The following is a 288,358-nucleotide window of genomic DNA, read 5'->3' on the forward strand; positions in this document are numbered from 1 at the left end:
TGCCAAAGTTAGGGCACTTTTACGGAAGATTCACTCATTTACCACAGCTCCTTATTTATCTGTCTTGGAAGCACAATCTGAGGCAAGCTTCTTATGTTTTGTGGAACTACAGTGAAAATTTTACACCTTCAAATATTTATTTATTTTTAAGGATTATTTTATTTGCACAGTAAATGCACAGCATGATTTATATGATGTGTCTGGTATTACATTTATTTCATAGCATCCGTGCCACTTCAGTTTCCAGTGTACCGTAGGCTGCTATTTGTAGGTTTGACTTAATAGTTCATTCATACGTGCAGGACAGTCTATGTTCCTCAGCAATCATCCTGTGATGTCTTTAAGTTCTGGAAACCATCACTAGATCAGTTTATATTTGATTTATATTTTCAAGCCTGTCACCACAACAACAAGGTCTAGGATGTTTTTTATTTATTTGTCAACTGAAAGCTGAGATTCTTCAACACTGTTCCTGGGCTGATGCATTGTATTCCACTGTATTTGGAACTGATGGTGTGCAGAAGTTTTTCAAAAGATGGTATTATCTTCAGCCCTGATCTTTGTGGCTATCTTCTCTATCATTACCAATTCTTCTACATCATTTTTGACTACCAGCTCTGGATACATTTTGTTTTACTGATTTTACCAGTGCTATAAAGCATGCTATATTCCGACTCCTACTCATGACTCCCACAACCACATAGCCATTGGCTTGTTCAGAGAGCTCACTGTAAGGAATTCAGAATGACTCAGTTTTCTGCTCAAAACCAGGAACCTTTCTGAAGTCACTCCTTGCCAGGAAACACAGCTTCATCCTGTGCATGTAATTTTATTCTTAAATACATAGATTAGCACTTGGAGTACATTTTGTTTGAAATGGTCAAAGCTGCAGCATGATGAACCAGTGTGCAATTGTGGCCGGTGTATCCTCCCCAGGCTGGGCAGGGGATGGAGCTTCTTCCTACACAGCAGATCCTGCCCCAAGGGCAAATCCCAGCCACCAAAACCAGCATCAGCCCTAATGTCAGGACAGGGATGCTGGAGCAGGTCTCACAAGGTACGGCAGCAGTTTCCTGTTTAGGAAGTATTAATAATACATAGGCAAAAAAAAAGACTTTAGAAGACAATTAATGAATTAAGCAATAAATCTCCTGTCATCTTCCTTTTTGTTTCTTGCTGCCATTCTCTCAAGTAATCTATCAAATCACAGTAAAAACATTTGGGTCTAGTGATCACACAGTATGATTTTCTCCATGACAATAACAATTAAAGGTACATGCATAAAGTTTTCATGTTCTCACATATGAAGAATGTTTCCACTTTTTTCAAAACAGAAAAAATCTTAGTCTTGTGAACTTCTTATAAGTTACAACCTGTTAACAATTGCTGTGACATTTTGGCAAGCCACTTAATCTTCCCTTCTGATTTTTTTTAATAACTTACCTTTGTCCTACAGAGTTTGATGTAAAGACCAAACAGAAATGTTTGAACAGTAATTTATGTAGGACAAGAGGTACCAGAAAAATTAGTGCATTTTTCTGAATGAAAAAGACATTATTATATAATAAAATTATATGACTATAACTTTATAATATAAAGTACACATAATACAAATACTGTCAATTGAGTATTGAAGCAAATTAAATAGAATATTTTAACTTCTTTAAATTAAAACAATTTAAAGATTAGCATGATTTGTAAATAGATTTTCCTCAAGGTTTTATTTCTGAAAAATAAATTTAAAAAATGTTGCTCAACTTTAAAATTACTAGCATTTTACTCTTAGTCCTTTAAGTGTCTTTTAATGCCTTTATTTTCAAACCATAGGCAGTTGTTGCAACTATTATGAGATCTGAAATGAGCAATATTTGAATATAAACCAACTTTAATGTCTTCTGGTTTAAACCACTACATTGGAAAAACCTTTAACAAAATTGAATTCATTAGCTTAGGTTGTAACTACAATATAAACCAGCATACATTAAATACTATAATCACCACGTCCTTGCAGTTACCTTTATGTTCACACTTACAATAAGGTAAATTTACAGCTCCATAGAAATTGCAGGCAACTCAAAACCTGGACACACTTGCAACATTAATCTAAATTTAGAGCAAAATGATGTAAGAGCTGTCTTACCAGAGCCCTTTTGGAGAACAGGCATGGCTGGGGTAGGACCATGAGGCCAGGGCAATGTGGTGGTACTTGTGGTGCTGACGGATTAGCAGGGACATTGCTGGTTACTACCTGGTTGGAGAAGATGGGAGCTGATGTGCTGTTTATGTTGCTTTCTTAATGAAGCACTGTGGCAGAAGACCAGCCTGCATCCAGGGAGGGAGTGAGTAAGATCCTGTACCTTGTCCAATGGAGAAGGTAGGTGAAAAAAAGCATGAGCTGGTCTGCCACTTTCTTCCCCATGCTAAGCCTCAGACCCCTGTTGAGTTGGAATCATTCCGCCACAGGAGAGAGAGAATCAAATCAGGATCTTATTAGAAAAGAATCACTCAAAATTTAATTCCAATGGCAAGGACCGAATCATGATATGTGTTAAACACTTGACCCTTTGGGATGGATTAGATGTCCTAAAATTTCACTGCTTTGTCCGCAACACGTTAAATCACATGTATCACAATTTTTAAGTTGAAGACATTTTAGCTATGCACACTATTGCCATGAGATGTTGAAGCCTGAGAAAAGACATTATTTTTAGTTACTAAAACCTATGAGGTTTTTATCAGAAGTTTAGGGAGGGAATAAAGATGTGGGGAGAAAATGTTGAAAGGAAAAATAGGTGGAATCAGGTATCACTTGGAAATCTTTGCTCACAAGGGTACTATTGCTTAGACTACGAAAATGTTGTTTAAGTGGCTGTCATCCTCTCACTTTCCCTTTATTCATTGTTTCTTCACCTCTTCTTGGTATATCTGATCTTTATTTGGGGGGGCCCCCCCCCCAACCTATGCCTCTTCATGGCTTCTCACAACAGATACTTTATAGACAGTGCCACTGGTTTATTTGAATTTAAGGTAATGGAAGCAAATAACATTTTAGTGGCAGAGAAATGAGTCCAGAACACTTACAGCTTATGCTTTTATATATCGCTATACTGCAGTGTTAAAAGTGATGGCCTGTAATTACTTTAAAATACAATTTCCACTTCAAAAATGTTAGAAAATGCTTTCTACTAGGTGAACTCTTAGCTCTTGACCTACGTTCTTGTGCACAGCTGTGAATAGCCATCTGGAAAGGTTGTACATATTGCTACACCTTCTGCATGTGCATATGATTACTGACACCAAGGAGTACATAGGAGTGACCTTTTAATGCTCCTATGCTAGGCAAAATGCATTTCATTCTTAATTTAATACAGAATAGGATTTAATAACAATATAAGAATGAATTTGGGAAGGAATATAAAGTTTAAATGAGGAGAAATAGTTCACTGAAAGCCATTCAGACAATATACAGTTTTATCAACTCTTGTAATTTTACTGCTATGCAAATGAGGAATTTACATGGTGCTGTGTTTTTTGGAAAAAAAATTATTTTCAGCACACAGCCTTAAAAACATACCTACAAGCCCTTATATTAATTTAATGAAAGTCTTTATATATGTCATTTCTACTCATTGTACAGGTATATGAAGTCACTTAAATACCTATGTTTCCTTCTTATCCTTTTTTTTGGTGAATTTCAGACTACATCAGCAAAAAATGCTTTAAAAAATTGAAAATATTAATTCTAGCACTCAAAAACATTTCATCCTCATAAAAACAGACTGCTAATGGGATCACAATGTTCTGAATAAGAGCCAGAAATAAAACCAGACTAATCTAATAACTTCTTCATAAAAATTTTAACAAAAGACAAATTAATTTAGTTAAATTAAGTGTGCTCATAGAGTAGGGTGAGAAACTTCTGAATGTTCCATTCACTTTGTTCTAGTAAACTAAGTGGAAATCACAGATATTACAAAATGTCTGAGGCTGGAAAGGACCACTTGAAATCGCCTGGTCCAAACTCTCTGCTCAGAGCTGGATCGCCTACACACAGCTGCTCAAGGCTTTGTCCAGGTGGGTTTTGAGTATCTTCAAAGAGGGAGACTCCACATCTTCTTTGGGAAAACTGTGCCAGCTACCCTCACAGTAAGAAAGTGTTTCCTGATGTTCAGACAGAACCTCCTTTGCTTCAGTTTGTGCCCATTGCCTCTGGTACTGTCACCGGGCACCACTGGGAATAGTCTAGCTCCATCTTCTTTGCACCCTTCAGGTATTTAAACACATTGATATGATCTGCTCATCTTTAACCTCTTTTTCTACAGCTTGGTTCCTAAGAAATAGCTAAAAGGAAAATTCATCTGATTAACCTATGGACACATCTATTTGTACAAGATCTCAGCTGTTTGAGGTGTTGGGGTTTTTATGAAGCTGGAAAACAGCTCTTGTGGGAAAAACAGAATTTTGCACATATAGTTAGGAAGGTAGGATACTCCTGGAGATGCACATTCAAGAGCTGGGAGATTCTGGCATTTACTGAAACAAATAGTTATTCAGTGTCTGAAATTGCTCCTGAGTATATTTTGATTACAGTGTGAGCTTGGTAATAAAGGAGGCCTTTGAGAGAAAAAAGATTTGAAGTCAAACATTAATATAATTTGCAGTATCTCCCAAGCTAGAGCTGTTGGGTTTCTCATTGATAAACCTTTCTGCTGGCTTGTGGAAAGAGTCAGAGTTGAGGTTGTTCTCTGCAAACAGGGTGTCGAGTCCTGCTTCAGGCAGAAACAACAGTTCCCACACTGGTCAGTGACAGTCTCCCTTTTAGCGCCCAAAATGACCTTTGATTTTTATGCCAGACCTTTGAATTCTGTCATTTTTTCAACTCCATTTCTTGACTCCTGTAGGCATCACTGGGGTGTGCTGCAATTCCAGATGCTGGCACTACTTGGCAATTGAGGTATTACTAATACTAGTATCAGGTCTTCTAATACTGGGAAAGGAAGTGGTTTATTGCACTGTGTCTGTTTTATTGCACTGGCTTGTGGAGTTCAAGAGGAACTGGACCTGTAACCAAAAGACTTTTCTTATTTTTAAAGGGGTTCTTAAACTTTTTTCTGTTTTTCTGGACAGACCCAGAAGACTTTATCTCCATTTCGTGCCTTGTGACCACTGATGGGATTTCTGAACATAGTCAATACTTGCTATACCGTTGCTAATTCTGCCAGGTGCATCACAAGTGTTTTAATAACTGCATGATTTTTTGTTGTTGTTCAAGCCCACTTCTGGGGCAAATATTTTTAATATTAAAAAAAAATAAATGAACACAGTGTTACTGAAAGAAGCTGTAAACAAGAAGCCAGATGCCCTTGAAGTCTTAATACTCAGGCAGCGGTCTCCCCCAGACTGCATAATCTTAATTCCATAAATTTTAGAACAATCTGATAATTTTTTAATCTTTGGCACTGACAAGTCTTTTAGACCTTTGCAGTTCTCAAACCGCAAAACAGTTCCCTCATTCATAATGTGAGTACAGTTCATAAAAAAATCCATTAACATTAATGAGGGAGTTAAAAAAAAAACACACCACACTATAAGAAAATCTCTAAAAATTATATAGCTGTTTTTCTGCTACTAGTCACCCAGCCACTGTTAGGAGAAATTCATTAAGTTTCTTTTACAAAGCTACAAACCAGGGCACTGAAGAGCAACCAGAGCTGAGCCTCATCCTCTATTCCTTCAGTATCATCATTAAAAGCAAAAAAGGGGAGAAAAGGAAAAGGTCTGCACTCTAATCAGCTTTAGCAGTTTCTCTCAAAAAAGTTGAGTGGTTTATCAAATAGATTGTGCCGCTTCTTCATCCATTCAACAGACACAAATCTGTCTCTTACTTCTTAAACATTACTGCAAAACATTACGTAGAAATAATGTAAAAATTAGAGAACCCGGCAGAACCACCATTTTGTGTGGTCTAATACAAAGTACACACTCTTGGTGTAGTCAGCAATTAAATGGCTGTTGAATGGTCTGCAAAATTAAAACACTCTGATCCTCTGGATCATTTGTTTACCTATATCCATCTTTATATGTAGCATGGTAAAGCTTACCAAGTTCATCCAGGTTACTAACAGACATAAAGTCAAGCACACAGGAAAACTATGGAATGGCTAGGGCAAAGTTTAGAGTCAACTGAAATTATTTTGCCTTTGAAAAACAAGGCATGCATATCTAATAGTACAATTAGGATAGCCTAGCAAAATGGAATATATATAGGAATATGTATACAGTCTCATGCTAATCATGAATTTGTCTTGTAAAGGGTAAGTACTATTGAAAGTACTTTAAGAAATTACTAACAATCTCAGATAGAGGTTGCTGTCAAAGAGAATATAACCAACCACGACTGAGATCTGCAGCAGTAATTGATATAAACATTGACATTAATGTTGAGATACTTACATGGAAGAATTCAGCACCTCATAAACCTTTTTCCATGCAAAAACTGACCTTTTAATCTAAAGACAGAGTTGCCTGTCTCTTGCATAGGAACTCAGCATGCCCATCACTGCTTTTTCCCCAGCTGTCGGAACAAATCCCTTTTCATCCTTCTTCTATATCCTTTTTAGGACAGTTTATGGTAATGATAAAACAATAACAAAATGGAATATTTCTTGCAACTTTAGTTAGAACTTTAATCAATAAAATACACTTCTCTGAGTCTTATCTGAATAGTGTGTTAGAAATTGGCTGAGACCACTGCATATCAATATAAAATGATGACCAGCTCCTTTATAGAACATGAAGCAATAAAGAGCTTTTGTGTTAGCTTTATGTTTTTATTGATAGATACCATACTAGAGAACACACACGTTACCTTTATATATGAGAAAAAAACATAGCTGTTTCAACAGACAAAAAATAAGGTGCAATTGATTCATCAGCTCCTTTAAGAGAACTGGCATCTGGACCACATGCACTTCAAAGTTAAATGCTGTACTGAGATGTACTGCTTTGAAGTACAGCTGCTGATCCAGACAAATTTTGGAGCTGAAACCAGCATATGAATCTGCTGTACTCAGAAAGAAAAAAAAAAATTAAAAAAGAAGACTATTTCAGATGCCAGTTTTGACTCATTTTAGAAAATTGCTGTCTGGATCGGCTGAACTTCAAAGCAGAACATTGCAGTGCAGCGCTTCCCTTTGAAGTGCAGCTAATCCAGATAGTGGTTTTTCATTCCCCCCCCTTTTTTTAAGTAGTTAAAATTGGCATCTGACCTTACCAGTATTTCTCCTCACCCTCTGCACATTCTTCTTCCCTTCTCCCTTATTTCTTCTTCTTTTGACCTTTCTGAAAAATACAGCAATACTCATTATCTTGTTAGCTCCTGCTTTACCAAAGCTACTATAAAGAGGGTGGTTGTGGGAATAGCATATATCAAGTCACATAATAGACAGTGGCCAATTACTGCACATGGTTTATCAAAAAGTTTGTTAAAAAGTAATGTTTAATTTTATCATCCAAGAAAAGTAAAGCTCAAAATAAATCCCTTGTAACTGCTTGCATTCAGAGTATTCAGAACCACATTCCCATGGCTCTGCTAATTCACATTAATGGCCATTAGCCCTGGTTTAAAAAGTAGCTGAGTTTAATGGCATTTCAACTTTACAAATTTTTTTCTGTGACAGAAAGGTGTCCTTCACAAGCCAAGTCAGGAAGGCCTTAAGAAAATGGGTTTACTGGGGAAGGAATGAGCTTACTACAAGCAGAGTTTGTATGGCTTCTGGCAAGGGGAGCCAAGGGTAAATGTAATGCACTCACCAGGACAAGGACAAAAGAGGAGCTAAGACTTGGTCAGCCATGAGCTCCCTGCAGTGGAGCTGACCATGTTTTAAAGCAATCTCTTCCTTACCCCAGTTGCTGTCAGTGCTATTTTGTAATAGAGGCCAAGGGGAATGTATTTCCCTCTGGAGAAATGTATTAAAGTCAACAACTTATTCTCTTAGTAAAAGCAAATCTGGAAATCTTCTCTTCCTATTTAATATAATCATGGTCTTGGCTGCTCAAATAACCACCTACTATAGAAGAGTCTTGAATAGTCTAACAGCATTCTCTGTTACACTGGCCTGTCAAAAAGTTTTGATCCTGCTGAGAGGTACTGGATCCTGCTGACTTATTTTTGCAGATGGCTTGTTAGACCCTCACAGGAGTAAACCTCTGAGGAGAAAGAAGTAGGCTGAACAGTCCTCAGGACAAACTCTGAGGAACAAGAACATCTGGTTTTATAAATCAAAAACTAATCAGGGGGGAAGTCTAAGCTCTAGTGCAGGACAGTGTTTGTGGATTGTATTTGGAAGAGTCTTATATTTCCTGAGTACCTTAAGTCCTGCCAAAGCAACATCACTTTGCAGACAAAATGTGGGAGCAGGGTCTGGAGCGCATGCATGGAGAGACCTGCTCAAGCCACATGCACAAATCAGGAATGGTTTTGCCTAACCCCTCTGGGCTCAGATCTCTGAAATAAGCATCCTCTCCTCACCTCACAGGTCATGGGTGAAGGCAGCTGATGTTTGTGAGGTTTGACACAGAAGCCCAGTAATTGTTACTTCTCCTAGCAGAGAGGGAAGGAAGTAGGATTCATATCCTCACACAGAACAACGTAATAGGAAAAAGAGAAAGTAACTGCTTATTTTAGGACTGAAGCCAAGTGAATGAAAAACTATCATGTGTTTTAACATTGTCAGAATCTATAATTGCAAGAAATCCAGATGAATGTTAGAGGGGCACCATTCATTCTGACAATTCCCAACTTCTGCCTGACTTTGCCACTCCCAAGATCTTTTAGGAATGTAAACGTAAGGAATGTTCCCATTTGACACTAAATTAAAAGGCAAATCATGAAGACGTGCTGCCCTCTGTTAAAACTGCAAAGACAAAGCATTCTAGTACAGCAGGACAAATTAGTGACAGCATCTCTCATTTGCTGAGAAATAACTCTACAAAGAGAAAGGACTGGACAATGACCAGCATTTTATTTACACAGGTCATGATACATGTCACTTGGGTGATCTGTTCTTGTCAGGCAGGCCTTAATTAGAAAATTCCTAGAGAGAGCTTGTGCTCCCACTACGTGCTTATTAAAATCTAAAGACAAAAGGAGTTAGTAGAAAAGCCTGAGTAATGGATGGAGAACTCAGATTACACTGGAAGGCAGGAGTCAGCTGCTGCTAACATAGGAAGAGGCACTCAGGATGGGATGCTGGATTTTGAATGAAAAACTCTCGGTGCTGTTATTAGTGAGTATTTTTAGCATTAAAATATATCTAATTGGATACATATAAATATTTTAAGCTTGTTTAAAAGACATTTTATGGTTTGCTTACAGTAATACTCCCAAGCCTAATGTAAAACTTGCTATAAAATATTCATCAGCCTTTTTATAACTTGTCTTAAAAACAATTTAAAGTCTTTCTTATTGTTTTTTTTTTTAATTATTTTTAAGTCCATGCACTTTAGACCTCACATAAAGGGAACAAGGGTTTGCAATTGTAATTGAAATTATTTTCCAGAAGTTTTGATGAACCAAGTATGGGGGACAGAGAAAGGAATTTCCTCAGCTTCTAACTCCCTCCATTTCTGGAATTCTTTAATTTTAGCTTTTATAGCCTTCTTAGAGACTAGGCTAAGACCTGTGTTTAAGATCAAGTTTAGCATCACACAATAAATACCACCTATCTCCTCTACTGGGGATATGGGGATAGGGTTGTAATCGTGCACTTGCTAAAAGATAGCCTCATTCCAGCAGGCATTCATGATTTCAATCATCTGTGATCAAGAACTGCACTGCATGCTGATTTTGAAGTATCTCTCAGATACTTTAAAAACTATAACCATAACCACTTTATATGCATTAAAAAATACCGTAGGTGTCACTAATCTGTAGCCTGTCTGCTTTGTAGCTGGTGTGGCTGGGACTGAATTTCTATTTGTTTATTGATACCTTCCACTGGTATGAAGACGAAGATGCTTACATTTATACACGGATTATGCTGGGAGTAAGTACAAGTTTGATAGTTAAAGGGCTCCACAAGAAGAATGTATGCATAGTCTGATTTTATTGACATCCTTCAAAACTATATTTTTGATACTTCAGTAGTAAATATTCTCCTGCAAGAGTAGTATGTTAATATAGTATTCTCTTTATTTTTCTCTTCTTATACCAAGCTTGTAATTTATTTTCTTTATACTGTTATATCTACAGTCAACCCTGGCTTGGGCAAGAGCTTCTGCAACGTGCCTTAATTTTAACTGCATGCTAATCCTGTTACCTGTCAGTAGAAACCTTATTTCATTCTTAAGAGGAGCAAGCATTGTAAGTATCATTTCTTAAATAGCCACATTATTCTCCACTTTTTATTTCCATAGTTCAGCAGTATTATCCATATCAAACATTTTCCAAGGAATTTTAATTTTTGATAGAGAAATCTATACACTATTGCTTAGTTATTACCACTTAAATTCATGACTGAAGAGAAACAAATGGCTTGTTTAACACAGTGCTGTAAATGCAACACTGATTTTGGCAGCCACTGCATATCATGGAGTCATGAAGAGAAAAGTGAGGAGCTACAAAAAAGGGAATGTAATAATGCAACCTGGCCAAATGGAGGAAATATGCATCCATCATGTATATCCTCTGTAGCTACAAAGTAAAAACTGCAGAGGGAAAATGTACAGATAGATAAAAGTGAGGGCATAAGGATAGTAAGGAACATATTTAAACCCTTTTGCCTGAATGGCCACCATTCAGGTCTTATGTTTTTACACACATTTTTATAATGTAGTGGTCATCTGGTCAGATCCAGTGAACTCACTTGCAGTGAATTATTACAGTCAGGGCAATTCCAGTACCATACATTTGGGTAAAAAAAATCACTGATCACTTCATGACTCCAAGAACAACAGGATTTTAGAAATAGTAACATTATTTTATTATAAGCTGGCTCTCAGTTCAGTTCTACCTTTTTTTTTCTCTTTTTCTTTTTTCTTTTTTTTCCTTCAGAGTTAGAATTACATTTCAAGCAGTGTTTAGGCTAGAAATGAACACTGTTTTATCATTGTCTGAGACCAGGAGCTGAGCATTTAAGAAAGCAGTCTCATTGAACTTCTAAATCAGTTTGTGAATTAGAATTATATATATGCATGCCCAGTTACATGCTGGGTAAGGACTCAGAGAACTGGAACTCTTCTCATAGAAAATCAATGTTTTGATCTCTGGACAATATTTTGCTTCAAGGAGCATGGTACACAGCAACCTGACTGGCTCCAGCATGGCCAGCACAGGGCTGCATCCAGTGTGTGACTCTCCAATGAGGTGCTGTGTTTTTGGCATTGCACCCAGCAGTGCTCCAGATACTTGGAAGATTTATTAGTTAGGAGACAATGCAGATACACGCCAGGATCTTTGGCATGGCACTGTGCCAGGTCAAGAGATCAATCCAGGCCCCACAGCACCATTCAGAGACTGAATTAGGTCCATGAGAGCTGTCTAGGTTCCAGCAGGGCATGTTCATTTTGACTCACTGCAGTCTGCCCCAGCCCCAAGGCAGCTCTTTGCAGAGGCAGCCAGCTGGCCATGAGCACACCCACCATGAGCACTTCCAATAATGGGAAGACAGCTCAGTAACACAGAAGACACCTGAGATCTAGACAGCCTCACGCTCCTGGGCTGTGCATTTCATGAAAGCAGTGAAAATGTTTACATTGCAAGCTGGCTTTGCCAGCAGTTCAGCTGTGTTTATGCAGCTAAACCTGATCTTGCAGAGCAGTGGTAGCCCATGATGGTATCCTTATACAGCAAATGAGTTAATCACCAGCCCAGATAAACCACTCGCAAATCACAGTTAAGTGTAGCAAAGTTTTGTCAAGACTGTTATTGAGCCCCTACATCAGCTGAATATATTAAGAAACTCTGAAGTGTCACTATGCTGAAAATAGTCACCTGAACCCCAAAGTTAAGGCTAACCCAAAACTTCCACTGAAATCCTTCAATATTCCATTTTTAAAAGTACTGAACTCCTCTCTTCTCTCCAAACTGTGAGTTGTAAAGAGTAATAGGAATGATATAAAAGAAGTTCTGCTTTTTCACCAAGTGCTGTGGAGGAGCACTGAGGAGACAGCTTGACAAAAACATCACATTTCACAAGATGGTTGCCTATGGAATAGCTATAAATGCAAGTAAGCTTTTCCTCTTTTTTTCTTTGCCTTTGAACTGTTTTGAATTTCACAGTGATTCTGCATAATGCTGTCTGTAATCCCTATCAGCTCTCAGACATGCTATTTTAGTGCAATCATTTGGTGACTGCAGCTTTAAATAGGTGTAGGAGTCGCATCTGATTAACTATTTGTAACCCTTTTTGCTTGAGAAAAATTTGACTGTTAAGTCAATAACTTCCCAACCTGGATAACAAGTACTACTTGCCATGTAGTCAATGTGAGCAGCTTGTATTCTCTTAACATTTAGTGTAAATGACTTTATTAAACTCCTGAGGGTAGATGTTGGGGAGATGACTTGGCATTACAGTCTGATTTCCTAAGGAAATTGTGCTTATGAGTAAAACCACTCATCTGTGTACCACTACCTCTTCTTCAACAACTTTTCAACCAGGTAATAAATTTAATCTGAGTTTTTGACAGGCAGCTGCCTCAAAAACATTAGGTTTCTAAATTTTTATTTTATTTTTTTTTTAAATAGGGGATGGGTACAGGGAACTAATGGCACCCTTGAGGGAAAAACTGGATCTTGAAATCAAAAGTTATCTGTTCTGCTGCTGCTAGTGACTTACTGAGCTATAGGTTGAGCCTGGCTGGGAAGAAGACATGGCACTTTCCTGTTCTCCAAGTGATTAAAGGACCTGGAGAAGACTGAAGCTTGTAGGAATTAAGAGAACATGAGGTGAACAGGAGATAGTATGGGGAAAAGGGATGTGCAGAGAAGGAAGAACAAAAGGCAACATGAGGAAGGACAGAAGCACATAGGGATGGAGAGGTATCTGGGACATATAGTTTTCTTAGAAAATGTGAAGGAGGCACAGGGTTATTTGCAAGCATAAGGCACTGCAGGGTAACAGTTCTACCCCCACGCTGTTAGAGCGGATCCTGGACCCAACATTTTTTCAGTCTACACAGGGGAGCTGCCTTTGTGTGTATCGGCCTCTAATGATCCCACGTAGTTGAGACAAGAATATGAAGTCAGGATTGCCATCAGGAATCAATAGCTGAAATTTGTCCTTTGTATTGAGTGCTAAAGAATTCAAAGGAGAAGATTAGGAATGAGAAAATGCATCTTATAGGGCATTATGATGATTTACTTATCTGTCATGGCCATTCATTTGTCAGAGTTCAGTTTCAGCATAAAGCAGATTCTTACAGAACGCAACATTGCTTCTTTAATTAACAAATCAACCCAGGAATGTAAATTAACTAACTTCTACTTGGTGTGTAATTTGTCATGCTCCAGAAAGAAAGCGAAACTGCACAGTCAAACCTTTAATGTTTTTTGGGTTTACATTCATATAAAAATGTTTGCTAGTGCATTAAGGTGGACATTCTGGGAAGTGCAAGTCTATCAGAAAAGTGATTACTTTATGGCTTCAGTAATTCCAAGGAAAAAGGCACAGGAGAGGATGTGAAATGACAGAAAACGCCATTATTTAATTCTGTCACTCTCTAGGGAAAAAAACAGAGTTTTTGTTGGGTTGTTATTTGGGCTACGTGTTTTTTCCAGAATATAAAATCAACAAATAGTCGATGAGATATTTGAGGAAGAAAATAAAATACAAGGAGATTTAATGAGCAAAGTATGAGGACTTATGAACTCATGCTTCCCTAACAGACAAGCGAGAAACAATTATCATATTTGGGAAAACACTGCATTACTGCATAGTCAGACTCGGGGAAGAATGGCCAGAAACACAGTTGCCTGAAATTAAATTTCAAATTAATTAAAAAAAAATAAATACAGTACATATGGTGAGAGAAACATTTCAGAGTAAAGAGGTATCCACAAGTATACTGAGTCCTTTTTAATAAAATTTAAGTGTTAAAATGATGTGTAAACATGCCATTTTCCTTTCAACTGACACATTATTTATCCAAGTACTACCTATATTGCCTTTGTTACACAAAAACATAGTCAACTCCTATCAGTCTATTGCAATTTAGTAACTTTTAGTTAAATTCATGTTCTTCCCTGTATTATCAATAGCCTAAATGTGGTGGCAAGAAGTTAAACCAATTTGAAGATCAGATCAGTAATCTTAGCCTCACAATATGAAACTGTAGATGCCTTTATTATTAAAGTAACATGTATTCATCTCAGCATGCCAGGTGATATTATTCCAGCATATTTATTTAATAGCGTGCTAAAAATAGTCAGTACAACGTTAGCATTGTCTGGCTTCTAACAGGCAGCCAGCTCAGCTGAGGTGCGCATGGCCTTGGAAGAACTACATCTGTACCTTTAATTTTTCATCAGCTCTAATACAAATTCAAGAGCAGGCTTTAATTGGTCAGGTCATAAAAGGATATAATTACAGACTAGTGGAAGAGGCAAGTTGGAGGAAAGAGAGAGAGTAAACAATGCTATCTATAATCAAGGCCATCATTGAAAATTCAGTAAAGGGAATTCTGCTTAGTGTGGCTTCCTGCGTTCTGCATGCCTGTCTGTGATAAGAGCTGTCTGGGAGTTATTCACCCACTAATAAATCTTCCTTATAGACCCGTAACTCTGCTAGAATAAAATCATAGTTTCATGCACTCTCAGTTTGATCAGTGCAAATCATTCTATGCTTTCTAATGCAAAAGACACTGTTGTCTGGAGCCTAAAGATACATACAAGAGATAGTGAATAACATTTCGTACAAATCCTTCCTCTTAATGTATTGTTTTTAGCCTCTTAAGAATGTAAATTCATGTTTTCTGATGTGGGAAGTGTTGGGAGAGTTTTATTTTACTTTGACATACAGTGCATATTTTGAAGAACAAACTGCTCCTTGTGTTGTTTTGATGTTTGCAGAAAGGCTATAGATATATTGAACTATGATATGAATATGCTTAAACAATTAAGGGAAAGTAGGGGAAGGACAGTAAGGCTCTTTGTAGCTAGGTTGTTTGAAATGGTGGTTGCTGCTCCTTAAAAATTGCAGCACTGCAATCTTCTTTAGAAACATGCAAAACACAGAGTGAAATACAGCAATGCCAGGTATGTCTGGCTTCTTACAAGCACTGAAAAATCTATAGCTGAAAATACCAGAAAACCTTTCCATTCGCAACCACATTTTGGTAGTGGTGGCTGTGTAAAAAGCTTTGGTGACCTGAGTCACATTTTTGTAGAAGTGATGAAGTTTTCAGGGAAGCAGATGCTTATCTTCAAAAGAGGTTGAGCTGATATCTCAGTGTGGTACTTCCAGAAATGACAGGAAATCCAGTTTCCATTAAACTGCATTTTTTTAGTCATGCTGCTCAAATCCAGACTTAGTGCAAGGACTAGAAAAGAAACTACATTAAATTAAAGATTATAAGCTTCCAGCTAGGAGAAAAAATGGTCCAAGTCATTGAACTCTTCTTTGATGTTTATGACCATTCTAAAAAAAAAATAAAATGTCCAATGCAAGTATGTGTGTGGTCACTATTGTTGTAATTTTTACAGAACCTGCACCTTTTAGTCCACAAAGACAGCATGAAACTGAATGAAGGTTTCTGTGTAACTAGAAAAGACACGAGGCAGTGTGTGGCTTGGTCAGAATCCAGGCTTGGTCAGAATTCCCCATGCCTAGGTTAGCTGCTTGCAAAGCTATTCTCTTCACTGTGTGCAGAAAACCCAGGATTTGACCGTTTGATTTTATCATGATGGGTTTTTAACCAAAACATTTAACTGCTAGCAGCAAGCTCCAGTTTGATTATTATCCTGTACAGGCATGCAGAAAAAGAGTGAAATCTTGTTCTCAGATAAACACATGCAGTTTCTGTTTGGTTCAATCAGAGTTGTGCATGCTTCACTGAAGCCACAATTGGCTGAATAAGACTAGCTAAATTGACCAGACTTTCAAGATAATTTAATTACATCTCTTTGTATTTAAGAATATGTACAGTAAACACCCTGCTCTAATAGCAACCCTTTCCCTCTCTCCCTCCTCCCAATAAAACCTTTTATTTGATCTCAGAGGTCAAATACAAATTAATGTATGTTAAGTGCTTCAGAGTTTCCAGATGTTGCTAAAAACAACAATGAAAATCCTTCAGTCTTCATGTACAGTTATAAAAAAACCCTTTGTTTAAAAGATTACATGATTTATTCTGTACTTTGTATTTGGTTGTGCAGAATGAGAAAAAAATTGAACTGAAAATCTGAAGATATAATACCTTAAACTTTGCTCTCATGGTTAACTTCCCTAAATGGTGCAGGAAAAAAACCTCACAATTGTTCTAAGCTTAGATTTCAGAAATTTGCATATTAATTTTGGAATTGCTTAGTAAATTCTATACACTACAGATGCAGAGACCTTCAGAAAATGCACTTTAAGGATGTAAAATATTTTAGCTAATGGTAATGTATCCAGTGTCAGACTTTTTAGTCTGCCACAACTATTGTACATTAAATGGACCACACTGAAAAGGGAATTAGATCTTTGCATTACTCTTACCATCCAGCTATAATTCACTTTTAGATTGCATCATTTTTTCCTAGCAGCACACAAAACCCATCAGAGGCATTAATCTAATAACACTCTAGGCAATATTTAAGATGATGGGACACTCAGGTAAACCAACATATTCAGTATATCATTAGTTTCAATGTTAATATTTTCAGTGTACCATTATATTCTGTACATTAACAGCTTCCACAGAAAAGCTTGTAGAAAAAAAAACACCAAAAACTCTCCTGTTCATTCTGGAAGTCTTTTATGCTTTCAATATGCTCCACCCATTAGCTGAAACCTGGAGTGAATGTCACCCAGAAGGGAAGATGTGGTAAATCTCAGAGCAGTAGGTATGATGATATTTCCATTGACATAACACTTACAGGAAAACAGAACAATATGCAGATAGACAAAATGGTGTCCTTTAAAAGCCTGCAGAAAAATCTGACTAGGTAAAGTTGCAGAAAGTGGATCTTTTCTTTCAGGGAAAAATTGCAATATGACTACTCCATTAAATCTTTGGCTCAAGACCTTGGGAAGCTACATCCATTCAACCCATTTTTTTTCTGTTCAAGACTAGAAATAAATGCTCTGATAGGAAATGTGGACCTCTGTCTGTCTGAAAGAAACTACCAGCTCATTTCACTCTCAGCACCTGGCATACACCAGATAGCACCAGGTTTCCTATTGCTGCTGACATAACTAGAATTTGTACAAATCATGTACAACCCTGCACTTTGAGTAAAGTGTGGGATTTCATAACCTCCTAAACAACGGAAATGTCATAATTTCATGCAGATTTCACAATCTGCAGCACTGCTTTTTAAAAAATCTGTGTGGTTTTGGAGGTGAAAGAGAGAAAGTGTGTTATGCTATGAACAGATTCAAACCCCTGTCTGTAGTCAGTTACTATTCTAAATGAGCAAGGACAGTCAAAAACCTGCAGTTTACATGCTGCAGAGAGCCCTTGGTAAAACAATACTATGGATTATAACTCTGTGAAACTTACATGGTCCCAAGGCTACGATGACTATTACGTCATACCAGAGTTATAAAGAGCATCCTGCAGGTGTAGAGGACAAGAGGCCCAAGCACCAGTAATCGCTAGCAAATGCTAAGATATAACTGCTCAGTACATTCACTCAGAGAATCACTGTCAGGGTTTTCCATCCTTTTAAAGATTTTTCTGCCCTTTCCCATAGTCCAGTACCGCACTACATGCAGCACGTAACTTCATAACCTACCACAGACTGTGGTCTGTTACCCCACACTCCTGTCCTCTGAGTTCACTTTGAGATGTCAGAGAAATCAGGTCCTTGTCAAGCAATGACTTGGTTCTCTTCCAGCTGGATCTGATAGCACCCTTACCAGGCCAAAACATCTGTTCTGAAAGGAGTCTCTTGTTTGAACAGTTTCCCCCCTTCTCACTCAGCACTTAAAAGTGCTGTTACACTTAAATACATAAACAGTGTTTATATACTGCTTATACATCAGTTGTACCCTGGGGAACAGATTGCCACAGCCCCCACACAGATGCCACCTAAACCCTGCAGCTCAGAAACTCTCAGGCTTTTAGGTTTTGACAGCCTGAATCCACACATTTCACTTGCTGCCTGTGGTCTAGTGTAACCTTCCTTCCAGCATCCCAGCACTGAAGAGGAGCTGGGAGCACCCTCTCACATACAGGTTCACGGGAGCATTTTCTGCCTGACGCTGTCTGGGTTGTTTCACATGCAGCACCTAATCCATAACAACGACATGCCAGGTCACTGAGTCCAATACCCTCTAAAGCTCACAGTCACATCATATATGCTATTTCATAAAATGACCAACCTTCAGCTGAAAGCTGCTTAGATTGCTTGATCCCATTATCCCGTTTATTGAAAGGTTATTTTAGAGTCTCATTCCTTTGATGGCTTGAATCTGTCTTCTAATTTCCAGGCTCATTTTATCTCTGTGCAGTTCATACCCATTTGGATTCAGTCTCCATTCTGCTAAAGCTATTCCAGATTGTATAAATAATTTATTATTCACTGGGCCAAAGATTCAGAAAAAATGGGAGCTTGGTTTTGCAGTTTGGGTGCTCAGGACATTCCCTTGGGATGCTTGTATCAGTAAATGTTTAATTATTTTTATTAGGGGTTTCACTGGGAGACAGCTCACAAGCGAATAAAGAGTCAGCCCAGTGACGAGGACATGTGATTCAGTTTAAAGCCCGACTTCAAATTCAGTGTAACAAGGATTTTCAAATAGGTCTTTCATCTCTTAGTGAGTACCTCAGCATGGGGCAATGAGGTGAAGCAGGTGTTAGGGAGTGGCAGGGGGAGTCCCTAAGGTGACATAATATTTTGAATGAAATGCAACCTGAAAGTCAACCAACCCCAGCACGTCTACTGCCCTAGAAAGATCACCTCAGAAGAAGAGAGTGAAAATGACCTCACTTCAGCCTCGACACATGGACTAACCTACTGTTGGGAAAGAGAGCAGTCTTCTACTTTTTTGCAATGGCTGCTTTAAGCATGTCCATGGCCAGCAGCCTACCTCAACACATATTCCTGTGCCCACAGCTCTCCATAGGTGCTGCAGAGGAGCTGGACTCCAGCACCAGAGTGAGGGAGCTCTCTAAGCGGGTATGCACCTAAAAGGCTTAGCAATAACAAAGTACCAATGCATTTAATCCTGTGTTTTCATCTGTGATTACACAATGACTAGCACAACTAGCACAGTAAGACATATGTTTTCTGCAGTTACAACTAAAAAAAAAAAAGAATGAGAAAAAAAAGAGGAAGAAAAAGGAAAGAAGAAAGAAGGAATAGGAAAGAAAAGGGAGAAAAGGAGAAAAGGAAAAGGAGAAATAAGAAAAAAGGAAAAAAGTAGAAATAAAAAAAAGAAAAAAGCAATAATAAGATAACATAAAAGAAAAAAAAGAAGAAAACCTTATTTTGAGAGAATGTTGGTCAGGGAAAAAGGTCACATTTGGTTTACTACAAATACTGCCTTTTAGAAAGGTTTTTTAAATGTTTGAGAACAGGAACAGATAAACACTGAAGGAGAGATGATAACGGGAAGCTAATTATAAAAACTAGAGATAGTATATCCTAATAGCTCTACTGTAAACATATAATTGTTTTTCATTGTCATTTTTTCATCCTTTGGCATTTAGTATTTTGCATTAATTACAACTTTACTGTAATGGATTTGAGAACATCTCATCCTGAAAACTGAAACTGCATGATTACAACTTTACCTGTCAGCCAATTATAAAACAAAATTCTTTCTCTTTTCTTCTTTTGAAATTATCACCTTTCTACTAAGGAATAGAATTACAGGGGTTCTCACTTCACTCTAAGGTATTTTTCTAAACTGACCATTTCATATACCTCTGGGAGCAGGCCAGAAGTAGAAGTGATATATGAAGCTCAGAGCAGGTCAGATCTAACACTGTGATTCAGACTTCTCCCTTTAAGCCATAGTTCTGGTGGTTTTCCCAGGCTCCACCTGTGTAAAGTAATGCTACAGCCACTTGTTAATAGGGGACAGATATTGGACACACCTCATAAATATCCCCAGTGCAAGCTGCAAACTGGTCTATGCCTAAAAGAGATAAATTAGTGACGTGCATAGTAATATTAGACCCTTGCACATCCTAATATATTAATGGGGGGAAAAGGGGATTTTAATCAGTTTAGCTGATTTTGAACAATTTAAAATCATTGAACAATTTAAAATTTATCTCATCTCTCAAGAGGTTCTCCTTTGATGACACCAAAGACTGTGCGGGCACTTGACTGTAATCATAGAGGTGACCCCCTAGCTGTTTGTCTCCTCTCCAGTGTGAAGCAGCTGCTTCACATTAGACATGTATTTCATAAAATTTTCCTTTTCTTGTCACTTTAACCCATGCAAAGTCCTCAGTGTATGCCCAAGGTTTTCAAATAGTTTGTAATGTGCTTAATGAAGTTACTTCTGGCACTGTGGACATACAAGTGTGTCTGTAATTTCACACCACTCTTTCTCTCATGCAGCCATCCATATTGTTGCCCACTTGATCAACATTGAGCGGTATCATACCAGCCAATCTACGGAAGCTGGGGAGTTACGGAATAAACTTTCTGGCCTTGGCGAGGGTCCAAATGAAAGCTATTTGAACCCAATCAGGACCTATGAAACAGTAAGCTGTCACTTTTTGGTTTTCCTCATCTAAAAAGTTTTCCTCTGTGGATTCTATTGTCGGTAAAAATGTATTTCAAAGCCTTTTAACCAGAGCGAGAAGGTGCTGCCAAAGGTTAACCTCAATTTCAGCTGAAAACACTTACTGAGAGATGCAATTTTCAGGTTACTAAGCTCAAAGAAATGTCTACAGTATTTTAATTAGTTTGTCAGGAGACAGCTGGTGGGGGAAGGATAAGGAGTGTTGTGAATAGTAGACAATGAAATAAACCTACACAGAATTAAAATAAAAAAATCCCAAACAACAAAACCTAAACTATTAATGCATGGAACAAACACAACTTCTTTCTAGAAAGAAAAAAAGATAAATAAACCAAACCCCAAACAAAACAGAAATAGCACTTAATAATACTTCTTTCACAGTTGCTATTTGCCTCTCCCCAAAGTTATGCAGTATTTTCCCAACCTGGGGGTTGATTCTGCCTTGTTACATATTAAGCATGGTGGCCCAGGAAGAGCACATGCAAAAACACCCAGAGGCTCTCTGTGTATAAGAAGCAGTGCATGGGGAAACTGTGCACTCCTCTGAGCTAAGCAGGGACTGGGGGCACCTCAGCCCTGCAAATAAATGGTTCTGCTTACTTTGTGGAAAAAAGTGACTGTGCCTCCTGTCCACCTCCTTGGTATCTCACAACAGCATTATAAGCTAATCCTTATAATACTCATAACATAAAGAAAAACAGCCCCTTTCTGCAAGGTGTGCATGTAAAACATGCAAAAGCTCATCAGCTTTTTTCCTTTTTCCATTACTCTGTACATCACTTCTATATGTTTGCTTGTGTATAATGTAATACACTGTTACATATTCCAGGGTTGAAATGCCCTGGTGAGACTTCCACATGTATTGTTTCTGCTCTTCGGAAAATTTCCACATAGCATGCAATAAAGATTGCTTGAGCACCATGGAGTGAGGCTCTTTTGATCAGTAGTGTGCTTCATTGAAACAAGAAACAAAGTGAGACAATGGCTGCACAACCATTAGCGGGATTTGACAGTACTTTTCAGATCCAAAGCATGTTGTTCTGTTTTTTCTCACTTCCTTTCCAGCTTAGATAGTGTGATTTTTGCATCTTTCAAAATGAAAAAGTAAATAATTCTCAAGTTTGAAAAAGTCAAGCAAATAAATGGTCTCAGCAATATGAACACAAAAGTCTTCATGTTAGTGTTGACAAAGTAGTCAGGTTTAACAGAACAGGACAGTGAGCCACTGATGCAGCTGCACAGTCTTTCAGACCAGAGTGCCCACTATCACTGCACATGAGAGATTCTCCAGGAACTGAAAAGAAGCTCAAAGCTGTGAACGTGAACCTACTATTTTTCAGTATGCATTTTTTTCTTCACTAAGCCTTCACTTAGGTGATACAATTGTGAGGTATGCCTCTAATTAGCATTAACAACTTAAATACCCTTGAGGAAGAAGGCTAGCATTTTTTGAGATACTTTCCTAGATTTTTCACACTAATACGCCCCACAATTGCCTTCTAATTTACAGTCTAGATTTTACCCCACCCTCCAATATTTATATTTCTCTTATCAGCCACTTGTGCCTCAGTAGCTACATTCAGAATTAATAAATTAGGAAGGAAGGCAAATAAAAGATTGTTTCTACCTTTGGAGAAGAAAGTTCTGAGAGCAACAATTCAGGCTTCCATTTCAGTTCATCCTACCCCTGTAGCAGCAGTGTACTAAGCATCTGACATTTTTTTCTTGTTTCATCTCAACATTCAAACTAGCCACTGTAGTGGAAATGTTCAAAGTATTACCTAGATCAATGCTGCTAATATGTAATAAGATCTGAACACACTCTTCACAGGCACCAATTTGAAAACGTACTGTGTGCTGTCAAGTGTGAACATTTGAAAGAATGATTTTACTGTAAAAAGTGACTGGAAAAATGGCATTGTGGTATTTTATCACCTCTAGGATTTCTGTATCAAATCAGAGCACTTTACAAGTACAATATAGGGGTTTTTTTACTAGTAGTGTATTAAGCTATAGAACCAACTCAGGATCCAGAAGGCATGCTGAGTGCCATCATTCTTGCACATCAGCACCAAGAAAACTGATATATATGCTTCACAGGCCAAATGTGACTTCATTTACATTCTGCTGGCATATTTAGCTTGAGTCTTGTCTTGTACGTGAGATTTTTACTGCTGTTCTTCATGATTTGCACATTATAATTGAAATCAGCATCTGACTGTTGTATTCAAAATACATCTTCATTCTCACTTCAGTTTATTTTGGTAGGTTTAGACAGATGTAACAAACCTGTGCTGATTCCTGTGAGTCATGAACAAGAAGGAACATGTTCTAGCCCAGCATATTGATGTTTCATCACTGACAAACATAGAAATGTAAATTTAAATATGTCTTTTAAAAACTAAACCTAAGTATTATCCAATGTATCTCCAGATAAATGTAAGAAACAATTAAATGAGGTATTCTGTTGGGTAAATGAGAGCATGCCATTTTAATACATCATTTCAGATCTGCTAAAAACCCCACAAACTTTGAAGTAAATTAATCACAAAAGAGCTCCACATCTTTATGGTTCCAGGTGCCTTAGCACCTTATTTTATCACCTTAACATGAATAAGCTGGTTTCTAGTTCTGTTTTACTTATTTAATCTATAGAACTAATCTCACTTCTCTAATAATTTCCCTTTTTTTTCTGAGACACTTTCACATAAGTAAACTAAATAAAAGTACTATGGCACTGGAACAGTTTGCCCAAAGAAGTAGTAAATGCTCCATCCCTGACAGTGTTCTAAGGCCAGGCTGGACAGAGCCTTGGGTGACATGGTCTAGAGTGAGGCAACACTGCCCATGGCAGGAGGGTTGGAACTTGATGATCTTAACCGTTCCACAATTATATGATTCGACTAATGAGACTGTCTGATCTCCTTCTTTCAATTCCTGAAATAAATAAGTGATGTAAACATTTACGCATGTGTCTGTGATAAGCCTGAGTGGAAATAGGGCAAAGGGATGCTTTTTCATGCTTTTCTGTGGTAAAATTGAGGTTTGCTTCCAGGCCTTGTTCTGGTTTTCTTCTTTTACTGAAAATATATCTTAGATTTTGGCTTCATATGTAGTAGCAGCAACAGTAGCAATAGTAACAGTAACAAAAGTAGTAATAAAAATAACGATTATAACAACAATAACTACTAATACTAGTAATGTATTCTTATTCTAGAACACAACAGGAGAGGTACTAACTACCATCGCTGGAATAACTGGAGTTGTGATAACTGTGGCTTTAATTATGATCATGACTTCATCTACTGAGCTCATCAGAAGGTCATGCTATGAGGTGTTCTGGTATACCCATCACTTCTTTGTAGCTTTCTTCATTGGTTTAATAATCCATGGTATGGGGTAAGTGTCTGAATAAACTACATGGTGTGTATGTACACAGGGTGAGATGAAACAACATTCAATTCTCTAATCCTGTGCTTTCCTATTAACAAACTGCTGGGACCTTTGCTTGGAGTCAGATTGCAGATGGGTATCTCCAACCACTAAAGTACATAGAGACCACTATTCTCTGACACAGAGGAACTTCCTAGTACTGTGTGCATGTGCCTGTGTTCTAGAGGTACCTGATGTCTCTGTGAAGCAGGGAACAGGCGATACAATGTTTTGTGGTGTGTTAACTTTTCTCACCTCTTTCCTTGCAATTTGAGAGCTGCCACATTCAGTTTGGCACTGGGTGTTCCTGAAATTGGCTCAATTAGTTAGTCCCAAGTTTCAGAGGCACAGCTGCAAACAAATGTTGTAAACTGTATCCTGGCCTGATTAAAATGGCCCTGTCCCCTCTCTCCAGCAAATCTTTTAGAATCCAATTTCAAACAACTATAATGAACCCTGTAAGCCTCCAGCTTTGCAAGCACGCTCTGCCCAGCCAGCTGATCTACACTCCAGCAAGAGACTTCCCTGAAAAGGGTACACTTATTTAACCGCTCTGTCAATAGCATTCAATGAGCACATTGCTTGCTCCAGGCTGGGAGTGCACTGCAACAGAGCAGCTCCCTGCTGCCCCAGCACATCCTTACCACTACCTGATTTCTGAAAAGAAGTCAAAACACAAGGTTTTGTTCTCTTCCCATCTCTTTCTCCTTCCCATGTGACTGAACAAAACTCACTCCTTTTCTGTCCTGCCTGAACTGGTGGCACATGATAACACTGCCATGTAAAAGAAGGCAGTACTTCTTACCTCCTTGTCTCTTGTTAGACTCATGGGCAAAACTGGCTAATGTTGTAGAGTCAAAGTATGCATGGAAAAATAGAAAATTCAGAGAAGAATATGAAACAAACAACATTTCCCCATAAAAATCTTGCTTGTCTATCCATAATCAACACCAGCTGAAACCCATTTAAACTGAACAGTCAGGATTGATATGTTTAGTAGAATTCATATCATTAACATTCTCAGAAGTAAAAAAGCTAGTATTTAATATGTTTAGAGAGTGTACGTCTAATTACAGTACTCCAACTTTAGTTGCAGTTTTTAAAAATGCATTTAGTAAGCAGCAAAGGAAAAAGAAGGTCTATCACTATTAAGTTTTATTGTTTTTCTAACAATACAAGATGCTCATAGAGATAGGAAGTCAAAGTGTCTGTTCTAAAGAACTTGGAAATCATTCTGATTTTTGCCACAAACAGCAAAATGTACATTCTCTGTGCAAGGACTACAAACTTCAGCTGCATTGGTGTACACCTGTACTAGAACACACTTCTTGCATTTGGTCAAAAAGTCATGGCAAAGCTAAAGGAAAGGTAATTTGGACAAGAGAGCAGAGCAGGATTGAAATGGCCAACTCTTGAACTTTCAGCTCTCTCCAAATCTGAATTTAACTAGGAATCCAAAACGCATAAATGCACAGAAACCTTGCAAAGAAGCATATCACTGATGGACATTTTTGTTTTAAGTCAGCTTGTCCGAGGTCAGACGCCTCAGAGTCTGCTGCTCCACAACGTCACTTACTGTAGAGATTACTACTTGGAATGGGAGAATGCCACTCAGTGCCCTTTGCCTCAGTTTTCTGGCAACAAACCTGTGGTAAGAGTGATGTTTGCCTTCTGATTGTAATTCAGTGTCCTTCCTTGGAAGGCTAAATGTCTTAGGGAGCAGGGAGCTGAAGTGTATGCTAGTGACTGTTTAGAGAGTAGCTGCACATTTCTGTTCCATGGCCTCTCCCTGTGCATTAAAATAGCGATCCTGACCTCTTTTATAATCAGTACAGACAGGTACAGACGAAGAGTGATGAATAAAATTTTGGTGTCATTAATAACAATTTTTATTTCTGGAAGATCCTTTTTGTAAGCAACATTCTCTTTGTATGGATTTCGTGAAGGGTATGGATTTCATGAAGGGTATAGATTTCAGAATTACACTCTATTTAAAACTCTTCTGTACATTTATTTTTAATTATTCAGTATCAATAATATCCTTGATGTGTTCACTGCACAAACATAGGCTCCACGTGAAAACCTTATGAGGGTAGAGATGCAGAAAATACAATGGAACAGTAACACTAGGAATTCAAGTTAGTATTATTATTCTAACTAACTGTACTTTAATATGGATAGTCTAAATACCATGGGAGAATAAGTCAGAGTTAAAATTATGTCCTTGTTTTAGGGCACATTCTTCATACCATCCAGCCTTGATGTCTTAAGTTAGGTAAAAAGGAGAGAAATTGAAACAATGAATTATGAAAGGAAAAGGCAGGAAAAATGTCCCACGGAAGGGTGACTTTCCTGCAACAAGATTGCAAATCCACAGGGGGTAATTAAGTAGCAGACTTGTACAGTATGTCAGATGTCTCACATCCAAACACAATCATTTAACATTTACAGCTCAAGATTTAGCTTGCTCATATGCAAGTTTTTGTTGTTTCTTCCAAAAAGAAAAAATATACCAAAGGAAATCCTGAAGTAAAGGAGAAAAATTAGCATTCAGTGTCTTGTAGCTCTTTTGATGGCTGACATAGATTTTTCTTAAACTAAACTATTGTTAGCCACTATCCAACCTGCATATTAATGAGAAAATGAATGCCTCTCTAAAAATTTCAGCTACAATGTCACCATAAAAATCAATACATGGCTACGCACCATGAATACAGACACAATTTTGCTTCCAACAGCATGTCTTGATATTCATTATCATAAAGCCAACTGGAGAGAACTTCCACTTCTCTATGTTAAACCTATTTTGCCAGACTTTCCTGAATACCCAAGACCATATTTGCAAAGTCACATTATTTTAAGTGAATTGTGATAACACCATATGGCATCTAGATCATCTGTAAGAACAGTGCAACAGTGCTCTGCTGGATGGGTAATGTACTACGGTGTGGTACCTGCTAGGCACTGCAGATAGATAGCACAAATTCATCCAGAGGCTAAAAAGCCGTGGCAAAGCTTGTGCAGCACAAGCAGGGGCAGGTGTAGATGGATGGGACTGAGAAGGGAATAGCTGGAATTGCACAAGGTGACACTGGAGTGCACACCCTGTTGGCCACGGTTCCCAAGGGAGGCTACCACGGCAGAGACCCTCTCTCAGTCATGTCACATATGATCCGCTGCTTCGTATTTCGTATATGCCCCGATTAGCCAGCCAGGAGCTGTGTTTCCTAGCAGCCCATCCTTCCTGGTGGTAGCCCTGTTGTCCCAAGACAGCCAAAAGATATTTTGGACTGAATGCTCTGGTGAGCTGGAGCAATCGCACATTTGAAATATCAGCTGAGCTCACAGAGGGTAGCCTCCAACCTTGACATTCCTGTCACATGCTTTTATTTACAAGTAGCACAAATGGAAAGGAGGAAAAACAGGTCTCGTCATTATTGTGGCTTGATATATGCAAATATATTCAAGACGTGAGACTACCCACTGTGCAGAGACACCTGTAGTATTTAAGGACAACGGATGTGATGAGTTTCTGCTTTAACCAACAATCTTCTGGCTGATGCTGGTTGCTTGCCATTATTAAATCATGCATATTTTTATTTAATTTTCAAGACTTAACCTTGGGAAATTGCCACTCCATGCTCTTAGCACTTTCTAAGGAAGCCACATAATTTTATGGCTTGCTTCTCATAAAAGATACTTTATAACCCCTGTTACCCAGCTTGTGGAGCAAAGTCAATGTTTCAGCAAGTAAAGTTACTCTTTGGAGGTTTTAAAAGCCACACAGTTGTGGAGTCTTCAGTTTTCTAGAATGAGCTGTGTAATTAAAAAAATGGAAATAAAACAGTATCTCTTCTAGAAAAGTATCATGAAGATTCAATAACAGCCACAAGAAGATTCAATAACAATCACAATAATAATTATCTCAGCTATCAGTACAAGTCAGTGAAATTGTTAGCCAGCATATTTGAATAGCCAAGTATCTCTGTTACAGTGATCGGTACATGAGATTAGCAAGTAGAAGCACAACAATTACCTGCAACACTTAAAGTATGACCAGCTTAGTATCCTAGATAAAAAAAACCACATTTACTGATACAGAGCCAAGTCATGGATTAAATAGAAATGTTTCCTCTTCCTCTAATTGAATATTTAGGACTTAATGCTTACTCATACAGTATCAGAAAACTTGCAGCTGACAATAACAGCTACTCCTACCTGACCCTTCTGAAATATTTTAGATTTTGAAGAGAAAAAAAAAATAATGAATAAGGCTATGGGTAATTTTGTATAAATGTATGCAGCCCTATGTCTTCGGGTCCAATGATATCTATATGTGACACCTAAATTCATTAATCCTTTTGCCTTTTAGTAGGAAAAGATTTAAAAGGACTCTTCTTGGCCAGAATACAGATAGATATTAGCACTGCTTTTAGAGTGCATCTGTGAAGGAGTCCCATATGTTTGTTCCACAAGAAAGCCAGAACTGCTACGGTAGCAACAGAAATACTCCCTTGAGAAAAGCAAATCAGAAATCACAGAAGAAAAATCAAATAATTTAATTTTATGCTACCCGCTGATTTAAGCCAGCGATGCAAAGCATTTTTGTAGACATTCAAATAAATGTTCTTTTTTAATATACAACTGTCTACAGGCTTGGAAGTGGGTTTTAAGTCCTGTGGTGTTGTACATCTGTGAAAGAATTGTTCGGTTTTGGAGATATCGACAGGAGGTGATCATTACTAAGGTGTGTAACATAAATTGCATGTCTGTGCGAAAAAAAAAAACATGTCAATGACTTTTTTTTTTTAGAGGTAACTTCTCCATATTATGACCTCACTTTTCACTCCTAGCTTCAGCGGCTCTTCCATCACTACCATGGTTTCAGCCGAGTATCGATATCAGATTTTGTGTTTATTCCAACAGCCAGTCCATAAGAATATGCCATACAGATCCAAGCTTGATTAATGAAGTGCCAGGCTTTACACCATCATAACACAAGCATCTGCACAGAGGTTCGCTCTTTTTAATGAACTGAAACCATGTTCCACTCCAGTGAATGCCAGAGATGCCCTTGCTTTCAGCAGGACATGGTTTTTACTTTCAAATCTGGAGGCTTCTGAGAAGATTAAGGGTTATATTATCAGCATAAATAATCTAAGCTTCATTAATACCAATGTAACAATTTATCCCAGTTGTAAATATCTCTGTGTGCTAAGGGCCTATTTAAGTCACAGCAAAATGGATGGAAAATGGTGCTATTGAAGTAGCTGAGTCCACATGTATCAAGACAAAGATCAGAAACTGTTTTTTCTTTGTGAGGGGAAAAGCATGTTAGATAAACCTTGCTGTGATTTCATAGAGTGCGTGTGATCTAAGAATCTCAGTATATATGACATATAACACTGGCTGCTTAAATGAGATTACCTCTTAATAATAATAGAATTGAGCTCATAGGGCTATTCTTCTTGTTGAACCAACAGTAATCCCATTCATGTTAATACTGATACGCAACAGTAAAAGTGGGAAATTATTCCAGTCTATTAAGGAAGAGGCTCAACTAAAATAGAAAGTTCACAAACTGTTGAATTGTTACAGCATTTCCTCTGCTTCTTACACTCACAAAGCAAGCTGCCCCCTGATACGCGTTGTACATGCTCTCAAGCTACTGGGCAATACCAGCACTGCAACATGCAGTTTAGGATATAATCTACAAGGCACTTAATAATTACTGTGCATACCAACTTGCATTAACTTGTTGAACTCAAGTAGAAGTGATTGAAAAGTCACCTGTAACCTAATGGAAACAAACAGCTATTCTTCTGAAGGAAAATTAACCAGGTCATCTTATTACTGTTTAGGTGGTGACGTATTCCTCTGGAGTCCTTGAGCTTCACATGAAGAAATGTGGCTTTAAAATGGGACCTGGTCAATATATCTTTCTACAGTGCCCATCTGTCTCATGGCTGGAGTGGCACCCTTTCACCCTCACCTCAGCTCCTGAGGAGGACTTCTTCAGTGTTCACATACGGGTCGTTGGGGATTGGACTGCAGCACTCTTCAAGGCCTTCGGAGCACAGGAAAAAGCTTTCAAGGAACTGTGGATGTTACCAAGGTTTGATTTACAGAAAATACATTTTAAAATGTTAATTCTAAATTTTAAAATAAACGTTAATATTTTAAATTTCGTTAATTTTGTATGTGTTCTTTATGTTAGAGTATTGGATGGTAGTTCTGGATACAAAATATGCCATTATGCTAAAAAGAACACAGAAAAACACAGTCATGAACTTAGACCACAGCTACCAAGAAGACATGATGACTAATCCAAGATTTAAAGTCCACATCCATATCTGTATCTCTGTCACTATCATTTAAATCTCTAACCTCTATATCTACACCTAAAGTAATCCATTTTGACAGATTAAGAGCTGAATTAGAACAACACTGGAATCTATCTGCTACCTTTGTGCCTCTATGTTTATGCTCTCATGGCACCCATCTCTTGCTATCCAAAATTCCAGCTTTTCCCTTTCACTTAGACATTTTTCATTACTTAGACATATGGCTCCAGAAACTTATGCTTGAACCTTACTTCTTTCCAACAGTGTCCCTCAACTCTGTCTCTAATTTCCAAACTGTGCTCCACTCTATAAAGGTTACTGGTGTTCAAATTCTGTATCTGCGACAACTTAATCCAAGGAAAATGTTGATGCTTCATTGTTGCAAGTCAGGAGGGCTCCTCTGAAGTTAATGGGGCCACCCTGACCTACACCAGCTAAGCATCTGGCTTTATACATAATGGATTCAAATCATGTTGCTCCTTGCAGGCACAGTGGCAATTTTCAGCAAAGAAAGGTCTGGCACAGGATCATTTCAATTCTGGTGGAGTGTGTAGAACCTGGGACCGAAAGGCCTATTTTGCCCCCAGAAAATTGCTCTTGATGAAGCAGTTCAAGTAAAACTGAATGGCAAAAGGCACTTGTTTAACTGGATTTATATAATTTAATGGGACTTGGATGTTAGAGAACATTCCCCCCAGAAGCTTATAGATACCACTGAGCTACAGAGGCATACTAGAAGGTAATGGGAGAGAAGAAAGTCTGTTCAGTCTTGCATTGTATCAGTTAATTAAAATTACAACTGAAAGACACCTTTGTTAAAGGCAACTGGAATGAGAAGTATACCATTTCACCAGAAGTGGAGCAAAAACGGTCCAAGGTGATTGACAGCCAGTGTACAGAATGAGAAAAACTGTTATCAAATGCTGCTGGTAACAATGCAGAGCTGAAATCAACAGTGGTGTCATATATAAAGACTCTTCTTTTTAATCTTTTTAAGGTGCCTAATGCCATCATTCAGTTGCTTTCCTGCAATATATTAAAAAGAATATTTCAATAGTTAAGCTAGCAATAAAGCAAAAAAAGCAAGTCTTTTTCAAAGGTTTCAATATCTAAACAACAAATTGGTGACTATATTAAAAAATAACAGCAGAAACTGAGCAGAGGATAGAAGATCTTTAGAAACTGAAAGATAAGGTAAGGTTCTAAAAATAAAATCTTTATATTGTAAGTAATAAAAGAAGACTAAAATAAAAGGTACATACATATATATAGGTATCAAAGAGAGTTAGTTGTGATTTATGGCCAATTTGGGAGATAAGACCATAAAAAAAAGTTGCTGTGAAAATAATCAAGTTCTGTATTATGCCTTTTTGGGATTTTTGGCTCACTTACTTGCTGTTTTAGCACATTGTCCAACAATCTAACTTCTCTTACAGTCAGGAGTACTACACAATCATGTTGATGAACAAATGTTTAAATTCTAAAAATAGTACAAGAATCCATTACTGTTACTTTTCCAAAACTAATACCTGCCTTCCCCAAAAGTATAAAGCTTCTTTATAATCAAATTGTGTAGATGGACACAAAGAATACAGACAATCCAATGCACAGTTAGAACCAGTCTATAGCCCTATTTTCTACTCCTCCCTTGGCGAGCATAAATGTAGCATTTGTTCTCATTTTGCTTCCTCACTTCTTACCTTTCTCCACCCCCTCTAGATCAAATGAATGGGTTGTACAGCTCAGTTTATCTTTCTCTGCTTTCTTCTCTCTCTACTTCTCTGAGCCACTGAATTTGGCTAAGCTCTCTAGCTACAGCTGAGCAATGTGTTCAAACCAATAACAAGATCTCTGTCACCTAAGGAGTTAGGAGCAGACTGATGAGACAAATGTCTGTAAGGAATGATTCAGAAATAATTGATCTGTCTTGTATCAGAGAAACAGATTAAATAACCTCTTCAAATTCCTTCCCAATCAATTTTTTCTCAATCTACTAACAATAATGAGAATTGCTTCCAAACCCACATTGAACTTCATAGAAAGCTCAGTTTCACATAGGCACTTCACATATATACCCTAAATTAATCATATTTTACAGTGTTAAAAGTGCTTTAAAAGTATAGAGCTGGGCAATAAGCTGAATAACAATTTTTTTTAATATTATTTTGTTTATATCAGAAGCCAGTTTTCCAAAAGTCATCCCTGAGTAGCTGTTTCATTTGATACAGCACATGCAGAGCATCTGGAATCTTGAAATAAAAGTGACAAGTACAAATGAAGGGGAAAATACTTGCTAAGATTTGGTATGCATTAAGAAAGCAATGATAGGGTTTCAGATACATTGTGTCTCCATATTTGTGTGTACCAATTACCTGGTGATCCCTCCTTTTCCTGTTAGAGCATTTCATTCTTTTTGTGTATTTAAGCTGAACTTTAAAGATGATTAATGCAATAAAGTGCAAAAAACAATATAAAATCTGGAAGAAGGAAAAAAATACTTTTTCCTAAGGACTGGGTGTTAGTGAAACCATCTTCCAGAGCACTTACATTGTTTAAAGACAGGCTAGACAAGAGATCTCCAGAGTACTGCATATATCTACATTTATGCTGCTACAGGAATGAATCTGATTATTTAATAAACTTTTTCATTTCTAATACTGACCAAAATGAATGCCTCAGCATCAGCAACCTTATTTATAGGAGGTAGTAACATAAACAAGCATTTTTACTTACATTTTGCCTTTATGTCAGATACTAAATACAGTTTTATTTCCAAAAATGTATTTTTAAAATGCTGAAGTTTTTTTCAGAAAGAGCTGAGAAAACAGTAGTTTCCTTGCATATGATGACCTCTTTCTTGCTTTCTCTTTTATTACTTTAACATATATAAAGAACTTTTCAAAATTATTCATATAATCTGTACCTCTTTACTTTGATATACACAATACAGAAAATAAAGCTCTAAACCAGGATGCTTTTCAGTAATGCGTAATTAAATATGCAAATTCCACAGCTAAATTTGGACATGCAATTATATGACTAATCACATTTCAGAAAGCCAGAAAATTGCAATTGCATGCTTAAATAGATGGCCAGGCCTCAAACCCACATGGGTGCTCTTGTTCTCTCACTTCAGAAAAAACAGTTGCTTCGCTATTAAATGGCCCCCACTGAAAATTAAATGTGTTTCTATGGGTAATTTCTGTGCCAGCTTAGAAATGTCTTTTCTCTTTTATTTTAACAGAGTGTCTGTTTTGAAAATATGTAGCCCAACAAATGGTAACCTTTCTGTCATTTTACATGTTGCTGACCCTTGACTAAATGTCTTGTTGCTGTAGACTGGCTGTGGATGGACCATATGGATCAGCAACCACAGACGTCTTCCACTACCAAGTGAGCATGTGCATTGCAGCAGGAATCGGAGTCACACCATTTGCCTCTATTTTAAAATCCATTTGGTACAAATGCTGCAACCCTCACACAGAACTGGTGCTGCAGAAGGTACGTAGGGAAGTTTATCGCTCCATCAAAAAGTTACACAAACAAGCCTATTTCACCAGGTGAGAGAGGCAGTTCAGAGCTGGAGACTGACTTGAGTGTTTTAACTCACTCTCAGAAGCAGACAGTCATTTTCCAGTTGTGTCAGGAGGTGGTGTTGGGTAGGGTCTCCTGAATTCACTGTCATTCTCTGAGGAAGGTAGCCCTAGCTGCAGTGTTTTTAGTGAAAACTGAAGAATTCAGTTTTCAATAGCAACTGGAGCTAAATGTGGAACATCTTTCATAGCTGCACAGATAGTTTGAGAGCTTGAATAGAAATCTGACCTCTCTCCTACGAAAAATAAATCCTCCAAGGGCATCTCAGACAGAAGTGAGGGGTGGCACTTGCTCCTTGTCCAGCTCTAGGTTTTGTGAGGGCCCTTTGGCTGCTTGTCCTGGTTGAGAATGCTGCATTCAGTAACCATTATCTGCTTTTCACACCTTGCAAAGTCAGGATATTTTCTAGCATAGAAGGAATAAAAAAAAGGCATTTAAGCTCTGGATGAGGTCCATATATCAAGATGCATATTACTGCTTCAAACCACTTTAATTATTCTGTTGAAGAAATATATTGGGGTCTGTAAGGCATGGATGGCACCAATTAAGTTAACATACTCTCGATCTGCTTACCTGTTATACATCTTCTGCTAAGGATACATGAGACGGCACTGGGGAAGGATAGACGAAGAAATAATACGGGCGAAGTAGGGAGAGGGGTAAGTAAGTAACAGAAAAGAAAATCAGCATTAAAGATCTTGTTCCCTACCCATCATAATAAGTGGTAGTTTGTGGACCTTAGAGCTTCTTTTAGCTAATTTGTAAATTATTTAGCTAATACTGTAAAAGCTGAATCAGGAACTGTTCCTCATTCACATTTAAGGACAAATGTTGAAATTACATTGGAGTGGACAGATCTCTGAGAGGGTCAGTACATACGGAGCTGATTGCAGGACCCACAGGCTGATCTTTTTAAATGAAAGAGTGTTAAAATTGGCATCTTAATGACAAGCTGCCACTGAAAAAGCATCTGGGATTTTAGTAACTGAGCAGTTGAGGACAGGTTCAAATTGCCAGGGGGGATCTTTGAGGCAGAAAAAGCAGTGAGAAGGGAGGGAAATATCAATGAAAATATGTGTTAGATGTGAAGAGAAGTGTATTTTCAAACACTATGATTGTACCAGAATTATTGTCTCCAGGAGAACTAAATGTACTTATATGCACATTAGATATGTGCATCATGTATATTCTATATGTGTACAAGTAAAATTGTTCTTATTGTCATTGCTGTTGTTATCTTACGGGGAAAATAACAGAATTTAACTATGCATTGAGAGTATAATATACTTCAGGGTGTTCATCCATAGCTTTGGGAGAATCTTGGGTAAGCGTGCCTGCAAATATAAATGCATGGTGCATTCTGCCACATTTTTTCCTCTATAGAGTTCAGTTTTCCTGAATTCTTGTGAAATCCAAAAATACAATGATTTCTCCATGTATTTTCTCTGTATCCTTATGGTGCAGTGGGAACAGTGATGCTTATTTTTCACAGGTATTAATAGGCTAAACTTCATTGGTGCTTGCAAAATATTTTGAAAGCCTGGATGAAAAGTCCTGGGGAAGTTCACAGCAATACTTAAAAAATTTAGCAGTCATCTTGGTAAGAACGATTAATCTCAGGGTAGCTCCACATTTATTTTTTTTTCCCCATTGGTTAAAAGCTTCCACTTGTGGTATAATTACAAATAATTTAATCTTCCTCAAAGTATTCAGCACTCTCTTTCTGCCATGATGAGTACCATAGAAATGTCTATTAAGGAAATAAATAAGAGGTTTTTCTTTTTTTAACAACTTCGTTTTGATTTGAGTACAGCTATCATTACGCTTATTGAACTAATATTTCTTAGTGTTGCCCACATACGGTTTAGATATAAATACTCATAGCTTCCATAATGTCTGCAGCTGTATAATTTAAAAAACCCAGCAAATCAAAAGGAATACACATTTATGTAATTGATTCTTCACAATTAAATAGCCTTGGAGCCTTAATTTCCTTGTCATTTTTCTGCAGTGAGGAAGGGCACTACTACTAGTCATGGCTGGAAAGTTTCTACCAGCTTTAGTTATGCGTAAAATGATCTTTCTTTCACATTAGTGGTCTCATTTTTCAGATCAATTCATGCTGAAACTGATGAAATCATACTGATCCATCAGACACTAATACTAGCAAACACCCACTTCCACTTTTACCCTATATAAGGATGTAAGAAATGTTCTACTGAGTATCACCAAAGATCCACCTAGCCCAATACCCTGTCTCCAACAGTGGCTCTTCATGAATGTTTAGGGAGAAGTATACAGCCCGGAAAATCATATGGTGATAAGTCTTTGGTGGACACTTTCTCGCCTTTGAACGACTTCCAGTTCAGTAATGTCTTGATACAAGAGCTGCAGCTCTCTGCTTAATATCCTTAGTAGTTTTTCTTCCATGAATTTGCAAGTTCAGCTACAGACTGTGAGGAAAACAAAACTAGCCTTTAACATTTGCTTTGAGACCAACTGTCCCTGCCTGAAATAACCTTCTGCTGCAAGCTCTACCCTAGTCCACATCCTTCTCCACAAAACATCTTTCCTCAAAGACCTAAAAACCTGAGCTCTTTTTTCTGTCAAACATAACCATCTTTCAGAGCTGCGTTCGAGAACAGTTTAGGACTCCTGCTTCAAATTCAGAGGCATGCATTCAAGCCTTGTCCTGCATTTACACAAAAGGCTGCTTGCTGCTACCCTAGCTCTAAGTCAGTGCCTCATGTAGGTGCCCAAACCCCCATCCTTCCCTGCATGCTCCAGGCTGCAGGCACTGTTGCACCTTACCTCCAGTGTTCTGCTGGATCCATTGATTAGGCTGAAGAAGATGTCAGATCTTTTTCTGGTATGCTGTAGCCCACAGGTAGTGTGGCATACTCAGGAGCAGAAAGGACTGGGGTTTTGCAGGGAAGTACTCGGGTGCAATGTGTAAGAAGGTTTTTCAGGAACTAGTCCTGTCTAAGAGGGAGAAACAAAAGTCACGGATGAAGGTGCCTCCCTGGGCATCCCCTGCTTCATCACCTTTTACAACCTTTTGATGAAAAGCTGGCTTTGCCCAGAGCTGCTGCTCCACCTCTGTCTTCAGGGAGAAACAGATGGATGGTCATCACCAGATAATTATTAATGACATTACACATGATGGAAGCTGATTTACAAGGTACCTTTTTTCACCTTACAGGAAAGAGGTATCAGAACTCTTGCTCTAATCTGTTGTGCATTGCTCAGGATGTGGGAAACTGAATAATAAATATGCACACATTGTAAGAGAGCAGAGTATTAAAGAAATAAGCAGCTACTCATAACCCTGCATTATGGATCTGACTAATAGCAATACTGCATCTAACTCAATTTGCAAAAAGAGCACTTGGAAAATTTAAGACAGTTTACTTGGGCAAGCCATCAAGCTGATGAATGTAGTCAATGGGGGTAGGGTGGGTGGAGACTAATGAAAAATAAATCTAAAACAGATTTTAAGGGTCCTAAATAATTGCAGTCAGTTAATAGCATGAGGCTTACAAAAAGAAAAAAAAAAGATTCAGAATAATTGTTTAATTATAGAAATGCACTGATGCTGGCCTTATTCTACAGTTTTAATAAGGATTAATTTTATTGCGTGTTTATTGTATTTTAATTATATATGTAATACGTTATGCTATGCTATGGGCAGTCAGTGTAAAGAAAGGAAGACTTCTTTGTAAACAACATTTATTTTAGCATGTTATACTAGAAGTCCTCTTTGATCTAAGGGGAACAGGAACTTTTTTGCACATAGGCCATCCTTCTTCACTACCTCTTTTCTGCCTAAGATTATAATCCTGGCACAAAATACTTCTTATAGTGACAGTCTTTCTTCATTACCAAATGCTTTCCACCTCTAACGTGAAAATCAGAAGCAGTGCAAGGGGTACTGCTTCAGCAGAACAACACCAGGGGTGAGTTTAAGGAATTACTGCAGCTTCAGAAAGCTACATCTTTTATTGAGAAGACTGCAGCAGAGGAGGCTTGACCCAATTCAGTTGGACTGGCTGTTACTGGAACAGCTAGGTTTGCAACCAGCTAAAAACATTCCTGCAAGCTCCATAGCCTGATATTCTGGAAACCAGTCCCCCATTTGGGGGAAGACCACATCAACTCAGCTCATCAGCTAGCTTTTCTTCCTCCTTCCCTGAATGTGCTTGGCTCCCAGTCCTGCCCACATGCTCCCAATTGCTACCCCATGCACAATTCATTATTCATTTAGAAGCACTCCATACACATGTACTAAATATACATTTCCATAAAATGAACTGCTGAAAAGACTTGAGAAATAAGCTGATCAAGTAGAGGCTGGGGGAAGAAATTTCTCACTACAAATCAACAGCCGTGGTGTGATACAGACTGACAGCACTCAGTGGGCTGATTTTTGAGATGCTGAGGATGTGGAACAAGCAGGAAATTCAGGATTCAAACACAAAAAAATACGTAAAGGTTAAGGCTCTAAATCTTATCGAGTTTGGGTAATTTAAAATAATGCTAATGTTGGTCACAGAAATGAAATGCTATAAAGTGAGTGGGCTTTCTTCTCCTTCTGTATGCCAGCGTAAATCAGCAGCAACACCCCTGTAAAGTAATAAGGTCATATTTAAGGCAAAACATTGAAACAGGAGGGGAAAAAGCAAACAGCCAAGATGGTTCGTACTAAAGTTCTGCATGCAGTCCTATTCCGGGGCTGTAAAAATACACTACTTAACCCTGAATACTTTATCTCTGTTTCCTGGGATCATACTTCATTTATATTTCTCACAGAAACCACAGATGGTCCCTTACAGTACACTCAGATCTAGGAAACATCTCAAATTACTGTTAGTCTCTGTCACCAAATCTCCAGAGAAGCATGGTATTACCACATTTTTCTCCCACCACCTTACCAGAAGTCTGACAAGCTAGTATATTAAATCTTTGGGAAGCCTCTTTATAGCTCTCTGGTTTCTTCTCTGATTTTTCACTTCAGAAGTGTCTAATATGCATCTTTATCTCATTGATCCTACAGAAAAGGGCTACAATTTCCAAAACATCAGAGCTCCCACAATGATTGCCCTAGGAAGAGACCTTTCAGATTACCTTTGACATTGAGGTATAATAAAAGACAGAGGGACTGGTGAGCACAAAGTGAGATGGGTTGGAGGAAATGAAGGGATTTTGTGACAAAATAAAAATCACAGTTCCAATAAAACAAGTTGCAACCACCCCTTTGTTATAAGCTTATACATTGCCCTCAGTGCCATTCCTTTTTAACCTGAAATTGTGTATTTTCAGGTTTCCACTGTGTTTGTGAATTATTTCTTTGGAGGCACTATAAAAATAATTACACTCAAAATTACACTGTTCACAGAGGCCCATTCAAGGTCTGGCAGCCTCTGTTCAAAAGTAATGATGGATTGCGTGGCAAGAGCTACAGAATTCAAGTTCTAAGAACGGCAGTCAGATCTGCCTTGTAATTGTGGTTCAGCTGGGCATCAGGGTGGTGCCTAGACCACCAGCCAGGGAACTTCAGATGTTCATTCTCTGGGTGGTGAAGGAACTCCCAGTCTAGTCAACTGCACATCTGGACCTCTCTGAGACAAGGAATTGCGCTGAAATCAGGGGATGGGTGGTGCTCCCACTCCCCTGTGCAGCACAGCATTGCTGGAGGAGATTTCCAGGTAGCAAATTTTGACTGCCCTGAAGACTCCCTCAGGTAGCTCCTGCTCGGCATGGGACAACCTATGTCTCAGTGTGTTGTTTCAGATCCTGAGAAGGGAATCTCATCAGTCCCAAGACTCCACAGACAGTTCCTGCTGCAAAACTGATGAACTTGTTCACAGACAAGACATTGGCAAATGGTCAGCAGAAACTGTTAATACAGGAGTGGTCACACAGGACAGCCATTTATACATAGTTAATTAGCTAGAAAATGCTTTGTATGTAAAGGGCAATAGATCACACTATATCATGCACATGCTTGAGTGGTCACAGAAGTCCCTGGGCCAACTGGCTGTAAGAGCTGAGCAGAAAAAGGGCTTGGAGGAGACTCAGCTGATCCAGCTGAAAATGCCACATCAATAACTCCTGAAATAGAAAGTCTCATCATATGGACACTGACTAACCATCTTGTTTGAAATATTTTATTCCCTATGCAAGCACTACCCTATGCCAAGATCCTAATGAATTAGCTTCTTAAAAGATAAACTCTGCTTTGTTTCTAACTGCCTGCAGTCAAGGAGGAACAGACAGAAACAAGCCACAGGAATATTCTAAGGATGAAAAATTAGTCTCTCAGTGACACATCCCAGGAATGTTTGCTTTATCATTGAGAGGATTATAGTATGAATACATAGATGCCAGTCTCTAATTCCTACCTGGGGAACAAAACTTTTAATAACAGGCTCTCCAAATCAATAAACAACTGTAACAAGATCCAGCATATGGAAGATGAAGCTAGAGAAATCTGGATGAGAAAAACTGTGTAAATTTTTCATAGAAAGGAGGTTTTCAACCAATAGAAAACCAGTCATGGGATAGTAGTTCAGTTTACCCCTCTGGCAACTTTAAAATTAGAACTTCATGTTTCTCTAAAATTATGTGCTCAAATTTAAACAAGAAATACATTATAAAAGAAGTAAGGACATTTTATACCCTGTTTTATACAGGACATCTGACTTAAAGAACATAACTCTATCTTCTTACCACTTCAACTGTTAACCTATGGCATTAAGGTTTTGAGACACTGAAATTCCATTTTAAACATAACTCAAAATAAATCCAAAATTTTAAGGAATAATGAAGCTGTTTGCAAGAAATGCAACATTAGGCATTGTAAGTCAAAGTTGAGATGCACTGGCAGGGGATGATGTACACTGCGTACCTTCACTAGTGCATTAATATATTAACTCAATGTTTAAGAAGAAAATGAAATTTTTAAGAGATAGAAACTACATAATCAAAATGATGTGCAATTATGCTTAAATTTTATAGCTGAGAAGAGTCACACACTATTGATTAATGAATTGAGCCAATCATTAAGAAGTTTGACTGAAATTTTGCTTCTTGTTAAATCTATTTACTTTTATCTGACAGGTTTATTTTTACTGGATTTGTAGAGACCCATCAGCATTTGAGTGGTTTGCTGATCTTCTGTTCCATTTGGAATCAAAAATGGCTGAAAAAGGGAAAAATGATTTTCTAAGCTATCATATATTTCTTACAGGCTGGGATGAAAGTCAGGTAATAATGAAACTCTTATGAGTCTGAGTTAATGTACCTTGCTTTTACAGTATGGTAACATATGGAACAGGAACAGTTGAATAAATGATGGATGGAGCAGAGAGCTGAAGGATTGTAAATATAAAGACACCAAGCTGTCTGTTTGCATCTTGCATTTAGGAAAACAGGAATGGAGAAATCAGGCCAGCCATCTTTCCAGTCCTATATCTTGTCATGGGGAGCACTGATTACCAGATGTCTCACAGAAAAGCGCAGAGCCTTTCAGGAGCTTGTGAAGGGACACTTTGTCCACATCTTTGGAATGGTCTTTAAATAGATTCTGGCATTTTTGTTCTGAAATATGAATGGTTGTATAAAAAGTGTTAGTTTTATTTACTCTTTATTCTTTACTGTAATTTCAGTTGTTCACATATACAGCCAGTGCATTTTTGAAACCTGCTATGTTCAGAACATTTTGCCAGCAAACTGCATGGTCTAATTCATATTGTTTGAAATGACATTTTCTCTGATTGACTTTAAATTTGTCATCTCATAATTTTATTGGATCATCCCACTTAGTCCTTAGACAGGGTGATTTTACTCAGCTTCTTTAGTCTTTACCTAGACCCAAATGAGTTACTTTCTCTTTCTTTAAATGGATCACTTGGATCACACTTTGACCAGTTAGGCACCTGCCAGAAAAACTCTCACAGAAAAGTCTTTTCTCTACTGTTTTATTTCCTGCTGCCTCTGTTGAATGAAGGACTGTCTAGCATAGGTTAAAAAAAATAGATTTCATAGAGCTTTTTCCTTCCTGGCTCTGCTGACACAAAAAACTCCCATTGTTTCTTTCTGTTTTCCTTAGGGTTTCTGTCAAGTAATGAGGCATGTGCATAAAGCTGTATTCAGAAAAATCTACTCTCATTGTGAAGTATATGTCAGTTACAGAAACCACCACTCTGCATTAGCGATATCACAGGGTATTACCTAAAACCTGCTTTAAAGGAAACTATTGAGGAACCTAACAAAACACAAAGTTGCCCTTATTTCTCAACTGTCATCATCCCACTTCCCTCTTAGGCAAACATCAGGCCAGACATCAGGTAGGGAGACAACTATTCTTGCTGAAATGCCTGACTCTTCACTCATGTGCTCTGCACTTTTCTGAAGTGCCTCCTTCTCTTCAAATCCCATTTTCCAGTCTCCTGTCAGCACTGCCTCGTTATCCCATGCTGCTGGTTAGGTGACATAGGAGCATCCCTGAAACTGTGCTTCCTCCCAACGGCCCCTATTACCCTACTTCTAAAAGGCTGTGGAGGAAAAGGAATGTGTTTCAGTGACCACTCCTCTTACTCTGACCAATTCTAGGGAATTGTGCTGGGTAACAACTTCACCTTCTTCAGGCATCCACAAAGCTCTTTCTTCTCGTAAGTCTTACTGTATCTATAGTAAATTCCAGTTCATCACTCCTCAAAAGCTGAGCTTCAGCACCAGTAATATTTGGATAATGCTTTACTTTACTTCACTTCTGCAATAGCAAAAAAACAAAACCAACATTCTCTCCCTATCTCACCACATAGTCTGGACAAGTAGTCAGGTGAGGCTGAACTCAGATCAGAGGGGCAATTTACACTTTCTAGTGCACCCTCCACTACTGGCAGGTGTTTATCCCTTGCATATAATACTTGTTCAATGCTTCAAGATCTTTGTCCATGTTGGCAACTGATGGGCAGTTATGGCACATGTTTGACTCTGGTTGAACAAGAACTTATGTTTCAACCTATTGCTCCCTACACTGCTCCTGGCATTTCTAGGCAACTTTAATGCTGTTAGCAATAGCAAGGGCCAGCACCAAAATTTCTGGAGAAGTTCCACTTAATGTGGACAGAAACAGCCCATCTGCTCAGTGGCACAATTTCACTGTAAGCGATTAAAAACATCCCACAGTTCCCCACCTCCCAGTCCCCCAAGCACTTTCAGTTATTTCTTAGACTATTCCAAGTTATCCATGACATTGGCCTGAACTAAGAAGAGCCTCTCAGAAACATGACCTTTTGTGACAACTGTGCTTGACCAGAATAACGGAGTTGTTAAGCAACATGGAAGACTCATTAGCACAAGAAATATGCAATATTCCATCATAAATTTCAGCAACCACTTCTGCAAGAGATTATAATGATGCTTAGCTCATGCTAGGGCCTGAGCTAAATGCAAAGCCCATTTCTTAACTTAGCTTTGCTCTGGTAATTTCTTGACAGTGATAGTAATGATGATAGTCTGTAGTGAAAACAAGCATATTACTCCTACACAATCACAGCACAATTAGGAGAGATGGTGGTTTTGTTTTTAAATTCATCCAAGAAGTACTCAGCACAGAAATGGGCATAGCATAGGGGATGAGAGACAGTAAATGATCATGAAGATCAGGATTTGTTTTCTTGGCACTGGGAGCTGTGTAGTTCACTTAGTTCAGTGCTTCACCTGAGATGATCCACTTTTTGCACCTGACTCCACCTAAGGAAAAGAGTCAAAACATTCAGGGTTTTATCCCTGCTGAGCTGGTACATCCACTATCTCTTCCATCAGCAGCAAAATGCTCTGTACTTACTTAAAGTGCATGTAATTGATAACATTTATTGTCAAACTCTACTACAGTACACTTTACTCCCTTTCCTAAACTCCAACTCAGCCTTAAAATGGTGACTGTCACTTCAGGATCTGCAATGAAGGAAGTGTAGAGTGAGATATTTAAAGGCTGAGAGCTGCCTGTAAAAGTGATTGAGGCACTTAGGTCTGAGCTAATAAAGGCAGGTGTTTAATCCCAGCTCATCTCAAAAAATCCATCTCAGGAAACAGAACTCCTTTAAGGTCTTCGGCACTTTTAGAAGTGCTTTTCACAATTCTAGTAACTTTGTGAATCTCTCCCCTTCTTTCCTCTCCTCTCTCTTCCTTTCCTCTCCTCTTTGCCTCTCCTGCCATTTGATAAATACAGTTTCCTTTCTCTCATTAATACTTGCATCTCTCACAGCTAAGCAGCAATATTGCTCTCTCCTCTTACCTGGAGTATATGTTTTTGACCCTAAATTACCGTCTTGTAAATTTGCCTTTAGGCTACTCACATAGCCCTACACTATGATGACAAGGTGGATGTAGTTACTGGATTGAGACAGAAGACCTACTATGGAAGGCCAAACTGGGACAATGAGTTCAAGCAATTAGCCGAAATCCATCCTAGGTAAGTAAAAGGCAGGTTGGCTTCTAAGTTTGTTTAGGTAACTCTTCTCTCAGCATAAACAGTGGGAGAAGGGGAGGGCAAACCTTTCTAAATGACCCTTTTAAAATAATTTCATTTTTTCCTGTGTGGAAAGAAGATTTATGCTTAATGAAGCTTTTAATGAAGAAATCTCGGAAAGAGAATGCCAATAAAATCTAATTTTTGGACAAGAAAATCTAATATTTAGAAGTATTTCAATATCCTGGCCTTTGTCCAGATATAATTGAAACACACAATCCAATTACTGTTCTGCACAAAGGACAAAGTAGCATTAATTTCCCTTGAAGACGGTTATTAAAGAGATAAACTGTGATTTTTTTTTCTTATGATGTCAAGGATATGTTTGTTCCCTAACATATTTGGCTGCTCTTGCAAGACTATGCTGTTTTGTTATTAGTTCATCTCTGCTGGCAAAGACAGTTCATTTGAACTTGGTGGATTCACTACTGGTCTGAGAAAAGCTTCTTTGTTCCTGGAAGCCTTTGAAGCAAGAATTTGAAATATTTTGTGTTCAGCAGTAGAAAATTCCAGAATCTTTGTGACTCTTTATGATTTCCAAACATTTACCTGCTCATACAAAATAAAGGCTTGCACTTGGGAGACAGAGATACAAATAGAAGAAAACTTTTTTTTTTTAAGATGAAAAAAGACCCAAGAAGAAGCTGAAAAGAATAAGATCAAAGAGAATACAGTAAGCTACAAGAATACCATAAAAGTGCAAAAGTAGCAGTAATAGAGAAACTACTTGATGGAGGTCAAAATAAATACAATCAGGAAATATGAAAGATTAAAAATAGAAAAAGGCCAAGAGTAGAAAATATGATTTTTGAAAGATCGTTTATAGGGATTCTACTGCATAAACAGAGCTTTCAAAGTTATAGTTGAAATATTACTCTTTCTTGCTTTTGTTAAGTACAACTGAGAAAAACCTGTTTTTCTGAAGCTCAAGGTGGGACATGAGCATTAGCTTTCTATACTGGATCTTGTGGTACTTCCTCAGAAAGCCAGTGTTAAAATGACAGCAAAAATCTGAATTTGGCTCTGAACCTAAATGCCCTTGTTTATGGTTGAACCTTTTAAGGAAAACCTTGCATGACATATGGATTCCTTATGAGAAAATAAAATACCCTACCTTTTCATGTTCTGAGCTACAGAAGGTTCAAGAGGCAAAGAAACACAAGAGTTTCTGATCCGTGATGGAACAATCAGCTTTTACAGGCTGACTAAATTTTGGATCCACACACGTAGGTCCATGGAATTTCCCTTGGCTGCAACAGTATCTTTTAGTGGATTAGCAGGAATATACCGCCCCAGGTTAAACCTAGTGCAATTGAGCACCACAGTAACATTGGCACTACTTCTGGAGACTGTGACTTGGGCGCCAAAATCGTATCTACAGCCCCTCCTTCACAGGAGCAAATTTTTTCACACTCATGCTGTCACTTGTCATTTGCACTGTGTGTACATAGATTGAGCTTTCCCCAGCAACACAGCATGTGCATCTGTGTGAACATATATAGGTTTTAAAGCAATATGTGCTATGTACTTAGAAGCAAACCCTCTAAGGCATTTTGAAGCAAGTAACCAGGTTTCCAGCTTGCTGTAACAGACCTGTGTGCTTATGAACACAATTATTTGTTACACTGGTCATGTCCTTATTTTACCAGAACTACATATTTACAAATTTTATTATTAAATCAGACATCTAAAAATTGCCCATAGGCAGAACATTTTAAAATAAAAGGCACAAAAAAAAAAAAAAAAAAGAAAAAAAAAAAAAGAGGAAGAAAACTTAGAAGTAACTGGGAATTCTGGGTATATTTTTATAAAGAAAAAATAAACTCAGCTGGAGGAAATGTACTGAAATTTTTTCAACTCAAGTAGTGTGTTTGTTTCTCTGATTAAAAAAGCCATGAAGATCAAACCCAAATAACTACCATTTAAACTAGTTTGTGGCCTCTAACATAGCAATCCAAATAAACAATGCAGTAAGACATAATAAACACTAATGTAGTAAAATAATTATACTGTAATACTTTGTGATAGTAACACAAGTTTTTTTCAAATGTATTTTTCAAAAGCCATTTCAATAATGCAAAGCCAGAGGCAGCCAAAAGGTACAGTTTATGCATTTACTCTCCTACTTTCATTTTTTTGTTGTTATTGCAATTACAGCAACAGTATTGGAGTATTCTTCTGTGGACCCGAGAATCTCTCTAAGATCCTTCAAAAGACATGCAACTCGTATTCATCAGTTGATCCAAGAGGAGTTCATTTTCACTACAACAAAGAAAGTTTCTAGGCTGTATTTCTTAACTGTGTAATAGGTATTACCAAATCCTGTATTTTTATCTGACTTTCCCCTGTCCTCTACTCAATCTGCACCATTTAGGCCAGATATTAGGAGCTGTAAACTGACATAGGTACATTAACTTCAGTAGAAAAATGCCATCTTAAGGCCACTAAAGATTTGGACCCCATCCTTAGCCTTTCCTTCAAAGGACTGAAGAGCTGATTCTCCTTTCTTACTTAATGATGCTGTGAATCCATCTACATCTGTGTGAAAACAACCACAAACCACTAACCTCTGAAGCAAAAGGTATGAGCAAAATGGACATTTAGAACTGTTCCTCACTGTTGTGCATGATCAAACTACTACTGCAGGCAATACTCACATTCCTGCTGTTTAAATCATGCCCAAGCATTCAAAGCGTTTTCCTCCCTGGTGTTCTGATTTTGCACTGCTTATAGCCTCCCACTGCACACACATCCATATCCACATCCCCTTTTGTGCTGCAGCAACACTGTTTATATGTGCACTGCCCAACAAATACTTTTTCTTACCAAACCATGCACCATTTAAACCTGCCATTTCCACAGTGATGGCGGCTGTGCATGCCATAATCTAGTAGTATGTTCTCAGAATTAGTATGCTTAAGGAGACTCCAGAAATTTTTGCACTCAGCAAATGGATGTCCTGAGACATGCAACTGAAACTATGGAAGAAAGTTCCAGGAGACTTTTAAATGTCACATGGCTTCACAGGCATCGAAGAATGGGCTTTAATAGATACAGAATCACAGATATATGACAGAGAGACCAAGGTGGGAAGGCACCCATAGATATCATCTACCCTAAACCCCTTGCTCAAAGCTTATTCTTTGAACACAGGAGCATTCTTCCAGTTCTCAGGACCTCATCCCATTGCCACGAGCATTCAAAGATAATGAAGAATGGCCAGCTCCCTCAGCATTTGTGGGTGAATCCCATCAGTTTCTACAGGCTTATTTAAAAGCTTCCTTGCTTGATCCTACTTCACTAAGTCTGAATTGATTCAGATTTTCCCTCTTGTTTGAGAAGCCTGTGGTCCCTGAAGGTCAGCCTTACCTGGGGTGAAAAAGTCACTGATGCCCTTGGCATCCCCATCCTATTCAGAAGTGGACCAACATTTTCCTAGTCTTCCTTTTGCTATTCATGCACACGTAACAGCCCTTCTAGCCCTTCACCTTTCAGCTTCAACTCCCTTTGGGCGTTGGCTTCCCTAACCCCATCCCTCCACACTCAGTGTCTCTATATTCTTCCTGCATTACCTGCCACTTCTTCCACCTCTTGTACACCTCCTCTGTGCTTGAGTTTTGTCAGGAGGCATTTGTTCATCCATACAGGAGTCCTATCACCTTTGTGTGACTTACTCCACTCAAGAGGAATCATTTTTGAACTCGGAAGAGGCAATTCTTGAAAATCATCCAGTTTTCCTAGACTCCTCTTTTCTCTAGGGCATCATGGGATCCTTCCAAGCATGGAAGTCAATCTGTGTCCTCTCCATGACACATGTGTTAGTGTACAAGCACTTCAGATAGACATCAAGTCATATGGGTTTTCCAGAAGAGGTCTTACAGCTGTGCTGTAGGCATTTGCTTGTTGTTTTGCACCCTCAAGTATTATTTGTGCTTAGATTTGTGACTTTAGCACTATTAATCGCATGGAGCACAGGATAATTCTGGAATGAGGGAGAAGCAAAATATAAAATAGGGGAATGTTGTAACATCCACATAAGCTAGAAAAATGAGAATCATATTTCCCTATTCTCCGGCACAAAAAAATTAAAGAAAAACTATATTTGAGTTGGACTGCAGTGTTAACTAGCATCCTATAATACATTTACTCAGTCACACAATAAAACCAGAAGGTAGAAAACATCCTGTGTATGTCAACACTCAAGTAAGACAAATGATAACATTATATATGTATACTTATACACATACACACAAAATGCCCACTAGAGGGGACTTAACTGCACAGACAAAAGAAACAGAATAATAAAATTTATGTCCCAGAAGACTTCATATTATTTTATACCTCTTCTATTAGGGTACAGAGTATGTGTGAACAGAGATAGCTGTACAAGATACAGTTGTATTATTATTAAGTCTAGGGCAATGAATCTTTGTTTTAAAATTGTTGAAGTATTTTTAAATGCCTGCCTATGTGAAATGATTAATGAGGTGCATACTGTGTAGCAGTAGAGTAAGTGGAGAATTAGAGCCTCTGCCAGTTCACCTAGAGACATTTATCTTTTATTTTTTCCCCTGGTGCCCATGCTGAGCCTCAGGGTAAGCTGACACATTTTTTAATATAAATTAAGCTTCTTTTTTTTATGTGTGTTGAAAATCTTGAAGGAAATGAGAAATGTGTGTAGGCACCAATACCAGCTGCCATTGCATCAAAGAAAGAGGTGACAATTTCCTGCAGATTCTGAACGATTGTTTTAATGGGGTTGGATCGGAGGTAACAAGCACAAAGATATTGTGCTGCCAGAAAAACAGGATCTGTTCTCCCCCTAGCCTCATGCAACAAGATGTAACATTTAGCTTCTGGCTCAACATGGCATCTCTTCACTGCTTTGATTTATTCCCACTTTTGCAAATCACTGTGGTATGCTACAGGAGATGCATTTAGCGCCCTTGTTACAGTTCATTGAGTAGCACTGTTGTTGTCACCACCAGAGGAGAATTTCACTTGTGCCAGGACTGACTGACCTAGAATAAAGGAAAAATAATAATAATTTTAAAAAAATGAAGTGGAGAGGTTTGTTGGACTAGGAGAAAACTTCATTTTAGTTGAATGAAAATCCCTTTATTACAAATACAATTTAAATCAAAATGGGAACTCGGAAGATTTGGCTTCCTGCCTTGTTCTGAATAACACTGAGCACACAGCAGCTACAATAATGTGAGTGCATATGTAATGACTCTATTATTATGTTTATACATGGAAACATCATTCACTGTCAGGAAAAATGTAAGATATCTTCATGGATTTGTCCATTCAGCTTCTTCAGAGGGAAGTGTTCCGCACTGTGTAGGAAAATATTATTAAATAAAATATAGTCATAACAGCACAGAGTCACCATATCCTGTGACAGAAAACTAATCGTAGATAAGGATTGTAAATATACAGATTAATTACTTTGGCTCTTACAATAAAAAGAATGGTATCATAATGATTGAAGTTGTGTTATGATAATTTAAGCTTATTCACTAGTAAGTATAAATTGAAATACATGGGTTTATATGTTCTGGGTTCCTCCCCTCCCCCTCTCCTCATACATTTTGCATGTAGTAGAAATTATTTAAATAAGTTTGGTCTTTAGTTTACACTGAAAGATTAAACAGAAACTGTCACTTATAATAGAGGGTCCATCATAGGGTGCCTGTACCATATCATCACCATTATAAGGACTCTCTTGTGTCTTTCCTGCTTTTAGATATAATTAAATGGTTAAGACAAAATACCATTGTTGTGGTTTAAGCCCAGCTGTAATTCAGAGCCATGCAGCCACTCTCTCACTCCCCCCCCTTCCTCCCCACCGCTCCCAGAGGCATGGGGAGGAGAATCAAAAGAATGTAACTCCCATGGGTTGAGATAAGAACAGTCCAGTAAGTAAGGTATAACACAAATCACTACTGCTACCATCAATAATAATAATGATAAGGGAAATAACAATAACAGGCAAAGAGAATACAACCACTCACCACCTGCCAACCGATACCCAGCCTGACCCGAGAAGTGATCTAGCCCTTCCAGGTAACTGCCCCCAGTTTATATACGGGGCATGAGGTGCTGTGGTATGGAATACCTCTTTGGCTAGTTTGGTTCAGGTGTCCTGTCTCTGCTTCCTTCCAGCTGCCCCTCCTCCCTAGCAGAGCATGGGACTCAGAAAGTCCTTGGTTAAACTAAACATTACTAAACAGCAACTAAAAACATTGGTGTTATCAGTGCTGTTCCCAGGCCGAAAGTCAAAAACACAGCACTGCATCAGCTACTGAGAAAAACGACTGCTACTGGTGAACCCAGGACAACTGTTAATGGCAAAAAAAGTAACAAATTTTTCATAGGTTTGAGTTCTCCCGATTTGTAGGAGATTTTATAAGAACTGCTTTAAAGACAGGTCACATGCCCTATAAACTAAATAACATGGTAGGTTTATAATCAAAACTGGTCAACAATTTCAGTGTGGGGCTTTTGTTTTGTTTTTTTTGGGGGGGGTGGGGGTGTTGGTTGGTTGTTTTTTTCTTTTTGAGGGAAATTAACCCGAATTTCCTCAGGAACAGAAAAAAATTAACGAAAAATGTGAGTGCTTCCACCCAGCTTGCCCTCTGAATACCAAAAGCTTAAATGAAACATACATAGTCAGTCAACTAATAAGGAAAACAAACCCATATACAGCAGAGGCAAATTGTCCCCAGGTCATCAGCTCTTCTCCTGACACTTCTTAGACCATCAAATACCAGGTGTGAAGTCATCTTGGTGACCACATGTAAGGTGGAGGACACTCTACTAATGACTGGCTGGCCTGAACCTTCCTAGTGCTGGAAACTGGCTGAGCTGAGGCTTTCTCACCAAAGTCAGGTTATCCATTTTGCAGCAGCATCTCTAACTCCTCCAAGCACTTAATTGTGCATTTCTGTGGAATAAATTTGGGCATCCAATTCACTGAAACTAAAGCTGCAGCCACAAAAAGAATAATTTTCCAAGAATGTCTACTTACATGTTACCGATCATGTTCAGTGACAGTGGACTGATGATCTGCATTTTAAAACTCTAACTAGTTAAGACTATCTAACAGGAGTCTTCTTGACCTTCAACAAATTACACCTTATGGTGAAAAAATCTCAATTACACAATGGTCTTAATATACGTGAAAAAATGTGTTAGTTGACATGGAAACATACTTTTTCTCCTTTCAAAAGCAGGAAAGGACAAAAAGGCTTAAACACTTTAAAAGATATGTTAATATCCTTCCAGAATATATAGAAACAAACAAAACTTGTATAGTATAGTCAGCCACTCAAGCCAGCATACTTCGAAGGCTATCTGCTTCAAGTATTTGCAACTATTATTACTAAACGATAATGACTTCTAACATGGCAAGACGTTTGTATTCATTGAGGATAAAAGCCCAGAGCCTGCCAATACATGTGCTTTACTAACTTCAAACAATCTTTTTACTGTCCTAGAGGACTAAATATGGTTTCCTTTGAAGCTCATGCACAGAAGACTGATGTCAGGCTCAAGGCTGGGTCCTGAAGGCTGATCTGTATTATTCATCTGTTAAACTACTGGACTGTCTTGATTCTTGTCTAAAGACCATTTCTCTGGTACAATAATTCTGAATATGAAAGACAATTTACAGTCATGCTTGTCTTAAGGTACACAAATAAGATTGCACTTATTTTAATAAAAGGCTGTTTTTCAGGGGTCTTACAGCTTCTATTAAGCAAAAAACTGTGGGTTTGAGGAAAGTTTTTCTCTTGTTTTGGTCAAATGACAAACACACAGATCTGAACATTTTATTATGTGAATATAGCAAATCAGCAGGAAAGATGGCAGACACAAGCCTGTTCTTTTGAGACAGAAGTTCTGGTGTCCAGCCTACTGCTGATCATTCCCCAGCATTGCTGCCTTGAACACTGAATATCTTGGCCCATTCAAAGGCCTGTGCCCTTGCTTGAGAGAGCAGTTCTCTGCACAAGAGCCGATCTTTCCTCTTGCTACTGTCCAAGGCTGCAAAAACCCTTACTGCTGTGAAAAAAACCTGAACAAAGTGGGACTTTGTCAGCAACAATAAGGAAACATGCACAAGTGAAAATTAGCACAGAGTAGCTGTGGCATGAACGCACATAGGAAACCTGTAGAAATCTATCTGATTTAGGTCTCACAGAAGCTGATGTCCACAACTCCCTCTTATGGTAACAAGCACAATGTATTTATTCTCATGTTTCCAGGAATTGAACAAGGTTAAAAAAATTAAAGACAAACTTTAAATTTAAAAGGTCATAGGCATACAATCAACCTGCAACACATCACACTCATTAATTATACATTACTATACAATTAGATTACATTTAGATAAAACTTTTCAGATTGAAGAATGCCCATCATTTCCTCATTAATATTAGGAAAATATACATGCAATTTTCTGAGCTTGTGTGCTGCTAAGGAAATTCAGAGGGCTACACAGAATGCATACCAATGTAGAGTTTGCCATTTAAGATCTTTTTTAGATTCCTTACCATGCTGGCAAGAGGAAGACAGTTAAGAGGCACAGCTGGAGAACTTTGAATGAAATATCAAAGGTTTAAGGATGAAACAAACAAATGTATGCTGTGATACTGGTTAATACAGGAGTTACTTAAATATAAATCATGTGGAGAACAGCTGGATTTGACTGAACTGGACCTTGTGTAATACAAACATGCCCAAATATAATTTCTCTGGCAGGAATGCACATCAAATATTTTATTATTTAATGGAAGCTGTGGTCATCATTACAAAGATGCATCTATATTAAGAGACATCAAGCATAATCACAAATGCTGGGCCACCCTATGTATTAGAGCAAGTACATCATCATCCTTCTGTAACACTGTGCATTCCTAAATAGGCCTGAAAACAACCTAAAAATGGTCTGATGCTGGGAGGTGCTGAGCTGAGAGAGCTTTTAGTGAAACCAAAAGAAACTGCATCTCCTTGGCATTCTCTGGAAGCAGACCTTTGGAGTCCAGACAATGAAATTAACTGGAGTTTTGCCAAAATGAGGACAGTAGAATTTGGCTCAGTTAGTCAATGCCAGTGCAGAATGATACATTGCAAATACTGAACACTGAACTTTGAAGGAAAAAAAATAATTCACTTCAAATTGTCTGACTTGTTTATAATGAAATAGCCAGTGCCTTACCACATGCCAACTGTCTTACCGCTATACATGTAGGCAGCCATCAATAATTAAATCTGCAAGTGGGGGCACACCTTTGGGGGGATGGATACAATTATATCCATACATATAATACATATTATTAATGTTAATTACACGAGGCTCCAGTTCAGCAGAGCATTTGTGCTTATGCTTAGTTGAAAGCGTTTAAGATGGGGTTTTTGTTAAAAGGGGATTAGACAAATGCCCAAGTCTCAATCCGTATCTTGAGAGCTATTTTCAAGCAAGACACCAAATGCCTCCACAGGGAAGTTTTTCCTAAATTAGAAGAGACTTTTCTTACAGGTTTAATGAAGAAACTGGGAATCTCCTTGGCTTTGCTCTCCAAATAAATCTTACATACGGGTATGAAATTAGTTGTCACCTTTTCTGGGGAGCCAAGTATGACCAATTTCAACTCTTAGATTTGCATTTTCCATAATAACTGGTTGTAATGTGGCTCCTTAAAGAAGTAAGATTTATGCAGTTTTGATGTGTCTGTCTGTCTACTGGTTGGTTCTCTTTTCTGCACCTCTGTTCCTCAGCAAATACTGCTTAATTTGCCAACCAATTTCAACCAAGATCTAAGATACATAACCTTATTCTAAACTCTTAGCCCGTTTCACCAAAAAAGGTCTGAATACTTCAAAAGCTTTAACAAATGGGCAATGTCACAGAGCAGTCACTCAAAGATAAACTGTCTGAACACAGGCAACTGAGAAGCTGCACACCTCAGGGGATGGGAAGCATGCCAAACTCATAGCATACTGCTGGACTCCAGAAATTAGTGACACTGAAGAAGAAATTGAGGCTTTGCTTTACTAGATAAACATCTCATCACATGCATTCAGTAAAATGATGCAGCAAAACCGATAACTGTTCCTTTATACATCGAGGGATGAGTCTAATGCTGGCATATTGCAAAATATTCTATTGAACATCTTAGGATGTTAGGAAATTAGGGTAGAGAAAAGAGCCACAAACATATTCAAGGACTTCAGAAAACACCTTGCAATTAAAGGGCTCAATCAGTTTAGCATATCAAAAATTAGATTATGAGATGACTCTATAACAGCATACAAGTACCTTCATGTGGAGAAAATCTAGGCACTAGCAGACTCTTTAATATAGCATATTTTAAAGCATAACAGAACCGTTTCAAAGAGGAAAATAGGCACTCAATCGCAACAGAGGAGGCGGTTAGCTACTGGAAGGCCCCAGTGGAAATGGTAAAACCTCTATCTCTTGCTGTCATCCAGCCAAGCCTGGGTGCTACTCTGGAAGAGATCTATGCTCACTAGATAAAAGTTAGGCTCAGTTAAGTGGAAGCTATCGGTGCAACTCACTGAGTTCAAACTATTGGCTGCTGCTACTAAAGCACCAAGGGTAAAAGATGTAATGGTCCCTCTGGGGCTCAAAATGCTTTTGAATGTATGTTTTCTCATAATATCCTTGTCAGGTCAAAAAATTATTACTTCCAGTTTCAGATGGAGAACTGAGACATAGAAATACTAAGCGATTTTCCTCAAGCTCTCAAAGGAATGGCAGAACAAGGATTAAACCACAGTCTTCAGGGCCAAGACTACAGCAATCATCCTCTCCCATAAACTGTATTACGTATATTTTACATGATACTTAAAAATGTCTGTGAGCTTTCTGAATGAACATAAAACTGAACTGATTATCTTATTAGTTGCCATGGTTAATATTGTTACTAGGCAGCATGGTTTGAAAGGCAAGTATTCTGATTCCCAGGACCAGCATGATACATGCTTGCTCACTCTTAGAATTATATGTATGACATAAAGTCTTTGCATGAAAAGTAGGCCCCCTGACATACAATGAGTAATTTCTGTGACAAAACAGGTGGTTTAAAAAAAAAAAAAAAGTATCAGAAAAGAATCAAGGTTTTCTACTAAGCGGCATTATCTAAATGTCTGAGTACAGATTTTGGTGCTGGACTCAAGCCTCACACAGTAACAGGATCCAGCTAAACACCACATAGCACAGCAATGTGCTGTCAGGAAAGCCAAGATTTCATTTTCATGTAGAACATCAGGAAATTCTCAACTGTATTAAAACTCTTCTTCAAATATTTCATGTAAAGAATATACAATAATGAGTAATAAAGCTAGGTAAATAAATTCTGCTTCATTTTTCTGGGATACACTTACCCATTTATGACTACTTGAGGCCACACTACATTTGCTTGCTTTTTGATTTCTGCCATCTTGCTCATCCTTAGATAATTTTCTAAGATTACAAAGGTGGACCCTGCTACTTCTTATGTCTACCCTCCATTAACAGCTTAAAATAAATTCTAAAAGAATCAGATACGAAGTCTTCATCCCGACTCTTCATCACCTCTCTTATTGGCTCCAAAGTCCTAATGGTATCTGGTTATCGCCTTACTTAGAGGTACATTAAAGCTGTGTCTGCAATAACACTATTTACAGAGTAAATTCATTCCTTCTCATTCCATACACTAATATTTTCTATTAAATTAATGCTAGAGGAGGAAGGATTTAGTACACTTCACCTCCTGCAGATGTAATGAGAAAACATTTATGAATGTTTGCAATTGTGATGCGAGGAAGAGAACAGAAGGCATTTTATTATGCTGATTATATCCTATTTCTTTTGACTGGTGTTAACTAGTGTACAAAAAAATGAAACTCATCGGAGAAAACGGATCTACAAATTTTCAAAATTCCCTGTCAATAAAGTAAGTTGGGGAGGAGGGGAGAAGTAATTCGCACCTTACTGTGTAAGTACAACTCTGCTAGCTGACAACACCACAAAGCACTGGGACAGACTGTTAAGCAGACGAATGAAAACTATTCTAAAAGACAATATGAATTGAGAAATTCAGTCATTGAAAGCTTGCTTCATGAACTGAAGCTAATTAATGCTCTCATGTAGGGTTGAACCCAAACCATCAGAATGATAGCAGCTCCACAGCTGAATTAGTCTTTTAGTATGCTGCCCCTTAAAATTCCTCCCAGTCATTAAAAGAATGGAGCACATGATTAAATTCTGCTATGGGAAGGGAAAAGATGAACAATTAAATTAAAATCTCCTACAAAACAAAGATCACCTAAGATATTTAAATACAAAACAACATAATATTGCAAAAAAAAAAAAAAAAGCTTTATGCAAAAAGCATCCTTTAATTATCTGCACAGTTACTCCTTGCACAGCTCTGCTGGGAAGCTCTAGAGGAGGTACTCCTGTCAGCTCAGTCTTACATAGCTGCTTCAGTAAAGGACTGGGATATCCTAGCATCAAAGCACAACAATGACACTGACAGCATCAACTATGCATATTTTTTTAACCAGAATAATTTGTCCATGCAGATGTCTGGAAGAATATAAAAATAAAAACCAACCATAGACTGAGCAGATCGCTTTCCCTTAGGAGTGGAAAACAACACAGATAATTCTTACATAGGGTATGAGACTGCAATATTTCCAAGTTACTTTCACATTTTGCAAAATGACTTTAACTTGGGACATTGTCCATAACAGTCTTTTCAAACTCTTCCAGTTTATTTGCATTCCTAGCTGCTCTTGTTTGGATACTCTGCTTTCTCAAATAGGCAAGAATGAGATTTCAATGTGTGTTTAGGCTGGGAGAAGACAATCAGACGTATATGGCTATAAAACCACATCTGCTGATGTCTTAAATGATGCTGCAGCTGCTGAAAATCATAACATTTACTTGGCTGGGTTATCAAGTAAATCAAAATTATATTTACAACTGGATTTTTCATCAAATACATGGGATTATCAAAGGTAACATTTCAAAAAGAATTGAGTTAGGAGACTAAATCACATTGACTTTCAACACAATGCAGGCATCTATGTGACATAAATATATGACATATATAGGTTAATATTTTCAATACTAACCTGTGTTAAAGGTATGAGGCCTTTCACTGAATTGGGAAACAGCACACTGCAATTCAGAAGAAGCTAAGGAAAAGTGAGGGGCAGAGGAAGCATACCAGGGGGCACAGCATTTGTAGAGGTCATTCAGTGAAGCACAGTTTTGGCCTCAACCAGGCACAGCTAGCTGGAAGGCTTCCTCATGCTGCCCTGAACGAGAATTAGCATCTTCTTCTTCCTGGTGTTTGCATTTGTTGTGACTTATGCAAACTAAGACTGCTTGTGAGATGCAAACCAACAAGCCTTTGGCAATTTTTTGTAATAGAAGATACGAAGATTAATTCCACAGTGGAACAAATGTGGACAATGAGGCCACGGTTGTGGAAGAATGGGTGCTAGGGAAGCAGGGGCTGTAGGAGGCTGTAAAGCCTGTGGAGGCCCAGCAACAATTCTGTTTCTAGCCATTGGACAGGGCTCAGATTTGTCACTTAACGTAGTGGTACACAAGGTGAGGGAAGGCTAATATAGCAGCAGTTTCTTTACAGATGTTCCGGAGTCATATGAAATGACTAGAAATACCCTGGGCATGTATGGGTTGTCTTGTGTGACTGAAATGGTGCATAGATCAGCCATCCCTGACTGTACCTATGTGAGTGAAGATGCCTACTGATGATGACTTAGGCAGGAAATGTTCTTTTCAGGACAACATCACTGCAGCGCAGAATTTTGTGCAGCTCCCCCAGAAGCATGTTTCCCTGCTGAATAATTGATTTTACAATAGCTTTCTACCTTGCACTATACAAAGTTTTGCTTCCAGCAATGTCTCTAGCCCTGAGGAAATGATGTAACATGCAGAAAACTGATAGAATTTTATCTTGAGGCTTTAGACAACTAAAAAAGCCAAAAGCCTAAAGTCTTGAGTTCTTAAGTTTGGCAACTACTCCTGAATTTCTAGGCAGCTCCCCTTCTAGACTGGATCAACTTTCTTCTGTGCATATACACTGGGAACCATGGTAGACAACAGAAGTGATTTAGGAGCAGTGAGCACATTAGCAGAAAGGAGAAGTCCTTAATTTATTTCACAGTGAACAAGTCACAAACCTAATGTCTATGGTTCCCTCATGTTGAGTACATGTAGATGAATCTCAAAGGTTGATGAAAAGCTTTTAAAACTACAATGGGAAGAACACAGCAGACAACTCAGGACTCCCAGCTGAGTAACAGGCCGAAGGCATGTTTCTGGATGCAGCTGTGGATCCTGCCATGTGGCAAAAGAGACACTGATGCTGAAGTCATGTAAGGTGATGATGACAAATGTCTGTGACCCTGTTATATATAGATTTAGGCTTGAAACTGGGACCTAGGACACTGATTCCTGTTATGGATCATTGTTACCTGTTATGGATCACTTGTGTAACTGCTTAGAAGAAACCATCCTTTTATCACTTCAAACCAATGAAAATTAAGTCCAGGATGGTTGCTCACTGGAGGATAATAGGGTACCCTCAAGAAACAGGCTCTGCAGGTTGACTTTCTGGGCAGAAAAAATTCCAAGAGGTGACCAGCTTGTTCAGTTCACTCTTCAAAGGACTGGCATGTGAGATGCCAGTTTATCCCTTAATAGGATTCCCAGTACTATAGGGAAGGTGGGCACCCTGATGAGGATAGCACCAAAAGAAGTGATCAGGGCTTCCCAACATCAGATCTTGATTCCCAGTACAACAAGATCATTCAAGAGCAACAGAATCCCAGGCTGCATTATGGAGAGCCAGTTGAGAAAAGTGATGCTTCCCCTCTACACAGTGCTGGCGAAACCTATCAGGATTGCTAGGTCCAGTGCTGAGCTACCCAATACAAGAAAGACAACAGACTTACCGGAGTGAGTCCAGCAAAGAGTGACAAAACCAATTATAAGGCCAGAGCATTTTTCATAAGAGGACAGGCTGAGAATACCTGGAGAAGAGAAGGTTCAGGGGGATCTTATCAGTGTGTGTAAGCACTTAATGAGAGAAAATGATGAAAAGAGATCCAGACTCTTCTCAGTGGTTCCTAGAGACAGAACAGGAGGATATAAGCATAAACTGAAACACCGGATTAGATGGACTAGAATATCTCAGGAGCTCCCTTCCAACCTAGACAGTTCCGTGATTCTTTAAAGACACTTCTGTATTTCTTGTTTGCAACTTAACAAGTCTCAGGGTCATCTATGGAATTCTCCCTTTCCATTATTATACATAAGGTAGCACAAAGGAATATTGAACATGCAGGGGAAAAAAAAAACCACCAACCAAACAAACAAAAAAAAAAAACACCCCACCCATACACAAAGAAAAAAACCCCAAACTACCATGGACCAGAAGCAAAAATGGGATCTGACACACCCTCAATCTGAAGAAGTTGCATGGAGTTGGATCCTTTGCCAAGAACCTATCTGCCACACAGTATTCTCCATAGTAATGCAATTCCATAGCTTACCAAAAAGCTGATCAGATTTCGCTTTCCGATGAAATACAATACCAAATTGTCAGTAACTGTCATGTCTCATTTGAGATATCAAGGTTAGGGGGGGAATCTGAAAATGCCATTTTTTTAGAAGGGAAATTTGGCCACCATAGTTACTGCAATTTTGCAAAACAGGGAAGACATGTTAAATTCAAAGATGTCTGTCCAAACTAACCATAACAATTCAAGTATGTGTCTTGGCAGAGTACCTGAATGACTCCTCAGAGAAAACTTATCAATCTCAAAGAGGAAGAGACATCATTGGTCAGGAAAGTGTTAGATATGTTTACAACCATGTCAGCTAAGCACCTTTAGAACTATATGGAATCATTGCCCAAGTTAAAGGAAACATTTTGCGAGGTGATTGTCAAAGACTGAGAAATACTTGCAAAAACCAGTTCATTTAAGCATCTTTGAAAAGTCCCAATTGTTTTAGCTTGTAGTATCTGCATTTTGTATTGATTACTACAAGGGTACTAAAAACAAAGCAGCTGAATTTGTCCCAGTCCAATGCTTTGAACTGATGAAATGCAAGAGACCTGGGGAACAGCCATTGAAAAAACAATCTTGAGTTAATGAATGTATATTGGCAAGCTCTGTTATTCCTGAAAACCAACAGTTACATTAACTGCCTCTCTAGTTCTTACATCAGCTGTACCTGTTCCACATACTGCTCTTAGGGCTAAATGGAATGGTTTAACGACTTGAAGAGGAGATAGTTTGTTACTGTGGATATTCAGACATACACCTTGATACACCACCTTGTGAACTGAGTTCTTGCACAGACAACTCAAATCTCTAAGGACTTTTTCTATAATAGTGTCACATAACTGACTGCAGGATTTAGTAATATCTAATAAGGTGTTTAGATCCTCTGCAGCTTAGTTACAGTGGGTTTAATCAAAGGAAGTCTCCAGTTCTCTCACATCAAATACAAGTCATTTATCTTCACCCCCAAATCCCCCAATGCCCTATTTCCACTCCTCTTATGATCTCTTGTTCACTAGTGTAATACTACAAGTCAGTAAGTGGATTCCTGCTGATTTTAATTCCTGGTTTAAAGCCTTTTATTTAACACAGAAATAAGGTTTCTGAGGTACTCAGGGCAACAAACTTTGAGAGTCTTGGTTTGGTCTCCTTCTCCATGCTCAGCTGTTCTTCTAGATTGTAGCCAGATCCAAGGTTTTGTATCCTCATTTACAGCTTAAATCCTAGTAGTCTCCTCCTATCCTTTAAATACTTTCCTAATTTTTTCTCAGTATCCACTATGTGGAGTCCTTCAAGAGTGCTTTTTGATCTTGATCTTCACTTTATTCTTAGGGGGCAAAAGTTAAAGGTTCTAGTGTGTACCTGTGTGCCCAGAATGAGGCCTGAAATGGCATGGTCTGGACAAAAACATGATCTTTGTGTACATTCTTAACTATATGTTTTCTGATCACTGTCAACTATATTACCACTGTGCTCCTATCCTTACAATCAGATAATCATTATCACCTTGGACCTCTAACTAGGCCTCATTCCCAACCTTCGTCTTGCAGATCTTTCTGCACAATGTCTGTAAGATACTTTTTCAGTCATGTAGTTAACATTTTCATCCAATTCCCAAGTCTTCATACCTTGCATATGGAAACCACCTTAACTCTGGCCTTCATAAATGCTTCCTTGTTCCACCTGTCGTACCTATCCTTCATCACGTGTCTATCTACCTCTCGTTCTGGCCAAATCCATCCTCTCTTTACACCTTCCACTGCTTCCCCTTTTATATTGCAACACATGCCACAAACCCTCATGTTCACTTGCCCTTTACAAAGTTTTCTTTATAAAGTCTGCTTCCTGGAAACTTACTCATTGTTGAGAGGACAGCTGGTTCATGAGAGCAGCCCATGTTTCAAAGAAGCACCTTGATGTTTCTTCCTTTCTGCCCTTCCTGTAAATATCTTCAAAGTTCCCTTATTTTACCCTTCAGATCCTTCTTTTGTGATGCTACATGAAAAATGCTGCCTTGCTGAGACCACAGTTTGTCATGCTGACCAGTACTAACTCACTGCCTCCTTATTCTCTTAATCTGTTAGTATCCAGTTTTCCCTATTCTTCTGGATCACACAGGGAGGTTTTCCTGACTGAGGTCATACCTTCTGCTGTGTTAGTACAATTTCTGACATGGAGGTCTGCTGGGGGCTTCTGGGTGTAACTACAATAAAATAAAAAAAAAATTCCATTCTAAGCTTTGAATACAACATTGAATAGTGGGCTAAACAGCCACATTCATTCCAAATTAACTTCAAACAAGAGTTTCACAAGAGCCAGAAAACTGAAAATCAGTCTATCCTCCATCTACCTACGTTTTCAGACTGCAGCATGACAGAAAACATCTGGAAGCAAGCAGATCACTGTTGTATTTTCAAAGATGTTAATTCTGGTTTTAAACTAATCAAACTAAGACGACATAAAGGAATTAAAAAGTATTCCCACCTGCCAGGAGTCAGCACAGTCACCATGACTTTAACAGAAATGTAGCAATTTATGCCAGGTAAAGCCTCAGCACCACATACTTAGAAAAAGCTGACACTGCTGATTAGGGGAGCAATTTCTTGCAGATGATTTTTAATTTCAGTTCAGCACTTCCCTTAGTCTCAACAGAGAAATCATTCCAGCTAGCATTACTGTCCCATGCTCATCACTATAGCAGTGGTGGTCATTTGCCACCTCAGAAACGTATGGTCAGAACGCTGTGGTAGCTACAGCACCCCCATGATGTACGCAGGTCAAGGTTCAGATAGAGGCATTATGTTTTATTGTACCAGCGGCATTAGATGCAAAAAGCTGACCTAAAATTTAGCAGTTAATGAAATGCTTTCTTTTTAAAACATATTTTTGATCAGTCTTCCTACCTTTTTTCTTAGAAAAATACAAATTCTGACCTAGCCTATTTAGGAGCTCCCAAAAAGCAGAGCAACTATAATCAACAACCTACACTTTCATGTGGTATATTCAGTAAACCTGAATCTCCAGGTGTCATGGCTTCGATTTTGCTTCCTAAATCTTCCATTCTTGTTTACCGTAAGTGTCTAAGTGACCTTCTGCTCTTTGTTTCTGCTAGGCGGACTACACAGCATTCGTATTCTGCCAGCCTGACTCGACATAAGGACGTAAGGTGGAGTCAGTTAACTTTCTGGTCCTCGCTGAAGACTATACAGTTCACTCGCCATGGAACAAGAGTGGCACCCAGTGGCCAGAGAGATTGAACCAATACTCATGTCTTGAAGTGTCTGCCTTCTGCATTTTATAAATCCCCTCCCAGCATTTTGAAGACAGAAATCCTTCTGTGCTCAAGTTTGCAGACCCCTCTCCTACCTCTGTACTTGAAAGGCAGAAGGTGGAGAACTGAAGAAAAAAGATTTCTTCTCTGTACTCTTTTTGAGTACCACTTTTTCTGAGAGCATAAATAATCCACCACAGGTATTACAGCACTTTCAAAAGAGTACCGCTTATTTCTGAGGGATCAGGCAGTGACTGAAGAAGTTCCGTGACTGAAGATCAGGCACAGAAGAAGGAGTTCAAAGACCTCATCTGACACATTGTCCAGGAAGTCCAGATAAGGTAAACATAAGTTTTTAAACTGTCCCCCAGAAAATGTGGCAGCAGGAAAGGAGAACCCAGGGATGGAGTCTGCTTTTTGATCTCCCCTCATGGGGAACACACAGGCTCTGTGCTGCTCCCAGTCTGTGGCTGGGTTTGGTTTTACAAGACCATAAATTAGATTGCTGCAAAGGAGGCACAGGTTGTAGGTGGTGACACAGTGTGGTGATGAACGCTGTTACCTGTGTGACGATACGCACTTCACAGGCCTCTCAGAGGTTCATGTAATTTTATATTAATTTTTCATGATACACAATCAGACTATAGAACTGGCTTTCAGTTAATACGGTATGCTGTGCTTTTAATGAAACTCTGTGGGAGCTGTTGCAAGTAAGGAGAAAGCTTTCACTCTCATTTTTTTTCTTTAACTTAGGGATACTTAATGCTTAAAACTGGAACATTAGTTTTGAAAACACTCTGCCAGACAGCCTAATTAAGATGCAAACAACTATTACCCTCATAGAAACATTCTCCAAGATGGAGACCTGGGTACTGAGTGAACAAGACCAAGCTCTCTAAAACACCAGTGCTCCACAATGCTGTAACATTCCCAATGATAAATGGATGATAATGGTGCAGTGGCTTGCAGTGCCGAGTCTGCACCATTAGTTTTGTGGGTTTGGGTTCTACTTGCAGTGTGAAAACCCCCGTTTCTACAGAGTCCAGCAGATAAAGTGAGAGTAGTTTTGATTCTCCTAATTTCCTGGCACTACCAAAATTTTACTTTGCATTAACTGATATTCCTTCCAAATGCTCTAGCACCTAAAACAGTACAATCAAGAGGAAATCAAAACTGTAAACTAAAAATAAATGTTCTGGTCTGGATAGATATAGCTAGAGCTTGGCAATGTGACCCGAGTAGATTAAATAGCTCACAAATCAAAAGGCACACCAGAAGAATCAAGCATTAAAAGAAATTCTAATGTTTCAAATAAATATAATGATTTTTAGACATCTGCTGTGGCAATACTGAAAGCCATGGATCCTTGTACTTCCTGAATTATGATAGTAAAGAAATCAGCAGTCTGGACAAAATTTTCTGCCAGATTTTCTGTTAACAGGAATTCTTTGTTCCTTGACTGTTTAGTTTTTGCCACACAATGTAACTGAAGCGGTAACAAGGAAAATGCTGTTCTTGATCGTAATATGGCTTGATGAATCCACAGTTGTAGACTGACAAAAGTAGGAAGATTTTCCCCATAACTGGATTGTTTTGCTCTAGGGAAAGACATTGATATAGTAATATTATGTTTTATTTAACACTGAATACAACTATTGCACTAAGCAAAACATTTAGTTCAAAACCAGTATTCTAAAATGCATTGACTCCACATTAAAGAGCAAGAAATGATCTTGCAGATCCTCTACAGAGTTAATATGGAAGATGTTTCATGACAGTTTTGCACTGCTTTGCAGCCTGTGGCTTCTAAAATTACTGTGACTATGGAAATGTACACCTCTCTGTTGTTATCTTACCTAACCTTTTTCCTATTTGCTAATTTATTTTCTTCTGCATTTTATCCGGTAACACAAGTTTTCCTGAGGGAGAGCAGTCACTGTGTGTTTGTACAATGCCTGGTGCAATGGGCTTCTAAAATCTATTTAGGATCCTTATGAGCTAGTGCAATAGAAATAATAAATATCTTATTTTAACAAACAATAGAAAACAGTGTCTTTGAGAACAAGCCAAAGAATAGAGGCCTTGTGGTATGAAAGTACTTTTAGCAGGGTGGAAAATAAAAGATTTTCTGTATCTAACCTCTTCAGAGTATTACATTTCGCTATAAATTTTCAGTGCAATCTGACCACTAACAACTTGCCATCTTATTTACCTTAAGACGATGTAAAATAATTGTCAAATGTATTTTTCTGTCTCACATTTTTAATGGAGTGTGGCATTTCAAAAGCATGGTGTAAACCCCATTTTCTACAACATGATGCCGTAACATGAAACTAGTAATAATAATCACAGCAACACAATCGTTTTAGGTCAGTCACACTGTACCTCCTTTTAGAGGGGGTTATTTTTAAATTATAACTATCTGAACAGAACCAGTAAATAATTTTAGTACCTATGAATGAGCTCAGCAAGTCTGCAAACGACCTGAAATTGCCACTGAAATTCTATAACTACTGTGGAAGCCTTGCATTGGTGCATATGCTCCTTCATGATAAAGGCCGCAACTTTGGTTTTAACCCTTGCAACCTGAACTGAAGCTGCAGTCAAGAAAGAAACTCCAAGTAATCCCATCAGGGTGTTTCTGCACAACTGATCTCAGGACCTGAATCTGAGCTGCTTCAAATGCCCAGTGTATTTTTCCCTGGCGTCTATCTCATCCGTGGAAAACATGCTTAATGTTTCATTGGCTTCAAAATTAGCAGGCTCTGTCTCTAAGGTAAAGACAAAACTGAACGATGAAATAATTCAGATGACGGATTCCTGCCATTCCCTGGCTGGTTGATTTTGGGGGTTTGGTTTGTTTTTTGTGGGGTTTTTTGGTGTTTTGTGGTGTTGTTTTTTTTTTTTTTTTTTGTCAACTTCTGTCAACCTGAAGGAAGGAAAGAAAACAGATTTAAAACTTCTTTAATAGATTCTTGGGCCAACATCCAGCATCAAAATGCAGCTGTTCAAAGTCCAAGTTGAGGAGTCATGAGAAGTTTTATTATTGCTATTTATGGTACTGCTTTCCGTATTTCAGCTGCTTTCTACATATTTAAGGACTGTCTGGATCGTGGTGCTCATAACGCTTTGCTTTTACACAAATACCAGAAAATCAGTCCTATCACTCATTACCGTAAGAGTTACGGCCACATGAGATACTTGAAAACTTCTGTATGTGCATCTAATCAACAAAAAGCTTACACTTTAACTATGGCAGAACAGTATTTGTATACAAAGACTGAGTGGCCTTGAGGTTTTGAGATGAAAAATCTCAGCCTTGGTGACAACTCAGTATGAAATGCATCATTAAAACGATATTCTGACATTTTTTATGTACTGAGAAAATATTTCAAACCAACATCTTTTTTGCTTTGGTGCTAAAATAGCTAAGATGCCTCATCTGGTCATGAAACTGATCCATCCCATGCCATTTTCACACCTGCTCCTCCTAAGACACAGCCCGTATTTCTTCAAATTTCTCCAGATTTTTAAGTCAAAAAAAATCACCATACAATTTTCTCATAAAGCCCTTTTGGAACTGGACAGAGTAACAAATTTTATCTGAAATGCCACATTGTCACCCCAGGTAGAGGTTACATTTTATACTTAATTCATAACTATTTTAAAATCAAATAATATATATTAAGATGAATGCTTTATACCTCACAAACTCAAAACTCCAGTGTTTGAGGTCAGAGTAGGACCATGACATTTTATCCCAATATTCTACTGTATGTAAACATTAAAACCTAGGCCAGTTTCTTTTCTTACTGACACCAACTGCAAAGTTGCCAATGTTTTTAATGACTACAAAATTAGTTCCATTTTCATTTTTCTTTGAAATGTGGCCACTTCACAATATATTCTTTCCTGTTGGCTCTGCTAATGCTCACACACCTTACTTGTCTCACATGCCTAGGGTCTAACTGTGATCTCAGAACATGACTGAACCCTCATCTCTAGAGAGATACTGATGCAGATATTGTTTATCAACCTTCTTCCACTCAGTTCTTCATAAGACAACACCTTACCGCATCTGGTGTTACCACTTAACTAGAACATGCTACTGATGGCTGAAGCCATGTCTAATGCATAAAGCTATTTACAACTGCACCCATTATTTATCCTGAGTGAGAAATTACTTTCTGCAAATGCTTCAATGTCTTCATTTTCTTACATCTACCTAACAACTTCCTCAATTATCTGTGGCTTTTTAATAGCTGCTTAGCTTTCTCGAAACATCTTAACACTAAATTTCACTGCGGTAACAGTCATTAAACATAGAATTTTAAATCAAAATGGAAAAAAACCCTTAAAATCCAGTAACTGTTCAAAGTGCTGAGGGGAATGGAACTTCCTTAATCCACTGTGACAAGAAATAATGCAGAAATACTCTGCCAAAATGGCTCCTGATGCTACCAGTGAATTTTAGGATTATCAAAACTGGACAATATATACATATACATACATTCCCATATATATGAACACATGGACTTACATGTGGGTACCATCTACTGCAGCTACAATTCTGTTGCAACATGCAATTTCTCAGTTTATACAGTGTAATGACTCATAAGATCACTATTATTGCACCTTTTTCTTCCATGTTAATTTCCCAGTCAGATCAAGACCTGTATGTTATAGGGTAAGACTGAAAAACTTTTATAGAAATATAGAAAATTAGTACTTTCAAAGAAAATGAGCTATCGGTTCTGATTACACTTAATAATCTGACTACATCCTATTAATTTTTATACATAGAAATAAACTGAACCATCCATGCAGTATCCAGGCTACCTGTAAAATGGCCTATCAATTAGAATAAAAATGAAAATAGAAAAAACTCCACTCTAAGTATGAAGGCCAATTCAATTCTAGCCTGATCTGCAAATCTGTGAACCTGCATTCCAATCTTACCTCCATGCCACCTGAAAACATACCATCAACACCCAAACGCCTTTTCCTGGAACCTGCAAGTAACAGTTCTACCCATCTGGAAGACTGTCAAGAAAACCGAGCTACCCCAGAACAAACTACACTTTAACTCACAATGATGACTGACAACAAGGTGTTTTTATTGTCTAGAACCTCCATCGCGGTGGTAATGCGCACACCCGTCGTCACCCCAACCTTGCCCTCCCCAACCAGCAAAGCCCGCAGCTCCAGTGGGGCCCTGCTCAAGGACTACAGGCAACACAACCCCTCCCGGGCAGCTGCAAGTGAATGTTTTCTGTACAGTTCACACTGCGTGCGCAGAACCGCCTCAGCGGCCGACCCGAGCAGGCAGAGCACTTAGCCCGCTGAACCACATGGATAACGCACACTCCCCACCCCATCCACAACATCCGCCCACCACGGCTACGCGCACAGCTCGGCGGCTGCGTTCTATCAGCACACTCGTGACCATGCCTCTCCGGCACACAGAGCCAATCACGCCTCCGAGCAGCCGGATGCGCCCATATGGAGACACGCCGGGGCAGAGGAAAGGCACTTCCTTTTCCGGGTCACCTCTCTCTTCACAGAGTAAGGAGTCGCGGTAGTGCCGGGAGTGCTGCTCTGAGCTTCCCTTTTCCTAAGAGAAGAGGCAGGGAAGCCTGTGCGTGGCCGGATGGTGCCTCCGCTCTGGTCCCGGCCCGCTCCGTTTCTCCTCTGGACCTTGCGCCACCCCGCTTGCCCCTACGCTAAGGGCTTCCGCGCCTGTGCGGGCACTGCCATGCCATCCCTGTCGTGCTGTCACTAGGAGCATGCGCACTGCGGAGCCCGTCTTTCGGGAGGCAGGAGGAGGAGTAGCCAATGTGGGGTGGAACGTGCATGCCACACTGCTTCGTCTGGCCGGGATCGGGGCCATTATGGGGTGGAACCGGGATTCGGCTTCCTGCGACGGGCTCTGACCCTGGCGGAGCGGTTTGTGCTCCATGCGCTCTCCGGCCTATCAGCAGCTGCCAATGGCGTCTGCAATTGGAAACTCGCCTTTTCCCGCCGTGTAGTCCTGCGGCTCCACGGCTTTGCCGCCATCGGCCCCTGTCGTGGGGCCGCTAAGAGCTAAAGTGCGCTTGGCGGCCGCTCCTCGGACAGGCTGCTGCGTGTTTGGATGCAGCGTTGTGTGGCAGGCCCTGCTATCACAGGGTGGGCGCTCGGTGCCGGAGCTTGTTGGCCCCGGGGTCTGTAATGGCGAGGTCAGGGGTGTCAGGTGCAGGTAGAGGAAGGTGAAACATTTGGACCTATTATCCTCAAAGTAAAAAGAATGTTTATTCTTAATTAGTTAATGTTACCGTTATGCTTGGGATTCTTCTCTTTAGAAAGGCAGGTGATTAATAAAAAATAATCTTAATTCTTTTTTTATGATACTTTAAATATATTCTTTCTGTGATGCCATGAATTCAAGCAGATTGTCCTTAATGGTCCATTTATACAGTAATGAAAGATAGACACTGGACAATTGCGAGAGGGTTTTTTTTCTATCTGGTGTTTTGGCAAAGCTACAGAATGAGAGTTGCCTAAATCCCATGAACACGTGCAAAGCACTGCATACAATAGTCAAAATACTGATGTTTAAAATTTATCACTTCCATAATGATTTATACATCATGTATTTGTAAACTTTGTAGTGTTTTTAGTGTTAAGTATATTAGAATTTATTGCATATGCTAGAAGCATCTCTCATGTCTCTTTAGGTGGAAGGGGGAAAAGTTGTCATATGGCAGCTCCAGGAAAGGCGGCAGCTTTCCGTCTGCCTCCCCTGCCAACTATTGGAGAGATTATTAAACTCTATCGCCTTAAAGCACAGAAACAACTTTCCCAGAATTTTCTACTGGATTTGCGACTGACAGGTTAAATATTTTATTGTTACATTTTTTATTTTCTATAAAACACGTATCCTGGTTTTCTTCAAAATCCTGATTCTAGCTAAGGAGATGGTGTTTGTATGATGAAATCCGTCAAGTTAATAGCAACTTACTGGTAAACCTTCAAGGACTTAGTTTTAGCTTAGACAAACTTTAGTTGTAAATGCCTAGAAAATGTGTTTCTGTATAAATAACAGTAACTTTTAGGTAGAAACTATATTCCTATATGAAATATGGATTATTGATTGAAATGCAAAAGTCCAAGCCTTAATAGTATTTTTACCATTCAGGTGCTATTATAGTTTACAAGTCTGATTCTTTTAAAATACTATTCTTTTGCTTATTATGCGTCATAGAAAGTACTGCAACTCATTGTGCGATTTTATTTAATATATAGCCTGGCTAGGAAGGTGATTTGTCTTAGTTTATCAGAAATGTGGCTTTTTTGAACCAGTTTTATTGTTCTAAACAATTCAGTTTTCTGCATTTTCATGTCTGCAATGACGGCAAAACTGGCACTGTTCAGTCAGTGGTGGGTTTCTTTACTGTTCTACCAGTGGCTGGGTTTTGCAGTAAGTAATGCAGTGCAGCTCATGTAGCTGATGGTTTGAATACATTTGAGGATTCAGGTTGATAAGAATTTAGAGTGCGAACATGAAACGTAGCTCCACTTCCTGAACAACTGGACTCTTATCTTGGAATTAAAATGTATGCATGCATTTAGTAAAACCGCATGAGTAGGCATGTCTTCAGGTATTTCTTATTGCATATTTAAGAAGTTATGGAATGAGCAGTAAAGTTTCTCTCAGCATCTTCTTTCCATGCTTCCTAAGGATCCCTTTATTTCATTGGCTACATTTTTAATGTTTATTTTAAAACCTTAATCTGTTTTCTTTCCTGGCTGTAATACCTTCCAATATTGTATCTTTCCATTAATGTATAGGTATTCTTTCCTCACCTTTCATCTGACCCACCTTCTGTGGCTACCAATTACCTGTATTCCAGCTCTTAGTTTACTCCAGCTCCTCCCTCATACAGTTGCTGGGTTCATATTGAAATCTTATTGTCTTCTTAAATTTCCTTGAAACATAGGCTCTAAGGAAATGTAGTGAAATACTCTAGCGAGACTTTAGAATGTTGAACACAAGTGCTCACTTGCAGGAGAGTAGTCCTGATGACTTACAGATAAGAAGTAATATTTTGTTTTTATTTGATTCTGTGAGCAACAGTGTATATTACATTAAGCTGAAAATACTATTTTTAAAATAGCTAAGGGTATCTTGTAGTATGAAACAAATCTGGTTTCTGTGCAGTATAGCAGGTGTGTGATTAACTGGGATGTGTCACTGTTTATGTCTGTTCTGAGGTAAGCACACTTGTGGTTTAACAATAAACAATGAGTTTATCTAAGTGAGCTGGATCTTCTGCAGAATAAAAGCTTTGTGTGTTCTTTGTGTCTTGCAGACAAGATAGTGAGACATGCTGGCAATCTGAAAAATGCCCATGTTTGTGAAGTGGGCCCCGGGCCAGGAGGGATTACCAGATCCATTCTCAGTGCTGGTGTTGAACAACTCCTTTTAATTGAAAAAGATGCTCGATTTATTCCAGGATTACAGGTACCAGCTGGAGAATAATTTGTATAAATGTATCCACACTATTGAATAAGAAGACCTTAAGAACATAGAAAGGTGCCAAGTGTCTTGCTGAGATCTCAGCGTTGAAAACAGGTTTGCTTCTTTGGCTTGAATCCGCTTTTTTTTTTTTTTTCTTGAAGATAAAAATGCACAGTATAGCAATTAATTGCTGCTGCTTTCTCCTAGGCCACTCGGGACCTGATACTGCAACTGAATTAGTGCTGAATCTTTTTTTTTCTTTTTTCTTCTGGTTGAGATGTTTTGGTTGCATTTCACCATTCAGATGAACTGGTAGTTTGAGGGCAGAACATAATGTCTTTTGGTCTTATTTTGAATTTTAAACTTAATAATTATGCTTTATAAAATGGTGAACGTATGTTTCCACTCCAGTTCATGTTCCGTGTGGGTAATATCATAAAATCATAGAATATTTAGGGTTGGAAAGGACCTTAAGACCAGCTAGTTCCAACCCCCCTGCCGTGGGCAGGGACACCTCACAGTAAACCAGGTCACCCAAGGCTCTGTCCGACCTGGCCTTGAACACCGCCAGGGATGAAGCATTCAGAGATGGAACTTCCCTGGGCACCCCATTCCAGTGCCTCAGCATTCTCACAGTAAAGAACTTCCTCCTTATAGCCAATCTAAACTTCCCCTTTTCGAGTTTTAACCCGTTACCTTGTCCTGTCACTCCAGTCCCTAATGAAGAGGCACTCCCCAGCATCCTATAGGCCCCCTTCAGATACTGGAAGGCAGCTATGAGGTCTCCATGCAGCCTTCTCTTCTCCAGTCTGAACAGCCCCAACTTTCTTAGCCTGTTTTCACATGGGAGGTGCTCCAGTCCCCTGGTCATCCTCATGGCCCTCCTCTGGACTTGTTCCAACAGTTCCATGTCCTTTTTATGTTGAGGACCCCAGAACTGTACACAGTACTCCAAGTGAGGTCTCATGAGAGCAGAGTAGAGGGGCAGGATCACCTCCTTCGACCTGCTGGTCGCACTTCTTTCTTATATCCTTTTATATCCAAATACAGAAGAATAAACCAGTGATTTTTTTACATTAAAAAATAAAAATGCTCTTAAACTTTCTTTTAAAGTTGGTATGATTTCACAAGTTGTTGTGGCATTTTTCAAATGCCATTTACTTGTGTTGCTATTAAATTTCCATGTTTATGGAATTTGAATGTATAAATCTATGAGAAAAAACTGTAAAAACTCTCAATTTAAATCAGACTTAACTGTTTTCTTGTGCTTCTACAATCTCAAAGGTCTTTCCTTGTATTGTACTGTGTCTTCTGTAGTAAATCAGCAGTGAAAGTAAATAGGCAGTTCAGTTGAGAACTGCTACCATCTCTTTGTAGGACAAAACCAATCTAAGAATGAAAACGCTTATATACTTAAACCTGAATATGATGTAACTGTCTTTGTAGGCTTAGCCATTAATAATTTACAGTACACCATCCTTACTTTATAAAGTATGAAATCTTCATGTTTTCACTTCTCTTGAGTGAGAGCAAATCTGCATTTCTGTTTCAGATTTTAAGAACTGCTTTGGGTTTGGAGAGAATTTGAGATTCAGTGGTACTTGGTAACAGGTTTTTAAGTATTTACACAATTTCCCTCATCTTCCAAAATGCTGCCACTACAACAGATCTGTCTGAATAAAAGTATACTTTTCAGGGTCTATAATGAGGTTTTGGTATGTAATTATCTTTACTCTTCAAGTGAATTAACATTAGTCATTATTTTTAATTAGCAACTTCCTTAAAGTAGAAATAAATATGCCTGAAAGAAGTTAACTGAATATAAAGATGTTATAACTTGGTAGCAGTGGATATGAATGAAAACTATATATGTTGCATCCATTATTGTTAAATTTGGGGTTTCCCTCCAAATATGATGATGCATAATAGAATGAATCTTTCTTTTCTGATAATGCAGTTTGTAATACGTATTTTTTCTAGTTTCCTGTTAAAAACATCAAAACCAGATGTTCATAAATGGGTTGAGCTTTAAATAACAAAATAGCAGAGATTAAAATAACAACTGGGGACTCTTACTTAAAAATGCTTCTTTGGATACTTACAAAATCACCAATTGAAAGTGTACAGTGTTTTTTATTAACTTTTTCAGGCTGTGGTCTCTATAAAAAACCTGAAGTTGTGATCCTCTTTACTTCAAAACTGAAATATAGTGAAAAACATACGTGTACAGAGTAAAAGTTTACACCAGTTGGGAGTCTGTCAATTCTGTCTCACTCTTAAAGAATCACAAAATCCCTGTGCCATATGTCCTGATAGTTATTAGGCTGGAAAGATTGATGAGGAGAGAAAGGGGGCTCTGGGCCAGAGAGTGGATTGAATACAGAATTTTTCCAGGATCACCATTTTATTTTTTAAGCTGTGCCCCTTGTGTTTTCTTTGTGCCCTTTTGGTTGTCTGTGGTAAACTGAAGGATCTCTATGATGGAGAATCACTTGGCTAGTGTGGTTGGTGCACTAGAGCTCCTGGAACTGTTAGCTGCACACATCAGCCTTAAAGTCAGGAACGTTTCAGTGGGTTTCCAAGTATAAATATACAACTTTGATTTTTCTACTCACAGATTAAATCCTGTTCTCATTTATATTGTGATACTCAAAAAAACCCCAAAGTCCTCTTGACATGAAAACCATTATTAAAAAACAGTATAACATATGTTAATCCGTTACTGTGTAGGTAGCTGTCTGCTTCCTCTTATGCTATTTTCTAACTTTATTGATATTACATTATCATTCATCCTGTTATAGCATTTATTACAGCTTCAAAGAAAGATTTGACAAATCATGGCAGATTACTGAATCTGTATGCCGTATAATTGCTAGTGTAATGCTGAAAAAGACATAAAATAGTTTGGAGTTGATGTTAGATGTATTTCTTCTATTTGAAAACAGTTGCATTTAAATCACATAGGAGCATATAGATTTAGTTAAGATTTCTTATTTTTTTTTTTTGTATTCTACACAAAATTTAGCTGTTTTGATGGTAAAAAACCAAACATTTACTCAAAAAAAATTCATGCCAAAGATTGTAGAACAGTATGAGAAAGCAGCTCTTCCTCTGGCTCAAGAGAACTGTGTAAGCTGTTTGTACCCATGAGCATATAAACAAGATTCAGACTAGAGATGAAACTAACAATGGTGAGCAGTTTATTTCAGCAGTCAAGCCACTAGCACTTAACTGTTTATGGTTTTGTATTTCTGTGCAAAAGCAAAATTGTTCTTTGAGCCATTTTTCATTATTCTGCTGTAGGAACAATAAATATCCCCAAAATCTTTGTAAAAGTTGACTTTTGCTTTTGAATTGTGCTGTTTGTGCAAAACTTCGTACTTAAGAGAAAGATTAGTGCAGCACTAAAAAACTTAGCTAGCTGTGATTGCGTAAACTGACACCAGAAATGAAAGAGCTGGTCATCAAACCACAGCCGGTTCTGAGTTTACATTTCAGTCTTTATTAAATATGAGGTAAGCTGCAGAAGTAGGATAGAGAAGTTGGCAACAGAGTGAATTTTTTTGACATGTTTAAAAAGATACAATTTTTTGAGATGTTTCTCTACTACTAAATACTCATTCCCTCATTTTGGGGAACTCCTTGGCTTTTAATGGTGTGAGTACAAGCTACTACAGGGGGAGTATTGAGAGATTGTTTTCCCCCTTTTTTATATAAAAGAAAAACTAATTGAGTATTTGTGTGGCCTTCTATCACGTATGGCTAAAATTGGATAATAGACCCTGCAGCTGCAGGAGAAGCAGAATAAACAACATGAGCATTGTTTCCAAAGGTAATGAATATAAAACTTTTCAAAACCTGCTGCTTGCCTTATTATTTAAATCAGGTGGGTTTCTGTTGGTGGCCCAGGTTTGTTAATTGTCCTTGCTGACAACACTCTTAGCAGTCTTCAAGTTTAAATTCACTGTTGAGAATTCTGTGGCTGTGAACAGTGTTTACAGAGTCACACATGAAACTTTTTTTGTTAGTGTTTGCTTTTTGAAAGTAAATGCTTACTAATAGTACCTCTGTTTTAACTACTATTGTGCTTTTTTGTGTATCGAAGATAAATACATAGCAATGTTTCCATTTCTGCCCTGGCTGAAACTGGAAATCCTTTGGTTAATTCTCACTGTGAATTCTGCTTGTGTGCTTACAAACAGTTATTATCTGAAGCAGCTCCCGGAAAAGTGCGCATTATTCATGGAGATATTCTGACATACAAGATGGAGAAGGCTTTTCCAAAGCACTTAAAAAAGAACTGGGAGGATGGTTAGTATTTGGCTTTGGTTTATTTTTAAGGCTTTTTATATCTTAAGTGTGGTGTTATAATTGTTCACTGAGTGCAGGTGTTACTCTCTTCTGGTACATTTTGAAGGTGAGAAGAGAGAGATGAGCTTGTTTTCTTCCTTTCCATAAGGAAACAGAATCCTCTTCTAAGACCAAACAGTGAAACTGATGTGACATTCATCTTAGTCAACAATGAGGAGCTTTGCAGTGATTAACCTTTGAATGTCTTGACTGTACAATAATGACTCTTGGAAAGTATAAAAGCAAATAATTTTTCTGTATTACTGTCATATGAAAATTTTAAAGGCTGGTGGGTTTTAGAAAGATACTTGGCCATCTCTGGTACAGATGTAATATCACAAATATTCTAGAAATATCACAGCCTTAAAAGTGCATAATAACTGTTCCAGAAAAGCAGCCTGAATTAATATTATCATAGAATCAACAAGGTTGGAGAAGGCCTTTAAGATCAAGTGCAACCATTAAATGCATGTTATTAGATGCTGTAGTATCTAAGAAACAATACGCATGCATTTGTTTCGCCTGATTCTGTTGCACTGCTGGGTAGACATAAGGATCCCTGCTAATGCAGTGCCTGCTTTGTGTTTATACAACACACATACACTGATAGGATCCGTAATTGAAAGATACCTGTCACTTCTTAATGGTTAAGTCTTATACTTGCCCTAAACCCTTTTGATTTCAGAGGAGATCTCTGCCCAATTTGGTCTAGGTGATTATTTTGGGGATTATGAAGCCTTCATGAGCTACACTCTTGTAGTTTTGCTGTTACAATTTTGCTGTTCTAGGGTAGCTCAGCTGAAATTTGCTGATGAGCTGAAAGTCAGCCGAAAGCTACTGGTCTATTAAAATGTAAATGAGAACCAAACCTAACCACTTTTTTCCAATTACTGAGAATAGTAACACAGTTTTGTCAGTGTAAGACAGATGTAAATGGGAAGGCATAATTCTGGTGAGGCACAATAAAAATTGTTTTTGTGTTTTAAGTCTAAGTTGATAAGCATATATCTTTCTTTCTTACATGTTCTTTCATGGTAAAATCTCATCCAAAACTCTTTGACAGTTGTTTTTCTTCCATCAAATGTTAACAGAGCCACCAGGTATACATATCATTGGGAATCTCCCCTTCAGTGTTTCAACTCCACTAATCATCAAATGGCTTGAAAATGTTTCCAAAAAGGATGGACCTTTTATTTATGGCAGGACACAGATGACATTGACTTTTCAGAAGGAAGTTGCAGAGGTAAGATACTAATGTTTTCCCAAAATTTTACAGATGCTAAGTTGAACAAAAATTTGCAGCCTCTTGTTTAAAAGTACAAACCGGATCTTAGATGGCTTTAAAAAGAGAGGAAAGAGTTGGTTTGATTTTTAGTTTCTGTGGCTGTAAATTATGAATTTTAATGTTGAATTAATCATCTGCTCTGATTCTTTCACAGACCATAATTTTTTTATTTTTTTATTTCCTTACGGAGAGATATATTTCCTTGAGGTACTTAATCTGTTCTTTTCTGAAGTATTGATTTCTTAAACATTAATAGATTCCACAGCACTCTTCTGTTTTTAACTATCTTCTCTCTCAATCGTTCATGCACCATTTCATCAGTCTATTTTTCCTTACCTTTTAATCCTCTCATGAAATACACTAATAGTTTTTTCCTTTGCTCTCTTAATTAGAAATATTTTCTTTTAAAAAGATAGCTTCCTTGAAATAAGAAAGAATGGCGGGTTTGCATTATTTCCAGTTGTGATTAAACACTTCACACACAGAAAGTGTTTGTCAAGACCATAGAAGCTGACTTTTGCTTTTTTGCATGAGACTTGATAATCAGAATTATTAATGGATTGCTGCCAGTCTTACGTGTGTAGAAAGGCATCACTGGAGTTCTGTCAGAGGAAGTCCAAGAGCAAACTGAGATTTTACTTTTTGTCAGTAGTTAGATTCTCGAAGGTAAACTAATCTGCTATGTAGTATCCTTAATTCTAGATAAATTGATACTCCTCAATGCTTTCAGATTTTAACAGTATATTTCTGTTGCCATTGGATGAAATGTATCATATTGCAAAGGTTGGAAGACTTTTTGCTTTGTATTTATGAAAGCGGTATGGCTTCTTACCAGCATCTCACTTGCTTAAAAAAAAAAAAAGGAAACGGGAATTGCACATCAGTCTGAAAACTGAATTTCCATCTAATCAGTCCAGTGTTCGTAAATATCAGGGGTTTGGTGTGCAACCTAAAATGTGTGGGTGATTTTAATTTTAATCTTTCAATGTAAAAATACTAATAGTAAAATTTCACTGGGTTTTTTTTTTTTGTGCATAAATTAGTAATAAGTATATATGCAAGTCAGATGTCTGTAGTCATTTTTGGACATCACAGAAAACCATATTGTGCTGTCATTACTCTGGCCCTGCAGTCAACATTCAAGACAAATACTGATATTTCCAGTAGATGGCTCTAGAGAACACCAGGGACAAACATGAAATAAGATGGATTTCTTAATTTAGCTCTGAGCTCATGTGGTTTCAGGTATTAAAAAACTCTAGGATCACTTTTCCAGAAGAACTTCATGTCATATTAGATAATACCTTGTTGCAAAATATGGACTAATGGACTATGACGTAAACTGCAAAGTGGTAATGGGCAAGATGCAAAGTTTTGTGACAGCAGTGAAAAAATTGGCTTAGCAGTGAAAAAATTGGCTTAGCACTGAGTGAGAGCATAAGTGCACTCACTTTATATAGCTGTAACCAGCTGCATATGCTACTAGTGACATGCGGATTATAGTGCTTCTTCACCCAGCATAGCTCATGGAGATCTTAAATACCATGCACTCTTTTTAAGCTTCTTGTACTTAGAATGATGAGAAGTTAGAAACACCAGGAGTCTTGAGTATGTTGTTCACGGTCATGCAATGAATAGGTGTTAATTACAGAGCTAACATTCTGTGATCTCTTGATTCTTTTTTCTTTAAAAAGAAAAAAACTCTGATCTTCTACGGAAGACTGAATTGTTCAAGGTTTCTGGTGTTTCCATAATTGATTTGACATCATGAAAAACTCTTTTGAGAGAAACTATTTTGGTTTATGATTAGGAGGAAGAATGGTAATCAAAATCTCTCATTTTCTGGCCCTCTGGAGTTGCTTAGTAATTGCAATTTTACATACACAAACATATTCAGTACAAGGAAATAGAGAACAATGTCATGCATATAAGTTGCTACTGATATTTTGTGTCTGTGGTTTGATATTATTGAAAGGGAAACGTATTATACCCATAAGTTTGATGTCCTCAGTCGTGTTTCTAGGCTTAGAGTATAAATATCAAAGAAGTCTCAGTGTACATGCCATAAACTCTGCAGAAGGGTAGGAAGCTGTCATGGAATGAAGCCATGTGCTTTATCATCAGTTAGGATAAATTGATGTGAACAGTAAGAAAATAAAGTATTATTTGTGGTCAAGCTCAGTTTTGCTAGTGTAACAGTAGAAAATACTTTTGCCCTTGTTGCAGTGGTATTTTCCTGCTCTTTTTCCTTGTAGTGCAGGTATGCTGGCATGAGTTATGTCAGTACAGACCACCCTGTTCTGATATGATTTGATTAAATCAATTACAACTTGGTTGATGAGAGCCAGCAGTTGTTATATGCCAAATTCTGAGACCTGTTAATGAGCATAAGGCCAGATATTCACAGCAGTAAAAAGGGTACTTTTAAGTGTTGAGCAGATTATTTTTGTCTCTCTGTAGTTTAAATTAGTAAATTGGTTAGTTACCTTGTGGATAAGAATTTTTACCTTGCCTCAGATTCCTCAGACCCAGCCCTCTGTCACCTCAGTGTGCAACCTGGGCTGTGTACTTCGAGGCCCACTTCCATTAAAATGAGGTGTATTTTAGTTCAACTAGGAGATTGTTGTCAGTCTCTTAATTCTGAGTAAAACTGGGTAGGGAATAGATTGCCTGAACTGCTCTCCCAAAATGATCTGCCAGCTGGGAGGTGGGGTACCTAGAAGACAGGCGTGTAGAATGCTTAATCGTTTTGTATCTAACGCTGCTGTCTATTTAGAATGCTAGGCAAAAGGTGCTAATGAAGTAGAAAACAATTCAGATCTTTGAGGAGTAAACAGAAGAAAAATTACTATTATGTTTTCATAACTGATACAGGTTGGACATAGATACTTGCATTCTAAAATAGTTGTTTTGCAGAAAGTGGTTTATGTACTAAAATGTATTTAGTATTCCTTTATATGGTCAGCTTTGACAGTCTTGTTCTTCAGGTAGGTTCATTACTGTGACAGATATTGTAGATTCTTTGCTAATGGTTTTTTAATACGCATTTATGAAAAGCACAATTGTATGGTATAGCTTATTGAAGAAAAACAGTCGTTCCTGAAGTTAGTCAGTGGTTGATAGTGAGCAGCATTAAAAGAGATGTCAGGTACCACTGGACTGTATTAAGCTTCAGAATCTTTGTTGTGCTTCATGCCTTGCAAAAATTTTAATAGAATGTTTCCTAGTTAGCTGAACTTCGGCATGTGTTCATATGCAGTTTCAGATGCTATCCGTATTTTAAATGTAGGAACTAACTAAATTTTGAGAACTGGGGAGAAAATAAACCAAACCTACAAAAATAGGATGTTACAGAAGTATGAGGACAAACTTTTTACCAGGGCCTCTTACAACAGGACAAGGGGTAATGGTTTTAAACTAAAAAGGGTAGGTTTAGACTACATAAGGAAGAAATGTTTTACAATGCAAGTGGTGAAACACTGGAACAGGTTGCCCAGATAAATACCCCATCCCTGGAAACATTCAAGGTCAGGTTGGATGGGAGTGTGAGCAACCTGATCCTAGTTGAGGATGACCCTGCTTATTGCAAGGTGGCTGGACTAGATGACCTTTAAAGGTCCTTTCCAACCCAAACCCTTCTGTGATTCTATTCTCGTCGTTTTTGTGTTCCTGGAGCAATGTCATACACAAGCATGTTCTTGCTGATGTGGATTGAAGTAGTTTTAGATGTTACTGCCCAGAGGTGAATTTTAAGTTATACCTTCTGCCTGAGGCTCATTACATGGGTTTTGTGGGAAGACTGTCTTGTTTAAATTGACATTGGAAAGACTACAGGCAATGTCATTAGGTCTGCTTCATTTGTAATTCAGAGGTGAAGGAAGTGTGTAGACTTTGCAGGCTGGCTTGGTTTTTGTTTCGGTTTTGTTTCGGTTTTGTTTCGGTGGGGTTTGTTTTTTTTCAGAGAATAATAACGGTGGATAGGGAGGGTTTTATTATGTAGGTTTTCTCTGAAATGATGACAGTAGTTTTAAATGCTGATGTAGGCAAAAAACACCGAGCTGAAGCCATGTAATGTACAGATATTGCCAGATATGCAAATTGGTTTTCATATTTCATTTTTTTTATTAAGGTACTGCTAAATAAGAATAGGAATCTTGAAAATTCTGTTTCTGAATAGTGCGATATCTTTTACCATTTGAGACTTGTCTTACTGGATGCTTTTTTTGTTTCAACTTTGTGCTAGCAGAAAACAGAGAACATGTTTCTTGCCAGGTTAAGAAAGTGTAGGCGACTTCTGTCCAGGCTACTGTTTTGATAATCTTTGTTAGAAATCTCTTGGGAAAATCAGAGGAATGCTAAAATGAGCATATTAAGTATTAAATGCTCTTACTGTTTGGTATGCTAAATTTATGTAAAGTAGATCCAGCTTCCTTGCATATATTGTAAGTGTATACCAGTCAATAATGTAGAAAATTTTATTTTCTATCTGATTCTGAGTTTATGGAGCTTTATTTTATCTTAAAGAGGAAAAAAGCAGTATTATTTGATACAGAAACAGTAGAAAAAAAGGCTGTGAGAATATATCAGCTAATATGATTGTTTTCAATCCTGCAGTCAGAATAGTTTTAATTTTCTCTTGTGCTCCCACAGAATTATTTGACATCCATTAAGTTCTGCAAAAGTTCAAGGAGCATCTTTTCACATGCATTTGATTGCAGGACATAGGTTGTAAATCAGCATGGTATTTTAGTGAAATGCTGCTATGCTGGAGGGAAAAAATCTAGATCAACTGGGCATAGACTTTGACACAAGTTTTTAACAATCGTTTGCTTTAGTTTGTCTTAGCCTTTGATTATACTGAAAATCAAACTTTAATGTAGCTCACCGCATGTAAATCTGTGAAACTGAATTGACTGTGTTTTGATTCTTCAATAGAGGCTTACAGCTAATCCAGGAGGTAAGCAGCGTAGCAGGCTGTCCATCATGTCTCAGCATCTCTGCACTGTTGAAAACTGTTTCGTGATTCCAGGTGAAGCTTTTGTTCCAAAGCCGGAGGTAAACTTTGATTATTTCTTCTGGGGCTTTTTTGTTCATTTGTTAGTCAAACAGTGTATCTGATTTTGAGTAAGGAACATAGGTGCTGTAGTTCATCTCCATACTATGAAGTGATGTGATTTTCCTGTAAACAAAACATACTTGCTTCAAGAAGGTGCTTTTCTTTTTGGTTATGGAGAACTTGGCTTTGGCCTTCAAGCTTGTCTGCAACATTAGAATACTTCTTTGGGTGCTTCTGAAAAGCTGATCAGGATTTTATGATACGATACTTCGTTAGGATTGTAGCATCTTTGGAAAGCCTACAGTTTTACAGTTTGCATTTATAAACAGTTTGGGAATTATGCCTAGAAAAGTTGATGGGTCTTTTGAAAGACCCTGGTAAATAAAAGCTTTTCATTTGTCATCTTTGTCAAAGATCTCTAATTTTACCATGTCTGTAATCTTTAGATTCCACCCTACTCATCTTTAGCATATTTAACTCCCTCCTATTCACTATAGCACTTTGTCAGTTACATCCCACTGCCTATTTAAAAAAGTAATGATCTTTTCTCCCTTTGTTCTTGAGTGGAGAACAGCCTCTTTGCTGTCTTATTATCTGCTGTTTTTATTAATAGCCATTATGATTATAGGAGTCAAAAATTAATAAACTGTATTTTGGGCAAGAATGTACCTTATTTGTTTGTTTGTTATGTAAAAATGTGTGCCTGACACTTGAGTGGGGTCTGTTTTCCCTGAATGCATGCGGAATTGTACTGTTCTGTTTCAGAAATTAACTTTCAGCTTCTGAAAGTTCCTCTTAAACTGATTAGTTCAGCTTATCAGTACATATCACTTCTCCCTTATTGCAGTCTATTTCCTAGTCTTTTTACTCTTCAGGCTTACCTCTTGAGAACCTTTGGAAGGTTATTCTCTTTTTATCATAGAATCATAGAATAGTTAGGGTTGGAAAGGACCTCAAGATCATCTAGTTCCAATCCCCCTGCCATGGGCAGGGACACCTCACACTAAATCATGTCACCCAAGGCTTTGTCCAGCCTGGCCTTGAACACTGCCAGGGATGGAGCATTCAGAGATGGAACTTTCCTGGGCACCCCGTCCCAGTGCCTCAGCATTCTCACAGTAAAGAACTTCCTCCTTATAGCCAATCTAAACTTCCCCTTTTTAAGTTTTAACCCGTTACCTTGTCCTATCACTCCAGTCCCTAATGAAGAGCCCCTCCCCAGCATCCTGTAGGCCCCCTTCAGATGCTGGAAGGCTGCTATGAGGTCTCCATGCAGCCTTCTCTTCTCCAGTCTGAACAGCCCCAACTTTCTCAGCCTGTGTTCATACAGGAGGTGCTCCAGTCTCCTGATCATCCTCGTGGCCCTCCTCTGGACTTGTTCCAACAGCTCCATGTCCTTTTTTATGTTGAGGACACCAGAACTGTGCACAATACTCCAAGTGAGGTCTCACAAGAGCAGAATAGAGGGGCAGGATCGCCTCCTTCGACCTGCTGATCATGCTCCTTTTGATGCAGCCCAGGATATGGTTGGCTTTCTGGGCTGCGAGCGCACACTGAAGCCGGATCATGTTCATTTTCTCATCAACCAGTGCCCCCTTCTCCACAGGGCTGCTCTGAATCTCTTCTCTGCCCAACCTGTAGCTGTGCCTGGGATTGCTCCGACCCAGTTGTAGGACCTTGCACTTAGCATGGTTGAACTTCGTAAGGTTGGCATCAGCCCACCTTACAAGCGTGTCAGGGTCCCTCTGGATAGCCCCTGTGGATTTATCACAATAAATTAGAAGGCCTCTATCTGGGCATGTTCTGATGATAATTTAAAGTTTTGTTACTATGTTTTGAGCAAGTAATTGATCAAGTATGTTCAGTTATTAATCGTGACAGCAGTCTGTTATGAAGAAAAATGACCATGCTTAAGACATTTTTTGCTTTACATTTTTAGATTGGTGGTGTAGACTTTTTCCTGTCTCCTAGGTGAATGAAACATAAATTCAGTATATCATATCCCTTTTAAATATGTGAAAAAATCTCCAGTAAGGTCAAAATTCTACTTTTATGGTGGTTTTTTAGTTGTGGATGCAATGTAAGGGCATTTATGTAGACAAAAATCTTGTGCAGATGGTACCTCAGAATTAGGAAGCTATACTGGATATTCCCATTTTCCTGTGCTAAAAAGACCACAATTGGTTGAGGGATAGGTAACTCATAGAATTGGGACAAATGTTTTAGTATACGCAAAATCCTACAGTCAGCTGGTGCTCTGTTGAATAAAAAAGTCAGTACCACTAAAGGCAAGCGTATCTTTATTTGATGTATTTCTTTGACTTAATACCATTTGTATTGCAAAAGCAGAAAGTACAAATTATTCAGACAGACCTAGCACCTGCTTTCAATATATTTTATTTCCTTCAGACTTCTCTTTTACGTGGATCTTCTGCTTTGTCCCTGTTCTTTTAGCTGTATACTGACATGTGGGTTTAGATATTTCCATTTCTGATAAAATCTTTTGTTTTCATGGACAGCTCTTCAGCATGTTTTGAACAAGATGGCTCAGTGTTTGATTTTTGTTTCATAGGTGTATGAAGAAGTTTAGGTACTTCTGTATAAAATTTACTGCTTTTGTAACCAATTAATACTTCATTTTGCTTATAGTTTGCAATTCTTCCATTTCACTTATGCCCTCCTCTAAAAATGCTGTTGGTTCTTATTTTACAGTGTTAATTTTAATTCACATACATAGCAATGATCATACATCAGTGTCATGTCAACCGCCTGGAGAGGTGGAGATGCATGTTTTTGGGAATGAGTTGTTTACCTCATTTGCTCATGAATGAGTAGTATTTCAACAATACTATGAATGTTGAGACCCAAAGGCCCTTGGTTTATGGAGTGGAATGGTGCTGCACAGCACTGTCTTAAGCAAAAGAAAATTTGGCTTTTTGGTCAGCCTGGAGAAGAGAAGGCTGCGTGGAGACCTCATAGCAGCCTTCCAGTATCTGAAGGGGGCCTAGAGGGATGCTGGGGGGGGACTCTTCATTAGGGACTGGAGTGATAGGACAAGGGGTAGCGGGTTAAAACCTATACAGGGGAAGTTTAGATTGGATATAAGGAGGAAATTCTTTCCTGTTAGGGTGGTGAGGCACTGGAATAGGTTGCCCAGGGAGGTTGTGAATGCTCCATCCCTGGCAGCGTTCAAGGCCAGGTTGGACGAGGCCTTGGGTGACATGGTTTAGTGTGAGGTATCCCTGTTCATGACAGGGGCATTGGAACTTGATGATCTTGAGGTCCTTTCCAACCCTAACTATTCTATGATTCTAAGTCTGCAGTGCTGAATAACTAGTGATACTAGCATTAGGATTAGTACAAAACAAGCTCCTTGACGAATGCATAGGAAACTCAAAGCAATTGTGTAACATTAGTAACACAAGCAAGATGTAATTCCATTCTATGTGTATTAGAATAAAGCCTCTTTACACATTAGATGCATAAAACATTCCACTTTCTCAAATGCTATAACAAAACGTCTTTTTCCATCAAACTATACATACAATGTTAAGGCCCCTTTATACTGTTTTAGTGAATTTCAAGCTAATAATATGGGAAATGAAAGTTGTATATAAATAAATAGCAGTTAGTCATGTTAAATGACTTGTCCAGCATTATCGTATTCCTAAATTTAAAGGCCTGTATTATATCCCTTTCATTCTCTTACCTGTGCTAGCAAATTCACATCAATTTAATTCTCATGCAGATAGACCGTACTCTGCCAGAGATCAGTACAAAACAAAATCTGTGTGTTGGAAGAAAAGGTTAAAGGATCTAAGATTATTAATCAAAATCAGGGAGTTACTTGTCTCCTTATCACCACTGTAGATTACCTTTTACACTAACAAAATATGTGGGTGTGGGCCTGAAACAGAGTGATAATTAAGTGATAATTAAGAAGACTTACAAAGTTCTTTTAGAAGGCCAGAAACCTAGAAGACAATAAATGGTAGCTATATTATTTGGGCTGTTAAAAGCTACTTTGAGGAAGTATAAGCCAGAATGTTTCCAGATTTTTCTTGAACATAGATTATTTAGTTTGTATCCTGTATGTTACAGTTTGCATGTGTTTTCATAGTCGTGGTTACATTTCTGTTGTTGTATTGCTCCTCAAATCTAACCTTCATTGTGTAGTGATAGATTAGTAGCTATTGATAAATATTGAGTAGACATTTCTTTAAGAATAATAAATGAAACCCACAGCAGGTGGCAATTTGGGGTGGGAGAGCCATTTTTGGCAAGATCTGAATGGTACTGCTGATTCTTCAGCCTGATATGCAGCATATACAATGCAGTTGAGGTTTGGGGCTTACGGGGGTTTGGTGGCGGTTTAGTTTTGAGGGTTTTGTGTGTGTTTTTTTGTTTTGCATTTTAAGAAATCTAGTTACTGAGGCAATTTAGAACTGAAAATGAAAGGCAGATTGGTCTGCTATTTAAAAACCATTCAGTTTGGCTCCTTGGACAAAGGGTGGTTGGGGGGGGGCTTCCTTGCACCATAATTAAAGATCAAAATGTAAAATACGCTATAAAACGTTATATGTTACTGATAGCCTGATTTGCTAAATAAAAGACAGTTTTTAAGCATCTCTGCTGTAAGAAGTCATCAGTACATTAACTGTACTGTCAGTTATGTTTTAAAATAGTTCCTGTTTTCTTCAGTAAATGTTACTTGGAAAGTCACACAGAATGGTTTAAAAAATCAGCAGGAAAGTACTCTTGTAGCAGACTTAAGCATTATTTCTTAATTTTGTTCTATTTGTGAATGCCACTATAAATTGAGTACTTTGCTTAAACATAACTTCAGCTCAGATGTAAGTGCTATGTTATACATTCTTTGAAATAATCAAACTACACTTAGCACAAAAAATGGCATCAACGGATAGAAATAACTGTATTTACACATAGTCCTTCAGGTTGTAGGCTGTGTTGCTCTCCTGCTCTGTAGATGGGAAATGGTGCTGCTTTGGAGGGTAAATCCATGCTCCTTGCTGCTTTTTAAAACATGAAGTGCAGAAGATAACACCTGCGGTAAGCAGAAACCCTGCTGAAATAAATCCTGTATAAACTGCTCCTCCCGGTTCATGTTTACTGCTCTCTGGAATGGTCTGGTCCAGAAAATTTGAAATAATTTCTCTTGTATACCAGGATGTTGGTACTAATCCAGAAATTCCTGCAAGAATGAAGCAAACTCCTCCAGCAAAACAAGCATGACTTTTGCTGTCAGTGTCCCCTCCCAACTTTGTGCACTTCATTCCAACTGTAGTGATGCAGATCCCAAAGGCCGATAAGATACATGACAGTACCATGGTGGTCCGTGCAGCTTGGATGTAGATGGGGAGAGAGAGAACGGAGTATTTTAGGGTACAGCTAAACATCCCAGTGCTGTACCATGTGCAGTCCATCCAAAGTCCTTGCATCTGTGTTATAGCTGTTATGATATTTGAACCAACATCTGCATTTACCTTCCAGTTTGGTAGCAGGGTGGCTGTGATATCTCCAAAAACACCAAACAAAGCCAGAATAAAAGCAAAGAACTGCAGACTTGCTGATGCCATGTTGATTATCTGCTGTCACCTTTTGTCTGCCCTCTCTCTCTTGTAAATGAATGTAACTGGTCGGTAGCTTCGTAGCCAAGGCTGTAGCCCTGTGTAACAGGGAGGAAGGGGAGGGAGGAGAAATGCGAGGGGGAAAGAAAAATAAATCAGCAAACCACAAAAGCTTACATTTAAAATTAGAGCTATCTGAATGAATATCTGAACATGACTCTGAAGCAGTGAGAGCAGCCGAGCAGCTGTACACAAGGTACTTGAGCATAAATGATGGCAAATGGGACAGTGTTTTAGAATTGCATGTAACAAGGAGCTGCTGCCCTTTCCTACATGATTGCAAGCCATCAGGCAAAACTTATTTTACTCTAGGTGTTTATAGTAATAGCATGCAGATTGCAGGCTTGCTAGACAAATATACATTGTCAGTGGAATATTAGAAACTTGCAGATTAGAAATCATTGCAGAAAAACACTGTGGTAGAAAATATATTCTACTCTTCAAGTACCTTCCTTAAATGTGCTTATGGCTGTAGTCAGTTCCTGTTGACTATTTTATAACAATGAATATTGATAATATTTTCTTTTGTTTGAAGAGTGGTTAAAGGTAACCCTTTATTTCAGTTATTTTAATACTGTCTGTTCTTTGTTTAATAACTTACAACATTTCCTGGGTTTGAAGGGGAATAAGATTGAATTTATTTTTTTCAGTATTTTCACAATTAAGTCATGTGACTTTTGTAAATCAATATTTTATTTTCAGTCAGTGATTCTCAGTTCTTGACTTAGAGGAGCAGTATCAGTCACTTACCTGTCTGAAAGAATTTGCAAATTTGCTATGAAGTGGCAGTTTTAAAAATTCATTAAGAAAATGCTCCCTGCTATTCCTGCATAAAGAGTCAAATTTCATTTGCCAGATGAGAACGTTTTAGGCAGTATGATAACTGCACCTGGGAAAACAGAACCATTGCTGTTACAGCAGCTGGACCGTTGGGACAGCAGGTGAAGAACAATGGTTTTAGACCCCGGTAAGGAGGATTAGAAATGGTGGCCTGCCTTTCAAGTGGGTCTGTGTAATTGGCAAGTTTTGTCTTTTATCAGAGTGATAACAAAGGGCAGTCCTCTGTCTGGATTATGCTTCCTGAGACATTCTCTCTAAATATGAACAATAATATTAAAATTGCTCTTTAGCATTAGAACTTTTTTGAAAAGCTGTGGTAAGAAGGGTTAAGGTTGAAATAAGTGGAACACAGTTATTTGTCGCGTTGTACTCATTTCATTATATGTAAGACAAAGTTTTGATCAATATATATCAGTATTGGGGGGCATTACATAACATGTAATACTCTAATTTATATATTATACTTAGCCAGGTAATTGTTCAAGGATGTGCTCACTTTGTCCAGCATACATCCATTTAAAAATTATTATAGTTAATTATTTGACTATTCACAGCTACTTATTCTTAAAATCTTACTTCAAAGACATTGCCTATTTCCAAATCCCTTAATTTTGTTCAGACTGAAGAGTATGTTGTTTGCTGTATCAGGCCAATGAGAAAGATGACTTAACTTTCTTTACAGAAGGAACTGACATGTCTTGGTAGCTCAGAACTCGTTCAAAAGCATATTTTGGAACAGCTAATCAGGGTCTTGAGTTAGCTTTTTTCATTGCTTCCTTTTCAAATTTCAGCGTATAAAAACACACGAGCATAAACGCAAATCACTGCAAGTGGTAGTCATACATTACATTTAATGGGATGAACCAAAGTAAAGGCAAATAAATCTAAGTATATGCACTGCAAGTGTAATAAAAATAGAGTTATGTTTCATTCCTGGTTTTGTAGCACTTACTGCTGGATGTGAGGTCTGAGATGTTTTCTTCACTGGAGACGTCCTAGAAAAATGCAGTTTTTCTTGAATGGAACTGTCCTTTCTCATATAAAACTGCATTAGCAAAATTTCTTGGAATGTTGTTTTTTTTCTCTTCTCTACAGCAAGTGCATTACTGCTGTTTGTTCGCTCTCTTAGTTCCATCCACCCGAGAATAAAGGAGTACTTTGTTTAATGAGTTTTGTTTGACAAAATGCTCAGTAAGGGAAAGCAAAGAGATTATGGAGGAAAACACATAGAGGCCCTTAGTCCTAAATACATAATGATATCCAGGTTCTGTGGTGAAAGCTCTGGGTTCTATGATGAAAACTGTGAGCAGTGATTAAAAGGAATAAAATCTTGGGAATCCAGAAACTGTAGACTTAGGGACTGGGGGGTGAGAGGGTGGGTTAGACGCTGAGGGGGGAGGGTAGGTTTCATTTAAGTTGAACTGAGACCCAGAGAGTTTTGTTGTTTGTCGGTTGTTGGGTTTTTTTGGGTTGGGTTTTTTTTTTTTCATCACAGATAATCTTATTAAGAGTTTAAATATCCTGGGAAAGAACAATGCAATTTGTTTTAACTTGTAATTGGAACAGCAGGGCATTTCTATTCAAGTACACTTTTTGCTTATGTATTCTTAGTAGCCTTAGCCTTCTGTAGGTCATTCTATATCTTATTACCTTTGTATGCGTCTGTATAAAAGGATGAAAGGATAAAGCTGCTTGAAAGGCTTGTGTGGTAACCGCACCACATCAAAGAAGTGTCCTTGACAATTTGCTGTGTTAAATCAAGAAGTTAGGAGAAAAATCTTGCTGACTGCAGCATTGATATATACACATGGGTTCTGCACCTGACTTCTAGCTTCCTGTGATCCTGTTTGTGATCCTAGTATGAATGGAGTAATTACAAAGCTGTTCTTACAGAGGAATTAGATTATTGCTGTTAGTATAGTGGCACAGTTATTTTCTGCTGAAAAGTGAACCAGAATGAAGCCTTTGCATCAGAACAAGGTTGCTAAGAGGTACACATACGTGGTGTTAGACGTAACATTTATCTGTAGTAGACAGATAAAATGCTGGTACTGAACATTTAGCTGGTGAGCGTGCTTGCTTAGAAGTGTCTTAGTAAGATCTCAAGCAGTCTGTTTTAATGAAGTTGTAATATGCTGCTTAGGTTTCAGTTCCCTGTGAGGAAACTGTAGCTTGAAAAAGGATCTTTGGGTTTCTTTTAATACAGCCCTGTTGCAAGATACATGTATTGCCCATCACGAGACCCTTATTTGTCAAGAATTATTAAGTAAAAATTGACTCATTTAAGCTTATTCTGATTTATAGTGTTGGTTTCACCACTACCTGTACAGTAGGGCAGCAGGCTTCTCTGAATTAAATTGTGTTCTTTCTACCCTACCAGAACGTAAACCTTCAATGTCCAGATACCTTAAGCCAGCAAGGGGAGAATAATTGCCATAGTACTGACAGTTCAGGGTATATCAGTTGAGTAATAGTCATATTAATTATGAGGCGAGAATTGAGTATTGTTTTGTAAATATGTCTGACATACTTGGTAGGGTGCAAAAGAAAAGTTTTACTGGTAAAATTATCAGCAAATTAATGTATGCTGTTGTGTAGTCTGCTGGCTTTCATAATTCTACTCTATGCATATTGAAAAGGTTAGAGAAAAATAGCGTGTATAATTTTAAAGGAGTGGCCAATTACAAGCAAAAAGCTTTCCCCTGTATCTGTTGCTATAGTAACCAGGCAGCTTTCCTGGGGTCCAAAGAAAACAGCATTTATAATGGAACAAATGATGAAAAGTGCTGTGTTTTGTTTCAGAAGCAGAAATTATTGCCCATTGGCCTTGAGATTACAAATGGAGCTGTTTTTCTGTTAAACTGTACACTGCATGTAGATGGTCTTCTTTTTTTTTCTTCAGAAATTTTTGTTAAAGGTGCAGCTCCAGCTCTCAGAGAGACCTCATATATCACCTGTGAGCAGTTCTGCAAATCTGAGGTCTCAAAAGGTCTTTCTGGTTGTTTTCTTATCCCTGATTTTGTGGAGAAAATACTTTGTTTCATTTCTTGACTAAAGCATAGGTAAATGTATACATGTGTGAATGAAAGCCTACAGTATGTCTGTGAAGACAGCTGGTTGGTTATGTGAAATATGTATTTGCCCTGTTGTGCCTGTGTCAACACAAGGTTTTGCTGCCTTCCTGTGGTCTCCCTGACAGGTATCAGCAACCTGTGGCAAAGGTCGAAATTCAGAAACTGCTTTGGAAAACAAGTTTATGTGTCTTTCACTGCAGATTCCATATGTCAAATTTTCTTTGTTACATAATTTTAAAATAAGTTCTTGTATCATTACATTTTAATAATATATGGGGTTTTTTTTTTCCTATCTTACTCTTAGCTCTAGCTTTCAGAAAAGGTGGAAAACCAGAAAAAAACATTATCTGTAACATCTACTTAGGTTACCACTGCTGATACTGGAAACTCACGGTAGTTTTTTTTCATCAGCACCGTTAATCAGTGGTTATTTCCTTTTCTTAGCCAGTATTTTTGTTCGGCTTCATAAGTTCTGTCTACGTGAAGAAACTTGTTGAAAGCAAATACAGTACCTCTGCTCTTGAAGCAGTTGTAGCGGATGGATGTATTTGACAGCTGAGCTGTTTCCACTGAAAGTACAATGTGGATGAATGGCACTTATGTGCCAGAAGAATATGTCCACATCAGAGGCTACTTAATTGATCAGAGGCTATTTAATTGATTTAAAAACCCTCCACAAACTTAGAGCAGTTTTGGTTAAAGCGGTAGAAAAAAAACACCTCACTTTTTTGAAGTACTCTTTTAACTATGGGTTTTCTCAAACAATTGGTACACTGAGAGTGTGCTTGGAACAAAAGGTGTTCTTTGGTCTATCTCTTATTTCAGCCAGAACAAGCACGTCTTCAGTTTAATGTGACATCATAGACTGTTCTATGAATGACAATATTGGCTTTCAGATGTTTTAAAAAGATGGATTATTTTTTGTCCATCATACTAGCAATCATTTTTAATAAGAAACTGAATATTTTTAAAAGTCTGGAACTTAAAAATTTTGTAGTCATACAGTACCAGTACTTGTAGAAAGTTGATATGATAGTTGACTTGATATAAATTGTCAGTGTACTTCTTCACAGGAATTTTTCATTTATATTGTTAATATCTAGTATGGAAAGCAGACTGCTTTACTTGGTGTTGTGCAGAACTAGATTTTTAGCGCAGCCTCTGTTTTTTTAATACAGAAGTCTGAATTTAGGGCATCTTTTGTGTAATGCATTATCTCTATAACTGCATGACATACATATATATATAAAACCCCAAAATATGTATCTATGTTTTCAGACACAGGGAAAGTAACTATTTTGTGCACAGATCTGATTTAGAACTATAAAAAATAAAACAAAGTTGAAAAAGATCTTTGTAGAATTATTTCAATATAATTTTGTATGAACTGTGATACACACTATAAACACAGAGTTGTATGGTCACTTAAAATGGGTGCAAACCTATTTTTACCTACCATTCCTTTAAATGGGCAAGAATTTTACACTGGTAGTATGCTGAAAACTTAATTCCTTGGCTTACATTTGAGAAAAGCCCTAGAGCAACAGAAAACATATAGGGAATGGGTTTGATTTCTAATTATAATACCAATTTCCTCCAGCTGCCCTTCAGCCTGTATATTGAATATTGCTTAATTTATGTATCATGTCAGAATTATCTCGCGGAAGGATTTGAAGAACAGAGTGCTAATTACTTTACAGATTACATAGAAGTTGTTCTAGATTGAGGAAGTGCCATGGGGAAAAAGGTACTGAGTATTAATGGCATGTGAGCTAATTGGAAATATGTAGATAAGTACGACTAAAATTCTGTAGGGCCGTGAAATTTGAGCAGAATTGCTATATTCAAATACCATGACATTTGTCACTGCAGTTACGTTACCTGTCACAATAATGTCTTCCTATGTTCTGCCTGTTTCCTAAAGTCTAGCTGGTTAACATAGAAATAATGTGTCTCAGAGGAATATACCTACTCAAATTTCTCTTTCTTTTCCATATAGGTGGATGTGGCTGTGGTGCATTTCACTCCACTGGTGCAACCAAAGATAGAGCAGCCGTTTGAACTCGTAGAAAAAGTGGTTCGAAGTGTTTTTCAGTTTAGAAGAAAATACTGCTTCCGTGGACTTGAGTAAGGATCTCTTATGATAAGGTTTTTGAAAATGCATCGGCACTTGTAGCTATACATTTGATTTTGTTCCTCCCATTTTAAATTTGTCATCATAGTTTATCAGATCTTTCCATTTCTGACTAATTTCTGGAGACAAAGTATGAGATGAATCTCTGCTGTAATTATGTAATAATTATTGTGTGGTTTTGTTAGTGTAATTCAGATTGTTAAAATCACTAGGATAAATTACTGATAGTTTTATGTCTTGGAAAGAAGTGAACAAAAACTATGGCATTTTTTGGTTGAGTTACAAAATGAAAGTGTCAAAATTCAGAACCAAAGGTGGCAGCATGAAGCATTGCCTGTGGGAAATTTTACTTATTTGGGGTTAACGTCAAAAGGTTAAATTCTTTCTGTGCTTGCCCTTTTATAGAGTTCTTACTGACTCTTTAAAAATCCCTGGTTTACTGAGGGAATTTACTAGGTTCTTTAAGCGATGTGAGAAAGCTGCAGTCTGTTCACCAAGGATCCTGTTAAAACTCCAGCATGGCCATGTGTCTGGCTTGGTGTGGGAAAAACCCAGCATTCAGCATTGTAGAATGTGGGAGAGAGCTGCTGTTAGGACTAGAGGTGTGCTGTTGCAGGGTGGGCTAGCTGAATGTCATTGGGCATGGTCTTGGCCCTCATGTAGTCCAGAGTTAGGAAGGATGCCACCTTATGGAACTACAAGTCTTAACTATTACTATTTTAAAGGTGATTATAGAAATTTTGTGGGGTTGTTATTTTTTCTTGAAGTAGTAAATGCCATTGATGTAATGGAGGCAGACACTGGATCTAAAACTAGTATTAATTTACCTGTGTTAAGGTTTGAGGTAGTTAGAAAATGATGTAGTCAATCTCTAGATCAGTTTGATTTACAGGATGGTGGTTTGGGTTTTTTATTTTGTTGGGTTTTTTCTCATTTCAGTTGACAGTGTAAGCAGAAGGCATGTGCAGTCAGCATATCTAATTTATGTAGAATATATTTGGCAAAGTTAAAAAAAAACAACAAACCAACTAATCTCAATGGCTACTAACTGCTCAGTGGGTTTTTTTTTGAGGTCAGGAGCGGGAGCCTGAACTTTCGCACATCACGTATCCCATAGCAACTTGTGCTTTAGTCCTAGTGTGCAGCTAAGAAATACAATCCTCTTATTCTTCAGCTGACTTGAAAAAATAGCACATTTTGGTGTGTAGTAACTCTGAGTTCATTATAAGGTATTTGTCTACGTATCTATCACATATACTGTACAAAACCAAGGTAATAGAATCAGTTGACATTTGTGTGTAAATTCTGGGATTGGAGATAGTGTATAAAGCTATTAAATCCAGAAATGTATTGTAGCTCAAGTTGCTGTTCATGGACATTTATGAGATGGTTCTGTACATAAAAGGTGATTAAACATTTTTGGCTTCAGATACCTCTTTTAACTAGCAAATCGAAGAAGGTTAAGGAAGGATATCAAAATAGGGATTGGGCCATTTTAACCTTGTTGCCCTAGATGCTGAAATAATGGAGACATTTTTGACCAAGGCCTGGAGTAGCCAATACTTGAAACCAGGTTATTCCTAGAAGTTCTATCATTCTCTTGTCATTTTAAACCCTTTCTTAACTTTGTATTCCATCTGCTCACCAAGAGCCACTTATTGTTTACTTGTACAAAACATTTTGAGTAGCTTGTCCAGCCAACCTGTGGAACACAGCTAGGGCTGTGGGGGTGTTAATGTATTAGGTGCATAGCATTTTCAGGTCTTAAGTATGTATGACAGAGGTAGATAATTTGAAAATTGAGACCTGCACATCAACCATGTGCAAATTATCTGCCTTCCTGACCCATTGTAGACTGAGAACTACTGCTAATAAGAGCCAGTACTTTCAGTAGTTTGCATTTTGTAGTATGCATTTTTATGAGACATTAAAATTACTCAAACTAATACTGTTCATTGAAATTTAGGGAACTTGTGAGAGAGGGGTGCTAATGCATCTGGTGACAGAGTAGATGATTAACTGTGACTCTGTGAACAGTGACAGCTGAAAACAAAATCTAGGACTCCTAGCACATACTCCAAGTTCTAAATATTAAAAAGTGAATGATAATTCATTTCTTCCTCCTTGTTTGTTTTTTTTTTCCTGGCATTAGAATTATAGTATTAATGACAAATGATAATAATATTTTTCCCACTGGAATAAAACACCTACTTACCATGAAAGTCATATGGTTTGGATCTGATCTGTTTTCCAGTTTAATCTGTTGTTGCTCTCTAAATATGAGGTGACTTCTAACTCTGTGGCTGTATCTGCACCCAAACCTCCCTTTAAACACATGCATGTTTGTTCTGCTGTGTTAGCATACAATTAATATATATGCTTTTCTATGTTGTCATAATTTGCAGAAAAAGGGCCCTTACATATTTCCATTTGCTTAGAAAATGAGCTATATTGAGTGCTAAAGCTAAAATAATTACATACTTAATATAGGTTTACTATTAAGTACATTCTTAAAATGATTCTGTTACACTTAAGAGAAACTGAATTGCCTGTCTGAACTCTGAATTTGATTGTCTTCTCCCCACATCTTTTAGGACCTTGTTTCCTGAAAGTGGACGTTTGAAAAGAACAGAACATCTGATGATGACAGCAAATGTTGATCCAACTCTGCGTCCTTTTCAGCTCTCCATGTCGCAATTTAGAAATCTCTGCAATACATACAGGAAAATGTGTGATGAAGACCCTAGCCTTTTTGTGTACAATTATAGAGAAGAACTGAAGGAAAAGAAGAGAAGAAAATTACTTAAAAGTACTGAAGAGACTGAAGAGGAAAATGAGCTGTAACAGCTGTAACTGCAGCAGACTGATTTTTTTATTAGTTTTAACTCCTTAATCTAGAGGTGTTGATTGAGTAAAAGGAGGCTTACATATTCCTACATCTCTGCAGGGTTGGAAGAATTGCTTTTGAGAAAGTGGTGGAGAGAAAGGGCTTTCCCATTTTATTTATTCATTCCATTAGCTGCAGACAAAAGTGAAAAGATAGTCCAGTTACAAGGTACCTACAGGGTTTTTTTACTTCAGGGGAATGGCTAGAACATACCAAGAACAAGGTATGTTGTAAGACATGTAATTAGGTTGGGATGCTTCTGAAATAACTTGAGTTCTGTATGAACGAAAGTGCATTATTAAAATGTAAGAAAAAATACTTTTCATCCTTCAGCATGTAGACAGTATTTGTGGTGTTTTGTGCTCTTTTTATCCTGGAACAGCCTACTGTGCAGGGTAACTGAAAAAAACAAAAGCCAAAACTCTTGTATAAATATACTCAAGTGACAGGCTTACAGGAGGGTAAAGTGCACAGATTGTCTCAAGGTCTGCTAATACTCTTCTCATTTATGCAAAAGCAAATAATTTGGGATTTAAAGCTCCAACTAGGGAAAAGCAGCATGATAAAGAGTACAGAACATGGCTAAGTACAATACTTATTTGTCTTTTACTGTACAGGCTGGTATAGAAAATAAAAAATACAGTCAAATAAAAGATTACAGGCCAAGCTTTGTTTTTGTATTTACACATATGTATAAAGTATAAACAGCATCTTGAACCTTACAAAAATGAAATTCTTGCACTGCTGTGCACTAAAACACATTAAAATAACTTAATTCTGCTTTAAATAAAGCAAAAATGAAAACCAAAGAACTAAAATGCCCAAGGTATTGAAAAATTCATTTTGCAATGCTGCTTCCCAATGTAAACCCTTTTGCCACTCGCTAGCACCTTTTCCACATTACTTACTTAATCTACTAATGAGGCCATCCTTCCCCTCCCCTGGAATACTACATCATCTTAATAACTGCTTGAAAGAGATGAACTAATTTACAGACCTTGGCTAACTTAACCTATTTTTGAACCACAATAAATTAAAATAACTTAAGCATCCTTTACAGCTGTTTTTGTGGAAAAATGTCTTAGTGCACAAAATCAGAGAGAAGTTTTCCTGCAGCTTCCATGAATTTACTAGTTTTAAAGCAAAATACGTTTGTTGAATTTTACGTGGACTTCAAATGAATATTTTAAATATAGTGCTTAGAAAGCTAGGATTTCCCATGCCTCTCTGCCGCAGCTTCATAAAAACAGTCCTCATTAACTACAGATGTTAAACTCTGGACGCTAAATTCTCTCTCTAAAATAGAGTTCAGATCCAGATTTGCAGCATCAGAGTGACTGTCGAGGGACTGGTGGCGTTCTTGCATTGCCATTAAAGTTCCCCTGTTGCGTTTTGTGCTGTTTACTTTTCTCTTCACTGGGCAGAAATGGCCACGCACGAGCTTTGGATGCTCATGCATGTCTCCTGTCTCAAAGTCATCTCCTTCCTCATTTTCAGCAGCCTGATCCCGTTCAGAGTCAGTACTTGGCTCCTCTGAAATTTTCAGCCGTTGGAACTGTATTTCAATGTCTTTTGTAGGGCTGCCCTTCTTTAGGTTTCGATAGTCCTCATCATCATCATCATCACTGAGAATATCAGATTCTTTGACAAGAGCATTAGAAAAGTCAGATGCACAGCTCTGTACGTGTTTATCGAGAGATGAATTTTTGGGCTCCTGTATGCTGTCAGTGGTGTGGCAGCTGCTGCTCTGAGTACTGCTGCTTAGGCTGCACTCATCAGAGTCCTGGCAAGTGCCCTTCCCTGGATCACCGTTCCACTCACTACTGGATGAATTCTTCAGTACCTTCAAGGACCTCGTGGAAGCTGTGCAGAAGAAAAAGACAGGTTTATTTTCGCAGCAGAACATCAGCTGGTTATACTGTTTGTCTCAATCACCCGCTTGCAATGACAGTGTCCATAGTCTCATTTGATAATCACCCCAGGTCCGATGTGGCAGCATTCTTTCCTACTTTGTTAAGTTTTTTTTAAAAAGCTACTTTGCCCATATCATCCAGTGCGATCCCATGGAGTTTTCATTCCAGCTACCCCAGGGCTCCATGCTTGCCTTCATGTGTACTATATACAAAATCTTCCAAAATTGTAGTTATGATTTATACACTTATGCATGAAAGCAAGATTGATTCAGGCACCGCAAGCACTGGAGGGCCAGACTGTAGGTGGAGGTTGAGCTGTCCTGGTTCCTGTGATGTTACGGGGATTTTATAGACAACTGATCAGATGGCAAACTTGAAATATTAGGAGCTACTCATTTAACTAAAATGTTTAAAGCCTGTACTTAACGAGGGTAGCTGCTGGGATGCCAGCTTAGTGCACTGAAAGAAGCAAGACTCCTGCCTTTTGCCAGTTGTTTTAGCTCTAAATGTTATCAGGGCTGAGTTAGGTAACAAAAGGGAACCCAGAGGAAAGAACACTAATACTGCATGCCAAAGGGAGTCTGTTTCTTCCCAACACAATTAATTTGGGCCTCATTAAGTCTTCCCTTAAGAGAGCTAATGACACAGCACAGTGTGGGGGGATGGAAAGCCTGCTTATCTCCTCTAGCCTTTGCCATACACTGAGTGGTGGTGAAATTCTACCATGACACACTACAGTCATGGTGGTAACTGCAAACCTTCTGCCAGTGCTGGAGAACAGACTCCATTTTTCACGTTGAGAATACCTTTCTTACCCAGTTTGGCTGTTGCAGGTACACGGTTCTTGAGTGGAACAAGGCGATCTTTATTTGTTTTCTCCAGCGGTAGCTCACATTTTATGTGGCGTCTGAAATTCTCCCGCAAAATAGAACGGATCACCTTCACAATGTTAGTCTTGTTCTCACAGTCACTGCAAGTTTAAGGAAACAGGTAACTTAATTCCCCCCCTCTGAAGAAGACACTACTGGGATAAAGCTTGCTTGCCTTCTTTCTGCTGACATGCTTTAGTGCGGTGGGGTTTTTCAGTAACTTGCTTTAGGAGTGGTTTTGCAGCTAACATCTTTAAGTCTTACTAGGCATTTCACACACTTCAAGATCTTAGTTACTTCCCCTTAGACAAATAGCCGGAAAGGTAACTTAAGGCCTTAAGTGGCCTTTGTCAGAAAGTAATTTCTGCTAAGCAACTGAGACTCTGATAAAAACAGTTACTTTGTCCATTTCACAGTGGAACTTATGATCATATGTCTGCAGATTTCTGACACTGGATCCCTGTACCAAATTCCCTCCAATTTCAAGCTGTTACACTTTATGCAGTTAAACACTGGCATAGTGCCTGGATTCAGGGAGAGATGCATTGGAAGTGCTAATGCAAGGGTCATGGCAGGGGAAAATATATATAATATTTTAATTCCATTAATGTGATTCATCAAATACAACCTTCGTGTAAAACTTACCTGCTGCACAACTGAAAAATTGTTTCTGGCCTGCCTTCCAGTTCTGACTTGGTGTGAATCAGTTCCCAGATACAGCTGTTCTCTGTTCCTGCACATGGAAGAAAGCATTATTTCTGTATATACTTCACAAAACCTTTGTCATCAGAAAGATGAGTGTAGAGCTCCTTCACTCCTGAAGGTAGTGTTAACATAGCCATGGGTGGATCCACAGAAGATCTCACCCAAGATGGAACCCAAAGGAAAGTCTCCTGAACTCTTCTGTTGCAGCAGCCTAGCGCTCCCTTTAAAAGGTGCTTCCTTGGAGAGTTGCTTTTCCCTTTCTTACTCCTTTTTGCTGCTTTCCAGCCTTAAACGCCCGCTCCAAGGTGCACAATGCATTGAATTTTCCTCTAAATACCTAGTGTCACCTTTTACAGAAGATACAGAACGGGATAGGATCATAAACATCAACTCAAAGGGAGAATAAAAGCGCAGCCCTCTACTACCTTAGATTACAGTCATCTTTCCCACATTTGGAAAAACAGAAGGGTCAGCCCACACACAGTGTAAAGGCATCATCAGGACATCAACCATGGTAAATCACCACCTGTTCTGGTATCTTTTCATTGTGGATTTCCATTCTGTCATTCCTTTACATCATGTTGCATCTTCCTGAACTTGTGGAAGAACCCAACATACCAAATGAAGAAAGTCTGTTAATGTATCAAGCTCCCCTGCATGAAAGACACAACAGCAGATGGTATTTTCTCTGCACCTGCCTGTTTCCAGAGGCTCCAGAAAGACATAGAAGAAACAGTATTACGAAATCCTAGAAGGCATTCAATCCTAAAGTATTCAGATCAAGGGGATTACCTGCTGTGTTCCCCAGTCGAACTTGAAGGGCAGATAAAGGAATCAGCCAACGAAATTTAAATGGATCCAAGTCACCATAATTATGTACAGCACGAACATTAGTAGGCTGCAAAAAGAAAAACAATCAAGGATATTTCCAAGAAGTAAAAAAACTGGGTGGGTTTTTTTTGAATTACTCTTGAAGACTTGCCTCTGAAAAGAAACCAAATTTATTAGACTTTGGTACCCTAATATGTGCTTGCAAATGTAGCTGAAATGGTGATAGACACAACATTTGGAATTTGTAATAGCTTCAACTTTTAAAAGCACTTGTTTTTAATGGATAAAAATAATACTTTCCATATTGGTACTACTAGTGAACAAGCCTTCCATGAAGGAACCTGCAGACTGTTGATTAGCAGAATGCATTAATCATGTAGCTGCTGCTGCTGCTACTTTTAGAGCCCCTCCGTCTGTTATGATAACCTTGGTGCAGTACTTCACCACTGGTACTCAGAATATGCAAACTTGACTTCAGCATTCCAGTTTTTTAAATGGGGGACAGAGGAGGTTGTGTTTATAATGCCCCTTTTCCTTCCCTTCCAGGGTGATCAAGTGTCTATAAGCAGAGGTTTTTAGCCTATGCACTATGTTAAGGAGGCCATTACAAATGCCATCTGAAAGAATGAATGATTCCTACATGGCAATGTTTCATATTCCACCTGATAAAATTAAATTGGGGCTCATACAGAGAAGATGTTGCTGCTTACAAAGTAACAAAAATACTTATGGGTACACAGATACTGACGCACTTGTTCTGGCTGTGATAGGTAAAATTCCAGCCTAGTAAGGGAAGGTGGTGTCACCACAGTCACTCCCCTTCAACGCTGGTATTGTGCATGACACACTGCAATAGGATCCTGTGCTTAAACACCCACCAATGCCACTGATACCTAACTTACCATTTTCTTTTTCAGTTTGTAGTTCTCCTTATACACCAGTATTACAGCCCTCTTAAAAACTAAAAAAGAAATCAGAAAAGGAAAACTTAATTACAGGTGTAATATTCAATGCAATGAAAATATTGGCTCAGAGAAGCTGTTTATTGTAGTCATGGGAATGTGAAGGATGAGATAAGCAAATGGATTTAAAAGCACCTGCCCTGCATTAAAATGGCAACTAGTTTTTTCATCCTACACTTGTTCATGCAATGGCAGTATTATTTCCTTAGATTTTGTTCTGAACATTTAGGATTAAGCCATTCTGCACATCTATTCTGAAATTAGCAGCAACTTGTCTCCTGTAAATCATCACATAAACAAATATAGCAGATGTAGGTTAGATGTAAAAATTCGGATTTCCTTTTTGTAATCAGAAAGGCCTATACAGCAAGGGAATGCCATGTAAAAGGACACCAAGTCTGTTCTTCCTGCAGTTCAGCATTTGTTTTGTTGGAAACTCAAACATCTCAATTCCTCCTTTTCCATCTGCAGGAATTCTCTGGCTTCCACAACATATGACTGGAGTGGCTTACTAATGTTACCTAATCTTTCAGCTTCCAGGGAGGCAGGGACATGTTCTCTCTCAGCTGTAAGGAGGAACAGAAACATGGGGGCATTGAAGTTGCAGGGAGCTAAGGGATGGCTCTACAGAGCAGTACCAGAGTCCAGACTGGACTTTAGGGCAGTATAGCTCTGCTTGTGAATCCATGTTTCCTTCCAGTGAAAGAGGAGAGAGGGATGATGATATGCAGTTGTCATCCCTACATGAAGCCTGGATGCAACCATAGCAAGCATAGCATTAACCCTAGAGCTTGTCAGTTTCCTTCAGTTCCATATTAGGTACATTTTCTAAGCTGCCCACATAAGGTTTAAAGTGAGAATAAAATTTGGTTTCCCAACTGGCAGATGATCAGTCTAAGTTAAGCATCAGGCCAGAGTCCTTTCATTCATACGTGTCCTTCTGGGAAGTGTCTGGCATACACAGATCATCAAGAAGCTCATCCAAGGAATCTGGCACATAGTTACTGTTTGTTCTGTTAGAAGCAACCCGTTTCCAACCCATCATGCTTCTGAGGGAAGAAGTGCATGACAGCCCTGAGAAAGACAAACTTGTGTCTTGTCAACCCAGAGTTGTTCTGTCATTGTTTATCCAGTGACATTTTGGACAAGTGGCTAAGATGTTTCACTGAAAGATTTAATTACTTAGGAAATTATTAAATGATTACTAGTATGTATACTGTTAAATAAAACTCTTGTTTGTATGCTCTCATTTCCACATCCATTTTTCAGGTGAAAATAATCTGAATGGGGATTTTGATGCAGTAATTGTAACGCAGAAGCTACACAAGAGTATAATAAACCATGATTTTTCTACCAGCCTCCTTCCTAAGCTTAATTTATCAGATTGCTCTAATGACAATATTGCCTCTTGAAAATCGCTGGTTTCCATGCTTTACATATAGGCAGGAGAGCAGCTGAGGCTGGCTCACAGAGCAACCCACAACAGCAAACGAATGGAAACCTTTCTCATATTAGGAAATATGACTATGCACTTTTTCAGATGTAAGTCTGCCCTAGATATCACACGGCTACAGGGAAAGGAGCTGGTGGCTTCCACCTTGTTGGAAGATTTAATGTGGTAATCTTTAGATTTGAAAGAGCGGAGAGTCATTAAGGAAGATACTTACCAAACACTGTAAGTTCAAGATCTTTTCTTGCTTTGCCCAGCGATGGGAAAGGATTCAGCCAGGAAACTGTGGAATGCATCAGAAGTTCTCCCATTGAAAGCTCTGTTACCTGTATTAAAACAGTAGATAATACGTGAGTGAAACATTAATGAGTACATATCAATAACTTTAAGGATCTATGTTTTCATTATGTATGTACAGAGAGAAAGGCAAAGAGATCTGTACTAAAGAAGGATAAGCATGAGTTAATTCCCTTTTTAAAATAGGTTAACAGCTGTAAAAAGTAATAGCCCCTAAGTTATGGAACCTGGATAGAAGTTCTTACTATTAATAACTTAGAAGAATATTAAGTACATCAGATGATCTGTCATTTACATATAGCCAGTTCTGAACTGGCTGATTTATTAGCTGTAAGTATCTTTAATTTCTATAGAGTAATTAGTATTAATGACACTGCCAATGGCAGAATTAATGGAGGTCTTGTACTCTGGGGCTGCTTTCTTCTGTGGGACAACATGACACTGTGAAGAATCTCCCAGGCTGTCAAGTTGTGTTTCTCCATAAATGATGAAATACCGAGCAGCCAATGGGAGCAATCTGGTGCTTTTACTAGGAGGAAATAAAACAACTGAGCCAACATCTCTCATATTTGATCTCCACCTTCATGAATTTCATCTGCTTATAATTGTTTGATGTAAACGGCTAAGTTGAGACCTTGCTGCCCCAGTTCTGGGAGATGCGTGCACACAGTCTGTTTAACTAATGGTTTTTGCTCTGACAAATACCCATGGATGCCTCAGCACTGGAAGTGTAGAGAATGAGAATAACAGACCTCAGTGTGAAATCCCTTGAATTGCCATTTTCATTTATACGGGTGAAAAAAAACCCTTAAGAATTCTATAGCATAAAACCTGAATTCCTTGGGGCATGGATAATCCCTGCAACATTTGAGAAGATTTTTCCTACTGAAAACTGTATCTACTCCTGCTCGCAATTCTTGTCAGTCCAGAAGGCGTCTCTGGCAGCTGTCTGAAAATTTTACCGTAACCTACTGACAAAAAGAAACTCCACAGGCAGATATGAAACAGAAGTTAAAATATTAAAGGAAAATGGAGGAAGCCCAGCACAAATAAGTTGACAAAATCAACTTCAGGGAGAGATAAAGACCCAGTGGCAAGTGAGATGAATAAAAAGTGCTGCTCCTTCTCTTACCTCCTTCTCTGTTCCACTTTGATCTGCAACCAGTTGGTCAAATACAGTGCCATAATCTTCATATATCTTCTGCATCTCATTGATGTGACTTGCTACTTTTTCCATTGCCTTTAGTGCTTCTACAAGGTTTAAAAATTTCATAGACAACTGTGTAATTCAATTGTATTTTCTAAACGTGGCATTTTTTATTGAATTCCACTTGAGGCAGGCAAAATGACCCAATGTCCCCAAGGTTCGGTGGATGGTATTTTCTCATAGCAACAGTGGAAGAAATGCTTCCTGATCAGGGTAAGTGAAAAATGCTCATGTGGTGTCATAAGTGCCTGGAAAGATTTCAGTAGTATTCCAGTGACAAGCCTCAGATGTTTATAGCAGATACTTATAGAACATGATAGTAACCACACTTAAGTTTTGCGTCTTGTATATATAGGGCCATTTGGCTCACCACAAAATGGACAAAGAAATACAGTGCTAGATTGTACAAGCTCCCTATAGACTGTATGTATAAAATAAATGCTAGTGGCCAGGTTTTGTTTAATTTTTGTTTTCAAAGCAAGAATGATGCTAGAATTCATTAGACTTCTGTGTTAATTTAGAAAGGAGTTGGACAAGATTTCTCTAGTCCTGCCAGCTCTTAACTGACCTGCAAGTAAGTTACCACCAGCTTGGTTGTAAGGGCAAGGGAACAGTATTAGAAACTCCCTTTAAAGTCAGTAACAACCTTGTGGCTTTTTGCTGACAATGTATTTTGCCTGAATGTATTTTGTTAAAATGACAATCAACCATAAAATAGATCTCTCGACTTTCATCTACCAGGTGCTGACAGACCTGAACTGGAATTTGCCAGGGTCAAGTCCCAAGTATCTGCGCCTAGAAAACCAATCAATCCTAATACACGTTAGACAAACATGTCATTCTACACGGGAAGACTGCAAAGCTTTGACACAGATCTCTGTGCACACAAGAGACACAGCCAAACCTCAGACAATTAAGATATCCTTCTGCGGCACTCTTCTAGTTCAAGAGCTAATAACCACAAGATGGAGCTTTGCTCAGTGTTTCCAAGTGGGAAGAAAAGCAACACTGACCTGACATGCTCCTGTGCAGGAAGTGAGGAGAAAGACCCCAGTCCTATTTGCCATGGCAAATCCTGGGCATATCTACTTCTCAAAGGGACTTGGACATACCTAGCAGGACTTTTTGCTATAAGCACGGGAAAGTTACTACTTATTTTTAAGGAGAGAGAGGGAATTTCCTCTAGGTTTTGATAAGTCTGTGCTATCTACCAGAACAGCTACCTGCCTCTTTAGAAAGGGCTGGAAAGAAAACTAACTCATATTCATTCCTGTAGAAGAAAAGAGGAAGTTACCTGTCAAATGATAGTGCTCTTCACTCTCATTGTCTGTCAGAGACACCAGCTCTTTTAAAAGCAGAGGATATTTCAGCACTCTCTGAACAGGCTTTATGAGATACGACTCCAGTGTAGAAGAGTGTTGCTTTGTGGGATTTCGCGCATCCAGAAAGGCCTTAAAGGCACTATCTGTTTTAGCTAGAAGTAAATAAAAGAGTTGGTCAGTTGAACATGGAAGTCACGATCACAGAATACCAGGTTGGATGGAACCTCAAGGATCATCTGATCCAACCCTTCTTGGCAAAAGCACAGTAGAAGCTACAGTCATTTGAAAACACAGAATTGCAACTTGTAACCAGCACGAAAACCCTCACCATTTTTAATAGATGGTTTACAAAGTAGTTTACACTGTTCATTTCATAATAATTTCCTGCATTAAATAACATATATAAGGGCTAAGACAGCAATTATATCAAGGTGAGATTATTCTTCAATGTAATTTTTCCACCACACTGCAGTGGATGGCAGAAGCAGCAACTTTTTCTACCATTTGTTGCTGCTTTTTGGAGCATGGGTTGGATCTGCAAGCAGGACAAACTTGTGGAAGATGTTTCTGTAGCTATTCAAGCTACTGCCTGGATGTTACAAAGAGGATCTTACCCCTTCAGTTCTGCAGAGCTGCAGATCTTAGCTATTTCAATTGATAGACATCTTATGTCCTTACTTTGCACCAATATTGTCTACAAGTCAGTGAGATGTTACAGTAGTTCTCAGCAGTTTAAGTTCATGCAAGCTAATTACAATAATGAAGAAAATAAATTACCTCTCTCAAGAACTTTCTGAACTTTGATGTGGTTTGCACAGAAGCCACTGTACAATTTAAAGTGGTCAGCATAATACAGAAAGGAGCCTCCGAGGGAAAAGAGCAATTTCTGAAAACACAATCAAAATATTAACTCATTACTAGAATCCTAAATAAATATTCAGGCACATAGCACACAGGCTCAGTGGTGTGATTATCTGCTCTTTCTATATATATATATCTTATAGTTTTATATGTATATATATTTTACATTAATACACTACTGGTAGTAACTCCATGACGTTTCTGTATTTTTCTGAGTGTAGAGTTCAGCCTATTTAGTCAAAGCCTGCAATTTTCTCCTTTCTGCCCAAACAGGTAACATCACTGCAGATACTTTGTCTTACTGTATCCTTCAGGCAGCATGGGAACAAAAATTAACAGACACATAACCGGGTATATTGTGCTGGCAAAAAGCATGAGCAATAGGAAGCAAGGTATATAAGTGCCAAAGCCAGAGCAGACAGTGTAAAACAAACACAGAGGATTGCTCTCCAGCTGTTTTCCTACTTTCATGAGGTGGTAATCACAGGGCATCTCTGAAGTTCTTGGATGAAGGAGAGGTTGGGAAGATGTGGGAGGGACTCAATCACAAGGGAGACGTTTTTAGAAAACTGCTTCGCAAAGCAAAGATAAGAAAGAGGAGTAGTGAGGGAGGAGGAGGGAGAGAAGGAGAGCAGCCATCTCCCTCTTTAAATCAATGTTTGCTTCACAAAAGGCAGCATCTGGGAGACTGCCAACAGTCTCACCCAGTCCTGAGCCACACACGAGGAACTCACACAGCATTTAACAGTAAAAGCTCCCAGACAGTAAGTAGTGGGTGAACTGGGCACAGCTGGGAGGCGCATCTGGCAGGGAGGAATTCAGCACAGCAACATAACCTTTCTACAAAGGAGTTCTGCATCATAAGCGCTGCTAGTTTAAAACATACTCAAAGTCTACTCTGCATCTTCCGCATTTCATCTTCTGCCATAGCAAAGAGGAAGATAAAACCATGACAAAATACACTTTCACAGCTGAATAGATGTCTGTAATCCTAAGTAAAGCTTTAAACATAAAAGCAGCCATATGAAACTTAGAGTTCTTAAAGCCAGATTTCACAAACATTTGCAGGCATACTACAAAGTATTAAATGACAAAATATTTACCCGGAACTGGGATGGTGTTTCCAGTGTATTAAAATCTGAGGATGAAGATATTCCTTCTTCAAGGGTCTCCAAAAACACTTTCTGGAAATTCAGCATTTCTGGCAGACTGCCAAACAAGGACTCCATCTGTGAAAAACATCAGGATATGAGGGACAGCACATCATGCACCTAACATTGGTCTTGAGAAATACAGTCCCATAAGGAGATGTGCACACAAAGAGGTGTAAAGGCCAGTAACGTCTTCATTAATGCTTTTCAAACTGGTTTTTTATTAAAAAATCCTTACAAAAAAAAGCAAGGATTTCTCAGCAGTTAAGTCAGAAGAACAATTACCCTTTAAAGTGACTGAAGCACAAGACAGAAAGGCACTGACTGATGTAATTCCTATTGTAATCTTTGTTGTTTGCTTTTTCTGTCATGCTCTCAGCAACAAAAAAACCCAAGGGGCAAACTCTTAACCCATAAAAGAATGAAAAGCACACCTTTGAGTTTTTCCCTCACCTCATCCTGGGTAAGGAAGGTTTCATTCTGAAGAGGCTCCAAGTATAGCTCAAAGAGGCAGCTCAAATCCTGCAAAAGAGAGAACTTGCTCACTTTTATGTAAATATTTGAAATTGTTCTTTATGTGACAGCTGTGGGATAGGGGTAATTTTGGGGAGCAAACTAGAGATGCTCCTTTTCTATAATAAATAACTGCGTGTCATTAGCCCTAAAGTGATTGCTAAATTGGACACAAATTGATTTGAGTAATGTTTTTGTTTCATCCTTCAGGCTTTACAGCTTGATTATAATGAATTATATTCAGAATAGTATGAGGAGAAATGTTACAGATAGCTTTCTAAAGAGTCCATGTATATGGACAGCACCAAATGTCTTAATCATGTATGTTAGATAAACCACATAGATAGCCACTCATTTAAACTTCAGCAGTACTATTCAGAAGGGCACCTAACATTTTAAAATCCTATTAGTTATTACAGTATTCAGTTATGTTTTCAGGGAGGATGTGATCAAGGGCTTTTTCAGTCACTTCTTCAAAGAATTGGTGTCACTTCTGAAGACTTATTATCCCATACCAAAGCATGACAGCAAGGCTGAGACCCAGCAAAGGGCTCTCTGGCACTGAGAAGGGAAACAGCAGAAATTCTTATGGAGGAGTGATGAGCATCTCTCTGAGAATGCCATAATGAGTATGTGCAATGAGTATGTGCCAGGATTTTGCCTGGTGCAAAATTTCCCATATGTCAGTGACCTCCAGGGTCATGTCATTTTCAAGCAATTCCCCTATAATAAACACCAGCTGGACATACGTGGGGGTTCATGTTCTGTAATGCTTCCTCAAGCTTTTCAGCATATGGTTGCATTAGTTCACTGATGGAGGTACTAACAATAAAAGCCTGGAAGTGTTTTCTCTTTTTTTTCCATATACAATATTGCAGTAAGTACTGTTATCTGTAAGCATGTGCTTTGACTTCCGGTAAAGCAGATGATTCCTCCTTTCTGAAGGTCAGTGAATTCAATGCTTTCAGGTTTTGGCATCCAGTCGCATGAATTTGGGGTTACAGAAAGAAGAGACATACATCTAACAAATCATGGACTTATCAGGGGAGAAATAACATATGTGTGATGCTCCAGCCAACTGGACTTGTGCTTTTTAGTTGTGCTGATTAAAAAATAGTTATGCATCATTTTCCACAATTAAACTTTTTTCCATTTTGTAGGAGAATATTCTGTTCTACCAGATTTATTTTCATCTTGAAAATTAGGAAAACATCCCCTGGAAAACCCCTATGTTAGTATATTGCAGGTATCTACTCCCCACAAACTGCCACTCTCCAATACCAATACAAGTTCACTAGACCTAAAGGTACTAGATCAAATCCTACAGCCTCTATTACAGGAGCAAGGCTGTTGAAAACAACAGGATAAGCAGACTTTATAGATTATAACCCTTGTAGAGGGCTGGTTATATAAAGGATAAGCATTAATATGTTAAGACCATCCATAAATCATGGTCAGCCTCAAAAACAAGGCTGTAAGTAGCCACATTTTATTTTACTTTTTACCTTAACATAAGATTTCTCAGTGTCCATAAGTTCTTGGATGACTTTCCTCAACCTATCTGCATCAGAAAGGTGGCGAGCTAGTGGCCGTGGTGGTGGGTCCTGGTTGTCCTTCTGTCCTTCCATACTGCTTGTTTGGACTTCTTGGAAGTTCCGGCACAAAGCACTGATCTGTTCTGCACTCTGTTAAACAAGAGGAAAGGGACAAGCGCCAATGTTTTAGACTACAAGCTGTACTACAATTATTTTTAAATTCCTCAAATTTTGCACATGTTCCAAATTCAGAGGCCAGAGCATGCCACGGATTTTTGTCAAATATGTGCCCTGACAGCTCTAAACAGCTTGAATATACAGCAGATCCAGATCACACTAGTAAAATGAAATGAAAATTTTCTAGTGATTTTCCAGAACAGATTATTTTCCATTTTCAGATACAAGCTTATGGGATGCAAAAGATGAGAGAGCACTAAGGTATATCACACACTTTGCTTCTTATGACACTAGCATCACACTGTTTTCCATCTCTCTTATTCGCATCACACTGTTTTCCATCTCTCTTATTCTCTCTTATTTTGCAACATTGACTTCATAAAATAGAAAGAATTAATAGATAAAGATCTTTTAAGCATCCAGAACAACTGTTTTATTTGTCACCCACTGCCTGTCTTGTGCGGTGTTTTTTTCAGACAATGAGACATGGAGCTGAAGGTTCAGATTCCAATGTCCTGGGTTGTCAAAAGATGTTTAGACACCTTCTCTCCAAGTAGATAAATACCTATCAAGATTTTTTGCTTTCGAGAATGGCAAATAGAAACAAAAAACTTTGAGATTCTTTGGAAGAATGACAAAGATTAAAAAAAAAACCCAACTCACCCCCCCCAACCCCAAACAAACAAAAACAAAAACAAAAAAAACCCAAACCAAAAAAAAAAAAAAAAACACCAGGAAATTTTCAAGCAAGGTAGGAATTTGAGATGGAACAACAGTTAATCTGATAAGGAAAAGATGGAAGAGAAAGAGATTTTTCTGACATTAAGACATGGCTGTGTAGCTCACTCTTGCATGATCACCACCACTAATATCCAAGAGCTACTTTTGCAGGCAAGAATCGTTAATGCTTAACTTGAAAATTATTCCACTGTTCTCCTTCTTACATGATGTTTTCCTGAAAGCTAGAGTATTCCTGCCATTACCAAATTCTACCATAACAGCTGTTGGTGTCCATCTCTTTGTACTACATGAAACAATTCTTCAGTACTGTCTTTCTGTGCCACCTAATATCTTCTATATTCTTATATATATCTTCTTGAGCAAATGCATGCAAATGAGGACTACACAAATGCTGCCTTATTTCAAGTGGAAGTCTTGTTTTTAAGAAATTGGGATGAGTGCATTTCAGAACTGTCTTAATCTGCACTAATTCATTCCCCATGCTCTTTCAAGTGATTCTTTGGGAGTCTCCTGATACACCACCGGTTATCTGTATAGCTAGATTCACCAACATACTAGGCCATCAAATAGGCAAATGTAAAAGTTATTCTAAAACTGAACTGAGCTATACAAAGCCTTCTGTAAGGTGGAGGCTAAATGCACTAACAATATTAAATCACAAACTTTCATGTGACAAAACGTAAGTACATCACTCACACACATACAATGGGAATATATGCTAAAGTATCAAATATTTGCCATGGAATCTATATTACTCTGTAGTTTCCAGTCCCCAGTTTTTAACAATGCCATGACTAAAAAAAAATTCCTTTTCTCGCTAATATGTGCCACCATCTTCAGAGTCCTTGCAGGACTACGAAATTTTGATACATTTTGTATTTACAACATTTATTAGGACCCAACAAAACACAAAGTAAACTGAATGTTTGTTGGAATTACAGCTGCACACTGATGGAATGTATTCAGAAATCACAGACACACTCTGACACTAAAATTAATTAGTGTTTTACAAATAAATCACATCTTAATTTAGGAAATGCATGTGTATTTTAAAGCAACTTTTAAATAGCTGAATGCCAGTGTACTTGAGCTTTGTTTTCTTTGTTTCTGATGTCAGAAAGATTTGTATTTGCATCAGAATTACTCAGATTTTTTGCTCTCTACAGCTCAAAATGTGCGTGGGCAGCTACTGGATACCCGGTCAAGGACACTAAAGGATATGAGACAGCCTACTGAAAGCAAGTCATAAACATCATCATGAGGCGCAATTTTATAAGGAAGACTTAGAAGTCCTCTATTCTTCCCCAACTACCTTTGCACATAGAGCAGGCAGACATTGGAGAACATGTTATGTTCTCTATCCCCTTCCATTTTGGGCCCAGAGCTGCATCTGCCACCAAGAGGCACTGGATGAGAAAGCATATTGAAAGAGATGATGGCCTTCAACATAAATACTATTTCAGCATAAGAAATTTCATAATAACAAATAAGTGGAGATTAATATAAGCTATTCTTGCTTACATTTCTTCCCAAAACACCCTTACCACCCAGGCTGGGATCTCTACTTTTTTCCACACTGCTCTGGATGCTACTCTCTGCCTCCAGCACTAAAGAATGTCCTGCACTCTATTATTTTTGCTGTTTAAAACAAATCTTTTTCTAGAAAGGTTCTAGTGACAGCCCCTGTGAACACCTCCTTTATAACTTTAATGTATAGGCAGAAGAGGCTCAGCCTCTGCCCCATTACTGATTGTAGCTGCGATTTCAAAGCTACTAAAGCTACCTGGGCATTCTGGATGCCAAAGCATAGTTCAAGCAGTCCAGTGTCCTTAAGCCAAGAAGTCTCAAGAGGAGTCCCAAGCTGATACTACAGACACTCACCGTAATCTTGAAATAACCCTGAATTTGCTTTGACAATGACACTGCATTAGCCAACACAGGCAGATGTAACTCTCTTGTACATCTGGTAAACTCCTCAAGAATATAGCTTCTTTTTATTTGCAACAAGACTGTCTCTACTTAGTAAATGGCAAAAAGAAATTATTTATGACAACCTTTATAGTTTGCAGCTTACCAGAATGAAACAATTTAAATTGACAGAAAAGTGCAGATGCCTGACTATGAGGAAGGCTGCAAATTAACTGGGTGCAGAGAAAAAGCTGAAGAGAGCATACAGTGGAAACTAAAAACTTTCTCCAAAATCCATCACTTGAGCTTACGTACGCCACTGTCAGCAACACGCACAGGAAACTGCAAGCATCTTCAGCTTACCTTTAGCACTGAACAGAAACAGATAAGGTTGAAAATGCAAAAATTTAGACTAATAGTGATAAGAGTTGGGAAAGACAACTGGAGCTTACGCAGGTTTTATAGAAGAAAACAATACTTGCATTCTAGAGAGGATGAAGTTAGGCAGCACTGTACAGTTTTATTGGCCATTTGCACATATTTCCCACAAAGCTGTATAAATCCTTCTCCAGACCTAGCAGTTAAGGGAAGCAGCCTCCTGCCTCTCTCCTGGCCTCTAAGAGAACAAAAAGATGTGTAGAAGCAGCCTTGAGAATGGAGTTTTTTTCATCCCTGGATGTTTGGACTTGTACTTGCACCCATGTCCTTTTTCAGGGAGTATTCCCTGTGAATGTGGATTGCTCACAGTAACCTTAGAATGGAAAGTTCCAGTGCACATAATTGTCAGCTTCACCCATAGCAGTCAGCTATCACAGTGATGCTCAGATTGTCAGATGGAGATGAAGCACATCCCATTTTCAAGAATACTCCTAATACGAAATGTTAAAAGATCATTCCTTTAAATTGAGCAAAAGGATACTCTTACAAGAACTTCTTGCGGATTTTCTTTGCTTCTTGAAGACAAGCATATCATAATTTGAGGCTTTGCTATTCCCACCAGAATTTAAAAACTCCATAAAATTAATTGGTGAGAGAGCAGAAGACATTAATCAGCAGTGGTTAAGCATTAGTAGAACAATTTCATGGCTACCCTGTGACTTTCTATTGAATTATACTGATTGAGCATAAATGCTGCACAAGGTCAATTAGCGTTATGGTGTCTCTGCTCATTGCTGTTTATTTCACCCTCATTTATGCACCTCATACACTCCATCACTCAGTCAGGGTTTGTTTGAAAAAGTGATGAAAAAGAGTATTTTGAGTAGGCTTAGAAAACTCTACAGCTTAAGAAAGACCCCTTGAGGGGGAGGAGGGGGGGCTTAAAGCCATGCCTTTTGACGAGTTTCCAGATTTCTGTAGCCTTGCGCAGGACATTGCCCACATCTACAGGGTGATCACCAGTCTTTTGAATTCCTTATCCAAAGAGGAAGCGTGCTCAGAAAACATCCTGCAGAAACAGATTAGTGTTGTACCCTCCGAAACCAAACAGCTAACAGTTCATCTCAGCTTCATGCATGCATTTCCAGGAAGACTGAATGCACCATTCAACACAAGAAATACAATTACATGGGATTTTGAGAACTGAACAGCTGGCCTGAGACCTCTGAACATCCTCAAACTGTGGAAAGAGAAAGCTTTTGGAGATGTACATCACTTCTGCTTTGTGTTAGAACATACTTCTCTCCAGAACAAAGGCAGTCATAACAGACCCTTTTTTTTTTTTTTTCTTTTTGTAGGTCCATCACTCTACAGACATCTCTGCCATCCTCAGACTGGGAAGTGCTTTGTAACCAAGCAACGTGAATTGCTAGAGAGCTGCAGGGCTTAGCTTCCTTAAAGACCACTGCCTTAGGTTATGCACCAATGCAGTATGTGCACTCCCCTTAACTGTTTACTAAGACTTAAAAATGTTAGTAGAGTTCTACTGAAAAATGCCTTGTGGGATTCCACTATATGTATCTGGGCAAAACTGCCACTCAGCTTCGGGCAACAGAAGCTAAAACAAAGTAGTAGCCTCAAAACTTACGTTTTGGCACTTCTCTTTTTTATCCCAACTTCCAAGAATGTGAAACTGTTCCTGACTGACACTTCTGAAATCTTAGGGGTCTGTTTTGTTTTGCTGTGTATCTTGTATGTCTTCTAATTAAAACGTGTAAAACACTGCTAAAGAAAAGGTATTTTTTTAAAGTGTCCACTCAGATCCTTTGTAGCAATAAGCCAGGCACAGTTACGACTATGCTTTAAGGAGGAAGAAACAAGCCCTCTACACTGCATTATGAAAAGCTGCCCTACCAAACACTACTGGACCAGACAACAGGGAAGGAATTAACTACCAACCTTAGTCTTTGAGTCAGAATTTCCTAATTTCAGGGAGACTGACTTTAGCAAAGTCAACCTGTTCCATAACTCAAGTAGGTGTCACCAACCTCAGTTAGAAATCACAAGTGCAGAAAGAAGAGGGGTTGATGACCTAGCAGCTCTTTCCTGACAGCACAGACCAAGGTCTGAAAGAAGGCCTGAATGCACTCTATGTGAAACAGCTAAGATGCAACCCACCTAACATGGTGCCTGAGCTATTAACATGAGTTGTGGAGTGGCAAATCTTCCCTCTCACCTGCCATACACAGAGAGATGCCCATCCTTCTCCTTGAGTGTAAAGGAAGGACTGCTGGGGATTTGTGTACGTGACTGAAATGGTTGTTATAAACCAAGTCACACAGCAGGGATCTGGGCCCAGGAGCCTACATCAACTAGGTCCCAAGGACCAGCAGCTCCCACATTCATAGATGCTGTGCTCAGCTTCTCTAAAATCAGTCTCTGAAGTCACCTGACCCAGCGCATAACAAAGTCAAAGGCAAAACAGAAGTCACTTCCATTGTGGAATGCTAAATCCTGACCCATACAAATTGTAAAGCTGAGAACATCAGTAAAATGAAAAGCGAGGAGCCTTGGCAGCCCAGGTCACAAAAAGGAGACTCTTGTCAGATAATATTAAAGCACACAATGCAAGTTTTCCCGAACCCTGATCTTGTGAAAATACTGTCAATTCTTTCATTTCGCATGTCCTTATCCTGATGTTGTCAACTTTTAATGTATTTTTCTACCACCTGGGTAACATATTTACAGCCTTCTTATATTCCCACAGCAGTACCTTGAGTGTAGCTCTTTTTTCTTTTTTACCCGTTTCCACAATCCTACATTATTTGTGAAAATCCAGAAAAATAGTTACAACATTCTTGCTGCAGTTCTTTCCACATTTCCCTGAAGAATCTTTTTACAACCATCCCACTTCTCGTCAAAATCTGGATCATGACTTAGTTCTTCCTCTGACAGAAGTGAGAAATAACTATTTGCTTGAGCCCAGCAGCAAACAGTGCAGGCAACCAACCCACCCTTCCCTCCCCCAAACTGCAAAAAGCCCAAGCCTTTTCTCATGCACAGTACTGGTAAAAAAATCACCCACCACTACACCTTACCCGACTCCATTATTTGATTATTAATGCTGGGACAGTCAGTGCTTATAAAGCTCAGACAGCCTGGAATGCTCCTGCAGCCCCATCATCTGCCTTAGCCTAATTAAGCAGCACCCCACCGCTTAACCCATGTCACTGCAGAACTCACCACTGAAAACATCCTGTGCAGGGAGCCGTACGCTGCTGCTGCCTGCTGCTGGGTTTTGCGAGCCAGTGCCAAACTCTTAGCTCTGGCTTTACTCCTCCTGAAGGCGGGCATTGTGGCTTGCAAATACAAACTTTGCCAGAGGAAAAGGCCCCTCAGAAGGAAGCCACAGACGTTGTGATCCCCCACAAACACACCTTCTTCTCTCTGAGCTCAGCTGCTCAAGTTTCTCTTTTGTGCCGATTAACGAAAATCAGAGACACTGATGACATATCAGTGTAACAGAGCTAAGCAGCATACAAGAGAGCACAAACAGACCTGCAATGCCTCCCCTTTATTCCTACAAATGCAGGGAAATGTGCCAGATGAGAATGGTGTTTTTATAAATAGCTTGATGTAGTGAATGCCGGACAAAGTGCAGTCATGGCAAGAGAAGATGGGTTTTAGCTCCCCAGAAAGGTACCTGCCTGTTAAATTTACTGCATAAACAAAACATCAGGTGCTTTGAGAAAGTTAGCCAAATACCTAAAAATATCTAGAGGGTGTTGACCGCCCTGAAGGTCAGCATGAATTATCAATGGTACTGAGGCTGTCTCAAGGGTGCTGCTAAAAGGTGTGGCATACAAATACTCTTACAATGATAAAATGAAAAACAAATAGGCAGCTCTTTGGATGTCTTCTTTACATAGTTGTGCTTGTTCTTTCTTTGAAGTTTTTAGTCAAAATTACATCAGTAAAAAGAAATCTAAATTGTGCTCACTAATAAATTCAGGCTTGAAAGGCAAAGTCTGCATGCTGATACATATTCACACAAAACCAATCAGGTCTACAGACAGATTATTCTAAAACCAATGTAACTTTAAACAAAATATAATAGGACATGACACCACTGAGCTTAAGAGTGACAAGCAATTCATTGAAAAGGCAACAGTACCAGTGGCATAATAAAACTCCCATGTTCCCTCTATCACAGCGCTGATAGTATGCAATGAAGCTGAGCTATAAGGCTTCATTCCACACTGCCCTTGTGACAGCCTATCGCTCTCCAGAAAACCCTTTTCTAGAACCCAAATGATACATCCAGCCTGGGTATCTATATCCTCAGTTATGAGGGTGCTGCTTCAGAGGTTTCAAGGATATTCACCTTCATACAAGCAAGGGAATGGTGCAGCCTTCTCCTTTAATTACTGCAATTAAACTTACATCCATCTCTTTCCAAATCATTAGCACAACTTGACAGCTCAGCATTTGCCAAACTGCAGAGCTCAGTTGCTGAGCAGCTGCTTATCAGAGGAACAATGATGCGAGCCCTGAAACAACACTCTGCTGATAATGATGTAGTAGGAACCTCTTGCTTAGCTGATGTACTTTGCCCTTTCTTCCTTTTTGGAGACCGATTCAATGCGTGAGAAGACTATGTAACAGAAAACTGAGGAAATGGCCTCAAAGGATTGAGAGAAGTTTTACCTGCTCCCTAACATTTCATTTTTCCGTGGTCACACAGCCTGGTTTAAAAATCCAGTTATATGGACTACTGTGTAGCACGTACAAGGCTTTTCTTATCCACCATTAGTGGTTGCCTTTGCAGTAGTTCACAGACCCTAGGGATACACAGAGCAACTCTGAAGAGAAGAAAAAAAAAAAGAAAAAAAATCACTACTCTGTGGAAATTAAAGGTTTACAGCACCACATATGGCATTTTAAAAATAACACAGGTCAGGTCACCAGATCCACATTTACTAAGAATATAACTATACTGTCTGGAAAAGTACTGTTTCTTCGTTTCCTATCAGCATGAGTTGTGGCAATTTCAAGCTCATAACAGATTATGTCTTAAAACACAGCTCATACACTGGGACCTGGGAGAAAAAAAAAAAAAGGCTGCTAAATTTCAGGTCCAAACCATATCGTCAATCTTGATGAAAAACATTGACAGGCCTTTTCAATTCCATATTAGGAGTTATTCTTCCCAGATTTGTTAATTAAACCTGTGTTATTAGCTAGACATATGCCAGCTAAAAGATGTTACCAATTAACAGCTTTTTTTTAAAGTATGTATGCATTAGAATAAAACCCAACTATGTTTTAGTAATCCTTCCAGCTTGTATTGAGGGACTTGGATAAATCAAAAAAGTTAAAAAGAAGCTAAAATAAGCCAAATTAATTAAAGCATTTTCTTTAGCCATTCTTCTCCTCTGGAAGCACACAAACACACACTCAAGCCCTTTTCAAGAACATGTCTCCTATGTAAAATTTACATGTAAAATAATCAATCACCTTGAAATACTTTTAAGATGACTGGAAAAAATACATAGCCTTCTTGTTTGTTCCTGTGTGCTTTAAGTAACACACATTCCCTTTACAGACATCTGGTTTTCGTCTTCTCATTTTAGAGGCACCACGCTTGCTAGTTAACAGTAACATCCTTTGTAATACAGGCTTCCCTCTATTGTCCTGATATGTCTAGGTGCACGTACCGTCATCGAGTTCATTTCCCATTCTGCTTTTGCCCTTAATGCATGAAGGTAAAAGGCTAGTTTTGCTTGGTCTGTATATACTTTGAATGAAAGAAAACAGCAGTTTGCCTCTGGGACAATTCTGAAATTGCAGGCTACTTTGTAAGTTCAGTCTGGACCACCAGTGAAGCAGAAGCATAATTTGTATATACATTTTGTATTTTTTAGATATTTGTATGTGTGTGTATATAGGTATACATATGTATACACACATCTACATAAACATACAATATGTATATATGTATCTCAGATTAAGAGAAGCCCTGTGACATTAGTGGTCTCTAAGTGTTATAAGCTCAGGTTTAATTCAGCTGGTCTCCAAATTACTACACTGATTCTGGTACAGGGACTCTGCTTTTTATTTTTTTCAAATGTGGGGGGATGATTTTTCTGAATATTTTCCTACTGCACTTATTATAGTAATAACACGGCTTTTAAATGCCTTCAAGATGTATTTTCAATGCATAATTTGCCACAGTAAAGACATCTACTTTAATTCCAGTGCTGAAAAAATAGTTAACATTCCAAATATTTAAAATTAATTACTGTTTAATTTTTTATTCCAAGCATCATAAATACTGTTTGTAACATTCTCACCCAAAGGGTTTTGGGCTGAATGTAAAAACTTTCCTCAAGTGCTGAATTAGAAACTATGGCAACCACTGAGCCATTATCTTTGCATTCATCTTTCACAATATATTTTTGCACTGTGACTTTTTTGGAGTCAGAGAGGGCAACACTTAATCTCTTCTTGTTAGTAGCAGGTATATTGTGTTTCAGATGCTAGAAGACCAAATAATCCCCTGTAAAATACAAATACAGACCCTCCAAACTCCACATCACTCTCCCCTAGTTTTGTTGGGGTTTCATTTAGGCACTACAGAAGGATTTTGCTGCCTCAGAAGGAAATAATCACCGTGTGAGTAAAGGTCTACATAAATTATTATGTACAGACAGGCACATAGTGCTATGGACAACAGGTAACTAAACATGAAAATCTGGTGGAACTTCCCTGTGCATCTGACTCAACTGACCTCTTCTTATCTCTGATTTTTGCAGAATCAGCTGCAGGTAGCAGATTTTATTATTGCCGGTCTACCTGTCATCTTACATATTCCTGACAGCACAAAATACGGATCAAAGCCTCACTGAAGTATGTAATAGCACCCAGGACGTGGTATTTGTCTGAAATTCTGTATTGGAACTTTGTGAAACTTTAAGAGACATTGTGTCTTATGGGTAACTGCTGGGCACATGACATAACTTGACATGCACTAAAATTGTGCTCCAATGTTCTGCATCACTAGGGGAAAACATACATTATAGTCAGCACGGTAACTGGATATTGTCACAGTCTTAAAACAACCCCACCAAATAATCTACAGTGGGCAAAGAGGTTACCCAGTTCCCTGGGTCTGTCAGAAGTGTGATTAGATAACTGCCTTTCATTGCAAAGTGAAATGCTGCCATCATATCCTGCACTGCAGGTGACAAGGATTGCCTTTGGAGGCCCAGGGTGGTGGACTCCCAGGCGACTTCCTCCCCTCATCGGTGAAGTCACAAGCATCTCCAGAGACACTGCTAACTGTATCCTGTCGCAATGAACCAGGCCTGCAGTCATATGCTTCTCTTTCCACCTGCAGACAAGCCTTGTGGATTTTTCCCAGAAGACTACAAAGAAAAGCTGCATTGTAAGAGATTCTCCCACTGGCTTCTTTCATTTGCAAGCATCCATACATCACAATTTCTTCTCCTGATCAAAAACTTCTGCACATTTTGCACTGACAACTGCCATAGTATTTTTGAAAGGACATTTCCTTCAGCCAGAGGAAAGACAACAAATACCACTCCCAAATGCTAGTGACTCAGTGTAATACCACAAAACAGAGCAACACAAGTTCACGCGTCTGCATACAAGAACTACAGTTTCCCTTTGCTCTTCTTTCTTGCAATTCTTGTGCCTCCCTACCAGTAACTATGCACACAGGTCTCCATCCTTGACCCTATCTTGAGCTAACATCTGGTTACAGACTTCACTCTAAATAAAGCACCTTTCATGCTTTGAGCTTTATGGTTTCAGGGCTCCTTACTATGCTAGCCAGTCAACTGCTGTATTTGAATTTGGGACAATCTATACTGTGGGTCTGATGCATTTAAATAACTACAGGTTCAAAACAACAAAGTGAAATCCAGGTCTGGGGTTAATGGCAAGCATTCTGTAACCTGCAGTCCATCAATTTTGGTGTCTTTTTTGAGGGATGGAATAAAACACTGAAACCTAAATTAATTAGAAAAATTCTTACAGACTTCTAACAGGTTGCAATTTCATTCATATCACTGATAGGCTCCTCAAAAGGCACATGGTGACAGCAGGGGCCCAGCCATGGCTCCACACTTATGGAGCCAGCAACTCTGGTTGGGCTCACTATAGGCTGGGCTGTCTGCAAGGGAAGCACAATAATTAGCAGAGCTCCCCGTAGGCTTCTCCTTAGCTTTTGATGCAGAACTGTCTCCTCCAGGCACAATGGAATCAAGGAAAACCACTGCTGAGGAACATGCTACGTTCCCATGTTACCTCTTACACTCCCTAAATGCATCTCACATCTGGAAGGAAATGACACTTGTATTGCAGAGAAGTATACATGACTTTGGGAGTACTACGTTGTTAAACCCCTTCCTACAAAGAACAGAAAAAAAAAAGGATGTTAATTGCAGACTACTCCCCAAGCTTCTGGATCTCATCAGCTGCTAAAACGAAGTTCTCACAATTAAAATAAAGATCCTTAATGTCCTATGGATGCTGAGTAAACCTTCAGGCAGGCAGCTCTGCAATTAATGACATGCTGTGCAAGTGCAAACTGCAAAATAGAGCTAATGAGCAGCTATCACCATGAACATCATTTAACCAAGATTGCCTCCATGCAAGAAATAGGTTTGGTGCCTTATGGGCATCCCAGTAGTTTTTTCTTCCTCTTATTTTACTTTTCACAGAGGGACCTCTGTTGAGCTTCTGGTCATTTCTGCTTGGCTTTCTTTCAATGTAACTCAACAATTGATGTTTACTTGACATTTTACAGTCTTTGCTTAAAATTAATCCACACTCATTTTTATTTTGGTTTGTTTGGGGTTTTTTGTTTGTCTGGGGGGAGTGGGGGCGGCATTTTTGTTCTTGGTTGGCTTGTTTTAGATTTCCCCTAATTTTATTTCAATGTTAACATTTCTTTTGCGATGTTTTGGGTATAAAGGTGACTAACTGATGAGCAAGAAAGCATGCCACTTATACCAAATGGAGAGAAATATGGCTCTGAAACCTACCAGACACATGTTGACATACATACATACACTGCCACACCATCCTAAATGTAATCAAAATACAATTTGTACTTGTCAGTTTTTATGTTTTATGCACCATATCATTACAAATCTTCTTTCTGATTCAGTATATTTTGGTAAATATTTAACTTTCTCACTGAAAAGTTTTACTAGGAAACTGTTGGACTTCGATGGGAAAAAAACCCACCTCTCTCGACATTTACCCACTGAAAGACAATCGTCTAATTCTTAAATACACACACCCAGACTGATGATCCTTATCTCATCTCTGGAAGTGAGTGTCGTCACCACATCAAAATAAGTAATTTAACTACCATGACCACATATCTAGCATTTACCGAGAGTGCCAAAAGAAGGTCATTGGGTATGTTTTGAATAATGGTGTACTGAACTATCCTACAGCACATTTGCTACAGATCACATGCTTGTACAATGTTTTCTAGGTAACAAGTCAGAAGAATACATCATTCCTAGCATTCACTTGCTTTCTTCTGGAAAATAAAATACCATTCAAATAAACCATAAACATTGAACAATTGTGTTAATTTTCTGCTGGGATTGGACTACATGAATAATGATTACTAACTGCTTTTACCTCTACTATTCCATAGCAACTGCCATAGTTCCTCTCCCCAAAAATCAAACCACATTTTTTAGTTTAACAATTGAGAATTCAGCCACCAGCAACAGGACAGACATTCTTTAATTCAGGTTTAAACCTAGACCTGAATGCATATTATATATGAGTATTTTTACCCTTACTCTGTCTGAATGGTAACTTGATGGCTTCAGCATTACTTCTAATGAAGAGGTTTCAAAATCAGTTGGAGACAGTTTGAAGACAAAATACTAATTTCTTCAATTTATGAAAGCTGTCCCTTGGGTACATGAGTATGCTGTATATACAAGAGGCCAAAACCAAAAATGTGGCGAACTCTTTACAATACTTGTTGATTTTCATTACAGAAATAGCCATATGAAGTCAGCTAATAGGTAACACAAGGATTTCCTTTTTGAAATCATGACACATGTTTTTCATCTGTTGAAAGCACTATCTTGGGAAACTTGTGGTGGTATTTGGATGATGCATAAGTGGGAAGATGGGCTTGCTTTCTGACCCAGCCTCAGCCTCAGCATTCACACTACTTGGGCAGCATCTGACATGTAAATCAGCAGCTCAATGGCACATACACTTTAGACTGGAAGGGTTGGAGAAAAACCTTGACAGTTATCCAATTTAGGCACATTTGCACATTGGCTCCTTGAGCACAGGAAGTGGGACTGCATGCAGGAAGACCAAAAACCAGATTCCTCAACATGGTCCCAGACGCACAGAGTTCATGGAAACATCTGCTTCTCACTCACTTGCAAAAACTCCTGTCTTGCAAATGGAGGACTGTCCACAACTGGTATCACAATAAACAAAATATGCAAACTTCAACAGCACTGGAAGGATGATTTGACATTGCGTAGGAAACTTGAGCATCCAAAAGCAGACTTCTGAAATGCCCAAGTACATAGGTTTTTCCTACTTTATTTTTTTCCCTTACATCTATAAATACAGACATTTCAAGTAGGGCCATAATACTGATCTGCACCTCATCCCTACAAAAAGCTGGAAGTATTCGATGAAAATGTTCCATCCTGCAGGAGATGAAGATTTTCATTTGCCAAAGATGCCATTCGGTCTGCTGACCAGACTTGTCACGAATCCTTCACTCCCTCACCAGATAGACTGAAAGCGAACACAGGAGTGGAGAAGCAGTGAGCTGAGCTAATCTAAAGCAGTCCATGCTAAGGAAAGGTGTTCAGAAATTTTTCATCATACTTTCTGTTCATCTCATTAAGAATGGTATTCCCAAGAAAAAAAGTTTTCTCCCTGCACAGTGTGCAGTATTTGTTACTTATTTTTTATTAAGAGGTGCTGGAATAGACTTGGCCATATATAGGCATACTAATGAATGATCAATAACCCATTCTGAGAGTAGACTGACTATTTTAAGAGTTAACAGTAAAGCAAAGGCAATTTCTGTAAGTCTCTATGCCCAACTTATTGCCAGAATCTATTTTGCTTCATTGTTCTAAACAAATACAGCACTACTTCAAAAACATTACAAAATCAAACCAGTTGGACATTCTTTAGAGAGCAAATTCTTATTAACATCCAGAATGTCTCATCAGTGAGTAGCTTCCGTTTCTGCATCTGCAATGTTAATTTTTGAAGATGCCAGCACAAAACCATTCTGCATTCATTTACTATTTTTACCATGAGTACAAAGCATCACATTAGCTATTTTTACTGGGTTTCTTAGGTTTCATAAAGAACTCTAAGATACAGCTGAGAATATAATGAAGTTATGTGAAATATTTGCACAGACTTTATTCTAAGGCTCTTTCTTAAGATATGTAAAATATCTTCTGCCTCACACATGCATTTATATGAAGTTCTTTCTTTCTGTCTGTTCAAATTTAATATGATTTTGGAAATACTTAACTCCAATGATGCTCAAAAGATTCAGAGCAACTGCAAGTCAGATTGCAGCACTCTTACAAGAGACCATAGAATAAGAGCTACTTAAATGGTAAAATTTCACCTTTTAACTATGTTTGTCTTTCATAAAATAATATTTTTTAATATATTGAAAATAAAAATTAAAGATAAATTAGTAACAAACTACTAAACTTCATCTTTAAAGAAACTGTGGGTTAGAGAAAGTATTTCTTACCAATACAGTTTGCGATTAGAATCATGAGTAGCTAAAGGAGAAGTTGCATTTTTTATTTATTCAGCTTCATGCTACTTGGATGTACAGAGAACTTGATTCTTGGCAACTGTCAACATACCAGGATTTAACTGAGCACCAGAAACACAGATAATTAGTTCTCAAAATGAATAAACACAACTAAAACTAATCGCACTGACAGGCATACTCAATTCCCACATTTTCTGAGGTCCTCTATTCTTCTGTCAACAGCACGCCTACATACTCCAGAACCAACAATTGTAAGGACGATATGCCACAGCAAACAGTATTTTAACACAGTTTGAAAATGCACTGCAGCAGAATGTGTTACAAGTATAACATCTAACCTTGTTAAATAAAATAGAATAAAGTTAAAGGAGTTAAAGGTATTAAAGGTATAAATTGGCATCCCAGAACTACAGAGCTGACAAAACTAATGAGTATCTTGAATGGATGGCTCTTGATGTCCATGTGGTTTTATTATTATTTTATAACTTAAGGAATGGCTTCCTTTTCTGGAATGAAACAATCCTCTATTGCCCTTCTAATTAATTTGTTAGTTCTCACATGAAACACAAACATACAACTATTCTAAATTGATTCATTTCTTGGGCTACAAAAAATGAATGACTGAATGAACCCATGTTTGAATGTACTACACATGCAACAAAAGACTTGTTCTTGTGAGATTACAAGGAACTTCTGAAATGCCTCACTATACTTTCAGTTATGATGCTTAAGCTTAGGGTGGTATGAGATGAAAAAGATAATAATGAAAAACAAACAAAAATGCTCCAAATGAGAAACACAAAATCTAGAAATCAGACATGCAACCATTAAATCCAAAGCTTTAAGACTTCCGTTATTTACTTACATGTTATGGAACAAAATTCAACCCAGCTTCTAAGGAGTCTGCTCCCTCAGAGCCAAGTAATTGTATCTACAGCTTCTGTCAACTGGGAAGTGAGCATCTCTAGCTGTCTCCCCCCTGAAATATCCCAAGCTGCCTGTTCCAGGCTGTGCTCAGAACCTCTTAGCGTCACCAACGTCTCCTCTACAGAGCAGAGTCTACAGATCTCTCCCCCATACTTCTGCAGCATTGCCTAGTGCTGAGGTGTCTGCACTCCTGCTCTCCCACAGGCGTGGGTCAAGTTAGCACGTGCAGGAAACAGAAGGCAAAAGAGAAAAGAAAAAATAAACCCAAATCCAGATGCTGTGCTTTTGGAGGCTGCACAATTTCCTCAAAGTAGCTTTTATTAGCAATAGCTGTTGTTCATCTGGCAAGCAGTCTCAAATCACAGCTATAAAGACAGAAATCACTTTAATTCCTTTTGTACTCAAATCACAAAAGCACCTACTATATACATATTACCTACATTTACTGTAAGGTCTGGGTGTTTTTAATTCCACATCTATTGGAGAAGTCAAAAAGCTCAGATAAAAAGCTCTGACAGTAATAGGCACCTTCCAACAGAAAGACAGCAATCAATTACAAACCATTTGCAGAAATTGTAGAGCTGTCACAGGCTCGTTTACAGCTGCAGTTCAAGTCAGACTGCCTCTGCCAAGCCGTTTTCGCCCCTTGCACCTACAAAACTAGGACAGCTTCAGACAATTTTCTAAAAGGGCACTATCAGACCTGCATGCCAACCCAAGAAGCAAACTACCACATGCCATAGCCCATTACTTCAGCAAATTGTGTGCAAGCCATTAATACTGCTAGACATGACAGATTTCAGGCTTCAGAGAGGGCAAGGAGTGGATCTGTGTTTCCCCCTTTCCTTTTTTTTTATCTTTAATTGCAGCACATCACTTAGAGCATTGGAGCATATTTAGTGCGTTTAGTGCAACACCTAGTGTACGTGAATTGTTCTTCGTGTATTTAAATCCTCTTGAACTCTCCCTTTCTGTCATCTGGTGTATTTGACACAGATGATCAGGACTGGCTTTGTTTTTCTGCTAAAGTAAAGCTGATGCTCCAAAACCTCCTCCCCTTTATCAGCACAGGAGCTCAGCCACATATATGCACGCAGTGCATGAGGGGGTGTGCATATAGCCAGGCAAGTAGGGTACCCTGAGGCACCTGGGGGAACCTGACCAAGCACTAGCCTGCTGGTGCAGTCAGCTACAGAGTCATCCTAAGCCTTGCGATCACCTCTTCTATGCTTCTGCAAAGATCCTGGCCCCTAAAACACTGCAGAAGCCTTGAAACAGGACAGTACAGAAATAGAAATTTACATTTCCCCTTCCAAAGGAACAATGTGTCCGCGGCGGGGGGAAATCCAGTTCATTCTTGTCTGGTTGCAGAGACTTTTAATAGTGTAAGCAATATGTTTCACAGGATATAGATTATCTCTGTGGGAATCCCCTGTGCAGCAGGAGGTGGGCTGAAGAGTCACAATCACTGGGCTTTTCCTTACTCTGTCAAGAAACTACACAAAGTCACCTATATAGACTAAGGCAGATTATAGAATAATTCCAAAAGTAAGACAGGATCAGCTCCTCTAGGTACGGCTACAGGCACAATATATCTTCCCTATCCTCGTCTTCCAAGTTTTTACGTTCTGCCTTATCTCTACCAATTTTTCATACAGCCTAGTACAAGACAGTAATATATTGCAGAACCATAAGAACTTTATAACTCCATTTGTAATATGCAAGAGTGTAATGCAAGTGTTATCATAAATTTGCTTGGAGATATAACCAACTCAACAGAAGTAACAAAAATGTTTCTGTTGTCAGGATCGCAATGCTTAGTAAAATTACGGCCACCAACATGAAAACATTCCTACGGTAGCAGCTAGGGGGTTCAAAATATACACTTGAGTTGGACACAAGTTGCAATTTGACTCAGAGCAAAATTGCTCTGAGACAAAAATTGCTCTTCGAAGACCAACACATTTGAAGGTGGACACTGACTCTGGGGGTCCCTGCCTCACCTTCCGAGGTCCTGACTGAGAGAAGGTCTGAGCATCCATTACTTCAACCGAAGTCAAACAGTAACTGCAGACACACAAAGGCACTCCAGATTAGAGACTGGGCTCTTAAACACTGTTCCTCTCTAAGTCTGCAGTCCAGTATAAAACTACTGACGTTATGCAAGTGTTGCTATGGTCGCAGCAGTCTTAACAACAGCCATAGAAGTACCAGCAAAAAGAAAACATGAACCAAACTGAATCAATTTGAAGGCTGTAGCAGCTTTACTGTTCTCTGAGCACTGGCTTCAAGCAACAAAGAAAGATGAATTTGACAAGTCTCAACCTATTTGCCATTTGTACTCATCACACTGCTTTCGAAGACCCATCAGCAGTGCCAAAGATGATGACCTGTCAGGTGACCTCAAGATAATAAAACACTAAATAAAGGTAATACACATAATTGGGGTTTTTTGGTGGTGGTTTTTTGTCTGTTCCTTTGTTTTTGTTGGGTTTTCCTTTTTTTTCTTTTTTTTAATTTGTGCCATACATTAAATTCCTTCTCACAAAATGCAGAGCATTAACACTACAACACTGTCTTTTTGTTCATAACAACCATTACATCAAGCATGTTCTTACCCTTAAAGGTGGATCAGTCTTCTCCCTGTGTGGCACTTGGTCCAGAATGCCATCAGTACTGCTCCTTTTCAAGCTGGATGTGACATCAGGCACATTACTAAAATCTGCATTCAAAAGAAAACAAAGAAATTAGAGAGTTATAGGACAGGAACAGGAAAATTATTTGCTTTTATCTGCAAATGCTTTTGGTACTAGCCAACAGTAGAGAAGGAATACAAAATCTGTGATCCTCTCCACCTGCCAGAAAAAAACCACAAAAAGTCAAAGCAAGGAGCAACTGTGCCTGGAAACTCTGCTTTCAAAACAGCAGCTGGGCACCTAAGACTGTCTGAAGCAATGCACCAAAATAAACCTAATGCTCTTTCTAGCAGTGTGCTTTCAAAGGTAGCATTAACTGTAATAAGCACACACTGTGCTGAGACAACCAGTGAGGATAATTAAATGCACTCAGTAGTTCTTCTCGGATGAGCACACTATTGTTCATCATGACTTAGTCCTGAATCCCTTAAAGATTTAAGAAAAGAGAATTTAGCCTTGGAATAGGCACCACAGTTCATAATACAGATAACATCTCTTGCTACTAATAGTTCTCCAAATTTACTAAGTTTGGAGTCCATGCACATAGTAGCTGGCACACTGTACAAACCAAAGGAGACGTTGCCCTGCTCTACTTATTGACAGACTGTAGCTTTTAATAACATTTATGTGTAAACTCAAGATCTATTCAACAATACTGAACATTCATATAAAAATGATGGGTTTTTTCTTTACAGTTCCTCAATTGGCTGCTTAAAATCTGCAGAGACATTCACATGGAAATTCTAATTAAACTTCTAGAAGTGAAGAAGTGATTTTTGAGCTGCAGTATTATCAATCTGAGTAGCCTCAAATGATAAAATAGTAATAAAATGAAGCCTTGTTTTAATTTGCTTCTTTGTTTTCTAGCCTTTAAGCCTCTAGGGTATAATTCACACCATATTACCACATTTTCAAGCTCTTTCTCAACACCTACAAATGCTGGAGATTTATTTTTAAGTGAAAGGCAAGATTCTCATTTAATCACTAACTCCAGCAACTGAGGTGGTAATTAAAGTAAGTATCACTCATCTTGCAGCAAAATCATAAGAGTTAGCAATAATGAATTGTGAAGGACAACAGTATCTCTCTGCCTGGGCGCTGCTGTTGTCCCTGCAGAGCAGGACCAGCTCCTGTCAGCAAGAACTGACAAGTATGGACTGAAGCAGGGAGGAAAATGGAAATTTTATGGCCAAAAGAGCACCTTAGGCCCAGGAGAAGTCTTCCTGGGAAGACTAAACATGGCAGACAGACCTATGCAAATACCTAAGCATGATGTCATCTTGATGTTTTATTTTTCCATATTTTATTTAAGGTGCCTATGCCAAGCTAAGCATAAAAGTTGACACTTTCCACCGAAAGATGTGACTACTCTGTCATTTCCCCATCCTTGCAGAACAAAGGTCCCACTGCTTTTCTCTCCTCAAGCTATTTTACCTTTTCCTCCTGGAGACAGATGTGGCTCCTGATATTTCAGAACCTACATAAGATGCAATACCCCAAGTTACCGCCTTTGCAGGAAAAACATTTTGCACAACTCCATCAAACAACCACCCATCTTTCAGAACTTAAAAAGGAGTGTGACTTGTCTATTTATCTTATTATGCTTTTATCCCTCTTCCTCTACCAAGCCTGAAAAATTTTCTCCTGCCCTCTGCTTTTAAAGTAATTTTGAGTCTCTCTTCCATATATAGGTAAAATCAGGAATGCCTATTGACTTTCACCACTGTCTACTTCTGGGTATACAAAAGGTAAGCCAACTCTTAAAATCTGAACTGTTTTTTAAATAGCATTTTTGGGGGGGGTGAGCCAATGTCAAGGATATTACTTCCCATTTTTTTCTTGGTTGTGCTCTTTGTACTTTCATTCTGGGTTTTATCACTCTTCTCCCCTATACCTCCAAGCAGCATGCAACTGAGATAGATTCTGCAGTGGCATAAAGGATGTAGAGTTCAACCTCAGGTAGCTATCTAATGAGAAAAAAACCCTATGCCTTTTCTCTGATTTTACAAAGTGAGCATTCAATACGTTTGTCTTTTACAAAACAGGAAGTAAAACTAACCTACGTAAGCAATGAAGAGAAAGTATAAAAGTAGGAAGAGGAAAATAAGATAAAATGATCAGCAGACAACAAGAACGGAAGAAATCAGGATAACATCACCCAAGTAGGCAAACAGAACATTATATCACTTTGTCCAGATGATCTATTTTTCCTCCCTTCACCCCAATCTTTGTTTTTCCTTTGTAGTCTATAGGACTGTCAGCAGTAGGTCTATATAGCCTTGACCATTTTTATAGCACTTGCTATTGGCAGAATGAATTGCTGATGGTAGTTAGGGTAAGCAACAGTAAATGTTATTTTAAATAGTAAAACCTAAAAAAAGTTACACGGAAAGGATCCAAGGTGGAAAAGGACATCCTACTGCACGTTGCATGACAAACTAACAGAGGGAAGGAAGGAAGGAAGGACGTATGGCTCGCTGATCAGTTTAGCATCCATATCCTGTCTCCCTTTCCTTCTCTTACTGTGGAAGCAGACTTCCTTTGGATCTGCTCCTATAAACCACCAAATTATTCCCAAAGAGCACAGAAACACCAATATCAGCTGCATAGCTAAAAACAAACACACAAACAAAAAAAAAAACCCAACAAAACAACCAAATCAAGGGGCAAAGGAAATGAGTATTACCTTGGAGAATGGGTAACTTCAAGTGCAAAGCCTAAGGACTTCGATACAGCAGCAAGTTTAATATTGGAATTCTCTCTGCTTCTGGTACTATACGGAAAGGGAGCATCAAGCCAAACCATACAAAATATATTGTCTTTGAATATTCAAATTTAGATTTAGCTCTACAATGGGATTCTTATTAACAAAGATGTTCAAAAGTAGTAGTGTAAACTGCTACCTTACAGGCAGGTAACCACTATCCTTTCAGGGAAAACTAGCAATAAAACTGTAGAAACTATGAACAGAACTAATTCAAAGCTGTGAGAATATGAAATCATTCCAGTATATAATATTCTGGATTACTGCTGTGCATGAGCACAGGAAAGAATGCAAGGAGATATACATTCCTAAAAATCATCCAAAAATGTGAGGTCAAATCAGCACTTCCTGAAAATTTTTTAAATTAATATTATTATTTTTAGAAAGCTATCTCTAATGTCACTTACCTCACTATAATTACATTATTGACTAGCTAAAGAGAACACAGACAGCTTTGCTGGAAACACTGCTTAAAGGGCTTTCCAGCATAGCAGTGGTGACTATATCATGACTCAGCCTGACTACACAGCTCCATTACCGTAGTACATCAGATTTACTCTATTAACATACTTGTGATAAAACTGTCTGGAAGAAAAAAGGGACTGATAATACTGAGTTAAACAAAACTTGGAGCCAGCTGGCATTGGCTCTATCGGACACAAGGTAAGCTTCTAGCAGCTTCTCACAAAAGCCACCCCTGTAGGGTCCCCACTACCAAAACCTTGCCACACAAACCCAATACAGTCAGCAAACAAGAAGAGTCACAACCTCAGATAAACGCTAAAATTCTCAGAAAAGTACAGGTAGAAAATGCCATTACATGAAAAGCTTAATTAACTACATCATATGAAATACATAACAAACTTTTTGCTTGGTTTCTAGCAATGAACAACCAAGTACAAAGAATCTGCTTAGCACCTTCATCTGCCAATGGCATCACCAAAGAAGAATGCCATTACTCCTACAATGTTGTGTCTTGCTCACAGGCAGATACGTGACTCACAGCCATTCAAGAGAAATTACAATGTAAGCACTTAAAACTGAAAGAAAGCATACTTCCTAAGTCATGCTCCACACTACTCGACATCAGTTAAAAGTAGGCATAGAGCACATAGATGGGACAGTTGGTGAGAAAAACACATACAGCATATCCTGGATCTCTGTACACCTACAGCAATGTCTCTTTCCCACATCACTGTGGTGATACACATACAAGTGGTCAATATGGAAGTTATTCACATGTTTGTGAGCAGTAAGGTACAGTGGAAACACATCCTCTAGCAGATGTGTGAGACAATAATAATTTGTGCTATAATCCCAGCCAAGATACTAAAGGAAATCAACTGGAAAACATCAATATCCACCATCCGGCAATTCATTTACCATAAAGAAGCCATCAACAAATGCAAATGTCACTTATCTCTTTTTTTTCTGCTTAATTAATGAAGAAGCCTTAATTACTTTCTAGTCAGCACTGCTCTTATCACTTTAGCCACTCACTGCAAAGGCAAAATTACCATGAGAAGAAAATAGGAACTGAGGATCCTGTTTCTTTTATGATTTCTTTTTCCCCATAATACTTCAGAACTTGTTGTGGTTTATAATTTTTTTTTCACCAATTAAAAAAAAAAAAAGCCAAATAACCATCACAAGCATGTCAAGTGTTAACACATGTCAAGCACTATGCAGGTGGTGTAACCACCCCTTTTTCAAACTACAGCAAGAGGGCGTGTTTCCACCTGCCACTCTACTGACAATGGTAACTGAACACAACATTTCTTCTAGCTCTATAGGAGAAGATAACACAGCAAAATTAAATGTACTCAGTCTCTCATTCCAAGACAAATTAAGACCACTGTAGGGCACCGTTTTCAGGCCTAGCAAGAGCAGCAGTTCAGTGCATCACTTGATAACTACCCTCAGCAAGTAAAGAGGCGCCCTGACAGGCAGTCCTGACCTCAGTAAAAATATAGTGACTATGCCAATATGGAAAATCAAGTTTCCATTCTGCAATGTTTCTGAGATTTCAAAGACAGATTGCTTTGCATCAGAATGAAACCATATCCTTTACATTATGCTTAACAGAAAGCAAAAAGAGGTAGCTTGACACCAAGATGTTCATCCATGATGTAGGAGAGAGATGAAATCACCTGTTCTGTCAGATTCAGGTAAGGAAACCAAACCTGGGTCTGTTCCAGTGAAGGTAAGATACTTGACTAACAGCTAGCAGCTGTAAATCTTTCCTGGTATCCACGACTCCACCGATCCACTTAATCATATCACCAAATATTCCCTACAACAAATAGATTCAGAGCCTAAAGTTCATGGTAAAGCTAGTCCCATAGGATGTGACTGACTCCGGCTAAAATTTGTCCTCAACAGAGAAGAGTGAGGCAGGGTAGCATTTAATGACTAGAAAATTACATATCTGAGGTGGGTGCAATCCGATTTGAACTCATGCAATTCAGAGGATTAAACTTTCTTTAGCTCTCAACATTGTAAACCTGGCATATGAAATTGAAACTCAAAGAGCACTGATTTTAATAAATGATTTTACTGATGATAGGGAAAAGTGGATGATGCAGCTGGTGAATAACAAGCAATAGCTATGTTTAAAGAAGAAACAAGAATGTTGGGGAAATCTAATGAGATCTGTAACCTATGTAGTAACCTAAGGCTTTCACAATCAATTTTAGGAAATAAAAATTTACAATGTGGAGATAAATGGAAAGTTATATACATATGGTATGGGTAAACAGACTGTGTCAAACTAACCTGACATCTGCCTTCAGTAGATTCAACCTTCTGGAAACTTAGTTAAAAATAAAAAAGTAAGTAAATAAATAAATCTTTATAATATCCCAAGGGAAATTATTAGCTAAAATGAAAAGGATAGGAATTAAGGCAAAACTGCTAGCAGATAACATAACAGTACATCAGCCTGAATGTACTTCTAAGCCCAGGAGAAGCTAATGATAGATTTTGTCTAGCATGGATTTGGGGACCAATTTTACTTGCTGTTTTCATTATTTGTTTCATTAAAGAAAGTACAATAGGAATTACTCTTATTAAATACTTTAATCATTCAAAGTTCATAGCATTAATTAAGAGCATGACTGGAGATGCATAAAGGAGGTGCAAGATGACCTTGAAGATGGGGCCACAGTCCCATAATGAAATTACATAGAACAAGGTTTCAGGGACCAGTAAGAGCAATTCCTTCTATAAGCTGTGGGTCCTCAGTTGGAAACATGAAAAAAAAAAGAAGCTTGGAAGTGCAAAGAAGGGTTTAACAACACGTAGTTGTGAGATAGAGCTACTTAAGCAATGGTCAAGGCCAGCAGATATTGTTATAACATCAGCCAGGAATATGCCTCTCTCTTCAATACATGTCTTCAGTATGTATGTCTTCAGTTAAAAGACTGGCTTTCAACCATCACATAAACAACTTACCTGGGAGCAAACAATAAAAACACTCTATCCTATTTTAAAATTGAACATGATAAATGTATCAATAGGGTTGCTGAAAGCCTCAACAAGAAGAGGGGCTGGACTCACTGAGTCGGAATTCTTTCCCATCCTAGGTTTCTCTGTCACCAATGTAGCACGAGTATTACACAGATGCCTAAATACAGCTGCACGGACAGATCACTGCAAGGCTCTGTCTGTTCAGTAGACTGCAAGAAATACTTTAAGTTTCGTTAGTACTGGTGTGTAAAGATACTGGCAAAGGGTGTTTATGGGTAAAAGAAAGCTTATATCACAAGTGCACATTGGTGAAGAAACACCAAGAGCTGGCCTACACCCCAGTCACTTGCTCATTCCAGCTCAGATGTTCATTTAATAATGAACTTCAGTGGTTACTCTGCTACAAACTGATCTTTTTCTCATTTGTAGTTCCTTGGCACGTGAGAGGGAAATGGGGCTCTCATTTCATGTCCTTGCTGATGCAGGTTTTTTATCTGCAGTACTTACACACGCAGAGCTTCAAGCTTGGTCTAGGCTACAGATACTCTGGTCTCAAATCAGAGCAACTGACAGCATTTTTAAACACTAGTATTATCCAGTGATTTCAGGTAGATATTACAAAAAAAGGGGACATCAACTTATTTCTGAGAATACTAATAGAATTTTAGCTTGAAAAAAGATTAGGATCTGTAATTACAAAGAATTATAGGAGGTCCAGTCTATCCACTAGGAAAGAATGTATTCAATATTATCACTAATTCCCAAATGCTCTACAAACTGACAATAAAACACAACACAGCCAATCTTCAGCATGTAGAATATTCTCCCTCTCCCCATTACAGAGCTTTTCCATAACACAGCTGCACGGTTTGGATGGAAATGAGATACTACATTTGGGTAATAAAGTTAAGCCAGGTGTATGGAATGCTGCATTTCTTGTTGTTAATTCTCCAGACTGATCAGTTAATTATGATAAGCTTGCAGTTCCCATATTCTTCTAGCCATGTTACTATCAAGAGAAAAGTAAGCTTCCAAGAGAAGATAACAAGTATTTCCAAAATCCCTGGTGCAAATCATACTAAGTCTGAGCCAACTCTCAGAAAGGTACAAAGCCTTGGTGGTCTTAATGCCTTCGAACTTACTGAAAAACAGGGAGTGGTAGGTGAAACATTCCATCACTGCCTGGAGAAGCATCAGTGTGGTGAACTTTGAATGTACTCCTTTGGATTCTAATACCTGTAACTTAAACAGTTCAACCTGGCAGGTAGCACACATGTGCTTATTTCTTTTGGTTTGATACAACCAAATACATTTCAGGTTTTAGACAGTATATTTACTGTGTTGCAGTGAAGTTTAAAAATAGGTATGTAAGCATTTCCTTCTGTTTGCTTTTTTCTTTCTGACTTCAAGAGAGATCTTTCAAAAAGTAACAGTTGATCCAAAGGAATTTACTGAATGGCTTTCAAGAGACATTCTCACAATCTCTGTTAAAGAAGGCATCCAAGTTTCACCAGAGAGATATGAAGGGTGCTGGGTTCACTAGTTCAGTTATTCATAACTTGTGCGTCTTGTTATTTGAGGATCAGACCTTTCAGTTCTTTGGCTCATGTTATCCCCTGAGATCAGCAGAGAACGTCCTGCAACTGGTATCCAGTACAGAGCCCATGCAATCTCTGCAGCCCTTTAAATTTCTATCTAGGCTGCAAAGAGAACATTAACTGTGATCAGGAGAAAAGCAAGAGAGTTCTGGAAGTAGAATTCAAATTCCCATGGAGGATTCATTAACTGTCCCACAAGAGCCATTTGCACTGGAGAAATTGCTAGTAAAAGTGAGGAAGGTCTAGAAGATTAGGTGTGGGGGTAAAGCTAGGTAGGTTCAGTAAAGCTGTGATATAAGAGGACACTGGACTTGCTCCAGAGTTTTCATCATGAAGGTCCATGTCTGGAAACATCAGGAGGCATCTGGAGGCATAAAGCTCTGTAAGACCCTTCATATAAAAGCAGATTTCTTCCTCTAAACCATCTATGGCCAGAGAAGGACGACTACAAATTCAATGAAAAGTCAGCTGAAAAAAAATCAGAGCTTGTAACAGAAGAATAGTCCAGCTGAATTGATGTCTGAAGAGCTGCTTTCCACCTAGGAAAAGTACAGAAAGGTTCTACTTTACCTCAAGCTCTTGATCTATTTCCTCTGCATGTCACAGCAGCAAACAAACAAATAATTCTGGGGGTTGGGTTTTGGGTCTTTTTCTGAACTCTTAAGCCCTACCACTACAAGTCTCCATATATGAAAACTGGCTGCTAAGCACTGAGCTTAGCACAAGGAGTTTTTACAGCCACATTTGATTTCTAGACTAAAAGCTGTCTCCAGGTACCTTCTGAGCTAAGGAAACAGTTCTAAGAGAAGGCAGGTAGGTTGCAGCCACTTAGGAGAAATACCAATTGAAACATCAATCTGAAAGACAAAGCAATTTGATTCACCTTTCATCTTCACTGGGGTTCTCTATGAATCTGGGCAAATGACTAAGGTACCATGGACCCTAAGTGCAGGCTCCTATTAATCTCCAACTAAGTCTTCTAGACTTATGGGAGTGTTAGTTCAATTCAGTAATTTTAACTGGAATTTATTGAAGTTTTTAACTATTGCACAGTGCCAATTCGGTTGTTACCCCACAGCTGGTACTAACAGACATGTATTATTACTTATGCATTCACACTCCAGTGCTGGAGTAAATTAAAATCAAATTGCGGGTGGTAACTGTGGTTATTAACTGTACAGTGGTTTACAGCTTTCATTCTGCTTTAGCCAACAGATAAAAAGATAGTGAAACAATTAATTTGTTACCAATTCAAAACCCCTTCCTCTTTTTTGCCTAGAAAATTTTCAAGTTCTTTTGAAATCCTCTGACCTAACTTCAGATACCAACTAGCACATATTCTTATTGCTAAATTAATATGACTTGAGCCTCCTAGTAGATGTAACTTCAGTTTCTAGACAACTAAAACTAAACATGTTAAAGAAATTCACAAAAAAAAGGCACTGGATTTTAATAATTTAGAAATCTTTTAATCTCTGCAAGGTATTTTGTCTTTTATCATGTTGCTGTCCAATGCATTTTGTAATCTGTTTCGGGACTGGCTAGAAGGTATGTTCTCAGCTTAGCGTAAAGGCTGTAACAACTGACGCTTTGGTGTAGCTAGAAACCTCATTCAGAAATTCATTCAAAATGTTAAATCTGGGAAGAAAATTAGCATACAGCTGTCATAACACCAGTCTTCAAATAGGGTTCTTAAGCACAGAATTACTAGATGCCTGTCACTGACAAGACAAATTGTTACCAAACAAGACATGCAATCACAGGCCAGAGAAGAAAGTTCCCTTCATGGCCCCTCTCATGCTTACGTTTTGCCTTCAGGGAGCAAACTATGAAACACTGGAAGGTGCTCTACATGCTTCCCGAAGGACAGTGCAACCAGGCTGCTTCTTTTTGCAGATCTGATACTGCCTAGACAAAAGAAAAACTCATACTTCTAGCCAGGGTCTGAAATGCTCAGGCAGGACAAGACTCTCCTTTTTTCTCATCCTTCAGTGAGGCAAGTGGTGATGCTTTCCTTTAAACACACCACATTTTCTTGTTTAGAAAAAGCTAGTATGTTACTGTAAATATTCTTGTACCGTACAGCCTGCATAAGACATGTTGTGCCACATGCTGAACAGTGGCTTAGCTCCAGTCAGCCACCTACTTCTGCAAGTGTGACTTTCTGTAGGTTGCTGTATGCTCTGTTTTTTGGGGGGTGATTTTTTTTTTTTAATATCTGCAGAAATATCCATTTTGAAGCTATAGCAGAGTCCTTTAGATCCCTTGGGAGTTCCTTTGTTAATTTAACTGTTCATGATGAAGCAAAGTAATTTGACTCATTGGTAATTCAGTAATCAATAGGAGATACAAATTAGTAACATAATAGGGAATAGCTGCCTGCAATTCTGTAGCAATGCCTGATTAGTCCTCTGCATGTCAATGGTGTGTTTTTATAAGGTTATTTAGCTTTCTAAACTTTCTCTGTCCAAGTTCTGCCAGTCAGACAACTGTTCAGCCTTTTCAGTTTTAAGCTTAACACTTCACACTTGCTTCTCAAATTGTTATTTAAATACATTTGTTTCTTAAGTGCCTTCTTTATACAGTCTCACTGGAAGCCAGTGTTAGCTGTAGCTATGTATCACCCTTCTACTCCAGTTCAACAAGTGGGGCTGTGTCTGGGATATGGAGGAGGAAGATACGGCAGAGCCCACGCTGGGCGGCTACCATCCTCTACAAGTGTCAGCAAAGGCTGCAGCCCACTGTTGTCATTAGGATTCCAGGCTGGGGCTACTGGACATGCAGAGGTGCTGCCAGTGGTTCTTCTCCTGGTTTCTGCTGCTACTGTAGGATTGCTCACATAAAATGGTTTTGGCCATTCTCAGAGGTCATTTGCACTGAGGAGAGTTAGAATGCAAATGGAGCTGGCCCTGTCCAGGTACCAAGTGTATCACCTTACTGGTACATTTTCTTCTTCATCTCAGATTTATAGGCACAAAAGTAGTGAAAACAGAAAGAAAAAAGAACAAAAAAACCAAAACCAAAACCAAACAAACAAAACAACCCCCCCAAAAAAAGTTACTTAATAGCTCAGCAAGAATTTGTGGCTAGCTTAAACAGGCTTTACAATTACTCAACCTATCTTACCTCTGTGAAACCCAGAATATCTGCTGTTTGATGTGCTTTAAGTCATGCCTAAGACACTTGTCTGTATCTAGATGTCTCTAAATTTATCATTATAATACATTTTCTTGCTGCCCATATTGTCATGCCACAGAATTCAGCAGGACAGGCAATGTGATGATTTATGTCTACATGTTGTCACCGAGCCTGAAGGTGCAGCTCCACAGGGTTTATTTAATGGAGCTTATACCAGGAAAGAACAATTAGGCCCACTGATTTTACAGGGACTAAATCATAGCATCACTTAGCAAAGCAGAACAGAACGCTCTTTCAGTAGAAAAGCACAACGAAGAGCATTTAAGGCTGTCCTATTTTATAGCATAAACAATCTTCTAATTTGCAGCATACACATCTAGCAGGAAGCCAACAGGACAGTTTGTCAAGTGCCAGCAAGAGCTCATTAAACCAACACTCTTGGGAAATGCTCTGCATTGCAAAACATGCAGCAGGCAATGAGGGCTCCTGTAGATCCAGCTTCTGAAGGCTAGCATATACTGAAGAGGCAAATGCTTTCTTTGAATTAATCTCTATGCTGCTAAGGTTCTGCGTATTGTCACAGGGAGACCTAATCTTTTCCCAGCGATTCACATGACCACAGGACAGACACTTGCATTAGCGGCACACAAATGGCTGGAGTGGGAGCCAACCTCCCACAATTGTCCAAGACTACTGTAAACACACACCTCACTTCTGAGCTTGTTTTGATGAACAGCCACTGCATGTTCAGTCACATCTGTGTGGCTTCCTGCTGAAGTAAATTAGGTAGTGATTAAAAACAAGAAAACTCAGCAGTTATCCATCTTCAGGCACATAAGCAGTCATGTTGCATAGGCAGCTACAAGTCTATGTTAAAAAGAAACAATGCATTTCTAGTGTGTTGCCCCACACCACACAAAACCACCGGATGAGATCTACTAGGCAAGAGTGAGCAATGTGTGCAGACCTGCACAATTAACACAGATCAGGACTGTGGCTTCCCTTAGAACTTGGGAAGCTAAGAAGCAATATTCACCTCTTCTGAGCTCAAAAGTTTCTTGTGAAAGAATAAAAAGTTTATTTGATTCCTCACACATGGAGTGGAAAGAAGGCCATGACCTGCAGCACAATCAAGAGAATTTAAATGTTGAAACAGCAGCTAGGTGAACAAACAGGACTTGATTTGGGAACAGCTAAATGCAGAAGTTACTTTAGAAATGTTTCTCAGTTAAGTTTTAGTTTTAGTTTTAAAAACTAAACTTTGTATTAAAAACTTTATATTAAAATACATGTACAAAATGCTTTAAAAGCTACAGGCAAACAGCAACAAGCAGAGTGGTCCAAGCCAGTGCTCCAGGCACAGCTCCCAGCTGCTGGAGGCTATAGATATCTTGGTTTCACATCCTCCTGACTGGTCTCTATTCTTAAGAGGGACACGCAGGTCTTTCTGATATTCAGGCTGGACTGGGGCTGGAGGAGGATACAGGGACTGCTGCCTGGGGAGGTATGTGCAGCAACACTCATACAGCCAGCTGGCTGCAGAGTCAACCTCTGTCTCCCTTCTTTTCCTCCCTCAACTTGGTGGTATCTGACAAACCTGGTTGGAGCAAAGTTTTCTGGAGAAGCTGTGAGTTGCAATTACACTTTACAGAGGCATCTAAACCATCTAGTGAAGCTTATTTGAAACAGAAAGCACCTTGGAATCTAATCCAAACCAATTAATTGTAAAAATGCAGTCTTAATAACAATTTAGTCCTGTCCAAATTAAGCTTGTAGCCGACTGATGTGCTTTGCTTCTGTGAGTGCTTACCAAGATAAAAATCAGAAATGGCTCATGTCTTCAGAAACAGAAGAGCCACTTCCCACCTGATGGGGGATCCTCCTGATCCTACTTCTGAAGCAACTGCATTTTGCAAACATATCTCACTGTTCAGCAGATTAAGAGCTGAAATGTCACTGCTACTCTCCAACACGCATCCCAGCTACTTGTCAAACACCATGAAGACTGACTCTCGGACTGCAGCCATGCTTTATACAATGTGAAACAGGTTCCTCAGGAGTGACTCAAAACAGCATGTTGCAGACCATGCCCTTTTTCAGGAATCAGTGCAAGAGGTGTGAAAGCAGAGGGAAAAACCCATGCTCCAAAATGGGAACACTTCCAGATGTTCAAGGCAAGGCTGGAAAGGGCTTTGAGGAACCTGGCCTAGTGGAGGGTTTCCCTGCTCATGGCAGGTGGCCTGGAACTAGATAATCTTTAAGGTTCCTTCCAACTTAAACCATTCAATGATTCTATGAAAGTGGCTCAAGAGGTGTTCTGTGGGAAGGTCAACTGAAAGAGAGCTTGCTCTCTTAACTCTCCTTGCAACCAGCTCTCCCCTGGCACCTGCCTGCTCACCTTCATCCTTATCCTCCTTGCCTGGCTCTGGCTCTTGTCAGACCTCTGCACCCACTGGCTCAACTCACCGAGTTTGCAGGGGAGGGGGAAAGAAAGTTTTCTCCTCAATTAGCTTCTTCAAAGGCTCCAGCAAGTGCCGCTGCTAGCACAGGGGTGGGGTGAGTGCTGTGGGGCTGGAAGCGAAGGATAAGGCAGTGCAGGGGAGGAGGAAGAGGAGGAGCAAGCCTCCCCTTTGTCGGCAACACCCAACACTTCTTCATGCTCCTGGGACCACAGCTCTAGAAAGATGGGCCAGACAGGAACTGAGACCCCATACAGAAGGTAAGCGCCTTTCCCCAAAGCTGAGGGCTACAACAGGGAGCAATGGAACAGTACGAGCATCTTTTTTTTTCCCATTTAGCTCTCTAACCCACCAAGATGAAAGTGTGCTAACTCATTAAAGCACATCCAAACTGCCATTCACCACTTTTTTCTCTCCCTCCCCCTTTTTATTTTTTTCCTCTTAATCACAGAGACCTATTTACAAGTTAGGGTTGATTTCAACAGTGTCAGCTAACCAGAAATGACAGCTTTTGTGGCAAAATCCCACTTTCTGGGGGAAAAAAAACATTAAGTATAACTCAGACAGCAACTCACATACTGCAGTGGGTTTTCACACCTACTAACACTTCTACCTCCTACCTCAGCACTCTATAGATATACCATTAACCCACATGGGGTTGCCCTAAATATACAGTTTTCAATCTTGTGTCTTCTCTGTTGTTTATTCCTCAAATATCCACTGGGAGGAAAAAATGAGGCTTTTTTTTTCTTCCCCAGTTGTAAGAATTCCAGTCCAATTCCCTCATTTTTTATTTCTACACAAATATTTGTTTAATTTCCTTAGCAATGGAGCTTGAAGCAAATTTAGTTGCTCTGTTATTTGGTTTTCCACATTTACAAGTGCATTTTATAAAAGTACTCAATCTCATTTCTTTTCCAGGATAAGCTTATTGCTAGCCAAGTGGCTAAACAGCCACCACATAGCATTGCCACGTGGGAGATTGAATGATATGAACACAGCAGGTCCAAAATACAGCTAACAAGGGTATAGCAACCTCTTGGAGAAAATGAATCACTCTCACAGAAAATTCCCTGGGAATTACTTTTAGGACTGGCAGAGCTAGTGGCTTTGGAGAAAGTCAGTCACTTCCCTTCTGTACAGTAAAGGCTGCCAAAGTTGCCATGAGATATAATTGGGTATCCTTAAGATAGCATAACACATAGAAAAAGGCACTCATCACAGTTATGCTAAGCAGTTACAAAACCATAAACAAATGTGGACAAACTATTACCATCCAAGTTATATGAAGCCAGTGACTTAAAGTAAATTCTGGTTTGCTTTTGCCTGGTGGTTGCCACCAAGCACCAGGCAGGGCATTACCACGTGACTCAGTGCTGAAAATTTCCATTTTCCAAACACTTTGTTAATTTTAGCTCATTAACCCTCATAATACTCTAGAAAGATAAACACAGTCAGTTAAGTTTTAAAAGCAGGCAGGTGCTAGCAGAACCATTTATGTTTTTAACTCTATGTATGTACCTTGAGCCAAGTTGTGCTTGGTTTTTGAAAGATGTTCCCCTCCGCTGGCATTAACTGACTTTCAAAGGCACTGCCTTGGAAGAACAGGCTCAACATGGACAAGCAAATGTCACAAATTATTTCTGAAAACTGTGGTCTTAAGAGTGACTCACTCAGCTCTACCAAAGGAGCTAGAACAGTATTAAACACTGGATATGAATTTAGGAGGCTCTGGCCTCCAAATCCCTGCTTGGATCATTAAACACTCCCTCTTCTTATCTAAAATCTTATTAAAATCCTGAGCAACAGGACACAGAACAGTAAAACCCTTTATGATTATCTATTAATTCAAAGTAATGCCATTTTCTTCTGTTTTTATTTGAACTCGATCAGGTGATCAGACACTAAGCACTGAATTCAATAAACATGAAAGTCCTTCTCACAAAGCTTAATTTAGAACTATTTGTTCCCTTTCAGAATAAAATAAATCTTCCTTAGTTGCTTTTAAGCAGAAAAGCAAATACACTATGTCCCTTTATCCACTAGTGCTTAGAGTATAATACATACTCCAGTAATTTCCTATTATAATGGAATATTTGCACAAGTTGCAAATTTATCCCAGAGGAATGAAGAATCTAGAGAATGGACACATACATTTATTATATGGAATACTCCAGGTAATGCTGGCCTATGATAGCAAGCCAACAAGCTGAATGATAGCCCTGGTATAATTATGTAATTAATTAGCTCTATCATAATTTTTGGTTTATGACACTAACTTTTATGTGCCACTAGTCAATTTAATGGCATTTTAAATTGAAACAAGGCCCCTGAGAGAGATGCTACTTACTATATCACAAATCTTGTATTCAGATTTCTTTTAATTTCAAAAGATGACCTAATAAAATTGCTTTATAATTAAATCCATTCTAACAACTTCTCCTATGTGATTCTTTTTCTTCTCACATTTTTAATTACGAAAAAAATTCCAATCAGAAAACACCTGCCACCATAATTATATACAAAAATCGGGATTCCTTTTTGCACCTCTTGCTGCTCTCCTCACACAGCCGTGCACATCGACTAGCCTTCCTGCAGAATTTTACTAGCATCCCCCCGAGGTGCAGCAAGGAAACTGCACCTTTTACACTCAAGAAACTAGAGTTAAATTTGCTTCTATCTTGTTTGAAAAATAATCAAGGCGTGAGAAGGAAGGAGAGCAAATCCCCACATACTTTACTTCAGACAGATGTTTGCAAGTATGCTGTTATCACAAGATGAGATTCTCATATGAAGAGCAGCTAAAGGAAGGAAAGGGTGATCACAGCTCTCTTCAACCCAGCACAGCAGTACCCATCTATGTGACATCATCTATTTCCACCTGAAGAGGCAATCCAGCAGTGAGCACTAGAACCTTCTTGGAGGCTAGGGAGGGCCGTGCGCCATCCAGGAGCAGTCCTTATCACGTAGGATTTTGGCACCTTCCCTGCCTGGTGTTCCTCATATGGAAACTCATCAAGATCTCACTCTGAAACAGCACTTTTAGAATATGACCTCCATGCAATGCTTAATACAGTGATATTACATTAAGTAAGAAATATAAGCAGGTAGTAGCAAAACAATTCCTATGAAAGTTGTTTTCACAGACTTTCTTCTAAGCAGTGAGTAGCTGTGTCCAATGGGAACACAATATCATTGGGTGGGAGCAGAGCTAAATGACTCCTTTCTGAGGCAAATATGATTCTTACATTTAAGGTACTCTGAATGCATGTCGTACTTTACCATATGTAAAGCATGGTAAACACAGAACAATACTTCTGCCTCAAAAAGTCACTGCATCATTTCAACCACCAGTGCCTGGGAAATAGATGTACTAGAGGTACCCAAAATGACACAGAACAGTTAAGAGAGCACTTGATAATACTGGATGTGCAACTAAACAGATTAAAAGAATATAATTTCCATGCAGAAATTAATACTCTCTTCCATTTCTACTTTCTAAAAACTAATATAACAACAGATGCAGAGCATAAATGGAACTTAAACAGTTTGTACTTGGGTTTCTCACTAAGGCAAGCACAGGATTCTAAACATAACCGAGCTTTAAAAAACAGTGGTATTGGAAGTAAGGTGAAGTTAATGGAATTACTGGAACCTCTTACCATTTGCTGTGCTCTTTTTGAAGTTATCTAGAAATTCTTCTAGGAGCTGTGACTGGTTTGGAGGGGGCAACAAAGTCTTTGGGTCCCTGGAAATGTCACCATCAGACCAGGACACACATAAGGGTTGCTGGGTCCCGTACTGGTTCATTCTCAGAGTGAGCATTACGCTTCTCTCTGAAAACAGTAACTCCATCTGCCTGAGGTCAAGATCAGATACTGCATCTCCATTTACGCTCAGGATTTCATTGCCTACTCGGAGCCCTGGGAGCATATGAAAGGAAAGAAGGAGAAAGAGAAAAAAAAATAGGAAATACAATTGTAAAGGGTCACAAAACAAAGTTTACACTGATTCACCTATTTTTATGGGTTTAATTCAAATAGCCTAATCCTGCAAGAAATCCATTAGAATCCATGGGAGCTTTATTTGTGCTATAAATACACCCATTGACCTCATGCTTATAGGTGTTACACACAGTAAAGCAATTGAGTTGTGTCTTTCAAAAGATACTACAGAATTTGTGGATGGGAGGGCAGCACAACTTTCAAGAAGATTAGCATAGAGGCACCTCTAGTGAATCAGATATCACCAGTGTATAGGACCATAACACCTAGTTCGTTATGTGGGAAGAACAAGGCACTAGTCACACAGGTCAAGTAGTTCACACAAAACTAGAACAGCAGGGGATGGAGTCTTTATCAGCTTTTGTATAAATCTAAACAGTGGCAATCACTGCCTTTCAAGGTCAGCAATAGCCAAGTGGTCATTACCCTCAGATAGCAAATGGAACTCACTGTTGTCTTTTTTCTGGGTTTCTCTCTCTGCTTTTTTGGAGAGCAAAACTCATGTGATCCTGCTGTGCCAATGAAGACAAGCACAGTTTCTGAGCAGTGCAGTAAAGAAGGCACTCACAGAAACATGCAGAAAACTGTTTTGGGAAGGGAGGCTACTTTTCATTGCCAGCAAAAGTGGAAATGATGGGTCTTGGAGATTGACCAAGCCCACAAGATTCCCCAGTGTGAGATGAACTCCTTTGAGCAAAAGCACTTGGTCAGACAGCTGAACAAAGGTTTTATTTCCAAGGGTGGAGAAGAACTCTCCCTGCTATATTCAAAAGATAATTCAGTTACTCTTTGTACATTATCTTTCTCAATATCACATACTTTCCATGGTCTTCAGGAGAGAAAACCATGAATAATAAAAGACAAGAACCATTTCAGACAGCAGGACTAAAGCTCCTTCATGTTTGGGGCTTTAAAAAGTTAATAAAGTACAGTTTTAAACATAAATATGACACAATACCTTCCTTGTATGCCAGTCCATCAGGGAGAACATCACTTACAAATATATGGGCGAGATGCTGATTTTCGTCAACTTGTGCTGTGACAGCAAAGCCTAAAGCAAAAGAGGTTTAAATAAAATAAACTCCCTTGGGAACATTTCCCTTTTTTTGTGTATTTAGTAAACCCTACACAACAAGAGGAAGAATTTTTCTCATGAGAACACACCCACAGAGCAAAGAAATTATTCCATTGTTTCTCAGTCATTGCAAGGTTCAGTTAAAGTTAACAGAATTTTTCAACTTCCAGGAAAAGTCACGCTGTGCTGTAAAAAAACAAATTATATGAAAAAATTTCTACCTCAGCCGCATATGACATTTCAGACACAGCCCATTGTTACAGTAAGAGTTCTGTAGTGCATCCATCACACATAGAGGTCTCTTAAAGAGATCCAAAACCTGGAAACCCAAACTGTAAAGCAGAAAATCCATATACACCATGAGTGAGACAGCCCAGAAAGGAATAATTTATACCAACACACTTGCAGTTAAAGAACAGCACAGAGCTACCTTACAGAAATATCTTTGCAAGGGACATAATTATTCCTAGGTATAACTTTCTCCCACGGATAAGAAGTCTGTCAGAATTTGTACCAAAAGACATACTGTTGACAGTGTGCCAGAGGATCCTGCTACCAAAAAAGGGCAGACCTTGACCAATTTTATTAATCCTGGTAAAGGACATTTGTCTTGTGATAATTCCATTCTTAAGTCATTTTGCCAGCGCAGCAGTGGACCCTTATCAAACATAAAAAATTTGCTTGCCAGTGTAAAACAACTAGCTTTGTCTTTGTTGTAATGCCTCAAGTCCTTTGCAGACTCATACTTTGAGCTATCAAGGATGGCTCTACCTGCTCTCAGATACAGAAAAGACCTAAAGAAAGAAAGAAAGTAATGAGAAGAATAAAAAGAAAAATTATTGAGAGCTTACCAAAATCACTTATGTTTTCAGTCTTTGTAAGATGAATGTGATAAATATTTAATGGGCAAATTTCTATTTCATCATACACCTGTTGGGAAAAAACAACAGCATTCATCACATTATGAAACTGCAAACATCAAAACCCAAAGGTATAGCAAGAGAAATAAGCATAATATTATTTCTATCAACAAAGAGCCAAACTTTGCTGGTTTTACACATAGAACTTGCATTACTGTGCAAGCATCACTGGTATCAGTGGGACTAAATGCATAGTAGGCTAAAGACAGTAAACCCAGCCTGCAGGAGAGACTGACAATTTGCTTTTCCACCAGAAACCCCACTTCTGTCTGCACAGGCATGGAGTGTGAGAATGAAGATGGTAGAATGCAATTCAGGAACAGCTTTAAAACTTTCATTTAGATATAAATCTGTCCTGGGTTCAGCAGTAGCAGTCATTTTTCTCCTTGGTAGCTGGTGTAGTACTGTGGTTTTGACTTTCAGCCTGGGAACAGAGCTGATAACACTGATGCTTTGGTCTGGCCAAGGACTTTGTGAGCCTCATGCTTTGCCAGGGAGGAGGGAAGCCGGGAGGAAGCAGAAACAGGACACCTGACCCAAACTGACCAAAGAGGTATTCCATACCACAGCACATCATGCCCAGGATGTAACTGAGAGTTACCCAGAAGAGCTAGGAGACTGCAGGGTTGGAGGAGGCATCGGTCGGTGCTTGGTTGGGCTGGGGGGGCAAGTTATCGGTCGGGTGATGCCGAGGTGTTGTATTCTCTTCCCTTGTTATTTCCTTTATCATTATTATCATTGGTGGTAGCAGCAGTGATTTCTGTTATACCTTCGTTACTAAACTGTTCTTATCTCAACCCATGGGAGTTGCATTCTTTTTGATTCTCCTTTCCCTCCCTCCAGGAGTAGGGGGAGGGCAAGAAGGGGGGGAGTGAGTGAATGAGCTGTCTGGCTGGGTTTAAACCACAACAAAATCTCACACATTCCTAGGTGATAATTCAACTGTAGTTACAGACATCATGAAGCTTTATCTAAAAGGAATCACACTTTCCTGGTCTACTAGGTATTCATACGGTTCAGGAGCACAATACTCAGTATTTTCATCAACCAGTCTTCTGAGTTGTAGGCCATAATGTCTTGGCTCCAGCTGTTTCATCTAAGGAATAAAGAGAACGGGGTTTGGATTTCCAGAGTCCCAGAAGACAAAGAAGTGACAAGCACACAAAAATCCCCCTCTAGAAATCATGCAAAAGCAATCCTCAACAAGTCATTTTCTAACTATTTTTATGGTATAAACAAAACTAGCTGCAATGCTTAGAAGATAAGGTTCAAGTGCAATTTCCATTTTCCCTTATGATCCTCCCAAATCCTTTCATAAACACTGTATCTTGGCTATTAGCTTAAGTGAGCACTGCTGTATGATTCCAAAGATACCAGAACTATTGTCTGTCCTTTTGAACTTGCACTCACAACCACCTTTTTCTGTGACTATATTTAATGACTCAGTTTTGCTCAGCAACTTTTTCTTCTGATGTAGAAAAGGTATATGCATGTATGGGCTGTTAGGAGAGCGGATGGGATAGAAAGCAGGTTCCGTAAGGGTTTGTCTTTATTGGATTTTGTTTTTATTGCTGGTTTTAATCTACGATCAGAGAGTTTCACCTATTTTTTTCCACCACGTGAGGTCAAAACAAAAATCCTGTCTTAACAGGAAGTCAAAGGGAAATAGGAATATTCCCAAAGGATATTAGCCTGAAAGTTCTGAGCCCCTGATGGAAGTCTCTGAGAACCAGGATGCTGGTGAGACCACTGCACAAAAGCATTTCATTTTTGCATATTAATAGAGCAACATTTCTAAAGCAGGAGGAAGCAACATTTCTAAAAAATGAAGAATGACTGCATCCCTGAGGATTATTTAACCTCTTTAACACATTTCCGCAGCTTACAAAATCTAAATCTACTGAGTAACTAGTAATTACCTTAATGTTTTATTATGTGCAACAGTTTACAAGTTGCATATGTTCTGTATTCTTAACAACTGTATTCAAATGCACACTTTTTTCCTATATGTGCTATCCAAAAGCCTTGGATGGAAAAGAGAAATTAGAAAAGTATAAACCCAATAAAGTATGAATGAAGAGGGGAAAAAAAATCCAACAACCCCTTTGAACTTTATCCTTACACACATAACATCTAAACATGTTCTGTTAAGAAGAAAGATTCCTTACACTCACCAGAGCAGAATGAAAAAGTAAGAAGGAAAAGAACCAGGACAGATGAGCAGAAAGTATTCAGCATTAGAGAATGCTTATGAAAAGCTTTACACAAAGAATAGAAAGAACAAATAAAACAGAAAAGCATTTAAGAAAAAAATCAAATAATTCAAAACTATTTTTTTTAAATGCAATACAGACAATGAAAATTAAAAATCAGCTTTACAGTTGCAACTATTTTGGAATGATGGAGTAAGAGAGGTAAGGAATTTCCTTTTCAACTTAATTCTAAGTTTATAAATTTTATTTCCTCTTTCAGGGGTCTTGCAAAGCATGGTAACTATTTCCAAGTGTTTCAGCTCTACCGTGCCATCTCGTGGTCAAATAACATCCCAGATTTGACAGCTTTAGTGAATGTTTAAACAGTAAAGCCAGGCATTAAACTCTTTCTCCAGGATTCCGTTTCCACCAGCAAAAGCAACGAGAAGATAGTTTCTTCTCAGTGATGCCAGGGAGATGCATTGCCACTTGGCTAAACCAGTGTGCTAGTTTTGATTTAAAAAAACATAATTCACCCTGGATTTTTAAAAACTTGTATAATTTTTTGTTTGTTTACAACATTACCAGCTGCAAAGAGCCATTAAATTGGGTCCTTTCCTCCATTAGAAGACTCAAAAGTCATTAACTTCAAGCCAGTTGAATGAGCTCACCTGAAAGTTCATGCTAACTGATGCCAAAAGCTACAGCTGGATTTTGTACAGAGCAGGACTCCTTTTTTCCTGTTTCCCCCTGTACTCATGAAGTAAATAAACTGTATTTGCCAGTTGTCAGAAAACTGATCATGGGTGTAAGAAGTTAGTTTTTCTAAAAAGCTTTTTTGCACGATTCATTAGAGCTGAATTCAAGCACTGACACGTGAGAAGACAAAGGTGCTAGGCACATAGGTATGTTTTAGAGGTGCTGGTCTTTTGCCTGTAGTTAAAATTAGTATTTCTACTTTATCTTCAACCTGTGTCTCAGTTTTCTGTCCCAAGATCTATAGCAATCCCTCTCAAATTGCTGGCACTTGCTTTCAGAAGGGAATGCACTCTTTGACATTCACAAGTAGAACTGGCATTTAATTAAAAGCTTAAAAGGGTTCTTTAAGGAGAAAACATACACGATAGCCTTTGTCACAGCAGTCTTAAATGTCTAATCTCCTAGCATTAACTAAACCAAACCCCATTACTCCTCTGTGATTAATTTGCACAGAACAATTGGGTTCACTGCAATGACAACATAGCACAATGACATGTGCTGACTACCTGGCAAACCATCACTGCTCTTTAAGTATTCCCTGTGTGCTGTCTCAAGCAATGCTTCTTGAAAACCTTTCTGTAGCCCTGCTACTTTGGCTGCAGCACATAAATGACACATCTAAAGGAAACAGGAGAATGTCCCTAAATACAGTGAGAGAGAGATGCTGGTATTATGCTCTCAGTATTTAGGCATCCTCTGATAGATTACATTCTTTCTCAAGTCCACAGCTATTAACAAAGGGCAATCATACACTGAAAAAAAAAGAGTACCTTGCATGCCAAAGACAAAACATCTTCCACCCTGTGCTCTGGCTTGAGGGTCAGTGCCACTCCTTGGCCATCACAGAAATGAACATACGTCTGTGTTTCCCAAGCACTCTCCTTCTGGATGCTCTCTGGCACTGAGCAGTAGACATTCAAAAAGTCATCGACTTGCTGCTGGGAACAAGGAAGAAATGTTCAACATATGTGGATATTGAAAAACAAAGCAAAACAAAACACCAAAAGTACCCTTACATTGGCAGTTTGCCATTGACATGTATTTTGATGGTACTGTGTATTTCCCCATGGCAAGACAGGGATAAAGTTCTATTACCTGCTCTCATTCACTATTAAAGACTTGATTCTCTTGAGAACAGATTTCACTCTGCATTTCCATTACAGGCTTTTGTGCCTTTATGAACTGTTGATTTGACTCAACATGAAAATATGTAGCTACCTGACATTATACCACAGTGGGAACAAATTCTTAGGGAGAACCAACTACTACAATTTTACCTAATTCACAAATGTAAAAAAACCAAGCAAAATTACTGCTGACAGAAAATGATAACATAGTAAACTTCCAGCAGAGAGCACTGTGGAGCAAGGCTTGCCGTAACATAATAAAGGACTAAACCAGGAACGAAGTGTTCTTACTCTATTTAGAGTTTAAAAACAGATTATTTCATAGGTAGCACAGGATATTTGCTTGTTTACCATTCAACTTCACAGTCATCCTCGTTCCAAAGACACTCCACTTGGTCAAATAACAACATCCACCCTGAATAAATTCCCTGTCATTTTCTCACCCTTTATTTTCACACTTCCTCCTGTACTGCACTTCAGGCTACAGGTTTCAAAGGAAGCCACCACACAAGTAGAATTAGAACACTGAAAGCCATTCGGAATTTGGAGCTTCATCTTTATATTTGTGTCTGCATATTCTGCACATCACATAAATAGCCATATCAAGGCATTTAAATTTAGGCAGATAGGGTCCCTCAATTCCCCTTATAGGCAACGGAAAGGGACAATAACTCCATAAACAGGCAGAACTGCCATCCAAGACATATCTTCAGATGTCCTGAGCTGTGCTCAGTAGCACCTACCTCCCTAATGCTTTTTCTTTGTATGTTTGTGTGAATATTTGTTTTGGTATGGGGAAGTGGGGACCTGTGCCAACATAAAGCCCCTTGACTATCCAATTCTTCCTCCTGACTCTGCAGGGACACAAGCCCCAGGTGCACTGCAATTAAAAGCTGTAGTAAAGTCACTATGTAGGGACTGCTTCCTTTGCTACAGGCAGCAAAGTTATTGACAGCAATCTACCAGTAGCAACAGAGATCAGTATTATTTTGTTTTTCAAATAACAACCATAGCTATGAAAACGATGTAGTAAGCAGTCCTAACCGGATAATTACCAAACAATGCAGAAATTCAGGTTGTGGCCAATCCAGAGTATGGCACATTAATAATCTGATGTAATGTTAGTTTTGATGGAATAATACTAATGAACTAATGGCATTCCCATATCATCTATCTCTTGCTCAAATGTTCCTTTTAGTTAGTTGAAAATGAAATTTCAGTTAACACAGGTCCATGAAATCCTACTAAAATTCAGCAACTACTATACATAACAGGAATCCTGTTACGCTACTGCAATTAACGGAGTGATTAAATCTACACTAGGTTAAGTTTCACCTTGGCAACTGTGGTTCCAGGCTGCTCATAAAGCATAATACAGTGGTTTTGTTGAAGAAGGTAATTCCCACAGAAGCGTGGTCGTCTCAGCACTAAATCAAGTACTGGGAATAAATGCTGACCTCCTTCCACAATGTAAATAACAGAAAGGAGAAAGGGCAAGGCAGCAAGGCTGTGAGTTTAGCAAGAACGAGTTGGACTAAATTCTCCAGTGGCTTCCTTTAGGAAAAACCAAAGCTAAGCTGCCTCCCAGCAGCTCAGAGGTTTGCAACTGCCACAGTGGTTTATTGGACTGAAATAGCAGTTCTTCAAATCTGTGCAACTGAAATACTATTGCCAGACACGTAGAAAAAAAACCCAAAACCAAATCCCAAAACACTGAGGATTAAGGTGATGAGCAAGAGGTTTTTAAGGCCACCTTTGTTTCAGAAGCTTTTAAGAAACGACAGAAAGTTCTGCAGCCAATGTGAGATACTTCCCTTTCTTTGCCACGTACATTGGTGCTCAAGTATATGCCTTGAGATAAACTCGCCTCTGTTATTCAACATGACTACACTCCTTAACTGCAGTCAAGGTACTGTTGCTTCACCCACATTTTCCATCTCAGAAAATCTGACATGAAAAGAGAGGGTTTTTTTTTTCCTGTTATGCCTGCAGTGACTAATTCTACAATAGTTCATTCATTCGTTGCCACATAAAGTTATAACAACCCATCCAGTTTTCCAGAAATAGGCGCCAGGATTTGCAGACTGTCACATGTTGTGCCACAGGGCAGCTGCAGGACCAGAAGGTTACTTCATAATTTCCTCCCCCTATTTGCCTCTGGTTTTATCATCTTTTTCAGGGAAAAGACAGCCTCCATGGCAGACTTCACTATTTGTCACTCTCTGCACTCCTCAGGTAACATTTTATGACTGTTTTGATGCTGGTTTGTTTTCCTTTTGAAATCAGCCAGTGAAACCAGGTTGGTGCCAAGGTAACGGTTTTCAGAGTTACGATGAATCACTTCTGAGTTGTCGTATGAATCATCAAATGTCAGGATCTTACAAATGCCCATGCTATATTTAATTGCCATTAAAAAGAAGGAAGTTTAGAAATAAGGCTGAAATAATAATAACAGTTTTTCTAGAAATAAGGTTGAGCTCCAGAGGTCTGCTTCAGCACCTAAATTGACACACGGGTTTTAAGTTTTGAAACACAACCCTGCCAAACTTTGTAAAAGCCTGGCTCAAAATCTGAAGTGACACTGTCCCCCTCTGCTTGGGGAGTGGGGCTACGAGCCCCTGCCTGCATTTGGAGAAGATGCTTTTATCCAGAGCTGGGTCAAGAAGTCAGACCTCATCCATTCCCTGACATGGCACCAAAGGGAAAGAATTCTGCCTCTCCCTGGTACCTTTCTGTCTCTCCTCAGAAGGATTCAGGAAGAGCAAATATTCTTGCTAGGCCAGAGGATCATAGACCCACAGCAGACCCTGCTGCACAAGGCAGCATCATCAACCTCCCAGCCCTGAGTAGGTTGATGCTGAACTGAGGGACTGACCTCATAGCCCTTTAGGAGAAGCCTTCAGGGCATGCACCCAAGAGATTTTGCCTATTCTCAGTTTTAGAAGGGACCAAAGCTGTCCATGTTTTAACAAGATTGGGCAGGGATGAATTGAGATTGCTGTCTCTAGGGTGGGAAATGGATGCCATCTCACACCACACCCAGTGGTACATTCTGAAGGAATTTGTAAGTGTTCTCTACAGGAGATCATTTCACCCAGAAATCCTTCATAATTATAATTTATTTTGAAAGGAGAGTAGTGGTTTCATTTAAATGCCTTCCTGCCCCAGGAAAAAAAATATGAGCAAGTGGTCAAGTAACTGAGGGAATTCAGGTGTTTCAATATACTTCTTCAAAGAGCAGACAAAATATGAAGATCCTTTGAGGATACATAACAGCATTACAGGATTAGCTGCTGTCAGTGGGAGATGCCTCTCTCAGTGGTATAACTTCTGTGTAATTAATACATTTCTTTCTTACGTAGCCATTAAATGAATACACTTGATGAGAAAATAAACCATGTAGCACATAATGATACAAGAAAATCAATCTAAAAATGTATAAGAAATGATGAACTTTGTCCAAACCTTCCTCATGCGATTCATTACAGCTCTTCATTATAGTTAATAATCGTCAAGAGCAATATTTCATTTTTAAATGCAGGTTTTGACTTTTTGTCAAATACCTGGCACACGAACTCAGCTGAGAGGGAACAGTACTGTGGGATCATTTTTTAAAGTCTTCTTTCAAGTCTTAAACTGTGTTGGGGGAGTATCTGTTTCAGGGAACAAAGGAGGAAAAGAGACAGAGGGTAGAAGGGAAGACAAATACCCCTTTAAGTCTGGCAGATGTTGCCATTAAAGAAATCCAGCTGTAACATACAGGAAACAAAGTTCAGAAATCCTGTGCCTAAAACTTAGTTTGAAATTGTCACTTGAAGACCGCGCAAGCCTACCAAGGGAGAAGGACTCTGTCTGTGTAAGCCCCACAGTACACAAACAGTCAGTGGTCCTAAATGTAGTTACGGATTTTGGAGCATCCTGCTTTGCTCCCAGACTGGGGGACAGCGATGTTATCCCCAGGGAGGCTGTGGGAGCTGAGAGGGACTGTGACTCACACCAGGCAGGGATGGGCAGCAGCTCTCCTCTTCTGAGCACTGGAGAACATCAGCCACAGCTATTTACTTGGGTAATGTTGTTGAGGGGACATCATTTCCTCTTCTTTTGCTTGGGCAGTCTCCAGCCATACATTAACTCACACTTCTCTGCTGGTATTCCCCACAGACTTTAATTAGACTTCATACCCAAAATACACAGGTTCTGTTGAAGCATGTAATTGGAAAAATACACCTTGGGTTTCACCATACTGTGAAGGATGCTTTTAAACAAGCTCAGTTCCAAATCTCTCTCAGAGAGTGTATGCTGTGTAAGGATTAGTGCTATGAAGAAGATTCTAGGAATTTTTTTAAACTATTATTATTTTTAAAAAAGACTACCATGCATGTTCAGAAACTTGCATGAAAGTGGCTTCATAGCACAGTTATAATCCTGCCATCTAATTCTAACTGCATTTTATGAACCTCTGTGGGGTTTCTGAACCAGTCTGATCAGACACTTAGTGGTTTACATTCAGGAATTTAAAACCAAGACGGTGCGACGGTACAGAATGAGGACAGGCATATATTACCTCAACAGAATTGGCCGAATCCTGGACACCAGCAAATCCATGTCCTCCGGCTGAATCAAAAATCTATTGAAAATATTACAGATGAATAAATAGGTTTCCTGTGTTAATTCTTTGAAAAAAATAAAAATGAAAACAAAATTAATAAATATGCATCAACCTGCTAAACCCTGGAGATACTTTTGAATTTTTTATCATTTTATTCTGACTGGAAGGAGTATTAAAGAAATACAGATTTTCCTCTATAAAGAAAATGTAAGCGAGTGTTCTCTTTCAGGCTCCATGCACACTCATATTTAAATATGTATAAAAGCATTAATGTCCTTAGTTCTTTCCTATCTACTGTTCAGCAATAAGACTGAAGTCATTTACCTTCAAATCATGCACTATGCTGGAAGTAACAGTTCCACCCTTTGGGATCCTGTTAGGTACAGCTACAAATCCCATAATGATATAAAGGAACTATTTCAAAGAATTGTTCCTTTTTTTCTAAAACTTCTTACCCTATAGTTTTTCATCTCTTCTAACCAAGCATTTAGCTTGACACTATTGATGGAAACTTTTAGCTTAGCTTTAAAGGCATACTTGACCCAAAACCTGCACTATGAAGTAATAAAAATAGCTGACTACCATGTCTGCTTTGAAAGTGCTGAAAGCAGAAACTGAGACTTACGTTCCCCATCTGTTTTGAAAGCTTAACTGCTTGTATCTCCCAAAGGTTTTAGGCTTATTAATGGCATTTTAAAAGATCCAGTAAATAGCTATGGATACAATCAGGTATTTTGATGATAAGGGTTGCATAAATGCATGGATAGACCTATACAATTTATACATGATGTTGAGATGTGCATGTAAAAACACTACCCTTCTCAGTGAACACATCAGGACAATACCAAGCTTATATATGAGCTTTTTTTCTTCTCTTCTTTTTTGGTACTAGCAAAAGCCTTTTGGATAATCCAAGACAACAACAAACTCTCTCTCTTAAAATTTCATACGAAATCCAGTTTCTGCCAATGCAAATAAAGAGCACCACTTCTGAACTTCCTCTTCCTTGTCTCATCCACGGATATAAAGTATTTTATTGTTTATGATTCCTCAAAACAGTTTAGCATTTAGATACAAGAAAGCAGATAAGCATTTAAGAAACTGAGGATAATGTGAGCCTAGACATCCCCCATCTGCTACAGTGCAGTTTTATTAACTGATTTGTAAAAGACTCATTAATGTTTACAAAAGCCTCCCAGCACAGAATCTCTGAACCTCTTTTTATTAATACCATAAAATTAAACTTAAGATAAAATTAAAAACTTCTCTGACACAATAATGCTCAACAATATACCAACTAAGTTTGAAGCCAGGGTACAGCAGATTAAAACATACCAGATCCTGTCAAATGAAATTTAATTAAATCCAAGAAAGCAAGAGATTTTTAACCTATTGTTTGACAAGACATCACAGCACAATGAGCAGAGAAGCAAGCTCCACTTCTCTGCTTAACCCAGTTTCCCAGTGTGCTGAAAGAGACAAGAAGAAAGGCAGCCTCAGGCCTGTTCTGATTTTGCTACACAATTACGTGCAAACACACAAGTCTGAGCAAGGACATGACTCCCTTTTCAGCTACCTTCTTAGGTTTATGGGTCAGTTTTCAAGAAATGCCCTTAAAAATTCCTTACTTATATGAGTGATAGCCCAGAGTTATTCATATGCAAAGCTCAGCATTTACATTTCCTTAATTTTACTGTAGGATGCTTGATAAAAAAAAATAAATTAAAAAAAGGCAGGAACTCAGCTCATGGATTAAAAATGAACATGCTTTCGGGCCAGCTGGTTGCAAGGTTTGGAATAAGGAGAGTGAGGACGTGCCAAGGACACCTTCACCTCTACAGCTCCCTCCTCCATGCTTGGAAAAGTGCTGGGAGGGCAGCAGGAGCCTCTTCTCCTTGCCATGGATATAAGATTACCTATCCCCAAGCTCTGCAGAATACCCTTCATGGACTATAAAGCATATGGGAAGATGTATTGCCCAGTTAAGACAGTGTGAGGTATCAGCTGGGAACAGAGCTAAGGGGCATAACATTCCTTCCCTCAGGGCTCTTAGCAGAGAAATAAAGTTGCAGGACTTGCAGACCAGCCTCATCTACTGGAGAACATAGGGGAAATGATGTGAAATGGATGGCCTGGACAAAATTTCACCTTCGATTCCTTCTTTCATAAGAAGGACTTGAGTTCTTCTCTTATTCAGTTTCACCATGTTTCTTGATCGATATGCTAAAATGTGCAACAGTCACCCAAAGAAGCTTAATCCTAGTATAACATATAGATAAATATTTACCTATTAAAAATAGAAACCACTAGACCAGAAAATCCTGACATGTTATTTCACAACATTATATCTGTTGCATCAGCTCTGGGACTACTGCAGTATGTGCACAGATAGCCTTGCTTAAATATTCCACAAGCAGATTACCAGACATGCAGAAATAGTCAATTTTCAAGTGCTGATCATAGATTTCTTGACTAATAAAATCAAAATACAAGGGCCAGGGAACAATAGGAACATAGTCATCTAATGAATAATGCACATGATACTGCTTTGCAGGAGAAACAGCAGACATAGCAAGGGCTGGTGAAAGCAGTAATGTTCTGAGTGTGGGTGCACAAACATACGTTCTGCCTCCCATCAAAAGACTGTCTCTGTTGTAATTTAGCCTTTTTTTTTTTTCCCCATGATGAAGGCAGCAAACTTTTGTTCCACATTTAACTGTGGTTTTATTGAGAAAATGCAGGCTCCTGAAGTGCAAGGTTTACACTACATGCATGCATAGGGCATTAATTTCACAGGGAGAAAGAAACCATGTGAGGGGTTGTCATTTCATTAGCAATGCAGTCCTTCAGTGGGGGCACATAAGCCCAGCCCCTCCCCCTGTGGCCAGCCTGATCTAGCACATCAAACCTGCACCAAGCCTTCATCTGGCATAAAATGGCATGGCTTTGTCAGCTGTCTACACTTACAGCTGGCCTCCTGCATGACAGCAATCTACTCTTGCTGGCAAAAATGTTTCTCCAAGCAGCGTGTGTTGAGAGGCCGTACCAAAGACTGATGTCTTTGCAGCTGTATCTTTGGTTTCTTTCTTGAAGTCTCACTTGTGTTACTCTATATTACATTGCAATAGTACTTCAGAGTCTCAATCCTAAACCAGCACACACTGTGTTAAGGACTGTGCATACAGGCTATCTCCAAAGAATCTCTGCTTCCAAACAGTTTGCAATGTGCCAGAAGACAGGTTTTCTTACAAATTCAAACCTGATGGTCTTGTGCTGCTGCTAATAAACTAACCCACTGGGCCAAACTTCTCATTCACTAGAATCTTATTTATCACAAAGGAACACAAAATTAGATATACATTCTTCTCAACTGGATGCTTCCATTGCAAGTCTGCCTTGTGTACTGAAACTGTGAACACAGGTTTGAGGGACAGACATCTCCTGCCCCATGCAGCAACACCACTTTGTGGGATGAGCTCCAGCAGCAAAAAAACCCAACTAATTCTATGCTATCCACAGCAAACAAGATCTACCTGAGTTATAGAAGGTCGCTTCTCTTTTCCTTTTCTTGCCAATGTGTCCAGTCCTTTTAGCGAAGAAAATAAACCCTTCTTATTTCGGACCCTTTGTGACAGGGATAGGGTACGTTTCCTGAGAGCAGCTTCATCCCTGGAGCAGATCTATTTAAACACAGAGACAAGCCTTTCTATATCACTTTCATGACAGCAAAATACTGGCAGTTATTTCAGCATGAGACATCAAATGAGTTACTTAAGTTCATCCCAATGTCACATCCCAAAGTGAAAGGACAAAGCTTTAAACTTTCAGCAGTGATGCTTCTTTTGGTATTCTAACAGTGTGATAGTGCAAATTTTTTGTCATGAGGTGAAATTAGGAGGTCATATGAAGGGAGGAACTAAGAAAATATTGCATTCTACAACAAAAGAAGTTAATGAAAAGGCTCTGAAGAAGAATGAGAACCTATCATTCAAATATGAAATTATTAGAGGAAGAAAGACTCTCAAAATTGCCAGAGAAAAATGTTTGATGGCATGAAGTTATTAACAAGCAATGACACAAACCACACAGATAAAACTACTGGCAGACAGAAACACATTCCGAGATAGCGGTAGTCCTGACTTCTCATGCAGCAAATGTGGTCCATCCCTCTCTGCCAAGATCAGCCTCACAACCCTGCCAAGGCTAAACAGTAGAGGTGAACCTGCTGTTGCTGTACTTCCCTTGAAGCCAACAAGGCGACAACTCACAGCAGCTGAGGATCTCCCTCATTCTTCTTTGTAAACACAGCCCACAGTTCTTAAAAAGTGATTTATACTTTTAGTCTTCTAAAAATACTTCCTCTTCAGGAGGGTATTCAGACTGTTTCTGATAAATGGAACCATCTGGTTGCTCCAAAAAAAGCCATCTCAAGATCAGCTGAACTTTTGGAAATTTCAGCGTTAGTCACTTTAACTGGCTTAGTTCCTATAGACTGTAAGCTCTTCACTCAGTGCAGGTGAAATCACAGTGACACCACTTCAACACAGTAATTCACTTACATCTGCAGAATATTTTGGTTTGTCTCTTTTTTTTTTTTTTTTGGCATAGGTAAGGAGTACCCAATTTTGGAGTCCTCAGGGACCAAAAAAAGTCATAGCCATATACTCATGGTTTCAAAGTCTGTTTCTGGAAGACAACATATTTGCAGTCAAGGGATAGGCAGAAAGGGTGAGAATGGAACGACTGTCTAAGCAACGCATGAGGCAATACAAACCATGTATTATCCCAGCACAGTTCCACATCCAAGTACAACACTAACAAAGGCTTTGTGCAACACGCACATGAAAAGAGCATTTAGACTTACCAATGCATGGAAGGATGAGACAGAGAAAATGCCGAGCCGTCCCAGTGCCAATTTTGAAGGACGACTGGCAGCAGCCAAAAGACTCTTTGGGTTTGGGAGCTCCCCACCTTGCAAACTGGCTAGGTAACATCGCATTCGGAAAAGGTCCATGTTAAATTTTTCCAGGTTCTGTTCCCACTGCTGGATCTGTTTAGGTATAAAAAGGGACAATTAAAAGGGGAAAAATGTCTTTGTGGGCTGCACTGAAAATTCAAGCTCTTCCCCAAACCCATAGTAAATTACTTTCATCTGGTAGTGTATGGATTAGATTAGTTATTCCCTGCCAAGACACATTCAGTCATATTGTGTTACATCAACCCAAAAGATGGCTTGAAATAAAACAAAGCTGGTGGTCTTAAATGCATACTGACAAGATGAACATACCATGAACTTTGGGTAGTTTGATAGTCACAAAAGCAGTTACATAAAAACACAACTCTCTGGTTCATGAAGGTTTTTTTGTTGTTGTTTCTCCACTTCTCTCTCTCCCTTTTGGAGATTAATTTTGTTTCCTTCATTTTCATGAGCTTAGATTTTACAGCTGGCTGGCTGAAAGCAAAGCAGCATAGCTACACCAATACACCGGGCAAAGTGAAGTAACACTGATAGGTCTCACTCATAATTTACTACCATCCTATGGCCTTGCTATCTGTGAACAAGAGACAATACTGCCAACACAAGCATGTGTGGTTCTTTGTCTGACTAATAGGTTAAAACATGCTTATGTTCAGGCAAACTGCAAATATGAGCTACATATACACCAGACACAAACCACTGGACCAAAAGCAAGAACGTATGTATACTCTTCATGCAACTTTTAAACATATCTAACACAGGTACAGATGTAACAGACAGCTTAATCCAGTTTCAATGTAAAAATACGAAAAGGAAAGAGACTCAAATATTTACTAGACAGATAAAGTTCTGAATCAAGGCTTAGATGACAGATCTTGAGTATCTGTGTACAGACACACTCATCTACACAAGTATTTATGCTTATGCACTGCACGAAAGTAAAATTTTCCTTTTCATTTCCCCAACTTACAGATTGGTAGTTGCAGCTAAAATCTGCCCTGTGCTGTACAATATCCATTAAGAGCAATAAACAGTTCAAATAAAAAGGCAGTTGTATTTAATGGAGTAGGTACATTCATACAAAGGAAGACAGAAAAGGCGCATCCATTAGGTTAATGTACACCGAGTTCATGTACTGAAGATAGTAAAAATCCTCTAACAATGCTGATCTTTTCAATGTCAGCTCCAATCACTGCATTTTGTTTGTTCAAGCAGTGGTTTAGGGCTGTGGAGAAAGTTCATTATATTTTCTCTAAGGTGCATTGACTTCATACCTTTCCCTGGCACACCCTGCCTGACCCTGTGCACACAGGACATTATCACCCTGCTTTGAGATTAGCCAAGGCTGGGCAAGCACCTTTGTGCCTTAGAAAACAAGCTGACACACATAATAAAAATCTCAGGTGAACTATGACCTGCAGGCTCATCTAGAAGCAAAATCAGTTCAGTTTCCTTATAATGCTGCCAAATATCCTAAGAGCTAAACAAGTATCTTGCTTCTTTCAACCATGAAGAAGTGAGCAATAAAAGGGCAAAAACGGCCCTGCTAACAAAACAGTGCTGAGACTTATACTACAACTGATAGAAACCTTAGCTAGTCTGGCTTTCTTACATGTGTGCTCACAAACTCTGGTATCACTTATGGCTATACTTTTGGAAGTAAGAGGTAATCTTATTAAGCAGGTAGGGTGAAGAAAGGGAAGACAAGATACTATTCTGTACATTTGTAAATGCAAAATTATGATTTACAGTACATTAAAAAAAAGGTTTTCAGGGAATCAATACTAAAAGCAAAAGACAATTTACAAAATATTATGAGAGCAATTCCCAAAAGTCCAGAGAAAAAGAACAGACATATCCACATTATGAACATGCCACATCTAATCTCTCACCACAAACATTCAAAACATGCATCTTTGAAAGGATAACTATTTTTTTTCTTGGATTTATTTGATCATTGCCCTTTAGTTTGATTCCTTTGTGCTCTCAGACAGTCCTCACAGAGTACATGTTTCTGCTTGCCAGCACTTTACAGATGGTACAACTCCAATAGGAGGTTTTGTGAGGAGCTCTTTCTCTGTGTCAACACTCAAGTAGAATGAAAACATGGTCGTCAGCTTTTCACAAAGCCAAAAGCTATAAGCTCAGGTGAAGTCTTTCCCTTTGGGATGACACCTTCATGGGTACAGAGCCGAGCCAACTTTTAATAGCTCAGGAACAGAGCAAGGCTTGTTCTGGATGCTGATGGAGTGGAGCATCCTGTCCCTGTTGAGCATAAGCTGAACACAGGCATCCATCTGTTTCTGTGACCTTCTTCAAAATCTCCATTAAACATTGTACTGAGTTGTACTGAAAAATAATCTAAAGAAGGAGTGGAGCACAAGACTAGGACACTCTGAAGAAATAATTAAATTACTGTGTTTATCAGTCACGCAGGATGCTAGCTAATCAGCTCCAAAAGCATCGGTAATCACAATGTTACATTTAATGGCATTAGCAAAAGCTGTAGGCAGGGAATTTCTGGGATTGTCTTGTAGTCTTATCAAAACCAGGGATGTCTGGAACCAATTGGAGACCATGAAGCAATACCAGCTGCTATTTGTCTAAGCCTTTTAAACTATGATAATTCTTCCTAAAGATTTATATTCTTGAAGAGTAAATGGGGGAAGCACACAAATAAAAAAGCAACAACTTCAAAGCACAGTATGACCTGGTCCATGGAGTTAATTTACAGCCTGCAGACTAGCCACTGCTATCCTTATTCTGCTATTGTGTGAGGCAAATCTCCACCCCACGTGGGAGGACTGCCCAAAAGATGCTCAAGGACTTAACTTCATCATGCACAGACAAAACAGCCCTTTCAAAATCTGCTCAAAAGCAAACAGGAAAAAGTGGAGGCACCAGGCAGCCATGAGAGCAAGAATGAGTGACAAAGGCTAATAGCGTGAAGCAAGTCTGCAAAGAGATAAGATATATGTCCCAATGTGAGGCACACCAAAACAACCAAACACACATGAAATGCTCCCCACATGACCTGCTCAGCTGTTGCCTGTACTACCAGCTACAGTACCCAGGGCATCCAAACCATCCTCTCTCAGTCGCTGTTTCAAAACGTCCATGCGAATTCTAGTAAGAGCATTAAAGGCTTTTCGTAGAGGAAAGGGAGGATGTCATTCTCAGTACAAGCACATGCTAGGCAAGAATTTCTGGATTTAGTGGCAGCCTGGGAAAGCCTGGGAGAAAAGCAAGGAGGGGCCACCCAAATAAATGTCTTCAGCCTAATAGAAGCCTGGTAAGGTAGAGGTGAAAAGGAGGCTGTGGAAGAGAGACAGAAATGAGTGAAACGTAGGAAACCTTAAGAATTAGGGTCATTAATTATTTAGCCTGGGCCCCCAGGAGAACTCATGCAAGGAAGCTTCATGTAGAAGCAAGACAGTAATTACATGGGGAGTGCTAAATGAGGGGACAAGCTTTTGCATCAGAAACAGTTTCAGGAATGAGTTGTTTAGAGTTACCATACAAAGGAACATCAGCATGATACTTTCAGCAGTACTTTCATTGTAATGATAATTTTCAGAACATAAATAGCCGATTGTCATCCAGGTTAATGAAAAATCTATTCAGACACCAAGAAACAATTGTAAATTAATTACATTTTAAATCTTACAAACAGATGGCATAAAGGAAGATGCTTGAAAGCAGGTGTCTGCTAATTCAATAACCCTGCTAGGTTTTCTATAGGTAAACTGAAGTGGGAGCTTGGGAACAGCAAAGAGGTAAATGCATTCAGATCAGACAATACAGATCTGTGGTTTCTAGCAGGTGATACGGAGATCCATAGCTCTTACATGTTATACAGTTCTCTCTGTAGGTGACATTTCTAGTGTCACCTTCACTTGAACATGCTTACTGTTTGCAGACTCAACACTGTGGCTCTGGAATGGTCCCTGGCTCCTTGCCCATCTTACACTACAGTGCAAATAGCATCTTTTGAGGGGCTGGGAAGGACTGTCTCACTTTCAAATACCTGTTTTGTAAAAAGCAACAGCAGTTCAGTGTAATAAAAGCCAAACCAGTATGTGAACTGTGAAAAGCAGTGCCAGAAATGACACCATATCAACTGGAAGTAGCAATACTTCAAGAACCCGGAGGAAGGACGCAAGAAACTTCCTGGACAGCTCAGCTAATAACAAAATACCAGTTTTCCACTTGGCACTTATTTAAGGCTGCACAAAAGAAGATGCACAGGAAGGAGGGCCTTCTCTCAGTGCTTAAAAAAAAATTGACTGGATTTAATAACACTTCGTATGCCATATAGAAACAAGAGCTCCTGGCTGGCACAATTCAATATCTATAGCAGTAAAGAATTCAGAATTTTCCCCTAAGCAACGTCTTCTTCCCAGATGGAAAGTATCTCTGCAAGCTGATGTAGAGAACTCTATGGATTTAAAAGAAACTTCTGCTGCTGTTTTATATGAACAGCTTTTCAACCACATTACAAACAACACCAAACTGCATTCCAGTCCCTGGTTCTCAGACACAATTCATACTGTATCCATCTGGATAAATGAGTCATTTGGTTTCTGGGGACAAGAAAAAGATTTTTATTGTCATTACTTCCTAAAGAACACTCAAAGAAGCAAAACCATCACTCTCCCAGAAATTCCATTACTTTAAAGGACACAACAGAGATGCCGTCATAACTTTTAGCTCAAAGAAATAAAAAGGGAACATAATAGAGCTCAATAACAATGATGCACAATTAGCAATACCCTTTAATCTTAATTCTTCCTAGTGACTTAAAAAATGATTAAGAAAATTTCCAGAAATAACAATTTTTTTTTCACAATAAATGTTATTTTTCTGCTTATTGTGGAAGAACAGCATTTTCATTATTTCTAACCAACACAGGGGAAATCTTATTCCCAATACCACGAACAGCACAAAACTGCACCCACATGTACCCGATTTACATTTTTGTTAATAATCTGATCAAAACTGGCAGTACCACATGCATATCTATAGCTAGGGATGCAATGAATAAAGCCAATGAATCTTATTGTTCACCTGCCCCCTCCCCCCCCCGCAAAAAAAAAAAGCAGAAGACAAGCTCTTTCTACACGTTTTCCCCACCAGCTTCATTGTATGAGATCATGATGTGCAACCCCACATTCAGGAACAGTTTATTCATTTTTCATTATTTTATACTAAATCCTTGCAATACAAAGACTGAAATTCATCCATCTGCAAAACAGTAATTAGAATGGTCAGAAGAATGAAGATGACCTTCCCTAGCTTTCTCTCTGTCTACTCATTTCATTCCTTAGAGACAGTCCACTACTACTAAATAGAAGGATTTTGTGAATGATGCAGGGAGGGACCATCCTACACTGAAGAGTGACACCTGGAAAGAGTACTGAACCTCTCAGAAACTGGAGCCTTGCTCTATCCAGTTCAAAGACCACCTAACATGAAGATCTGTTCTAACCAGTTTAGATGATTTTTTTTTTTTTTAGTATAGGATGGTATGGAAGAAAGAAAAGCAACTGTGTATCATAATTCAAGTAGAATTTGTATGAGGGAAAACTGGCAAGTGTTAGCAAAGTTCCCTGAAAAGATTCTTTTTGAGTGTTGTTATTGTGTCTTCATCAGATGCTTCACAGAAAATTAAGATGTGTAATTTGGATTTGGGAAGCCTGAAGAAAAAAATTCCCCAAACTATACCTGTTCCTATAAATGTGAGAGAAAAGAGAAAGGGTCTAGTACATTTTAAACAAAAAAAAAATTTAATGAAGTTACACTGTGTAAAAAGTCAAAGACCACTAAAGGGAAGTGAAGAAAGGCACTAACAGATTTAATGACTACTCAGAGTAAACAGGCCACCACCTTACCTACACCCTCCTCCCCTTTCTTTTTTACAGTAACTTTTAGTTGGAGGACCCATAAAAACTTCCATTAAAAATATCTCCAAGCATGTGCCCATTCTTCTCATTAATGCCTTATCATTTTAGTGCCTGCAAGTAAATACCTGTGTTCATAACCCATCTGATAATTTGAGGATCATGTACAAAGAAAATATGAATCACATCAGAAACCTCTGAATAGCTTGGAAAACATGATTATACCAACATGTTTAAATTTGAAAAGAAAACCCCATAATGCTTTCAAGCAACTATTGTTCATATTATTGTTCTAAAGTGAGACAATGGAATAGATTTATGTACCAAGTACGTAAAGTACACCCAGAGCTGTGGTGCCCTCATTGTGAGGTAGATTTTCCATCCCATTAAAACCAGTTCTACAGGCAGAGAGAGCCCCACTTCTGACTTAATGTGTAATATTTTGTTAAAAGAGCTCCAAATAAATGCTAATAATCCATTTCACTAATTTCAGTAGCAGTCAGACAGGGCTCCATATTCACAGAAAACACAGTGATTTCTCCAGCAGGCTAAACAGTGAGGAAAAGTAATTTTTTCTTAAAGACAGGCTTTGAAATTCATCTTGGTGCCAGGGGATTTTCAAACTTTCATCCTAATTCTCTTCAGTTTAGGGGAGAAGTTACACCCTGGGGGAATACCAACACCCACAACATATTTATTGCATATAGAAACAGAAACACACATTGTTGTAGGTAGTATGTGCCAACTTGGGATTTCCAGCCATGCTGCCAGTGGCACTGGCACTGCTACTACTGGCACTGCTTGCTCTGTGTATAATGCTCTAGCAGATGCTTCACTTACCTCTTCTAAACAGCCCCAAAATACCAACAGCTGTGTGAATGGCTGCTATTTTCTCTTAAACAGTTATTAAGTCTATTATTATTACTGACCAGATAGAGAAGACTCCCTGTCTTCAAGCCACAAGGCTGAAGACATTTTTCAAGCAGTTCAATACCATCATTACTTTAGAAAACCCAAATTTTCCTTGTAACTTTTTGGTTGCATTTCTGTTTAGCACTAGGTTTATCAATTGATAGCCTGCAAATCCACCAAATTTAAAAGACTGTATCGGATGAGCTTCTTCAGCTCATTTGCTGAACACCAAAAAGAAACACGTATGTACATTAAAATAGGTATAGCAATTTTAGAAGTCCAGGTTTCCATACTGCAACTGCCTTTTGGCTGATGTAACTGTGAAACGAAAGTTTTGCTTGCTTGTAAAGCCTGTGAATTACTAAGTCTTTAGCAGAGAAGTATTGGTTTTAAATCAATACAGATGTGAAAGAAAATAGAAAGTTGAGGTTGGGTGGTTCCTTTTCTGAGGAAGAGGAAGGAAAAGGAGAAAGGATATAGAAATCGCAGTTTCCAAAGTAATTCCCCAGTGGAAATAAATTAAGATTGTGCCTCAAAACCCCACCATGGTCCTTCTGAAGTCAATCACACTATTTCTGACGACTTCCCAAAATATATCACCAGTGAAGTTTTCCAGCACAGGATGTAGGGCAAGCTTATAAACTACAGTGTTGGCAATAAAATATACATCAGCATGGTGGAATGATAACTGCCACATGATTGAAAACACCACCAAATTTACACAAAACCAAATCCAGAATTCATATTCCTCTTGTTATTCAAAGTGGGAAAAAGACAACTAAATAACCACAGCTACTAAACAACTGAGCTACATACATGCAAACTTTTCCCTCAGGAATGTCTTTTGAGAACCCTTAGCTTACTAAGTATATCAAGAATTCTTGGTTACTAATTGCATCAAGACTTTCTTTTCTTTGCAAAAGTCAATCTCTGAGATGTCAAATCAGAAGATTAGGAAACCCAGTTATCTATTGACTTTTCTCTGAAATGACTTTGCCAACAAACCTTCAGCAACAGTAAGGTAAGATTTTATAAAGATCAAGGGGATCAAGACCAGAGGAAAGGCTCATTATAAATTTATAATTTGCTAACTAGTGGATATTTGCACATGATCCACCTCACACTCTCTCTGGTCTGCCCTCATTCAATATTCTTTCATAGGTAGAAGATTAACAGGCATAAATCTGCAGCCCTAGTGATGGATTTCTGTTCAAGGAAAATACAGCCAACTTCTTCCAGGGACTGAGCTGGAAAACAATGGCAGTTGTTCAAGGACAGAGCATTTAATTAGCAAATACAAAAAAGCAGCATTGATACTCTTCAGCACACTTCAAATACACTGCTAGCATCAATCAGAGCCCAAAATAATGGTAAAAACGCTCTTGTAAAAATATTATTTCCAGTACCTGATTCTCTATGGCCTTCCTGTTTTTTGGATCGCTAACAATTGAGAGCTGCAACTCTGCCATCTTTTTCATCTTGCCATCCATGTCAATCTTCTGGAATAGACTCTTGGTTTGATTTTTTAGCAGCCTAACGGTGTCCTCTTTCCCAAGCTTCTTCGCAAAGAGGGAAGCACAGGCTGAATGTATGGCAGTAACCCAGTTTTCTAGATCCGTCTGGCTTGTTGCCTGTGAAACAAATCAACAGCACAACATTATGACCAGACAAGAGAGAAAAAAAAGATAATAAAAATCAGCATCTCTAAGACATTAAGTGCTTGACAGGTTCTCTGTGATCTTAGGAGTTTAACTTAAAACAAGCGGTCTGCCTTAGTTGATGAGGAATGGGTTAAAGACCAGTTGAGCAATCTGGATATCCATAAATCCATGGGTCCAGATGGGATGCACCCGCGGGTGCTGAGGGAACTGGCTGAGGTCATTGCTAGACCGCTCTCCATCATCTTTACCAAGTCTTGGGAAACGGGAGAGGTGCCTGAGGACTGGAGGAAAGCAAATGTCACTCCTGTCTTCAAAAAGGGCAAGAAGGAGGACCCGGGTAACTATAGACCGGTTAGCCTCACCTCCGTTCCTGGGAAAGTGATGGAACACCTTATCCTTGGTGCCATCTTAAGGCATATCAAGGATAAGAGGGTTATGAGGGGCAGTCAACATGGCTTCACCAAGGGGAAGTCGTGCTTGACCAATCTTGTAGCCTTTTATGAGGAAATAACACGGTGGATGGATGATGGTAGAGCGGTGGATGTGGTCTACCTCGACTTCAGCAAAGCGTTTGACACGGTCTCCCACAGCATCCTTGCGGCTAAATTGAGGAAGTGTGGTCTGGATGATCGGGTAGTGAGGTGGACTGTGAACTGGCTGAAGGAGAGAAGCCAGAGAGTTGTAGTCTATGGGGCGGAGTCTAGTTGGAGGCCTGTATCTAGTGGAGTGCCTCAAGGGTCGGTACTGGGACCAGTATCATTTAATATATTCATCAACGATTTAGATGAGGGAATTGAGTGTACTATCAGCAAGTTTGCTGATGACACTAAGCTGGGAGGGGTGGCCGACACGCCAGAAGGCTGTGCTGCCATCCAGAGGGACCTGGACAGGCTGGAGAGCTGGGCGGGGAATAACTTGATGAAATATAACAAGGGAAAGTGTAGAGTCCTGCATCTGGGCAGGAACAACCCCAGGTTCCAGTATAGGTTGGGGAACGACCTGTTAGAGAGCAGTGTAGGGGAGAGGGACCTGGGGGTCCTGGTGGACGACAGGGTGACCATGAGCCGACACTGTGCCCTTGTGGCCAAGAAGGCCAATGGCATCCTGGGTTGTATTAGAAGGGGGGTGGTTAGTAGGTCGAGAGAGGTCCTCCTTCCCCTCTACTCTGCCCTGGTGAGACCTCATCTGGAATATTGTGTCCAGTTCTGGGCCCCTCAGTTTAAAAAGGACAGGGACCTGCTGGAGAGAGTCCAGCGCAGGGCAACTAAGATGATTAAGGGAGTGGAGCATCTCCCTTATGAGGAAAGACTGAGGGAGCTGGGTCTCTATAGTTTGGAGAAGAGGAGATTGAGGGGTGACCTTATTAGTGTATATAAATATATAAAGGGGGAGTGTCACGAGGATGGAGCCAGGCTCTTCTCAGTGGCAAACAATGAAAGGACAAGGGGTAATGGGTACAAATTGGAGCACAAGAGGTTCCACTTAAACCTGAGAAGAAACTTCTTCTCGGTGAGGGTGACGGAACACTGGAACAGGCTGCCCAGGGAGGTTGTGGAATCTCCTTCTTTGGAGACATTCAAGACCCGCCTGGACACGTTCCTGTGTAACCTTATCTAGGTGTTCCTGCTCCGGCAGGGGGATTGGACTAGATGATCTTTTGAGGTCCCTTCCAATCTCTAACCTACTGTGATACTGTGATACTGTGAAATCAGGTTTTATCTTTAAAACTGTGCAAAGGAAGCTTGAGCTTTTCCTCCACTCCATCATAACTTGCTTCCAACCTTCACCTTCACCTTCTGCAAGGTCTGAGAGCTCCAGGAGCACAACAGAACCTCATGAGCTGTGGAAAGATGTAACTTCAATTAACTAAGGTAAATCCCACCGGATTGCAAAGATAAACCTCCTCTTCTGCAGGTAACATTGCAACAGAGAAGACTGTACATGTAAGGTCTGAGGAAAAGTGTTTCCTTCCTTAAAAAATGCCAAGTTAATGGAGAGAGGATATGCAGGTATCTACGCACAGGCTATCCCTGTAGTTATTTACAAGCATTGACTATGAATCAACACGTTTCTATGCAGGCAGTTCTACATAATACTGATCTTTATGAACATTTACAGTGGTGCAGATAAGCGACCAAGATCTTTAGATTCTTTTTATCTTTCGCTTTTGAACATCTTGCTTAAGCAAACTCTCTTCAAGGTCAGCAGATTCCGGGTTGAGCACACCATTCTGTAAGGGTGCAATGCTAACAGATGCAAAAGAAATTGATAAAAAAGCTGGTTTCTTAGAAGCTTGTAACAACTACGCACCATAACTGACTGAGCCAACTGGTGTAATAACATATACCTGATGTCATACACATAAATCAATATTATAATAGTAGAGTGTAATAGTGCAATTATGCTATTCTTTTCAAGTTAAAGGCACAAGCATGATGTCTGTGTGCATATGTATATACAAACATATGCACCCATGTGCATACTCATAAATACATTCTAAAATGGAAACAACTACAAAGTTACGTATGCATACTGTTACCTGAAATAGGTAGACATCTCCGAATGAATTGCTGAGACAGAACACGTTTTCTTTCTTGGGGTGTTCTGGAACAGACTGGACTATACTGTCTTCTGCAAACAGGGCGTATCGAGGCAAACTGCTCTGCTCCATCGAGTTCCTTCCATAGGTCTCATAAAACAGCAGAGTACAACCTTTGCAGTTCAGAGGACAAAAAAAAACATAAGGAGAAGGTAAGTTTTGTATCTCCCATTTGAGTTCTCTTATTTAATGCATTTGTGAATTAAGACATACTTCAGTAACTGGGAACATCAGTTCTGATCAGCCCCTCTTCTGAGCAAAAAAGAACAAAGGAAGATCATCTAAACTGGAAAAAAGGCAAAGACAATGATGAATTTGCCAAGGAAAAGTTGGAACAGGCATCTAGTAGGGATATAACAAACATTCCTGGATTTAAAAAAAAAACCACAGGGTAACTCAGAAAGGAAGTGTCAAAGGTCAGATAGTATGGGGCTTGAGCAACCTGATTTAATGAAAGATGTTGATGTCCATGATAGGGATTGGACTCCATATCTTTAAAGGTACCTTCTAACCCAAACTGTTCTGTTATTCTATGAATAAACTCAGTCTATTAAAATTTTAGAAAAGATTCATGCCTGCTTAGTTAAATTGGCTTTTCTGTTTATTAAATTAACCCAACTTTCTCATAAGAGGCACCTAAGAAATCTTTGTTGAAAAGATTTGCAGAAACTCTTATCTTTATACAACATGAGCAGTGAATTCTCAAATTTAAACTGGATTTCCTTCCAACTACCTGCAAACTGGAGACTAAGACAATTCTGATTAATTTAAAACAGTTTTAAGGGGCTCAGTTTCAGGATGTTCTGTCTTGCAAATAGTGTAATATCCAAGGTACAAATCTTGCATCCAGAAAGCATGCATCATCCTTGATTATGACAATCCTGAGTGTAACAACAGGAATTACTTCTGGAGAACAGCAGAGGAGACCTATTCTCAGTCCCAGACAATATGACTACATTGTCATGTTGCCTTTAGGAGTGAAGCTGGCTCAAGGAGGCCTTGTCTCCTCCATCCCCACTAGCCTTCCATTCCTGCCTCATGTTAAAGTCCACTGTCCCCTGAGATGCATCATTTTGCCTGTTCAAGGGACCACCAACTGAACTAATCTAGTTCCAAATTAGATTTCTCAAGAATTTCTAAGGCTAGTTACGCCTCCAGAAAAACAAGTAAATAACCCTCACTTTCACCCCTGGGAAATGGCAGCTTAATAATGGAGGGTTTTATGCCTTTTTCTTCTTTTTAATTTGGAAGATAAATTAATACTATACTGTGGCTGAAGGTTTAAGCCGGAAGAACTAAGACCAGATACTGTAAATACATTCTGAAAACTGAGGATAACGTAAGCAGTTAGAAAAATCTGAGGCTGATGATGGACTCTCCAGCAAGGCAAGCCTTCCCCAAAAGATAAACTCACATTCATTCAGGTATTAATTTAAAGATGACCTATGGCTGTTTTACATAGCAAGTCAGACCAAAGGATCACAGTGGTGCCTTAGGGCCTAGTAATCCATGTATATATTACTTCTGTAAGACCAATACATATTCAGTAGAGGACTTAATATTCAGCCAATACAAGGATTTGGTTTGCTAGAGCTAGAGCATTGTCATCTCTCTAGCCTGCTTTTTGCTGTTTTTTCTTTAACATTAAAAAGGCACCAGAACACAGGGCAGCACCAAAACTGAGATTTTGGGTTGACATGCTGATTTTTCAGTCATTTGGTGTTTCTCTGTGTGACACAATGTGTGCACACATGCACATGCACCTAGGAGTGTATCAAGGGGATATAGCAAAACTTGTAAAACAGAAATGTTTCCTCTGTGAATGCTTACAAAAGACTTAGGTAGAACCAGAGTTCAAAATTTATTTCAGCAGTTCTCTAACATTTGCACTTAATGCTGCACTGAAAATCCCAAACACATCATTCAAAGCCACATAAATTTGAGGGGACTTTCCTCAAGGGTATAATCTGACATCAGAACCAAAATCAAGGGGATTTTTTGATTCTTCTGTCTGATAAAGGGGAAAGCTGGGCCTACTAGAGTTTATGGAACACATTTGCTGTAACAAGTTATGAGGTGGAATACACTTGTCCTCATACAGCCCACATTTCAAGTGTACAAAAAGTTAGGTCCCTCACAGAACAAGCATCAGAAATGGCCAGGGCAGCTCTCCAGAGGGCCAGAAGCTCCCTGCTGCTATGTTTTACAGAGACAGATTCCACTGATCCTCAGTGGAAGTACTTTATACCTGCTCCTCCACTGCATTTAGGCAATCACATTCTCCAGTGCTAATATAGAGTTACAACAAAAAGGGAAGTATGTATCAGAGCTTATTGCCCAGATCATATGATAATTGAACAGTTGTCAAAGGAAGGAATCCAACAAATAGAAATGCTTCTATACTACTTAAGTGCACCTTTTCCTATTACTGTCCAGTGTCTGGCAGAATATTTAGGATAAGAACAAATCCTATAGAGTTGGTCCATCCTTTCCCCTTAGCAGCCCTCACTTAATCTTTATGACTGAAACACTTGGAGATCTCTGCTGTTAGAAAAGAAGGATACTGTTTGTTATATTCTGCATATCAGGCATGGCACTTGTCATCATTTTAACATAACAGGGCAACCTACACCAACAAAACCAAGTCCCCTCTTGCACTCGGCAGCAGCAGCAGTACAACCACTACAACTTTTGCATTTTAGGAAAGAAAATTAAGTTCTATTTTAAACTCGCATATGCTCCCGTATGTGTTATCAAAAAGATAACTAAAGATATGTCACTTTTATCCTGACAGTTTATATGTACATTAATAAAAAAATTCTGAACAGCATGTGTGTTCAGGTGTATAGCACCCCAGGTATATGTCTAGGTCAAGCCAAGTGATCCCAGAAAGCAGCTAGTTTCATAAACTCTGACAGCCCCACTGGGACTGATTAGCATCCAAGTATTTTAATCAGAACTTGAGCCGAAGGGGGAGGGCAAGGGGAATGCGATTTCCCTTGTTAAAATAAACTAATTAGACAGGACAGATGGAAATGAGAGTTCCTCTCGTTAAAGGGTTACTATTCCAGCTCAGGTCTTGGTGGCCCTGAAAGTAGAGCGAGGGGCCTCAGGACATGTATACTTTGAAGTCTGGCAGGTAACCAGATGGTTATAAGCCTTCTGCATATTTATAATTAAACACATCTCAACAGAGTGCAAAGAAACATGCTGTTCTCCATTTGCATACATGGCTATTTTTAGCCATATTTTTAAATACCTTGGCTATTTAAACTTCAAGAACAAATTAAATACAGATTTATTCAAAATTCTGTATAAGGAGAACCAAAGCAAGCACCTTGATCTTGATATAGCATATGAAAACAGAACTACGCCTTGATATCCAGACAGGCAAGTTTATTTTGGCATCAGAAGTCTCCACAGGACAATAAAGGTACAAGATCAAGGAAATGAAGAGTGTATATTTAAAACAGCTAACAAAGCGGAAGAGATTCTGCACCATGAATGCAGCCATATCACACACCCAAAGTAAAAAGCATTGTATTTAATACTTCGTATAATGTTAGAAGTTAATAAAAGTTTATTACAAAGAATTTTATAGCTGGGAAAATTCAGGAAGCAAGAAGGGATGCCACCTGTTCAAGGTCACCAATGGGCCAATTTTATATCAAAGAACTGCACGTGAAGTACCTAAATTCCTTTCCAGTGCTTCATTATCCTACAAATGCATGAAGTACTAGTATAGAATGTACTTCAGTTTAGAGCGTTGGTAGGTTTAGAAATTACTTGAATTTTAGAAGAGGCAAATCAAACTCATATTCATACTCCAGAACACAAACACATACAATAAGAGGGTAGAACTCAGATATTGTGTTTCCCTTTTGTATACACTGCTTGCAAGCATGAATCATGCTATCTGATGATCAAGGTAAGTGATTTAAACTGTTAAGACTGCCTACATTTTGATCCCTTGATAACGGGTCTCTGAATTATTAGGCAAAACTGCTACATTCCTGCATGTGTGCTTCTTTCAAATCAGCGCTATCAACGGCAACATGCCCAACACTTGCTGTTTGCTGTTCATTTTTCTTCAGGTCTACACCCATGCACGATTTTGAAAAGGGCAACCTGTGGGAAAGCTGTTATTTTCTCTCTTCCACTCCCAGATATGCTAGGAAATTATTAAGTTTGATCATTTCCTTACTCATTAACTTAGCATTATATTTACTGAAAGGCAAATCCTTTGGATGCAATTCAAAAAATAAGACTATGAACTCACCCATTAAATTCCTCTTCCTCCCCACAATAGATGTTATTTTTCATCTCACACTGCCTGACACCCATGCACTTCTTGAGGCACACCTACCTGCTCGATTACTCTGAGCTATGCATGTGCACTGTGAGAGTAGCAATCGCACCACAGCCCCATTAGCAGCAGCCCCTTTTAAGCAGATTCCCCCTTAAAGGGCTGTTTCACAGCAGGGGCAGCCAGGGAAAATGGGAAGATGGGCATGCTGAAAGCCAAAACAGATTGGCACTGCGGGGTAAAGTGAAAGGTCATCAGGGAAAGGAGGGAGAAAGGCAAGCCATGGCATTCATGTTGTCGTGGCAGCTAAGACTCAGGCACCTCAGGGTTTTCCCTGCTCCTGCTTCAGCCTCCTCTGCCCTGAATTGCACACTTTTCTGTGTAAATGCTCTAGCATGGGAGTTCACCTCTTCAGTATGTTGCCACATGAAGTACTGCACATGAACTGAAAACTTTCACATTAACTTAACCCAACTTTAAGTAAACCTCATAGCAAAGCCCAGTGAACTGTGTGGCTGTGACTGGGAATTGGGCACCCATTACTTGTCCTAATCCTTAAATTTTGAATCCCCTTGAGACAGTGGTGTGGCTCCTGTATTTTTCTCAGTTTTGGTTCAATTTGGTCTTGGATCGCCTCCATCCAAAAGGCTCTTCTAAACCCCAAATTCTAGAAACTGGGTAGTCAAACAAAACAACACTCTTGCTATGGTATGAACCACAATCCTGCACATACAATCCCAAGGACATGAGCACCACCTTGATTAAGAGGGCTGCTTAGGCACACGCTCCACTTTAAGCATATGTATAGACCACGTAAAGTTAGGCATGAACTTCTGATCCCACTGAACCTGCTCATAGGAACCAGCAAGCCGGAAAAGTTGCCAAGACACGATGGAAACGACTGCCACTGCAAAGCCTAACGAGCAACACGATGGTTTACCTTTGAGTGTGACCCAGTACTGCTTCCACTTCCGCCGTGTGACCAGCTCCAGCTTCTTCTCCTTCTGCAGGGTCACCAGGGGCTTGAAGAACAGCCACCCAGCCTTGCGCACCACTCCTTGCTCCTTCTCATACAACAAATCCAGCTGTTCCAAGGAGCTGAGGGACTCACCACTGGAGTCCTCTGTTTCTGAAGAAGTCTCAGTGTTCTCTAGGTTCGTCCTGCTCATCTCCAGCTCCCGCATGAAGTTTTCATAAATGTTCTGCCTCAGAGCATCACTGCTGACTGCATTGGTGGACTCGCTTCTCTGGGACAGGACATGGCTGGAGCCAGGTGACCACAGCAAAGCAGAGAGCTGTGATGGTGCCAACATGTCTGTAGTGAAGTTGTCCATTCTGCTGTCAAAGTATTCACTCCCATCTTTACACTTTGGCTCCTGTGCAATGGAAAAAGGAATTTATTGGCGATCAGTCACCAGAGCTACGATAAAAAGACACACATACTTGGTATTTAAATTTGCTTCGAGTTTAGCCACAGCCAGATCCTTCATCAAGGGCCACCTCTTTTCATCATTACATCATAGGCTTTGCCTCAGCAGTCATTGACACTGTCAGTGCCACCACTTACAGTTTTCTCAAAAGGACCCTATTAAACCTTAACCACTAAATCTGTGAGCTTTGGTAAGTCAGACACCGGCAAGTAATATCCAAATTCACTACTAACTACTGGGGCTTCCTCTGGCTGAAACCTGAGGGACTGCAGGAGACAACCACATCATCCAGCTGAAACCCAACAACCACTACTTACATGCTTGTTTGAATATAAGCAGGGACAGTGTCACAACAAGTTTCTTTATTATTGCAGGGTTTTCAATACTTTGATTACACCTATATTTAGCTTCAGCAGAGCTAGGCTGATTTTACCTTCACTTTCTATTTGCCATATAAACTTTGCTTAGCCAACACAAAAAGGGTCCAAAGTTGAGACTATTTTAAGCTGACAGTATTGACCAATTGACAAAAATCTAACTTGTGATTAAAAAAATCAAAAGATGTGCTTGCTGACTGGGACAGATCCAGTCTCCAGACCGCAGAGGTGTGCATTTTCTTACTTCTTGGAAACCCCCCAGAAGCTTGACTATTTCATCAAGCACTGCCAGGCCTTTCTCCTAATTGCATTGTGCAACTTCATCCCCTGTATTGAGAGGGTGGCTAATGCTATTTGAAATACTCAGATCTGATGGTATGGATGCTAACCTAGGCCCATTTCTTGCAATTGCTTGTTAACATGGGACGTTGTTGGCAGATTAGTCCTTTTCTTTCTTAAGCCTTTCCCAGTAATGTGCTGAATGGTCCCAACTCTCCCAAGGTCCAGTAATGAACAGGGATTTTCATCCTTGGTTAGACCCCTTGGTCTAAGTTCACTATTGAGAATCACATCGTCCATCATACAAAGCCATTTATTGTCTTTCCAACTGAGGCATTGCTGACGCTTTTTAAAAGCAACTACGATTTGAGAACACAAAAAAAATTGATGCCTTTTGCTGTAAAAGTGTGAGGGAAGAGACTGCTATGAACATTTCAAAAAGCAAAGCTATTTGCCTCAGTAATAATAAAGCTATTATACTTTCAAGTTTAGACTGCCTCTCTAAAAGCATTTATTTGCTCATAGACTTCTGTACATGAATGAAGTAAATAAACCTTGGTCTCCTGTGAGCTGTTCTCATCAGCAGCTTTGAAAGCAACTACTTTTTTGTTCCTTTGCTTCCTACCCAGTGTTCTTCAAGACTTCAGTGGAAAAGCTGTGCTGTGTTTTGATAGCATCAGGACCTCCAGAATGGAGCCAAGAGCAACAGTGGCATCACACACCCTCCCAAGTGTCACCAGACAGCCACTTCTCAAACAGCAGGACACTGCTGGTCATGGCCTCACAAAAGCCAACTTGAACTGAAACACACATTCTCTTACAGTACACTGAAGCTCAAATCTGGCTTTTCAGATCACTGTGTTTGGTGTCAGCAATTCAATTCTTCTGGGTAATGGAGCACCCTCCTCAAATCTTATTGCAGACTGTTAATCAGAGAGAACTCCCTAAACATCTCCCCAGGGAGAGTAACTCCCTAAACATCAGCAGTTTTGCTTTCTATGTGATAAAGGGAGAGAAATGGAGGGAAGGGAATAATCACATGTGCAATGTGTTTATGCCCACAAAGCAACTGTACAATATGGACCGTACAACTGTGCCGGCCATCTGCAGTTCAGTGGGAAACTGGAGGCTCTCTTCACCCTCTTTTAATTATTGTCCCTGTACATGTGTGCCAAAATCCTCTATTTTAATTGTTTGATTATTCTCCAGGAACTGACAGTGTCCTCTAGGAGACTAACGTACAGTTTATGAAAAATACGTGTTTCTTTCAGTCTCAAAGCACTAGTGAGAAAAACAACATGAGATGGTGTCTGCTGTGAAGGGCCACTACTGAAACTACAAGCATTAATGAAAAGGGTGGGATACAACCTGTCCATGAACAACCACTAACCACATCCTATCTTATTTCCATGCACGCAGAAAGGGTAGAAATGAGGAAGTACCAGAGCAGAGTAAACACAGGAACCAAAATTAATATGTGCCGTTCACCATGACAACATCACTTGTATTTTGTTTTTTTCTTTAAAGAACAGAATTGGCAGAGTCACGCAGTCTCTGATGGTCCTCAGTGAGGGTGTCACTGTAGCAGTATCTGCTCACCACTGAAAAGGTCTGACCCAAATTAACTGCTGGTGGTGGTTTCCCTGCTGGCCGACTCACCACTTGTTTACTCTCTGTTGCATCTAGCAGTGAAAGAAAACTACCACGGTTTCTGCTCAGCTGCACTCAAGCAGACCTCTCAATGTCTGAGATACACCCTGGAATAGTTGTAGATTATGCAAAAGAAAGAGTGGGTAAGATACCAATTAGACAAAGTGATGAATGTAATAATAACCTGTGAAGAACAATACAGGAAACAATGCAGCCTGCTAAATTCATTAGAGCCCAAGCTCAAAGTAGAATCTAATACTAATTTTCAAGCCAAAGAAAGAGGTTGTCTCAAAGTACTTTAAATTCTCTTTATGCCACACTTCAGGGCTCTGGCTTATGAAGTTAGGAAATTTCAGAAATTATTCTCATAAACAGGCTATTTACTATTTAATCTATCTGCAAGCAGCAGTATCTGGTGGCTGGATTTTCATTATAGATAGCAATTTCTCCGTGTTATACAGCTGCACACTGACTTTACACCACCACCTTAGCCATGGCTGACTGTGAAACAAGCCTGCCTAAATTCTCTCTACAGGTTGCACATGCATCGTATATACCTTGCTGCTCACGCAGAACGTATCCTGACATATCATCTACCTAATGCCATTTTGGCAACGATTAAACTGAGTGAGGACATGCTGTGCAGCCCAGTGCCAGGGAACACATTAGGACACTCTCATGCCACGAAAGCTGGGTCATGGCACAGAACGGCTTCAAGTCTTAACATGAAATCATTATTAGAAAGGCAAACTAAATTCCAGGATATATCAGATCAAGTATCAGATCAAGTCAGACATAAGGAAACATCCAAGTCACTAGACAGGGTACAGCCATGGGCTCCTCTGAAATATCTCATATCCAAATCTGTTTATGGATGATTTGAAACAGGTGCAGAGGAAGGGTGCCAGAATTAAAAAGGAAACAGACTTCCTATCTCCAGACAGGAGACAAAAAAAGAGTCTGCATAACCCCTTAAATGTGGCCCGAGAAAATAAACCATTTCTCCCTTTAACCAAATCATAACAGATTAAATAAGAGGGAAGAATAATTAATGTAGCAGACAATGCTGGCATCAGAACAAAATGGCCAGGACTACATTTACTCTACAAATTAGCAAGTATTGGAGTAAAAGGATCTGGAAACAGACTTCAAGATGGGGAAAAGCCCACTTGATTTTAAATTGCAATTTGCTCACAAAGGAGATTAAACTCCACCACCTTTCTAGCAGCAGGGCACTGGCCTCAATATCCCAAGACTGCACCTCCTGGTCCTGTGCCCCATGAAGCAGGAAGCTTGGCCAACTTGTTTCCACTGGGTCAGCTGGAGGTACCTATGTACCCAGTCAGCACTGGGGCTTAGGCCTACTTATAGGGAAATATTCCAGCTTTCACCTACATTCAGCCCAAGTGACTCACAGTCAGTTATTAGTAATGTGCTGAGGAAGGGACACATTGTTCAGAGCAAAGCACGAAGGCTACAATCACTGTGATTAACAGTCTTGCAAACAGCGATTTAACCCTCTGACACATCATAACCACACATAGTACTTCTGCATTTTTAAGCCAAAGGACCCAGTGAGAGTTTAACCATTACCAAACTACAACACAGCAACCCCCAGAAGAGATGGCAGGTTACTCAAAGTGTGCAAGGCAGAAAGCAACTGACCAAGCCTCACGAGGAAGGCAAAATCATAACGCATTCAGCATCCCTCTTATCCTTCCTGTCACTGGGTATTTGATAAAAATCAATTACTATATCCTATGCCTTTTCCTAAGAAATCGCCATTTCTGAGCTAGGGCTTATTTCCTTCTTCCAGAATCAGATTCAAGCTTGATGCAATCTCACCAGCCAAATTTCCTTGCTGTGTCTGAAGTCAGCTCACTGCACAGCGAATTCAAAACAGCTATGAATCGTGCACCACAAATACCATTCTGAAAATGTCATAACTAAGCAATACATGGCAAAGGTCTGGGATGCAGAGATCAAATGTAAAGCCTGGCTGTAAAATCCAGAACAGCTACAGATGTTGAAACCAGTGAAGAATCCCATCTCTAGGTGCTGAGGCTTTTCGCTGATTCCAGTTTTTCTGCCTCGCCTTCTCTTTCACAGCAGAGTAAAAAGGTGAAGAGACAGCATCTGATAAAGTACATGAGCACCAACTCACAAAAGAAGTGATCCAAATAAACAGCTTTCATTTTCATTTTCCCAGTTTCTGTAGCCTGTACCTAGGATTTACACTGTCAAACCTTATGCCGACCTTACTTCTGAGCCTAAGGCTCTGCCAGTGGTTTACACCGCAATGACAGGTGCCTGCTAAGCATGATAACTGTCTGAATTTCCAACACGGGAGACAATATTTGCTTTACATGCCATATAAAACATGTGTTATGATCTACTGCATAGTTGCTGCCTAAGTTACAGAAGAAGGTGTTGCCTTCACTCTGCTCACTTCTGAAGTGGTCAGCACTCCAATGTTTCTGAAAAGGAGCAGATCCTTCAGTGAGGGAAGCACAGTGACCCTGTATAAGAAACACTAGGGAAGATTAATAAATAAATAAATAAATAAAAGATTCAAACCAAAACCAAAAACAGTCTGTGGCCTCCATTTCAGCTTGTGAACTCAGAGGCAGAAGTCCAGGCACAATCTGGCATTTCAAGAGCCAGTTCTGGGACCTACAGCTAGAGATGAGAATTTCATTACTAACCACAGGCATCCCACAGGCATCCTAAATTCCTGTTAATGGGATTAGCCTTAAATTCTTCTAAGGAAACATCCTAACATCCTTTCCCTCCATCTTGTCTTCCTCCCATCTCTTTCTTCACACCACCATCTCCCAGCAAGTCAGATGGCAACTCAAGCTTTCCCATCTGGTGAACTAAGCACCATGTAATGCCTAAGTGGAGGTGGAGGCAGAACCAGCAGCCCTGGTCCATACTCTACAGTTGCTTGCCTTGCTAGAGATGGATCGGCAACGAAACCAAAGTGAATGGTAAAGCAAATAATACGAATAGAGAATACTTTCAAAGATATTTATAACATCCTCCTTCTACTGCTCTTTCCACACTCTTCATAAACATAGGCTGATTCCTGGCACAGGTGAAAAAAAGAGAAGGCTTAAAAACTCCAAGTTACTTTTTAAGTGATGCAATGATTTCAAAAATTATTTCAAAAGCTAATTCACTGAGACATTAGGCTGCAGAGACTGGAGTTAACTACGAAACTGACAAAATAAGAAGGGAAAATTTGCACATACAAACATTTATCTTTTTTTACTATTGTAATTTCAGACAGCTCCAGGGATGCAATGCTTCTCAGAATTCCACAAATTACTAAATCAGATTAGCAAGTAATTATCCTGTGAGAAAGACAAACATGATGCAATCGCTACATCTGGAAGAGAAATCTACAAACCAACTTTCAGGCACTTAAGCTGGGGTTTCCTACATACCTGCAGCTTCCTCTTCTTCCTCGAGAGGCTTCCCGTCCAGTCACTGATGCGTCGCATACGGTTTTTTAATGTATCCTTCTTGGATGCATCCTCACTGAGGGGCTTGGACTTTCTGCATGGGAGTGTGTAGGAGGAATAATGTGCAGGACTTCCCTGCTCTACCCTGGAAGGAACATCGATGTCTGAGGCAAATGAGACGCGGTTGCTTAGGCTTCCATGAGTGTCAATGTACTCGTCAGACAGCCTGATCCCAGGTGAAGGAGTGCTTTCCAAATTTGTATCCTTATAGAGATCTCGGAGTGAGGAAAGAGATGAACTTTGGTTGAAGGACTTCTTGTTGTCGCTTGCTGGGAAACTGGCGTGAATACTTGTATCTGGAGTGCTCCTGGTCAAGTATGGACCATCCAGCTCATTGATATCCCCAGCATTTCCCCAGAGAGAGTCATACCATGAAGACTCAGAACTGAGGGAACTTCCTTTACTAGATCGAAACCTTGAATCGGTAGGTGACAGACGGCTTGAAGAACAGTCTGCACTGGAGTTCCTCCTAACATCAAGCAGGTTATTTGGCTTAGATTCCAATGCGGGTGAATACCTCAGCAACTGGACTGGTCCACTGGACTCCTCAGTTGGTACCTTGCTGTTGCTGCTATTGTGGAACTCAACCCTCAAGCAACCATCCAGCTTCCCCAATGTTTTAATGAGAACTTTTGGACTTCTTCTGTCCTCTGATGGGGAGGTTGATGCAAGACTCTCATTCTTTCCATAGCAATTTAAAATGTGCCCATTGCATTCTCGAGAGGCAGTGTGATTGCTTCCAGCTTGAAGGCCAATATAGTGGAAACCGTTCTCTGGCAAAAACACTGTGCTACTTCCTTGGCAGTAGTCCCCTGAGGTATTTGTCCTGTGTTTGGCATGGGCATTGCTTTTAGAGACCTTCACCACAGTGTCACCGAGTCTAGATGAATAAGGCTGACTACTCTTGAAGTGTGAAAGGCAGCTTCTGGCAAGGGACCTTGATTTGTAGTTCGAGCCACTATTGGTATGTCCCCATCCATGCATAGAGCAAGACTTTTCATCTTTAGCATGAATGCTGCGAATTTTCAGAGAACAAGGCTTCTGCTTGGCACTGGCTGTAGCAGCAGCATGATTTTTTGATCCCTGAAGACTGTATTGGCTTTCTGAATTCCCCATTTTCCACTAAATTAAGTAGAGTTTCATTAGAAACAATGGCTATTAGACAGCAAAAAGTAACAGACCATTTTTACCATCTACAAAGGAAACTGCCTCTTTAAGAATAATATGAAACAATTGTTTTTTAAAAAGAGCCATTAAATAGCCATTTACAACATTACATTCATAACTGAACTTCTTTTAGGGGCAGGCAAGGAAAGCCTATTCTCTGTGTGGTTCATTGCCCCTCTCTTATAAAGCTGGAATCTAACTCTATTGAAATGATGTCAACACCTTTCTCCACCCACACCCTTGGCAACGTCCTTTTCTTATAACTTACAAAATCTCTGGCTCCCCAGAACAATGGCATAATGAAAGGGAGACAGCAAGATAATCATAACTTAAACATAAAGTGAACTGTACTTTCAAAGAAATCCCTTTTGTCAGGAGACAAGCCCACTGCAGTTTCAGCTTGGCTGGTTTCTTTGCAACCAAGTGTTGCCTTAGTGAACTGTTCAGCAAAACCCTACTTTGTGTTTAAGTGGAGTCAATCCAGGATAAAGGAAAAAGAAAATCCAAATAAAAAATAACTTCGTTATTGAATAGCCTCATCTTCCATTACAGCACAAAACAGCATTATGCTCGTTCAGCATGGCACAGTTTGGTAGTTCAGTTAGTAAAATGCTTTTCAGCTTTTTACTGAATTCACAGTGAATAGCACACACTGGAGCAGTCAAAGTGCCCCAGTGAGATGATTGAAGATTTTGGACCTACATGAAGTGTACCCCAAAGTAAAAAAAGATTGATCTGTTCTTTTTGTTATCTGGAGTGAATCTCCACTGTTTCGTAATTTACAGAAACAACATCAAAGCGGTTTTCCATTGGCACTATGCTACTTTGCATGTCAGATCTCAGACTATCACTCTTAGGAGAATATACTATAGCCTCATTGAAATTTTGTCAAAATAAGCCACTGCAAAAGCATAATCTTATCTTATATTTTAACATTCCCACGTCTATCCCTTAGCACTTTTAGATGAAAAGCACAGTATAGAATGAAGAACAAACCTGTAGAATCACTCTTAAACACGGGCACAGTTAGCAGTTAACATGCTCAGCATTGTCTTTGTGGCCAGCCATTACACTTGCCAAAACCAGGATGGAGTTTCACGCAGCCTTCCTAGAAAAAAAACAAAAAGACAAAGAAGGTCTTTCAGTCAAATAGAACTTACACCTTACTCCAGCTATAAGCAAAACAATTACCAAAAAAACCCCCCCACAGACTGAAGTTAAAAATGGAGAAGAGAGGTCTGTTCCAGGGATTCCTGGACTTGCGACTTACATTTTTATACGTGTACTTTAATAACTGACATTGAATTAATACGATTAAGTCACTGTTTGGCTGGGTTTTTTTTCTAATTCTGTCCTTGTCCCCTCTCAATAACAAGTTAAGGCAAACTTTGAGCCCACTCCAGTTTTCTTTTTGGATGACCAATTATAGATGGCAGGACTGTTCAGTGATCTCTACAATGTGGACTAAACTGGTCAGAGCAATGTCCCACAGCACCTGTTTATCCTTCCCCAAGCCTGGATTCCAACTATGACCCCTGCCATGAAAGGCCACTGTGCAATTCACTCCATCAACTACCCAGCAACTTTCCTCTTCAGGTTTGTTCTGGTTTTTAAGTTAATCTGCCAGTAAAACAAGAAAAAGACAGCACCAAGCACTGCACATGCACAAACGTAACAAGACTGAAGTTCTTCCTGACCATCTGAACATGTTGTCTCTTCAGATGGCACACAAAAGCCACAACTCAAATCAAAAGGACAGAAGCTGAATCTCACAGAACACACCAGCAGTTTAGAGATTGAAACACTCAGTAGGAAAGACAATGAACAAGATCTCAGGCTCAGTTTGAGAATACACTTTTTTAGCTAGAAACCATTCTTAATATACTACCCCAAAAAAAATATTTTTCTCTGCATAAATTCAGTGGCTGCTGTTCATAATTTTTAATTGAATACCCACCTGATTTGAACATGTAGAATTTTGCTTTTTTTTTAACTTGTTTTGTGGCTCTTTGCTGTATAAGAACCTTGAAGATATTTAAAAGAATTCACTAGTAACCTAGGTATTGTGCTAACCTTGCCAAAAACAAAGGTAAAGATTGCAAACTAGAGCTCAAAACAGTCTCAAAATGCCAAGAAAAAAATTATCTTTTTAATTTCTTATTCTAACAACTTGGAACATTCCTGTTGAAGACGCCCTTGCCTCATGGATTTGATTTGCCTATGCTGTTAAGTGCACACTTTTATATAAACAGTTTTAAAAATGTTATATGCAACATGGATTAAACAAAAGATTGAAGGTAAACAGAAGACAACACACAAACTTCCTAGACTCCAAGCTGCAGAACAAATTGTGAACCCCCAGCAGAACTGCCTTCTGCGATCCAGGAGGCACAGACCACAAATGAGCAATGAGTTTACATTCAGAATTCTTCATCTGGGAGCAGAAACAAGGGGGCTTTGAAGGGTTTATATCTATTCATAAGGGAACACTGAACCCAATTTGTCTAAAGAAACAGGCAAAAAGACCATCTGGTCTCCATAGCGATTGTGCAATGGTTAGGTAATCCTTTTAAGAGAGTTGGTAGCGAGCAAGCTGCTGTCATGAAGCTCAGAAGATAGACATCCAATTCATCAAGGCTCGAACTCCTGCTGCCAGGGTCTATTGTACATGTCTGATCCAATACACAGGTCACATAATGGGTGAACGAATAAATTTATCTCGGGGTACAATGTCTACAAAACAGTGCCTCAGTCTGTGAAGGAATCAGTCAGCAGTACAACAGAACAGTCAATAAATCCCATAGAAATAGCCCCAAGGGACTTCTCTCAGCATTCTGGCTGTCCAGAAAGCTACGGTAAGCTAAACATTCACACACACTGCAATAACCAATCTGGGCATCTGCGAGGCTGCACAAAGACCATCAACCTGAAAATCAGCTGTGGTGCCTTTCTCTTGCCTCACACTTGTGTGGAGCAATTTTGTCTCTTCAGATTACAAAGGGGATGGGGTATGGGGAGAGAGTAGAGTGAATCAGCTGGTGCCCAAAGGCAGAGGGACACTGGGGCAGGCAGGCAAATGCAGACAAGCTCTGGCTGTGCTCACTCCAGTCACACATTTTACGCTATTTGAACTGTGGAAGCACTGGAAGTTACAGTGCAGGGAACAGAGTTCAGCTTCCCCTATATTTCTCACAGCAACTTACCACCGCAGAAGAAAACGTGCTTTTCTCTCTTCTTACACAGAGGAATGAATACTTCTTGTACGTAAAACCAGTTTCTATGAATATTTTCTGCAGTTATAATCAGCATATTTAGAAAGCAGCTCACTATGCCTGAAGACGACTATTAAGAGTTTATTTGTTTTCAATTATACCACATTCCCTAAAAAAGAAGTTTTTAATCTTCACCCTGGTTCCCCCTAACACATTCAAAAAACCCAGCTATGCAAACATACTAATCTGGGGTGATTAGTATGTTTCCCCACCACACCTAATAATTAGCGCAAATCATAACCCCAGAGCTAAAAACGTATTTCCCCACCTTTGGAGTTCTCCACATTAAGTTCCTCTAGACTTTTTGGGCTCCAAAATACAAACACGCGAGCTGTTCTGGAGAAGCGCCTGATCAGGTCCTTTCCAAGCATAACTATTCTATGATTACTACCACCCCACCTAGACTGCTCTATAAATGCTAGAGGGGAAAATGCCTTTCTTAAAATGAAGGTGAGCATATGTACAAGTAGTGCTCCACAATTGTATGGGTGCTTTCCTCCTCATTCTTCATCTCAAAATACAGGTTTAGAAACCTTGACTTGCTAACCATACTGCAAGCAAAACTGAACCATAACAATAACATCCCAGTACTAGGTTTGCTTATAAGATACAACAAGGAATTATTACATTATGAATTAGTGGGAGACCTGAGTCAAGGGAGACAGGCTCCTGTGTTGGTCTCATCTGCTACAGTGGGAACACAGACAAAAATGATTTTGCTACTGCCAGCCATCCACTTCGTGTACAGTCACACTAGCCAGGCTGAGACTCTAAAACTAGAGGTCAGAAAATGGCAAGCTCCAGACTGATGGGGGGTGAGCACAGAGCCGTAAGTAAACTGAATGCTCCGCAGCCACAGTCAGCATTGGGCAGTAGCTATATATGAGTTACAAAAAGGCAAGAGACTGCTGTAGCATCTTCCTAGGGAGCTTCAGCAGGTTTCCCTGACTGGGACTGACAATCTCACCATGCAGGATGTTATAAGAGCTCAACTAATCTCAGCCCTAGAAAAGATAGGCTTTAGCCTGCATCAAAAAGTTACCCTCATGAGACATACAAACTCATGCACCAAAGCTATCTCTCTGATGTATTTCAATGCCTTTATTGTTCTGGATGGCTGGTGACACTGAATCTTCACTGGCAGCTGTATAAGAAGTGATCTACAAACCACTTAATACCTGCTGAAGCTTTCCCAAAAATCTACTGATGAAGTTGATCCTTCCTTCACTAAACATGGCATCAGTGCAAAACCAGCAAAAACAATGGCAAAAAAAAACAAAAACAAAACAAACAGGTCTAAATGAGGATAACATCATGCCATTACGCACCACTGAGTGAGGACTCACTAAGAAATGCAGGAGCTCATGAGTCTTCAGCAATACCAGGAACAGGAACTCTTCATGCACACCAGAAAAGCTTAAATTTAAAACCTCTTATCTTTAACAGCAAAAAGGCTTTTAAAGGAAGCACTGGATCAAGAGCTAAAAAGTAGGTAGGAGCTAGAGCAACCTATCTCACCACTAAAAAGTAAAAGCCTACATCTTTTCAGTTCTTTACAGTGACATACCAAGACACAGTTTAAGCTTTTTAAGAAAGAATTTCCTTGAGGAAATTATTCAAGAAAGAAATAAGTTAACCAAGTATTTTATTCATACTTGTAGCTTACACAGCCACCACGTGTCACCACCTCTTCAGAACTTCTTCATCAACAAGAGGATTGTTACCTGCACCAGTGCAGTACCTTTAAAGACACTTGCCTCTGGACACAGTCCCTTCTCAGCCATCTATATTGGTATAAATATCTGCCAAAGTTAAGGCAGAACTTCAACTCATTCGGTGGTGATATAAATATTTGTACAAAGAGCCTTTACATGCAAGGGGCAGAATATATCCCATCAACTGCTCTCTAGTAATGAAGCAAGAGGAGAGAGTCTTGCAAGGTTTCTGTTGTATTTGAAAACCCTATTTCCACACGGGCAAGTAAGGACACCAAACTGCAGAGTCGGACTACGATGGCTATCTCCAGGCTGCACACGGTGGAGAGGGGAGGCATGGAGGGAAGGCTGCACCAGGGTCTTTACACAGGTGGCTGCTCTGAGTGCGTGGTTCATAAGTGCAGAGCAGGAGACTGTCATCAGGATCAGTGGAACTGGGATAATGGAGAATCTGAAAGCATTTCAGAGCAATAGAAAAGGAAACAGAAAGCCCCCTCATTTACATGAAATGACCAACTTGTTTTCTTTTAATGGCAGATCCACTTAGAAATGTTGCATGCTGTCATGTACAGCAACTACATTATTGTTTTTTTACATTAGGAAAAGCCTTTTCTGCTTTTGATTTGGCTTGGGTATTTTTAATTGACCGAGCAACTTGCACTTTTTTTTTCTTTCATTTACATTCTCTTTTACCTAGTTGTTAAAACACTGTCCATTTTAAATGGCTTATATAAAGTCTTAGAAATTGTATATAACTATCTTTCACATAACATGTTCATAAGCTTTTCAAGCAATCAATGCACTTATTGAATTCTTACAGGGATACAGAATTACAGGTTTGAAGTTTAATTAAGTTTTAATCTACTTGGGTTTTTAATACAAAAGTAATACAGAATGCTAGAATGCAAACCTGTCCTCCCCTTCCTCCACGTATGGATGGATATGTGAAATTAATGAGGGAGGCAGGTTAGCATAACATTGTGTCTGGATTAAATGTAGAATTTCTTACTGGAAACAATTTACTGTATTTTTTAGAACTACGCATTTTGGTCACATGCTTCCACAAATCAGAAGCAGATTTCTTATTCCTGCAATCTCAATCACATTCCTATTACAAAAATATACCATAATAATTATACCATGGTATTCTTGGCAGGATACTTTGCATTATATACCACTGTATTCAAAGAATGAATAACCAAAACACCACAAGTATGCCTTTCTTTAAAAAAAAAAAAAAAAAAAAAAGGACTATTTTGTCTTAAAAATCTGATTTGAAGCCAGAATTCTTCACTCACTCATTAGTCTTTTTAAAGCTACAGCCTCCTGAATTAGGAACTGCTTGGTAGCTCACAGATCAAATTAAAACAAATGGTTTTCTTATTAAACATCAGTAGTCATTATGACACCAGAAACTTCTTTCATGCTGTGAATCATACCTACATGGCATATAGACTTCTAATTTCACAGTTTAAGCAAGAAGGGGACACTCTCCTTTACGAGGTTTCTTTTCTTTAAATACATTAATCCAAACACGTCTATGCTGCATCACATATATACCACATCAGAATTACACATTCCGTACCTGGGACATGACTCCTTCTTTTACTCAACCTATTCTTCTGGGTCCAAACCATTGGTAGCTTAATTAAATTATGTTCTATAGCTTTCAAGTTAGGGCAATATGGAAGATTGAGTCAAGCCTAGAGATCCTTATCGTATTATACCAGTGCTGATACAATCTAGATCTCTAGGGACTTCTTCTTTGGCAGGAAAAACAAATTTCACAATCTGTAAATGTTACTGAAATTATACACAATGGCTAAAGTGCACATCCATTTAAATAAAAGCCATTTAGCTTAGGAAAAGGAAAAGAAAAAAAAAAAGAAAAAAAAAAAACCCCAACAACCAGGAATGCCAGCTAACATCTTGGCTTAATGCAGTAGCTGCAGTAGTTGAAGAGTTGATATGTCAAAGGGTCTATTTCCTGCCCTTGAAGGGGAAATGAGCCCAGTGATTTGAAAGGTCTTTACTCTGGTTGCAAGCATACTGGTAGGTCCTGATGTAGATTAATATGGTGCTTTCAAAGGATTTCAAGGCCTGGGGCAGAGAGGATGCTGCACCTGAAAGGAGCCAAGATGCTCCAAGCAAGGGATCTTCGGCTCCAGCCTCACTGCTTGCCCTGGGCCAGTGAGTAACAACATTTCAGAGACCAAGCTCAGATCTGCAGACTTCCTGCCTGAGCTTAGACATAACCCTGAAGAGATCTCTGCCTCAGATCTCCTCATTCATAGTATCAACTGGAGGTGAGACTTTGGTTTTTTTGTCAAACTGGGGCTCCCAATCCCCACCAGGAACATCTGCCCTCCTCTTGTCTGTTTCAGTAGCAATCAACTCATGTCATCAAATACAATCATAGTCAGCAGGCAGCTATGGGGATATTCTCTGACCTGTATCCACCCAAAACTGTAGATTACAAAATATCAGCTTTGAAGAGGGTAAAAGAAATGTTATTTCTGGACTAGGACACAGCTCACAACACCATACCCTGAGCATCCCTGCAGACAAGCAATACCAGGTAGAGCAGAAGTGAAGGCAGCAGAGCAATTCCAGGCAGGAATATCAGCCCATTCTGCCCCAAAAGGTCCTTTCTGATGTAAACCCTCCCAAGTCTATTGGACCAATTCTGAACCCTTGGCACCAGAGAAAAATTTCCAGTAGCAACAGGAAGACAGTGTGCTTCAGGCTGTGGGATAGGGCCTGGGATGGCTGTGGAACTCCCTGCCTGCCATCTCTTACATAGCCCACTCCACAAGTGGGAGGGGAACCCATGCTGCATTTGGCATAGTCTTTTCTACTTCTCAGTTTACACATTCATAAACACTTGAGAGTGTCAGTTCCAAAGTAAATGCTTTCCCACCTTCGGCCCCGGGACTTCCTGAAGAGGACAGAGGATCTGGGAGTTAGACACCAGAGGTAAACCTGAGACACAGTCCTTTGGAAAATTAAAAGCAGATCTTGATTTTTGCATGCCAAGAGCCCGACAGCAGTCACACAGCTTTGGGCTTCCTTTTTTATACCCCTGTAGTACCAGCGCGTTACTCACACATCAGAAGAATAAAAATGTACTTTGAGGATTAGGCTTCCCCACTGAAACGCTTTGTAGCTTCACAGCTACACACTGCACTATTCAGAGTCCTCTCTTCCATGACATGTGGATATCCCTTTCCTGCTGAAGGTGATCATGAAAAAAATACAATCCATCCATTGCCTCTAACTAGTAATTTGCCGTACATTGTATAGCATTATTGAATCATCCACCCAAAAGGGAAAGAAACGCACCATTTCCAGAAGTAAGTCATCAGTGTACAAAATTAACTCTCTGACCACATCAGCAACAAGCATAAACAAAGTAGCAAACTTTGGTTGCATCGTACAAGCAATTAATCACCCCATGCTTAAAAAAAAAGGGGGGGGAAGTGGTAGTGGAAGGCACTTCTTCATTTCTGGGGCATTTCCCTCTTTTTTACTTTTCCTGTGCCACAAAACATTGATTTTTCACAATTTCACAATTCACAAAGTTACATATTAAAAATCTACATAATATTAAAAAATCTATGTAGAAAAATCAAAACCTGTGCAGGACCTACCTCTGCCAGATGCAGGAGCTCCAGTTTTCCTTACCACACCAGTTAAGTGGTAGTATTAGTGCTGGCTGAAACTTGTCCTCTTAACTCTTCACAAACATATAACCCTTGCTTGGACACACTGTCTATTTTCTGCAGCTTACTTTGGGTATTCATGAGAATAGACAGCATAATAAAAAGGATTCACAACTATTATTAATCACACTGTATTAGGAGAGTCACTTTAATATTGCAGAAACTGTAGCACTCTCAAACATTCTCATAATTAGCCTTAAAAGAAATCCAGCCCTGTCATAGCAGAGCTGTAAAATGATCCTAGTGGTGGTTTATTTAGCAATTCAGGCAATTGAGTTTGACAGATGACCACCGAGAACTGTTTTGTGGAGGAAAACCATTCATCGCAGGCACAGCCAGCAATAGCAGGGGCAGTGTGAAGGCTACAAGACCTGGTGCTGTCGTAGCCTGCTCTGCCCTTTGCTTTCAGAGGCTTCCCAAGTCTTTCCCTACTTTTCTTGCAGTTTTCCAGGTCTGTCCGGCAGCAGGCAAGCAGACAACTGAATGCTCTCCCCCAGCATCTCCCTCGCTGGCTCCAGCCCCCTTCCCGCTTTCACTTACCTTCCCCAGGGCACTGGCTTCAACCTCCCAGCTGCCCCAGCTCTGCCATGGCGACACAGACACGCAGGCACAGTGACTCTCCCTGCCCTGGGCACGCCAGGAAACTGTGCCTAACACTTCAAAATGCTCAGCCGTTAGGAACTAAAAACAGATCCTGCGCGAGGCTGGATGTATTTTAGTCTGCAGGCTACACACCCTCCTCCCGTTCAATTTTTTCCATTGGTGGAACAGCATGATGCAGACTTAACCAGAGGGTGGTTTTCCACGGGCCTCCTGAAACGATTATGCGGGCCAGCCTGCCACGATGCTGAGCAGCCGCCGGGGAATATGCTGTGACTGGGCTCTTGTCTGACCCCGCATTCCTCAGCCTCCAGGCTGCTTCCACAGGAAAGCTGCTCAGAGGGCTGCTGAATGGACAGGGGTTTGCTTGCCTGAAGATAGCTCCAGGGTCTCCTGGTTTTGGATTTTTGGTCTTCTGAGGTTTTTCTTTTTACCTATTTTTTAACTTGCTAGGAGGTAGTAGGTATTCCTAACATCCGTGTGAGACGCCCTGGCAAAAACACAACTTGCCAAACCACAGCGGGAATGCTGTAGTCATGAAAACCAGCTCTTAAGAGTTGCTCTCAGTCGCGTCTCAAACACACAACAGCATCACGTATACAATCACAAACTCAGGCTCTCTCTTCCTCACTGCTTTCGTCAGACATTTTATACTGCCCTATGGAGACAATGACTTGGTTTTTAATAACTGACCTCAGATAAAACAGGTCTCTTTGGATGCAAATGACATCCCCAAGTTCCAATATACAGAGCTAGGCTATTAAATCTGTAGTTAGGCACATGATTAATTGCTTTATTATCAGAAAAGCTGAACACTTCATCGATTGAAGCAACAGTTGGTAAGCAATCTCAGCCAAAAAACAAGGCATTTATTCAAATATTCTAATAAAATCGCAGGGTCACATGCAAGTGCCAAGCATGGAAATACAGCCAAGTTACGCTGCAGATGACGTATTCAACTGAAAATAAACACAGTAACACTGCAACAGAAATCACTGGTAACCCACAAAAGCCCCAAATCAATATTTATGTCCACAAAAATGAAATAACAATTTGCATAGCAACACAGGAATTGACACGTAAAGGTGGACCTCTGTTTCACTGTGTCTGCTGTCCTGTCTCATTACAGAGGGAACTCCAGAATCCAGCAGTTTTGGAGGAATTTTGAATAAAATCCTATTTCACCTCTTAAAAAAGCAGTACATGACTTATGCCCATATTCCTAATTCTACAACTTAATACCCATCTGGGGGCTTCACATCTGCTTGTTCTGGTAACAACTTTGCTCTCTGCGAAAAGCAGACTATTTTCTTTTTCCTGTTCCCAGTACAGCTATATTCTCTTCACTTAGGGTTGCTGTGGTCCAACTATTTCACTAGCAGGCCAGATCCAAGCCCTGGGACTAATGTGGAAGCAATGTCAGCTAACGAGTCAAACCACGAGGTTTCTCTCAGGAGAAATAGTTGATCTCTGGTCCCATCCCCCTTCTCACACAAGAGTACTGTATTTCCTCCATGAATCCACCTCTTACTTGATTAAACAAACCACATTCAAATGACTCCTTAGATAAGATTAGCCACCAGCCAGCCCAGAAGCCTTTCATCATCACCTATTTTGTTGAATTTATCTTTCTTAAAGGTGAATGTTCAGAAGTATAAATACTACTCCCAAAGATGCCTCTCCAGCACTCTCCTCAGTAACAGTAATTCTTCCCTAAGTCAATGAAAAATACCTGGACTGACATAACCTAGGACCCAGCCGAATCACATTAGTACCTCACAATCTTCCAGAAACGGGTAATAAAGCTGTCGATTCCCTTCCGCTTTCATTTTCAGAGGGTGACTCCCAAATGTCAACAGGCATTTTTGCTATTAGTGCCAAGCACTCAACCCTGTAATTTCTCCTTCAAGTTCACTACATTTTATCACTCTAATCCTAGAGGTCATTCAGCTATTTACCATGTTATTCCTAACCTACCTGTGTATTTACTGTGTCTCCCACTTATCAGCCATTCCCACTTTTCATGACAAGGCAACCAACACTCATTTAGTTTGGTCTCAAGACTCTAGTTGATATCCCCCAGGTTTTTTTTAGTTTTGCTTCCACCCCTAACGTACCTTTTAGCACACTGGCATTACACGCTGAAGGCATACTCTTCTGGCTTGACTTAATGGAGCTTTAACATCTTCCAGCTCAGGGCTGCTGCGAGTGCCGTCACCCTGACCACAGGGCCTCCTCCTGCCTTGACCCCTGAGGAGCTCCTTGGGGGACAGGCAGGAGAGGCTGAAAGGGCTTTGGTAGAGTCTAGCTTGTTGGTTGCAGCAGGATGGTCTTTGTTTATTACACCAGCAAAACTAAGTCCCCACATCTACTTCGTACCCTTTTTCTACCCACTGCCTTGCCATTACCTATTTGGGACAATCTAATAATAAAATATCCTCTGAAAATCAACAAGGAGTAGGCAAGCTCCATGCTGAGCACATGGCATTAATCTCTTCTTACTAAGCGAAGTATTTACGTGCTTCACAATCTTCCACAAATGTATCATCACAACATGGCAGGGAAAGAGAAGGGTGCCATTATCCTCATTTTATAGGAAGCTGCTAGGTCACACAGGAAATTAAAGGGTATTTCAACACAGAAACAGGAAGCTCCATAGCTTGTGTTAATGCATGTCTCTGCTAGCTTAATGGCTCTTAACATCTCTGTTTTGCAGTAAAAACAAACTGTAGTTTGTACAGTGAAGTCTGTAATGGAATTAAAAGTTGTGCCTTGGATAGCAGGTTGGCTATATAAACACTCTAGATTGAAAAGGTGTTATGAAGGTTGTATGTTAAACATATGCTCTACAAAATGTTTTTAAGCCAAGAACTTATTTTTATTGATGGAGGTGAATGAATTATCAAAAATAAAGACAGCTATTTTAACCTATGTTCTACACTACTTTTACACTACAAAACCACTTAGATTTTACTTTGAAAGTGCTAAGACATGCCATTGTCACCACTGTTTTGTTTTCTAACCAATGGAAAGTCATTAACGAAAACTCAGAAAATGCACATATTCACAGCATTCATGCTAATGCAATACACCTCCTTCCCTAAAGTCTGCCCACTTTTACAAACATATGCCAACCCTATAAAATATCTTTTCTTAGACACGCTCAAGTCTGTTTCTGAGAAGCCAGTTCACCACTTTACCTTTTGCCCTCTCCTGCCTGGCTCACCTGACATTGAAACAGCTGAGCTGTGTGAAAATCCCTGGTCCATAACGTCCCTCTGCCAATACTCAACAAACAGGCACTGGATGGGCATGGATGGAGAGATTTTGGTATCTTGCTAATCATGGCTTAACCACAAACTGCCAGAGATGTAAGAAGACTTCCTATGAAATCCAAAACATGCACTTATGTTCTCCAAAACAGAGTTTGGGTACGAACTAAGGAAGTTTGAAGTAGAAATTGGGTTACTCAAATCAAAAACCTCTAATGGAGCTCTCAAGAAAGCTGGGAAGCTAACTGTAGCTAAGCTGCTAAAAAATAATTACATGTTATTGTCAACAAAATAATAACCAGAGATGAGATTCAAAGCCTTGATGATTTCATTACTAAAACATTTGAATCATGCAACATCTGCTAGAGAAATATTATCATTGAGCTGTACTCAAGGTCCATCCTTGATATCTTTAGCCTTGAAAGAGAAATGCAGAAAAAGAATACAGCAGTCCCTCATTCAGCCCATGGTGAAGGGAAACCTTACGCCACATGAAATTCCTCTAGAAGATGTCAATTCAATTTCTGAGAACTCCTCACCTTTCTGCAAACCAGTGCTTATGCACTGTTACTGTTAATGACAGTTACTTAACTCTGATTAAGAGGAGTGTGGGAAATGAGTAAACAGAAGCTTATGTGAGGTTCTCACCAAAGCTCGAAGACACCAGCTGGCCATTTCACTTACTGAATGACAGCATCAACAAGAGTCTAACAGCTCTGGCTGTAGGTTAGAATAGATGTTAAGCAATGAAAAATGATGCAGATGAGCACAATTTTATATCCTCAGCTATCACAGAGACTCGCAATGCCTTAAATGGCTACCACCTTCCTGTCAGAGGCTGCAGTTCTCCCTGTGAAATGCTGTAATGCAAGAGATCAAAGGGATGCTCCCCATTCCCACCTTTCTGTGGAGCCAGCATGCTCTTGCCCAGCTCAGCAGAGGAGAGGGGCTGCTGTTCAGGCACTCTCCATATGTACCTCACTGCTCCTCTCAAATGCATTTTCCCAATGTCTGAAACAGGGAGAACCCACTGACATCAAAGGCCTGTAATATGCCATACTGATGTTTAAAACAAGATGAACTTTTCCTTTATTTTTGCGCTATGTGGTTCTTTAGCATTGCTGTAGGCATGGGCTTACTATTTGCAGTTATGATCTATTTTCAGGTGAGTTACAGAGAATAGTTAGGGAATCAAAGCGCTTTTGGTTAGTGTCTTACTAATTTCAGTATGATTAAATGAAGAGAAAACATGGTCATGTGATGGCAGGGCATGTGGCAGAAGCATTACAGAAAACCTGGAAATCAGGAGAGATAGGTGAATTACACAGGAAACCTATCTCCTCAATTTAGATGACTAAGCACAATAGAAGCTGGAATGATCAATCAGTACTCTTGCTCTGGGTCTTGCTGAGATGGAGTTAATTTTCTCCATGGCAGCCCCTATGGTGCTGTGTTCTGGATTTGTGACCAAAACAGTGTTGACAGCACACCAGAATTATTGCTGTTGCTGAAGAGTGCTGGCACAGCATCAAGGTTTTCTCCATTTCTCACTCTGCCCTACAAGCAAGTAGGCTGGGGTGGGCAAGAGGATGGGAGGGGACACAGCCAGGACAGTTGACCCCAAAGGACCAAAGGGACATCCCACACCATATAATGCCATGCTCAGCAAAAAAAATGGAGGGTTGCTTTGCCAGGTTTGCTGTTGCAATGTCCAGGACCACCGAGGCCCTCATTAGAGTTAATCTCTGAGACCCAGGTGATGGCAGCTCACAAGCGGTGGCAGCTACCACTACAGCGAGGCTTGCCCTGCACAGCCTCAGAGGCTCACACTTTTTATTAGTCTTTTTTTCTTCAGAACTAAGAAAAACAAAGTGAGCAAGAAACACTGAATCACAAGATCAAGCTGGGAACCCCTTCTGAGCAGTATTTGCTACTTTCTGTATCACTGGAGCAGAACTGAGGCATCTGTTTTGACAAGCAGCCTATTTCAGCAGTACACTTTTTCAATACCTAATGGACAGAAACAAATTTTAGTTAACTAGGTAACTCTATCTCCCAAGCTATAATCAGAAGTTCTTTTACAACAGGAGGTAGATGTGTAAATGCTCTCAACTTAATAATGTTAACTTTGCAGGAACAAAAATCTAATGAACAACTGAAACACCACAAAAATAGGAGTGGAAAGGTTTACAATGCATTAGGTTAAAAAAATGAGAACGGAAGACTTCACACATGCCATTAAAAAAACCCTACGCCTATTAGACATGTAAAATATTTGAAGGTGGAGTCATTTGTCACAAGAATATACTAGAAGATCTTACAACATAAATATTTATAAAGCACAGATGTTATTTCACATTGCATTACTACCATAGCTTGTTCCATTAACTGATCCAACAGACCAGCTAATTGCTTGTGCAAGCTTGACTATTTGCTACCATCCATTCAAGACAGAAGTGCAAACAGTTGCTGGGGGCAGGAAGCTTTAAAGGGTTGTTTTCTAACTAAATTTATTAAATAAATTTTCATTATAATACTGATCACTTGTTCATCAATTAAGTTAAAAAATCTGCAGACATAAATAAACATTATAGAAGGATAATTATGGCAAAGTTTCTAAGAAAATTGTGTTAAATCAGTATTTGCTTCAATAGCATGCCCCAAAGGGCATATAAAATAGATTTTGTTGCATAATGAGTTTTAACTAAAGTAGTCCTGCATATGCATATGATTTTATAGGAAGTTTCAAAACATGAATGTTTCTCCTGAAATTTCAGATCCTAGTGTTATATGAGCGTACAGCAAATTCTGTTTGACAATACCTCTAATCCTTCTGTTTGTAGATAAGCACAAAATGTAAAATAAGGAATTAACACAACAGAAGGAATATTAAAGAAGTCAAATGGGGGGGGGAAGATGGTGTTTGTTTGCTCCCTTTTTTCTTTTTTTAAACTTTGATTGTGATTTCTCATTATAGCTGGCTAGCCAACCTACTAAAAGTGGTATATGGCAATATAAGCAGTTTATCACAGTGTCATTAAATTAACTAAAAGAAGTACTGTGGTATAAAACCTAGAAGAAATCTGGCTAACATGTATTGATTACACCCACACACACTGCCTGAAAGGAGTGATGCACAAATCCTGTAAGTGGCTGCAAAGCTATTTGCCCAAAGCAGAGTGAACAATGAGAACAAGTTCAACATCTGCCAGCGTGTCCAACTGTTCACAATCATTTTTCTGGTCAGAGGGGGCATTGTTTAAGTTGACAGGTTCCTAATGGTCTGAATTATTCAGCAATTCTCAAAAGACTCTTTCTACTCATTAGAGAGGAAAATGCAAACCACCACAGCCAGGGCTCCCAGGGAAGTGATCATGCTAATTGAGGAGAACATCACAATGTGTCCCATTTTAATCACATGAGTTAAGCAGGCAAGAGGCTCCTATTATCCCCACTGTATAGTAAAAGATGAAGGGCACGAGCTTCTGCAAGGATACACATCACAGTACATAATCTCAACATTTTTTAGGAAAGCTCAGTTTAAACAAAAGAGGACATATGTTGCTGATAAGCACTGCCCCTACCAAATGATGTAAACAAATTAAAGAGAAATCCAAAACATGCTGTTTCAAGCCTGAACACTAAGTGAACAAAAGTAAGCATGTTAACATATGGAAAGTTATGGGAAGGGGAGGCAAAATAGCTATTTATTGGTTTTTCTTATCATCTGCTATAAGACAGATGACAGGTATAAACAAATTAATGTAGCAGCATGGGTTACAGACAAATGACACTCATATTTGAAGAGTCAGATCATTCAATGATATTCCCACTTCTAATATACCTAGAAATGAAGGGGAACACCACTAGTAAGGAAGCAAAAAAACCCAGCAGCTTTACTTAACGATGGATTATTTCTCAGTCATTTATCTTAACAATAATCAAACATGCTTTGCAGCAATAATTATCCCATGTAAACCTAACCTTTCTGAAGAAGGGAAAAAAATGCAACAGTCTTACAATCAAGAGACTATCTTATTTCCTTCACAGCATCAAAATACCTCTAAATCTGAAATCCCTTCAAATTGTAGCACCTGAATAAAGTTCCTCATGTAAACTTTGTAAGGAATGTTAGTAATTACAAATGCCTGCAATAGACCTCTATTACCAAAACACAGACCATGTGTGAGAAGAAAGATTTACAAATGCATTCAAAGGCTATAAGGGAAGACATTTAAATCTTTAGTAAATTACTATATGGAACACAACAGCTAAAAGGAATTAATAGTTTGATGGAAGTACAAATGGAAGGAGAAGACGTCAAAATTAATCTTATTACTTCCGTTCCTAAGCAACGGCAACATGGATAAAAAATAGCAAAAATAATTTACCTTAATGCATATAATAGGAGTTCAGGAAATTCCTTTCCCATTCTTTAAAAAAGATGCCACAGAGATAAGCCTTTCAATTAACATGAACAAAAAGTAAGCCACCAGTTTACACAGAAAAATCTGTATTTTTTCATCTGCTTATAAGCATTTCCAGAAGCAGAAGATTGAGTCAGTGAGCTAAATGGAAAGACATAAAATATTTTCCCAGAATATCATTGTGAATAAATAACCAAAAGCCCTAAAAAGCAAAGAGACAACATGATGCCTATTCAGCCATAAAATTCATTTCCAGTAACCACATTTCAGCATGCAGCTTAGATCATATGTAGCATTTTCCTATTTGAGAGCATGCAAGACTGATTATTGGGGGCTCAGTTGTCCCATATACAGGCAAACAACGTGTAAGGAATAATTAAATCAGTAAGATTCCCCACTGAGCCTCCTACACAAGCCTATACTCAGGCAAAGGAGAGGTGGGGTCCCTCCCAAGAAAAAAAAAAAGCATAGGATTATGTGAGAAGCCTAAGACCATCTGCACAAAGTCATGTGGCCAGAGATTTCCTCTTCCCCTTGCAGTGTACAGGGCATCCTTTCCCACTTCCAGTCTGAGCCATGTGGAGGGCAACAGAGCCAAACTTAATTCTCAGCTCCAGGACAAAAAGAAACCAGGGAGCAGAGGTTTCCAAGGTCCTCTTTGCCCATACTTACTGCCTTCAAAGATAAGCCACTTAAGAATGTAATCCTTAATACCCCAATATGCAGAAGCCCATAATGTCTGGGTCATTGTGAAATTCTGCATACTCTGGTCCCAGCTGAGCACTGCCTGCAGCCTCCAGAGCAGATCTATCCAGGAATGGTCATCCTGCTTCCATCCATCTCCCAATCACAGAGGCCTTTCCCCACACATATCCCCGTTTCATGTGAGGCATGAGCATTTTTTTGTTTCCCATTTTCTCTCAACTAATTTGAGTTCCTTTCTTCTTGGCTGAGGTAGAAAGATCAGATCGAGGAAGAAAAAAAAAGTGTTCTTGACCTCAACAGGGTATCTTGTTAGGGTACGGCAGCCTCAAGGACTCTTTCCTCCTTCCTGGCATCTGAGAACAGGGTTAAAATTAACGTTCTTGTTAGTTCACTTTTTCCATGAGGCCCAGGGGGGAATTCTATAGCATTTTTCCATATATAATGAAACATTATTTGCAGTAAAGGCAACTCACAAAACAATGTTTGGATGCTCTTTGACTTCAGTATCCCTAAGCAATTTGCAGAAGCAGATCTGGTTTTCCAAAATGCTCTACACTTTCTAAACAGTGCTGCCTGCATGAACAGTCTACCATGAAGCAGTGATTTCTAAGCCCTGCCTGCTCTCTCCCACTTTATCAAGCTGTCTTTCAGCTTCCTGAAATATTATTGCTGAACTAATGGCACTATTGAGATAGAGCCCAATCCAAGCCGACCACAGATAATAGAAAGGTTCCTACTGACTTCTGGGGGCTTCGGATCAAGCCAAAACCAGTGAAAGTACCCAGAAAATGAAGTCACACAGATTTGCTTTTCGTTTCAGTATGGCCCTTAAAAATATTCTCGACTTTATGGTGGGCTGGCAAGGCACACTGAGCTAACATACTAAAACATGTACCTTGTCTCAGCTCAAATTCAGATTATTACATCTTCACTTCTCTGCAAATTTGAGATTTTTTTTTAAACATAAAATAAATAAAATCAAGAAAGTGTTACCATCACATAGAGCAAACTATCATCCCGTTTAACTGTGCTAAATACAGAAAAGAAACACTTTGCTCACCCAACACACTCGTTATATACTGAGTTTATCAATGCTGTCATTCATTTTGCAAATGTATGGGACAGTCTGTAACATCTTCCTGTAGGCTGCACTTATGTGAAATGCAAGATGATCTCAGAGCCATCCCCAGGATATCTTTAACTCCTGTCTATTCATCAAAAATATTAGGCAGTCATTACCTTCCATATCCAATCAAACCTTATTAAATACCCCCCAGTGACATACACAAATTGGTCAAACTTCCAATGCGAGGTTCATTTCTCAACCTAGATTTTGAACTATACTGAGAAAGTAGGAATGTCTGCATCACAAAGCTTCACTTAACTGTGTCTGGAATAAATGAAATCCAGAGTCTAGGTTGCATTTCAGCTCTACACTTTTAAAGTGGTTCCAGTGTAATATTTTAATTTGGACAAATTACTACTTTTAGTAGAGGTGCTTGAAAGTTTTCAAAAATCATGTGTTTAGTAAAATGCTTTTCTTGAAATGTGAAACTTCGGAAAATACAAAGCCCATGTAAAAATCTGCAACACGCTCTGGTAGCTAACCATTTTTCAACAAACAACTAAGACTAATAACTATGAAATGGATAAATGAACACACAGAAACACAATGCAGAGCACCTCACTTTCAGTACGGTGGTCTGTATTTACAAGGTTTAGATACACTGTCAGCGCTCAATGCCCCTTACTGGCAGCAGTCCTCCAGGGAGGGACACCTGTCAGATCCACCAGCATCTGAAGAACTGAGTGAAACTATACCAGTAGTGTGGCAACAGGACATTGCTTCTAATAAACCAGATTAATTACAGTTACCTCACTTGTAGCTGCTACAGCAACCAAGTTAACAACACGAACTGAAGTGAAAACTCAGCAGTGATCCTTGTAGAGCCTGCTACCATTTTTGAGCTTGTTTCTTGTTACTCTGTCAAGGTATGCAGAAATGAACAATTTAAACCATGAGCAATTTCATTACTAGAAAACAAGAATGGTCAACTAACCAAGGACCATGCCTCACAGGCACCTCCTGTACTTCAGGTTTTGTCCATTGCCTCTGGTCCAGTCACTGGGCATCACTGAAAAGAGCCTGGCTCCATTCTTTTTGCACCCTTCCTTCAGGTATTTATACCTGAAGCTAGTAAATGAGGTTCGCTGATTCACTGATATTTGGTACCTTTTTCCATGTCTGCTTTCTACAGGTTTCTATAATGGACATTATAGATACTGAAAGCAAGCAGTTGTTCTATTTACATGTAGCACATTATTTGGCAATAACAGGCAAAATGTTTTTCTTCCGTTGACTCTTAAATACAAGAAGTTTAAATAATAATTTAAAAAAAAAAAAAAAAAAAAAAGGATGCATGTGCATTTCTTACAGACAGGATTACAAATCAAACTTCACTCCTCTGAAGAACACCCAGCTCCCTTCAAAGTCATCTCTAGAGAAGATTGTTTCTTCTTCCGCAAGTGCAGGCCGGGCATCAAATTTGACCCATCACAATATGCAGCACTTTTCTCCTCCTTCATATAGCACAAATGAATGCAGGAGACAGAAGGTTCTTGAGAGATGTTCCATGTTTAAATGACTTTTTGTTCAAGAACAAAGTGGAAACAGCAGATCTGGTCTTTCCTTCTGTCATTTGTTCTTATTGTTTCAGAAAATAAGAAACAGTTATAATCGAGCTTGTCTCAAGTATGTTCAGCAAGGAGAGTAGTCTTTTCAAAATAAGAGAAGCTGGGTTAAATAAATAGCTGAGTTCACAGTACAGACTCAGGGTGGCATTTCTGGAAACTGTACAACACGGTCTAAAAAAACCATATCGTGCTGTTAATCTGGGAAACTGAATTTCTGGTGACCCCAAGTACCATTTACTAACTAGGAAATACAATTTCCCTGGAGAAAAGCATTCTGCAGTTCTTCTGCTATACACAAATTTATATTCAGAACTATTGATTTCTCGTTTCTTTCTGTATTATTGCATTCCTCATACTACATTGAGCTTCATGTAGGTACACTTAGGAAGCCCATAAACAGCAACCTTCTTCCTGTGCTTGGCTTATACTGTTCACCCATTGTACTGCTATTTCCCCTCTCCTCCCTGGGGACTAGAAACACCAGTTCCTTTCACTTTCACTTATAATGCAAGTCTTGCTCAGTATTATTTTTTATGTTTTCTATTGTTACTTTGTACTCTATGAGGTGATGTAGCCATTCAGGATCCAAATGAGGTGACAGATGAAACAGTAACTTTATCCCACAGGCTGCAGGTAGACAGCAGAAGTCGGGGGTAGAACACAAAAATAAATGAACACCTCCTCAGCAAAATCAAATACAAAACCTCATGGTTTCATTGTTTGGATGACTCTAAATAATGAGGCCATGTGTAAGATTTATTTTTTTTTTTTTAGTGGATATTAGTTTATTCCTTAAAATAATAATAAAAAGGATACTTTTGTGCTTTTTAAAGCAATTCAGTTAGTAACACCTACAGATCCACCTACAAGTCCACCTGCATGACAAAGACCTCTGCTAACAAGGCCTGACCATCATCTTTACATCAGGAATAACTCTGATGAAATCACTGTGATCATTCTGAAGCAAAGAAATGACAGAGAAAAGGACAAACAGGCTGATTCACTGTGTTTTGTTTATTTACTATAGTTTCATCTGTTTCTCTTCTTCCTCTGTATCATTAGCTGAAGGCTGAACATGCAAGGACCCTGGAAAACAGGGGAACTGAGAACTGCATTTCAAGAGCACATGGAAGGTTTAAGTGACTTACGTAAGTCAACTTGGGAACAGCGGGGGGGGGGGAATCTAATTCCTCCTAAAAAAATGGTCATGACAGATTTTTCTGAAGACAGGGAAGGCTATGGGAAATGATGCCGGAGCACTGAGTTTTCAAGCTGTCTTTGACCTTTAAGAAAACACAGTGTAAAGCTGACAAATGGGAAAACAAAAACAAAACGTTTCATAGACTCATAGAACAGTTAGGGTCAGAAAGGACCTTAAGATCATCGAGTTACAACCCCCTTGCCATGGGCAGGGACAGCTCACACTAAACCATGTCACCTAAGGCTTCGTCCAACCTGGCCTTGAACACCAACCAGGGATAGAGCATTTCACTTGCAGAATATTAATCCAGCAGGAACTTAATGAACTGAACAAATTCAAACTGTGGTAACTCCCCCCCTCGCCTGAAAAGAGCCCACAACAGATAACAAAGTGCCATAATTGTCTCATTTTCCCACTAAAAATGCCTGAAACTAGATGGGGTTCCCCAGAGACACATGGTCTGCACTCCTACTTAAACTAAAGTTAAAATTCAGATCTGATCATTTTAATCAACCACAATGAATCCTGTTTGCCTAACCAAGAGTTCAACTAACTAGCACATCTCTTCTTCCTCTGCTGGTTCAATGGGTGGCATCTACTCTGCTTTTCCCTGTTTTATGCACTCAAGTTCTTATGAGCCACAAGTCATTACAGAGTATATGACACACATATTCTTCATTCTTCATCTTTTGGGAGAGAAATTCTCCATTTTGATTTTTCATCTGAAGCTGTGCTTTAAAAGAGCATGTCCCTGGGGTTTGGGGTGGGTTGTTTATTGTTTGATTTGGGTTTGGTTTTTTTTTCCAAAAGCCACATCTGTGGAAGTTTTAGTTACACCACCAGCAGACAGAAGAGGAAACCTGCACCTACAAGTAACACAGGTCATTAATCAGCCCATTAAACTGTTGTCAAGACCTGGACTAAGTTCACAGACAGCTCAGTGTTCATAAAGTTTTCACAGAACATCTGCAGAGTGGCAGAGGGAGTCCAAAGCACTCAAGACAATTGATTTTGCCAAGATTAGATTTAAGAAACATATAAAAAAGAAACAACAAAACCCCAAAGATCAGTGTTCAGACCACGTATCTTTTAACTTCGCTTAAAAAAACCACCTTCTTCCTGGTAAATTTTATTCTTTTCCCCTAATGCTGTCCTCAAATACTCATTGCAGTCCTACTTCCTCCTTCCGCAATAAATTCTTCCTTGGCCAACATCACATGGCTTCCAGGTATCATTTAGTTGCTTCCATACTTACCATCATTTGCTCTTCTCACAAGGAACTGGAGGCCAGGACATCTCCATGCCAATGAAAAGGGGTACAGAAACACTAGGGGTCTGCTGATTTCTAGCTTCTCCCTCCACTAGTAGTAGCCTGCCTGGGTAGCATGGAAAGGGCTGAGAAGGAGGACACCAGAGCCATATTTCCATGAGTCTTTTGAACTAACTTTTGTTAGTTCAGTTAAATAACTGCGTATTTTGATAAGCTTTCTCTAGTCTCATCTTTTAGCCACTCCAGTTAAGTTGTTCTGCTCAATAAACTAACATAAATACATAGTTTACCCATTTTAAAGAAAACTCAGATTTCAAAAATATAGAACTTGCCACAACTACAGATTAACAAGCCATGAAATCATCATGTGTAAATGTACACATGAATGTATCAAATTAAGAATTTGCTAAAATTAGGTACAATCATACAAATGTTTAAACGAGAATGATTTGGCATAATGCGGTTCAGCATAATTCGGCGCAAGCATGATGACAGCTTCTCAGCTGCAAAACTAAGCTTGTCACGTTAAATAACCAAGGAGAAGGAACCCAGCCCTATGAAGACAACTAGTACCCAGCACAAAATAAATTTAACACACTCACTACTACCATACATAGGTGACCCTTAGCATAGCAGCACAAGTTGCTCCAAACGCTCCCATGCTGATGAAGGCCAGTTTCCATACACACACGTTATGAACACAGCAAAAGCCTACAGTCAGGGATGCCAGACGCTGGCCTGGTTTTCTCCTACCGCAAATCAGTTCACATTTAAAGCTCTGGTTTATCACCAGGGAGGTATGTGGGTTGGTTCCCTCTGCCCTCCCTTCCCACTTCCCTCCCCAGGCCACACATGAAGGTAATATGATTGCATAAGAATCAGACGAAATGCTTCATGCACATACAATAGCTGTGCTCAGTTGGGGGCCTCTTTGCATGGAAACCACATGAGGAGGCAACCCCAAAACCCTCTTTTTCCAAGACTCCTCCCCTCAGATGGCAGCTAGATGCAATAGCGCTTAGCTTTGAAGCATCTTATGCCACCTGAGAAGACGACTAATGCTTCTTCTTGTCATTTTTCCAGAACAGAACAAACGCAGTTTTGAAAAGAGAAGGAAAGGTCACATACAATCCCCCACAGACAGGGTACAGCCTCTTTATGCCCATTCATACAGCCAGGGAAGTGATGAATTCATGGCACTGCTACTTGCAATTTAACTGGGCATGAGTCACTTTCTAGATGTAAACAAACATTTTTGTTATGCAGCTAATTACTGAACTGCAAATGAGATACCTCAGCAACAAAGAACAATACCCTAGGGACCAATTTCACTTACAGTGAAGCATGTATACCAGATTTACATGACAGTGATACCACCACTGTCCAAGAAACTTCATCCATTTGGAGCAAAGCATTTGACCCACAAGGACAGCAAATCAAGACTGTAAGCAAGGCCAGGCAGCAGCCAGGCTCTGCATTCACTGGGAAGATGAGCACATCTAGCCCAAAACATCAAACCAGCAGATGGAGGAAGCTGAAGAAATTCAAGGTCATCCAGGGAAACACTTTTGTCTTGGCCCTGAGATAAATCAAGACACTGCTGTCTCAATAAAGTGATAGCTGAAAAGAGGACTCGGATGTTAAAGAAAAGGAGAAGATCAATCCTACTGCCTCCTGCTGCTGGATTCTAGCTGCCTGCTGAAGAGGGAGCTTTATATATTCATCATAAAGAAACAATGCTTCCTCAAAGAAAAGCTTCATTCTTTAGGTCATTCTGCTTCCTAATGTAAACAACCCGAACAGCAAACCAGTACCAAAAGGCAGGCCACTATTTTACACAGGAAATGTTACCGAGATCAACTGCTGACTTTCATTTAAAAAAAAAAAAATAGCTTAAGGACTGATATCCATTTGTTGGTCTGGCCTCTTGGGTCCTTGAATCCACTTTATTATGTCCAAAGAAAAGTCTTTTAAGGACACTTGAAAATATACTGGCACATACTCCATGACGGAAAGTTATTCTTTTGCTCTTCATTCCTCTGACAGACAATCCCAGGAAGCTGCAACTTTTGAGATCTCCTGATCAGCTTCTCCTGTAATCACAGTCAAGCAGCAAGGTCAAAAAGGAAACAGTAGCCATAAAACAATTTTTAACACTGCTTTCTATTATTTTTTTTTCTTTAAGAATTACATTGCATGTAAGACCAAAAAAAAAGTGTACTTTCTCTCAAAAAGGAAGCATTTCTCCACTTAGATTTCAAAGGTTTTTCTTTCTTTTTAGCTTTAATGCTTTTTTCCCTTAGAGAGAGCAAGGAAAAGATACACACACACACACACACACACACAAATACACACACACAGAGAAAAGAACTATAAATGATATATCATGATCCCAGCCAGCTTCCTGTCCTGGTTTGCATTAACAGTGTCATGAAATGAAGAATGACATAATATGCAATAGTTCCCCCAGCTTTGAAAAACATATGTTAGGGTGGTGCATACACTCTAGAATACTGCAGCCAGAGTACACAACTGGAGCACTCAGATTTCCATTTGTGAAAACCTTCAGAAAAGCATTTTAAGCATAAGTTTAACTTTTAACGTATCTTTATCCTACTGGGGTCCTGTACCTTGAACTACAGCTTAAGGCTTAACTGATGCTTACTCCTTGTAAAAAGCACTATTTTGATGAATTTTCTTCCGCATTCATAAAGATGAACTCCCAGATGGACCAAAATTAGCATGAGGTCGCTTACCGCAGAGCTAGGATTTCACACTCAGTTAAGAATTTTCTTCAGATTAGCTTGGACAAACTGTGTCCTCAAAGGTGCAAGAGCATTAGACAAACGGTACAGAACTATACCCTTGCTGTGCACCTTTCTGCCTATATTCTCCATGAGAGTGTTGGGCTGTGCAGGGAGGGCAAAGGCATCAAGGAGTCCAAGGAACACTAGCTAAAGCCTGGAACTGCACAGATGAATGACAAGCAGGGTTTTGTCCACTTTCCTTGTAAGGTCATCATGGCCAACCCATTTTTCTTCTCCTCCCATAATGAAAAAGCACGAGGCAAGTTACATGCAAGTCTTTTAAGAGAAGAGCACAAAGACTCCAAATATGACCTGACCCCTCTTCCCCATTGTCCCCAGTGTCCCAAAAATAGGGGACCCAAGCTTTGCAGAAACCAGTATATACCAACATATGCCACTTTTGACAAAGCTTTTTAAAATTCTTTTTAACTATTCCAACTCGTTGGTGCTGCAGCAGCCAGAACAGGTGGGTTCTTCACTTGTTTTCGTGGCAATCTTGATATGCTTTTCCTCACTGATGTCTGAGGAGACATAGCATACAACAAAGGTGGTCGGGTTATCACTTAGCAGTCCTAAACTGCAGAATCCCTTATTTTGATAAGGATGTATTTTTCATGTTATTTCTTCCATTATGCAGCCATTAGTTGGAACCTGGGGGACCTGCAGACTGGGCAGGAACCAGGGAGAAGGGAGATGACAAAGGTACTCCTGATGATGAATTTTGCATGGCTGAGAAGTGTCATGAAACTCAGTGCACATGCACTGTATGGGGAGGGGGTGACTAAGAGCGAGCAATAGCTTTAAAGTCCTTCTCCATCCTGCCCAATAAATATGTGTCTGACAGATCCCCACAGGCCTATATATCATTCTCTCTTTCTGTAATTAGGAGACCAGCTGCAATTCCTTGGCCAGAGCCCAGCCAAGCTTCCCATGCTCCTTCCACTTCTCCACCAAACAATACTAAGAAGCAAAGAAACTGAACACAAAATTTAGCATGTGACAAACTCTTCCATGTGTGACCTCTGCACCACACAACCTGTGAATCTATGTGAGAACGACTTTCTGCGTAAGGTCACAACAAGAAAAAAAGATGGACCTGGACAATCTATGAACTGTTTCCTACCATTTTCCTGCCTCTCCACACATCATCTACCATTTCTGCTCAATTTAAATGAACAAGAAGCATAGATCCCAAGATATATATGTGCCATCTAGAGAAGGGTAGTTCCTTCTTTGGTTCCGATGAAGATACTGCTAGTTAAATTCTTACTGGTGGAAATTATATGGCCCCAGGAAATATTTTTACAGAGCATGAGAACTTAATCCCTGAAGCAGGAAGAGGCCAGTGTCAGAACTCACTTCCGTTCTGTATATCCAAGATAATGAAATATAGCTTTTGCAATGTTTCCCCTTCCTCTTTTCTCCAAGGAAAAAGCTACTCTTTCAGGAATTTGCTGGTACCTTGAGACTGGCCACTGGATATAGCAATTGCTTACAAGAGCCTGAAAACTTGAAGTAAATCTAAACAGTGCATGCCAGTCTGCCACCAGTGAGCTTAGGAAGAGCTAACTTTAACTGCTGTCCTGTGTATCATCAATCTGCTGCTCCCCCTATTTCCTCCTGGAACATTCCATTTAAAATAAAAGATTTAAAAAAAAAAAGAATTAAATATCACAGATCAAAATGATTCCCCAGCAGGCACTGAACTGTGCTACACAGGCACCAGCAGATTTGATTAAATCCTGTGAGCTCAAGTTTTACCCTCAAAGCTTGGTACCATTTTGAATTTAATTCTTTTAAAGAAAAGGCAAGAAACCCAGGATAGGTCCTGAGGGGCTGCTACAGCACTGCCTGGAAACATCCCCGGTTTGACTGCTGCCCCGCTGTAGTAACAGGAATCAAGACTTACCCATCCAAGTCCATACTCTTTGGAAAGCAACAGTGGGGATGCTCCTAAATCCATTTCAAAGTTTATTTCACCATAAGTCTATATAGTTTCCATGATAAGCAGCACATTTTGTCACCAACCTAACTTCAGAGAGTGCTGAAGTAGCTCCTTATCAGTACAGCGAATTGGCAGTGCAAACACAAACAACTAAACTCATCATCCCCTCCTGCTCCCATCCTGCGTCCCACATCCCATTTCCTCACTCATCTTCAGTCATGTCGCCAGCATGTTCATCAGGGAGCAGCACTCAATATTAAATCCAGGGCCTCTTCAAACTTAACCAGATGAATAAGAATAGGTCATATTTTTAATGGAGCTTGAGAGGACCATTCAGAAGAGATGAAAGGAGAGTGGAAGGAAAAAAATACATGTTTGATTCTACCCCAGTCTTTCAAGATACTGATCAGACAGCGGGTTAGTTTTGTACAGGATACAAAGGGGGGAATCACCCTCCACACTCCTACAGACTACACACTCCTATCACTGTAACTGCTCTGCTGTTACAGTGGTAGACTCAGTGTCCAGAATTAGTTAAAAAAAGAAATGACTGCTGGGAATGACAAGTCTGTCAAGACAGTAGGGAGCATATTAGGCTGCTGTGAAGCCAAGTGCACTTAAAAACAGTCCATGCCACAACTCTTACAGGAATCCAGTTCTGTCCTATAACAAGATACGGCAGATCATGTGTTTCCTGTAGACAGAAAATATTGGTAAAGGGCCTTCAAGGCTTCCTAACAGATGCTCCAATCTCTAAAAGCTTGGCAGGATGGTGAAATCATGTTGCTATGCTCCCCTGGTAGGTGCACACTCTGTGCTGGGGTGCAGGCATGCTGGATTCTGCAGCTCCTGGACACCTCAATGGGGAATGCCCAAGTGGCAAAGCCCGCATCTGCAATGCGTCAAGAGGGAAGGCCACTGTGGTAAACAGGCAGCTAGGGAGCAGAGGGTGAAGAAGCAAATGGCCACAGGACTACCTAGTGCACCACAGCAACATCCTCCCACCACCATCCCACATGTACCAGGGGTTCATGAGCATGACTGCAAAGGTGCCATGTCCTGGTCTTTCTTGCAAACCCTAAATTCATTACACAGCTCTAGCCCTCTAAAGTTATAGATAACACATTAGAAAACACTAAAAAGATCAGGCCCCTAGGGTGAGATTAGGCTCCACCTATGCCTTAGAGGATACCAGGCCCATCCAAAATCACCCCCAAGAAGTTATCTAAGGACTTAAGTAATCAATTTGGTCCGCTGCTCAGTGTCCTTTGCCCTCAGTTATTCATCACTGCCCTGCCTAATTCACCATAAAGGAATTCCTGAGGAACTGCCCTGCCGTCAGGAAGGCTCTGTTTATTCAAAAGCAAGACCAAAAACCACCAATAATTGAATGATTTCACTTGGCACAGACTGCTTAATTTAAACAGATTTCTTTAGCAGAGCAACAGTTCTGAGGTGGAAAAAATTCAAACATTAAAAAAAAAAAAAAAAGAAAGAAAAAGAGGCTATGTGCCACAAGTGCTATGCTTCGCTGTGGACCCTTCAGCATTCCTGCAGAAAGCACATGCTGCAGCAAGAAGAACCACTGCAAGTTCTGTACTTCTGGTCCCCATTGGCTTTATACTTCATATCACATTTCTGGAGTGCTGGGTGTGACCAGTGGAGAAACTGGTTCCTGTCCATAACTTTTGATTAACTTACGCTATTGTCCCTTACTTTTACATTTTAAGATAGGGCCGTTCCTGTCACAAGATGTCTGAAGTACATTGGCCAATACTGGCAGAATACAAATTATTAAAACAACACATGCATTAGCACTTATATAGTCTTTTTAATAGCAGTATAATATTTTCCTTCCTCAACACTTTCTACCCCATTTTATACACACTGCAAGCAACCACTCTACACATCAGAAATAGCAGCTGCTAGACAGCAAATAAACTGTTTATGTTTGCAAATGGTATTAGGATTCCATATTTGCAGAGCTGTGATATAAGACATTAGAAAGAGAGCTTTCATTGCTTTATTTAGGTAATTTCTGTTTAACCTTTTCATTCCACATCCTCCTCAGAAACTCAGAAAACGAGTGATGGGCTAAAGCTATATCAGAGGCTCAGAAAGAAAGGTGCATGTTTAAAGTATTTCAACTCTAACCCGGTGATTACAGCACAAACCTAGCATTTCATTTCCCAAAACACAGCACAGGACAATACAGGACTAAATAGGAGGCCATTCAATAGAAAGCCAGAGAAAAATTGAAAGTGTACCCCACAAGTTCTGCAGCATAATGATCTCTCTGTGATAATACCTTCCCCTTTCTTGCAAAGTCACATGAAAACATAGGTTGCACAGACACAAATAGATATTCTTCTACCACAGCCACTTGGCTGTATTATATCACCAAGTTTAGCATTTGTCACTAGTCACATCTCTAAAAAAGCATCACTGTGGGAGTCCTTTCCAAGAGACCTTTTTGCAGCATGTTGTTCCTGGCCTGTACCATGTACTTAGTGTCAGAAAAGCAAAATAATCTTTTCCAAATTATTTGTATGAAAGCTTCACACTCTATCAATTAAAGCAGGAAATGGGATGTTAAAGAAAAAGCACACACTTAGATTTTTCCATAAAACCTTTGCTATTAATACACCCAGATTCACTCCATGCTGTGTTTATGATTAGAAGCCCTTGCGGAAACATCAGCTGGTTAATAATCATCTACATCTGTCACAATATCCCATTTATGCCTCAGCCTACATCCTTCCATTGTTTTATTAGCTACCTTCGATAAATGATTGTCAGAATTATTTCCTCTCTGTTTGCAGAAATAATCTGAAGATGAAAGGCAAGAAAATAAAACCCCAAAAGGTGGTGCTGACTTGTAATACAATTGGGATGGCACATAAAGAAGATTCTTAAAGGTCTTGTGCATTGTTCCACCAGTAAAACAGAGTGTTCATTAACTAGGTTAATGACTGCCCCCCAAGTTCTGAAGGGTCTGACTGACCAGCCCCAGGTGATCTGCCCTTTCTCAGGGTTCATCTCAGGAGCAAAACTCTGTGACCCCAGCAACTGAAGGGCACAGATGATTCACTCGGGAGCCACCAGTGCTGGTGGCCACTGCCCCAGTACTGGCAGGAGGCCAAGGCAGCAGGTCTCTGCAGGACCCGTAATTAAGCCTCTGTCCTGGGGATATTAATATATAACCCATGACGACACAGCTACCTAGCCTGCAACAGGGACCAAGCCCAGAAACCCCTGCAGATGTTTGAAAGGTAAATGCACAGCTTATTCAGTACTGTCATGACCAGTGACATCAAAACCTCTGTTCTGTTGGATTCTTAACTGGGAAAAAAAGCTAGAGATCTCAGTGGTTCCAGAGACTGAAATAAATTGGTGGGACAAAAACGCAGTCTATCACTTTCACAAGTAAAAAGGGAGAGAAAAGGACAACATACATTTTGCAGGCAACAGAGACCTAGGACCACATCTATAGCCAGGGCAGTTTCCAGACTGATTTGCCCCATTACAATCTGTTTTCTTATTTAAAATGAAGCACATGACCAATTTCCCCCCAGAGGTATCACAACATCCTCTGATGACTCAGGAGCCTGGGGGCTGTCCTGGTGGACTGAGGAAAGCCCAGGCAGTCTGAAGGGGAGTATGCAAGCACAAGGCTACACAGCTTCTTTGTGAAGTCTTTGCAAGGACAAAAATGGCTCATGTCTCATGCTCCCTGCCTTAGATGGGATTTGGTTCCCCTTCCTCTGATGCCCTCAGAGGGAAGCACCTAAGATGGTTTGGGTTGATGAGTAACATCACAAAATGCTATAAGAGAATAACTAGCACTATTGAAATTTAATGAATGGTGATGGTAATGGAGGTAACATTGCCAGTGTCAGATGTCAGATTGCAGAGTTAACCACAGGCAAAACATGTTTCCAGCTTCCAGGTGAGAAGCAGAAGAAAGAAGATTCTTAAATACATACAACGGGTGTCTAACGGCGATCCGCAATCTACTGGAAACTTGCTGCTGAAATTATTCAACTGATCCACTAAAAAGTCACTAAGAACGAGCAAACATTGCTGAAAGCAGTGTTTCAGGCTGCTTGTCAGGCTAGCTTTTGATGATGGCTGCTGCATATTAAGGCATTTGATGCACCCAAAAGCACGAAAATAAAACAATTACAGTGTGCAGAGTATTATCTGAGCCTTCATTTTTCAGCAAGACAAACACTGGTTCCACTGAAACCTCCTCATGTTTTGGTTTGCCATTGAAAAAGGCAGTCAGTTAATTTTTCCAAAGTGCTTTAACTAATCAAGCCTTAAACACAAACATTTGACCAAGGGAGGATAAAACATTAAAACAAAACAGCATTGTTTTGTATGGTGTGGAACAGGAGATATATTTGTGATTTATACATGAAAGAAAACAGCTGTTCAGTGTTAGGGGGGTGGAAACTGCCATTTTCCATAGCCTGTGTGGGATGCAGCCCACCTAGCCTAGCTTCTTGCTGAGCAGTGAAGGCGCTGGCATTTTCTAATCCAAGTGTATTAAGGACAGATAGTTCAACTTGACTCAGAGTTCTGTACCACAGGTGGAAGTAGAAGAACACGCTGCCTGAAGCTTTTTTGTAGGTAAGCAGACAGGGCAACAGTACCTTGCTCCTTGACTGCAAACAAAAGCATTCACCAAAACAAAAACCTCTGCCAGCATACCTGAGAAAGAGAGGAAGGACTGAGGAGTAGCGAGAGGAGATGGAGTAAGAGAAGAGAGCAGCATATGACAGTCTGGCCCTTGGACTCAGCAGGGCACAAGTAGACGGTCAGCTGCACCTCAAGACCTTGGTGGCACTGAGCCCTGCAATTCACAAAGATCTTGTCTGCTGCCCACACCCGCAGGGACCACACAGTCACACTCTGGCTGTTATGTACTCACTTCTGGCTACTTGTGAGTTTGTGACAGCATCATTGCCAGTAAGAATAAAACTGTACTCTCCCCAGCTTAATTAAGTGCATACAAATGTTCAGTTCCAAGTTTCATCAAAATTTAGATGTCTCTAAAAAAATATGTCTCATATCTTTCCCCATCTCCTCTCTGCTCCTCCACAGTTTAACTCTGAGCAGCCTCGCAGTAGCAAAAGCACAGTTCCCAATGCACAGGAGCCTGCCCAGTCCAACCCTGCGTACAGGCACCTGCACAAGCAAGCCACTGGCAGAGCAGAGCATGGCCACCAGCTGAACAGCAGGTACGACCAGACCCATTTTTATACAAACATTCAAACCCAAGAGCTGGCTTTCAGAAAGGAAAGCAGAAGCTGTCGCCAGGACTGCTCCTCTGCACCCCACTAATCCCCCAGCACTTTGTCCCCCTGCAGGTAACCCAGCAGCCCACCCTGGCTTCCCTCAAAGCTGCACAAAACTGTCCTGGGAGCTGCCCTGGAAATAAACTAGTCCATATGAAAAACAAGAGCTGAAGACTTATTATAGACCAATCAAATACTGTGCCTCGGAGCACCATAACCATATCATTTAATCATCTTGGATCTTATGAGGTAAGGAAAGAGAGGCAGATATTGTCCTACAGCAGTTAAAGAGATCGCTTTGATCAGGATTTCACAGAAGAAAATTATAAAGCAACAGTGTCTATTCAGGCTCGTGATGTCCCTCTCAAAGTTTCAAAATAATTCAGATGAAACAACCAGTTCCTGCATGCCCAAGTACACAGCAACAGAGACTGCCTTCCAACACAACTACTTCTGTACAAGCGAGTGAGAAAACATCAGCTACTACAGTGTCTACAACTACCTAAATTCTGGGTTTAGATTAATTTCACTTTAATGAACCATGATTTGAGAAACCACAGTTAAAAAACACACACACAAAACAAAGACTTGCTCAAGAGACCACCTTTGCAGGAAGGAGCTCCTGGCTTCAAATACCAGTGATTTGCACCTCACATTTAGCTTCTCCAATGGCAAACTGAAAACAATATTACTTAATCTATCTGGGAGGGGCTGTTAAGATTCTGTGATTAACAAGCAGGTCTAACAAGGCCAACCACATAACTGGACCATTTCTTTGTAAATATTGCAGGTAACCCCATCTCTATGAGAACCATTAGCTCAGTAGACAAAACATTCTGCAAATAAAAGATAATTCATATTGTAATTCACACTGTGTTCAGATTCATATTATAATTCATCATAAATATCTCTATCATTGTTCATGCAGCCTATCAAGATGCATCTCAACAGAAGAGTGCATCACAGCTTCACAGGAATGCTGGTGGAAGGTTTTTGCTCTCACTATGAATCCTGATATTACTACCAAGGATAACTTTGCAAGAAGGCAGAGTGTAGTAATCCTGGATGAGTTTTCTGCATCTGGAAAAGGGAGAGGTTTCCTCTTCTGAATCTGCTGCAAATGTATGAACCTCCTGGATCAGCTTCTTATCTTTGGATTCTCACCACTTTGAGCAGGTTTATATTTGCTACTAATATGTGAACAAGCTGCTGTGGTCTGTAAAAACAACTCGTTGGGAAACAACATCTTGGAAATTTCCAAACATTTCTTATATAAATAAAAAAAACTAATACAAAAACTGTGTTAACTAAAGGCTTTGATAATACTGTACTGGTTAAGCCCTGTAAGAAGTACAGAGTGATAGATCACAAAGCTTTTGCCTTTTTTATGCCATTTTTACATCATAAGAAAATTAAAGCAGTTTCAAAACAAAAAACAGTGGTATATCCTAGCACAAACTTTTGTGTGCTTGCATACCATCCCTGTCTCAAACAAATGCTCTGCAGCCCTTCACACATCAGAACAATGGCTTCCCAAGTGACGGAAATGGCACCATCCAAGAATCCCAGCAACACTAATACTGCAGCGTTTCCTGAAACCACTACAAGCCATAAACAACGGAGGAGAAGTCAGCCTGAAATGCCATTTTGACTCCATCTGTGCAGCAACGGAACAGTGCACAAGAGCCAGTATTTGCTCCTGTTTGGGTACAGCACATGGCTCTGCCACACAGGCCAAACCTTGCCAAAGTGCTGCCCGGACACCCGCTGCATGGCTCTTCTGCACTGGGCACCTCCAGCAGTGAGCAGAGGGGAGGGGGATTAATCTCCTCTGATCCAAGATAGCTCTGTAAATTAACCAGTAATCCAAATTCCTGCTACAGTTGGTGGAATGACAAAGGCATTTCAGAGACTAATTCATCCTCTTTTAAATAAGTGCCAGAGAAAGCTGGGTGCTTGTAGTAGCTGGTCTCTTCTGAGTAATCTTGCAGCAAGAACATACGCATGCATCCTCTCTTGCTGTGAAAATACAAGTTACAACTTACTCTATGAGATGGTTTCAGTTTTGTTGAGTTTGGTTTGTTGTTTTGGGTTGTTTTGTTTTTTTTCCCCAGTAACATACTCATCGACACTTTCAACTGCTACTTTTCCTGGAAATAAGCCTTTCCTCTTTTGTGACAAGTTGCACATCTTGCAGTAACTGAAAAAGGAGAGCACCAGATAAGGGAATCCTGTCTGCCCTGAAATAACTCTCCTGCTCCCTTGTCCAAGAAGATAATAAACATCTGCGCACAGGGGCATTACTAGATGAAAGCTACCTCTTTAACAAAAAACCTAATTAAAAAATCAAACAATTTCTAGGTAGAAGAATCCTCATGGATGTAGTCCAGTGTAGCAATTGAGGTATGTTACAACCTGAGCAACAAGGGGGTGCCGTCGAGCTGTCTAAATTACTGGCAAAATTTGCTTCTCATCTCGTTGGCTTTTTGCTCACCAAGTAATTGTAAAACACAAACTACACCATGTATTAATTTTCTCTCCAGTGCTTCCCAGATTCCTCTTCCAGCTATTTTTCATCACCTCCTCTTCCCATCTTCCCTTACTCTCACATCAGCACCACGAATTTCATCTGCTGAACAATTCTCCATCCCCACTCCCACCCTTGCAGAAGTCCCCCTTCTTTGACACATGGCTGTTCCCACCACCCCCCCTACTCCTCTATTCCCTACTTCCCATTCTGAACACAGCCCGAGAATGAGGATCCAAAACGCACCCAGTTATCCACATGAGGTGATGCAACAGGTCGGGTCGTGACCCCTTAGTTGACCAAGACCAGCTTTTTACTGCTAACACTGAGTTGAAGCTGGCTGCCTGGGAACATCAGTAGCAAGTGAGGCTGAGCTCCTAGCGGAGGGGAACTCCTCCGCTGCACCGTCCTGGCCGTTACAACTACCTAGCTCTCCTCATGCTCTTATCTCACCACATCACTTGTCTGTTGCAAGCTGGCCTTTAGGATATGGGTAACATGTTCTACTACAGCTGCCTGCTACAAATCTCTCATAGGAAAAGAACTAAGGACATCTGTGCCTATGCCTGGGAGACAGCCAGATGGCCATGCTGTCATCCTGTGGGCTTATGTGGGCTTTCTCCCACTCACATCCTTAGATTTAAAGTTCCTCTACCCACCCTGACTAGCAGGAGCATCAGCTTCTACTATATTTATTTAGTCCGTCTGTGCAATGGCATCAAAACTAGCTTTGAGTAATGTTTGAATAATTTTTTCTTCCATTGTAACAGTTTACTAAAGAAACAAAATGAAGTGGTGAATATGAGCTATGTATTATGCAGAGACAGCTCTGAAGCTCTAAAATCAGACAATAAACCAAGATCAGCTTTTCCCTGTACTATAAAGTTATTGGTAGATAGCTGTCTCTCAGGCTAAATGCACCATGACATCTGAGTTGCTGGGTTTTTGTTGCCCTGAAAACAGAAAGGGCAAACACAGATGTGTCCTAACCACCAGCCAAGAAGAGCAGAGGGCCTCCAGAACTGAACCATCATGCAACTGTGGCATACAGGAGAGCAGAGCAAGGTGCTGCCTGCACCCCTTGCACCAGACCTTTCCCCGACTGCTTCAAAGGCTTGAACCTGGGAGGTCACTGTCAGGCCCTTTTGTAAGGGCATTAAGAATGGCTCAGCCCAGACAATTCTTCATGTGTTTTCACACCGACCTTCAAGGGACGGTTATCTTCCCAGCAGCTCAGCCCCTCCAATAGGCTCTCCAGTGGGTGCCAGGACACAAAAGGGAAATCCCGGGAGGGACCCCCTTTCCTGCAGCAGCTCTAACAGCCCCTGGCTGCTATCTGGTGACCCAGGCAGACCCCAGCATGGGTTACAGCTGCCAACAGCAACCCCACCCCAGACCACACTGCTCCTTGACACACCTGCACAGCTAGTCTCCAAATGCTTTATCATCTTAGCAAAATTGCCTGAATGCATTTTGATGCAGGAATTCTACATCAGCACAAGGCCCAAGAGCCCTCTCAAAAGTGCAAGGAAGGATATTTGACCTGTAGAAAACAAGCATAGAAACACAAGCCTTGTCACCCAATTAAACAAATAAATGCATCATAACATTTTGTAATTATGTCCATCTACCATCTTCCTTTCTCCTGCTAGAAATATCCCAACAATGTATTTGCTGAATTTCAGCAATAAACTTCTCTGAACACATGACACATTCTTGATCAAAAACAACAGCTCCATCCTGTATCTTTCACACGGGTGCAACTGCGAACCAAAATGAAGTCCACGTTGTAACATTTGGCTGAAAAGCACGCCCTGTAAGTTAGTCACAGAATGACAAGCCTGGAGAGTAGCTGTCATGGTTTAAACCCAGCCAGGCAGCTCATTCACTCTAGGGCTAGGGCACACCAGGTTGACTAAGGAGGGATGAACTGGCCCAGGTCAGAGAGGGTGGATACTGTCCTGGGTTTAGCAGTAGCAGTCAATTTTTCTCCTTCTTGGTAGCTGGTGCAGCGTTGTGTTTTGACTTTCAGCACTGTTCCCAAGCTGAAAAATTGACTGCTACTGCTAAAACCAGGACAGTATCCCAAACAATTTCCTTAAATAAATGGAAATTAATTTACATTTCTTTTCCTCATTCAAATCATCATTTTTTGTGTTGTTGGTTTTATTTTTTCTTTTAGTACTTTTTATTATTATTTTCAGGCATACATGGAGTAGGAATGACACTACGACTACAAAGATACAGGCACAAAATGAGCCAGCAATATTTTAAAGAAAAATAAAATACTGATTTTTTTTAATTATTAAAGATGATAATTAGCTCATCAATAGCGTTGGAACTTTTAGAGAACTACTTTGTTCAGTTACGTAAAAGAAAGACATAGGCAATTTGAAGAAATGAAAAAGGACAAACCTATTTAGAAAAGAACAAAATATGGAACACATAATATTCTTCTAGTATATAAAAGGCTGTTACCGCTTGATTTGGGATCAGCTATTGGTCAGCCTCATCAAGAATAGATGAGAAATAAAATAGCTTGATTTTCAGCAGTGAAACGTTTGTATAGATGTCAGGGAAAGCTTTCTAAGTATAAGGACATCTAAGATCAAGCTGCTTTAGAAAGGGTACATATACAGACAAATGAGTAAAAGAGGCAACATGGCAGGGAAATGACGTATTATCCCTTACAATGGTGCTAAAAGCCTCTAGCAACTGACTGTGCCAACAATAAACAAAAAATGGTTGTTGCAAGTGTCAGCAGGTTGGATCCATTTTTCACAGAAACAGGCAAAAGCAATCATTTCCAAATAAATAACGCACAGCTTACAAGTAATGTCTTTGAAACTTTGTAATACTGTATTCTCTTTAAAATAGCCTGTTCAGATTTAGACTGCATTTGGGGGAAAATCACAGTATAAATTTTCCATACACTCCTTGCATAAGTGTTTGGAAAGAAACATCCACTAGCTGACAGCACAGTTCTGCCTTTTTTTTTTCTCTAATGAAAACTGATCTTCATGACAAAGTCAGTTTTCTGTATGACAGATTATTTTGTTACTTTTTAGCCAAAAACTAAGCTACCACTTCACTCTAACACTTGCTCTTTTCTTTCCACAGTCTAGACAGAAGACTGTAACTACAGTGATTCTGTAGTTACACAGATCTCCAAATCCTTTCAGTTATAAAACCTGGGGTTTAAAATTTTAAAACATTTTAACTAATGATGTGGTTCTGACTAGGACTGTCAATAAATGTGTTTGCTGCAGGAGCAACACTCAGCAACACAATCAGAGATTGCCATCTCTGTCCCAGTAGGGCAAATCTTCCTCAAGTTACCAAGGGCAGGGGGAGAAAGGAAAAACAACGGTGGATGAATGCTGACCCAGATCTCATTGAAGGTAAAATCCTCAGTGTTCAATGACGCCAAGACTTTGTATAGGGAAATTACTAGTTTTCCACTATCGTAACTAGCTAAAAAACAATCAGGCTGTTTACTGCTGAATGCCACCTGCTACTGCCTGGCAAAGCATGTTCAAACCATATACAAGGCATATTATCAAAATGAGCCAGGCTTTTCATCTTCAAATCTAGAAGTGCTGTGTTGAAGAGGCAAAATTATCCCCATTTGAGGGCAGGAGAGTGGAAGGGGGAAGACAGGGAAAGAGGGACACATAGACAAGAGGGCTTCTCTCAGCAGAATGGTAGCCAAGGGATGGATGGGACTCAACTACCCCAAGCTCTATTGTTGCATCTTTTCTTACAGGCTGCACACTTAATGCAGCAAGAAAGGATTTCATGTTGTACATTGTTTGTCAAAACACACGCAGAAAAGCAGCAGCTAGCAAAGCATCATATATTGCTTATTGCATCACATTCTGCTGGAATCTGGAAGGGGATGTGGTGGGTCAGGCTCACAAGTCCACTTATCAGAAACAGTCTCCATCAGTGAACAACAGCAGCAGAGGCAAAACAAGGTTTGGGGGGAATTACAAAAATACAGTAACCATGAAGCAGTCTACCACAGATTGAGGCCTATTATCTTTTATTTAAAACAAAAATATGTGAACTAATGTTCCTTTAAAAGGAAAGAAGAAAAAAAAAAATCAGTCACGTAATCTGTGTTATTCAGGAAATCAAACTGGATGATCACAGTGACCACTTCTGGCCTTGCAATACATTAATTTTAAAAAATTATCAAAAATCAATTTCACTCTCTGTGTTTTTCCCCATGAAGTCCAAAGAGCTTAGGAAACTACCCTGCATCTCCTGGATTTTACTATAATTCTTCCTTTATTGATTCTACAAAACCTTTGGAAATCAAATATCTTTTCATTCCCAACTTCTGTGAATAATCAAAACTTTGTTCAACACTACAGCTTTTATTCCAACACACATAAATAGTTTCTTGACTTGCACAAAACCTGAAACCACTTTAATCAATCAGCTATATATAGTCTGGATAAATACTGATGTTGAGATTCTGGGTATACAGCCAATCCTGTGCTATTTGCTAATACTTTGATCTAAACTCACATTATTTTAAGAAGAAATGAAAAATATTCTGGGGAGAACAAAGACCACAGTAAAGAAATTTGAGCCTGTTAAAGCTAGAGGATATTCACATTAGCTAAAAATTCAACTAGTTCCAAAAGCATTTCAAAAGACAGAAATACATCTAGACTTAACACAAAATGAGAACACAAATATCCATAAATTTGTTATTTTGTTACTCCCACAGGAATTCACTCTTGATTTTCCAGAAACCTACCACTATATTAAGTATTTTTAATAGCATTAGTAGACAGCACTACAGTCTTATTGCATGTGTACATAACATACTGCTCCATTTTCTATGGCAGCGTTATAGCACAGGTGATTTATATCTATGTAACAGAAAGAGCTATTCTGTAGAAATATCACAGGAAATGACACACAGGAAATAAACCAACACAGACATCTTACAATCATTTCCTAAGCTCTAGTGCAGCAATCTGCTGAGCTCCTGAAACAACCCAGATGCTGCTGACGCAAGGAATGAACAAGCACCAGAAAGGCTTCCCTCTCCCAGCATGGTTTCTGGGTCCTGAGAGGATAAAAGGATGAACAAGGCAACAAGTTATGGCACAGTTAGTTATTTGCCACCTGGAAATATGCTTTATTGGGTATTAACTTTTCAGGACTGCCATGGTTCATCTGCAGTGGCTATGGACAGATGGGGGGACCTGTAGCAGCTGTGAAAACAAGAAAGGTGAAGATTAATGTGTGGTGAATGCTCAAGTAATGGCTGGGGAAAAGAAGGCCACATGGAAAAAAAGTTGCAGTAAGCCTCAAGCCAGAGATTTCTCATCTTCTCATCTGTCTCCCTCATGAAAGGGGGCTTATAAGAAAGATCGGAATAGATGTTTTAGTAGTGCCTGTAGCAATGGACAAAGGATAATCGTTTTAAACTAAAGAATGCTAAATTCAGACTAGATACAGGGAAGGAATTTCTTACAAGGGTGGCAAAACACTGGAACAGGTTGCCCAGAAATGTGGTAGATGCCCCATACCTTGAAACATTCAAGGTCAGTTCAGGAAGGGTTCTGAGCAACATGATCTACTTGAAGATGTCTCTGCTCATTGCAGGGGGCTTGGACAAGATGTCCTTTCCCTTCCAACGCAAACCATCCTGTGAACTACCCCCACACTCATTCAGATAGCACCATGTTAGCATGTGTTACTCTGCTCTAATGTTCAAAAGCATCCGTTCCCTTCCCACAAGCTCCCCACTGCATTAGGTAGTAGACAGAGTAAAAAAAAAATCAGCCCCTGCCCTTGAGAACACGTAATTCAGGTTACAGCAAGATACCAAGAGCTATAAAGAGATGACTGCTTTTCAGTTGGGTTTGCCAGCATGCAACAGAAGACATGCCCTGGAAGCCAGATGAACACGATAACATTTTAACATGGATTTTATTAAGAAATGCTAGGACATAGCCCATAAAGGTTTAACCAAATGCACGGTAAAGAGAACTGCTTTTCATCTAAGTAAGTTTTACCAGTTAAAAATAGCCAGAAAATGGAGAAACATCTCATCCTACTATCTCACTATTGCTCAATATTCTATTCCCCCTCACCCTTCATACAGCCTTTTAATAGAAATTAAAATAAATGAAAGCCACATATGCAGATACATATACATTTAAACAAACAAATGCATCTGACATCAGTGTCCTAGGCTAAGAATCAGTATGAGAAATCTTTATACTATTATTTTATAGAAAAAAAAAGCAGAAGTATTCTATATGAATTCGCATACACAGAGGTCTACACACACAGATTACACTGGCACACACTTTAAACGTAATTATTTCTTCCCATTTTTTCTTACCCACTAGAAGAATTAAGTAGGGCTCTTTCAAGATAGCAATCAGGAGAACATCCATGTAATTCCATGACACTTGTTGGGGTTTTTTTTCTGAAACAGAAGTCCTTTCCTCAAAACTTTTCATGTGCAATTTTACCATTACGTGCATGTAGCTGGTGAAATATCTAAAGCATGTCAGTTAAGCAGCAAAGAAATATAGGACTAGTTTTACTACTGTATAAATTCAAAGTCAAAAGATACTGTTAATTTTTTTTCTTAAGTGGCAATCAGTCTGCCAGTCAAAATGCCCTTTCCTGTAGAAAAAGAATGAAGTTTTGAGAAAAGCAGTACAAAATTTGCTGTAATTACATGAAACTTCCCACTGTAAAGTATAATTTTCTTCAGGTAACTAAAAACCAAGGAATCATAAAATACACACATGCTGTGTAAACACATAAACCATCTTAAAAACACCATTGTCCCAGTAAAGCTGATGGCAAACTTCCCACTAACTTGAATAGCAACAGAATTTCATCCATTGTGCCAACTCATCAAGCAGAAAAGAGTAAAGAAAAAGCTTTGCAACCTAAAACTAAACCAACAAATAATCACCACTTCTGATACCTTCGATCTTCCAGGCAACTTCTGACCCTCCCTCTGATGTGACAACAAGCTGATGGTTCAGTGCTTAGGTAGTTGATTTACTGGTCCCTGTGACACAGATTTGGAACATGCCTGGCCCTTTCCACCATTTCATGCCCAGCAAAACACAACACAGCAGCTCTTACATCAGTTGCATTTTAATAGTGCAAGAAGGGATCCACAACATTAAACCTCAGTTTTGCAGTGACTCAATCCAGAGCACTGCACTTCCTAAAACTGGGGGTTTCTTTTGGTTTTGTTTTTTTAAGGCTAGAGGGAAGTTCCTCAGCAATCAGTGTGCAAGACGCCTTATCGCCTTATCTATCAGCAATGCAGGGAAGTGGGTGGCACCATTTGTTTTCCATTCAAATTCCACTAGGGTCCCAAATGAAAGGGAGTTTTGCAATTATATTGTCACCTCTTCAAACATACTGCACAAACTTCAAAGTAAGAACACTTCTGGAAAACAATTGGCTTAGTAGGCCCAAAGGGAGAAATATACCTAAAGGCCTAATGTCTTTCATAAGATACTGGACTCTAACAGCAGCTGTTACTCATGCACAAACCAACCCACTTCTGGGCAACATAAACAGCAACTGTATCAGCATATGAAAAGCAGAGCTGTCTTGTAAGACCTTAATGAATGAGCTGGGGAGCTGTAGCTACATTTACCAGCCCAGCTACCTGAAAACTAAGTTCTGCAGCTTCCACCAGATCAGTGTTGCTACAGGGAAGTGCTTATAAAACTCCCAAATTTAGCATACCTAATTTGTTTGTTTGCTTTTCAATTTTGTGCATCAATCTTTATATTCTGAACCCCAACAAGAGGCTAGACAGAACAGTAATAAAATTTCAGGTTACATATAAGCATACTACATGGACCAGGCACTAAGTTTGCTTGTAACAGCAAATATAAAGACATATCCCACAAATTTCTTTTCAATACAGTCCACAGTGCTTTTATAAAACATCAAAGGTTGTGCAAGCCATGACCATGTGAACAAGAAACACTCTCTTTTGAAGTGGGAATACTCAATACCCATTATTTTCTTTTCTGGATCTTCTATTTCCAATATCTTTTTACTGTCCTATTTGACATTACCCTTTATTAGACAGTCATTGGTTTTGAAATATGTCATTCTCCAATATGAAAGTGTAACATACATTTTAAGAGATCAGTTCTATACACAAGACTGTAGGGAACATGTGATGTACATAATTTTAAGAAGAAAAATATAACCAAAGGCAAACTTTTCTGACTTATCAGAATAGAAGATAATATATCACTACATCACACTGTAACGTTTCACAAGACATTGGAAAGAGGGAGCAGAAATGAGAGCTCATCCTTACCAGAAGATATACATCTCTGAGCAGACAAAAAGCAGCAGCTGTTGGAACCTCCAGTAGGGATTTCCAGAGCCTGTTCATAACAGTGATAAGGCTCAGGTGAGAGAACAATGATCTACCTCGACTGATAGTGAGCTCAGCTAAAATGCTTCTTGGAGAAATATAAACACAAATACTCCTTCTGCTCCTGTGTTCACACGTAGAGTACCACTGTTTCTGCTCAAGGCCTGGATATATCAACCGGGAAAAACCTGGGGTGATGCTTAAGGCATATCAGCTATGCTACCCACACATACCAAAACCCTGCCACCTCGTGTTACAGCGAAGGAGGATAAGCTCTTCAGCATGATGGATGAGATACATCTTGCTGACCACAGAGCAATAGCAGGCACACAGGTAGTTATCGTAGTGGGGCCGCAGGTCAGCTAGCTCCCTATGCTTCCCCAAGAAGTTGCATTCCCCTTCCCATAACACACCCCAGCATCTCCATAAAGGAAAGGTGCCACTTTGCTACTTTCACCCCATCATCTTCCCAGCAGTCCCAGCTTACGGAAGAGTCAAACTGGATATATGTAACAGGGAGAGCAGCCCTATTGCTGGAGGGTAACATTAAACTTTGTCAGGCATTTGCCTAACTTTCTGGTGTCACCTTTACTAAGGCTGATGATCCTTGCTACCTGTATAGTAGAGTTGTCAGGCAGTGGAGGATGAAGCTGTGCGGAGAACACCAAGGCACTGGGGAAATTAATGTATAAATAGAAAATAAGGGTAGACAATAACTACAGCTAGCCAGCTTTGGAGATAGAAATATTACCTCAACTTCAAATATTTAGGGTGTTATATATTCCTTCTAAAGCTTCACTGCAAAAAATGCATACACCAGATTGACTTTTTAGGAAATCAGTTACTCAGCTGTATTTAGTTTATCCACCTTTGCCTCTCAGTAAGAAATTGTTTCCTGAATACAGAGCTTTAACAGCAGCCTACAAGGCTTCCCTCAGCAGACCAATATTTTCTTCTGCTTCCTTGTACTTCTCCTCCTGTACACTGTGCCTGAACATCAGTCACAGGGGCTTGTCCAAAGAGCTACAAAACTTCCTTCTGCCATCTCCCTATCTTGTTTCACATGAAGTTTAAATGTACAATGTACTAACCTTATATGTTCCTGAGAGAGTTTTTAAGGCTGCTCTGTTCCATGTTTTATGTGAAGGCACTGGTGAGTATTCTCATGTTTGATTGGCTTCCTGATCATTCTATCACAAACGCATTTCTACACACACACAGCGTGTTTCTACACACACACCCCAGGCCCAGGTCTACAAACTTGTGGCATTTTCTCATCCAATCAACCACATGAGTAAGACTTTCACTTGGAAAGGAGATAAAGAACCAAGCCTTGTTTTTAATTACTTTAACCTAAGAACAATTTGTTACACGAGCCTACAGATGGAGTTATGATCATATCTTAATTAAACATCTGAGTCCACAGTCCTACTGCATATGCCAGCAACGTCTGGGCCATAATTAAACAGCTATTAAAGTAAGCACACAGTGACCTCCTTAATTATGCATCAGCAATGCTTCAGAAGAGGCTCTTCTGAAAAATTACGTGTCCATCTTCCTCAGGCTATATCACCACTGAAGATCCCATGTGAACACATGCCAGTAAGTACTTCACTCTTACTACCTTCAGCATGTTCGTATCTCATGCTAACCAGCTCTCTTTCTAACTCAGGCTTTCTACACCTCACACATGCCCAACAAGTCATTCACCAGAGCAACTTTGGAGTCCATGCTTGTGTCCTCTGAGTGGCGCCCAGAGGCAGAGCAACACTTTGAAGCCTATGTGCAATGGGCAGCAAGCAGGTTCTTGGGCTGCGCAAACGAGGAGCCCTCAGAACCAGAGCCCATCACCCCGCAAAGGGAATGGTCTATGTGCCTTTGTCCTGTGGGAACTCCAGCAGCAAGAAAGAGCTTGCTCCTGCACAGCCCAAGAAAACATACCTTGACAGGCACTTTCTTATTGCCCAGTGCACATTGCCCCTTTCCAAGCACACTCTAGGCTGGTAAATTAGCACAGGGTCAGCAGGATATTAATGCCTTCTTTGTGAGATTAAGTTTTAAAGCACCTCTATCTCCAGCACATACTTTATTGGAATACTTGAGAAAGTTCAAGCGGTTATTAACACTAACACAGTCTGCACACCTCTGCCTGTACAGGCCATCTGCTGTAACAGAATTCAGCTGCAACATACATGCAGGAACAACCAAACTTGTTACTGTGATTCTCTGAGTAATTTCAGGTCGTAAAACTGAACAGATGGCACTTGTGAGCTTTAGTCAATATCTTGGAATTTTTAATTAGATTCCTGTTCAAGTCAGTCTGCTGGCCTATAGCAGGAGACCCCAGGTTTCAAAGCAACCTTAGGAATCCCATTGCTCTGCCTGCTAGAAACCACTACGTCAGAGAACTGCTGCAGGCCCAGCTCCTGCTGTGTCCACCCCAGGAACTGGTCAGCAGGTAATTAAAAGAGCAGAATTAAAGGGACAGCCCAAAAATGCAGCTACGCCTTAGCCAAAATGCAAATTAATGCTTTAATGCACTGTGCTGTTTTATAATTTTAGGATGCTCTTGGTATGTTTATCATTAGGAATCTGCATACCGTAATTATCTCTTCCATGTCTTTGCATAGTTCTCAAATTCACCTTCTTCCACTGACAAACTCACACTCGGTTTTCACTGCTTTTTGGAAGCTGCATGTCATCACAAGCAAATTGAAACAAAACATACTGGCTGCTGAAAAGCTGAAGAACTTGCAAGGCAACACACTGTGTATCTATCCCAGCGCACTGAAAGTTGGTGAAAACCACCAGCAGGCTCTGACGGCTGAGGGACATAATGCCCCAACAGACATTAGTCTCATTATACTTTAGAATCAGGTCCAATACTTCCTTTCACCAACACAGGTCAAACAAAACCAAAACTCAAGCCCCCATCAGATTGACTAAGGTGACAAATTATGACTTTTTATGAGTGCTGCACTATCTAAAGTCTCAGTGACACTTTTAACCTGAGGCGATAAAGCATGGCACTACACACTGGAACTGTTAAGTCTAGTTGTAGCAATCACAGCGGCACAGCATCACAGGCGTCCTTTTATCAAAATCAGTTACAAGTTGCTTATTTTGGGGTGGGTTCTTTGTATTACTTAACCTTTTTGATGAGGGAAAACTCAAAAAACTCAGAAGAACTTCTAGACTTGTAGTCATGTTCAACATAACACTGATGACTCCTGAAAATCCATTTTCATTTTATAATATATCCTGAAAGTATAAGCTAGTATTAAAAATAACCTGTCTGTTTTAGAAAAGAACAGGCTAAATATTCTGCTATCCAAACAGCAGCAAATACAGAGCTTGTATATACTTGCTCCTGTGACACTGGTGTCCTAAGTTCCTTTGAAATGGCAAAATCTTGAAGTCATTACAAAATTAGCAATGCTCCACTATGTACTGATTTTGAGAGATGAGTGGGTTACAAAATAAAACTAAATATATATTATTTTTTTAACTGTCTGAATATCATGTAACAATCAGCTAACACTCACCTGCCTGGTGTTGATGAGTCAGAAAAAACCTGCAGCTTGGAGAGTTCCCTTGTTTATTCAGCGTCATCTTGCCCCAAAGCATTTTTGTCAGGCAAGAAGAGCAATCTTGTCCTAGCAAGGGATGAGACCAAATCCCTCTGAAACTGCAGCCCTCACCAGCGTATGTGCTTAAACTCCTAGGGAATGAGGATGAACTGGATGTGCTGAGGTCCAACCCTACTCCCTAGGACTTTTTGATGTGCAAAATTGCCCATAGGCCTAAACTTCCTAAAAGCTAGTTTTGTCAAGGTTGCCCAGTGGATTCCTGCTACAAAGCTCAAACACATATGAATTTTGTGTTAACTAGTAGCATACATGGTGTAGCAGATAGTATACTAATGGCAAACAATGCTGAAGCAATTAAAAATAATGAAAAGTTGAATAAACACTCTCATCACTCTTTTCTAAAACATCATGATTAACTCTTTTTAAATCTCTAAACCAACCCTTTTATTTCACATGACAAAACTAAAGGGGGTGGAGGAAATGTGCTCTCCCATAAGCTCAGTTGCATCAGGTCTTTCAAGCCCTCAACCAAAGCATCTCTCTTTCATGTGCCATGCGTACAAGTTGTGACTACAGCAGAAAACCATCTGATGATCACCAGAACAAAACTTTATCACTGCTCTGTCCTTTGGGGACAGTGAGACATCAGGAGTAGGGCATCTCTTTGCTGGTAATTTTATGTCTAATTCTGGAACAACAGAGTCTACACCAGAAACTGCTGATCTCTTCCCCCTCCGTTGACAGACAGGCATCTACCACATCATAGGACTCTTAATAGCTGGGCAGAAAAAAGCCTAAAGCCCTCCCTCTCCCTCCTTAAGTACAGAAAATTCCATCTATGCTATTTACAGATTTGGATGCTTGTCAGCCTGAAGTTTTGTAAATACAACCTATTTTGAAGGCAGAGGAATTAAAAGTTGGATGAATGCCTTGAGAGAAACAATTCAGATAGCCTACATTTCCCCAGGAGCTGCTGTTCACTATTGATTTACTCTAAAACTTCAAAGGCAACCAGCCAAAACAAAATGGTAAGACCCAGGGACTATGGCAAATTTTAAGCTGGATGTACCAGGATTGATCTATAATGTTTCATAATCCAATTTATACATTCAGAAACAAACAAACCAAGAAAATAAAACCAAACAAACCTTGCATGCTATTTGCTCTCTGCATGCCTTGTTTCCCTATGCATCCCGGGGTGGCAGCACAGAGGAAGGGTGGGATGTATTCTTAATGCTGTTCTTGCAGCTCCACGAACTGAAGAACTTTTTGCTGTAAGTCTCTGTTTTGGTAGCACTGGCAATCTGAAAAACAAAAACTGTTTTGTTAACAGATATATCCCTAGATACATTAGAAGTAAGTTTCATTCTGAACCACTGCCAAGTAAATCATTAACCTCTCCCATGCAAAGGTAACAACTCACATGTGAAAAAAAGGGCATAGAAACATCTCTGCTCAATTCATATCTCAATTTACACGTTCTGTGCAGACAGCTCCTAAGCAGCAGCTAAAAGCTTTCTGTACAGAAAGGAAAGCTGGAAACTGATAATGCAACGCATTACAAACACGTGCTTCAAGAGAAGCTTTCATTAAGCTGGTTTATGTCTGTTTCCCAGGTTTCTATCTGGGAAACATAGCCAGGAAAGGCAGTCTGAAATAGGCCAGCACCACCACGGTCCCTTTTCTACAGTGGTGGCACTGACCATGAATGATGCCTGCACCACATGACTGTGATTCATGCAAGAGAACCTTCAGGTCCATTCCCATATTTTCTTCTTTAAAGCTTCTTACATTCCAGGACTTGACAGACCACCAAAAGCCCAGACAGGACCTCTACAAAATAGCTGCACCTCAGCTAAAAAGATCTCCCATGGAAGTTTTCTTGCACCAGCCAAGCCAGCCTCTGAAAAGCTGGTCACTGCTTTTGAGCAAACTGATATGGACGAGACAGCTGCTTTTTTATCCACATCACCTGAAAATGGTGAGACAGAAGACATAGCCACTCTTCCTGTTCAATGAAAATACATTGAAGTGGTGTTTGGTGTGGGGGTTTGTGTTGTTGTGTTTGTGGTGTGGTGTTTTTTTGAGGTTTAAATTGGCACAGCTGATTTTCAGCAGCTTCTTCACGGCACACAGCACCTTGTGATAAAAATATTCTTATTTCTACAACAGTTAAGCTGACATACCACAGAATTAAAACCAACACAGGGATTTTATTGTACTCATGCTTCAAAAGGCACGTCTTACTGAAAAGCCTGGCGGAGTCAACATACAGCAAAATTAAAATGTTACGTATAAGTACATAAAATAGAAACTAGAGGTTACTCCTTACTCCTCCATCTAAAGCATATAAATAGGGCAACACAGCCTTAGAACTTTTCTTTTTATAAGATTACTCAGTGGAATTAGAGCAAAATCCCAAACTGACTTCATCGAAAACAAAGGCTGTCCCATTAAAATAAAATGCAGACAAAACAGCAAATAATACAAGCTTACAAAAGGGACAAACTAACAATGGGCCAGCAAACTAAAAAAAAACAGTATCAGGCTGCAAGCTACACCCAAGAGGAAACATGAGTAATAAGGTGTAAGTAATTTATTATTTTTTTTCAGTTGTTGCCATAAAACCACTTGTAAAGTTCCAAATACAAAAACAGAGACTCACTTTGCTGGCAGGGAAGGGTATGCATCTATCTATACAGAATATTTAGAGCACAGACCACCAAAACCCTCCTCATCATCACTGTGAGAGACACAGAGCCAGGTACTGCAGGGCTGCAAGTGCCACTCACGGTGCTGGCATTCAGAAAACACCATTGGGACCCATGTGTCACAGATCCCTTCTGTTTGCAAAGTTCACAGCACTGCTACCGTGCCTGACGTGGACTTTTTGTCATATTTACTTTTCCTACAGAATGGCACAGCATGGTTCCAATCCTCAAAGAGACAGCGCTTCCTTCACCATGGAACCCAGTTCCCAAACACCAGCCACTAAGACTCAAAAGACTTGGACAGTAGTTTGTTCCCACCCACATGATTGCAAAATCATTGAACAATCCCTGAGAAGTGCCCTTTTTTCCCCCCATGTTCCAGCTCGCTGCAGAGAACTGCTCAAGCGTTTTCCTTCCCTGACAGAACCGTATTTCCAGCTCCTTGCAAAAAGGGCTTTTTTACTGACGCTTTGATAGACATGAAGTGAGTCCTAATATGATGCTAAAAGTGTCAGCATATACACGTAATTTCATCAACGTAGAGTTAAACTCTGCCCTCATGAGCAAACCTGACTCCCCTGGATTTTTGCAACTATAACTATAGGAGAAATGCAGCTAGCTGTTAGGTAATTACAACCATGGTGACCTCAAGGTACTAACGCTCAGCCATTTCAGATTTGCAAATGTAGAGCTAAAACATTTCAGTCTGGGCAAGAACAGGCAGAAATGTGAGCACAATGTTTACAGCAAGTATACATAGTGTACTACTTTTGGTATAAAAGAACTAATTTATGGCAAAATAATACAAGAGCTCCCTACCAGTGAAGTCTTACTCAGAGACTTACTGAGGATGATATCCTGCTCTGTTTGAAGAAAACTTCCTGGCCAGGGAAGAGAGCCAGGTTTTCTGAAGTGCTTCCAGCACTCCCAGCAAGCTACCTCTCAGGAAGGTCACAATGCTCCTCCACAAACAGTCCATCAAGCATGCCATGGTGAACGCAAACTTCCCAGCAATGTTCTGCCAGCTCTGTGATACCCATTTCCCCATATCTGCACAGTTCTGAATAATCTGATCTTACAGCACCCCTCCTTCGCCTTTCCTTAAAACGAGTCTTTTAACACCAAGGATTCTCATTAAACTTCTACCAAGAGCAAAGCACTGCTGAAGAAATCAATCTGAAAAAAACAAAACAAAACAAAAAAATATTTCATGCATCAAAAAGAAAGGGAGAAGGGTATAAAAGATAATGTAGCACTTTAAAGACAAAGAACTACTATCTAAATTAACAGTCACATAAACGTCACACATCCCAGACTGAAATTTTAGTCCCCTGTATACTATCAAAGACAAAATCCCATGCACTAAACATGGCAAATACAACACCATTTAGTTAAGGACAGACAGGTAGGCATAGCTGTGAATGTCTTAACAGAGTAGATTAGACAATAAGCGCTATGGTACTGCAAATTCAGTTCGTCATGAATCTTGTACTCACACTTTGATTTCCCTGCTGAATAGGGGACTGTGTAACTGCATTGAAATAAGCACCAGTAAATGGCTAGCTGGTACAACAGTGAAGTAAAGACATCAGTACAAAGATACCATGGGTCCTTCTCACTCTATTGTAAACTAACAGTGAATTACATTATACACTGAATAGTAACATTCAGTGTCACAGATGCAGTCCTTCAATTGCTATCTGGGAAGGGCTGTGCAAACTCAGTGTAGGTGCCACCTACACAAGCAGGGAGCAAACACCAATTGTTGCAGATTTTTCTGCTGCATTGCCAAACATCTTCAGTACAAACTATAGCCCCTGGTTAAAGCCAGTATACAATGACCAGGCGCTGAGCAATTCAGGATCACAGCTCAACAAACAACTCCATTCCTTTCAGCTGTAGCACATCTCATCAAAAGGGAGGTAATGAGATGCTACCAAACCTCAACAAGTCCGGCAAGAAGGAAGCAGACAGGTGACACTTGTTCATGAGGTTCCCCTGGAGGGTGAGCTGCTTGTAGCCAAACTAATGACAGCACAGTGCCCTCCTACCAAGAAACACACTGCAATCAGCTCTCCAGGATAGTTACGCACATTACATACCTTCAGACCTTCCCCTCTCAATCATCAGAAAGGAGAGAGATTCTAACTTCTGTGCCACCTGTGTTCAACCAACAACCAGTGAACAGCCTTTAGCAGCTGCTGTAGCTCTATGCTACAGTCCATCACTTTGCTCCATGTGGTGTTCTTGTTTTCTCTTGGATTTCAGCACCTCCCCTTTCCCTCGGATAAGCTTGGGTACAGTCTGCAGATCAGATGTAATACCATAGAAAGCTGCTCCTGCTTACAGAAAATAAAAATCCCACAACTTTTTGAGCCCCACTGAACTGTTTTAATTGTGCCAATGTACTGGACACACATATCCAGTATATATTTGGTAGAAGAAGCAGCAAAACTCTGGTTGGTCATCCAGGCTGCCCAGTGACACACTGAGCATGAGCTCAGTTCCCAGGCAGTAAAACCTCAGGTCAGGACCATTTACTGGGTGAATCCATTTGACCTGACCACAAAGGCAGGGCTGTGCCATAGCGTGAAGCTCTGCCCAGAAGGCAGAAGCTGTTTGCACGAGGAAAACCTGACTTCACTTCCCTGTACCTTGCAGCTTGTTTCAGGGTACTTCACATTCTCAAGCAGAGTTTCAGGATCTACCCTAACTGCTATGCCAGATGCTGAACTGAGCCAAGCAGGTATGTGTGTCTGGGATGATCTGAGGCATTTCTTTTCACATCTTTCCTGCTATTTTCAGAATAGTTTCTGCATAATTTCAGTTTCAGAATAATTTCTGCAACAGCTTCAAAGTATTTTATTATTTTTTTATGATTTACATTTCAGAGGCAGCACATGAACAAGTGTTGACCTTTTTCCTAACCTTTGACTGATCCTACCAGAAAAGGAAGATCATGGATTTTACACACAACAAACAATCGTTATCTAAAGCTTCTAACTCTCTGCTCAGCAGTTTAAGTAGAAAGACGATCATCGATTGAATTACTTTGGAGAAGGTGTGACTGAACAGAGATCACTCCACCCCAGAGAAATGTGCATTAATTAGTTCCGCATTGAGCTCCTTTCCCCTTTAATCAGCTTCAGAAGAGCAAAAACCCACAACACAATAACATAAAAAAGACTTTCAGTGTTAAAACTTCTGAGGTATTTTTTATTTCACTTAATTCTTTAGGAAGCCTCATGTTTTGTTGCCTTGGGTTTCATAGCCACCTATTTAATATTTTTAATTACTGTGTTTTTACAAAATAAAAAAACCCAGGCTGGAAGGTCAGTATGTGCTTGCAAAGCCCTGCCAAAGAACTGCAGTCATGAATTAGCTGGCTTGGGCAAGCAATGAAGGACGACACTGATACTTGACAGGAATGTACACAGCATTAAGTATATACCACAACTGAAACCAGGTATACTCTCATGCAGCGAGTGGTTTGTCTGCCACCTAGGAAGACAGTCAAAGAGAAAACCTTATTTATAGGCTTCCTCATTATTTTTTAAGCTCTCATCACCATTTCTCCAGCTGCAGGCTGCCCTACAGCCTGACCATGAGTCTTCCACCCCTGACAAACGAGTATGCCTTCCCTAACTGTATCTGTGCACCACAGCTCACACTGCCCTTACTTTGGCAAAGCTCGTGCTTCACCTGCCCTTAGGGTCACAATTCTGTCTGGGGATGCTCTGAACAGCAAGAAGGACTGGCTAATTTTTCTCCATGAAAATCCCCTCCTGGTCTCTACACATTAAAAGAAGGCATCCCATTGGCATGACCTTCTCCTTGCTTACTGCCCTGTAACCAAGGAAGAGGCCATCTCCTTCCCACAGGTCAATACAAAACCACCAATCCCCAGGTGATTTCAAACAAATAACTCTCCTGCTCCATCTCCTTCTGTCCAGGAAGGCCTCCGGCAAGGTGGTACATTAAGCTGGTGACTCGACTCTACGTATCCAAGCAACCCATTCATTCTCCAGGTCACTAGAAAGGGACATTAGGAAGGCAGATATGGGGCAGACTGGACAGCCAGGCTGGGCAGGGTAAGGAGGGAGAGGCAGAGCTTTCTCCTCCACATCCTAAATTACATGCTTCAGATCATCTCTTCTCCTGCATATGCTTCTTTCCGTAGTTTGCATTATTTATTCACTTTCAAAGGACCAGCCACTATGCAGGTCACACCACAGGCCTGCAAACTCCTGGTGTATGGTTAGAAAGGATTTTTCTATTGCCCTCTGTTAACTTAATGAATAAGCAACACGTGCCATCAGCAGAAGGCAAGGGAGAAAGCTGATCCTACATCAGCATGCCATTCTAAGAACATCCAGAATCAACCCAGTGTGAACCCCTTCTCTGTTGCTATTGTGCCTGCTTGTAGAAAGGTGGTTTTTTTCTAAAATTATTTATTTCAAGGTTATTTCATCATTAAGTTATAGCAAAAAAAAAAAAAAAAAAAAGATAAGCCTACATTATCGCAAAGGACTGGGACCAATAATCAAACCTTACTGAGGTTTCTGATGCTCTTGCCAATACCCACAGATCAGTTCAATGATGCAGACTTAAAAAGAGAGTTATCACTGGAGAAGGGACAGAGAAATACCAGAACTAAGCCTCATCTATGTGAGGTCCATCACAAGACCACAGCTTTCTAGCGGGGAAAGGATTGAATCTGCAGAGAGTGCAAGTGAGGCCCCATCACCAGCTTGGGATTCTCAATTACAAAACATTTTTACAGTGAAGCAACTTAAGAAAATAAACATTCCTAGCCGGGCAGAGATCAGTCATAAATGTTTTCTGAAATGGAGAGGAACTCTCTTATTGTGTATTTAAAGCAACACTATAAACCAGGCCATATCTATATAAAGCAATGTTATGGGCTTAAAGAAACAGAGACATTATTCTCTAACAGAACTCAGGCTGAATACCCCAGGAAAAACCCACAGAAGGCACTGCTGCTAAGGATCTGTGGGTAGGAAGCTCTTAATTTCCTAGGCAAAATTCCAAAAGAAATTAAAACCTTTTGTAGAAAATAAGTTAGATACTATGCCTGTGAGATCCTTGACAAAGCTAACTAAAAAGGCCAAAAAAGTTGCACGTAGAAAGGCAAGCCTCAGACTTCCATAAAGCTAGAAGCATTATCAACAGGTCATTGCTCACACTTGGTGGTAGGCACCAAATTTAACACTTAGATATCTACATTTTACAGGTAACATGCTATAAGAAGTGCTTCAGAATATATTGCATTATCTTATACTTTTCCAAGTACTTTTTTGTATGTATTTTCCCTTTTCCAGCACATTCATCCAGCACATAATTTTTAAGTACCTTATGTCATGCATAAGAAAACAGCCCAGTGTTTTAATTCTGTGTTTTCATCAGGACATTCATAATTGGTTGAAAGCAACAGAAATGTTGGGGAAAACTGACTTCAAAATATTAACCTGAAACACAGGCTGAAATTTCATCTTTTTGCTTAAGTATGTTTGTGAAAAATCAGCACATCAGGATACACATTTAAGGAAATCACTAGAGTTTTCCTTCTTACCTCAGCACGCAAACTCCCTGGGAAGTTACTCACTGCTAACTCCAGCTGCCAAACAGACAAACCTGTAATTCTCCATATTGATTAAGTCTTATCTAAGATTTTATAACCCATGGTCTTGAACTGCTTGTTTTATTTCACTCTACAACCCTTATGTTTTTTTACAAATAAAAAGCATAAAGTTGATGCTGATGATAACATTTCCACTTGTACAAGTTTTAATTAGTGGCATTTTTGTTGGTGGGAGCATGCTTTGAGACAGGCAGTCTTAGTGCTAAGGAACAGTCCTTTCAGAATATCAAATAGCCTGAAGAGGCTGAAAATGCTAAATGGTCTATCACGGCTGCTGCAGGTTGCTAGGACATCCATGGTAACATTCACCTTTGGGTTTGAAATATGAATACAAATTAGAAGGGAGACAAAACACCATTCTTCATCATGGTTAACACAACAGATTAGCTGAGAGATTGTGCAAACAACCTAGTCATTTATACTCAGCAAGCAATTACCTATTTGTTGCAATCCTGAGCTATTTCTTAGCCTACTAACTTGGCCAACACGAAAGACTGGCAAGTGCTTCTCTCTCTTTTTCCACCTCACATGCCCAAATTTAAATTTCCCTTCCAGAAAACCTCCTGGTGCCTTTCAGGGATCACAACGGAGAAAGCAAAGATCTAAAGTACTTCTCACAAGGAGGAGTATTTTGTGCTTTCTGAGTAAGCTGAATACATTAAAAGCCCTTAAGATGGGGAGAAGCAAGAGTTATCAATGCCATTATAAATGTGACAGAACAAGAGGAATGTGGGAGGAGAGAATCTAAAGTCCCTGAAGCCTTTAGACCCAGAGCAATGCTGACATAGCAGCAGCAACTTCATTCCCACCCTACAGAATGACTCAGACCTGACCATAGTCCTGCCATCAGCCTCAAGTCACCTGCCAATACCATCCCAGTTTCTTCAATAGTTTAAAGATAACATATATCAGATTCTTGGTTTTGTTGTTTTATTTCAATCTTCATAAAACATTCCAGTAGTATTGTCATGCTTAGCTATTTTTAAATAAAATAGATAGATCCATCCCTTCTATGGAAGTCATGACTCCAAGAGTTGCGACTTTAAAATAACAAAGAATTATCAGTAAAACCCTGAACCCAGCAGTACTAGAGCCTCCCTGCAATCTGCAAGAAAGAAAGGTGGAAGACAAAGTTATTTGTCAAACCTTGTTCCCTAACTTTGGCCATCACACCTCTCATCCTAGGCACTCCTGAGAGTAGTTTATGGAACAGAGTATAAATTCTACTCCCAGCTCCATCAGAAATCAACTGCACGAATAACTAATAAAACAGTAGTGATTTCAACTGCTTTTCAATTATTGTCTAAGAATGCCTTGGCATAAAGATTTACTGACTTTGTAAGACTATTAAACACCCAGATACCTTTTCCTCTGACAAAGCAGATGCAATGGGAACCATGGAGCTACCCAGCTGGGTGTTCAGTACCACCTATCATACTCATCACCCCAGGCACAGACAGATGCTGGTGGGGTTGAAGCATGTTTTATAAAGTGGGAGTATTCAGAGATTGTATCAGCAATCCTCTAACCTACTCTTACGAGCACATGCAGATAACAATTTTTACCAGCTCTGGTAGGTTGGCAAATCTGAGTTAATTTCTATGGGGCTGCAAAAGCATCTTAACTCACCCCCCCAACTCCCTGAAGCTATATCAACTCTTTGAAGAAATGGCTGGCTAAATAAAGTTGACAAACGTCTCTAATATTCTGTAATACTTTCTTTTAATAACAGTTGAAGTTCTGTTGAAAACCTTTCCAAGAGGTTTCAGCCTGAAGCAGAAAAAACACTGTTGAAATTATTTTATATTAATGATTGAAGGCTAGCAAGAACTAAACATGGGTGAAATTATGATGTTGGAGTATGGAAGGAATGCTTAAAGGTACTCCTACTACCTCTATCTATATATTTTATGCATAATATTGTATGATGCACTGGACATGTGAACGCATATTAAAACAGTTTTAAAACATTAATGACCCACCCTTTCTGTTGTTGCTTCAACATTTTAAACATTGAAAGGCAGAATCACTGCATTTTTAGCAAGATGAAGTATGAAACATAGAAGCCTAGGATGGTTTGGGTTGGAAAGGGCCTTAAGATCCCCTAGTTTCAACCCCCCTGCCTCATGCAGGCACACTTTCCATTAGACCAGGTTGCTCAAAGACCCATTCAACCTGGCCTTGAACACTGACAGGGATGAAGCACTCACAGCTTCCTTGAGTGGTCTGTTGCAGTGCCTTGCCACTCTCACAGTAAAGGATTTCTTCCTTACATCTAACCTAAATGTGTGCTGAAAATCCCTCTCTTGGGATCTGAGGACAGGAAAAGACCACCTGGTTCAGCCAGTCATGCCACAAGCAGCCAGGCACTGCAGACATCTGGTCTGAAGGGTCTATGGATCATATAATCCACCCATCCACATCACAACTCACAAAATACAAGATTCAAAATGAAACCCGCAGGCTGCAGGAAGGCACCAAAGCCAGAGATACAAAGTGTATGAGAGAGCAAGAGAGACTGCAGACCTCACAAGGCTCCTGCTGCAACAGGCAATTTTCTATACCAAAGGACACAGCTCAAGTGCCAATCTCCATCACCCATGGGAAAAAGTGAAAATAAAGAAATAATTAATTAAAAAAACAACCCACTGACTCCCCAAAAGGATTTTGAAACAAATTACCCACTGCTTATAGCACAAATCACAACAGGTCCTTTACTGACAACCACATCCCTCCAGGTTCCCGTATCAGTGCACCCTACACCACCCCTGGGGCTAATGGGGTGGGTGAGTCACAGTCAGAAGATGACACCAAACAAAACAGAGAAAGAGATTCAGAGCAGCCCTGTAGAGAAGGACTTGGGGGTGCTGGTCGATGAGAAAATGAACATGAGCCAGCTTCAGTGTGCGCTTGCAGGCCAGAAAACCAACCGTATCCTGGGCTGCATCAAAAGGAGCGTGACCAGCAGGTCGAAGGAGGTGATCCTGCCCCTTTATTCTGCTCTTGTGAGACCTCACTTGGAGTATTGTGTGCAGTTCTGGTGTCCTCAACATAGAAAGGACATGGATCTGTTGGAACAAGTCCAGAGGAGGGCCACGAGAATGATCAGGGGACTGGAGCACCTCCCATATGAAGATAGGCTGAGAAAGTTGGGGCTGTTCAGCCTGGAGAAGAGAAGGCTGCGTGGAGACCTCATAGCAGCCTTCCAGTATCCGAAGGGCGCATACAGGGATGCTGGGGATGGACTTTTCATTAGAGACTGTAGTGACAGGACAAGGGGTAATGGTTTAAAACTTAAACAGGGGAAGTTTAGATTGGATATAAGGATGAAATTCTTTCCTGTTAGGGTGGTGAGGCACTGGAATAGGTTGCCCAGGGAGGTTGTGAATGCTCCATCCCTGCAGCGTTCAAGGCCAGGTTGGACGAGGCCTTGGGTAATATGGTTTAGAGCGAGGTGTCCCTGCCCATGGCAGGGGGGTTGGAACTTGATGATCTTAAGGTCCTTTCCAACCCTAACTAGTCTATGATTCTATGATTCTGTGAAAACCGCCTCTGGATATGACCCTCTCTAATGTGCACACGGAAAGGGTAGAAGACCAAGCTCCTAATTTAGCCACTTCACTAGACTGTGTGCCCGAGATGAAACAGATCTGAGCCACAGAGTATTTTTTTCTAGCTCCTTTTAAGCAACAACAAAAAAAGAAAAAAAAAAAGGAAATGTAGTTTAAGAGGCCAATACCCTGCTAAAAACTTAAAGTTATAATGAATTCCAGGATTCACTCAAGTACTCCATTCTTAAAAAACACAATAATGAAAGGCTTACATACGAAATTTAGTAGTAATAACTTTGGGGTCAAATCCATAGTGATTTCTTTGGCAAAGCTTTCACTGATGACACTTAAATGTGATTTCAGTGGGTGTTCTGCCTCAGAAAGGACCCTGAGATTGGCTCACACTCTGTACATTTAAGTTACCCCAGTCCCAGTATTATACAGCGCCAGCCAGTCACAAAACCTAGCATTATTTAAACCATTTGCACACCAGAATCTCCAATAGCAGGGTGCAGAAGCCAGCAGGAAGCATTGATGATTCCCTTAGTAGCAAACAAAAATGCATTTTTTTTTTACTTGGCTTTTTTATGATATCATTTACCTTCTATAATAGCAATTGCTTTTTTTAAAATGTGGATTTGCACAGTATTCAATTTGCCAGTTTCCCCATATAGACGTAAATTTACTGAAATAGCTGTTTGTAAAATCCAAAGCCCAAGGGTGGAGTCCTAAAAATAAGTACATATAGTTTAAGATCTTTTACTTCTATACATGATAAGAAGTCTGGTTCTTTTCTGGTCAGCCATAAAAGGGTAAGAATGGGAAAACCACAAATAAGCAAACAGAAAATAAAAATCCATATCTTTGCCCTTCCCCTTCAAAATTGCACAGATACTTCAGTGCAACCACTTGGCTAAATGTTTCAAACATTGGTTTTTCAAAGTATTTAGCCATATAAACTACCCTTTTGTTTCTGTTGGCTTCAAATGTTCCTAGGCTCATGATTTTTTCCTTACGTCTTATTATTCAAAAAAAATACAGCCAACATTGCCTTTATGGAGCAAGAAAAACCTGAGTATCATTTTCCAGTTAACTCTTCTGGATCTGCACGAAACTGAAATCAGCAACAGCAATTTCAGGTCAGATTTTCTAATCGTTTCAACTAATCACTACCATTTTCAAGTAGTACCATAGAAAAATCTCTCCAAACACTATGCAAACTCAAATCCCAACAGTGGTGGAGCACGCACTCTAAAAATTTATAATGGCCTACACACCATAAAGAAAGAAGCAGCAGTAGGTGAGATTTACCAAATGCCATAGTCCCAGGAATATTTCAAACAGAAAGTATTTAATTTTTAAAGACTTCAAGAAGTCAGACCTGATGCTGATCTCCTACCTTCCAAACTCAAGTATTTCAGTGAACATAGCCTTCACTGGCACTTCCATGCTGTACTTTTACACTATCATGATAGGATATTTCATAATCATTACCCTCTTAATTTTTCAGGCATTTCTTTCAGTCTTTTCTCTGGCTTCTCTAATCTGAGATACCAGTGACTGAACAAGCGATTCATCTCCACTTATATATTTCCCACTTATTTAACCTCACACTCAGATGATGAATTTGTGACGTAGCTATTTCTACATAAGGTAGATGACTTCACAGCCAACAACTGTCAGCCACTGTCTAAACAAGTCCATGAAAAGGCTGCTTCAAACACCAGCAGAAATAAAGACAACACAAAGCAATGAGGTCTCCCTCCTTAAATACCACAGGTTCTCAATCTGCAGGTCTTGCCCTTCGCTCTCCAAGATCTTTCTTCCTGTTGCATTCTACAGGACCAAGGGAGGCAGCCAAGGCGAACTCCATACAACTCCAAACAGAAACATATTTTCCCTTGCAAGCATCTAAGTTTCTCCACCCGAGCTGAGGAATGAACTCTGTAACACAGCAGTGAAAATTTGCACGCTGCTATTTTTTTCTAAAGCAGCACTGCCCATCCCAACAATTCCTGGATGAAAATAACAGTATTCAAATTGCAAAAACATAAGCTTACGAATTGACTCCAGTCAGAGAAACGTGATTGCTTCCAACTTTAAGGAATGCAACAATAACAGCAAATCTGACCCTGCCTGATAAGTGGCAGGCAATTCTCCATATAAGGTGAAAAATGTGCTAGTGCAGCTCATGCAACACTGCTAATTCCTTGCCTGTTCTCAATATTGAAGAGCATAAATGAACATATAAATCAATTTTGTAAGTAAACCTTGTGCACGCTCACAGCTACAAACCATCTAGACCATGCTCAGCATACAAAGAATTTTGAACTTAACCATTTAATTCCTTTTAAACACAGACTGCATCTACAGTTGGTACATATATTGCAGCAGCACATTAATCTGAGAGATCCTTCTCTTGTTCAGTTCCTGAATTCCCTTTACACTTTACCATTCCCTGGTCATCCCATGCATTCCAGCCCCCATCTAACAAACTTGCTGCTGGCAGTGCAACCTGAACCCAAGGAGAGCAGCCAGGAGAAGAGCGAGGAGGGGGCTGAGGGCTGGGTGAAGCCCAACAGGCCAACCACCAGTGGTTATTTCTGCATCTCCCTTGGGCTGACTCAGGGTGGAAGCACCAGAGCATCAGCACAGGCCTGCTACATTTTTATCTGAGCTCTGATCATCCAATAATTACTATGCAATAGCAACAGAAAAATATGCAGCATTCACCTAGTTGTGCATTACAAGAAGGTTTCAGGCATTGCTTGCTAAGAGACTGATGGAGAGACTTCTACTGATTTTAATGCACTCCACACCAGGATGTAACAGCAGAGAAAAACTACTTTATATGATCCCTTCCCCACAAAGCAAGTTACAGCATTTGCAAAAGGCAAATGGTGATGAAATCCACTTTGGTTTTAAGTTAAGGCTCCAGCCTCAGTCCTCCTCCTTTCACTCTTGTTAACACAAGGGTGTCAACACCATTGAGAGTTATCTTAATGATCTCACAAATTGCCCAATGAACCACCTGGCACACCAACAAGCTATTTATTATTTTTTTTTTAGGGTTTAAGTATCAGTGGCCAAAAAGGTGTGAAAGAGAGGAGATTCAGAAAAATTCCCTTGGGGTCTTTTGAAAACCACTCAAAACTGATGGGATTATCAGGGGTAGAAGACTTGCTACAACTGGCAAAGGGAAAAAAAACCAAAAGCATTGTTTGTTTGGGTTTTTTGTTTGTTTGTTTGCTTTTTAAAACAGGAAAAAAATCATGATTACCACGAACAACTCTGCGGAAGTCACACTCTAGAAGTCAGCGACTTGTATGAGGGGCACAGAGGGGAAGTTTCAACACACACTGAACATCTACATATAAAATGTGGGTGGGGACAGTAGGAAAAATAAGTTCATAGTTTTCTTGAACCTTTATGAGATGACCTGGAAAAATTTGATTTCATTATTTTATCCACAGGCATGTCTATACAAAGAAAGATGAGATGATGGCTTCAGATTGCCAGCCTTCCTAGTAACATGATGTGCTCAGAACTGTTTTATTGCTAGCATAAAGGTAGGCTTCAACTACATCAAATACTAAGAGCCCAAGGGTGACTGTAGCCTGAAAAGGAGAAAAAGAACACATTAAATATTTCAAACAACAGGGATGAAAAGTGCAATCAGCACATGAGTTATACTATCTTTCACAGCTTTGCTTATTGAAGGTCCCATAAAGTTCAGATTAATGGTCTTCAGGCAGAGCACATGCTGCAATGTCAAATCTATTAAGAAACTCAACAACCAGGGATGACTGGCTTCAGTCTATTGATGACTGTGACTTCATCTATTAAGCAACAACAAACACCTTGTCAAAACTTTTATTTTTCCTTTAGTACATTTTTGTGTCTTACCCAAAGGACCAGCTTCTGCACCAGGCAGATCTTCAGCCTCTTTCTGTGACACTGCCCTGACACAGACAAACTCTAGAACCGAGAGGGTTAAAAATTAAGAAAATAACCAACATGCATTTACCAGCCAATTATCCTGCACTGGGCTAATGATGCTAGTATTACATCATTTATGTTTGCTGACAGCACCATGACTAGCTTGTATTTAACTTTCTGCATCTCAGCTTGCACTTCTGTAACGTATCAGCGCTGTCTGATCCGCAGAGCTTGAAAGAGTGGCCACAATCTGTGACCCATCCCATATTGCTACTGCTCCTGGGTTACTTAACTTACTTTCCAGAAACATCTTGAAATGTTTGTATCCTATGATTAACCCTTTATTCCTAGGATGCTTTCAACATTTCATCAATTCTAATTATTAAAATACTCAGTCTAATATACCTTGATTGGCAAGTTACTTTTGGAGGGATTCCTTTGTTACTTGACAAGTTTAAACTAATTTCTGGGATGCAACCTGCAGAATTTGATTTGAGGAAACATTAATGAATCTACCAAACCCCCCAAAACAAAACAAAAAATCCAGGTCTCATTGACGTGATCATGCTGCACACACTCCACAGCCTGTCTTTATTGCCATTTATGAAGCATTAAGGGAATGTTTCATAATTTAGAAATTTTCCTCCTCAATGGTTTTGCCTTTCAGAAAAGGCAAACACAGAGTACAATATAAATCTGCTAAAAACCTGAAAAAAAAACAATGAGGTTTGTATCAAACCATATTCCAACCATTTGCAAAATGGACTTTAAAACAAAGCAAGCCACTACCTTGGTGGTTTCAAAGAACCATAAAACTCCACGAAGCCTTAACAACAAATATCAAAGAATACATCCACAACCAAGAAAAGAAAGGATGCATCAGGAAAGCTTGACAGAACAGATTAACAGCATCAGGAGATTAATATGTTTAATGTTTCTGGGAAACAGAAAGCAAAGAAGAGGTCTACTGTAATTACAATACTTACTACTTAATAGAATAGTTTGCCTGCACAAAGTAAAAACAAACCAAATGAACAACCAAGAACAACATCTCAAGCTGAAATGCGTTTCTTTTTGCAAAATAACTACAAACCCATATGGGACTGCTAAACTGGATAACAAGCTGACATTCTCCTACCACATAAACTCTAAACCAGAGCAGCTAGTTAACATGGGCATAATCCCAGGCACAAGTCTGCTACCATCTAAATCAGTGGAAACAGTCGTCTATTTAGATCTGGGTATATACGGGGCTCACTGGAGCAACCAACAGTTTCATTCAGCTGAAGCCATTATTATAATTAAAAATTTAAAAGGATGCATCAGAAAAAACAGTGTTACCATATTGACAGGCAGAGAGCAGCAACATTCACTTGCTGAAGAATGATCAACTAAACAGCTTTTCCACAGCAAAAACTCCAGGGAATTGGCACCCTGCCTTCAGGGCAGTGACCTAGAGCAATGTCAAAGGCATCACTTCCTATTCCAAATCAGCTATAACACAAAATCCCCACTCACTAAAAAACTACTCCAGAAGTTAAGAGTTTTGTTGACTTGTCTGCATAGCACCTATTGCCTTACTATGTAACGTAGCATAGTTCTTGAATTACTACTACAAGGCAGCAAAGCATCTGGATTTTAGGACTCAAATTACAGTGTTTGCCATGTTCGGTAAAAGGAAAAAAAAAAAATTACCAGGAGAATGAACTCTAAGCATTATTTAATTCTTACAGAATAACCCTTTTAAGCATGTTTACAGTCATTCACATCTAAAGCTTGTTCTCATTTCCTGGACTCTTATCTAACCCAAATTCCATACGGAAGTTTTTAGGGGTATATTAAGATGCATACAAATTAACCACACTCTGATTCATTCAGATTAAACACAACAGTAAATTTAATAGGGATGAAACCAGAGCTGTCAAATTATATCTGAACTAACAAAAAAAAAAAAACTAACCATTTTGTAAAAATTTACTCTTAAAGGACCTATTACACAGTCTTAATTCAGACGCTAACTCTGATGTGGTTTAGGACAAATATGCTTCCAGTTGACTCACTTTTTATGCAGGGAATGCAAAAGGGAATTTCTGTTACCCATGTGATAACAAAGAGCTCACATGGCAAAACCACAAACTTGGAGCTTTTCAGGGTTTAGCGCTTAAAGCTTCAGAGATTATGGCTCCTATGTCAAAATCGGTCCAGAAAGCATGGCAGGAACCAGGATAATGTACAGCAGAAAGAATTTTTACTGTACCTTTACTGACACAGCTCTCCCCATAAACTTCCCATGAACTTTTGAGGGCACCATTTATATCTTTTCTATCTTTTCTCTGCAAGATTTTATATAAAAACTATTATAACTATGTGTATGTCATTAACACATTCAGTAAGTATAACAATATATATACTTATAATAAAATGCCAATACTGAATGGAAAAACCTTTACTCAAAACAATGATGAATATATTATTAATATTACTTCATCCCATCATATTAAGTGCAATGTAGTAAATTATGTGCTACAAATTCAGCTTCTACTAACAACCTAACTATAGCAATTCTACAAAGAAATCTATAGGATGAAAGAAAAAAGCCATCAGCAAAACATAAAAGTTCTCCATAAAAAAGATCTTTCTTTGGCTGAGGATGATAAGTGCACAGTAAGAATCTTCTGTCTTAAGAGGATATAGAGAACATAAGCAAACAAAAATTAACATCAAGTTCCCATCCTGAGACACAAAATCAGTTAGCTCCACAAAGCTGCTTGAAATATTTACCAAACATTTTATGTGGGACACTGTCTTCCGTATAAGACAGAAGTCCCAGTGAAACATGAAATACTGCAAGAAATAAGAACAATGTCAACATGTAGATCAGACGAAATAAAGAACCGTTCCAAACCAAAGTAAATTGGTTTAAAAGAAACTAACTGTTTAAACAGGCTTATTGGTTGAGCACAGCTCAGAAACTGGAAAAATCTTTTATTATGACCTTGTGATGGAGGAATAAGAAGCAGTAAAAGATAAGTATTTTAAATAACCATAAAAATTTTTGTGATGTTTCAGCCATATTTGTTACTCTTTATAGGTGGCAGGCCAAATGTCTTCATTTCTATACCAGTCTTATACAAGTAAGAAGTAGCAACTGATTAAGAATTGTCTCAGTTTGAATTCAGCAATTAATACCTCCTCTCCTGTATGACTGCGATTCAACATTCATAATGTGCAAAAGGACAAAAGTAATTGACTAAAAGCGAATTTGAAAGCAGTAATAAAAGACACCCTTTACACTTGTCCTCAATACACACTGTCCTTTACAACAGAAAGTGTAGTGAATGATCTATCAGTATTAGCCTTGGGTGAAACCCTCTCTACACAGATAACTGCATGTGGAGATACTGCAGGACATGTTCTCTAATAAAAACGCTGACTCAGATATTTGACAGTGACAATTCATCACAGATATTTTCAACCCAAGCATTATACCAACAAAACCCCAAATGTTTTATTGTACTAAACCCCTGGGTATCATTCCAGGAAACACTTCATCATAACAGCATTGCTGATGGCCAAATACTGCAGCCAATCCTCATCCTGCCAGTGAAGGGTTGCCTCCCAGTAACGCACAATCTTGAGGTCCTGCAGAGCCTAAATTTAAATGTCTCTAGGGACAGGTTTCCTATCCTTTCCCCAAAGAAATGCCCTACTACTTATGAGATCTAACTGTGAAGATGCTTTTCCTTTTATTCAGATTAAACTTGCTACTAAGCTTACTACTTCCAATTGTCACCATTCATAATCCCTCACACTGTCTTTAGTAACAGCCTCTCTGCACAAGGGTTATAGCTTTCAGGTATGCCAATTAGTATGCTAGCCGTCTCCCTATCACCATTAAGCTAAGCTAACCCCATGTTCACATCTTAGTTTACTCCACTTGAATCAGCCTTCAGTACATGATCACTTATTACCATCTTACAAACTCTTCAAAATACAGGCAAGGTCCTAAACACCATAAATCTTTACAGATTACTGGCAACTGCCTGATCGTTTATATACATCATATTCCTTCCTACTGCTGCAGTGCCCAGTCCTGAAGCCAATAATCCAGATGTCTACTGAATAACAGGTTGCCCAGAGAAGCTGTGGCTGCCCTATCACTCAAGTGTTCAAAGCCAGGTTGGACAAGGCTTCAAGAAACCGGGTCTAGTGGAAGGTGTCCCTGTCCATGGCAGGGGGTTTAGAACTAAATGATCTTTAATGTCCCTTCCAACCCAAACCATTCTGTGATTCTATGTAACCCTACAAAAATTGCAACAGACCAGCAATGTTATTCCCTACCCAATTTCTATAATGCAGTTCCTGGTGGTCAGTCTATATTTCCAGGAAACACTAAGTCTTCAACCACTACTATCACCCCCTGTGCCTGGTCCCATCTCCTCTTTCCTCCAGTTATTCTCAGTTTCATCAGTATGCCTCAAATTCAGCCCCATCTCTTCAATGCTTAGATCATCCTGAAGGATTAGCAGAGCATCTTGAACTGTTTATAAGTACCAATCTTTTTCCTCATTCCTCTCCAGAGCAACCCCGCGCTACTTTTGAAGAATGCACTGGAGATGGTCAGACACATTCCTCCTTTGCCAGCATTCAGGGTAACCGGTGCCGAGTGCTGGGGTCACGCACAAAGGCTCTCTCGAAGCCTCATCTGAAACACTTAGTGATGCCACAAAATTAATGAAATCTTTTCCATTACCAGCAGTAACAGGAGAAATCCAAGGCAGCAAAAAGGATCTGTGGCTTTATAATATACTACTCAAAATATCTGCTGATGGTCATAAGACAGAAAGAACAAGCCAAAAAAACTGTATGATGTAGTCAGCTGGCAACTGGGGAAAATCACACACGAAATGAAATGCGTTCAGCACTGTAAAAGCAGGGCTGTGGGAAATTGTTGGTTCTCCATATAAGGATTCAATATTTTTTCAATTTGCCAGCATAGCATAACGCACATAAAGTTTTAAAATAAAATTCTAAATGTTAACCATGAAGAACACTTTTTACAATATTTCTTAAGAATGTTAATTCTGTACACCCATGAGTCCCGATTTTACAATTTGCAGCCAGCCTAAATGAAAAATTGGAGTTTTTAAATTCTCCATATAAAAAGTTAACCACCTTTTTAATTGAGAGTTAGAAAACTGTATTTGAAAATTACTAACCTCAACACACTCATTAGTGACAAATCCTAACCCCAGTTAAACACAGCCCTAATAGGATTAAAGAGGTATGCAGGATGATGTATGTAGCCCTGGTATGTAAGAGAAGCTGAAGAAAAGTCTGGATCCATCTGTAGAGCAGGGATCAGACAGAAAGCTCTGGGAGCAGCAGTAGCTTGGGGCCCAAGGTGCACTCCTCCCTTTGTTGCTGGAGCTACAGATGCTACTCACAGGCACCCTCAGAACTGCAGGAGCTAGGAGCATGCCCCACTGACACCTGGAGATACCACTGCTGGACCTAGAAGCTGCAAGGTCATCCAAGCTCCCACAGGAAGTAAGCAGACAACAAGGCACTTTGAGGAGCACAGATGCCCTTTTCATGTTTTTAATGGTCCTTCACCGCTTCCCCCACCACACAAAGCTCTACAACAAGCAGGCAGTTCAGTCCACCACAGCTACAAATACTGCTCATAGAGGTAAGCAGGACCCAGGATGAGGTTCACGGTCTCAAGGTCCTTCCATGAGCATCAAAATCATTTAGCATGAGATTTCTTACTGATCACATGCCACTGGCTACACAACTAAGGAGGCTCAGGAGGGTAAATAATTTTTTCCCAAGTCAATTATAAATTGGCATCCCAAACTGTCTCCAGATCCTTTCCAGACAGCAGAATGGAAATAATCAGAGGTGGCTGGAAAACGGAATTTTTGTCCTGCGGGGAAAGTCTGATAGCCCTATACTTATTTTTATCCTAACACAGGCCAAAGTGTAAGAGCATTAAAATATCTGTAGAGCAAAATAATGAAACATATTCTGATATATACTGAAACAGCATCCCAAACACACTTTGACCTATTTTGCTCCTAGATAAGAAGGCAAACAGACAACACCTTGAGCTCAATCACCCTGATGTCAGCTAGGGGTGAGGGGTACAAGACCCTAAAGGTGCTACCACACATGGGCAGGGGAGCCATAGGAGGAGGGAGCTGGCCAAGGGACCTCTCAATACTTGAGGGTGACCTGCAGCACCAGATAAGGGTGACCAGCCCTGATGCCTAAGGGCTAGACATGGGCCTGGGTTGGCAGCAACCTCAGCAGCACTGAAGGGCATGAGGTGTTACACAAAGGGCACTTGCCAGATTTGGCAGCACACCCCACATGTGACACAGTGCAGAACTGCTCCCTGGCCCCATCATGCAAAGTCACTCCCAAAGCATGGGAAGAAACCAGGCCATCACTGCAACTCCCAAATATAAATGTTGTACACAAACCGTGAACAAGAGTAGAAGAGGAATTCACCCTCAACACCTCTTTGGGAGAGGAAGAACACACCTTCCCTCCTGTTCACTATGCACAGCACTATGCCTTCTGCTGCCTAACCAAAGATACACTGCTGAACCAAGGACCTATGTAATTCTAAGTCAAACTCTTTCTTCCTGACACTCTGCAGAAGGCTGCTTCATGCAAGTTATACAAATAGGATGCCTTACGGGAAAACCATCAGAGCCATCAGCCTGTTAGAGGTCTTCTCTGCAGCTCTCTAGCTGACAGTCATAACCTGAGCAGATGCAAAGTCTGCATCACCTGATTCTCAACTTCAACAAAGCATCTAGCTAGTGCTCTTGATAAGGATTACATCTCTAACTTGTGCTAAGCCACCATTCCCTCAAGGCAACTTTCTAGTATACAGCTACAAGGTCTTGGCACCTCTTCCTCTTCAGGTCATCTGGCAACTGTTCCCAGAGGAACCCGCAACATGCCATCCAAGCACAGCTGAAGCAGACAGAGCCTGAAGCACATAATGGCTGGACATGTACACCAGAAAAAATGCTTATACCATTGTATCTTTTCCCAAAGGCTCTCTCCAAGGCAGACCAAAGTAGCATAGGAAACAAAGGAGCCCTCAGTTGCATATGAAGAAGGGAGTGATTACATCGATTCCAAAACTTCTCTCCTACCTTCACACATAAAAACACTGCTTCCGAGAAGCTTTATGCTGAAGACTGCCTAGTCTAAGGATAAAGGACTCACACAAGGCAGCTTGATGAAGGAGGTGAAACACTGTCCAGAAAAGATCTTTGTGTGTTTTGAACTTAGACAGCCACCAGATCAGGAATCAACTCCTTCCTCTTTCAGTATTTCTACACAGCGAGGCAAGTTTTGCAAGGTTAAAAAAAAAAAAAAGGAAAAATCAATTAACAAATTCAAAGGCAGTCAAAGAGAAGCAAGATAATAACGATGCCAGTTTCATCAAAGATGTAGAAACACAGAATACGTCTATAGGTTATGATGATGACAGGTTCAAACTCGTACTGAACAGACACAAGCAATCCCTGCCCACACTGAGAGATAACCAAAAGCCTTTTGAACACTTAATATGGCTCTTGTCCAAACTAATAAACTGCAGAGCCGCAGGGACATCACCTTTAGCTCTGTGCCATTACCTTGGGCTCGGCACATGCTGGCAGTGTTCATAATGCTTCGTGCTGGCTCAAGACATGAGCAGAGTTCATTCCCAGCTGCCTTCTCCAAAACACACAGAGGGAGCTGCTGTCACACTCACAGCTTTGTCTTCAAGCCTTCACTTCAATCCTGGGGCCATTAATAAACATTACCTATCAATCTAACAAAAAACATTTCAGGCCAGTTTTTTACTCAAGTGTCTATGTTTTGACCAAGTTTTCCACTTGAAGGTGATGAAAGATGCTGGAAATAAGAGTCTAACTAAAGCATACACTTGATTTTAGCTTTGAATTACAGCTTCACAACAGCTTTTCTATTGAAAATTAGAAATTTACATATTTGTGTGATACTTCCAAAACAAAACAGCATTTGTATTGAAGTGTTTCTTTGGAAATACTTCCTCAACACTCAGAACAGCATGTCTGTTTAGTGAGTGGGTGTGGGAAGCAGAAGAGCGGGTAATGAGACTTACACTGTGTTTACAGTAGGTAGAGCTCCAAGGCTTCTATCTGGCTTTAAGACTTACAGCCTTTGAAAGTCCTTGTGTCTGGTCTTTGACTCAAAAATGACATCTCTACAGACAGACAGAGGGATACGGGACTGTAAAACCAAAGCATATTTTCTTAACACTGCTCCAGAAATATCCTCTGCTAAGCGTGTAACAGACGCATGTTCCTCATTAAAAAAGTGTTGCTATACATTATGTCTTGGCTATAGACAGATTCTGGCAAAGCCTGATACACTGTGGACATATAATTCATGTGTATAGTATGTGAACTCTGTACCCTGCTTCTCAACCTGCTGAGGTCCTGTTGTGGATCTTGGGCCATGGAAATGGGAGGGAAGGGGAAAAGCAGATAGATATGGATGACCAGTATGAGTCTTATCCTGTAACAGAGAAAACAGCAAAGCTTTTGGATGTAGTTTTCCAGACACCATCCCCAAGCACCCAGCTTTTACTCCCACTTGTGTTCCATGAACTGGAAAAGCAGCACCAATTCCAGCTACCTCTCCTTGATAGGAAAAAAAAAAATCATCACTTCATGGTGACCATTTTGTTCCTTGAGTCATCTCTCACCTTTTGCTGAAATTTAACTTTCGGGTTCTTGGAAAGGTAGGTCCTAATGATGAATTACAATTTATTTTTTGGCTGATTGGTGCTTAAAACCAGCCCATGGTAAGAATAACCTTGTAACCCACAGGGAGACTCTCAGTTTTATTCCATGCCTGGTGTTCAGACTTCCATTTAATTACTGGTTACTTAGATTTATAGGCAGATTTGCTAAAAACAGTTGACTCTCTGTGTGCAGACAATAACCTTTTGATTGGTATGGTAGTAAAACTGAAATTCCTATGTAAACAGGACCAAATTTTAAAAGTAGCTGGTGTAGCTCTCTAATGAAATTGGCAGCACTGTGTGGGTACTTTGTCTTGGAGAACGCTAAATGGTGCATAGCCAGCCTTTGCTCCATAAACTGTCAAACAAGAGAACTGCAACTATTCAGTGATTTGTTTTTCTAATGTAGTTCTCCACTATGGGAAATGTCTTTTCCATGACCAAATGTAGCAGTTGTCAGGATCCAAAAGAAATAGAGGGGAGAAAGAGGATGTCTAGAAGGTATCTCCCAACAGAGAAAAAAGGTAAATGAAAACATTTCTCAAAGACCCAGGCTTGGTAGTGTTATGAAAAAGCGCAATGCTTAGGAAAGAACTACCTTAAGGTAGTTCTTAGCAATTAATGCTATAATTAATCGTTAAGCATCAAACATACTACCGTAACACTCAACTCTTTCTTTTCCTTCATTAGGCAGTACTGATGATAATATTGTTGCATACCTCAACAGGAAGATTAAACAATATATGCATCTCATAACTTTCTTCTGAGGGCCTTCTACTACCTCACAAAACGAAGAAGACCTCATCACCTTAGAATGGCAGAAAATACTAACACCTATCTTTCACTACTCATTCATTTAGGAAACAAACACTCTTCAAGTAAGTGACATCTGTGCTACACCTCAGCAAACAAAGCAGTTCATGAACACTGGTTCCAAGTTTCCTATTTTGTTCTATATTCCTTTTGTCATTTCATTACAGTTTTAGGCTCACGTCAATAACTGAGAAAACAACAACAACAACAACAAAAAAAAGGTACTTTGTTCATAATAATAGAGGGTAGGTAAACAGGTAAAGCCTTTACTGCTGATGAAAGGAAGTCCATGAGTCAGAGTTTAAAAGCAACCAACATGGACTGACTTCAGTTCAGATAGGTGCTCTGGTGAATTCTCTCTCAGTAATGGAAAAAGCAGCACAACTCTCCTTTTTCCTACTTCTTTAGACCAAACAGAAAAAAAAAAAAAAGAAGGAAAAAAAACTAGAACACAGATTTCATTAGCTGAGTTTAAACTTCAGCTGACCTGGTCTTTAGGAAGACACACTGCATTTAAGTCTTTGTGATGACTATGAAGGGGTTGATTCTGGAGAAGTAATCAGATACACAGTATTTTTACTGGGGTTCAAGCATCCACACTACCCAGTAAAATAATCAAGGCAATCCTGACCAGACTGCAAGACTCCTATGCACGTGTAGATACTTCCCAATGGCACAATTTGAGCTGTTAATTAGGCCTTGCTCCTATCTACTGCACACTTTCAAATGGCTGATATAACAGTTCACTGCCCACTACCCTACAATTTCCCTGCCTGCTGCCAGCCTAGGAGCGGGTTGTTAATAATGAGAGCAAAGGTAGGACGGGGCTACTGTTAGGAATTTGAGAGCCATTAGCAATAATATGCCAACTACAACGTATCTGCTCAACAAGAAGGGAGTGTCAACACACATCAGTAGCCTATATCATGATTGCCAAGAATCAAAGTTCACATCATTTTATGTCCCTGAAATGTCAACTCAATTGCAAATTTTAAAATAATAGTTTTATCACTTTGCCAGTCAGAAGACGAACCTTAATAACCTTAGTAATGTTGTGTTGGCCTTGACCTGGCTTGAGATAAGTAAATCACAGATGCAGAGAAAGCCAGAAGCCTACAGAGTAATTATAAAAAATAAAAATCACAGCCATGATATGACATGCTAAACCCTTGTTCAATCTCTATTACCAATTGCAATCTATATTATCCTTGAGGGATATTTTTAGATTATGCTGCCTGCTAGCAGCATCTTATTTTATCAAATGTCCGATACATTTACTGGCATTATATAAACAGATACTCTCACCAAATAAAACATACCAAGGGAGAGGGAAAGATTCATAGCAAGATCATAAACACGAGGTCACAAAAACCCAGACAAAGAAAGAGTTAAAAGAAAAAGAAAAGTCAGCATGAGTAATTGCACTATCAAAAAAAGAAAAGAAAAAGACTCACAATTATTCATAACAGCTTTTCAGGTGGTATTTGTGCTTTGATAATGAAAGAACATAATAGCATTTAGCACCGTTTAACATTTTTCCACATACAAAGGATTTTATAGGTACAGCATGCCAAATGGGGACCACAGTTATGTGGATAAACAGCTACACTGAAATCACTGTGGTCAGGCTATTTTGTCAGTGAAAATTAATCTCAAACAAGAGATCTCTTCCACCACTGGTTTCTGGCTTTAGCACCAGTACTATCACAACTGGAACTTCAAAGCTTGCATGCAAAAAGCGTGGTGCAATTAAATGAACAAATGTATTCCTGCTACAGAAATAATTAACTGCCGTAATTTTTGAGCATCATCAAAGCGTTAGAAAAACTCACTGGACTTCAAGAGACAATATGCCCTCTTGCTTGCAATGTATACAGCAGGCTGAGAATTTCCTTCCCTTTTTTAACACCTTCTTCAAAAGCCGATGCTGAGTTGAAGATAACATGGAGAATAAAAAGCAGGGGTAGGTATCTCCCACATACCCTATTCTTCCACCAACAGCTGAATGTGATAGACAACTAGAGGGGTTTATAGAGTCAGATCATACATTTGTTTGACAACAAGAAATGAAAGCTCATGGAAGCAGAATCCTTTCAAACTGAATTCAGTTATGCCTCCTGGTTAGCAGTGGGATGGAGTTGAACATAAGCCAGCACACAAATTTGAATGAAAGAAGCGTGAGGATCAAACTAATCACAATCAGAACAATTTTAGAAAGCTCACATTCAGGGCAAGTCAACGCAACACAGGTATGTATTCATTGATGATTTCAACTTGATTAGTTTAGACTGAAACACCTGAAACTAAGCAATGTATTACTTATCTGAAAACTTGAACATCTTTACGCAAATATTTTCCCCCTCTCGATCTGATAAAGGGGAATATATAAAATAATTGGTTCAAATAAAACATTGTTGGTTTAAAACCACAGAAAAAAAGTAAATAGTTTTAACAGTTTCTTTTTTTTTTTCAAACAAGATGCTTTGCAGTCAGTTGGTAAAGCTTGAAAGTTTATAATTACTTAACAAGCTTTGCAGTCCAAACAATGGTAATCTTAATGGTTCAGGTTTCTCTTCTTTCTGCTGTCATATATACAACGATCACACAAGTTAATTAAAGGGAGTTAACACTGCCAAATATCTCACACTATTAGAAATCATGACAATTATACACTAATTATTGGTACCACTACCATGTCAAAGTGCAATCTCTCTGTATCTATGGGCAGATTGCATTTATGGGCAGTCAAGATAAAATCTGCACCAACTGGCCTAAAGGAACACTCTGTGGCAGGAGCATGGCTACAACAACATCAGCTCCAGATCCACGACTCAGCCTTTCTGCATTAGACTGCTTTCTCTAACTAGAATGCGGGGTGAATGTCCTACTTTTACAGAGCAGCGTTTAGTGTTTCATTTTTAAAGCTATTTTATTAATATTATGGTGCTTCATAAGGGAAACTAATTCATCATATACACATAAATATGCCTCCTACCTCATAAGAGGTAATAGCTTCTAAGAACATTTTCAATTGACTAATATCAAAACAAATCAGCAATTTAAACTTTAGAGCATCAACTAAAGAAGGCATTTTGGCATTTAAGTATCCAAACTCTTCACAGCGTCCCTGCAGAACAGGTCTATAACTCTCACTTTTATACACGGAGAAGATGCACAGAGCCTTTCAAATGACGATGATGCAATATAAATGATTTAATTAGAATAATATGCTCTAGTCCTTGGCCACTCTCTCACTATAAAGTAGGAATTTCCTCTGGGCAGACACTGCACACAAGCCAAGCTGCGTCTGCTTCCCCCAGCTCCAAAAAATGTAGTTTTACTTCCCACTCCTGTGGGACACCAGAAGGGTCTGCTAACTTTTTTGACATGTTTCCTTTCTTCTTTAAGTCTAAATCCATCCTAACAGTATAAGGAACACAGAAGCAGTCATTACTGCGATACAGGGTCTAAAACACTTACAAGAGCTACTGAAAAGCACGCACGTTGTGTGTACCGTCTGATTTACTTTCTGAATCAAAACTAGAAGTCTGTTTCTTACCCTGAGATGTTTTATCTTTTTAATTAAGAGACCTTAAAATCCAAATCTTTCTTTTCTGGGAAGGCATGGAAGAAAAAGACAAGATAGACCCTCTTGCCTACCAAATTTATCTCAAACTCAGTATTTTTTAAAGACTAGTTTCTCTAAAACTCAACAATAATTGAAAAAACAAAACAAAACAAAAAAAACTAAATTAAAAATACAGTAGAAATCTGCTCTGTACAATCTTCACTCTATGAGACTTAAATATTGAGAGTGATCAAGTTAAATTCAACTTCTTTCACTTCCAAAAAGCAGTAATGAATAAAAATAAGCACCAAGAAGTTTTCCTACTTTTAATTTTATTAATGATTCAGAGAAGTGAGAAAAAGTTACTGACTTGAGTGAGCAACAAACTTCTGCAACTGACTTCAATGGAGCCCCAATGAATATCCTCAATTAGAATATTTGTCTTTTCCTTCCTAAGTGGAGATAGGCAGTTCACTTCTAAATCGCATCCTAGAGACATTTGACTAAAACTGTTGTTCTCCAGGAAAAAAAGTAAACACCTATAAACATTTTATACTAACACTGCAAAGCAAGAAAACAGAGTAAGTACTATTAACATGCACTTTTTTTTCTCCTTCATTGCATTTATAAGAAACAGGCAGCGATGCATGCCACAAGGCTGGGATCTAATCAGACACAGTAAGGCCCTGTCTAGACAGGCAAAAGTTATTACAATCATTTAGTGTGGTTGAAGAACTCCATTAAGATGCAGGCCAGCAAGTAGGAAACCACATTAGCAAAGGACACAGCACAACCAGGTGACAAGGCAGCCAAGGGCCATTCTGGTACCCTCAAAAATCAAGACTCTCTCCAGCTCATTGGCATGCTGGCATGTGGCAGCCGCGCTCCTTCATCACCTTCATGTAGTTTGACAGACTACAGACACGTGAGCAGTGGGCAACTGCGGAACCCCATGGCTCTCTGACACAGCCACAGCATCGCGCAGGGAAAAGGAGCTCACAGGTGAGCAAAGGGGAGCCAAAGCACTGTCCCATGACACTGTACCCAAGCACAGGCTGATCCAGTCCCAACAGCAAGGTACCAAGCGCCCACAACAGAGAAGACACTGTTTACTCAGCAGGTGAACACCTGGTGAGGGTTTAATTCTCACCCTTCATCCCTGGGAATGATAAGATTTTTCTTTGCAAAGAAACATGCTTCCCTGGTGTTTGGGATATAAGCATATACATCCTAGAAATAAGAAATCATATACTAAAGAACAAAGAAAGAAAAAAAAAACAACTAGACAAACCATGAAAGGAATGAAAAATTAAAGATGAGTGATAAGAATTGCATCTAAAGCAAAGCAAACTTGCTTCCTTTGCTGTGATCTTCCCCATGACCTCAAAACTTTAAAGGCTTCTCAATATCACTTATTTGCTTTGCAAACTGCGCATCACAACATATTTGATTCAGTGGCAAATGTGACAAAACAAAACCACACACAAGCTCTTTTTTACTCTTATTACGCTTTTTCATATAATTCGTTTTAAAATAAAGAAACAGACAATTCTAAAGAGAGAAAGGAGGCAGCGAGATTACCTAGGAAATCATTATCTCAGCATCACAGACAATAGGAGCATTTCTAAATCTAGGCATTCCTATATTTAACCATGGTCCACAAGAAATAAAGCCCAGAGAAGTGCTCACATTTTAATTACCATCAACAGCAAAACCTATTTTCAGCTATGCTATCCCCATATTAAAGGCCTCACAAGCCATTTGCTGAAGAGGAGTAAGCATATACTCCTATGGTTACACAATACGACACATACACTTTTGGGAGGGGAGAGGAAGCTATAAAGTATCCACAATCCACCAGGGAAAACCTTTCGTCTTTGAATCATGAACAGGCTTCACAATAAATTCCTTTGCTATTGTATTATATAATCTCATTGGTAGCATTTGTTTGAACTTTTCCAGTGCATTACTTTGTGTCGCTGCAACTTACAAAGGGGAGAAAAAAATAACCCTGCTGAGAATTTGAGAGCATACACAGAAACAGCTGTAACTTTTTCATTATTATCATCATCATCATATTGTTATTATTCCATTTTCAGAAGCAATGCACTTCACTTTGGCACCACTAGAATCTTGCATTTGGCTCTAAATGGTATGGCAACCCAGCCAATCTGTAAGCGTGTTCCACAGCAGCATGAAGGATCCTTATCAGTGTGCCTATAAAACACAAGGTCTGAGTTGAATCTGTTCCAGTGCATCTGTGAGATTTCCAGTGGGTCAGTGGGCAAGAACTCATGCCACCCTCTGCAGGCATCTCACTGAAGGTGATTCCCAGAGGTCTTCAGCAGTGCTTGGTGGTAACACCATCAGCTGAGCATGAAAGAACTCAGATATGACTGACAAATGCAGGTTGTAGAAGTACATATGCTATTAAAACCAAACAAAAACGAGTCCTTCAACCAACTCATGGTCAGCCCCACGACAAGCTGAACCCAAGGGGAAGAGTGGCCAAATGCCATAGATCAATATAGTCAAGCTCTGCATTCAAACATAGAGATTACCTCTCTTCTGTAGATAACCAGCCATAAGAACTAATTATCATTTGCACTTGCAGCAACACTTATTACTTACAGATAGGCAGAATACTCACAGTAGGGGTCTAATGTGAGACAGTGAGCTCTCCCCAGGATGTGAGCACCACATGAGTACCTTTTGCAGCTTTTCAAAGGGACTGCAATAAGGGGAATTGGAAGGAGCAACTGCAATGTCAATATAATCTAAAACTACATTGCCACTATAAGCAGATAGGGAGGTCTCACAGCACCCTCCATCTCTGGCCATGGACTTTCGCATCCTCTCTTCAGGCCACGCTATCACGAGTGTTGTAACAGAATCAGTTCAGTCAGTATACTGAGGGTTTTTTCAATTGTGAGCATTAATTTTTAGCCCTATCACACACCTGATCTGACTCAGCTGACTCTGACCCACTAGAGTAAGCAAGAGTTGCAACCATGAAGGGAAAGGACAGATTCCCCATCTGCTCCTGCAGCAAGAACTTTGCTGTCTTACACTGGGAACCAGTTTCTACTTTTCAACCAGCTCCAGGACTGAGAAACACACGCAGCTTATTTCACCTGGTGGATCAGCACCCATTCCTATCACAAGCCCATGTGATAATTACTTATTACTACAGGTGTCATGACAGCCTGTAAAACTTTGAGCTCACCCTGCACATAAAGTGCTAGACAGACACTGCAAAGAACAGCAAAAACTGGACTCAGATGCTTTTTATAAAACCCTGCACACTGTGTGTGTTTACTGTTGTCCAAAGCAACAATTATGCAAACACTTGGGCACTTGCTTAATTTTTCTGTTACAAACTACTCCATTACGCTTAATGAATTAATTTGCAAAGGCTCATTTTTACCTAGGGAGGGAAAGCTCCCGAGGCTACACACAAAATCACTGGACAGGCTCCTGGGTGAAGCAGGGTGGGGGTAAAGGCAGCTGGGAGCACCTATAGTCACACTGCAGCTCCACAATCGGTTTTGGCAGCAAAATCAGGCTTTGCCAGCTTATAAAAAGCAGCCCTATCTTTTCCACACCCTCTTTCCTCTTCTCTTACCCCCAGTGAACCAAATCATGGAACTGATCCAGGTTAAAATTAAATCTGGTTTTCACTTAGTGCCCAGATCCAGTGCACCGCAGGGCAGCACAGGAGTTTGTGCTGGCATGAACAGAGAAAGAGGCAGAGGTAGGCAGGGGCTGTCAGGGTGACACCAGGTTATGCCAGTCTGAACCACCCAAAGTACAATCATACCCCCAATACTGTAGTTTCAGCTCTGCTACACTCATCTGACCATTGCTGATGGTGCAGCAATAAGGGTAGTCCTCCCCTTCCACCCCACATCACCAGGCTCTTTCCCTATAGCAGTGGGGCTCGGCAGCTCTCCCAGACACTCCTCTGGGAAGCCAAAGCTCAAAAAAAACAACAGAAAAAAACCCTCTTGGTTTGGGTTAAGTTTTTGCTACACTGGCTCCCAGAGATGGCTTTCCACAGGGTCAGATGAACTGGCATAAGGCAGAGAGAGGGTGCAATGGGACCACAGCAGCTCATCCTAATGCAAAAGCATTCAGAGCAAAATGTCTGTGTTTCCCCCACTACAGAGAGCAGCCTCTCTGGGACCAGCCAGTGCCTCCCATAGGGACCAGGCACAGAAGTAAACCCAAATGCATAGCAAAATACTTGCAAGATTGTAAGTTTCACTCATGCCAAAAACATAAAAGCACATTACTGTAAGTAAAGTTAGATAAAAAAAGGTCAGACAAAGTACTGGTTTCCTTTCACATTTTTTGCATCTAAAAAGATATCCCAACGGTTCCAGTGGGATTTTCCTGTATAGCTTTACTGAAAGCTGATTAAAGAAAATGACCATCAATCCCACAGCTAACTTAAAACGCTAAATTAATTTCAGTGGGAGTTCTGGATGCATAGGGAGCCCAGCGTGGCGCCCTTGGATTCACACACACAGCTCTCTTGGGAAATGACAAGAGCCCTGCAGACATATAGAAAAGCAATATTTACTCCACGTTGTTAAAACTCGATACAAAAATAATCCAAAAATCACCTTCACGAGCTTTAAAACTACTTCCACGAACCTGACCTTTGAAATCATCAGTGTTCACTGCACTATTTCACTTTTCACTTCTTACTTTGAAAACTCATCCTCTCCCCTCTCCCCCCTCAATCATCCGTAAACCGAGACCTGTGACAGCAAATCTTTTCTGCCTTGCTGAAGTTTTGATCTGTGTTTTCTCAAACCGCTGAGCCCGGTGTTGCAACGAGTACCTCTGATGGCGCGGGGCTCTCTGGAAGCCTCGCATCTCCGCGCCGGGCACAGGCATGGGGCAGCGCCAGACCCGCTGCAGGGGCGCTGGTGGAGCCCCGGTGTCCCGCATCCTGCTGATGGGCTCCGGCCGCAGCAGCTGGGGTGAGGAGAGCGCCCGCGGATGGGGCTCCGGCGGCTGCCGCCACTACTCGGAGCCGGCAGCCCCCCGCGGCCCCGGCGGCGCCTCTTCCTATGCTCAGGGCAGAGGCTCCCCGCCGGACCCGAACCCCTGCGCTCCCGCGGCTCTTTGTTCGGCGGCGTCGGAGGCCGGAGCGGCCGCTCCCCGCGGAGTACGAGCTCAGCCCCGAACCCAGTCCCGCTCCCGGCCACAGAGGTGAACAGCGGAGGACAAGTTTCACCACAGACAGACATACAGATGACGGTCCTGCCGGGGGCTGCCAACCCGCCTCCTGCCCCCCCCTTCCCCCTTACCTGTCCGCGAGTGCGGAGCACCGCGGCCCCGAAGACTTTGCCTTCGCGACGCGCCCAGCTCCCGGCAGACAAGTTTCTCCCCCTACTTTGCTTCTCGCCCCGCCCGCCCCCTCAGTCAGTCCCTCCCTCTCTCTCTCTCTCTTCCATCGAGGACGACGGCGGACCGGAGCACAGTCTGACCACGCCCCGCCGCTCTGCGCGGGTACCGCGGAGGTGCTGTATGTACGGCTCGGCAGGCAGAGAGCCTGGGGGAGCTCACCTGTACGCGCCGGGTCCCTGCAAGGGCCAGCAAAGGGTGCAGGATCCAGGCGTTGCCGCCCCATCCTCCTCCGTTTGCCTCAGCAAGCCCTTCTCCGTTTTAATCTTCGTTTATTTACAAACTTACTGCGAGCTATCTACCCGGTTAAAACAGCAGCACGGGAAATTAAACCTCAGACCTCTCGGTTTTTTTCCCACACAGGTTTTTAGTGGAAGAGGTTTCTCTTTTTGAGAGAGCTCTTCTAAGAGGGGTTCCACAGCGGGATGAATTGCAAAGAACGGCTCTGGCAGCACAGTTGCAATTCTTGCAGCTGTTGAAAGCTAGGGCAGGTCACTGCCTTTGTCCAGCCAAGTCCTAAGAGGACAGAGGAGCAGGCACACCACCTGCAATTGTCTGCTGGGTTTAGTTCCGACGCATTTATTACTATTATTGCACTGTGCAAGCACAGTTCACTTCCATATAATCGAGCGTTGCTATGTTGGTAGCCCTGTCATTCGCTCCCCAGGGCAGTTGCAAGCTTGGGGAGGAGCGCTTTATTTCGAGGTAGTCAGTTGTTTGGGGGTTTTTTCCCTGACAGTTTTTGTTTCCTTTGATTTGGCTTTGTTTGCCAAACAAAGTGATATTCACAGCTGAAAGTGATATTTATCAGCTCTGATGCCAAAGCCAGCCCTTGAAGTTTTGTCTCCCCCCAGGCAGGCTATACCTTATCTGCAGAGAAGTCCATTGCATGAGTAGCAAAACTGAATACAAGTGAATGTCTACGGGAGGCTGAAGTGAGAAGAGGATGGACATATGTTCATGGCAGGCTTGGCTTCTTAGACAGTATACTGTGTTAGTTGGAGTTTTCTGCTGGCTTCATGCCTGAAACTTCATTTCTGTAACCTAGTGAGAGACAGAGTCATCAGAATCATAATCTGTCAGGAAAGAAGAGGCTCTTCTGGCCAGTGCTTACAGTCAGATAAAACTACCTACGCAAAGTAGGATGCCTAAGTGTATTGTCACAGTGAGGGATACTGATAGCACTCCTGCCCTACAAACTAGCTTAGCCAACTCTAAGCAGTTTTAAGACTGAGTAGCATCTCCCACTAGTATGGTTTGTCCTGATCTTTCAGAGAATATTTAAGCAAGATGTACTCTCTGGAGTACATCTCTATATACCTAGGAATATACCTGGTCATCATTACTGATGAAAGGAAGCAGAGGAACACTGCAGAACTATTAGAACACAGCTATTTTTTATTAGGCAAGTATCAGGTAGCTATCAGTCAAAAATCAGTCTCTTTCATCGTGTTTATCATTCAGAAAAAAAGCAGCAGACTTTCCAGTGCAGGATGGAAAGAGTCTGGCTGAAGGTTATGCAGAGGAGCCACCTGCACCACGTTATGGTTTAATGTGGACAAGGTTTAATGTCTGTTTAATGTGGACGTGGTTTAATGTCTGTATGGGCAAGGGTATCTGTTACATAATTAGGACATTTAATTTGGGATTGAGGTGTTTGCCCTCATCCTGATCACTTTCTCCTCCTTGGGAATGCCTATGCTCTTCTGCTTACATGCACCACCCCTCAATAAATACTCTAGGGACAGACTTAACAGCTGATATGTATGGTGTCAGCTCTGTGCGCTGAGCAGGAGGTGGAGCAGAACAGACTCATGGGTAGCTATTGGAAACCATCAGTGGCAGTACTGCTAATATGGCATACAAAAAAGTAATCTGAAAAGCCATATGGAAGCCCTTAAAAACTATTTGTTCTTCAACAGCTAGCTCTTGAACTTTCAGGATCATGCCAGGGTTGAGTTTCCAGTTTTTTCTTTCACAGGCCTGAGAGCTAACTACTTCCTTTTTTTAAAAGATGGAAGCTTGAAATTGTCTCATACTCAAATGACCTTTGGAGCCAGAGATTTAAAAACAAACTGGATATCATTTATAATACTAGTATCTGTGGTGTTGGTAGCACTGCGAAAGTGGTGATGGAGTCATTAATGCCTCACTGAGCCCTATACCTTTGTTCTGCTGCAATAGATTATGTTTATAGTGAACTCATATTAGTAGTAGTAGTAAATTCACTTTGTACTGTATTCCAGGAAGGAAAATCTTTACTCTTGCAAAAATGCTGAACCAGTTGCCTATCGAAAGGTGCAAGAAAGAGTCATACCAGAAACCTTCATCCTCTGTCACAAATATTTAAAGCTAGTAACACCATCAAATGCTACATACTGTAAATTTACTCTGAAGACCACCAATGAAATTCTTGACTTCCATATTGCAATGTTTTGCAGTCTCAGGCTCAGTCTTGCTTGAGACTCACTCAAGCAAAACTTCTATTGAGGTAAATGGGAATTTGGCAATGAAAAAAGATAGAGATTAGTCAAAATCCAAACAGGGATAGAAACACTCTGGTCTTTTAAGGCAGTCTGGTTCCTCATGTGGACCCAGAGTTTGAGATTTGGAGCTTAATTCTCATTTAAGATTATGGAAGGACTTCCGATGGGCCTTCACCCATCAGTGTGCTGGCTAAGCAGGCTTTAGCAGACGCCATCTGTGGCTGTTCCTGGTGCACACCAGGTTCCCAAGGTACAAATAAAGTGCTATTTTTGTAAGATTATTCAGTCTCCGCTTTGCCCCCTGTATTCCTTGGTTTTCCCCCACAAGGGTGTGAGATGTTTCTTCACTCTTAACTACCTCTTTAATCCTCCTCCCTTTGGTTTGCTGTGGAGCAACGTGTCTGACTGAGTCAGTGCTTGCGTGGATTTTCTCTCAGTGGTTGGTGTTCCTTCTTGCCCTCCAAGTGCCTCTCTCTCCCCATTTTAAGTCGTAAAATCCTTTATCTGTCCGCTCCTGACCTCTCTGAATGTCTGGCTGCTGGGCATCTGCTTTACTTTTGTTCTCTGCCCTCCGGCAGCCATCCATGTTCCATCTGGCTGCGGCAGTCATCTACCTCTGCGTGTTCCCCTGGGGCCCTCACATCCACGGCACAAGGGGCAAAGACTGTGGAGCTGGCTATTCCCTAAATGACAACTCATAAAATCATGGTATTCTGCCACTCAGGAGCATGGGGCTCCTTAAATGTTTGGGATCCTTTCTATTACCCCTGCTCTTCTTGCCAGTACAGTACAATAGCTCTGCTATTGGAAAATTGTATACATGATGTAAATCATCAGATGGGCAATGCTATGTATCTTCTGTAAATACTCTTTCTTTCAACATAGTTAATGAAACAGCCTCTTTAGAGTGTTTGTAATTAAGACAGAACACGTTTTCACTGAGTAAATTAGCAAAGGTAAATTAAAGAATATGAAAATGTTTCTCTTCTACACTCTGCATGCACACACATGCACACACACACAAACACACTTAGGAAAAAATGCCTATGTCCAATAACCAAACATAACATAATCAAAACAGTGTTTTGGCTTCTGTGCCCTCTACTGGCTGGCCTTTATGCATCTGTATTAACAAAGGTACTTTAAAAAGTTGTATTGGAATTACTGACTGTACTGGCGCATTAGCAAAATTAGTTAACCACACTAATAAAATTACTACAAAGGATAAGTAAGTTTACTAATCCTGCAGAATTGTAATTTCAAAATTATTTTCCCAAACATACGTTCAGACTCAAAATATTTTTAAATCTCCAAAGAAATATGTCCAAAGCTGATAGAGCACTCTAAAAATTCCTAAGAAAAGGAGCAACTTCTAAATATGGATGTCTGTGGTTGGGATGTTGTATAAATTCCTTTGTAATTTCCAATTTGTTAATGCAAAAGCTTCCTCCTTTATCTATCAAAAATGAATTACAAAAACTTATTTATCACTCTCTGTATACTATACAGGTAAAAATATACACATATGTCAATATTCTGATCTTAGGTATTGAAAGGAAAAATATTATTTCAAAAATAAATTATGGAAAAATCCACAAATTAAATATTTGATACAAGCACATGCATACACAGAGGAAAACAGACAAGGGCATAAAACTTAGATAAAAATTCTATTAGAGCCATGCTCAACATCTAGAAGACCTACACTGAAACCTGCACTGGCCTCACTGGCATCAGCGGGACTGGGTTACCAGCCAGAAGCTTTCAGCAGGAAGGCAAAGCAATTCAAAGCACATCCAAACCCCAGAAGACCTGCCAGTCCTGGTTCAGGTGTGGAAAGGGGCCAGAGCTGCCATAGCTGTAGAGCTGGGAGGCCTGCTGAGTAATATCTGCGGTCTTTTAAGCTATAAGATGTAGAGATGGGACAATTTGAGATTTAAAAAATTTAGATTGCCCCACTCCCCAAATATTCTTTATTAATTGCTAAAGAATAAGTTATGGATTGTTCAAATAGCTGATGTACAGTTTAATTCAAGATGTTACACATAAAGAACTGAAGGTATTTCTCTTAAAAGAAGATGTAAAAACAGGGAGCTGTTCTGTATATTTACCACTTTAAAAATGGCAGAAAAAGCTTAAAATTGAATGAGGGACCTGATGGGCTCAAAGAGAAAATGAGCACCAAAGATCCAAGCTCCTTAAGCCCCTCTTGCTTATGTCCCTGTGCAAGACTAACTTCAGACAAGGCTCTTGGCCATGGCATTATTCTCTGTTAATATTTTCCATGTGAGTAGGTATCCAGGACTATACCACCACAAGACAAAGCCACTTCTTTGCATTGACAGTGCAAAGGAAAGCAATGTCATTGTGGTCTTCAAAATAATCAATACATGGGCTAATTTCTGCTGATCTTCATCTAAAGTCTCTTTCAGTTCCTGCAAGCACAGCCCCTCCTCCCTTGTGCTCACCCTGCTGTGTGCATGGCTTAGCTTATCACCAGTCTTATATTATTCCAGAGCCTCTGGCTGTTATTGCATACAAACTATACAAGAACAAAAAATGTTTTCTCTGTCCTTTAGCCATCACACCAGCCAGGACAGTCAGGGAGTGCTGCACGGTGAAGTATGCATGGGGCCTCTCTCTCAGAGACCCCCCTGCACGATCCCCTGGAGTCAGAATCCCTTGAGTGGGAGAGGCTCACCTACCCTGTCAGGTCCTCGTCTCCTCTAACACCCATCATCGCGTGCACAGAAAACTCCCTGGCCAAAGTCTTCAACAAACAGGTGCTCTGAGGCCAGTCTGGGATGCTTGTATTTTTCTGGTACATCAAATCACCCTTGTCTGAAGTCTGTAAAGCCAATGTGGTTTTATACTAAATTACACCAGATTGACCTTAGGCCCCAAAAGAAACGTTTTTTTTCCAAAGATGACTGTTAACATGAGCGCATTCTCTGACGAAGGTTGTTTGGCCTGTTAGACACCAACAGAGGGGGAAGACAAGGAAACGGCAGCCTTTGGAAAACAAAATGTTGTGCCCAATTTCACAGTTTCCAAAAGTTCACGGTTTCCACAAAGCTCCCTCTGTGCAAGGCAAAGCCTGGCCCCCAGCTCCTTCAAGATGATAATTTCACTTAGAGATACCAATTTCACTTTGAGGTACCAAAACTTTGGGGTTTAGCACATACTTACATTCTCAAAACGTTGATGGGGTGATGACTGATGGGACTCCATATCAAAGTCTTTCTCAAGCTTTTATCACAAGTCAGAAGTGGCAGAACTGCCAGGACTGATGACACAACTCCTTTCCTAACCAAAAAGAGACCAATGCTTCTGCTAACACTGATACCATCGCTGGTAGAGGAGATACCAGAGTCACAACATATCTTATCTTCCATAGCAGGGTGTTTACAGACTCTCCACTTGCCTTATTGTATTAACACATGCCAACCTACAAAACAGCTCATATGAGGGACTGTGCTCCCCATTTAGGTGTTGTTACAGTGAGCAGTACATAAGTCCTGTTCTCCTGTGAATTCTGCTTACTGAATAGCCCCTTACTGCTAGGAAAAATAAAAGGGTAATCTCCCCTTTCTCCCTTGGTAGCAGCAGGCACGGCTCCAAATAGAATGAGGGAGCAGATTTACTATACTGTAAGCTGATACCTTTTTATACACTAACTTTCTAAAACAAGCATGCTGCTTAAAGGAACTTTTGCATTTGTACTTTCTTCCTTGCAATTTCTGAGCTGTATTTATCATCTATAAAGAAAGCATATAGGCAATGTCATATGACTAATGATTACAGTTCAGTTTTCCTTTGAGTCCTCAATGGGTGCCAAAGCATGTTTAACATATTAGTTGAAAATGCATAATCAATGCTTCCTTAAAAATATTTTTCTTCGTATAGACATGGCTTTGTAAACTGACTACAACAAGGTCTCACTTCTTTGTACAGTCAACACTATCTGGCCCAGACTTTTGGCATGAACTTCGAGGCACGGTAAAACATGTAATACTATCACTCGTTTGCATGGTTTTCATCCCACCTTCCTGTCTGTCCCAGCGCTCACAGCCATGGCACAGCCAGGCAGCTGGGACCTGGTTTTTACATCGATTCACTGCTGGCTAAGAAAAAAAAAAAGGGTGTGTTCTAATTAGGTTACAGGTTTAAACAGACTGAAGCATGTGCCTACACGTTGTCCTGAGCCAAGATGTCATCTGGAGTCCAGCCCTAAAATGCCAACTTAAGCCTTGGTGCACACACACAGAGGGTTTCTTTGGAGGCCTCTCATGCAAGAACTAACTGTCTCTGAACCTTATTAGCACATGAAATACAAATAGTAGGAAAAGTGTTGTGCACACTCTGACTGCTTGTACATGTGAAGTAGAAGGCTGTATGCATCTCAAAAGCTAGTGGCTACTTAGACAACTGAAAAAAAACAACCCAAAACACTCTAGCCAGATACAGACACAGGCCAAGAGATGTAAGACTGAACATATTGGAGGACTTAGAGATACGCCACATGTCCTAGTTTAACCTGTATAGATGACTGAACTTCTTCCTGGAACAAGAAAATTACGCTATTGCTCTTCCCTATGTGCTGTAGCATTTGGACTCAAAGCTGCCCAGCAGTGACTTATTACCTCTGTTTGCCAGCAGTTTGTTCCAGAGGAGTGCTTGAGCAGAGGAAAAGGACAGCATTACATGTTTGAGAGGCAAGCTGGTATCCCTTTACATAGTAAGCCTGTACCACTGAATCTCAGACCATAAGTTTCTGCAGCAGGCAGATTTTTCATAATCAAATCCTGATGAGGAACAGACCCTTTAAAAGGGTTGTGCTAGTCTCTGCTGTTGCTTTGCAAATAATTGTGGAGCAAGACAACAAGGGTCTAGCTGAGTGTGACCCACAGATATGACTTTCATTGATTTACACCAGGCAGACAATCCAGAATCAAAGCAGAGACCCAGTTTTCCTGGTCCTCCATCTTAGGTTCATGCTGTAGATGTTATTTTAGGCCTTTTGGGTGCTGGTATAAGACAGACCATTTCCCTTCCTTCTTACGGGTTTTATAGGGGTTTTCATCACCATGAGATCTGAGTACCTATCTCCTTTTTGATTTTCAGAGGAAGACGGGGGCATGTGGATAATTCTGGTGGAAAGTTTGATGGAGTCCTTGCCAGCACAAGAACTTCCTAAAGGAAGGAGCTGGCGGGAGATGAAGACTGATGGTGCATTCAAAGAGGAGTGTTTAGTAGGAAACTATGGGCAAGCTGAAAGCTGCAGCCAGTGCTGTAATCAGAGCACATCCTGAGAAGCAGTAGCGGATCATACTTAGTATCATAAATGAAGGCCCTGTGACCATGGCAGAGATGGCAGTTTATGGCACTGACCACTTGCATTAGGTGACATTGTGGTCCTTTACTCACATCAGCCTCCACACAAAGGGAATAGTTTTGCATGGAATGACTCACAGCACACACTTGCTGGGTAATTGCAGCTTCAGTATCTGAGTCAGGAGGAGGTGTTGGTATGACAGCAGCCCCCAAGAGTTTAGGAAAGAGGGTACTGCTATGTTGGCAGACACAAACCTTTGGTAGGTAAATGCCTTTTGTTTTCCCTTTACATTGACTGAGCTTAAATTACCAGGGTTTTTTCTCTTTTGCTGTTCTAATCATTTGTTACATCATTTCTCTGTCAATTAGAAGCATTTGATTAGCCAGGTTACAGGCATTCATTATCAGGTCATATGTCTTTCTTCTTGACTAAGTAATGTATTCCGGATAAAATTTCTTTTCTGGTGTTTTCCTCATATTTGTAGACAGCAGGCATATCCCTCCTCAGAGAGAAGGATTTGAAAGAATTCCCTTTGTGAGAAGAGAGAAAAGATCAACATTGGCATGAAGGTGCAGCTTGCTTGTCCTGACATGGTAGAAATGAGCACTGCTACTAGGCCTTTGACATTCCAGCAGAGCTACTCCAAGGCTGAATGAGCCTTTCAGGTCACTTTGAGGGCTTGCTGGTGAGAAGGTAGGTTGCTGCTGCTGTGCTCCACCCAGGGTTTGGGCAGCACCAAGCACACCCAGAGGGACATTAGATTAGTACCATGCCTGGCCAGAGAAAGGGGAGACTGAAGCCAAGCATGCAGGGCTTTTAGAGACAGAAGACAAAATAAGGACAAGTCTACAACAGGGTGTATTTTACTTACGAGTCTGGATGCCAAATAAAAAAACCATAAGGACTGCGTCCTGTTCATGCTTCTCACAGGCCAGGGCTGAACAGCACACATTCCTCATCTTTATCTTACCCACAAGTCAGTCGAGCATGTTAATTTGAGATTGAGGTGTTTGAAGTCAGTATTAATTAGAGCACAGCATCATATCCCTTGGACTGCATTGAAGTTGATGTGACAACAGACTTACCTCTTATCTCCTGGCACTAACCCTCTTTGGTACTATTATATTATGAAGTACACAGTAACAAAGAACCCATTGCAACAACAGCATAAATTCCAGATATGTTAACCACAAAGTACAAGCAAGAAGATGTGGGGGGCTTGAGGGACTTGTTTTGTTTTGTTTTAAAAAACATTCTTAATTTGCTTTCAGTCTAGTTCCTAAGGAAGCTAGACTTACGCAAACTGCTGTCTATTACCTGTCCATCAGTTTTCCTCATCAATGCTGCTATATACAATGCGTTTTGAATTTTAATCAATTTCAAGCAAATGTAGTGAAAGAGCTCTCAAAGCTGCCTATGTTTAATGTAATCTATTAAGGAGATAGAGAAGTTGCCACATTAATGCTGCTGGTGATGGAAAGACAGTCATCACCATTCGGTTTGTTCTAAACAGTTGGGCAGTTAGCACTAGTGTAGATGGCTACCAAAACAGCAATTTCTGCATGGCTTCTGGAAAAGCCACAAAGCACACTGCTTTCTGCTGAGCTGCTGGGATAAGTAAAGGTGGAAGACCTGTGAAGGAGATGGAGGTAGGGGAGAATTGACCTGAGGGGGCTGTTAGTGATACAGGGATGAAGAGGCAATGGGGACACAAAAAAAAGTTTTGGGAAGTGGGAATAAATACAGGAAAATATGACACAAGTTTATAGTGAGAGTACAGCAGAGTCTCACAATATAACCCACTAGGAATCCAGCTGCTTCAGATTCATTCCCTTGCAGAACTCCAACAAAATCCTCGTTGCTGTTGACCACGGCCCCATCACTGCAGCTAGTAACTGCATTTGTTAAAAAAAACTGTCAAGATTTGACTACGTGTCTCGTTTTCCATCTTGTATGTGCTTTAGAAGCTCTTGAAATGCACCAGCCTTAATATGCTGGCTTGACTTCAAAACCCAGGAGCAGTTTAGGCCCCTTGGGGTTTTTACTCTTTTTTTTCGCCCTGCACTCTCAGACTCACATAGTGAAAATAAACTGTCACATGACTGTATGTTGCTCACTTCATTATGAAAGTTAGGCTTTCCTTCTGTTCAGTTCTCAAGAGGATTGTTCATAATTACATACACATATAAATATATAAATAGTAATATATATAAATACCAAGATCTATACATACAGATATATATAGAAAGAGATATATCAATATTCAGATATATTTAGTTGAGTTTTGTTGGGGATATTTTTCAAGACCTCCCCTCTGTGTGGTTCTGAGTGGTTTCAGGGGGAGCTAACTGGTTTGAACACATTTTCCACACACGGGCAAAGTTTGGTTTGACACGGGACAGCTTGAAGCAATAATTGAAACATCAAGCATGTCAGTGCCAGCTTCCTCAAGGGTACAGCCCCTGAACTGAGAACAGCAAAGGCTTGTTAGCTTTGTCTTCAGAAGACACCAGCTACAGCCTTTGAGTATTTCTGGAGATAAAACACAAATGGTGGGAGACGCTGAGGAGTAGGAAACAAATATATGACATCCCTACCTATTTCTGCCTGATGAGAGCCTTTGCTTTTTCTCACTGGCGGACCACATGCTTTTGAGGCAGTTATGAAAAACAGGGAGCCTAAGTGTGCTTTCTGCACATTCTTTTTACAGGTATGCGTTACATTTAGGGGGAACAGTCCCTGGAGATAGGCAGCCTTTTAATGCTGTATTAAGACAATCTAATGCTTTATACACAGGATACAAGCAGTCTTGAGCATATTTCATTATCAGATCCTTTTGCAAACACTGAATAACTGGTTGTCACGATACTGTTGCAGCTACCAGGTGAATACAATCAACCTTTCTTTACAAATGCAGTTACTGAGACTAAGTGATCAGGATTTGTCCAATACTCAAGAGGACAGTGCTGCAAACTGTCACCTAAGCTCCTACAAATAAAGACATCAGAGATTTGTGTGCAGTTTGTGATCACACAGCAGATTTCTGATTATGCCACATCAATAACAGGAAAGATCCTTCCCAAGTGTATAATTTCACAGAATTATAGAATGGTTTGTGATGGCAGGGACCTTAAAGATCATCTAGTTCTAACCCCAGTACCATGGGCAGTAACACCTTCCACTAGACCAGGTTGCTCAAAGCTCCATCCAAAGTGGCCTTGAACACTCCCAGGCATGAGGCAGCCACAACCTCTCCAGGTAACCTGTGCCAGTGTCTCACCATCCTCATACTGAAGAATTCTTTCTTAATGTCTAACCTGAATCTCCCATCTTTCGGTTTAAAGCCATTCCCCCTTGTCCCATCCCTACATGCCCTTGTGAAAAGTCCCCCTCCAGATTTCTTGCAGGCCCTCTTTAGGTACTGGAAGTTGCTCTAAGGTCTCCCTGGAGTCTTCTCTTCTCCAGGCTGAACAAGCCCAGGTCTCTCAGCCTGTCTTCATAGGTGAGGTGCTCCAGCCCTCTGAGCATCTTCATGGGCTTTCTCTGAACATGCTCCACATCCCTCTTGTGTTGGAGGCCCCAAAGCTGAACATAGCACTCCAAGTGGGATCTCATGAAAGCAGAGAAGAGGGTCAGAATCACCTTCCTCAACCTGCTGGACACACTCTTTTTGATGCATTCCAGCATATGACTGTCTTTACCAGCATAAGTGGTATAAAAAAATCATGCCAATACTTGGACAGAGATGGAGCTAACTCAGAAATGGTGTGAAGAGAAGCTGATAGCTAGAATTACTGACCTTAGGGGGTTTCAATCAGTTCCTTTCTTTGCCCAAGTGATATACTGTATAGCCCACCAGAAGGATGTAGAAAAAAAGTCTTTAATGAAAACCTAATAATAAATTATATTTTCTTAGTTAGGATTTTTTTCTGTTGTCCTGGTATGCACAGGTTAGTTCACTAACATCATTATTCTTGGTCAATTCTTGTTACTCTTAAACCCTATGAGGGTACTAGCAACTAAAAAAGAAAAAATAAATCTGTGGATTTCCAGTGAATTATTGCATGGTGGTAGAGAGCTATGTAGGCCTGATTGTGTGTGTATCACATACCCTGCTTATTCTCTCACTTTGTAAAACTGCATGAGGATTGTCCAAAGTACCCCCATAATTCTGACTTAAAATGGCTGCTCAAGTTCAAAGTCTCCCTTGCCTACTGAGGTTCCCCTGTACCAGCTTGCAATATTACTGCCCTTCCCTTGGCTCACTGCATGCTTAATATATACTCTTTCTTCAGTACAAGGAAATCACATGCACAAACGCCTTTAATGAAAAAGGGTGGGGTGTGTGTGAAATATGCACGTGTGAGGGCACAACTCTGCCTTTCAGAACTTTGCTGAAGGTACTGACTTAATGCACTCTTTATGGTTATTCTGCAACAGCTTAATGGGCCATAAAACCAGTCTCACTTGCTGGGAAACTTTCTTCACAATTGTCTTACTATCTAATATCCACTATCCAATGTCCAGTAATACCCAATGCCCCAGATTGATCAGAAAATGAACAGTATTATACGGAGACAAGGACTCTTTGACTAGCCAACTTTCTCTGCAATCAAAATATTTCCCTGATTTTGTTTCCTTACAGTCTGGCCCTTCTTCCTCTTTTCCATATGTTTTGTTCTCTCTCCTGAAATGTTAGGACATCAAACAGCCCATGAAAAGCCATTGCTTTCTCTGCAAGCACGGAAAACTTCTTTTGTCATGATGATTAGTTTGAATTGGATGACTAATAGGAAGTTCTTCTTAGAGCAGGAGCACTGCAGAAAGGCTATATAGAAATGTGAATATAAGTGAAATGTGACTCAGAGTCACACTTAAGAGTTTTCCTGCAAATGTGTGAACACAATGCCCTTCTTATACATTAGTGACAGTGAATTTAGGTGCTTAAGTACCAGAATAATCTAATTTACAGCTAACACCACCTTTTTAGGTTGTGACACCATAGTTTGGCCCACTGTCTTTTTGGTAGGCCAAGTGCCACTCCCCACAGGCAGTTTGGGTGCAGCCATGCTGTTCTGGAGGGCAGGAGAATTTAAGAATAGGAACACAGTTGGCTTCAGTCCAGAGGGTGGTCCTGGGCATTAAGTTACTAGTATAGCTGCAACCCATGCCTCCCTGAGTCAGGGAGAGTATAACTGATGAAGAGTAAAAAGGTAGTGAGGTTGTTGTTGCTTACCTGCCTTACAGTGAATTGGGATCATAATCTATTTAAGTGCTCTGAAATTTTCTATCTGGAAATAAATAGCAACTATTTGTCCTCAAGTCTACTTCGTATACATATGTTACATTTATTCTTAAGGAAAAGTCTTCAAGGGATTGACGCATGCTGCTCCTTAAATAAGGTTTCTGAGAATGCTTATCTCCCCTATAAAAATCAAGCCATTTCCAAGCAGCCATGCTTGGTTACTCTCTTCTTACACCAGGATGAGTTCTTTTATTTTCCCTACCATGCAAGAACTACATAGAACAAATCCAACAGATAATTCACAAATTGAAGAGAACCACACTAAATTACACATACCGGCAGTGTTCAGCTCCTAGCAAAGGAAAAAGCAGAGGTTTTGGAAGCACTGAATAATAACTGAAATGAATTCTGCAAAGCACTGTTATCTACGGAGATGGGAAGTGGAGAGGAAGGATATTCTTGGATCACATGTTATGCTGCACCCGGGAAACTGCAGATGATAGTAGCGTGCCTGATGTTTGTAAGGGCTTAAGATAGGGCTAGGACAAAGCAGAAAGAGCAAGGGAAAGAATGGAATGGAGTAGTCAGATATTAGAGGGGTGGTTACTGATGAAATTCCTATTTAAAAAAAAAAAAACAACCTAAAAGCACTCTGGTTTCTTTTCAGGGTATTTTTTTTTCAGCTGAGATCACTGTAGCCATTTATTTTATCTTTGCTTAACATGGCATCTGCCATTCCCCCCTTCTGCATGTGTTGCTCAGTTATTCCTATTGTCAAACTGTCACAGAAGACTTTATGAGTGAGCTGGAGCTCATTCCAGCTGTTGAAAGGCTTAGCACTCACATGCATTTGTACTTAAAGATAATTCAGTTAAAAGCTAGGATATAAACACAGACTCTATTCCCAGAGAGAGGCAAAGGTAACATATACAATTTGTCTGATTTATTTGGATTAATGTATGTCTTCATTCCTCTCCTCCCTGTTTCAATTTGATTTTATAACTAAATCAGCCTGGATGGGGTGCTAGTACACTGGAAGATGAGCAAAGAAACTACATGAGGCGGGTGGGAAACAGTATGACCATTTTCTCCTCATCTTCAAGCTCACTGGCTTCATGGGTCCAGCTGGAGGAACTTAGGAAACCAGGACAAACTCTGGACCAACTTAACAAATCCAGTCATCCATCATTCTCAGGTACTTCTGAGGACCCTAATAACAAAAAAATAAATTAAATAGCAGTTTGCAAGAGTCTTTGCTCTTACAAAGCACCACGTAGCATCTGCTTTGCATTCTCTTGCTTCCTCTCCCCCTCACTCTGAGCAGCTGTTTCTTTATAAAGAAACCACTGAATGGATACTACAGACGTACCTTCTTCCAAACAGTTTGTGAAATGCTTTTACCCAGGGCTGAGAGGGAAACAGACTGGTCTGAATTGCCACCAGCCCTGTACAGCTCTGGGAACAAGCCATCGGTTCCTTCTGTAACCTGTGCCTCCCAGCACGAAGCATAGAAACCTGACAGAGCCAAACCAGGACCTGCTGTAACACAACTACTGCACAAATAACCATGACTATGTCTTCCTGCTCCTTGTTGTAGAAATGTCCTAGCTTCAAAGTGCAGTATCTGGCTCTACTTTTCATCAAGCCTGTGCTTAGGAGCACTACTATTAATGCATCAGGGGCTTGGAGCTTTATCTTCCATCCTCTGGAAGATAAAGACCCTGCATCTTCATGCAGAGTGGTGCTGATTTTAGTCTGGTGGAGCTCATATGTGCTCAGTAAAATTGCACCAGCATAAAAGTGGCAAAATGGAGCAGAATATCAGGCCTGCAGGCTGCCATTTGTTCTGACATAATAGGATGAAACTATTTGTCTTATATGTATTTGCAAGTGATAGTGCTGATGAAATGTGTCAGAATAAAGCCCTGGAAAATGAAGTCCTTTTTCTGTCCATTAATCAGACACAGAATGGATGGAAAAGCAAAAGCTTCACCAGCCAGGCTATGTGCTGCTCTCCCAGTATGCCTGCACCAAGACCTGGGTGTGCACTCTCCCATGTGACAGTGTAGTTTTATTTCCTTGTCCATTTATTTCATGGCATCTCCACAGAGATTGCCAGGGGGGACACCAGTCAATGTCAATGTCAGTTGTGATGCTATTGTACTCTGGAAATGTACCCAAGAAGTGGACCGGCACCCCTCACCCCATGTTACAATTGGATAACCTATTTCCTCTCCTTAGTGACCTACTTATTTGTGACTTACTTGCACACTGGTGACCTAGATATGAAAAGCTTGTATCTTGCTTAGGTCTCCGGGTCCTACCACCATGAATGAGCTCAGGATGTTATATGTATGCACATTTCACCAGCAGAAATTTGGTGCTACAAAGCCACCCATGTGAGAGAACAATCACATTAAAAAGAGTATCAATCAAATGAAGGAAAACATTATATTTGCCTCTTCTGATATTTTTTACGCAGGGATCATTTTCAGCAACAGAAAGGACTAGGACGTAAAGAGTAGTGATGGATTAGCAGATGGTAGAGAAAAGTCAAGAGAATATGAAAGAGAGAAATTCTTATGATTCTGCAGTTTAGCATCCCATCATTGATATATAGTATTTATCAAATGCTACCATGTAAAGTCTGAAGACCAGTTGTTGTTTGTCACAGCTCAAGTTTTCAACAAGTCTAAATTATGAGGAAAAGTCTATACAGTGCAGTAACAGACCACTTGTATAACTATTTTAGCCCATAGTTAGCTGAAACAGTTATCTGTTTCTGTTCTGTTCTGATAAAAAATCCTCGGTTACTGACATTCCTGTTGTTTGGTGGTCTGTGTCCTCAGGAAGTACAAATTAATGTTCCTCCATCAGACAGGATCACTGGGATAGTCTGGCTGTTGCTATAGGATATGCAAGAAAATAGACCAATTCAGAGACACTGACCTGCAGCATTTGATGTGAAAATAATGATAAATTCTGTACTCACTGAATTTACATGAGGAGCAGATCTACATTGGGATTCACAGAAGCACATATGCAAACCAGGGTCTCCAAACCTCCCAAAGTCTCATGGCAGGAGAACAAATAGAGGCTCCAAGCTTTATGTAGACACATTTTACACATTGTAAAAAACGAGTGTCCACTCTCACCTATCTGCTTTCCAGGCTTTCATGGTTAAGGAACAGTTTTTGTAACTCATGATAGATAGAAACTGGTACTGCCAAACACTGTATCTGGCTACCTCTGGTGGCCCAGATACCTGTATCAGGGCCCACTGGGAAAGCCCTTCACACTCAGGCTAGCAAGGCTAGCTTTGGTTTTGTGGTGAGACAATTTCACTACTTAAGTCACCAAACTTCTCCCATTGCACTGACTATATGCAATTTTTTTACGGCTTGTCTCACTTGGGTTTGGAACACACTGCAAATCCATGTTCTCAGTAACATCATTTAAAACAGGAGCTGGAAGCAAGTAAACACCAAGCTGGCCAGAATAACCTCAGGTCCTTCTGGCATTGTCTGTTCTCATTGACTTCACTGGTGTGATATTCCCAAGCTGCTCTTCTGCCTTGGCTTTTTGTATTTGCTGAGCAGGAGCGAACGAGATACCCTTGGGTTGGCTGCCCTGGGACATACACAGTTATGCGTGCTCCTCACCATCCTTTTGGGTTGCAGGGGGAAAAAATACAAAATGAACACTTCCTTTTCTCTCCTCATAATGAACACCACTTTCTATCTCCCCATAAGATTATAGAGCCTGACCCAAAGCCAAATCTTTTTCCCCAAACAGCAACATTTGCTTTTGACAAAATTCTGCTCAACTGACTAGTTTTTCCTGACAAGTACAGTTGTATACTTTTGAAACAAATTAGAAATGACTGGGTTGTTATGGCTTCTTCCCATGTCATAGTACTGTAATGGTGAATGTGAGAGGAAGAAATCAAGGAGAGGTCTTTGTCTACCTAATGCACTATAAGCCGTCACCCTGACCATACTATACAGCATTGTTTTCCAATTTCACAAAGCTCCACCCAATTTTCTTTATCTGCTTTTTATCTACAGTGATCTATCCACAGAATATGAATATGTCACCAGGGGAAAATGAGCTTTTCAAAAGCCATTTTTCCAAAGGCACTTGTGTGTGCCAGTAATTTGACGTACGGCTTTGTGAAGGCTGTCACACGGGTCTCCAGCATGCTCCAGCACTGATGGATCAGCATACTGTCATAAAGACACACAGTCTTTCACCACTGGCAGTACCTTTTGACCCTGCATTTTCAGCCTTGACAATAACAGCTCTAGTTTTCCATTTTCCAGGCTCTCACATACCCTGTGCCTGTGCTAGAATAGACTTAGCGGTGTGATGAATGAATCACACACCAAAAATCCAAAATTTTGCAAGGTTCACAAAGTGAGTAATGGGGTAGCTCTGCATCACGTAGTGACACACTTTAGGATTGCATGAAAGGGAAATACTCCCGCTTCTGTATCAGTCACACAGTAAGGACGTAAGATTTTGTCAAATACTTTTGCCTGAGAAGCAGAGAGCTGCTGTGACCACTGGTCAGCCTGTGGTGAAAGGGAAAACCAGCAAGGTTTCTTCTGCAAGATGGAAAGCTCATCACTATATTCCTCTGTCTGGACTTTAACCCTGGTCACCACATGTTACTCTGCAATAGTTACTCAGCTGCCTGGTGTGAAATACAGTTGTGTCCTTTGACAAGAGTTGACCTTCTTTTCAACCAAGGTGAAGCACAGCCATGAGAACTCCTCAAACACACTATTGCAATGGCATTCCCTCTGACCTGCTACGTGGCACTCCTGGCCACTGCAAAGAAATTAATGTTCATGGAAACAGAAACTTCCCTTGAGCACTTAGGGTGACTGTCCAGTCCAGTAGCGAGACATTTTGTGGGCATTGGGTCCATAGGGTGGCAAGTGGTATCTTTTTAGGTCAGAAAGAGGACATTGTACTGTCTCAGCAGCCGGTTGCAGATACCAGACATCAGCCTGCTTCAGGAAAATAAAGAAACCCCTGTTGCCAGAAAGTTGGTAGTCTGATAGCTCAAATCTGCACATGAGGCTTCTTGACATCAAACACTATTGCATCTTTCCAGCAGAACTGGTACAGCAGTAAGAGCTTCCCTTCACTTCAGACAAGCTTTGCCATTTCACCTCACTGAAACCACCGCAATTTCTCCTCTCTTTTCTCAAAACACGCTTCTCCTGTATTTATCCATTTATGTCAAACAGTACAGTGGGTGAGGGCAACTTAAGCAAACTGAAAACTGCCAGTCAATATGTCAAACAAAGCCAGAGCACAGATGCATGAATAAATTTGCTTTCCCAAAAGACATTTGTAACAAAATAAACAAGAAACAAAAATCTGCTGGAACTTCTCACCATGGTAAACAGATATTAGCAAGGAGTAAACCTATCCCTCTTCAACATCTGCAGTATGCCAGGACCTGCATCCAGACCACAGCTCCACAGCTGGTTCTCAAAGGACTAAGCGCTTAAGAGCTCCTCAAAAACACGACACTGCCTGCACTGTTTCTAAATCAACACGTCTTCTCCTTCAATTAAGTTCAGCAGTTTGACATTGCTGTTACAGCACTTGATCCCAGCAGGATCTGCAGCCACCCTCAGCTCTCCCATGCCTGCTGCAGAAGTCAGCAGCATTACAAGGCACCAGGCACCTGCTGGCAAAAGCCAAGGCCATGTCGTAATCCCGATGAGTGCCGAACAGCATGAATGTCACCTCTTGTGGGGAAACAGAGTAATTCCAAATTGGTGTCTGATAATTGTGCTGCCTTGTAGGTGAAAAATACTACAATGCACTTGGCATTTGTAATGCTGCCTAGCAGCCAACTTATGACAGATGCAGTTGCAACACCCATGTACAGATCTGTACTGTTTCTGGGAAAGGAAGGGCAATGTTCTAGCACTACTCTGTGCGGCAACAATTACAATAGCATGACAAATAAAATGTGAAAGGAGGTTTTTTGCAATGTTACCAAGGAGTGTTTAGTGCTAAGACTGTCAGCAGTGGCCTGACACAGAGATCTGTGTTCATAGCATGTGTATTTTCAGAAGAGGATGGGATCAGTGTCCCCTTTGCTATATGCATATGGCCTTTGTTCTTGTTTAATAGAACAGGCAAAAGTTTTTAACTGGCTCAATTAATAGTGGCTGGCAAATCCCTCCACTTAATGGGTTAACGTTGACTACCTAAAAGTTATCATTTGCTGAGAAGGCACTTTTGCATATCATGGACATAGTATTGCAGACTTGACAAAAAGCCCTCATTTCTTTCTTACGGGTCTAACACCGGTGATGAGATCATTGAAAATGCTTTCTGGTCCTACTGTCCTGGGGCAGACTGGTTGAAAGTTTCTGTTTCTATTATGTCATTTTTGCAGAATTAGGCACAAAAGTCACTGTCTGGCATCACTACTGGAACTGCTTTAAATTCAGCACAGGACTGAAGTGGCACTATATTTGACCTGAGACAGAGTCAGAAGGTATTTTTGGTTTTCCTGGCTCCTTCATGCCATGACATCTCTGCTCAGTACTAACAGCAGAAGGATGAGACAAAGATAATGTTACCTGTGTCAGACTGAGATGGACTTGGACCCGAGCCCAAAATTCATTTCTGGTCCATTCTGCCCACATACCTCTTTACAGTGCTGTGCCAAAGTAATGTGATAAGGGTCCAAA

At 39.8% G+C, this 288,358-nt stretch overlaps 4 protein-coding genes across 7 annotated transcripts; 2 read left to right on the forward strand and 2 right to left on the reverse strand.

The window, feature by feature from the left end:
- The first annotated feature begins 8,972 nt into the window (after positions 1-8,972).
- Positions 8,973-47,363, forward strand: NOX3 (NADPH oxidase 3). The gene is made up of 13 exons (XM_061378570.1): positions 8,973-9,287; positions 9,951-10,046; positions 10,253-10,363; positions 12,144-12,228; positions 20,717-20,862; positions 24,121-24,302; positions 25,857-25,986; positions 28,990-29,082; positions 30,197-30,450; positions 34,018-34,180; positions 41,393-41,539; positions 44,629-44,753; positions 46,968-47,363. Exons 1-13 carry the CDS (start codon positions 9,243-9,245, stop codon positions 47,092-47,094), a joined length of 1,704 nt encoding a protein of 567 aa, XP_061234554.1. The 5' UTR covers positions 8,973-9,242; the 3' UTR covers positions 47,095-47,363.
- Positions 47,364-69,646: 22,283 nt separating this feature from the next.
- On the forward strand, positions 69,647-98,128 carry TFB1M (transcription factor B1, mitochondrial). 2 transcript variants are annotated; one of them, XM_061378594.1, is made up of 8 exons: positions 69,647-70,045; positions 70,413-70,568; positions 72,048-72,199; positions 76,399-76,507; positions 77,638-77,789; positions 82,767-82,886; positions 94,449-94,576; positions 97,178-98,128. In XM_061378594.1, exons 1-8 carry the CDS (start codon positions 70,015-70,017, stop codon positions 97,425-97,427), a joined length of 1,098 nt encoding a protein of 365 aa, XP_061234578.1. In that variant the 5' UTR covers positions 69,647-70,014; the 3' UTR covers positions 97,428-98,128. The 2 variants fall into 2 exon arrangements, with proteins under 2 accessions (XP_061234578.1, XP_061234579.1); XM_061378595.1 differs by lacking the exons at positions 69,647-70,045; positions 82,767-82,886.
- Positions 87,704-88,484, reverse strand: CLDN20 (claudin 20). Its single transcript, XM_061378523.1, has one exon. The coding sequence runs from the start codon at positions 88,482-88,484 to the stop codon at positions 87,825-87,827; it is 660 nt and encodes a 219-aa protein (XP_061234507.1). The 3' UTR covers positions 87,704-87,824.
- On the reverse strand, positions 98,054-235,383 carry TIAM2 (TIAM Rac1 associated GEF 2). Of its 3 annotated transcripts, XM_061378593.1 has the most exons (28): positions 235,257-235,383; positions 211,535-211,625; positions 187,651-187,762; positions 185,410-186,609; positions 179,165-179,600; positions 173,859-174,031; positions 171,065-171,289; positions 162,733-162,918; positions 161,402-161,548; positions 157,824-157,886; positions 152,903-153,070; positions 150,167-150,277; positions 149,113-149,191; positions 148,145-148,237; positions 146,845-147,105; positions 129,678-129,781; positions 111,057-111,236; positions 109,492-109,560; positions 108,991-109,116; positions 107,804-107,912; positions 106,999-107,178; positions 105,630-105,748; positions 104,418-104,526; positions 102,691-102,749; positions 101,750-101,855; positions 100,898-100,985; positions 100,199-100,353; positions 98,054-99,333 (listed from the first exon to the last, which is right to left on the reverse strand). In XM_061378593.1, the coding sequence occupies exons 4-28, from the start codon at positions 186,601-186,603 to the stop codon at positions 98,678-98,680; spliced, it is 5,196 nt and encodes a 1,731-aa protein (XP_061234577.1). In that variant the 5' UTR covers positions 186,604-186,609; positions 187,651-187,762; positions 211,535-211,625; positions 235,257-235,383; the 3' UTR covers positions 98,054-98,677. The 3 variants fall into 3 exon arrangements, with proteins under 3 accessions (XP_061234577.1, XP_061234575.1, XP_061234576.1); XM_061378591.1 differs by lacking the exons at positions 129,678-129,781; positions 146,845-147,105; positions 148,145-148,237; ... (11 more) ...; positions 211,535-211,625; positions 235,257-235,383 and adding an exon at positions 121,448-121,598; XM_061378592.1 differs by lacking the exons at positions 129,678-129,781; positions 146,845-147,105; positions 148,145-148,237; ... (11 more) ...; positions 211,535-211,625; positions 235,257-235,383 and adding an exon at positions 115,939-116,353.
- Between the last annotated feature and the right edge of the window lie 52,975 nt (positions 235,384-288,358).

The sequence above is a fragment of the Neopsephotus bourkii genome, unplaced genomic scaffold, assembly GCF_033783945.1.
Source record: "Neopsephotus bourkii isolate Nb327-2 ecotype Australia unplaced genomic scaffold, CSIRO-AGI_Nbou_v1 NB_1767, whole genome shotgun sequence".
Classification (NCBI taxonomy): domain Eukaryota; kingdom Metazoa; phylum Chordata; class Aves; order Psittaciformes; family Psittacidae; genus Neopsephotus; species Neopsephotus bourkii.

Bases quoted from the DNA above. Each gene is read 5' to 3' on its own strand.
- TIAM2 (XM_061378593.1), bottom strand. From the start codon at position 186,603: ATGGGGAATTCAGAAAGCCAATACAGTCTTCAGGGATCAAAAAATCAT. The intron at 171,290-173,858 runs GTAACAGTATGC...TTTGTTTCACAG, and splicing joins GAGATGTCTACCTATTTCAG to GCAACAAGCCAGACGGATCT. The intron at 129,782-146,844 runs GTAAGAGGTTCC...TTTTGAATGCAG, and splicing joins CAAAAAGAGCACAGCAAATG to ATTTTAGTAATGTGCCTGAT.
- NOX3 (XM_061378570.1), top strand. From the start codon at position 9,243: ATGGGATGCTGGATTTTGAATGAAAAACTCTCGGTGCTGTTATTA. The intron at 10,047-10,252 runs GTAAGTACAAGT...TTATATCTACAG, and splicing joins ATACACGGATTATGCTGGGA to TCAACCCTGGCTTGGGCAAG. The intron at 10,364-12,143 runs GTAAGTATCATT...TTTTTCACCAAG, and splicing joins TCTTAAGAGGAGCAAGCATT to TGCTGTGGAGGAGCACTGAG.
- CLDN20 (XM_061378523.1), bottom strand. From the start codon at position 88,484: ATGGCATCAGCAAGTCTGCAGTTCTTTGCTTTTATTCTGGCTTTGTTT.
- TFB1M (XM_061378594.1), top strand. From the start codon at position 70,015: ATGCTTGGGATTCTTCTCTTTAGAAAGGCAG. The intron at 72,200-76,398 runs GTACCAGCTGGA...GCTTACAAACAG, and splicing joins GATTTATTCCAGGATTACAG to TTATTATCTGAAGCAGCTCC. The intron at 82,887-94,448 runs GTAAACTTTGAT...TTTTCCATATAG, and splicing joins CTTTTGTTCCAAAGCCGGAG to GTGGATGTGGCTGTGGTGCA.